The sequence below is a fragment of the Heterodontus francisci genome, chromosome 1 (assembly GCF_036365525.1).
Source record: "Heterodontus francisci isolate sHetFra1 chromosome 1, sHetFra1.hap1, whole genome shotgun sequence".
NCBI classification, from domain to species: domain Eukaryota; kingdom Metazoa; phylum Chordata; class Chondrichthyes; order Heterodontiformes; family Heterodontidae; genus Heterodontus; species Heterodontus francisci.
In genome coordinates, this window is record NC_090371.1 from 131,810,464 (window position 1) to 132,072,326 (window position 261,863).

Sequence of the window (261,863 nt, forward strand, 5' to 3'; positions counted from 1 at the left end):
GGCACTCGTCTGTCATTGCTGACTGTGACAAGGTCCTTCGAGAGTAGCTGCATACAGGAGGCATTTGTGTGTCCCCATCATGGACTGCTGGGCTGCTACCAGCATAGACATTGTGCTTGTCTCCATGGGGAGACTAACAGTGTTCATCTTTGTGTTTGCAGGAGAAGACATCCCATAATTTAAAGGAACGGGCAGGGCTGTTGGAAGCATACCATATGTCCAATCTGACCTCTATGGAGGATGAGGCCTTAGAGCTGACAGAGCAGTAGATAGCCAAGCAGGAGCTTCAGCCCGAGAGTGAGTGGCCAAGTGCAGGGGCTCAAGGGTGCATCTGGCACACACAAGGTATAGTGTTCATATGTCCGCCAGTGGACACATGGAGTTCCACAGTAGGGATAGTTGGAATGCTGCGATGGGAAGCCCATAACTCTTCAATCTATCTGCTCTGTCATGCAGGTCAGGTTGAAGAGTACAGAGCTGGAGTGACTGGAGGACAGCCGACCACCTCTGAGGAGGAGGAGGAGGGGGCTTCAGAGTTTGCACCATCACATCATTCCCCACACTCTCTACCAGCACAGTTACTCTGGCAATTAGATACAGCTACGCAACCTGGTGAGCACAGCATTGAAGCACCTGAGCAACTGATGGAGGCTGGGACAACCGAGGTCACTGACAGTCGTAGGACCATGGGTGGCCAGGGAGATGCTGAGGCCCAGGCTGATGACGAGCCTCTGAAGTTGCCGGCAACACAGCAAATGCTGTAGCTGCAACATGAGGTAAGGGAATATCAGGCATATCTTCCAGTGGCTATGCACACCCAAGAGTGGACAATGGAGGAGTCCATCTAGGTCTTGAGTGCTGCCATGTGTCTGCTGTGTGCAGGATTGACTTCCACCATCGAGAGATTGGTGAACTTCATGGAAAGCCAGCTCCAGCAGACCAATTAGTGGATGCCGGAGATGCACACAGACCTGCGTGCCATTGCCATGAGCTCCATACAGCAGTGGCAAGACAAGAGCGGGAACAAGGCACATAGAATCTCCACCAGGGTCTCGTCCTTCTCAAATCAGCAGTGTGCCTTGCAAAGGAAGAGGAGTGGCTGCCTTCTGGATCCGGAGACACCTCTAAGGGCGCTGTTGATGTCGACAATGGTTCCTCAGCCCCTTGGCCGATGGCAGTAGCCGCGATGACTGAGAAGGGTGCTGCAGGAAAGCTTCAGCATATCGGGGCCCTCCAGGCCTCAGGTAGCCAGAGGACGACTGCCAGAGGGAAAGCCACAGGGCAGCAAGGTCAGCAGCCTGCATCCATCTCAGCTGATAGTGCAGGGGAGTACCACATAGGAGCATGCATAAAAAAATTAAGAAGAGCATCTAGTTGCACTTGGGATTCGCAAGTGAAGAAATTACCAAAATGCTAAGTGTCGCGTGTCTTGTGCCTCTTAATAAAGAATGAATGATTTTCTCACTACATCTCTTTCCAATTCATGCTGCCCTTTGGGACTTCAGTTATACCCTGGCTCCCTCAAGGGGCTGATCATGAGGGTCCATGCCATATGTGGTCAATGCTTCACCCTTGTGCCACTGTACAATGTAGATACGAACCTATGTACATACGAGCATGGAGTAGGCTATTCAGCCCCTCGAGCCTGTTCCACCATTCTATAAGATCATGGCCGATCTGTTTGTGGACTCAACTCCACTTTTCTGCCTACCTCCCAGTACTCTTTGATTCCCTTGTTTGTTAAGAATCGGCCTACCTTTGCCTTAAAAACATTCAATGACCCTGCCTCCACCGTTCTCTGGGGAAGAGAGTTCCACAGACTCATGACCTTCTGAGAGAAAATGTTTCTCCTCATCTCTGTCTTCAATGGGAGATCCCTTATTTTTAAACTGTGCCCCCCAATTCTAGTCTCTCCCACAATGGGAAACATCCTTTCAGCATCCACCCTGTCAAGTCTCCTCAGGATCTTATATGTTTCAATAAAATCACCTCTCATCCTTCTAAACTCCAATGAATACAGACCCAGCCTGTCCAACCTTTCCTCATAAGATAACCATCGCATCCCATGAATCAGTCGAATGAACCTTTTCTGAACTGCTTCCAATGCAATGATATCCTTTCTTAAGTAAGGAGACCAAAACTGTACACAATACTCTAGACGTGGTCTCACCAATGCCCTGTACAACTGTAGCAAAACATCTCTATTCCATTCCCTTTGCAATAAACAACAACATTGCATTTGCCTTCTTAATCACTTGCTGTACCTACATACTAACTTTTTGTGTTTCGTGTACTAGGACACCCAGATCCCTCTGTGCACCTGGGTAAATGAAGAAAGTGGCAGCAGGGCTGCAGAAAGGTGATGCATTATTGGTATAGATCCAAGAGGTCGTAACAGTCACATAAAATGTCTGTGTATTAGCACCTCTCGAGCCTCCCTTGCTCCACCCTACCTGGCACGCCACGCTGGCTCTCTTGATGGCGGCCGGAGAGAGCCACACTGAGATCCCACTTGCTCGCCACTTCCTTTTACTGGGTGGTGCTTTGAAGCCTTGTGTTTCCCATGTGCCATTTGCAAAATTCAAAAACCCATGTAAAATTCCTTTCAACTGGCCAATTAATTGTCTTAATTACCTTCCCATTGCTATCATGCACGATGTACTCCCGCAATGTCAGCCGCCGTCGGGAAAGTGTGGAAATGGCGCGAAGACAAGTCCGGCATCTTCCGTCCTGATTTTACACACCCTCCCCCTCCACCCGCCTCCAAGACAGTCCTCAAAAACCTTGGAAAATTCCAGCCAATGTTTCCAGATTTCAATCAAATCTGCACTTTTCTTGATGAATTTCCAGCAGTGTTGAGGTTCTTCAACATCATGCAGACTGATGTCTCTCCAGCCACATCCCCTCTCCCTCCCAATCCTATTCATTCTGTGTCTATCCCAGAAGAAACATTCTCCCAGTTCACTTACAACTACACTTTCAAAATCTCAATTGTCTAGCCTTTGGCTTCCATTCACCATGACATTTCTGTAGCTACTAATTTGCTCAACCACATCCTCACCTCCATCTTTGATGCCCTAGTTCCCATTAAAACAATTACTCTCTCTCACCCCTGACTGTTTCACTGGTATGGCTCTCATCTCCATTCCCTTAAGTCCTAAGGACACAGACTTGAAAGGATATGGTGGACAACTGGTCTAGTCATTCATTGCCAGATCTGGAATGAGAACAGAAAGTGCCAGAAATACTCAGCAGGTCTGGCAGCATCAGCGTAAAGAGAAACAGAGTTAATGTTTCAGGTCTGTGACCCTTCACCAGAACTGGCAAAAGTTAGAAATGTAACAGTCTTTGAGTAAGTGAAAGGGGGGAGGGGGGGGAAGAAGAACAAGAAGGAAGGACTGTGTTAGGACGGAAGGGGGGAGATTAAATGACAGATGTCATGGAACAGAATGCAAATGGAGTTCTAAATAGTTGTAGCAAAAGACAAAGCCAGATCTGGCTTGGCCACCCAATGCATGATTGGGACCTGTTCTTATCTGGATCATCCTGGAATGCAAAGATAACTCCTTTTCTCTACTGCAAACTGTCTTCTTAAACCCCTCTCTGCTGCTTCCTCCACTCTCACCTCCAAGAACAAGTAAAAGGAACTCATGGACTTCTTTGTCACCAAAGTTGAGACCATCCAATCAGCTGCCTGTGTCACTTCCCTGCCTTCCACTAGCCCACCTGACCAAACTTCCTCTAAGGATCCCCCTGCCCTAACCATGAACTTACATCTTTCTTAAGTCTCTCTCCTATCTCCCCTCATGCCTTGTCCAAGCTCATCCTGTCCATGAGACCACCCCCTCACCCCATCTTCTGCTCCCTCAATCATATCCCCACTAAATTGCTCATCACCCAACTTCCCTTCCTGGTTCCCATGTTAGCTGGTATTGCTAATGGTTCTCTCTCTTCAGGTCCTTCCCTGTCTCCTTCAAATCTGCCATCATCTCTCCTCAAAAACAAACCCTTGAACTCAACTTCCTTGCAAACTACCGTCCCATCTCTAATCTCCCTTCCCTCTACAAAATTCTTGTACATGTTGCTGCCTCCCACATACGTGTCCATCTTTTCTAGAACTCTGGGTTTGAATCCCTCCAATCAGGTGCCTGCCCCTGCCACAGTTCTGAAACAGGTCTTGGTTGGTATCCTTCCATCTATGAAAGATGATGGCCATGCAGCAGACAATCCATTTAAGTGGAGTGTTTTCTCTTGGTGCACCTTTGCTGATGGCTGTGAAGGCCAATCATTGAGGGTCAGGTTCTGCCACACGTGAAGCTGCCAAGTGATGCTGTTAGTTGTTGTTTTGGACATTGGTGCCTGTTGCCAAGCTGCTGTAGCAGCTGGTCATTGTTGTAGTGCATACCAGTCCACAGGATGTGTCGCCATTTCCCACTTTTGCCAGCTAATGACTCCCAAGTGCGATAGTCAACATTTAGGGCCTTCATGTCATGCTTGCAAGCATCCTTGAAGCGGAGCTTTGGGTGTAACACTGGTCATCTGGCCCCGGCTCCCTCACCATATAGAAGGTCTTTGAGTATGTGGCCGTCTTCCATCCTGCAGACGTGTCCAATCCACTGAAGCTTTCTCTGTTTGATTAGTGTCATCACACTTGGAAGCTCTGTCTTTGAGAGGACTGCCACATTTGCGATTTTGTCCTGCCAGGATATACCCATAATGCACTGCAGACAGCGAAGATGGAAATTATTGAGCTTCTTTTTCTGGTAGCCTTAAGTTGTCCATCTTTCACAACCGTACAGTAAGGTGCTAAGAACACAGGCCTTATAAACTATCAGCTTGGTTCTAAAGGTGTTATCCCATGTGCGTTTCGCAAGCTGGCCAAAGGTGGTAGCTGCTTTCTCTATGCATGTATTGAGCTCTGCATCAAGGGACAGATTGTCTGACACCGTGGACCCAGGGTAACAGAATTTGCAAACTATTTCCAGTGGGGTGTTATTTAGTGTGATCAGGGGCAGAGATGATACATCTTGCTCCATGACCACGATTTTCTTGACACTTATAGTCAAGGAGAACAAGTTATAGGCATGGGAGAGACAGTCTTATTAAAGTCACAAATGGCATCCTATGTTACTGTGACAAAGTTAAACTATGCCTCCTCATCCTTCTCGACCTGTCTGCAACCTTGGACAGGGTTGACAACACCATCCTCCTCCAATGCCTCTCCACTGTCATCCAACTAGGTGGGACTACTCTCACCTGGTTCCATTCTTATCTGTCTAGCCACAGCCAGCGAATCACATGCAGTGGCTTCTCTGTCCAGTCCCGCATTGGTACCTCTGTTGTCCCACGAGGATCTATCCTTGACCTTCTCCTGTTTCTAACCTATATGCTACTCCTCAACGACATCATCCAAAAATACACCATTAATTTCCATATGTATGCTGACAACATTCAGCTTTACCTCACCACTGCCTCTCTTGACCCCTCCACTGGCTCTAAATTGTCAGACAGCTTGTCGAATATCCAGTCCTGAATGAGCAGAAATTTCCTCCAACTAAGTATTGGAAAGATCAAAGCAATTGTTTTTGTTTCCCCCCACCCTCGCCTGACAACCCCACATAACTCTGTTCCCTAGCCATCAATTCCACCCCCTCCCTGGCTCCTGTCTATGGCTGAACCAGACTATTCGCAACCTTGGTGTCATATTTGATCCTGAGATGAGTTTCGAACCATATATTAACATCATCGCTAAGTCCACCTATTTCCACCTCTGAAACATCACCTGCCTCAGATTATTTGCTGCTGAAAATATCATCCTTGATTTTGTTACCTCTATACTTGATTATTCCAAAACAATACTGATTCTACTACCTGTAAACTTGAATTCATCCAAAACTCTGCTGCCCATGTCCTAACTCATGCCAAGTCCTGTTTACACATCACCCCTGTGCTCGCTGACACACATTGGCTCCCAGTTAAGTAACATCTCAATTTTAAAATTCTCATTCTTGCTTTCAAATCCATCCACGCCTTCTCTCTCCCCATCTGTGCAATCTCCTCCAGCCCTACAAACCTCTGAGATGTCTGCATTCCTCCAATTCTGGCCTCTTGAGCATCCCCAATTTTAATCATCCCATCATATTGGCGGCTGCACCTTCAGCTGCCAAGGCTCTAAGTTCTGGACTTCTCTCCCTAAACCTCTCCTCCTCTTTTCCTCTATTTGCTCCTTTAAGATTCTTAAAACCTACCTCCTTGACCAAACTTTTTGTCATCTGCCCTAATATCTCCTTATGTAGCTTCATGTCAAATTTTGTTTTATAATTGCTCCTGTGAAGTGCTTTTGGACCTTTCACTATGTTAAAGGTGTTATATAATACAATTTGTTGTTGTTGTTGAGTGTCCATGTCCTTTAAAGTTTTCTTTTACGTTTCAAAAAGCCTCCTGGAGCAGATGTTCAATGTAGAGCTTGGGCCTATCCCATCAAGGGTTAAGAAGAATTTCACTAATGTTCCGACTTACTGTTTTTACGATTTTGTAATTGTCTTTGCTTGTGGAAACTGCAGCGATATATTTTTTTGCAAAAGAACATGAAGAGCAATCTGTACAAAGATAGAAAAGGAAATCCAAAAGAACTTATACAAGTGGAAGGAATTATAAACCGGATCAATTCTCCCAATATAGCTCAAGAGCAATCTGTGATGAGGTTCCAAATTAGCCGGATATCATCAGGGAGATAAGTGAATTGATTGCTCCATAATTGAACACTGTTTTGTGGATCGCACAACTCAACCTGTGGTGAAGGAAATTATAGCTCCTAGCAAGAAAAACTACAATTATTTACAGCAAAATGTCCAATTGTGTACAAGGTATAATTGAAGAGGCACAGTTCAGTAACATTGAAAGCCTGATGGGAAATCTAGTACAGGTAACTTTATTGTTTGACTGAATGGAATATAGGTTACTGTCATTTGTTTCTGCAGTGCTGGATCATGTCTGAAATATCCTTCAAATGGAATTGCCTAATGAATTTCAAAATTCTTAAGAGCATATAAATATGAACAATGTGTGACTGTACTGTGTAATATGATACATTCTGAATGTAAATTTTTAAGATTTAAAAAGAAGTCTGGATTGGTTGGAGATTGTAAATGTTAATATTAACTGCAACCATGATTGTTCTTAAACTAAATCAAACAAATCTCTTATTTTGTTTCTTTATAGGAAAACTGAGATTCTAGAAAAAGAAAAGAGAAAAAGGTGGAACCATTTTGACCATAATCAAGAGAAGAATGAACCCATTGTTATGACCAAGATGGGAGGAGTACACTGTCTTTTCTAGTCCCACTTCTCCGCAGGTCACAACATATATTTTTAAAATGTTTACCCAGTTACCGATTCTGTCAATCATATACACTACTCTTTATCCCAAAATAAAATATACCAACCACGTTTCTTTAATAAACAACAAAATTATCAGTTTGTTATTAAACAAGACGTATCTAGGAATGAAGCAAAGCATTAACACACAGATTGAAATATGAAAGTTCCCTTTTTTAAATTCCCCACACACGCACACACAGACTGACAAAATACAGAAATTCTCTCTGTAGAGGTCTGTTACAAAAAAGACAAAAGAAGAATAATTTGGCCAAAGACTTGCTAATTCTTTAAGAAAAAAGAGAAGATAAGAAGATATGGAAGGACGTCAGTTGTCCCTTTTGGTTTGGCATTCGGGAGTTTTTTTATTCGCTTGGGGATATGGGCATCGCTTTTATTGCCCATCCCTAATTGCCCTTGAGAAAGTGATGGTAAGCTGCCTTCTTGAACTGCTGCAGTCCTTGGGGTGTAGGTACACCCATAGTGCTATTAGGAAGAGAGTTCCAGAATTTTGACCCAGCGACAGTGAAGGAACGGCAAAATAGTTCCTAGTCAGGATGGTGTGTGGCTTGGTGGGGAACTTGCAGGTTGTTAGCGGGAATGAATCTAGAAGAATCACTCGACACTCAGGTCTGCTCCAATGTCAAACAGTTTATTGAGTTACGCCAGCGGGGAGCAGGTCACTGGTCTGTCCAGATGCCTCTCCACTGAACAAAGGAAAATCATCCATACTTATACATTTTCAAACAGTTACTCAGCCCATCCCGGCCAGACATGGTCCAATCACAACGATTATAGATTATATACATTGATTATTAGAGCCAATAGAAGTGGTTACTAGGCATAGAGGGGCTGCATGACCAGCCCAAGATGTTTTCCATTCCCCCTTAGCTATCATCCTTGGTTCTCATGAATGCATCCCACCTTATCTTAACCTCGTTACAGGCTGGTACCTTTGTCAGCATTCCACAAGGACGTCTGCTTTTCATTTAATTAGCTTTTGTTTGAGATTGGATTATTCAGCTCCTGTGGAATGTGGTCAAGTTAACTGAGCCCCATGGTGCTTTGCAACCTTCTCACTGTTCACTAAGATTATATGTTACTGGTTACTCAAATAATATTTAAACGTTATGATATTTATGGCAGGTGCCTCTGCACTTGGGAATACCTTACAACACAGGTGTTGGTGTTCCCATGCATCTGCTGCCTTGTCCTTCTAGGTTTGGAAAGTGCTGTCGAAGGAGCCTTTGTGAGTAGCTGTCATGCATCTTGTAGATGGTATACAATGCTGCCACTGTGCGTCACTGCTAGAGGGAGTGAATGTTGAAGGTGGTGGATGGGGTGCCAATCAAGCAGGCTGCTTTGTCCTGGATAGTGTTGAGCTTCTTGAGTGTTGTTGGAGCTGCATCCATCCAGGCAAGTGGAGAGTATTCCATCACTCTCCTGACTTGTGCCTTGTAGATGGTGGACAGGATTTGGGGAGTCAGGAGGTGAGTTACTTGCCGCAGAATTCCCAGCCTCTGACCTGCTCTTGTAACCACAGCATTTAAGTGGGAGGTCCAGTTCAGTTTCTGGTCAATGGTGACCCCAGGATGTCAATGAAGGGGGATTCAGCAATGGTAATGCCATTGAACATTTAGAGGAGATGGTTAGATTCTGTCTTGTTTGAGATAGTTATTGTTTGGCACTTGTGTGACGCAAATGTTACTTGCCACTTATCATCCCAAGCCTGGATGTTGTCCAGGTCTTGCTGCATATAGACACAGGCTGTTTCAGTATCTGAGGAGTCGTAAATGGTGCTGAACATTGTGCAATCATCAGCAAACATCCCCACTTCTGACCTTATGGTGGAGGGAAGATCAAGGGTGAAGCAGCTGAAAATGGTTTGGCCTGGGACACTACCTTGAGGAACTCCTGCAGTAATGTCCTAGGACTGAGATGATTGACCAACAGCAACCACAACTATCTTCCTTTGTGCTAGGTATGACTCCAACCAGCGGAGAGTTTTCCCCCTGATTCCCATTGAATCCAGTTTTGCTAGGCTCCTTGATGCCATACTCAGTCAAATGTTGCCTTGATGTCAAGGGCAGTCACTCTTACCTCACTGATATATGGAGACAGGTTACTGAGATCTTTTCTAAAACAGTTGGCATTGAGCATTAATCTGGCAGGTTTTTCCAGCTTCTCAGGAGAGATGCAGCACCAGGGATTTTAGCTCCACCACACTGGATCATTGCAGGGTTTTTTCAAAGAAGCGGAGAAAGAGGTGAGCTGGGTGATGTTTCCTTGGCAAGTTGATCTCCAACTGTCTTAAAAACTGTTCACACCCTAACTGAACTGAAAACAATATCCAAACCCCAAACAGAAAGTCAACCTCCTGACCTCCATAAATCTTGACATGTGACTTCTCTGTAAACATCTTCCCCAGGTCACCAAGGTTTCTGTTGTGTATTAAGCTTAAAGCACATGATTTTCAGCACAGGTTGTTTTCAAACAACATCGCAAGTGTCCTTTCAGTGAACTTGGTAAAAAAAAATACATCCATGGAATCTTTTCAGTATTAACACAAGTCCTCAAAAATATTTTAAAATGGAAGCACTTTTGTAACATCATTAAAGTATTTTCATATTTTGCTGCATGTCAAAGATATAGTTAATTGTACTGCTCAAGAACATGCCTACGTACTGCTTCAGACGATTTGAAAATTTTAGGATGCTTTTCATTGAAATGCAAATCTTCTCATGTATTTATAAAATCTGCACAGTCAGGTTCCCAGACTTATGAACCCATAACCCATCTTTTAAATTTATGCGCATTGCCCAACTAGGCCATCTTCCCAAAACCTGCGTGTCATTTTCACTCCAATATAAATTGGGTGGCAGTGTGCCTACCCAGTGACATCAGTGGGTGACCCGATTGAATTCCCTGTTTGAACCTAATTCGCATTCAGTTACCAAGCTTTCAGCATGAATTGCGCTGCTTATAAGCAGTTCACCATTTGGGAGGGCAGGAAATCTGACAGAATAGAAACTGATCATGGGCCTGCAGCAGTACCATAAAGAGGACATCTGGAAAGATTGGTTTCGGGATGGGGATTGATGGAGCATCAGAGAAAATTAAAGAACACACCCAGCAGCAAGGAATTGGAGGATGAGGAAGGTTTGAGGCTCAAAACAACCAAAAGAGTTAAGAAAAATTGAGTGCTACCAACTTTCCCTTCCAAAACAAAATGCTTATCCTTTTATCTTTCACATGTGTACTATTTTTCAAATCTCCTCCTGAAATAGAGAAAGCAATATACAATATACTCTACTTTAAAGGTATTTGCCATTAAGTTACCCCTTCAAGGATTAGCAAGGAAAGGATAGAAATGAGCTTGTTATGTTTATTTTGTAGATGTCATCAACAATACAGATTAGAATTAGAACATTACAGCACATTACAGGCCCTTCGGCCCTCGATGTTGCGCCAACCTGTGAAACCATCTGACCTACACTATTCCATTTTCATCCATATGTCTATCCAAGGTCCCCCAAGGTCTCTCTGCTCAACAACACTACCCAGGGCCCTGCCATTCACTGTATATGTCCTGCCCTGGTTTAACTTCCCAAAATGCATCACTTCACACTTGTCTGTGTTAAATTCCATTTGCCAAACCCTTGCCCACTTTCCCAATTGATCTATATCCTGTTGTAACCTTAGACAATCTTCTTCACTGTCCACTATACCACCAATTTTGGTGTCATCTGCAAACTTACTAATCATGCCCCCTACATTCACATCCAAGGCATTACTATATATGACAAACAACAGAGGGCCCAACACCGATCCCTGTGGCAAACCACTGGTCACCGGCCTCCAATCTGAAAAACAACCCTCCACTACCACCCTCTGCCTCCTATCACCAAGCCAATTTTGTATCCAATTGGCTAGCTCACCCTGGATCTCATATGTTCGAACCTTCTGGACCAGCCTACTATGCTGGACCTTGTCAAAGGCCTTGCTAAAGTCCATGCAGACAATGTCCATCACCCTGCCCTCGTCAATCCTCTTGGTCACCTCCTCAAAAAAACTCAATCAAATTCGAGAGACATGATTTCCCACGCACAAAGCCATGCTGACTATTCCTAATCAGACCTTGCCTATCCAAATGCATATAAATCCTGTCTCTCAGAATCCCTTCCAATAACTTTCCCACCATTGATGTAAGGCTCACCGGCCTGTAGTTCCCTGGCTTATCCCTACTGCCCTTCTTAAATAAAGGCACAACATTAGTTATCCTCCAGTCTTCCAGTACTTCACCCGTGGCTAACGATGATACAAAAATCTCTGCCAGGGCCCCAGCAATCTCCTCCCTTGCATCCCATAGCATCCTAGGATACACCTGGTCAGGCCCTGGGGATTTATCCACCTTAATGTGCCTCAAAACCTCCAACACCTCCTCCTTTGTAATGTTGATATGCTCCAGGATATCGCTATTCCCTCCCTTGAACTCACTAGCTTCCATGACCTTCTCCACTGTAAATACGGACGAGAAGTATTCATTTAAGACCTTGCCCATTTCCCATGGCTCCACACATAGATTACCACACTGATCCTTAAGGGGACCTACTCTCTCCCTAGCTACCCTTTTACTCTTAATATACTTATAGAATCTTTTAGGATTCTCCTTTGTCTTATCTGCCAGGGAAATCTCATGGTCCACTTTCACCCTCCTAATTTCTTTCTTAAGTGTACTCCTACATCCCCTATACTCCTCAATGGACTCCCTTGATCCCAGCTGCCTATACCTGACATATGCCTCCTTCTTTGTCCTGACCAGACCCTCAATATCCCTCATCAACCAAGGTTCCCTAAACTTGCCAACCTTGCCCTTCCATCTAACAGGAACATGCCGGCCCTGAACTCTTCCTATCTCACTTTTAAAAGCCTCCCACTTGCCAGAGGTCCCTTTACCTATAAACGACCTCTCCCATTCAACTTTTGAGAGTTCCTGTCTGATGCAATTCTAACAGGACTTGATAGGGTAGATGCAGGAAGGATGTTTCCGATGATGGGGAAGTACAGAACCAGGGGTCATAGTCCAAGGTTACGGGGTAAACCTTTCAGGACTGAGATGAGGAGAAATGTCTTCACCCAGAGACTGGTGAGCCTGTGGAATTTGCTACCACAGAAAGCAGTTGAGGCCAAAACTGTGTACGTTTTCAAGAAGGAGTTAGATATAGCTCTTGGGTCTATAGGGATCAAAGGGTATGGAGCGAAAGCAGGAACAGGTTACTGAGTTGGATGATCAGCCATGATCATAATGGCAGAGCAAGCTCGAAGGGCCGAATGGCCTACTCCTGCTCCTATTTTCTATGTTTCTATGAGCGTCACTCAGGTTAGTCCTCCCTCTCTACCATTTTCTCTATCTTTTCTGTAGATCTTATAACCTGGTACATTTAGTTCTCAGTCCTGACTGTCTTGCAGCCATGTCTCAGTAATGGCTCCCATGTCACACACTTCATCGTGACTAACGGCACAGGGAGGTGGCCATTCAGCCCATTGAGTCCATGCCAGCTCTCCACAGAGCTATGCTGTCAGTCATACTCCCTGACTCAATTCCTGCAGCCCTGGAAGTCTATTTTTCTGAGGTGGCCATCCAACTTGCTCTTGAAGTCACTGATTGTCTCCACTTCCACCACCCTTGTGGGCAGCAAGTTCCAAGTCATCACCACCCGCTGCGTGAAATAAGTGCTTCCCATATTCCCCCTACATCATTTGCCCAAAACTTTCAAACTACCCCCTAAGTTGATTTGCGGCTGTAATTCATTCAATTTGTTCCTTATACACTATGTGTTTGTATAAATAATCTTAGCTGGGCCACACACTCTAACCTGTTCTTCTGTTGAAATGTTTCACTCACATGTTTCCTATTTCTCTCTCCTAGTTTAATTACATCTTTAAGTTTTCCCTTTACCTGCAGTGCCTGAAGCACAATTTCCAACTGCCACTCTACTCTCTTCTCTTGAATTTGTTTTTGAGCTATTATCTATACTTCCTTTTCCACCTGAGCACTCCTCATCTCCCACATACTAGTTCAAAGTCCTTGTGACCACCCTATTTATCTTTTCCACTGGGACCCTGGTCCCAGCCTTGTCGAGGTGGAGCCCATTCCAATGATGCAGTTCGTTCCAGTCCCAGTACTGGTGCCCCATTAAATGGAACACCTATTTCCCACACCACTCCTTCAGCCACCTTATCGTTATGCCAATGTGCATGTACACCATTCCCTTGTCTGTACCTTGTCCACAGTATATTGCCAGGCACCATGGCATGTAACATCTCAATGAGCTAAAGAGGTTTACCCTTTTGCTCTCTCCCATACAGCATCTCAGAACCGCTGTAACCGAGACCCTGGTGTTCCTATCATGGAGACAGAGACCTCTCATTGTCCCACAGTCACACCTCACACTGACTGAGTGCTTTTTGTCCCTTTGTACCTTCAAAGTCCTTCCTCCTCCCCATCGAGGGCCCTCCCCCAACCCCTCAGGGCCTCACCCCCAAGCACCACCCCCCCCCCCACAAGCCCCCATCCCAGGGGGCAGCCCCATCAGGGCCCCTCCCCCCACCCTCCTTCCACCTCGGGGCCCCTCTGCCCACCATCGGCCCCTCCCCCTCACAGCCCCTCCACCCTCTCTCTCTCCTCAGCCACACCCCCCGGGCCCCCCCCCCTCACCTCCTTGGAGTCTCCCCTCCTCCCCCCAAACCTCCTCGGTGTCTCCCCACCCCCAAACCTCCTCGGTGTCTCCCCACCACCCCCCCCCACACCTCCTCAGTGTCTCCCCACCCCAACCACCACACCTCCTCGGTGTCTCCCCACCACCCCCCCCCACACCTCCTCAGTGTCTCCCCACCCCAACCACCACACCTCCTCGGTGTCTCCCCACCCCCCCCCCTCCCCTCCAAACCCTCCTCGGTGTCTCCCCACCCCCTCCAAACCCTCCTCGGTGTCTCCCCACCCACCCCCCTCCTCCAAACCCTCCTTGGTGTCTCCCCACCCCCTCCAAACCCTCCTCGGTGTCTCCCCACCCACCCCTCTCCTCCAAACCCTCCTCGGTGTCTCCCCACCCCCCAAACCCTCCTCGGTGTCTCCCCCCCCCCCCCCCCCCACCCTCCCGCCAAACCTTCCTCGGTGTCTCCCCACTCCCCTCCCTCCAAACCCTCCTCGGTGTCTCCCCACCACCGCCCCCCCCCCTCCTCCAAACCCTCCTCGGTGTCTCCCCACCCCCCCCCCCTCCTCCAAACCCTCCTCGGTGTCTCCCCACCCCCCCCCCCCTCCAAACCCTCCTCGGTGTCTCCCCACCCCCCCCCCTCCTCCAAACCCTCCTCGGTGTCTCCCCAACCCCCCCCCCCCCACCTCCTCCAAACCCTCCTCGGTGTCTCCCCACACCTCCTCGGTGTCTCCCCACACCCCCTCACCTCCTCAGGGTCACCCCCCTCACCCCTCACCTCCTCGGGGTCACCCCCCTCACCTCACCTCCTCGGGGTCACCCCCCTCACCTCATCTCACCACCCACCCCCACACCTCCTCGGTGTCTCCCCACCCCCTCCAAACCCTCCTCGGTGTCTCCCCACCCGCCCCCCCTCCTCCAAACCCTCCTCGGTGTCTCTCCAAACCCTCCTCGGTGTCTCCCCACCTCCCCTCCAAACCCTCCTTGGTGTCTCCCCACCTCCCCCCACTCCCGCCAAACCCTCCTCGGTGTCTCCCCACCCCCCCCCCCCTCCAAACCCTCCTCAGTGTCTCCCCACCCCCCCCTCCTCCAAACCCTCCTCAGTCCCCACCCCCCCCTCCTCCCCTCCAAACCCTCCTCGGTGTCTCCCCACCCACCCCCCCTCCCACCAAACCCTCCTCGGTGTCTCCCCACCCCCCCCTCCCTCCAAACCCTCCTCGGTGTCTCCCCACCCCCCCCCTCCCTCCTCAGTGTCTCCCCACCACCCCCCCCCCTCCAAACCCTCCTCGGTGTCTCCCCACCCCCCCCCCCCTCCTCCAAACCCTCCTCGGTGTCTCCCCACACCTCCTCGGTGTCGCCCCACACCCCCTCGGTGTCTCCCCACACCCCCTCACCTCCTCAGGGTCACCCCCCTCACCCCTCACCTCCTCGGGGTCACCCCCCTCACCTCACCTCCTCGGTGTCTCCCCACACCCCCTCGGTGTCTCCCCACCCCCCCCCCTCCCGCCAAACCCTCCTCGGTGTCTCCCCACCCCCCCCCTCCCCTCCCTCCAAACCCTCCTCGGTGTCTCCCCTCCCCCCCTCCTCCAAACCCTCCTCGGTGTCTCCCCACCCCCCCCCTCCTCCCCTCCAAACCCTCCTCGGTGTCTCCCCACCCACCCCCCCTCCCGCCAAACCCTCCTCGGTGTCTCCCCATCCCCCCCCCTCCCTCCAAACCCTCCTCGGTGTCTCCCCACCCCCCCCCTCCCTCCTCAGTGTCTCCCCACCCCCCCCCCCCTCCTCCAAACCCTCCTCGGTGTCTCCCCACCCCCCCCCTCGTCCAAACCCTCCTCGGTGTCGCCCCACACCCCCTCGGTGTCTCCCCACACCCCCTCACCTCCTCAGGGTCACCCCCCTCACCCCTCACCTCCTCGGGGTCACCCCCCTCACCTCACCTCCTCGGTGTCTCCCCACCCCCCCCCCCTCCAAACCCTCCTCGGTGTCTCCCCACACCTCCTCGGTGTCTCCCCACACCCCCTCGGTGTCTCCCCACCCCCCTCACCTCCTCAGGGTCACCCCCCTCACCTCACCTCCTCCCTCCTCGGTGTCCCCCCGCGCTCGCTCCCAGCTGCATTTCAAAGTCTGCATACTTAATCCAAAGTATATAAGGTAACTACATAAACCTCCTGCTTTCCATCACCATGTGAATATATATAACTATTCAATTTAACAATATCAACATCTGCATTACATATACACCTGACATCAGCATGCAGCACTGATCAAAAATATGACTCACAGTACTAAAAATATTTTTAAGCTAACCACTGAGATTCAAATTGAAAGACTTGATGTCAAGAGAATCCATGCAAGAAGCTCTAGGGCAAATATTCATAACATAAATTCAGTCTCTGCCACAACAAGAAACACAAGAAAGATCACAAACTTCATTGTCGTCAAATGTTCTAGAACCAGCACTAAGTTCATAAATCACAAAACCACGCGAGGGATCATTTTGACTGAGTCATACCATAAAGTGAGTGATTTTCGTTACCAAAGTGAGGATGCCAAATGAAAAGCATTTTAAAAGGCAAAGGCTAGAAATCTGAAACAAATACAGAAGTCTGGATTTCCTCACAAGCAATTTTTTTTGACAGGATACGCACCCAGTAGTCAGAATCCAGTTGGGCGAGGAACACTCCAGGGCAGGCCACAACCAGAGGTAAGCAGCTTGCTGCTAGTGGGAGCATGGGTGGAATCCGATCCCTGACCCAGGGCTGAGCGGGGACTGAACCTGGGAGAGGGGCAGTGGGGGTCAACCTCCAATTGCGATAGGTGGGGTCTTCAGATGCAGGGATTCTGATAGGGTTGGAGGGGGGAGGGGGTTTGATCCTAGGGATATAGATAAGCTTGGAGGGTTGGTGGGGGAAATCATTCCTGTTTTTCCTCCCCACAAGCAGTGCTATAAGGGCACTTACCTTTTCCCCAAAGCATTCGTCGCCTCTCCTGATCTGCTGGGTTTTCCAAAGCCTGGGAAACTCATCCAGCATGGGTTAAACCAGTAAGGGAAGTTTAATGCAAAGCACCCACCCACATTATAATATTTAAATGCTCAACTCACTGTATAGGAGCAGGTTGGTTGCCCACCCCCTGACCCACCTCTGTTAAATCAGGAAATAGGCACATTGGAGATGGTTTGGGGGCTGGATTGAGATTTTAAAACATTTTTACATCTCTTTTGGGGGTTAAAATTCACCCCAGAATGTCAGTCAATGGGGCACTTTTATGCTATCCCATGCGGCGTGTTTGGAGGCAGGGAGAACATGTAATCAGGTGGGATGGTGGTTGGGAGAGGGACCCCACCTCCTACCCTCCTCCGCCGAAATTAAGTCCAGGGTGGGAAGGCCTGTGAACAGCCTTCCTGCTCCTTCGCCAACTGAGGACCTTAAGTGGGCAATTAATTCCCAATTGAGGGCCTCATCCCACCACTGCTGCAATTAGCCCAGCGGCAGGCGGGCCTGTTGCCGCATGGGGAGCACATGGCTCCGGGTGGGCGGGGGCTTCATTAAAAGGCATTTAATGTCTGAATGAGGGACTCGGCATCGCTGAGAGCCACCCCCCCCCCCCACCATTGCTGCCGACCGCCCATAACCCCCTGCGACCCTTACCCCTCTAGACCCCTCCTGCTCTGACCTACCTGTGGCCTGTGTCCAGTGCCGCTCCTGGGTCTTGGGAGGGTGCTCCACCGGTAACAACCACCACTTCTGTGGTGGCGCTACTCAGTTAAAGAGCTGCTGGCCTGTGATTGGCCGGCAACTCCCAGAGGGCGGGTCTTTCATCGTGAAGTCTTTGATCCTGTGGAAGGCCCACCACTGTCCAGCTAAGTACCTAATTGGCACTTGATTCAGCAGGCCTCCCACAGAAGGGGAAACACAGGGTTCTCAGCGATGCTTTTGTTGAAGGTCAAGACCCCTGTCGCCCAAATAGCATCCTGGCCAATTTCTCCAGACAGGAACTATCTTGAAGCGTGCATTGCTTTTTTTAAAAAAATGTGTTCAATATCCTAAAGTTGTATGATACGTATATAAACAAACTTCTTTGCTGCATTGTAGGCTAGAATTGAAATTCTATTGTCAACACCACTTAGAAACAGTGGCTGTTTCAGTGCTTCACTCAAGTCTGCAGTAATATACTGTTATGGTCGACCTGGTCATAGTTGCAGAATGAGAGTTATTCTTCATGATTTACATAAATCACGTTGACTTTATAAATTTTGTTGACATGAACTGTTTTCAGTTATTTCAATTTTTAAAGTAATTGTCTCTGGACCATCAGTGAGGTGGCAAAAGGCATTTTGTTGGTCATTCACTGGTGACAGCTGTTTCTTTCAATTCTACAGAATCCAGGCTGAGCAAGCATGCCATGTGCAGTTCCTTCATAATTTTTTTAAATTACTATGGCTTTGCTGAGGAGGATACATTGCTATACAAGTCCAGCTTTGTTCCTGCAACACCAAAAGATCACAAGATAAACACAGATGAGGAAAGCATTTTGGTTGACCTTACCTCATCCATCCAGGAGGATCCTTCAGTCATCCCTCCATCCCTCAATCACAGCATCCAACTGTCTTTGCTTCCCCTGTCCCAACTGGAGGTTCATTCCATATGCTGATCACTTTGTGGGAAGAACTTCCAAATATCAGTACTAAATTTGCCATTTGAACTTATGTTCCCTTGTCCTACTGTTATGCTTTTATTTGAAGCCATGTTCTGGATTTACTTTGCATACTGCTCTGTTTTATTTACCTGCATAAAGTCACAACTCAGTTGCCTCTTTTCACAATTGAAAGTCCAATTTTCTCAATTGTTTCTTATAACTGAGTCATCTTACCTTAAGAAGCCCCCTGGCTCTTTTCTGAACTACTTCCGGGACATGAATGTGTCCCTTGTGTCTTGGTCACCAGAGCACTATAAAATTTGAATTTGACTTCCTTAGATTTTCTCCTGATTGCTGCTCAGCAATGATTGGATATGATGTTCAGCAAATCTACTGAAGTCCCCAGATCTTTCAATTTTATGATTAGCTATTTCAACACCATTCATGGTGTATTTATGTCATCTAATTTTCTTCTTCCACGTCCAGGATTTTACCCTTGCCTATATTAAATTCTAACAGACACTGCTGCACCTCATTGACACATTTTATCTGATTCATTTCGTACTCCCTGTGCTGTTCTTCAGATTCAAAAATCTAATCAAACCCTTTTTGCCATTATTGATTTCCTTGGTCCTATTTATTCAGAGTAACACTGTTGAAAATCTAGGCTGCATAATTCATTTTAAGATCACGGGTGCCATTTTGGTACACCGCACTGCGCACGCACACTTCCATTTGGGTGAGGGCATTAGCATTACGGGCGTGCGCTAGAAGTATGTAGAGTATGCAGTTCGTAACACCAGTCAATATTTAATGCTGATTTAATGTCAGTGCTGCAATTTTTGACTTCACCGCTTCTGCTAACATCCTCTCTTAACTACGGACAGTTGAACATGCTTTCAGCAGCAGGAAGGACCCCTGCCAGCACTATTTAAAGGGATTATGAAGCACTCTCAGGTTAGTCGCTGATTGATTTTCACTGGCTCTGTCTGAGTTTGTAGAAGTGCTGTGAGTTTTTTAGTGCTGTTTAAAGTTGGTGAAGTCAACAAGGAGTGATGCTGCATGTAGTGAAGGCCTTGCTTCTGATCAGAACACTTGCATGAAGACTTGGGTTCTGTTGTGACCATTCCTGTTGGCCTACAGCATGAAAAAGGAGTTTGAGCAGAGGCAGCACAGAAGATGACAACATGCTCACAGAGGGAGGAGGAAGATCCAGGGTCTTGAGGGAGCATTTCTCTTACATTGACCTAAATCAGGAACAGTCTGTGCATTGTCTCTGTTTTACGAAGGAGGTGCTCACTGAAATCTGCCTTTCAGACAGGCCTGTGGCCTCAGAGCAGGGGAAGGACTGTGCTGTCAGTGTCTGTGAAGATGACTGTGGCCATGAATTTTCTTTGCATCAGCCTCCTTTCAGGCTGGAGCAGGTGACATCTCTAACATCTCTTAGTTTGCCATCCACTGTTGCAGAAGGGAGGTGGCTGACATTCTCCAGGAGAGGGGAATACATTGTGTTCTTTCTGACCAGAGAGAAGCAGGCAGAGCATGCACATGGTTTTGCCAGGATAACAGGCTTCCCCATGGCGCAGGCTACGATCGTTGTAGACATGTAGCTTTGTGAACAACGCATCTAAATGCTGACATGTATCGAAACCACAAAGCATCACTCCCTGAATTTGCAGTCAGTTTGCGACCATGCTCAGCACATCATGCTGGTGAATGCCTGCTATCTGGGCCGCTGTCATGAATGTTTCTATTTGGCGCCACTCCCTATGGCTAAGGATTCCAGTGCGCAACCCAACCACCTGTGGCCAGCATGTGTAGACTGAGAGCCATCCCGCCACAGAAAATATCATTGGGCAGCCCACTGGGACACTGAAGCAATGGTTCTGCTGCCTGGGCCACCCTGCAGGAGTCCTGCAGTATTGACCAGAGCATGTGTCATTGATGCATGGTGGTCTGCTGTGTTCTCCACACGCTGGCCATCATGAGGGCACAGCCCTTGCCATCAGAGATACAGCAAGCAGCGGAGGAGGAGGAAGGAAGGAGGTAAACTACACATCCCCTTTCCGGGCGAACCGTCCATGATCAACTCAACTGATGGTTCCACTGAACACTACCTGAAGTTTCCATTGTGTAACAGTTAAACACTTTACCATCCCTCTGTCACTGACCAGTACAGCGTGCTCTTGGCAATAATGCGAAAATAAATGTTACCACAAAGCAACCATTGCAACCAACTTTATCCAGAAAACAATCCAATATTCCATACAAAAGTCAACTAATCACCCTTGTGCGTTCTATTCGTGCCTGTCTTGCTCTGCCTTTCCCGGTGCTCCGATGTAGTGCTACCCCATTGGCTGGTGGAAGGCTGCTGATTTTCATTGGAGGAGACTGCAGATGGCCTTTTGGGCTGCTCTCAAGCAGCTCTGGACTTTCAGGGCCCAATTTTGAGCTGCAGCCCCTCGGCATGTGTGGCAGCAGTCTGGGCTGACTGGCTGAGAAGCAACAGCAAGGACACTGGCAGAGTGGCAGGGATGGGAGCATGAATGCTGTCATCCTGAGAGAGGACAGCAGGTTCGTGCTCCACAGAGCCACTGCCATTCCCCAAAGGTGACACTTCAGCAAACTTAGTAATCTGTGACACCCTGCAAACCCCTATGAGCACTGGTATCTGCAGCCATAATAGCAGGAGATTGAAGCTGCATGGCAGCAAGCTGGGCTCGTATTAGAACAAGAATAGATTTCATGACCGCAGTCTGAGCTTCCACTGCAGCATTGAGATGTTGGGTGGCTTGTGTTTGTGTTACAATGGAAGCTGAGACATTGTCTATCAGATGCTGCATCATGGTTGGGTCCATAAGTGTTCTCACAGAGTTGGTCACCACTTCCACACTGGTAAAAATGGGTTCCTAGTCCTGTGCAAAGTTTTGTGCCACGTAAATACTCCTTGACAGTGCCAGCAGGCTTTCTGCCAATGCACCAAGCATTTTGTTGTGAACTTCCTATACTCCACCCCTTTGAGACCATCTGAGTCCTTTGCAGCAGAACTTGTGTGCGACCTCGCCCTCTGGAACGCTGGCACCTGCAGGATGCTTTCCTCTTGCCCTGGCTGCAGGCTACTCATGTCCGTTAACTCACCACATGCAGATCCTGCCTCTATGCTACCCTCTAAATTTCACACAGTACCAGTATCTGAGCTGGTGTCTGCGGGTGTGAGTTTGAGTGTTGGTGTTTCTTCATCATCAGTCTCCTGCTCCTCTTAGACTTCAGGCTCCCACAACAGTTGCTGACCAGGTGGCAGCTCTTCGGTATCTGAAAGGAGAAAAGCACAAGGGTAGGGTTGGGGTGAGGGAAGGGGTGGTGTATGCTTATAGCAAGCCTGTATATCAGAAGAGATTATGCGATGCAGGAGAAGTGGGATGTGAGAAGCAGTGTTATGATCTTTTAATTCATGGTTTGTATTAATATTTTAGAGTTCACTTTTAGTTTTGGGGTATTAAATGTGTAGCTGTAATAATTTCAGAAGGTTGCAGACCACCCAAGATTTAAAGTTCCGAAATCTCTCCATGATTGCTTACAGAGACAGAGTTAGAAAGGAGAGAGCCATAAAACAACTGGTGGACTTGTTTAGTTGGCCGTTAGAAGAAGAATATCTAGAAGAGATTGTTCTGCCATTGTTAGAAATATCAATTATTCATGTGGGTATCAGGAATCAAAGGGATATTTTGTGAGTTGGAGGTAATTAACTTAAATTGCTATCTGGGACATTCCATATGTACTGTATTGCTATGGAGATAGATGATGCAGGGGGTGCCTGTTGCTCTGTTAGTGTTTTGATCTGTGTGCTTGCTGACAGAAAAGCAGTAGACTTTTGGAAAGCTGCTGTATTCAGACAGGCAGTTGGTCGCACAGGAAGCAGTTGGCTTTGGGAGCAGCTGGGCTCAGGAGAAAAAAGGCCATCAGGAACCAGGGCTGTTGCTTTTTTGAGTAAGGTCCGTGCTCAAGCTGGGAAGTCCAGATTTGGGAGGTGTTGGAAGAGAACTGGAGGATTTGCCTCGCCGAAGCAATAGGGAGAATCCCCAGGAAACTCATACCTCGGAGGATAGTTGAGAAATTAAGGAAAAGTGAAGTAAATTCTGAAGAGCTGTGGCCCACTTTAGATTGGTCCCAGGAAAAGTGAACAAAACCGCCAAGATCCTGTAATGTATAGGGGAACACTTGGGGTGTAAATAACAGTCAAACAGGAGTGTTTTGTTGAGATTTACAGTTTAAAGAATATGGACTGGATTTTATAGGGGCCTTGACACTGGCAGGGCCCATCCCGATCTTGCCGGTGGTGGCAAGGCCTTGTGGCGCCACTCCCCAAACCCCCCCCCCCCCCGCCCCCGCTGCTTGGCAACAGGACCAAAATTAAAATATGTAAATAAATTATTTTACCTGCATTAATGAAGTTCCTGTCACCTCCTGAAGTGCCACCATGATCTTTATCCTGGCGGTCGGCACTGACGCGCCTTGGGATCCCCGTCTGGGAAAACGAGGCGCGAAACCTGTGGGGAGGGGGGAGGAGGTAAGTTTCTCAGTGTGGGAGGGGAAACGGGGTCAAACTTACTTGATTTGTTTAGGGAATGATGGGAAGGGGTAAAGTTAAATGTTTCTGACCTTTGGTGAGGGGAAAGGTCAGGTACAGAAGGTGAGTATTTGGGGGGGGCGGTGGAGGGAAGAGGGGCTGGGAACATTTATTTCATTATTTGTGATAACTTTTAAAGTAATGTCTCTTTAAAAATTTAAAGTAAATGTAAGGGCTGGAAGCCCTTTAAAAATGGTGCTGGCACCTGCTTAGTGGTGCTGGAAGCCTTTGCCGAGGATGGCTCGCCTGCACCTCCATTTCATCGGGGGGGGGGGGAGTGGTGGGGCAGTTCGCCCTGGCCGTGTTAATGAGCTGCCGTGTATAAGATCGCGGCTCTCCACGGAATGAAACCCGCCTGTGCAGGCCGCCATCTTTTAAGGCCGCCGCCGTGTTCGGCGGTGGCAACATAGCATCCAGCCCTATGTCTTCATGTTCCATTAAGATTTTAAGTCGAAAGTATAAGTGTTTCCAAATTGTAGTAAGTTAGTAGTGTTTTGCAATGTTTAATACTTGTGCAGTAAAGTTTTTGTTTAAAACATGAAATCTTGTTGCGTAATGCTTTTAATAATAACTGGGAATTCAACTTTCACTTTTTAAAAGTTAGCAGTCCTCTTACAGGATTGTAACAGAAGGAAAATACTGTCATCTTTAATGGTTTCAGTCCTGCTGCTGGTACAGCCTCAGTTGTCACTCCAATGATGGTAAGCACTCACTGCTCCATTGGGGTGAGGATATGCAGTCGAGCCTGTCCCCCAGTGGTTAGGTGTTGTGTCTGTGGTTCTGCACCAACTTGTCCTGCAAGAAAGAGGGAATTGTGTCAGTGAATGCGGTGCTATGTGTTTGGGTGATGTATCTGCCATAGTTGATTAGCTAGCAATGTGTACAAGGTGTGAGATGTGGTTTTAAGGCTTGCAGCTGTGCTAAATGTGTGAGGGTGAAGTGAGGCTATGAATGTGAGATAAGAGTCATGCCTGATAATGTTGGTAGGTAAATGAATGGGGGTGGTGAATTTTTTTATTTGTTTCATGGGATGTGGGCATTGCTGGCGTGGCCAGCATTTGTTGTCTATCCCTAATTGCCCTTGACAGGGACAGGACGTCAGAAATGCTCCATCCGTCAATATCGGCGACCACACTCTGGAAGTCGTTCAAGAGCTCACCTACCTAGGCTAAACTATCACCAGTAACCTGTCTCTCGATGCAGAAATCAACAAGCGCATGGGAAAGGCGTCCACTGCTATGTCCAGACTGGCCAAGAGGGTGTGGGAAAATGGCGCACTGACACGGAACACAAAAGTCCGAGTGTATCAAGACTGTGTCCTCAGTACCTTGCTTTACGGCAGCGAGGCCTGGACAACATATGTCAGCCAAGAGCGACGTCTCAATTCATTCCATCTTCGCTGCCTCCGGTGAATCCTTGGCCTCAGGTGGCAGGACCATATCTCCAGTACAGAAGTCCTCGAGGCGGCCAACAACCCCAGCATATATTCCCTATTGAGCCAGCAGCGCTTGAGATGGCTTGGCCATGTGATCCGCATGGAAGATGGCAGGATCCCCAAGGACACATTGTACAGCGAGCTCATCACTGGTATCAGACCCACCGGCCGTCAATGTCTCTGCTTTAAAGACATCTGCAAACGTGACATGAAGTCCTGTGACATTGATCACAAGTCGTGGGAGTCAGTTGACTGTGAGCATCAGAGCTGGCGGACAGCCAAAAAGGCGGGGCTAAAGTGTGGCGAGTCGAAGAGACTTAGCAGTTGGCAGGAAAAAAGACAGAGGCGCAAGGGGAGAGCCAACTATGTAACAGCCCCAACAACCAATTTTATCTGCAGCACCTGTGGAAGAGTCTGTCACTCTAGAATTGACCTTTATAGCCACTCCAGGTGCTGCTTCACAAACCACTGACCACCTCCAGGTGCTTACCCATTGTCTCTCGAGACAAGGAGGCCAAAGAAGAATTGCCCTTGAGAAGATGGTGGTAGATGGTTTTTGAACCGCTGCAGTCTATCTGGTGTGGGTACACCCACAGTGCTGGTAAGGAAGGAGTTCCAGGATTTTAGTCCGGCGACAGTGAAGGAACAGCGATATATTTTCAAGTCAGGGGGATGGTGTGTTACTTGAATGGGAACTTATAGCTGGTGGTGTTCCCACGCGTCTGCTGCCCTTGTCCTTCTAGGTGGAAGAGGTTGCAGGTTTGGAAGGTGCTGTAGAAAGAGGCTTGATGAGTTGCTGCAATGCATCTTGCATATGGTGCAAGCTTCTGCCGCTGTGCGTCGGTGGTGAAGGGAGTGAATATTTAGGGTGGTAGATCGGGTGCCGATCAAGTGGGCTGCTTTGTCCTGAATGGTGTTGAGTTTCCTGAGTTTTGTTGGGGCTGCACTCATCCAGGCAAGTGGATAGTATTGCATCACACCCCTGACTTGTGTCTTGGAGGTGCTGGACAGGCTTTGGGGAGTCAAGAGGTGGGTTACTTGCTGCAGAATTCCCAGCCTCTGACCTGCTCTTGTAGCCACAGTATTTATGTGACTGCTCCATTTCAATTGAGCAGTGTTTGAGGCTAGTGATTCATTTCTAAGAATATGGTATTTGAAGGTACATTCACTGACCTTGACCACTCATGTGAGGTAATTTACTTCTTCCTGCACTGAATACAGGTCCTCAGATCTAGACTCCTTGCATTGACAGTGATGACTATCTGCTCCAACTGCTTTCTCAGGTCGGAATTTTACACAACCCCGACGAGCGGGATGGTGGCGGCGGGTGGTGGTGGTGGCATTAAATGGAGCTGAAGGCACCGGAAGACCTTCTTGACCCACTCCCCCACCGCCGCCCCTTGACACAGGGCGTACCTTCAGATCACTTACCTTCCAGGAGCGGAGTGGACATGTGGGGAGAACGCCAAAAGCGGAGCCGATAAATTGAGCCCGGGGATCACGGCCCAGTCATTTACCCTCGACATATAATATATAAAAGGGGCCTGGGGTATAAAGGCCACCTTGTAAAAAAAAACAAAAAAAACGGGTGAGATACAGACGAAAGCTCCGTCTACACTAAAAAAAAGAAAGAAAAAAAAAACAGGAGTGGAGTGGAGAGGAGTGGACCTGTGGCGCGAATGCCGAGAGCGGAGCCGATAAATTGAGCCAGAGGGGCGAGGCCCAGTCACTTACCTTCCGGAGAGGTGTCCATGCGCGCCGAAGTTTGAAAACAAAGTGAGCAATGATGTCACAGGAAAGCTGCAAGGTGATTGGTTGGTGAGTAATTGCTGTAAGAGAATACTCCAAATAGCTTGGTAAGTAACTAAAAGTAAAGGGAAAGGTCTACAGTTTTTTTTTAAAATAGTAGATAGTGTTTTTTCTTAGGGAATCAAGGTACCCAGTGTAAATAATCTAATTTTTGGGTAATTTAAGGGGATAATTTCAGGGTCAGTCATAGCAGGAAGCTGGGCAGCGTGGAGTGCTCCCCTGTGCAACGTGGGAAGTCAGGGACACTTCCAGTGTCCAGGGAGAACACATGTGCAGGAGGTATCCACAGCTGCAGCTACTCGAAATCTGCGTTTCGGATTTGGAGCAGTGGCTGGAGACACTGTGGAGTATCAGCGAGGCTGAGATGATCATTTTTTTTTATTCATTCATGGGATGTGGGCGTCACTGGCTAGGCCAGCATTTATTGCCCATCCCTAATTGCCCATGAGAAGGTGGTGGTGAGCTGCCTTCTTGAACCGCTGCAGTCCATGTGAGGTAGGTACACCCACAGTGCTGTTAGGAAGGGAGTTCCAGGATTTTGACCCAGCGACAGTGAAGGAACAGTGATATAGTTCCAAGTCAGGATGGTGTGTGACTTGGAGGAGAACTTGCAGGTGGTGGTGTTCCCAGGCATCTGCTGCTCTTGTCCTTCGAGGTGGTAGAGGTCGCGGGTTTGGAAGGTGCTGTCTAAGGAGCCTTGGTGCATTGCTGCAGTGCATCTTGTAGATGGTACACACTGCTGCCACTGTGCGTCAGTGGTGGAGGGAGTGAATGTTTGTCGATGGGGTGCCAATCAAGAGGGCTGCTTTGTCCTGGATGGTGTTGAGCTTCTTGAGTGTTGTTGGAGCTGCACCCATCCAGGCAAGTGGAGAGTATTCCATCAGACTCCTGACTTGTGCCTTGTAGATCATGGACAGGCTTTGGGGAGTCAGGAGGTGAGTTACTCACCGCAGGATTCCTAGCCTCAGACCTGCTCTTGTAGCCACGGTATTTATATGGCTACTCCAGTTCAGTTTCTGGTCAATGGTAGTTGATTGTCGAGGATTCAGCGATTGTAATGCCATTGAATGTCAAGGAGAGATGGTTAGATTCTCTCTTATTGGAGATGGTCATTGCCTGGCACTTGTGTGGCGCGAATGTTACTTGCCACTTATCAGCCAAAGCCTGGATATTGTCCAGGTCTTGTTGCATTTCTACACGGACTGCTTCAGTATTTGAGGAGTCGCGAATGGTGCTGAACATTGTGCAATCATCAGCGAACATCCCCACTTCTGACCTTATGATAGAAGGAAGGTCACTGATGAAGCAGCTGAAGATGGTTGAGCCTAAGACACTACCCTGAGGTACTCCTGCAGTGATGTCCTGGAGCTCAGATGATTGACCTCCAACAACCACAACCATCTTCCTTTGCGCGAGGTATAACTCCAAGCAGCAAAGAGTTTTCCCCTTGATTCCCATTGACTCCAGTTTTGCTAGGGCTCCTTGATGCCATACTCGGTCAAAGTCTGCCTTGATGTCAAGGGCAGTCACTCTCACCTCACCTCTTGAGTTGAGCTCTTTTGTCCATGTTTGAACCAAGGCTGTAATGAGGTCAGGAGCTGAGTGGCCCTGGTGGAACCCAAACTGAGCATCACTGAGCAGGTTATTGCTAAGCAAGTGCTGCTTGATGACACTGTTGATGACACCTTCCATCACCTTACTGATGATTGAGAGTAGACTGATGGGGCGGTAATTGGCCGGGTTGGACTTGTCCTGCTTTTTGTGTACAGGACATACTCGGGCAATTTTCCACATTGCCAGGTAGATGCCAGTGTTGTAGCTATACTGGAACAGCTTGGCTAGGGGCGCGGCAGGTTCTGGAGCACAGGCCTTCAGTACTATTGCCGGAATATTGTCAGGATCCATAACCTTTGCAGTATCCAGTGCCTTCAGTCGTTTCTTGATATCACACGGTGTGAATCGAATTGGCTGAAGTCTGGCATCTGTAATGATGGGGACTTCAGGAGAAGGCCGAGCCGGATCATCAACTCGGCACTTCTGGCTGAAGATTGTTGCAAATGCTTCAGCCTTATCTTTCTCACTGATGTGCTGGGCTCCCCCATCATTGAGGATAGGGATATTTGTGGAGCCACCTCCTCCAGTTAGTTGTTTAATTGTCCACCACCATTCACGACTGGATGTGGCAGGACTGCAGAGTTTAGATCTGATCCGTTGGTTATGGGATCGCTTAGCTCTGTCTATTGCATGCTGCTTTTGCAGTTTGGCATGCACGTAGTCCTGGGTTGTAGCTTCACCAGGTTGACACCTCATTTTGAGGTATGCCTGGTGCTGCTCCTGGCCTGCGTTCCTGCACTCTTCATTGAACCAGGGTTGGTCTCCTGGCTTGATGGTAATGGTAGAGTGGGGGATATTCCGGGCCATGAGATTACAGATTGTGGTTGAGTACAATTCTGCTGCTGCTGATTGCTCACAGTGCCTCATGGATGCCCAGTTTTGCATTGTTAGATCTGTTCGAAATCTATCCCATTTAGCACGGTGATAGTGCCACACAACACGATGGACGGTATCCTCAATGTGAAGGTGGGACTTCGTCTCCACAAGTACTGTGCGGTGGTCACTCTTACCAATACAGTCATGACAGAAGCATCTGCAGCAGGCAGATTGGTGAGGACCAGGTCAAGTATGTTTTTCCCTCGTGTTGGTTCCCCCACCACCTGCCGCAGACCCAGTCTAGCAGCTATGTCCATTAGTACTCGGCCAGCTCAGTCAGTAGTGGTGCTACCGAGCCACTCTTGGTGATGAACATTGAAGTCCCCCACCCAGAGTACATTTTGTGCCCTTGCAACCCTTAGTGCTTCCTCCAAGTGGTGTTCAACATGGAGGAGTACTGACTCATCAGCTGAGGGAGGGCGGTAGGTGGTAATCAGTAGGGGATTACCTTGCCCATGTTTAACCTGATGCCATGAGACTTCATGGGGTCTGGAGTCGATGTTGAGGACTCCCAGGGCAACTCCCTCCCTACTGTAGACCACTGTCCCGCCACCTCTGCTGGGTCTGTCCTGCCGGTGTGACAAACATATCCAGGGATAGTGATTTCAGTGTCTGGAACATTGTCGTAAAGGTATGATTCCATGAGTATGACTATGTCAGGCTGTTACTTGACTCTCCCAACTTTGGCACAAGCCCCCAGATGTTAGTAAGGAGGACTTTGCAGGGTCGACAGGGCTGGGTTTGCCCTTGGCGTTTCTGCTGCCGAGGTCGATGCCGGGTGGTCCGTCTGGTTTCATTCCTTTTTATAGACTTTGTAGCGGTTAGGTACAACTGAGTGGCTTGCTAGGCCATTTCAGAGGGCATGTAAGAGTTAACCACATTGCTGTGGGTCTGGATTCACATGTCGGCCAGACCAGGTAAGGACAGCAGATTTCCTTCCCTAAAGGACATTAGTGAACCAGATGCGTTTTTACAACAATCGATAATGGTTTCATGGCCATCATTAGACTCGTTTTTAATTCCAGATTTTTATTAATTAAATTCAAATTCCACCTTCTGCTATGGTGGGATCTGAACCCATGTCTCCAGATCAATACCCTGGGTCTCTGATTTACTAGTCCAATGATATTACCACTACGCCACCGCCTCCCGCACGTTCAGGGAGCTGGTCACATCGCAGGTAAAGACTGCTCAGGCAGGAAGGGAATGGGTGACCGCCAGGCAGAGTCGAAGAACTAGGCAGGTAGTGCAGGAGTCCCCTGGGTCCATCTCCCTATCTAATAGATTTTCCACTTTGGATACTGTTGGGGGAGATAGCTTCTCAGGGGAATACAGCAAGAGCCAAGTCAGTGGCACCACGGGTAGCTCAGCTGCACAGGAGGGGAGAAAAAGGAGTGGAAGAGCTATAGTGATAGGAGTTTCTATTATAACGGGTGCAGATAGGCATTTCTGTGGCTGCAAATGTGACTCCAGGATGGTATGTTGCCTCCCTGGTGCTAGGGTCCAGGATGTTATGGAGCAGCTGCAGGACATTCTGAAGGGGGAGGGTGAAGCAGTACCTCAAAGGTTGTAATCTCTGGATCACTCCGGGTGCCACGTGCTAGTGAGTATAGGAATCGGATCATAAAGCAGATGAATGCGTGGCTGAGGAGATGGTGCAGGAGGGAGGGCTTTAGTTTCCTGGATCACAGGGTCTGTTTCTGGCAAAGGTGGGACCTGTACAAGTTGAACGGGTTGCACCTGAACAGGAAGGGGACCAACATCCTTGCTGGGAGGTTTGCTAGTGCTGTTGCAGCGGGGTGGTTTAAACTAATTTGGCAGGGGAGTGGGATACAGAATGGAGGTACAGTAGGGGGGTGATGCAAAGTCAAATATAGAAGAGAAACTGAATCAGTCTGGAAGACAGGGCCAATATAGACCTGTTAAGGCACAAGTGAAAAATGCAAGGCTGGATTGCATCTATTTTCATGCAAGGAGTCTTACTAGTAAGGCAGATGAATTGAGGGCATTGATTAGCACGTGGCATTATTATATTATTGCTGTCACAGAGACATGGTTGAGACAGGGGCAGGACTGGCAGCTCAATATTCTAGAGTATAGAATCTTCAGGCGTGACAGGGGAGGGTGTAAAAGAGGAGGTGGTATTGCACTGTTGATCAAGGAGTCAATTACTACAGTAAGGAGAGATAATATCTTAGAAGGTTCCTCAAATGAGGCCATATGGGCTGAACTTAAAAACAAAAAGGGGGCAATCACTTTGCTGGGAGAGTACGACAGGCCTCCAAACAGTCAGGGAGAGATAGAGGAGCAGATATGTAGGCAAATCTCAGAGAGACTAAAGTGGCAATCTATGTGTGGAGCCAGAGGACATAGGTGAGGATTTAATTGATTACTTTTCATCTGTGTTCACTATGGAGAAGGACGATGTGGGTGTAAAGATCAGGGAGGGGTATTGTGATATACTTGAACATATTAGCGTTGAAAGTGAGGACGTATTAGCTGTTTTAGCAGACTTAAAAGTGGATAAATCCCCAAGCCCAGATGAGATGTATCCCAGGCTGTCATGTGAGGGAAGGGAGGAGATTGCAGGGGCTCTGACACAAATTTTCAAATCCTCTCTGGCCACAGGAGAGGTACCAGAGGATTGGAGGACAGCGAATGTGATACCATTATTCAAGAAGGGTAGCAGGGATAAACCAGGTAATTACAGGCCAGTGAGTCTAACATCAGTGGTCGGGAAACTATTGGAAGAAATTCTGAGGATAAGGCTAATCTTCATTTGGAGAGGCAGGGGTTAATCAGGGATAATCAGCATGGCTTTCTCAGGGGGAGATCGTGACTAACTAACTTGATTGAATTTTTCGAGGCGGTGACTAGATGTGTAGAGTAGGGTAAAGCAGTTGATGTAGTCTACATGGACTTCAGTAAGGCTTTTGATAAGGTCCCGCATGGGAGATTGGTGAAGAATTTAAGAGCCCGTGGGATACAGGGCAATTTGGCAAATTGGATTCAAAATTGGCTTAGTGGCAGGAGGCAGAGGATGATGGCCGAGGGTTGTTTTTGCGAGTGGAAGCCTGTGACCTGTGGTGTACCACAGGGATCGGTGCTGGGACCCTTGCTGTTTGTAGTGTACATTAATGATTTAGATGTGAATATAGGAGGTATGATCAGAAAGTTCGCAGATGACATGACATGGTGGTGTCGTAAATAGTGAGGAGGAAAGCCTTCGATTACAGGATGATATAGATGGGCTGGTAAGATGTGCGGAGCAGTGACAAATGGAATTTAATCCTGAGAAGTGTGAGGTGATGCATTTTGGGAGGACTAACAAGGCAAGGGAATATACAATGGATGGTAGGAGCCTAGGAAGTACAGAGGTCAGAAGGGCCATGGTAAACTTGTCCATAGATCACTGAAGGCAGCAACACAGAAAGACAAGGTGGTTCGGAAGGCATATGGGATACTTGCCTTTATTAGCCGAGGCATAGAATATAAGAGCAAGGAGGTTATGATGGAGCTGTATAAAATGCTAGTTAGGCCACAGCTGGAGTACTGTGTACAGTTCTGGGCACCACACCATCGGAAGGATGTGATTGTACTGGAGAGGGTGCAGAGGAGATTCACCAGGATGTTGCCTGGGCTGGAGCATTTCAGCTATGAAGAGAGACTGAAAAGGCTAGGGTTGTTTTCCTTAGAGTAGAGAAGGCTGCTGGGAAACGTGATTGAGGTATACAAAATTATTGGGGCATTGATAGGTTAGATAGGAAGAAACTTTTTCCCTTAGCGGAGGGGTCAATAACCAGGGGGCATAGATTTAAGGTAAGGGGCAGAAGGTTTAGAGGGGATTTGAGGGAAAAAAAATTTCACTCAAAGGGTGGTTGGAATCTGGAAGGCACTGCCTGAAGAGGTGGTAGAGGCAGGAACCCTCACAACATTTAAGAAGTATTTAGATGAGCACTTGAAACGCCATAGCATACAAGGCTACGGGCCAAGTGCTGGAAAATGGGATTAGAATAGTTAGTTGCTTGATGGCCGGCACTGACACGATGGGCCGAAGGGCCTGTTTCTGTGCTGTATAACTCTGTGACTCTATGATCTCTCTTCTCTTGTCCACCTCCTGCACCACAGCCTCCAGTGCTGTCAGAGAACCTTAGAGATAAAAACAGGAAATGCTGGAAATACTCAGCAGCATGAGTTCTTTTGAAGGGTCACTGACCTGAAATGTTAACTTTGCTTCTTTCTCCATGGATGCTGCCAGACCTGCTGAGTATTTCCAGCACTTCTTGTTTGTGTTTCAGATTTCCAGCATCTGCAGTATTTTACTTTTATATTAAAGAACCTTACAGCGCACGCTCTCTGCTCTGTTGCACCATTTTTACTTTTCTACCTACTCAGAATGTCTTCCCCAATCACTTCCAGCACCTCCCCTTTAAGAAATGCAGGTTGTTTAAGTAGTACAGGCTAGCTTTAAGTAGTGCTAGCTTTGGACAAACTTGGGCCCCTGCGGAGGCATGCAGCCACTCAGCAGCTCATTTAGGGCTGGGCTGTATGCTACGATCATTCAAATTAATAGGCAGCATAAAATTTGCATGCTGCCTGCATCACAATGAACAGGCACATAAGAACATAAGAGATAGGAGCAGGAGCAGACCACATGGACTCTTGAGCCCACTCTGCCATTCAATAAGATCATGGCAGATCTTCTGTCTCAACTCCACTTTACCGCCCGCTGCCCATTGCCCATGATTCCCCATAATGTGGGGAAGTGTGAGGTTATTCTCTTTGGTACTAAGATTAGAAAAGCTGATTTTTTTTTAAATGTGTGAAACTTTTAAACTTTGATATTTAGAGAGACTTGGGTGTATAAGTACAAGGAACACAGAAAGTTTGCATGCCGGTACAACAAGCAATTAGGAAGACAAATGGCATGTTGGTCTTTATTGGAAGTAGACTAGAGTCCACAATAAGGAAGTCTTGGTACAATTGAACAGGGCTTTGGTGAGACCACGCCTGGAGTACTGTGTGCAGTTTTGGTGACCATATTTAAGGAAGGATATACTTGCCTTTTAGGTGGTACAGCGAAAATGTGTCTACCCCAGCATTCAAAATACTCAATGATGCAGCATCCACAACCTCTTGGGTCGAGAATTCCAAAGATTCACAACCCTCTGAGTGAAGAAATTTCTCCTCATCTCAGTCCTAAATAATTGACCTCTTATCCTGAGGCTGTGCCCCTGTGTTTTAGATTCCCCAACCAGAGAAAACAATCTCTCAGTGTCTACTATGTTAAGCCCCTTCAGAACCTTGTATGTTTAAATGAGATCACCTCTCACTCTTCTAAACTCAGAGAATATAAGCCCAATTTACTCAGTTGTGTTGTTATATTACCCCCAACTCCATGAGCTCTGATCTTGTGTATTAACCTTTTGTGTAGCACCCTTAACGAATGCCTTTCAGAAATCCAAGTATACTACATCTACGATAAGAGCAAAATACTGTGGATGTTGGAACTCTGAAATGAGAAAACAAAGTGCTAGCAATACTCAACAGTTCTGATGAAGGGTCACAAATCTGAAACGTTAACTCTGTTTCTCTCTCCACAGATGCTGCCAGACCTGCTGAGTATTTCCGGCACTTTCTGTTCTCATATACTACATCTACTGCCTCCCTTTTATCTATCCTACTAGTTACATCCTCAAAAAACTCCAATAAATTTGTCAAACAAGATTCCCCTTTTGTAAAACCATGTTGACTTTGTCTGATCAGGCAAGAATTTTTGAAGTGAATTGTTAAGAATTCTGGCCTGTAGGTCACTGTTTTCTCTATTCCACTTTTCTTGAATAGTGGTGTTACATTTGCCAACTTCCAATCCACTGGGACCATTCTAGAATCTAGAATGGCAATCACATTTTCGGGCCTTAGCTAATTTTATACCGACATGTCTACTAAAAAGAGTCACATTCCATCAAACCATAGGAGACATGTTAGACCAGGAGCATAATCACAAATGTCTGAAACGAATTTTTCTGGCAGCATCACATCCTCTAATTCCAAAATAGCCAGGAGGTTTTCAGGAGAATAACTAATTTTGAATACTAAATATGGAATTACCCAGTGGATTTTATTCCGAGTGTTTGTGATTTATCTTCTTTATGCCACTCTATCTCATAAATAATGTTTTATAATTTTGAAATATGACTCAGTACCTTGCTGCCAAATCCTCAAATCCAGACACTGAAAAGGTATCATAATAAGTATATTCATAAGGATAGTCATATGATCCATGATAAAAATACAAATTAGATAGTACGGATCACAGGGCAGCTTAAGAAGGTCTGTAAATAGCATGCTGTCTGCTACGACCTGCACAGTGCAGTAACACTACAAGTCATTGTTACTCTAATAGGTCAAAAGAGTATCTTTGAATATGATAAGGTTGACAATGCAACAGAAGGAGGCTTCATAAATATCCACATCCTCAGTGATGGGGGAGCCCAGCACATCAGTGCAAAAGAAAAGGCTGAAGCATTTGCATCCATCTTCAGCCAGAAGTGCTGAGTGGATGATCCATCTTGGCCTCCTCCTGAGGTCCCCAGCATCACAGATGCCAGTCTTCAGCCATCCGATTCACTCCATGTGATATCAAGAAACAGCTGAAGGCACTGGATATTGCAAAATCTATGGGCCCTGACAACATCCCAGCTGTAGTACTGAAAACTTGTTCTGCAGAATTAGTAGCACCCCTAGCCAAGCTATTCCAGTATAGCTACAACACTGGCATCTACCCGACAATGTAGAAAATTGCCCAGGTATGTCCTTTCCCCAAAAAGCAGGCAAAATCCAATCTGGCCAATAACCACCCCATCAGTCTACTCTCGATCATCAGTAAAGTGATGGAAGGTGTCATCAACAGTGCTATTAAGGGCCACTTAAACAGCAATAACCAGTTCACAGATGCTTAGTTTGGTTCTGCCAGGGTCACTCGGCTCCTGACCTCTTACAGCCTTAGTCCAAGCATGGATAAAAGAACTGAACTCAAGAGGTGAGGTGAGAGTGATTGCCCTGGATATCAAGGCAGCATTTGACCGAGAGTGGCATTAAGGGGCCCTCGCCAAACTGAAGTCAGTGGGAATCAAGGGGAAAACTCTCCCCTGGTTGGAGTCATACCTAAGAAAAAGGACAATCATGTCAACACCAGGACATTGCTGCAGGAGTTCCTCAGGATAGTGTCCTAGGCCAAACCATCTTCAGCTGCTTCATCAATGGCCTTCCCTCCATCATAATGTCAGAGGTGGGGATGTCCACCGATGATTGCACAATGTTTAGCACCATTTGCAACTCCTCAGATACTGAAGCAGTCTGTGTCCATATGCAGCAATACCTGGACAACATTCAGGCTTGAACTGATCGGTGGCAAGTACCATGCGTGTCACAAGTGCCAGCCAATGGCAAGCTCCAATGAGAGAGAGAATCTAACCATCTCCCCTTGACATTCAATGGCATTACCATTGCTGAATCCCCCACCATCAACATCCTGGGAGTCACCATTGACCGGAAACTTAACAGAACCAGTCACATAAATAATGTGGCTACAAGAACAGGTCAGAGACTGGGAATTCTGCGGCAAGTAACCCACCTCCTGACTCGCCAAAGCCTGTCCACCATCTACAAGGCACAAGTCAGGAGTGTGATGGAATACTCTCTATTTGCCTGGATGAGTGCAGCTCCAACAACACTCAGGAAGCTCGACACCATCCAGGACAAAGTAGCCCACTTGATTGGCACCCTATCCACCATCTTAAACATTCACTCCCTCCACCACCGTGCACAGTGGCAGCAGTGTGTACTATATACAAGATGCACTGCTGCAACTCACCATGCCTCCTTTGATAGCACCTTCCAAACCTGTGACCTCTTTCACCAAGAACAGCATGGGAACACCACCACCGCAAGTTCCCCTTCAAGACACACACCATCCTGACTTGGAACTATATCGCCGTTCCTTCACTGTCACTGGATCAAAATCCTGGAAATATCTTCCTAACAGCACTGTGGGTGTACCCACACCAGATGGACTGCAGCAGTTCAAGAAGGCAGCTCAGCACCACCTTCAGAAGGGCAATTATGGATGGGCAATAAATGTTGGCCTTGCCAGTGATGCTCACATCCCATAAAAGAATGAAAAAAAGGAAACAAAGGTCTTCACCATCTATACAGTAACCTGATTGATCAGATTATCTGCCTATTCAGGAACCCTCAATTTTTATTTTAGTGAAATCAAATGTGTTTTATAACATGCTGGAAAATAATGTTGAGGAAGAGACAGACAAATCCCCAACATATTCAGTAAAGACAATCACAAAGCAAAACAATACCATCGACAAAATCAATGGCTACACAATTCGGCTCCCGCTGGGTTCAGGACTACAGGAGCCGGCTGATGAAAGAAATGTGGGGAAAATACTGCGACGATTTCAGGTGCAGCCCGCACCGATTGCCATGTTTGGAAGGATAATAGTGCCAACAGGGTGCAGAGTAGCTGGGTTGTGACGTCAGTGTTATTTAAAGGTATTACCATTCAACCTTTTGCTGAGGTGTTTTTGATTTATTTTCTGCCTCTGCACAGCTAGTGGAAATAGAGTGTTGTTGGAGGAATTGACAGAAGTTCTTTCAGTCAAAAGGGAGTTGTGCTGGACATTTGGAAGGAGTGGTATGCTTTTGAAATGTCTCTCAGTGCAGCACTTGCACCCAATCACTGGGACTATAGTTGCAATTCCTCTTGGGTCTGAACATGACAGTGAACTGAAGCAGAGGCAGCAGAGGAGAGAAGTTGTTTGCAGAGGAAGGAGTCGGAGAACAATAAGCCTAGGGTTTTCAGAGAGCACTTCTCCCACCTCCATCTCAACCAGGAGCAGTGTCCATGGCATCTGCACTTCACCAAGGAGTTGGTCACAGAACTGTGCCACTTCTTGCAACTGAACCTGCAGCCACAGAGCAGGGTGAGAATGACGCTGCCAGTGACCGTTAAAGTCACTGTGGCCATCAATTTCTATGCCAGCCGGTTCTTCCAAGCTGGAGCCAGCAACTTAGCAACATATCACAGTTTGCTGTGCATCACTAAATCCAGGAGGTTATCGAACCCCTAGCTCCAGGAGAAGGAACTTCATTGTCTTCTCTCCATGGAGAGAGAAGCAGGAGGAACAGGCAGGTTTCTTTGCCAGGATAGTGGGCTTCCCCATGGTGCAGGGAGCCATCAGCTGCATGAAGTTGGCTCTGAGATGCCACATTTCAATGGGGAGATGTACCGGAACCACAATGGATTCCCCTCCCTGAATGTGTAGTTGGTGTGTGACCAAACCCAAGCCATCATGTTGTTGAATTCCTGCTATACTGGCAGCAGTCAGAATGCTTTCATCCTCCACCAGCCAGCTGTTCTAGCCATGGTCAAGCCACCACATGAGGGTGGCTGTGCAATGGCAAGGACTACACATGTGCTCTACACATGGCTGATGTCTCCCCTCCTCCATTCGACAACACATAGTCAGCATTCCTACACTGACAACCATGCTTCAACTCGGAACGTCATGGAGTAGACCATTGACATCCTGAGGCAATGGTGCAATGGTCCCCCTGCCTGGATCATTCAGGGGAGCCCTCCAGTACTTGCCAGAGTGCATCTCCTGATTCATGATAGTGCAATTTGTCCTTCACGTACTGGCCATCTTAAGGGTGCAGCCCTTGTCACCAGGACTCTGGCGACTACCTCAGGAGGAGGAAGAGGAGGAGGAGAAGGAGGAGGAAAGGAAAAGGCAACATTGCTCCACATAGTCTGGGCTGGAATTTGTAATGACGGCCGTCCCGCGCAGGAGCCGTGCTGCTGCGCCACAGCAGTTATGCGTTGGGCGGCCATTTCACATATTGACGGTGGCCGCCTGCACCCACCCACCCCCCCCCCCCCAAACTCATGGCAGGGGCGGCATTGGTGATGTCGTTTACAGTGTCACCTGATGCTGGAGCAGGTGCTGGTGCCATTTTTAAAAGGCTGCTGGCCCTGCAAACAAATCAAAATCTTACAGAGTTGACCCCCCCCACCCCCCCATCTATACACACAATGTAGAGTTGATCCCTTCACCCTGCACCCCCCACCCCCCCCATCTATACTCAGAATGCAGAGATCCCCTCCATCGACACTCAGAATGCAGCAGAGACCCCTTCCCCTTCTCGGTGGCACCAGCTTCTCCTGGACGAGAAAGCAAAGGCGTGTGAGTGCCGCACGTCGTTCTGAAGATTGGGAACCAATGGGAAGATCATGGCAGATGACAAGGTAATGTATGCAGAGAGGTATTTTAAATATACTAACTCGGGTCCCATCGCAGAGCGGCAGAGGGGACACCATGGAGCTTCCCCGCTGACAGGATGATCGGGCCCAACAATCCTGGGGTCGGGTTCCATGTCGGCCGCTGCTGCTCCGATTCTGTGAACCCACCCACCCCCCCCCTCCCCTCCCCACTGGCATGAAACCCAACGTCGGGCTGAGAACAAAATCCAAATTCCATCCCTCTGTCTCTGAACATCTCCGCAGACTCTGGTTGCCTTGAAAAATCCCCAGATAATTGTTGCTCCACTCTCTCTTCCTTTTTATATACCTGTAGAAGCTCTCTTACGGTCTGTTTTTATATTTCTTGCCAGTTTACTCTTATATTTTAATTTCTCCCTGTTTTTTTTTTGCTCATTCTTTGCTGGTTTCTAAAATTTTCCCCTTTAAGAGGTTCAGCTTGCCTTTAAAAAGCAACAGGGAAGCCTGACATTGTCATGTGCCCCCATTATGTGACATGCCAATCTTCTTTGGCCTCCTTGTCTCGAGAGACAATGGGTAAGCACCTGGAGGTGGTCAGTGGTTTGTGGAGCAGCGCCTGGCGTGGCTATAAAGGCCAATTCTAGAGTGACAGACTCTTCCACAGGTGCTGCAGAAAAATTTGTTTGTCGGGGCTGTTACACAGTTGGCTCTCCCCTTTCGCTTCTGTCTTTTTTCCTGCCAACTGCTAAGTCTCTTCGACTCGCCACACTTTATGGCTGCCCGCCAGCTCTGGCGATCATTGGCAACTGACTCCCACGACTTGTGATCAATGTCACAGGACTTCATGTCGCGTTTGCAGACGTCTTTAAAGCGGAGACATGGACGGCCGGTGGGTCTGATACCAGTGGCGAGCTCGCTGCACAATGTGTCCTTGGGGATCCTGCCATCTTCCATGCGGCTCACATGGCCAAGCCATCTCAAGCACCCCTGACTGAGTAGAGTGTACAAGCTGGGTATGTTGGCCGCCTCGAGGACTTCTGTATTGGAGATACAGTCCTGCCATCTGATGCCAAGTATTCTTCGGAGGCAGCGAAGATGGAATGAATTGAGACGTCGCTCTTGGCTGACATACGTTGTCCAGGCCTCGCTGCCATACAGCAAGGTACTGAGGACACAGGCTTGATACACTCGGACTTCTGTGTTCCGTGTCAGTGCGCCATTTTCCCACACTCTCTTAGCCAGTCTGGACATAGCAGTGGAAGCCATTCCCATGCGCTTGTTGATTTCTGCATCTAGAGGCAGGTTACTGGTGATAGTTGAGCCTAGGTAGGTGAACTCTTGAACCACTTCCAGACCATGGTCGCTGATATTGATGGATGGAGCATTTCTGATGTCCTGTCCCATGGTGTTCGTTTTCTTGAGGCTGATGGTGAGGCCAAATTCGTTGCAGGCAGCCGCAAACCTGTCGATGAGACTCTGCAGACACTTTTCATTGTGAGATGTTAAAGCAGCATCGTCAGCAAAGAGGAGTTCCCTGATGAGGACATTCCGTACTTTGGACTTCGCTCTTAGACGGGCAAGGTTGAACAACCTGCCCCCTGATCTTGTGTGGAGGAAAATTCCTTCTTCTGAAGACTTGAACGCATGTGAGAGCAGCAGGGAGAAGAAGAAAATCCCAAACAGTGTGGGTGCGAGAACACAGCCCTGTTTCACGCCACTCAGGATAGGAAAGAGGTCTGATGAGGTGCCGGTATGCTATATTGTGCCTTTCATATTGTCATGGAATGAGGTGATGATACTTAGTAGCTTTGGTGGACATCCAATCTTTTCTAGTAGTCTGAAGAGACCACGTCTGCTGACGAGGTCAAAGGCTTTGGTGAGATGAAAGCAATGTAAAGGGGCATCTGTTGTTCGCTGCATTGCTCCTGTATCTGACGAAGGGAGAACAGCATGTCAACGGTCGATCTCTCTGCACGGAAGCCACACTGTGCCTCAGGGTAGACGCGCTCGGCCAGCTTCTGGAGCCTGTTTAAAGCGACTCGAGCAAAGACTTTCCCCACAATGCTGAGCAGGGAGATTCCACGGTAGTTGTTGCAGTCACTGCGGTCACCTTTGTTTTTATAGAGGGTGATGATATTGGCATCGCGCATGTCCTGAGGTACTGCTCCCTCGTCCCAGCACAGGCAAAGCAGTTCATGTAGTGCTGAGAGTATAGCAGGCTTGGCACTCTTGATTATTTCAGGGGTAATGCTGTTTTTCCCATGGGCTTTTCCGCTGGCTAGAGAATCAATGGCATCACTGAGTTCCGATTTTGTTGGCTGTACGTCCGCCTCATCCATGACTGGTAAAGGCTGGGCTCCATTGAGGGCAGTCTCAGTGACAACATTCTCCCTGGAGTACAGTTCTAGGTAGTGCTCAACCCAGCGGTCCATTTGCTTGCGGTGGTCAGTGATTGTGTCCCCTGATTTAGATTTGAGGGGGACGATCTTCTTGATGGTTGGCCCAAAAGCTCTCTTAATGCCATCATACATTCCTCTGATGTTTCCGGTGTCTGAGGCCAGCTGAATATGACTGCATAGGTGTTGCCAGTAGTCATTTGCGCAGCACCTGGCTGTTCTTTGTGCAGTGCTTCTGGCTGCTTTAAGTGCTATGGATGTTAACTCGCTGGGTGCTTTCTTGTCGTTCAACAGTGCAATGACTTAGCGGCTATGACAGGTTCCAGCTCTTCAAAATGAGATTGAAACCAGTCTGCATTCCTCTTCGCACGTTTGCCATAGGTGGTCAAAGCTGACTCATAGATGGCGTCTCTGATGTGGGCCCACTTGGTCTCTGCATCCCCTGTGGGAGCGTTTTGAAGGGCTTTTACAAGTGAATTTAGAAATTTTTGTAACAGCTGTGGATGAGAAATTCTGCTCGTGTTGATGCTCGGGTGGCCCTTCTGCTTGGAGTGATGCAGCTTCTTTGGTCTGAGTCTAACCTTGCTGCACACCAAGGAGTGGTCGGTGTCGCAGTCCGCACTGTGGAAGCTGCGTGTGATTTGAACAGTTTAAGGAGGCTCGCCTTGTGACGATGAGGTCCTGCTGGTGCCAACGACGCGATCTTGGGTGCCTCCAAGAAACCTGGTGACAGGGTTTAGTGTGAAAGAACGAGTTGGTGATGCAGAGGTTTTGATAGATACACAACACAAGCAGTCTCTGTCCATTCTCATTCATCCTTCCAATGCCATAGCGCCCAAGGCAGGAGGGCCATGAGTCATGGTCGGCCCCAACCCTGGCATTAAAGTCCCCCAGCAGATACAGGTGTTCGGTGTTGGGGATGCTACTATTGATATTATGGAGTTCCTCGTAGAACTTGTCTTTAGCTTCAGGTGGGGAGCAGAGTGTTGGAGCATAGATGCTGAGTAGGTGTACTGGAACAGAGGCGGTGAGCAGTCGGATGGACAGTATGCGTTCCGAGCCATTTGAGGGAGGCTCTATCATGCTGAGCAAGGAGTTTCTGATGGCGAAGCCCACTCCATGCTGTCTTGGTTCTTCAGGATCCCTACCCTGCCAGAAGAAGGTGTAGTCTTGCTCTGTTAGAGATCCACTCGCAGGGAGGCATGTCTCCTGAAGTACTGCAATGTCTACATTGAGTCTACTGAGCTCATTGTTAATGATGGCGGTCTTCTGAGAATCGTTGATTTGTGTAATGTCTTCCGACAGGCCAGGACACATAGGTCTGACGTTCCAGCTTGCAAAGCGAAGGGCTGGTACCTTCTTTCCTTTTTTTCGTGCTGTTTGGTGCGGTGTTGCAGTCTACTTTTCGGGCAATGTCCCTGAGCTCCAAGCACCCATTGAAGCAGGTGGACTGTGGCGGGACAGAACCTTATTGACCAGGGGCTGCCCGGTTTGAGGCAGGCAGTAGCTGTCCAGTGAGGTGCGATGACCTCACCCACCAACAAAGGCAACCCGTGGCGCCCAATGTCTACGCCAATTGAGCTGGACTTATAACCCGTAACTGCTGCCTTCCGTGTTGTTTCGCCGCTGTGAGGCGACTATGGAGTGACCTCTCCATGGCGCATGCCTGGGCGAATGTATGGAGGTTGAGAGTTGCCCAAGCATCAAAACCCCCCTCTCGGCCTTTCTGGTGGGGTCCAAAGGAGTGCAGAGCACGACGTTTGGCACTGATATGGCTGCAGGAACTGCCGGAAACATGCCAAAGGTGACACATGACCGCCTACGGGGTTCCGCTCCTGATTTTCAGTTAGGGTTTACTCCCTTAGCCTTGGTCTCTCCCAAGACGCCCACAAGGCAGTGTGGTTCAGTGACATGCCAATAAGCAGTGAAAATGATCCCCCTTATATCCCCTATTTTCCTTTTGATTTTTTCAGGGAGCAGAAGGAAAAGAGAAACAAGAGTTTCCAAAGGAAAACACTCTATTTATTACCTGTACAGTTTTTTTTTCAGTTTAGACGTCTTAAGATTTTTTCTTCAAAGATGAATGCCACCTTGCCACAGATGAATTATTTGTTTCAATCACAGTATACAATGTGGATCAGCATTTCCACCAATGTAAAGTTATTCTAAGTATAATTTTAAATTAATTGTTCTTTGAGTTATCTTTCTAAGATAGGTAAACTGACAGAGACAGAGAGAGAGCAGAGACCCAAACAGACAGAAACAAATGGATTTAGAGTCGATAGAAAGACAAGGAGTGGAAGGAGACACAGACAGAGAGGATTTTTTTTCTCTTTGGGATGGTGTAGGAGTGGGGCAGGACTTCCATATTCCTGCTCCTCTGACCCTGACCTATTTGAATGGATAGGAGGTCTCTTTTAGGTCATCTCCTTCCACTGACAAGAATTTGGGGGCCTAGGCTTAAATCCTACCACCGCCTATCACCAACTGGTTCTGGGGAGAAGCAGTAAGAGGGGCAAATGCGGGGGAAGTAGACTGGGAAGTCAGTGCATTCCAATACATAGAAACATTTCTCCTCATCTCACCTTTGGTTCTTTTGCCAATCACCTTAAATCTGTGTCCTCTGGTTACTGACCCTTCTGCCACTGGAAGCAGTTTCTCCTTATTTACTCTCTCAAAACTATTCATTGCTTCTATTAATTCTCCTCTGAACCTTCTCTGCACTAAGCAGGACAATTCCAGTTGATGTAGTCTCTCCACATAACTGTGTCCCACATCCTGGTACCAGATATTTCAGGTTGTGCACCATGGTTATGACACGAAGTTGGTATATTGCAGGATGAGAGGGAATGAATGGAGAAATGAACTAAATAGCCTTTAGTTAGGTTCCATTAAGTGCCACATATTATTTAGAGGGTGGTCGGAGATATAGCCACAGGTGATGGAGGCTACCTATAGCACTGAGTTAAGTATCTGTCAGACAGCAACACCAAGTGAAGAGTTCCTTCATTATATATTTTAAAAGCTCTTTTAATAAGGCCATACATGGGATTGTGGGTGTGGAATTAAAAGTTATGTAATATAATTCTGCTTTTTGATGCATTTTCTTAAGTTTCTTCTTTTTCATGCGGTTGCTCAGCATCAATGCCCAAAGGAAAGGTCGCAATTAAAGGAGTTTAAGCTAGATAATGTAATCTCTTTTTAAAGTCATAGAGCCATAGAGTCGTACAGCATAGAAACAGGCCCTTCGGCCCACCGCATCCATGCCGACCATAATGCCTTTCTATACTAATCCCACTTGTCTGAATTAATTCCATATCCCTCTATGCCTTTCTCATTCAAGTACCTGTCCAGATGCCTCTTAAATGTTGCTACTGTTCCTGCCTCCACCACCTCCTCTGGCAGCTCATTCCAGATACCCACTATTTTTTGTGTGAAAAATTTACCCCTTTGATCCCCTTTAAACCTCCTCCCTCTCACCTTAAATCTATGCTCTCTAGTTTTAGTCACCCCTACCATGGGAAACAGACTCTGGCTATCTACCCTGTCTATGCCTCTCATAATTTTATATACCTCTATCATGTCCCCTCTCAGCCTCCTTCGCTCCAGGGAAAACAGACCCATCCGATCCAATATATATAACTCAATATAACTTTATAACTCAAGCCCTCCAAACCAGGCAACATTCTTGTGATGTTGATAGATCAATGTGATAGTTCTCAGTTAGAAGCAACTGTAATGAGGCGAACTGTATCACAAAATTAACCCTGGTGACATCCTGAGAGCAAACATCTTAAACAACTTTTACTAGGCATGCCAAAAGGAACATTCGGAGCCCTCCCACAACACAGTGTAGGCTCCAAAAACCCTTGTTCAGCAGGAGATGAATAACTCTACATTTAAACTTCTTTGTTCAAGGACAGCTTTCCAGGTGAGAACTTTTTCAGAAAGCTAGGAAGAAGCAACATGTAAAGTTTTATCACTTTTTCCTTGCAGGCTTTCTGGATTAATAAAAATCTCCCTTGACTTTACATAATTTCTCCAACAAGTTCAAATCTCAACTGCAGTGAGAAAAATGAGTTTAAATTCACTTGATCTCATACTTGAGAGTTAAATACTTAGCAAATTAAGCTTACTGGGGGGTAACCTTGACTTTGTGCAATAGGAACCTGTTTTACAGTGAGTGAAAAGGTATGGTATGGGAGTGAAATGGTATGGTGGTACAGGTAAGGGACAGTATAGTCAGGGGATAGATATTGTTCTCTGCAGCCACGACCAGGAGCTCCAAATGTTGTGTTGCTTGCCCAGTGCCTGAGTTCATCTCCATGTAGCTGGAAAAGAACTTGGAGTGGGAGAGGGAGGATCCAGTCGTAGTCCATGTAGGAACCAACGACATAGATAGAATGAGCAATGAGATTCTGCTGTGAGGGAGTTTGAGGAGCTCGGGTCCAAATTAAATAGCAGAACCTCAAAGATAATAATCTCTTGATTACCATCTGAGACATGTACAAATTGGCATAGGATCAGAAAGATCAGAGAGTTGAATGTGTGGCTCAAAGAGTGGTGTGGGTGACAGGGGTTTCAATTCATGGGGCACTAAAACCAGTACTGGGAAAAGAGGGAGCTGTTCCTTTGGGATAGGCTCCACTTAAACTGTATTGGGACCAGTGTCCCAGCAAAATAATTAGAGCTGTAGGTAGGGCTCTAAACTAAATAGTGGGGGGTGGGGAGGGGGGGGTGCGGGGGTGGTGGTTCAAGTGAGGGGAAATTTATAAATCTAAAGAGAAAAGTCAAGGCCACAAAGCAATATAATGTTTTGGGTAAAGAGAAGCAGGGTGTGACAGAAAGGGACAAAAAGTTTAAGGATAATAGTGCATCAGTGAATAAGGTTCGATCAGGGAAAGATGGTAAAAACTTGAAATTAAATGCATTTTATGTGAATGCTCAAACATTCACAACAAGATGGCACAAAATGAGCTAAGTGAATTTGATCTAACAGCCATTACAGAACTGTGATTAAATATTCCAGAGTAATTGATGTTTCAAAATGACAGACAAAATGGAAAAGGAAGGGGTGTTAGCCCTGATAATAAGGGATGGCATAAGGGCAGTTGTGAGGAAGGAAATTGGCTTGGAAGATTAGGAAATAGCAACAGCAACAGGGTGGAGATAAGAAATAACAAGGGTCAAAAAACATTGGTGGGGTAGTTTATAGGCCCCCTGACAATAGCTATCCTATTGGACAGAGTATTGACCAAGAAATAAGAGAAGCAAGTAACAAAGGGAATGTAATGATCTTGGGGGACTGGAGTAATCAAATTGGCAATAGCACGTTAGAGGATGAGTTCATTTGATACAGTTTCCTGAAACAATACATTATGGAACCAATCAGGGAACAGGATATTGTAGCTCTTGATTTGTGCAATGAGACAGGGTTAATTAGTAATCTCATAGTAGGGATCCTATGCAAAAAAGTAATCATACCAGGCCATCATCTTCCTTGGCCTCCTCCTTCGAGGAATGCAATCACTCCCCAACTTCCTCTATCGCAGTTTCACTCCTCTTTGAAATGCCAGGTTGTGCAGGGTGCAGCACAGCATACTATGCGTGAAACCCTTGCCAGCCCATATTGAAGAGCGCCCCCCCCCCCAGAGAGATCAAGACACCTGAACCACATTTTGAGAAAGCCAATGGCTTGCTCTATTGTGACCCTGGTAGTTAGAATGCATCTCTCGTGTGTCAGCAGCCAGGTCTTTAGTGTGTACCACTCGTCACCAAGGAGCCATCCATTGAGGCTGTGTGGAAGCGTGAAGAACTGAGGCACCTGAGACTGCCAGAGGCTAAAGGCACCATGGCAGCTCCCTGAAAACTTGACGCACACTTGCAGGATCCTCTTACAGTGGTCGCATACCAGCTGCACATTGAATGAGTGGAAGCCCTTACGATCAACAAATACACTTGACCGGTCTACTGGAGCCTTGATCGCCACAAAGGCGCAGTCAGTAGTGCCCTGGACCTAAGGAAATCCTGCCATCACAGCGAAGCCTACAGCCCTCTGGACTTTGACTGGCCGCATCCATGTCAAAATTTATGTAATGTGAGGCCCTTTGATACAAGGCATCAATGACCTGGGTAATTATCGATTAGGCACGCTACAGCCTGCCGGACTGAACATCAAGTTCAATAATTTCAGAACATGACGGGCCCCCCTTTTAATTTTTAGTTATTTTTTCTTATTTTAAAATTTCATTTTAGTTTGTTTCTACTATGCCTACCCACTGTTGTTTTTTTTTGTGCTTGGAGCCTGGGCTGTTCATTTTACAGTCAATTGACACCTTCTCTGTACGAATGCTTTGTCTTTCAGCACACCATTAACATACCATTTGCCTTTGTTCCATGACCTTCTGGTCAGTTATTCTCTGTGACCTTGACCTATCAACACCTCTTTTGTTATCTTTTGCCCCACCCCCGCTTTACTTGCTTAAAACCTTTTACATTTCTAATATTTGTCAGTTCTGAAGAAGGGTCACTGATCTGAAACGTTGACTTTGCTTCTCTCTCCACAGATGCTGCCAAGCCTGCTGAGTATTTCCAGCATTTCTTGTTTTTATTTCAGATTTCCAGTATCTGCAGTATTTTGCTTTTATACCTGGGTAATACAGTTGTGGGCTGTGGATTGTGAAATCCTACAGATGTCTGTGGCTGAGCCCTGGAATAAGCCAGACTCATAAAAGTTCAAAGCTATGGTAACCTCCACCGCCATGGACAATTGCTGGCCTCCTGCTCCTAATGGCCTTGGGTCTTCCTCCATCAGTGCATAAAGGTCAGCAACACCTGACACGACAGCCTCAGCCTTCAGAGGCACTGTTGCTCTGACAGGTCAAAGAAGTTGACCCTTGGTCTGTAGATCCTGTACACATGGTACACCTTCTTGTCTGTGCAGACATTTGGCCATCTCCTCTGCTGTGTCCAGATTCTGTTCCCTGTGCTGCATGCTACAGCTGCTGGTCCTGTGGTGCTTGCTGCCCTTGCTGCAGTGGAAGCTGAGTTGAAGAGTGCTGCAGCTCCTCCTCAGTGGGCCACCCTACTTCAGAGTTCGTGGAACCCATGTCCCCATGTAAGGTCCCAAGCGCAAAGATCAAAACAACTGTCTTCAATGGAATTACACCAAGTTTTTCTTGCTGCAATCATCTGCTATGTCCATCAGCACTGGTCCAATGATTGCTGATTTCCCCCTTTATACTGATGCTATGACGTCAGGTTAAGCCCTCAATGCCTTCCCACTGTGTACTTGCCTTCTTTAACTTGCCAGGTTGCCAACACAGTGTGCAATCTGTCTGTCATTGGTAAAGAACCATTGCATGTGCAAAAAAGCTCTTTATTGGCTTTTAAATTGCCATAAGTGTTTACTTGTTTCACCCACAGGGGATCCTGATCTAAACTGGAAACATGTTCCTGGGTGAGTAGGAAAGACGTTGAGTTACTAGCCTCAAGGCACTATTCGCAAATTTCCTGGCCCACCCACCTCCAATCCTGTCTCCAACTGACTGGTAAAATTTCACCCAAAGAGTCGACAAAAGAAATAGAAAAACTTAAATAGTGAGGAGCTATTACATTTTGGCATTCAGAGTGATTTTGGGCTCTTTCACAAGAAACACAGAATGTTAACATGTAGGTACAGCAAGTGATTAGGAAGGCAGATGGTACGTTGGCCTTTATTTCAAGGGGGTTGGAGCACATGAATAAGGAAGTCTTGCTGCAATTGTATAGTCCTTTGGTGAGACAGTATCTGGAGTACTGCATACAATTTTGGTTTCTGTGCCTAAGGAAGAATGTACTTGCCTTACAGCGAGTGCAATGAAGATTCACAAGAATGATTCCTGGAATGAGAAGCCTGTCCTGTGAGGAGAGATTGAGTATAATGGGCCAATACTCTCTGGAGTTTAATTAGAAGAATGCACGGTGATCTCATTGAAACATATAAGATTCAAAGAACAAAGAACAGTACAGCACAGGAACAGGCCATTCGGCCCTACAAGCCTGCGCTGAACTTGATGCCTGCCGAAACTAAAACCTTCTGCACTTCCGGGGACCGTATCCCTCTATTCCCATCCTATTCATGTATTTGTCAAGATGCCTCTTAAACGTCGCTAACGTACCTGCTTCCACCACCTCCCCGGCAGCAAGTTCCAAGCACTCACCACCTTCTGTGTAAAGAACCTGCCTCGCGCATCCCCTCTAAACTTTTCCCCTCGCACCTTAAACCTATGTCCCCTAGTAACTGACTCTTCCACTCTGGGAAAAAGCTTCTGACTATCCACTCTGTCCATGCCGCTCATAACTTTGTAAACCTCTATCATGTCACCCCTCCACCTCTGTCGTTCCAGTGAAAACAATCCGAGTTTATCCAACCTCTCCTCATAGCTAATGCCCTCCAGACCAGGCAACATCCTGGTAAACCTCTTCTGTACCCTCTCCAAAGCCTCCACGTCCTTCTGGTAGTGTGGCAACCAGAATTGCACATAATATTCTAAGTGTGGCCTAACTAAAGTTCTGTACAGCTGCAGCATGACTTGCCAATTTTTATACTCTATGCCCCGACCAATGAAGGCAAGCATGCCGTATGCCTTCTTGACTACCTTAACCACCTGCATTGCCACTTTCAGTGACCTGTGGACCTGTACGCCCAGATCTCTCTGCCCGTCAATACTCCTAAGGGTTCTGCCATTTACTGTATACTTCCCACCTGTAATAGATCTTCCAAAATGCATTACCTCACATTTGTCCGGATTAAACTCCATCGGCCATTTCTCCGCCCAAGTCTCCAACCGATCTATATCCTGCTGTATCCTCTGACAATCCTCATCACTATCCGCAACTCCACCAACCTTTGTGTCGTCCGCAAACTTACTAATCAGACCAGCTACATTTTCCTCCAAATCATTTATATATGCTACAAACAGCAAAGGTCCCAGCACTGATCTCTGCGGAACACCACTAGTCGCATCCCTCCATTCAGAAAAGCACCCTTCCACTGCTACCCTCTGTCTTCTATGACCGAGCCAGTTCTGTATCCATTTTGCCAGCTCACCTCTGATCCCATGTAACTTCACCTTTTGTACCAGTCCCATGAGGGACCTTGTCAAAGGCTTTACTGAAGTCCATATAGACAACATCCACTGCCTTTCCTTCATCAATCATTTTCATCACTTCCTCAAAAAACTCAATCAAGTTAGTGAGACACGACCTCCCCTTCACAAAACCATGCTTCCTCTTGCTAATAAGTTCATTTGTTTCCAAATGGGAGTAAATCCTGTCCCGAATAATCCTCTCTAATAATTTCCCTATCACTGAGGTAAGGCTCACCGGTCTATAATTTCCTGGATTATCCGTGCTACCCTTCTTAAACAAAGGAGCAGCATTGGCTATTCTCCAGTCCTCTGGGACCTCACCTGTAGCCAATGAGGATACAAAGATTTCTGTCAAGGCCCCAGCAATTTCTTCCCTTACCTCCCTCAGTATTCTGGGGGAGATCCCATCAGGCCCTGGGGACTTATCTACCTTAATGCTTTGCAAGACGCCCAACACCGCCTCCTTTTCAATAATGCGATGACTGAGACTATCTACATTTCCTTCCCTAGGATCATCATCCACCAAGTCCTTCTCTTTGGTGAATACTGATGCAAAGTACTCATTTAGCACGTCGCACATTTCCTCTGGCTCCATACATAGATTCCCTCCTCTGTCCTTGAGTGGGCCAACCCTTTCCCTGGTTACTCTCTTGCTCTTTACATACGTATAAAAAGCCTTGGGATTCTCCTTAATACTGTTTGCCAATGACTTTTCATGACCCCTTTTAGCCCTTCTGACTCCTTGCTTAAGGTCTTGACAGGGTAGATGCCAAGAAGTTGTTTCTCCTGTCCGAAGAGACTAGAACCAGGGGTCACTATCGCAGGATAATGGAATAGCCATTTTGGACCGAGATGAGGAGAAATTTCTTCACTCTTGATTCTTTGGATGTAATCTTTGGAATTCTCTACCCAGAGTGTTGTGGATGCTTAGTTGTTGAATATATTCAAGGCTAAGATAGACAGATTTTTGAACTCTAAGGAAATCAAGGTAAATCAAGAAAGTAGAGTTATGATCAAGGTTAAGCTCTGATCGTATTAAACATTGGAGCAAGCCTGAGGTGCTTTATGGCCAACTCCAACTCCTATTTATAATAAAAACAAGAAATGCTGGAAATACTCAGCAGGTCTGGCAGCATCTGTGGGGAGAGAAGCAGAATTAATGTTTCAAGTCAGTGACCTTTCATCAGAACTGGCAAAGGTTAGAAATGCAATAGGTTTTAAGCAAATAAAGTGGGGGTGGGGCAAGAGATAACAAAAGGGAAGGTGTTGATAGGACAAGGTCACAGAGAATAACTGACAAGAAGCTCATGGAGCAAAGGCAAATGGTACGTTAATGGTGTGGTGAAAGACAAAACATTAGCGCAGAGAGGGTGTTAATGGACAGAAAAATGAACAGCCCTGACCCAGAGCACCAACATGATAAAAAAAAACAGTGGGCAGGCACATGGTAAAAAAAATGAATGATGAAACAAACCAAAATAAAATAAAAAGAGAAAAGACAAAATAACTACAAATAAAAATGAAAAATAAAATAAAATGAGCCCCTATTTCTTAGGTTCTTATGGCCCTGTCTCTGATTATTTTTATATATTTTTTTTATTTTACAATATTAAAATTACCCTCAACTGTGTTTATTCCCAGAGATTTACAATGTTTTATGTGACATATTGAAAAATGTTCACAAACAAGGAAAAACATGAACAAATTGAAACGCATTTAATTAAAAATTGTCTCGCCCCCAATTGACAAAATGTGGTACACCAATGCGGGGATGTGAATATTGGTGAAGTTGCATTCTTGCAGTATCGATCTCAGCCCTGCTTGATTTGGCTGAGCTACTTCTCAAGTTGTCGCAGGCGTGAAGTCATTGAGGTTGTCTTCGTCACTTTCATCTGGAATTATTTTAACATTGACATTTTTGAAGAAGGTTACATTTCTCTTCACAATGTAGTTTCCTCTTTGCTATGATCATGTTACCTTTTCTCTGAACTACCGTAAGCACTCTTGGGTCAAATGGTGAGCTAATTTTCAATGTTTTCTCTTGCTGAACCAGGACTTTGTCTCCTTATTTTATCTCACTATCTTTTGTGTGCATCCATCAGTCTGCATGTGCCTTTATCCTCTGTTTTTGACTCTTGTCCTATCTCTCAAAATTTCCGTTGAGTGTGTGTAGGCGTGAATTGTAGCAGTTTCGACACTTAGCAGATTTCCCTTGCTTGAGTCTGCAACATGGAACTCAGTTTGACATGTGGACCCATGGGAGAATTTGAGGGTAACTTGGATGAACCCTAGGACCAGTAGAGGGGTATCTGATCTGTAGGAGAAGATTTTAGACATCAGCTTGTTCGATTGCAGTTTCTGTTTTCTCTGTAACTTGTGGAATGTCAGGGCATCCATTATATTGACTATTGCTCCCGAGACAATTACTGCAGAGATTGTTGAATTGCTTCTGAACACATCAGACAAGGGCAAGCATCTGTACTTGTGGTTGCGAGCAACAAAAATCTTCTCTTATGCTGCAAAGATATGATTTTCCTTCTGGCATTCAACTCTATTAATACGAACATTTGAACTCGGAACAGAAGTAGGCTATTCGACCTCTTGAGCCTGCTCCGCCATTCGATAAGATCATGGCTGATCTGTCTGTGACTCAACTTCAGTTTCCTGCCTACCCCCTGATACCCTCTGACTGCCTTGTTTGTCAAGAATCTGTCTACCTCTGCCTTATTTTTAAACAGTGCCCCCCCAGTTTTAGTCTTTCCCACAAGGGGAAACATCCTTTCAACATCCACCCTGTCAAGTCCCCTCAGGATTTTATATGTTTCAATAAGATCACCTCTCATCCTTCTAAACGCCAGTGAATACAAACCCAACCTGTCCAACCTTTCCTCATAAGCTAACCCTCTCATCCCAGGAATCAGTCAAGTGAACTTTCTCCAAACTGCTTCCAATGCAATGATATCCTTTCTTAAATAAGGAGACCAAAACTGTATACAATACTCTAGATGTGGTCTCACCAATGCCCTGTACAACTGTAGCAATACATCTCTACTTTTATATTGCATTCCTCTTGGAATAAACAACAAATACAGCATTTGCCTTCTTAATCACTTGCTGTACCTAATTAATTACCCCTATTAATGCCTTGTGCAGGCTTCAATTGGCATACTTTTGTGAAATGCCCCATTTTTCTGCAGGCTTTACACTGCTTTCCTCCTGCAGGAGAAGTTTTGTAGTGAGGATATGCACCACCGCAATGATTCCATGTTTGAATGTGAGGTGATTTATAACCTCTGTCTGGTTCTTCCTTGATGTGCCTCGAACCTTTCTCTGGGTTTCCTCTGTGACCTTGTGTTTGGTGTATTTCTCAGGTGAAACTTTCCTCTTGTGGCATTCACGGATTCTGTTGCCAAGCCTGACCTCGCCTCAGGGGTTTCTCGTCTTATGTTATTTGCCTCTTTCCCGTCTAAGACTTCGGCTTGTCCTTTGCTGGATTCCAGTGTTCTGCCAATAGCAATTAGCCTTTTCTAGTTTAACGATTCACCCTCTCTAAGAGTTTTTTTATTCTTTCATGGGATGTGGGTAACGCTGGCAAGCCCAGCATTTGTTGCCCATCCCTAATTGCCCTTGACAACTGAGTAGCTTGCTAGGCCATTTCAGAGGGCAGTTAAGTGTCAACCAAATTGCTGTGGGTCTGGAGTCTAAACCACACAAGGACATCAGATTTCTTCCCCTAAAGAACATTAGCTTGCCTGCTTAGTCTTGGTGATTGGCAGATCATATTGATCCGGGAGACGATTTTTTTTGTCCACGCCTGTGAAGTTGCAATTATGTCTTAGACTTCTGAGTTTCATCACGTAGAGGTCAAGGGTCTCGAACTTGTCTTGTTTTGCTTGCCTGAAGACATAAATTTCATAGTGAGGATTTGCCCTCAGTTGAAAATATTGTTCAAGCATTTTTCACTGTGTCGCGATCATCGTCATTTCTGGTGTCTGTGAGTGTATTGAAGATATCACCGACCTTTGATCCAGCATAGTGTAGGAGCAACGCTGTCTTTCTTTGGGTGTATTGATATCGAGTGCCACCATTAGACGTTCAAATCTAGCTGGCTATTTGCTCTAGTGTGACTCTGGGTTGCTGTCCATCTCTGTAAAGGCTGGAAAGACTGGCAGTTGTGGCGCGCACATGTTTTTTTTAAAAATCTGGTATCCTCAATGCAAGTCTTCTGTATGTTCTTGGGTTGTCTGTGTGGGTCGCCTTCTCATAAACCCTTTTTTTCTTAAAATAGCTAGTGTTTTCAGGTTTTCACCCATTTTAATAATTAATTTATGGCTGCAGCAGGTTTATTTCCCTTATTTCTGTGTATCTGCAAAGCGTTTTTTGCTGCTCCAGCCCAGGTTTTCTGCCTACTCCAGTCTGTTCCCTCTCAACTTTTTTAATGTCTGAGTTTGTTTTCTGTCCTTGGAACCATCCTCGCTTTGTCTTTTTTTTTTCCTTTCCTTTTTGTTCTCCTCATCACCAGAAGTTGTAATGTTGTGCTGTGTTCTTAAGTCTTCTTTAAATGACACCCACAGTCTTTATATTTCAATTCAACACCAACACCATTTATAGTCTTACTTATTTACACTGCAAGATTTCAGGTACAGGTCCACTCCTTGCTGGTGTGAGTCTGTTCCCTGTAAAGCCACGTACTGAGTGAATGTCTCAAAAAGGGTGTCTCCTCCTTATATATGCCTGATAATGTCATCAGTTACATCAGTGGCCGGATCTCTTAAAGGTACAGTTTCTTAAAGGTACAGTTTCTTAAAGGTGAATTCATCACTGCACTACATTACACATGGGAGACTTGGAATTAAGTGGACGACGGGCAGCCCTCACGTGCCTTCAGTTCCCCAGCCATTGAAAGCTGGTGAGATTGAGGTGAGGCCTCAGTGCCACGCCTGGAAGGTAGCCATGAACAGTCCTAGACAGGGGAAGAGTGGGGAGCAGCATGCCCTGTGCTGCCGACACCAGATGCTTGTCATCAGCCTGGGGCTCAACATGGGCCTGGTCACCTACCATCCTCTGACTGTCAGTGGCCTTGGCTGTCTCAGCCTCAACTAACTGCATGAGCGTGTGTGCGGTGCTCTCACCAGCTTGTGGACCTGATTATAAAGCTGAGCGGAAACCCACCGAGGTGAAAGTACCTGTACTAGTGGAAGGTGCAGGAGAGTCATGGGACCATGCATCCTCTGACTGCTCCTCTTCAGAGGTTGACTGCTGCTTCCCTTCTGCTGGAGTCTCCTAAGGACGCCAAACTACATGAGAGAACACAAACATGTGCAGATCTTGTCATGATATCCATGCGTGATGTGGGTCTCCAGACATATGCTGGATATCGATGGAAGCCAATCCTCACTCTCTTGCATGGCGTCTCCAGCCTCACCATCCACTACTGAACAGCCGCCCTAAGTCCCTGCCAATTCCAGTGCTTCACACAGCTGCTGAGAGAGATTATATGTCAGCAATACTTCCACCAGTACGCAAGGTCTCCCTGTTATTATTGGCCAACTTGTCTTGCAAGCGGAAAGAGGGAGATAGTCATACTTCACAGGAAGACCTACAGGACATGTGTGCTAGTGGCAGCCCCTCATCCCCTGCTTAGATTTCCTACATGGCTTCTCCCCACATCTGCTCTCAGGAAACATCATGGGGGTGAGCTGTGAAAGAAGGTGGCCTGTCATCAAGATGCAGCCATGCCACTGGCAGGATGCGGTGATGCCTTACCCCCTTTGCCACTGCCTTTGTGGTAACTCCCTCCCCATGTCGCAATGTCTTCCACATAGCCACATGCAAGGCCCAAAGAGGAGACAGGTGTGGAGGACTCACCTTGGCAGAACGAAGGAGGTCATTGACTCTCTTCCTGCACTTGACCCACGTTCAGGGGGTGACCCCACAACTGCTGACCTCCTCTACGATCTCCATCCAGGCTTGCTTGGTCAGGCTGGAGGACCTCCCACCTTTCCCTTGCAGCTTGGAGGAGAATCTTCAGGGAGGCATCGCTAAATCGTGGGGCCACCCGGTGTCTTGCCTGAGCCACACTGCGGTTTCCTTGTCAGGGGGGAGGAAGGTCCAGGAGTCACTGCAATATCAGTCTCAGCAGCAAACAACAAATGGCTCAAAGGCAGCAATGCCAGCAGTGCTGGCAGGGCTTTAAATATGGTGCTAGCACCTGTTCTGGAATCATCTGACATGGCATTCGGTGCCTCAAATCCCGCTCCCATCACCTATTTGGCCAGGCCCCGTGCCTGCATTTTTATAATTGGACACCCACCACATGATTGTGATGGGCCGGCCACACACTTGACAAGCTCTGATGACACCCGCTTCTGTGTACACTGCCAAAGCTGAGACACAAACACTAAATCCAGTCCACTGTTTGCTATGTCGATACACCCTCATCATTCTGTGATGACCAGGTTTGATGCGACTCAATTTGCCAGCCCATTGGTGGGTGAGGTATATGTAAATTTCCAGCAACTAAGGAACACACTGTTGTGCTATGTTGCCTGCAATTTTCACTCTTCAAGTGCATGACACCTGAGCCACTTGTTTGGCTCCATTACCCAACATTCAAAAATCAGTAGAAGGTGCCTCAAGGCAAAAAGAGAAGAGGGGTCTGTGCAAGCACGCTGAAAAGAAAAGGATTTCATCATCAAAAAGGACAGTATAACTTATAAGTGCGGTGTGAATTTTCAAGTATTTTTAACAAGTAAAGAGAATACCTTTTTTTGTGATTTGGGGTATTAACTACTTACAAAGTACTATTCAGTTAATGGGGATTTCTTTTAGCTTAGTTTACTGTGAAAAATCCCAAACTCCTCCCAGTTGCAATGGATTGGATCTTCCAGACTAGTTCAAAAATCATTCTCGTCTTCGCTTACTTCTCCGAGCACTACTGACCTGGACTTCCATGAATAAGGCGTTTCCTGGTGATTCTGCTGGCCTTCTATTCCTCCGCAAGCTTTGACCATCAAAAAGGGTTGACGTCTTCGCAACCTATTACTGTAACAGGTTTCCAAGAGCAGGTTTCTCCTTTTTCTCTCTCTCATGAGCTGCCACTGCTGGTTCCTTCTCTGTGGGACTGCAACTGCTGTTTTCCATTCTTTCAGTTTGCCTTGAGCCCACAACTGTTGATTTCATCTCTTCCAGCCTGCTACCTTCAGAAAGTCTGATAAATCTATCTGGACTCAGAAGTCAATAGGTTATTGCTCTGCTCCAAAGAGCAGAGTCCAAAGTCTAGTTTCAGAAAGTCCTTTGGGCCCGTCCATTGTTCCCAGGTGCTAACAGCTGCTTGGTATATTTATATTTTACGAATTACTGACTCCTTTTTTAATGACCTGAAAGTCTGGGAAGACAAAACCCATTGTTCTTCAGGTGTTAGTGGCTGTAGTCTGTTTTTCAGAAACAGTTATTGATCTGTGTTCTTTGTTGTCCTGGTAACCAATCGCAAAGTGGAGGTGAGGTCACCTGACCTTACGGACTCCCTCTTGAACTTTTAAAAATCACACTTTTAAGGACATAATCATGTTACCGGTTCAACGTTCATAACACTAGGACCAGAAATGCAGTCAGAGTCAGGGGGCAGCATGGGTAAGACATGATCCTAACCTGCTTGAGGGGAAGGTGTTGGAAAATAGAGACTATAAGTAAAATTTTAATTTTGTTAAAACACGAGATACCCCAGAGTTGTACTTATTGTTGATCCTACTGTATGTGACAATGGAACCACTGCAAATGACCTCCATTGTGATGTGCTCATAATATATTATCCTATATCAACACGCTCCATGGGGGTAATTTTAGTGCAACTCACTTGGTGGAAACTAGGCAAGCGGGAAGTTAAAATCACCCAGGTCACCTATCTGGTGAAGTCGTCGGAATTTGGCCTGCCACTATTGTAATCTGCTGTGCTAAATGGACAATAAGGGAACCCACCCAAAGGTTTTAACCTATGCACATCAAGTCCCGATGTTGTCATTGGGACCGACTACAATTTTTACTAGGAGGTTGGAGCAAGAAATTGAAGTAATTCCCATCAGACTAACCCAGTGTGGAAGTGGATTGGGGCCAAAGGAGGCCTGAACAGATTAGTTTTAAATTTAAAAAAATATTTTTAGGTCTAAAACTGTTTCCAGTAACTGAACAGTTGATAGCCAGAGGGCACAGTTTAAGTTGATTGCCAAAAGCGACATGAGGAAAACGTTTTTAACACAATAAATGATTAGGATTTGGAATGCACTGCCTGATAGGGTGATGGAGGCAGATTCAATGGTAACCTTCAAATGAGAATTGGATAAGTATTTGAAGGGGAAAACTTTGCAGATATACAGGGCAAAAGCAGTAGAGTGGAGCTTGCTGAATTGCTCTCCAAAATAGCTGGCACATATTCAATGGGCCGAATGGCTTCCATCTATGCAGTTCTCTATGATTCTATAATTTAGGAAAACTTAAGTCTCCCCTACTACGATCTCAGCTTTCTCTCATGATCATGGGGTCCTGACTAGGTTGCTCCATGTCTCTAAGCAGAACAATCGACTTGTCTGCCTCACCAGATGGTTATGGGGACACCTTACCCTTGAACCCAAAACTTCTATAACCTTCAGGAATCTGATTAAATTTATTCGCACATGGGGAAAACACCTTTGCTCCTTACTTAAAATTGCCAAACCCATTGGCTTGTCAGCAGTGCCTTCTATGTGGGTATTCTTTTCAGGACAGGCTTTCAGTAAGCCTACCAGTTTGCCTTTAAACTCCCAGCATTCTTATTTTATAGGCCCTCTTTTATTACAAAAATAACACGTTCGTCCTTTTGACTCAACCCTAGTCTCTTAATTATATTTCTTATTACTCTGCAGATTGCCTGTATCCTCTCCTTTACCCTTTCTCTCACGAAAACCAAACCTTTTCATTATCAACCCTCCTATCTCTCCAACTTCTCTAAAAGTTTTCAAACTGGTGCCTGTAACTATTGCTTTTGTGGGTCAATTTGTAATCAGCTGCCATTATTGCAGAAACCCTTATTTTACCAACTTTATGTACTTCCAAGTGGGACCTTATTCCTGAAGGGACACTATTTTAAAATTCCTCCATTAAGAAGAACAATGAACAAAGGAAATTACAGCACAGGAACAGGCCCTTCGGCCCTCCAAGCCTACGCCGATCCAAATCCTCTATCGAAACCTGTCGCCTATTTTCTAAGGGTCTGTATCTCTTTACTTCCTGCCCATTCGTGTATCTGTCTAGATACATCTTAAAAGACGCTATCGTGCCCGCGTCTACCACCTCCGCTGGCAATGCGTTCCAAGCACCCACCACCCTCTGCGTAAAGAACTTTCCACGCATATCCCCCCTAAACTTTTCCCCTCTCACTTTGAACTCGTGTCCCCTTGTAATTGAATCCCCCACTCTGGGAAAAAGCTTCTTGCTATCCACTCTGTCTATACCTCTCATGATTTTGTACACCTCAATCAGGTCCCCCCTCAACCTCTGTCTTTCTAATGAAAATAATCCTAATCTACTCAACCTCTCTTCATAGCTAGCGCCCTCCATACCAGGCAACATCCTGGTGAACCTCCTCTGCACCCTCTCCAAAGCATCCACATCCTTTTGGTAATGTGGCGACCAGAACTGCACGCAGTATTCCAAATGTGGCCGAACCAAAGTCTTATACAACTGTAACATGACCTGCCAACTCTTGTACTCAATACCCCGTCCGATGAAGGAAAGCATGCCGTATGCCTTCTTGACCACTCTATTGACCTGCGTTGCCACCTTCAGGGAACAATGGACCTGAACACCCATATCTCACTGTACATCAATTTTCCCCAGGACTTTTCCATTTACTGTATAGTTCACTCTTGAATTGGATCTTCCAAAATGCATCACCTCGCATTTGCCCTGATTGAACTCCATCTGCCATTTCTCTGCCCAACTCTCCAGTCTATCTATACTCTGCTGTATTCTCTGACAGTCCCCTTCACTATCTGCTACTCCACCAATCTTAGTGTCGTCTGCAAACTTGCTAATCAGACCACCTATACTTTCCTCCAAATCATTTATGTATATCACAAACAACAGTGGTCCCAGCACGGATCCCTGTGGAACACCACTGGTCACACATCTCCATTTTGAGAAACTCCCTTCCACTGCTGCTCTCTGTCTCCTGTTGCCCAGCCAGTTCTTTATCCATCTAGCTAGTACACCCTGGACCCCATGCGCCTTCACTTTCTCCATCAGCCTACCATGAGGAACCTTATCAAACGCCTTACTGAAGTCCATGTATACAACATCTACAGCCCTTCCCTCATCAATCAACTTTGTCACTTCCTCAAAGAATTCTATTAAGTTGGTAAGACATGACCTTCCCTGCACAAAACCATGTTGCCTATCACTGATAAGCCCATTTTCTTCCAGATGGGAATAGATCCTATCCCTCAGTATCTTCTCCAGCAGCTTCCCTACCACTGACATCAGGCTCACCGGTCTATAATTACCTGGATTATCCCTGCTACCCTTCTTAAACAAGGGGACAACATTAGCAATTCTCCAGTCCTCCGGGACCTCACCCGTGTTTAAGGATGTTGCAAAGATATCTGTTAAGGCCCCAACTATTTCCTCATTCACTTCCCACAGAAACCTGGGATAGATCCCATCCGGACCTGGGGACTTATCCACCTTAATGCCTTTTAGAATACCCAACACTTCCTCCCTCCTTATGCCGACTTGACCTAGAGTAATCAAACATCTGTCCCTAACCTCAACATCCGTCATGTCCCTCTCCTCGGTGAATACCGATGCAAAGTACTCGTTTAGAATCTCACCCATTTTCTCTGACTCCACGCATAACTTTCCTCCTTTGTCCTTGAGTGGGCCAATCCTTTTTCTAGTTACCCTCTTGCTCCTTATATATGAATAAAAGGCTTTGGGATTTTCCTTAACCCTGTTTGCTAAAGATATTTCATGACCCCTTTTAGCCCTCTTAATTCCTCGTTTCAGATTGCGCCTACAATCCCGATATTCTTTCAAAGCTTCGTCTTTCTTCAGCCGCCTAGACCTTATGTATGCTTCCTTTTTCCTCTTAGTTAGTCTCACAATTTCACCTGTCATCCATGGTTCCCTAATCTTGCCATTTCTATCCCTCATTTTCACAGGAACATGTCTCTCCTGCACGCTAATCAACCTCTCTTTAAAAGACTCCCACATATCAAATGTGGATTTACCTTCAAACAGCTGCTCCCAATCTACATTCCCCAGCTCCTGCCGAATTTTGGTATAGTTGGCCTTCCCCCAATTTAGCACTCTTCCTTTAGGACCACTCTCGTCTTTGTCCATGAGTATTCTAAAACTTACGGAATTGTGATCACTATTCCCAAAATAGTCCCCTACTGAAACGTCAACCACCTGGCCAGGCTCATTCCCCAACACCAGGTCCAGTATGGCCCCTTCCCGAGTTGGACTATTTACATACTGCTCTAGAAAACCCTCCTGGATGCTCCTTACAAATTCTGCTCCATCTAGACCTCTAACACTAAGTGAATCCCAGTCAATGTTGGGAAAATTAAAATCTCCTATCACCACCACCCTGTTGCTCCTACATCTTTCCATAATCTGTTTACATATTTGTACCTCTATCTCACGCTCGCTGTTGGGAGGCCTGTAGTACAGCCCCAACATTGTTACCACACCCTTCCTATTTCTGAGTTCTGCCCATATTGCCTCACAGCTCGTGTCCTCCATAGTGCCTTCCTTCAGCACAGCTATGATATCCTCTTTGACCAGTAATGCAACTCCTCCACCCCTTTTACCTCCCTCTCTATCCCGCCTGAAGCATCGGTATCCTGCGATATTTAGTTGCCAATCATGCCCTTCCCTTAACCAAGTCTCAGTAATAGCAATAACATCATACTCCCAGGTACTAATCCAAGCCCTAAGTTCTTCTGCCTTACCTACTACACTTCTTGCATTAAAACAAATACACCTCAGACCACCAGTCCCTTTATATTCATCATCTGCTCCCTGCCTACTCTTTCCCTTAGTCACGCTGACTTCATTATCTAGTCCCTTACAGGCTTTAGTTACTACCTCCTTACTCTCCACTGACCTCATTTGGTTCCCATCCCCTTGCCACATTAGTTTAAACCCTCCCCAACAGCGTTAGCAAAAGCACCCCCAAGGACATTGGTTCCACTCCGGCCCAGGTGTAGACCGTCCAATTTGTAATCGTCCCACCTCCCCCAGAACCGGTCCCAATGTCCCGAAAATCTGAACCCCTCCCTCCTGCACCATCTCTCAAGGCACGCATTCATCCTGACTATTCTTTCATTTCTACTCTGACTATCACGTGGCACTGGTAGCAATCCTGAGATTACTACCTCTGAGGTCCTACTTTTTAACTTGGCTCCTAACTCCCTAAATTCTGCTTGTAGGACCTCATCCCATTTTTTACCTATATCATTGGTGCCTATGTGCACAACGACAACTGGCTGTTCACCCTCCCCTTTCAGAATGTTCTGCAGCCGATCTGAGACATCCCTGACCCGTGCACCTGGGAGGCAACATACCATTCGGGAGTCTCGTTTTCGACCACAGAACCGCCTATCTACTCCCCTTACAATCGAATCCCCTATGACGATAGCCCTTCCACTCTTTTTCCCGCCCTTCTGAACAGCAGAGCCAGCCACGGCGCCATGAACCTGGCTACTGCTGCCTTCCCCTGGTGAGCCATCTCCCTCAACAGTATCCAAAACGGTATACCTGTTGTGGAGGGAGATGTCCGCAGGGGACACCTGCGCTGCCTTCCTACTCTTTCTCTGCCTTTTGGTCACCCATTCCCTTTCTCCCTCAGCAATCCTAATCTGCAGTGTGACCAATTCGCTAAAGGTGCTATCCACTACCTCCTCAGCATCGCGGATGCTCCAAAGTGAGTCCATCCGCAGCTCCAGAGCTGTCATGCGGTCTAACAAGAGCTGCAGCTTGACACACTTCATGCACGTGAAGGAGTCAGGGACATCAGCCATGTCCCTGAGCTCCCACATTGAGCAAGAGGAGCATGTCACGGGTCTGAGATCTCCTGCCATTTTTAATCTTAAGCTTAAACCTAGTTAAATGAAAAAGGAACAAAAAGTTTTTAACCAATCACACGATAAAAAAAAGAGAAAAAGAAAAAGGCTTACCTTATATACACACCACCGAGTCCTTTTTTTTTGGTTAGAGGAGGAGGGCGGGTGGGAGACACTACAGGTGTAGTGTCTCAGGTTCAGAAACGGCCCAAATATATAGGGTTTTACTTACCCAGCAGCCCCCTGGTCTCCGCCGAAAACAAAAAGAAATTAAGTTTACTTTAAACTGACCTTCCCAGCTGCTCACTCGCTCGCACTCTCTGCTCCCGAAAAAGCTGCTGCAATGAAAGGCAAGTTATTTTAAACGGCCCAAATATATAGGGTATTACTTACCCAGCAGCCCCCTGGTCTCCGCCAAAAACAAAAAGAAATTAAGTTTACTTTAAACTGGCCTTCCCAGCTGCTCACTCGCTCGCACTCTCTGCTCCCGAAAAAGCTGCTGCTTTTAGGGACTGCTTCCCTAAGACTCTCAAAGACTTGTTCAATCTTCATTGACCTATCCCACCTATCAAAAAGCATTTTCATCTCTCTGGAAAATTCCATAGATGTCTGGCCCTGTTTCTTTTATAAAATCCTGAATTTTTGTCTGTAAGCCTCTGGTACCAATTCATAAGCATTGAGAACAGCAGTCTGTATTCTGTCATAATTCCTTTGGTGTTCATCTGAAAGAGATGAATACAGTTCCAAAGCTTTCCCTACTAAAACACTCTGTAGGAGCATTGGCCAAGATGATTTAGAACACTCCAGACTCATGGAAATTTCCTCAGATGATATAAAGTATAAACGTAGGTACCAAATATTTATTATTTGCCAAATCAAAACTAAAAGGACTTTCATCTGGGTCATGCTCAATTTTCACCCCAAATGCAGGCCCACCGACTTTGAGCTTTTCCATTCTCACTTCATAGTCTAATGCAATTTTTGCATTTCTTGTTGTCTTTCTTTTTCTTTTTCTCGCCTTTCTCTTTCAAATTCAAGTTTTCTCATGTCAAATTGTGATCGTCTGTCTGTTTCTCTTTCCCTTTCTTGGCTCTCTTTCTTTTCCCTGCCTTTCTTTATCCTTTTTCTCTCTTTCTCTTTCTCTTTCCAATCTCAGTTCTCTAATTTAATTTTGGCTAGTTCCAATTGAACATTAGTCGAAACATCTTTTTCTTCCTGAAGCTTCAAGTGAGAAACCAACTCTTGGACTATCTCTGCTTTCTTAGCCCCTGAGCTCACACTAACCCCTATGTGTGCTGATATAGCAACCAAATCAACCTTTTTCAATTGCTGCAATAAACTGAGAGTCAAATCTTTTCTCTGAACAAATTTTTGTACATTGATATTGATTTCCGACTGAGCACAGCCAGAGTAAATGTGAACTCTTGTTCATTTAAATTCTAGTAGATTCTAGTGCACCCATTTTACAGCCTCTGAATTCGTATCCCGAACCCAAGCCCCTAATTTGTTACAACCTAATTTGAGGCCATTAACTTTAAAATAACAGATATGAACTCCAGACCAATATAAAGAATTACACACGATTTCACATTTTAAGACTTTTACTATAACAACTAAACTAAAAAAAAATCAACATTAACTAAACAGCACTTAGTAGGTAGCTAATAAACTAAATTACAGTGGAAGGTAATTCCCATTAAATTATAAACACACTCAAAAACCCCACACAACATTAATATGTTACAGTGTTCTCAGTGAATTGGTACCTTTGCAGTTAAAACCTCCTCCCAGTTGCAATGGGTTGGATCTCATAGTCCTGAACAAAAAAAAAGTCTCCTTCACTCACTTCCTCCAAGCCCATTCAACTGGTCTTCCGTTAATAAGGCAATCTCTGGTGACTATGTTGGTCTTTTCTCCTTTGCAGACCTCGAGCCTTTGAACCGGGTTCAAGTCTTAGCAGTCTTTCGCTCTATCAGTGTTCTGAGAGCAGTTGTTTTCTCTCTCTCACTTCTGAGGCTGTTCAGCTCCTGCTGGTTTCTTTGTGTCTTCCTTTCTTCCTGACAGCCTGTCAGACTTAAGAAAGCCTGTTGAATTTGTCCAGAATCATAGGTCAATAGTCATTTACTTTTTTCAGAGTCCATAAGTCTGGCCATCTCAAAATCACCTAGGCCTTCCTTTGTTTCCATGTGTTAGTAATTGCAACTCAAATTTGCATTTCGAGCCCCCGACTCACTTTTATGATCTGAGAGTCTGGGAGAGTGAAACACATTGTCCATCAGGTGTTCCAGCTTTGTACTCTGCTTTCAAAGGGTCTTTGATCTGGGTCCCTGTTGTCATGGTAACAAAGGCCCCAGCTTATTTCTGGGCAGACTTGGTGTGAGATCACTGCATTAAAGATCACAGGTTTTTTTAAAAACATAATCATATATAAAGTTCAGCGTTCATAACAGTTTGCCAACAAGCCAAACAATTCACCAGCAATTTTTTTTCAATCCTCTTTGTAGCTGGTCAGGAACCTCAATTTAGACCCCAGTAAAGAAAATAAACTTGGAATCATGGAGGTTGCTGGGGCTATATTACTTCACTTGTAAGACATAACCTCCTACCTCTTGACAGCTTACTCCACTGTTCGAATACAAGAATTACGAGGAATAATGAGACAACACTCAAAGCATAATTAAACACTAATATCTTTTCCATGTTTGCTGGGAATACCAGTTAACAATACAATACACCCATTAACAATACACCTGTTAACAATATACCCACTCGTCACAAATAAGTTACAAGGAGTTATACAGACAACACCCAGTGAGCGGTCACCTCCCATTGATTGTACTCCTCATCTTTCCAGGGTGGGCAGGGTGTTCTGTTGACAAGATCGTAGTGTCCTATCAAAATCCACCTTAAACTACAATTGTCCAATGAGGTATCAAATTCTTTGTTCAAACTATGACATCAGAAACTGTCTTGACGATGAACATATGTTTATATTTCCTTCAGTAATTCCATTACTTCTTATGGATGTTGCAGATGCTTTCAAAATCTTTATCAGTAAACACAATAACAGCTTCCTTTCCTGGTCATACACACATTTTAAAACGAGAGGACAATTAAACAATCAGAGTCCTTTAAATTACTGATGTCTTACAAACATTTGCTTGGTAAATTAAAGACAGAGTTTATCTAATAAAGCATATAAAAAACTATAGCTTCTTGTGGAGTTAGTTTCTACGCATTTCAGAAGAAGGCAAACTCTGACATCCTCAATCAGTGTCAATTTGTCACTTTCTCACAGCTTTCCAAACACCCTATGCACCACTTAAGCATTTTTAAAACATGATCAGGCTCTTATCTTCATGCTTCCAGACACTATGGCTGGAATTTCACGCTGGGCGGACGGGAGCCAGACTCCAACGTAAATGTCGGTGCCGAACCCACTTCCGCCCAGCCTGGGGATCCGTCCCGTATTTTACGGATCCCCAGGCTTTAATTGGCCCAAGGCGGGACTTCCACCCGCTTGAGGGAGAAGGTCCCGCCTCAGTGAGCTGCCGGCCAATCAGCGGGCCTGCAGCTCTTAGTCTCATCAGCGCCACTGGGTGCAGTGGCCACTGCTGGGACTGCAGCCCAGCCGACCGAGGAGGATACCAAGCAGCCGGGACTGAAGGTAAGTTTGGGTTGTCTCACCAGGGGAATCGGTCGTGTCCTGGTGAGGCTAGGGTGGTCGTTTGGAGGGAGGGGGCATCTTGGTTTGGGTTGGGAGGCAGTGGCGGCCCTCAATCGGGCGCCCTGTGCCCGATTGCCAGGCACCCCCCCACCCTGGGGTGCGGAAAGGCCGGCAGCTATAGCTGGGCGGCCTTTCATGTCCCCAGCACACCCACTTGCCATGGGTAAAATACCTGTGGAGGCGGGCGAGGGCCCTTAAGTGGCCGTTAAGTGGCCACCTAAGGGTCTTGATTGGCTTTGGGCGGGCAAGCCGCTTCTCACTCCCCCGCCCCCAGCGGACCACCGTAAACTTGGTCGGAGGCGGAATCGGGGTGGTTAGGCCTCCCGGAGCCTGCCGCTCAATTTTACGCTGCCCCCATGCCACCATCCGACCCACTGGGGTGGCGTAAAATTCCGGCCTATGGATCCATGTTTTTGCATACGCGAATTTCTCCAAAGTTCCAACTCAGCATCAAAGCGAATGACAGATTTGAAGAACGTCTGCTTATTGGTGTCGATTTGATTTTTATGACGTCATAACATTCCACAGCCCTAGTGTTTTGTCACGAGTGGCTCTGTTTATCTTTAATGAAAACTGCTTGCAGCTGTTAACAGATTTCTTTAGCTCAAAGAGCCCTTTAGGCCTTCACAATGCATGCTGGTCAGGTTCAGTTAGTTTTCTGTACACCTGGCTCCAGCATAGTTTCCTGTATTTCATTTAACCTATCAATGCTCCTGGGTTGAATAGCCTCGTCAGTCTCAACCACAAATTTCAATTAAAGATAATATTACCCTCCCTTACACACTCAATGAACAGCTAGCTGAGTATCCATATGCATATGCATACAGTATCTATAGTCCTCTCAACAGTTTTTATTCCTTGAATAGAATAAATAGTTCCATCATAATCAAATGTGATAGGACAGTGACCAAATAAGGCAGAGAACCTAACCTATATCTGAAAACTATGCCAATTTTTTCTGCCATTGTAAGTGTATGTTCTAATTCAATTAAATTAAAAATGTATTGTTTTTCTAGAAAGACGGGGTTTTTAATCAGAACAAGTAATAGCTATTTCAAAACTAGCTGTTAGAATTGCACACTCATAAGCTTATATCAACACAGCACAGTGAGTCTTCTGTAGAATTTACTGCTGTCTTAGAGTATTAGTCTTCTTTGGGCCTCCTTATCTCGAGAGACAATGGATATGCGCCTGGAGGTGGTCAGTGGTTTGTGAAGCAGCGCCTGGAGTGGCTATAAAGGCCAATTCTGGAGTGACAGGCTGTAACTGCTGCCTTCCGTGTTGTTTTAGTCGCTGTGAGGCAACTATGGAGTGACCTCTCCATGGCGCATGCCTGGGCAAATTTATGGAGGTTGAGAGTTGCCCAGTCGTCAAAACCCCCCTCTCGGCCTTTCTGGTGGGGTCCAAAGGAGTGCAGGACACGACGTTTGGCACCAGTATGGCTGCAGGAACTGCCGGAAACATGCCAAAGGTGACACATGACCGCCTACGGGGTTCCGCTCCGGATTTTCTGTTAGGGTTTACTCCCTTAGCCTTGGTCTCTCCCGAGACGCCCACAAGGCAGTGGGGTTGTTGGGGCCCCTACACAGGTATAGGATGGTTCCGGTAGGAGGAGGGGATGCAAGGGGGAGGGGTAGAAGGAGGGGGAGGGGGGGGCTGCAGGGGAAGGGGGTGCGGGGTGAAGATGGTGCGAGGGGGGGGCGGGCTGGGACGGGGTTGTGAGGGGGTGAGCTGAGAGGGTGGAGCAGGGAAGGGGACGGGGGTGGGGGGGGTGGAAGGGGGGTAAAGGGGGGGGAGGGTGGGGGGAAGCTGGTGCAGGTAATAAGCCATTTCCTCAGTGCCCACCATCGACGTCCGGAAAGCTCATCCACGTCCTTCGGGAGGTGAAGAATCATTTGGCAGACTTAGAGGTGATTACATTTGCTAAGGGTTTTTTTTTGCAGTGGTTTAAATAAAGGCATGCAGCATTGCCGACAGTGCGCTGCAGATGCTCTCCGAGCCATCTCCCGCGGGCGCTTTGAAGTATTAGTACTTACCTGTTATTTTACTGTTGTAACATAATCATTATTTTTGTTGTTATAAAAGATCTGTCTTCTACTAAGTGCCTTTAACAGTATCTCAGAGAAGAAGTTCAGAGAGGCAATGTCATCTTGTGGCAGGCAAATACAGGTTTCACTAATCACTCAAGTATGCTCTTAGTCCATCAGTGTCTGTAGTAAACAGCAGACAGCAGCCATTCCCAAACACTTCCAGTATGATTGCTTCAAGAAGGGGAGTCAAGAGTTAAGTGTATTTTGACAGGTTAGTCAGATCTCTATCATAGCCATAAAGTCAACAGCACAAATGTTGTAAATGTTGTGGGTTGTGTTTCTTTTGTCATACACTGACATTTAAAAAGAATTGTTATAATTTTGAGGTCATAAAAGGAATACCTGAATTAAAGGGTTTAGACAAAAATCAGAAGCTTATAAATGCAAAGCCTGGGGAATTTAGAACTGTTATGTGAACCCATGATTAGAAAACAGAATTTCATACAATCCCTGATATCTAAATGGGTTAAAAGATTGTGGTGGGGGGGACGAGATCTTGGGGGCAGAGCAGTCACAAGGGAGAGATCGTTGGGGGAGAGATCATGGGAGTAATATTCACTGGGGTGGGGATTGTGGGGTCTTCACTCAATTTCACACTTACCAGCAGGGGTCATTGAATGGCAAAAATGGTAACCCTAATTATTCCATGCACTCCAGCCAGAGAAACTGAGCCTAACTACAGTGTTTACACTGTTGCCCTAACTGAAATTAACTAACTCAGCATAGAACCTAAATCTGACAGTGTATTTTGTCATTGAGTCATCTGACATGCCACAGATATTAAACAGATTTTACTTATGCTGCATTATAACATAGGGGGGAGGTTTATGCTCTCTCCCGTGTCTGGATTGGAGATGGGGAGAGCCTATAATTGGGTGAGATGGTGGCGGGGTCCCCCCTGCCACCTTCTCGCCCCTGCCTAAATTAAGGCTGGGGCGGGAAGGTCTGTGAATGAACTTCCAGCCCGCAGCCTATTGAGGCCATTAAGTGGACAATTAATGTCCAATTAAGGGCCTCAACCCTCTGCCGCCAGTATTAGCCCAGTGATGGGCAGGCCTGTCGCCACATGGGGAGCACACCAAGCAAACCCGTGCAGGTTGCTTGCTGGCTCCAGAGGGGGTTCTTTCATTAAAAGGCACTTAGTGTCTGAACAAGGGATCCGGCATCAGGAAGGGAGTGGGCCACTAAGCTACCCCACCCCCCCACTTGCTGCCAATCCCCCGCACCACTCTCCCATGACTCCCCACCCCAAGAAACCCCTCCTGCCCAGACCAACTTACGGCCTGGTTCTAGCGCCTCTAGTCATTGCTGCATTGGCAACAGCCTCCACCTCCGTGGTGGCACTGCTCAGTTAAAAGCTCTCAGCAGGCGGGACTTCTGTCGCCAGGGTCCTTGGTCCTGGGGAAGGCCCGCTGCTGTCCACTTAAGTGCCTAATTGGCACTTGATCTGGCCGGCCTTCCCAGAGGAGGCAACGCAGGCTCTCGCTGTCACTTTTGCCGGTGGTCGAAACCCCTGTCACCAGGACAAAATCCCGGCCGCTGTATTCATTATGGTTAACATGCACCTTAGCTAAGGTTACTGGACCTTAACAGAAAAAAAACTTTTTTTAGTACCACTTCAAGGAAAACCAAACGTTAAGAGGTCTAAATTGGGCTTTGTAGCACCCATTCTTTTAGGTGCTATTTGGACACAAGGATTGAAAATTGGCTCTGTGATGCTCACACACATTTACAATGGGAACTGCGCAGGCCATCATCTTAGTAAAATATAAACAAGAGATGTCTGAAGTAGGTATCAATTCATTTGCAAATGCAAATAATGGCTTAACACCTGCTTCTGGTCCCTGCTGCAACTTTAGTTTGCCCTGAAGTAACTAGTGCCAGTGCTGATTGCTTCTGGGTAAACCAAGTCTAAACACCACGTAAATAAAAAAAGGGAAATACTTACTATAATCACCCCGCTCCTGGTCCTGAGATCTCTGACCTAATTCTGGACCCTCACCTTCAGGCCCACACCTCCCCACAAACCCAGCCTTCTTGAGGGCATTTTAACAGGACATTTGTAAAATCACAATATGGTCACGCGGAGTCAACATGGTTTTGTGAAAGTGAAATCATGTTTGACAAATCCATTAGTACAGGGTAGATAAGGGAGAACCAGTGAATGTAATGTATTTGGACTTTTAGAAGGCATTTGATAAGGTGCCACACAAGAGGTCATGGGATTGGGCATAATATATCAACATGAATTGAAGATTCGGGATGGCAGAGTGTAACTAGTGGAGTGCTACAAGGATCAGTGCTTGGGCATCAGCTATTTACGATCATAAGATGAGTGTAATGTATCCAAGTTTACTGATGATACAAAGTTAGTTGGGAAAGTATGCTGTGAAGAGGATACAAAGAGGCTGCAAAGGGACATAGACTAAATAATTGAGCAAGAAGATAGCGATTGGAGTATAATGTGGGTAAGTGTGGAATAAACCACGTTGACAGGAACAGCAGAATAGTTTTTCAAACATGAGACACTGGTAAATATGGGTATGAGGAGGTGATAGGGGTCTGTGTAGACGAATCACAGAAAGTTAACATGCATGTCCAGCAAGCAATTAGGAAGGTAAATGGTATGTTAGCCTTTTTTGTAAGGAAGTTGGAATATGAGAATAAGGAAGTCTTGCTGCAATTATAAAGGGCTCTGGTGAGATCACACCTGGAGTACTGTGTACAGTATTGGTCTTATTACCTAAGGAAGGATATATTTGCCTTGGAAGAGCTGCAACAAAGATTTACTAAAATGATTCCTGGGCGTTGGATTCCTGAGAGTGTTGTCCTATGGGCAGAGATTGAGTCGAATGGGCCTATATTCTCCAGAGTTTAGAAACACAAAGTGATTATTGACAATGCAGCTGGCAGCTGGCATCATCAGACTGTGCCAATCTGTGCACATGCGCAGATTGGCTCCTACTCTCTGTGCATGTGCTGCGTTCCGCATTGCCAGGACTGGTTGGTGCATGCGCAGTAGATGTCATCGTCTAACGCGGGCAGAGACCGGGGGCGGGGGAAGCGGGGGGAATGCGGCCGAAGACCTTGGTGGTGGCGAGTGCGCTTTCCTCCTCCCCCCGGCCCGCTCGCTCACTCCCTCCAGCCATTGTGTGCTGCCATGTGTTTAGGTTGCCTTTGTGTGATTATTTGAGCAGCGCCATCTTTAGTCCTGGCAGCTGCCTGACATCGCAGACTGTGTCGTTTCAGTGGCACAGGCTGCATTTGCGCATGTGCCGCTGCAGCGCCACCTAGTGGTAGCGTTGTCAGCAAACACAGCCTTAGAAAAATGACTGGTGATCTCATTGAAACGTATAAAAGTCTTAGAAGGCTTCACAAGGTAAATGCTAAGAGGCTTTTTATCCTGGCTGCAAGGCTAGCACTAGGGGTGGTAGTCTCAGGTTAAGGACTGGCCATTTAGGTGTTACAGCCACATGGTGAGGGGTGTGGGTGATTCCCACTGTTCAACTCCCACCTGACAGCAGCAAGTGTTTTTTGTTATTAGGGTTTAACCCCTTTGTGTTTTATTTGTCAAATAAATAGCGACAGGTTTTCTTTTATATTAGTGATCTCCCTACCAATCCCCAACAGTGCTCCTGAGGTCTCTGATCTTTCTACCCAATCCCCCACTGATCCCAGATCCCAGATTCTGAGGCCCACCCAATCCTCCTCTAGACCCTGCGATCCAAACCAATCACCTATGAAGGACACCACCCCCCCCCCCGCCACCCTCCACCCACCTCACCACCACCACCACCCACCAGTACCTTTTGAAAGAATCATCAACTACTTACAGGTTAGTTCCTGGTGTATTTCTGTTGTTACAATTCTGCATGTTTTTGGTATTTTCCAAAGTTGTTTCAATTTTCAAAAGTCTGCAGGGAGTGATACGACAGGTGCTGAAGTCCTTTTGGCTAACTTCAAGGCTGCTGCACAAACCAGTTGCTCCTAGATATGGGTGCATGTAGGCTGTCCTCTTAGAATCAAACGTGATTGGGAGAATGAGCAGAGGTCACACAGAACAGAACAAGCTACTAGAAGAGGAAGGAGGAGGAAAGAGAGAAGGGCTTTCAGCAAGAGGCCAAATCTGCCTAGGGTATTCAGGGAGCAATTCTCCTACCTGAACCTCAGCGATGACCAATGTTTGAGATTTATTAAGGAGGTCTTCATTGAAAGTTGCCACCTGCTACAGCCACAACTGCAGCCTCAGAACAAGCCAATGACCTCATTGCCAGCAGATGTAACCATGGTTATGAATTTTTATGCATCTGGCTCCTTCCAGGATGGTGCTAAGTGGCATCTCACAGTTTGCAGTGCACTGTTGCATAAGAGACATCACTGAGGCTCTGTATCCAAAGAGAAACTTCATTTCATTCCCTCTTCCCAGAGAGAAGCAGGGGGAGCAAGCATGAGGGATTATAAGAATTTCAGTCTTCCACATGGTGCAGGATGCTATTGACTGCACAAACATCGCTTTGCAGGCATTTCATGCTAATTTTGCCACATACCTGAACTGAAAGGAATTCCACTCCCTCAACATGCAGCTGATGTGTGACCATAGGCAGCGCATCCTGCAGGTATCCTGGCAGCAGTCATGTGAGGGGCCTGGATAGAGTGGAGGTGAAGGGCCTAATTACCTTAACAGAGAGGTCAGTGACTAGGGGTCATAGATTTAAAGTGATTGGTAGAAAGATTAGAGGGGAGATGAGGACTCATTTTTTCACCTAGACGGTGGTGGGGGTCTGGAACTCACTGCATTAAAGGATAGTAGAGGCAGAAACCCTCAACTCATTAAAAAGGTTTCTGGATATGCACCTCAAGTGCCGTAACCTGCAGGGCTACGGACCAAATGCTGGAAGGTGGGATTAGACTTGGTGGCTCGTTTATCGGCTGGTACAGACACGATGGGCCAAGTAGCCTCTTTCTGTGCCGTAAACTCTCTATGATTCTATGATGCCTTCTTTCTGCAACAGTCTGCTGTACCAGCTGCATTTAAAGGACCATAGCAAACCAGAGGGTGACTACTGGATTACAAGGGCTCTCTGCTGATGACATGGCTCATGAATCCGGTTCCCAACCCATGCACACATGCACAGCATGCGGACAATGAGAGCCATGCTGCCACAGGAAATGTGATGGAGCTGACCACTGGTGCGCTGAAACAACAATTCCACTGCCTGGACTGCTCTTCAGGAGCCCTAAAACACTCAGCTGACCAGGTTTCAAGATTTGTAGTTGTACGCTGCATACTGCACAACCTCACCTTCTTGAGGGAACAGCCCTTGCCACCATGCCATCACCCATCAGGTGAGAAGTTGAGAAGCAGAATGAGGAGAAGGAGGAGGAGAAACAGGAGGATAAGGAAGAGGAGGCAGTAGAGGAGGAAGCGGATGGGAGGCTGCAGCCTAGACAACTTGTTCCTCCCCAGGCTGTCAGTGAAGAACTAATTCAAGTGCAATACGAATAACTTCAACTGCAATTCCCCATTCATCAACAGTTCCAAACTCCATAACTTCCTGATGTCACTGACCCTCACAGCATCCTCTTGGCCACAATGAATAAACAAAAGCCAACATAACATGTTCCAAACCAAATTTATATTTCTAAATCATGTCACAGTGCATACAAAATGAAGCGAATTACCCCTGTGCATCTCCTTAGTGCCTGTCTTCCTGTGTTTTTGTCTGATCTAGTACTCCAATGTAGTGCGACCCCAGTGGCTGCAGCATGGCTGGTAGAAGGCTGCTAACTTTCAGTGGAGGAGACTCCGAATGACCTTGGAAGATGACCTTCAGCAGCTCTGGCCCCAGAAGGCACGGCTTCAGAATGCACCATCTTTGCATGGCTGGCAGCAGTCTGGGGTGGCTGGCTGGTAGGTACCCTCATTACAGAAAGGATGTAATTGCACTAGAGAGGGTACAGAGGGGATTTACGAGGATGTTGCCGGGACTGGAAAAATGCAGCTATGAGAAAAGATTGGATAGGCTTGGGGTTGTTCTCCTTGGAACAGAGAAGGCTGAGGGGAGATCTGATTGAAATGTACAAAATTTTGAGGGGCCTGGATAGAGTGGAGGTGAAGGGCCTATATACCTTAGCAGAGAGGTCAGTGACTAGGGAGCATAGATTTAAAGTGTTTGGTAGAAAGATTAGAGGGGAGATGATGAATAATTTTTTCACCCAGAGGGTGATGGGGGTCTGGAACTCAATGCCTGAAAGGGTAGTAGAGGCAGAAACCCTTACCTCATTCAAAAGGAGTCAGGATATGCACCTCAAGTGCCATAATCTGCAGGGCCACAGACCAAATGCTGGAAGGTGGAACATTTTTTGGTTGGCACAGACACGATGGGCCAAGTGGTCTCTTTCTATAAACTTTTATAAACTTTCTATAATTCTATGATTCTATGTAACAGCAAGGGAACTGGCTGAGTGGCAGTGATGGGAGCATGAATGCTGTCATCCTGAGAGAGGACAGCAGGTTTGTGCTCCCTGGAGCCACTGCCATTCCCATCGGGTGGCGCCTCAGTAATTCTAGTAATCTGTTGGAGAAGAGATTGCTGAACTGTAGTATCACACTGCAAACGCCTTTGAATACAGGTATCCAGAGCCATGAAGACAGCAGTCTGAGCTTCCACTGGCATTCAGACATTGGATGGCTACTGCTTGTGCTGCAATGGAAACGGAACTATCAGTCATCAGATGCTGCATCATGGTTGGTTCCACAAGGTGTTTGTGGTGTTGGCCACCAGTTCCATGCTGGAAAAGATGGGTTCCAAGGTACTTTAAAGCCTTCTGGACTCAATATTGAGTTCAACAATTTCAGACCATGACTCAATGTCAGGCAAGCTCCCACCTGCCAAGAATGAGGAAAATTAATTTCGCCACATGAACATTGATTTTATACTGCTGATGGTGAAGAAAGAACTTACTTTAAAAAACAATTGGAGACTTTGGCTGAAGAGAGACATTAGCACACCAACAGACAAGTACGTCAAAGGACAAAGGAGCTGTTCCCTGCTCCAATTTAATCCACAATGGACTTTTGATTACCAGACGTTTAAGCATTCCAAGTTAACTACTAAGATGACTGAATACACAAACAGATGTAGTCGGGCCAGTTTGGTCACATGAACGACTGACTATTGGAGTTTTTGAATTCGAGCTTCCAACAGAATTTTGAACTCAGAGGCTGTCAGCTCCTGGACTGAGAACACCTCTCTCCTGTCTGCTCTCATCTCACTCTCACCAGCTTCGGAAACCATTGAAGACATATGAATCCCAAGAGAGAAAGGTCTCCTACAGTGAACAAGATTTAAAAAGAATATTGGGCCCCAACGAAAAGCAAGACTACCTACAATCAAGAACCCTACAGGGAGCTCGAAGCACAGTAAGAAAACCTCTTCAGATACTGCCTCAAACCTTTCCATTTTATTTTTCTTCTCTTTTCTGTCTCTATTTGCATTTGCGTATCGCGTGTGCATGCTAGTGTGGGTGCGGCGTGTATCCATAGGCATTAACCGAATTAGAGTTTAAGTTTAAGGTTTAATAAATTTCACTTTTCTTCTTTCAACCTAAAGAAAAACCTGGTGTGCTCATTTCTTTTCCTTATAATCGGAAAGCTGTGAACAAGGATTCACAAAGGGGGAGCTCAACACAGTTTGTTTAAAATTAAACTCTGTTACAATAAGACCAGGTGAAGACAGTAAAAAACCCCTAGACACCTTTCTCACCTGGTTGTAACAGAAATTTGGATGCTAGCATCCAGAATTTTACCCACTGACAAACGAGAGAAATTGGAAGTAGGAAGCCAAATTGTTCCCAATCAAAAAGAGCAAATTTCAAACAGGTTTTTTTTTTTGGTTGTGTATGATTGAATACTAACATGTCTGCATCTGAAGCGAGTAGCTCCCCAAGCCAGGGTGAAGTAACTTGGGATAAGTTAAGAGCACTGTCTATGGAGGAGTTGGAGAAAATGCCTGAGCAGTGTGGGAGCACTGTACATGGCAAGGCTGGGAAGTCTGAACTCCTAAGGCTAGTGGCCCATCGTTTTTCCCTTGAATCTAAAGAAGTAGAAACTGGCTTAGAAGCAGAATCTGACAAGATATTGCTACCAAAGATACAATTGGAACAGAGGAAACTTGAATTGGAAGAAAGAGAAAAAGAGAGAGAGAGAGGAAAAAGAGAGAGAGAGGCAGGAGAGGGAGAAAGAGAGCCTTTCAGAAGGAACGTGAAGAGAATGAAAGGCAGGACAGAGAGAGAAAGAATACTTCAGAAAGAATGCGAAGAAAGAGAGTTGAAGCGGCTTGAGTTAACTAGGGGGCAACAGAGTAACCCCAGTGAAAGCCTGGCCAATATGGAGGAGCAGAATTCAGGGCTGAGTACAAGATTGCTAAAACTCGCTCAATTAATTCCAAAATTTAATGAGGAAGATGTGGAAGAATTTTTGTGTCTTTTGAGAAACTGGCACGGCAGCTAAAATGGCCAGCTGAGACCTGGCCTTTCTTATTGCAAAGCAAACTAACCAGAAAAGCCCATGAGGTTTATTCCTTGTTGCCAGATCATCAAATTTTGATGCTATCCTCGGGGCTTTCTCATCTGGTCATAACACTCAGTCTTAAACCTGTTTTTCATGTTTTTGCTTTTGGACAGACCTGTTCGTTATTCTGCCATTAATACTCTCTCTGGACAAATGCTTTGTCTTTTACTACAACTATTGCCAATCCCTTTGCCTTTTATCCCATGACATCTTTGTCATCTAATCTCTCCTGCCTTCTGCCCTATCACGCATCTTCTGTTGTGTTTTTCTTCCCCCCCCCCACCACCACCACCCACCCACCCACCCTTTCATTTGCTCGAAACCTATCACCAATTCTGATGAAAGGTCATTGACCTGAAATATTAACTCTGTTTCTCTCTCCACAGATGCAGCCAGACCTGCTGAGTATTTCCAGCACTTTCTGTTTTTATTGCACTATTCCCAATGATCTCAGCACCTGCAGCAGTGACATTGCACCTTTCCTTTAAGAGGTGCAGGCTAGCATTAAGCAGTGCAGACTAACCTAAAGTAATGCTGGAAAATAACAATATTGGGCCCCCTGCTGGTGTATGCAGCCAATGAACTGTGCAGTTAGTGTTGGCTGCACACAGAAGACAATACAATGAACGGACAGCACAATGTTGGCTTGCTGCCTGCATTACAGTGAATGGACTTGGGTTAATTGAGCGTCTCAATCTCCACACTGATTTTCGGAGGCCATCCAATTCAGCCCCAAGGGTGTTGGAATAATTAAAGGCAACATGACAAGTTTTTAGCTGTGATTTCTCAGAACTTCTCACCTTTCCTTTAGCTAGAGTATAATGACTGAACTTAACAAGAGCAGTGCTAACATGTAAGCTTTCCACAGCCTGTCATTCCATCTGTTCTTCCACTTAAAATTCAGAGTGAAAAACTGGCTTATCTGAGCAACTGGATTTTCACTGCCGCCCCCTTTATAGTTTAGCTCGATGGAGATAAAATTCAGTTTCGGTCCAGATGGCCAGACTGTGCAAAATCCTCTTGGATTTATTGGTGTGATCTCCCCTGAATCAGTTCATGCAGCAGGAAGTATTAACTTACCTTCTTCAAACATGCACTGACTTTTGATTAGAAACTTAAGTCTGCAGGAGATTTGCATCAGGGGTCTCTACTTGGCTGATGCCAATCTCTTGTAATATGCTAGCCTGATGCTAATTCTTTGGTTTACAATCTCAGATAAAACCAACCAACAGAGAGTGTTTTTGCTACTCATCAGAAACAAGTTTTTACATTATGTTACGTTAGCTCTGTTTCTCTCTCCACGGATGCTGCCAGACCTGCTGAGTATTTTCTTTTGTTTTTATTTCAAGTTTTTACATTAGTGCTTAGAACATGTAATTCTCACCCAGAATAGTGTCAATAGGGTATTTCACAGCAGGGAATCCCATGATGAAGTTGTTGCTGACCTACAACTGGAACTATCTACACTGCCACATTTGTGTCTTTGTAGGAGGGTATAACTATTCAATACAATGGGTAATTTAATCTAACACATCCAGCAGGAACAGATCAAGTTCAAGTCGAACATTCATTTTATCCCCTGTCTGATATTACAATCCAATGGAGCTTATGATTGGGTGGGGTGTAAAACAGGGCATGCTACCCAAACTCTCTTGGCAGATTAGATTAAAATTATCCCCAAATAAAATCAAACACATCCACAAAGATTGGAATAAAGGCAAATGTTTAAGCCTAAAATGTTTAATTAATACCCAAAGAACTTAAGGTATTCCTAATGCTTCCCAAGTTGAGATCAGCTAACCGATCACAGAACAGTGTTCAAACTGAGACTTTCTTCTCTCCTCTCTAATTTGTTTGGTTTCATTCCACACTGGTTCTAAAATATCTGTGAGCCACAGTTAGGATATTTTCAGCAATTTAATATATGTTTATAACAAATTATATTTTCCCAAAATGTCTATCCAGAGATGTTCTTCACTCATTCCTTCCAGTTAATTTGTAACTGCAGGCAAGTTATTTTTATTTAAGGTAAAATGTTATGTCACCTTTAAGAAGACAATGGTGTACTTAAAATCAAAGCAGATTGCTGCAGGATAAATAAACCACTGAAGAGAAAATGAACCAAAGCCAGATTGTTCTCTTCAATCAAAGAATTCATCAACCTCGGTGGCATTTGAGTGTTGTGGACTAACAAACAGTGGGCTAGAAGCAGCTGGGAGTAATTACTAGTATATTCCATTTGTTCGGCTGATGTGAATCATCGACTATAGATTTTGCTTCAGGTGTATTAGACTTCTTCAAGCTAAAGATCTTCAGAAAAAGCTTTTAAAAGAACTCATCATTTCAATTCAAAAAGTCCAAAAAAAAGTTCAATTTTCCCCTTGGAGCGAGAGAAGAAAATGACTTTTCAGGAATTTGACTTATATTTGCTTTCAATGTTTGGCATCATACTTGCGTCAAAACCCTAAGGCCTACAGCGATATTTTTCCTTTCCACATGACAAGAAGAATAGTGCTGTGCAGTGCGTCCATAAGTTGCTGGCTAAAATCTGTAGTGTTATTTCTGTGCATTGTCAATAAAAATAAGAAGCTAAACATTCACCTTCTGAATATTATTTGAATTCAACTCTTCAAATCCATATTCTCTGAGGATTTTTAAATGCAATCATTAGCATACATATTTTTGATTAAAATAGAAACTAATTGTGTCAAAATATGAAGGCAAAAAAAAATCAAGCAATAAATGAAGCGGAGAGAAGGCACAATCAATAGTCCTTAATTTTGTTATCCTTAGGCAGTAACTGCCCAGGACCCTGTGAGATCATAATGATTTTCATAGCACCAGCAGTTTGATTTGTTGGTATACTTCCTTACTACAATATTTTGCTAGACGTCTGCCATCATGCCAATTTATTTTGGCAAATGTCAGTGAAGCCTTGTTAGAGGTAATCCAATAATGTTGGGAGACTATTTTTCTCCAGAATATTGTATGCCCCAAGACTTAATCACGCTCTTATATTTTGCCAAGTATTCCAGCGGAATAGAAATCAACCATTCTGTGTTTATTTTCTGACTATTCTTGTCAGGCCAGCTGCTCTTCCAATCCACACTTAGTTCCTATCCCCAGTCTTTCTGGTATAGCCCTCATCACTCAACACTATCTGCAACTTGTTGTCATCTGAATGCATAATTCATTGTCCTGTCAGTCCATGACCCATCCACTTGTACCAGTCCTCAAGTCCTTTCAATACTTTTTGAAATGACCTAATTTTTCAAGCTCCCTACTAGCACAGCTTAAGCCAAAGGAACATGGTCAGACTGTTGGCCATTTTACTGCCCAATTATCTTCAACATAAAATTGTATTTAGGCCCATAAGATACTTTTTGTATTATGATTATGGGGGAAATGAAGGAGCGTGTGGGCTTGGATACATGTGGGGATTAAATCCAACAAAAATGCAATGACATCGTGAAGTCAGCACCAACTCACCTATTTCCACCTCTAACTTGGGTGCACCAGGGTGGTTCCACACAACCTCCTCAAGAGAAATGGGTTGCCTATTAACATATGCTAATACCCTATTGGAGCAATATTGCATCACATTTTCTCAATTTAACATTGCATCCACAGGTTTCCTAGAACCTGCCATTCAAAATAAAGCAAGAACACATGGCAATTGAGGGAGCTGGTTAAAACTCACAGAAATACAGCCAATGCTTGCTTTAATTTCTTTTGTAGTGTGTGGGCAGCTTGTTTAAGTGTGAAGGCACTGTAATTTTTTTGCATGTCCACGTGCATGCGGTGACTTAAAGGGTTTGACTTGTGCACAGCCTGCATGGGTAGTTTTGGGTTGCTCCACAGCCATGCGACTTAGAAGGAACATTGCTCACAACTGCTTTCTTAACTGCTTGGCAGAATGGGTTTGTTCCTAGTACTTTCACTGAGAGTTTACTTTCTACTCTTTGGGGGCTATCCAAATTACAGCAAGATGGGGAGCACGTTGGCGACTTTAGATTGGACCTCAGGTGAGAAGCAATGTTGCCACCAGCAGCAGCAGCCAGCTGTTGAGAGACCCGCAGCTTTTTAAAAAATTAATTCATGGGATGTGGGCATCGCTGGCCAGGCCAGCAATTATTGTCCATCTCTAATTGCCCTTTAGAAGGTGGTGGTGAGCTGACTTCTTGAACCGCTGCAGTCCATGTGGGGTAGGTACACCCACAGTGCTGTCAGGAAGGGAGTTCCAGGATTTTGACCCAGCGACAGTGAAGGAACGGCGATATTGTTCCAGATGGTGTGTGACTTGGAGGGGAACCTGCAGGTGGTCGTGTTCCCATGCATTTGCTGCCCTTGTTCCTCGAGTTCGTAGAGGTCGTGGGTTTGGAAGGTGCTGTCTAAGGAGCCTTGGTGCATTGCTGCAGTGCATCTTGTCGATGGTACACACTGCGTCAGTGGTGGAGGGAGTGAATGTTTGTAGATGGGGTGCCAATCAAGCGGGCTGCTTTGTCCTGGATGGTGTCGAGCTTCTAGAGTGCTGTTGGAGCTGCACCCATCCAGGCAAGTGGAGAGTATTCCATCACACTCCTGACTAGTACCTTGTAGATGGTGGACAAGCTTTGGGGAGTCAGGAGGTGAGTTACTCGCCTCAGGATTCCTAGCCTCTGACCTTCTCTTGTAGCCACGGTATTTATAACGCTACTCCAGTTCAGTTTCTGATCAATGGTAGCCCATAGGATGTTGATAGTGGGGGAATTCAGCGATGGTAATGCCATTGAATGTCAAGGGGAGATGGTTAGATTCTCTCTTGCTGGAGATGGTCATTGCCTGGCACTTGTGTGGCGCGAATGTTACTTGCCACTTATCAGCCCAAGCCAGGATATTGTCCAGGTCTTGCTGCATTTCGACACGGACTGCTTCAGTATCTGAGGAGTCACGAATGGTGCTGAACATTGTGCAATCATCAGCAAACATCCCCACTTCTGACCTTATGATTGAAGGAAGGTCATTGATGAAGCAGCTGAAGATGATTAGACCTAGGAACTCCTGCAGTGATGTCCTGGAGCTCAGATGATTGACCTCCAACAACCACAACCATCTTCCTTTGTGCTAGGTATGACTCCAGCCAGCGGAGGGTTTTCCACCTGATTCCCATTGACCTCAGTTTTGTTTGGGCTCCTTGATGCCATAATCAGTCAAATGCTGCCTTGATGTCAAGGGCAGTCTCTCTCACCTCACCTCTTGAGTTCAGCTCCTTTATCCATGTTTGAACCAAGGCTGTAAAGAGGTCAGGAGCTGAGTGGCCCTGGCGGAAGCCAAACTGAGCATCACTGAGCAGGTTATTGCTAAGCAAGTGCCGTTCGATGGCACTGTTGATGACACCTTCCATCACTTCACTGATGATTGAGAGTAGACTGATTCAGCGGTAATTGGCCGGGTTGGACTTGTCCTGCTTTTTGTGTACAGGACATACCTGGGCAATTTTCCACATTGCAGGGTAGATGCCAGTGTTGTAGCTGTACTGGAACAGCTTGGCTAGGGGCGCGACAAGTTCTGGAGCACAGGTCTTCAGTACTATTGCCGGAATATTGTCAGGGCCCATAGCTTTTGCAGTATCCAGTGCCTTCAGTCGTTTCTTGATATCACGTGGAGTGAATCGAATTGGCTGAAGTTTGGCATCTGTGATGCTGGGGACTTCAGGAGGAGGCCGAGATGGATCATCAACTCGGCACTTCTAGCTGAACATTGTTGCAAATGCTTCAGCCTTATCTTTCGCACTGATGTGCTGGGCTCCCCCATCATTGAGGATGGGGATATTTTTAGAGCCACCTCCTCCAGTTAGTTGTTTAGTTGTCCACCACCATTCACGGCTGGATGTGGCAGGACTACAGAGCTTAGATCTGATCTGTTGGTTATGGGATTGCTTAGCTCTGTCTATTGCATGCTGCTTACGCAGTTTGGCACGCAGATAGTCCTATGTTGTAGCTTCACCAGGTTGACACATAATTTTGAGGTATGCCTGGTGCTGCTCCTGGCATGCCCTCCTGCACTCTTCATTGAAACAGGGTTGGTCTCCTGGCTTGATGGTAATGGTAGATTGGGGGATATGCCGGGCCATGAGGTTACAGATTGTGGTTGAGTACAATTCTGCTGCTGCTGATGGCCCACAGCACCTCATGGATGCCCAGTTTTGCATTGATAGATCTGTTCGAAATCTATCCTATTTAGCACGGTGATAGTGCCACACAACACGATGGAGGGTATCCTCAATATGAAGGCGGGACTTTGTCGCCACAAGGACTGTGCGGTGGTCACTTCTGCCAATACTATCATGGACAGATACATCAGCCGCAGGCAGATTGGTGAGGACAAGGTCATGTATGGTTTTCCCTCACCACCTGCCGCATACCCAGTCTAGCAGCTATGTCCTTTAGGACTCGGTCAGCTTGGTCAGTAGTGGTGCTACCAAGCCAGTCTTGGTGATGGACATTGAAGTCCCCCACTCAGAGTACATTCTGTGTCCTTGCCACCCACAGTGCTTCCTCCAAGTGGTGTTCAACATGGAGGAGTACTGACTCATCAGCTGAGGGAGGGCGGTAGGTGGTAATCAGAAGTTTCTTTGATCATGTTTGACCTGATGCCATGAGATTTCATGGGGTCCAGAGTCGATGTTGAGGACTCCCGGGGCAACTCCCTCCCGACTGTATATCACTGTGCCGCCATCTCTGCTGAGTCTGTCCTGCCGGTGGGACAGGACATACCCAGGAATGGTGATGGCAGTGTCTGGGACATTGTCAGGTATGATTCCTTGAGTATCACTATGCCAGGCTATTGCTTGACTCGTCTGTAGGACAGCACTCCCAACTTTGGCACAAGCCCCCAGATGTTAGTCAGGAGGACTTTGCAGGATCGACAGGGCTGGATTTGCTGTTGTTGTTTCCGTTGCCTAGGTCGATGCCAGGTGGTCCGTTCGGTTTCATTCTGTACATCAGAGAGGGGAGTAGCAGAGACGGGAGTAACAGAAGGGTGTAGCATGCAGGAAGAACTAACTGCGACAAAGGGTGTACAGGCAGAGGCTGAATTTTCTTAATATTTTGGAAAAGTTGTGCTTCAGTAGACTCAAGTTGTTGCACCAGGTAGTGGTGGACAGCAGCAGTCACTTCGAACAAGATCTGTTCCCTGCTGGACCAGATGTCCATGTGTTACCTAATGTCAAAGTGAGCATTTCTCTCAAGTTTTTTGCCTCTGGATTCTTCCAGGTCTCCACCGGAGACATATCCAGAATCTCGCATTTGGCAGCCCAAAAATTCATTGGACTGGTGACTGATGACTTGCTTGCCAGGGCGGACAATTATGTGAACTTCTCCCAGTCTACCTCAAATTACCTGGAAGAGTAATGTATCCTAAAAATTTGAGCAACAGGTAAAGCTAGCTGTTTCACACTGCTACTCTGCAGTAAGAACACGTGTAGTGTTTGCCACTAACAGGATGCTGCCATCAAGCCAAAAAGACGTCCTGCCTATCACACAAATGAGTAATGTGCTTTATGAATTTTATTGCCAGTGTGATGCTAGGTATGTAGGTTATACATCCCAAAGACTGGCAGATCGTATCAAACAACATATCCTTTCTGCTGTTCATACCGGGCAAGGTATGGGCTGTACGCAACCAGCCCGTGCTTGCAAAATTCAAAACACAGCGTCCAACATTACACGTGATTCCGCGATTGGACACAATTTGCTAAATAATCATTACACTGACAACCAATTTAAGTTTGTCAGTTGGGCTTGCAGTGTGGCGCATTTGTGCGTACTGGAAGCTACATATATTAATACACAGGGCCCTGTTCTTTGCAGACAGGAAGAATTTGTACAAACATTGCGCCTGTTTCAGCTGAACAAAATAAGTGATAGGCATTTGCTGGTTTGTTCCTCAGGGCAATGCCTTGACCAATCAGAATCAAGCTGCCTGGTTTAAATTTCAAACAAAGCTTGGCAGTTAATTGTCAGTCACCCTAAACTGGTGCATTCTCCATGGCAATACCTCTACCAATCAGAGTTCGCTTGCCAACCAATCTACTCTCATGCAGTATAAGTTGTTGTTTTCCCTTACATGGTTATTCTTGTGGATTGTCCTGATGAGTGCAAGACGAAAAGCTTTGACATGTCTCTATTTTCAGCAGTATTCTTTTTTTGTTTTTTTTGTACTAGAGCTCAAAAGAATAAATCTCTATCTGTTTTGATTAACCGGTGTATGTGTGTGTGTGTGCGAGGGGCTAAGGTAAAAAGGGAACTTTTATATTTCAATCCATCCATCAATATTGGCGACCACGCTCTGGAAGTGGTTCAAGAGTTCACCTACCTAGGCTCAACTATCACCAGTAACCTGTCTCTAGATGCAGAAATCAACAAGCGCATGCGAAAGGCTTCCACTGCTATGTCCAGACTGGCCAAGAGAGTGTGGGAAAATGGCGCACTGACACGGAACACAAAAGTCCGAGTGTATCAGGCCTGTGTCCTCAGTACCTTGCTCTATGGCAGCGAGGCCTGGACAACGTATCTCAGCCAAGAGTGACGTCTCAATTCATTCCATCTTCGCTGCCTCCGGAGAATACTTGGCATCAGCTGGCAGGACCGTATCTCCAACACAGAAGTCCTCGAGGCGGCCAACATCCCCAGCTTATACACACTACTGAGTCAGCGGCGCTTGAGATGGCTTGGCCATGTGAGCCGCATGGAAGATGGCAGGATCCCCAAAGACACATTATACAGCGAGCTCGCCACTGGTATCAGACCCACCGGCCGTCCATGGCTCCGCTTTAAAGACATCTGCAAATGCGACATGAAATCCTGTGACATTGATCACAAGTCGTGGGAGTCAGTTGCCAGCGTTCGCCAGAGCTGGCGGGCAGCCATAAAGACGGGGCTAAAATGTGGCGAGTCGAAGAGACTTAGTAGTTGGCAGGAAAAAAGACAGAGGCACAAGGGGAGAGCCAACTGTGTAACAGCCCCGACAAACAAATTTCTCTGCAGCACCTGTGGAAGAGTCTGTCACTCTAGAATTGGCTTTTATAGCCACTCCAGGCGCTGCTTCACAAACCACTGGCCACCTCCAGGCGCTTATCCATTGTCTCGCGAGATAAGGAGGCCAAAGAAGATGTTATTGGTTAAGACTTGGTTTATAATGAACTTATAATTTTGTTGTTTATTAAAGAAACCTGGTTGGTGTGTTTTATTCTGGGATAAAAAGAGTCTATGATCGACCGTATTGATAAGTGTGAAAATAAATTTAAATATATGTTGTGACCTGTGGAGAAGTGGAACTAAAATAAACAGTGCACTCCTCCCGCCTCAGTCGTAACAACACCAATACACATCTCACTCTGCGGGGCTACACCCACAACTCCCAGATCATGTGAGATATGACATCACTTTCTCTGTGACTTACAGTTCCTTAAGGTGGTGCCTTAAGGTTGTCCCACAACATCCCCCTTTGTTCCAAAGATAAAAACATACGTACAATATACAATGATGTTGCAGTTTGGACTAAATATACATAATTAAAACAAACGTTATTTACAGGCAAGCAAGCTTAAGACTTTTGAAAATGTAGAGGAGGTTTGCTTATTCGTCCCGCTCTTGTCATCATAAACCTCTTCCCAGAGCTGAGCTCGTCTTGACGACTCCTCTGAGACTGTGGTGACTCAGAACCCTGGTTAGCATGTTCTTCCTCTGTGCTCGTAGCCTCTGTACGTTTATCTTTAGACTTTGTCTTTGAACGTGTCCGCAAGGCCACAGGGTTGTCGCATATAGTGTTGTCGTACAGTTCTCTGAGTTGACTTCAGTTCCATCTGAGAATCGCACCATTGGGTGTCAGAACCTCCTACAATCTGGGCTGGTCACATATCCTTGCAGCCTCTGCAGGATACCAAGTTTCTGACGCACGACTGAGGACTCTAACCTCACAATCAAGCTACTTCTGGTCCTGCTTGCCTGTCATACGATGCCTTCACCGTCCCTTGTTTAGAAAGCTTAGAAAAATGATGACTGGCAGCTTTACCAATCACTGGCAATCCCTCTGGCCTCTGGGTACTTGCTGCAATGAACTGGAGCCCTAAGCGAGACTCCTGGTCGTATCACCTCTTCGTGTCAAGACTCCCAGCCTTTGCGTCGCCCTTTACATGGACCTACCCAATGCGCTTGACTTGGTATTTCATACCATCTTCGGTGCGTTACTGAATTCATATATTGTGATAATTTGTAAATCTCAGCATACGTCCTGCGACAGGTGGCCCAGTCGTGTCTACAATATAAAACATTTATGATAGCTATTCCAACCTCCCATAGCTGCATTGTATGGCTATCATTCCAATGCACTTGATCAGAGAACCATTGTAGGCAGTCAGCCTAGCTGTGGTGGGTTGCACCATAGATTCCCATTTCTTTAGGTGCAGGTCCTTCAGTATACGGTTGGATAGAATATTTACACTTGTTCCGGTGTCAATTTTTACTCTGAGCTTATACTTGCACCCTTTTGCGGGCATACCATTCCAATCATGGTGAATATCTCAAATTGCATTGTCATGTTGATGCAAATTGACTATGTGAAATGCTTGCTCACTGTTCGTATGTGTGCATTCTTCATCTTTGTCCTCCTGGAAATCTGTCTCTCTGCTGACCTGATGTACCTGCTCGGGTTTTTGTTGTATGGTGGCATATCTTTAGTTGCATTTGCCATCCTGTCTTGCAGATGTTCTCTCTGCATGTGATCTGCCACCATTCCTGTGTGCAGTACCTGAGCTTGGCCTTCTGCACTGCCTTGCCCAATCTCTTCGCATGCCACAAGTGTTGCACTGGTCCTGGTACAGCGAACAACTGCAAATTGGGTGGGTCAGGCTACTTTTGCCACAAGGCTTAGCAGATTTCTGAGCCTTGGTTACCATACCAATTGTTATAGTCACCCCCACCCCCCCAATGCTAGTAACTGTTGGCACCCAGCCATGATGACTTCATATCTCCTTCCATCATTGAGTAGTGCATCTATAGTTTTCCCTTTTTTCCTTTTCAAGCTGCTCTTTTTGAATGGCCTCTAGTGGGATAGACACGATTACTAGCTCTATAACACATTCTGACAGTTCAATATCTGCAAAGTCACATTCTTTGGCATTGTCTCAGCACCATGCAACAAACTAATCAATGGACTCATCTTGCCTTTGCTGGTAGATCATAAGCTCAAGCCTATGTACTTGGAAATTGACCTTTAACTTCAATTGCTGTTATAGGAATGTCCATAGCCTGCTCGGGTCCTTCTGATCCTTAGCTGACAAACCTGCTGTATTGATCCATTGCAGGACCTTGTTGCCCAGTGCGATCTTAATTTTGATAGCTTGTTTCTCTGGTTTGCTCACTTCTTGATTTAGGAAACACAATTCCATTCACTGTCAAAACAGTTTAAATTCAGATGCTAAGTCCAACTCTTCCAATCTATAACTGGATATCTAAAAGCCATTGTCTTAATGATCCTGATTTTTTAAATAAATTTAGGACTTTTACAGGTTTGTTTTTTCACAGGCACACTTCATTTTCCCTTGTTTAGTCAGATTCATTTTCTGCAGGCCTGCCCCTTTAAGAGTGAGACTACTTTTTTTGTAAACATATAGAACAGTTCTTAATTTGCACAGCTTTTTTTTAAAAAAACCAAGCGAGCAGTTCTTTGTTTACACAGGCTGGTTTGTTTTTTTTTTAACTGTGAGCATTTTTTTTTAAATTAAGAGTCTTTTTTCTCTTTGCAGCCAACTGCACCTTGGAGTACCAGCAGCTGCCACAACCAGCATTTTTTCACTGTGCTGTGGACCTCCGGTAGTGCTGTTGAGCTCTTCCCTCTCTTTTCGGCTTAGGCCCCACCCACAAAGCAAAAAAGGAAAACCCAAATGGTAATGGCTTCAGCTACTGCTTTACAAATTTTTTGACCCACTGCCTACTGTACTCAGAGTTTCAACACGTCCCAGGGTCCTGTCTGTGGTCCTAGCTCACTGTAATATTGTGGGGTCTTCTGCAGCTGCTCTCCAGGATCTTCAGCCACTCCAGGTAGGCAGTTAGCTGTCCCGTGCTCTTTCGTAATGTGTCCTTCAGAAAAAAAAATTCAAACGTTTCCACAATGTAATATTTGGTCGTCTTCAGAAAAAAATATATCTCGAATGTTGCCACCACATAACATTAATTTTTCTTTTGATATGTGAACTATTGTAAGACTCGCAGGACTACAAGTAATATCTAAGAAAATGTGTGTTTATTTATTATAACTTAACTGGGACATATATGGACAAACAGTTACCGCATGAGCCATGCTGAACATATCTTACTCTATCAGGCTACATCCACAACTCCCTGGTCATGTGTGATGCAACATCACTTCCTCTGGTGATCTTTACTTACAGCTTCTTAAGGTGGTTTTCTTTTAACATCGTCCCACAACAGTGATGAGGTTAGCATACATGTGAAAACTAATGCCATGCTTCGAGATAATGTCGCCGACGGGCAGTATGTAGATTAGAATTAGGAGGAGGGCAATGGAAGATCCTTGGGGGCACCAGAGATAGTGATGTGGGAGCAGGAAGAAAAGGCATTGCAAGTAATCCTCTGGCTATGATTAAAAAGATAAGACCAGTCCCGCCCAGCTGGACGAAAGTGGAGAGATGTTGGAGGAGGCTGGTGTGGTCAACTGAAACTAAACAAAGAAACATGGAAAATAGGAGCAGGAGCAGGCCATTCAAAAAAGATCATGGCTGATCATCTAATTCAGTACCCTGTTTCGCTTTCTCCCCATATCCCTTGATCCCTTTGGCATTAAGAAATATATCTATCTCCTTGAATATATTTAATGACTTGGCCTCCACTGCCTTCTGCAGTAGAGAATTCCATAGGTTCACCTCCCTCCGAGTAAAGAAATTTCTCCTCATTTCGGTTCTAAATGGCATACCCCGTATCCTGAGACTGTGACTCCTGGTTCTGAACTCCCCAGCCATCGGCAACGTCCTCCCTGCATCTAGCCTATCTAGTCCTGTTAGAATTTTATAGGTTTCTACAAGATCTCCTCTCATTCTTCTAAACTCTAGTGAATGTAGGCCTAGTCGTCCCAATCTCTCCTCATATGTCAATCCTGCCATCCCAGGAATCAGCCTAGTAAACCTTCTCTGCAGTCCCTCCAAGGCAAGAACATCCTTCCTCAGATAAGGACACCAAAACTGCACGCAATACTCCAGATGTGGTCTTACCAAGGCCCTGTATAACTGCAGTAAGACATCTTTGCACCTGTACTCAAATCCTCTTGCAATGAAGGCCAACATACCATTCACCTCCTAATTGCTTGCTGCACCTGAATGCTTGCTTTCAGCGACTGTTGTACAAGGACACCCAGGTCTCATTGCACCTCCCCCTTTCCCAATCTATCACCATTCAGATAATAATCTGCCTTTCTGTTTTTACAACCAAAGTGGATATCCTCACATTTATCCATGTTATATTGCATCTGCCATGCATTTGCCCACTCACCCAACTCGTCCAAATCACATTGGAGCCTCATTGCATCCTCCTCACAGCTCAAATTCCCCTGCAGCTTTATGTCATCTGCAAACTTGGATATGTTACATTTAGTTCCCTCACCCAAGTCATTAATATATATTGTGAATAGCTGGGGCCCAAGCACTGATCCCTGTGGTACCCCACTAGTCACTGCCTGCCACCTGGAAAAAGACCTGTATATTCCTACTCTCTGTTTCCTGTCTGTCAGCCAATTCTCAATCCATGCCAGTATATTACCCCCCAATCCCATGTACTTTAATTTTGCACACTAGACTCTTATGTGGGACCTTCTGAAAAGCCTTCTGAAAATCCAAATACACCACATCCACTGGTTCTCCCTTATCTATTCTACTAGTTACACCCTCAAAAAACTCCAGTAGATTAGTTAAGCATGATTTCCCTTTCGTAAACCCATGCTGACTTTGCCCAATCCCATTTATGCTTTCCAGGTGTTCTGCTACCACATTCTTTATAATAGACTCTAGCATTTTCCCCACTACTGATGTAAGGCTAACTGGTCTGTAATTCCCTGTGTTTTCTCTCCCTCCTTTTTTTAAATAGCAGGGTTACATTTGCCACCCTCCAATCTGTAGGAACTGCTCCAGAATCCATAGAATTTTGGAAGATGACCACCAATGCATCCACTATTTCCAGGGCCACTTTCTTTAGTACTCTGGGATGTAGATTATCAGGCCCTGAGGATTTGTCAGCCTTTAATTTCCCGAGCACTTTTTTTTTACTAATACTGATTTCTTCAGTTCCTCCCTCTCATTAGACCGTTCATTCTCTAACATTTCTGGGAGGTTATTTGTGTCTTCCTTTGTGAAGATAGAACCAAAGTATGTGCTTAATTGTTCTGCCATTTCTTTCTATATTTTCAATAAAGATACAGCACTGAAACAGGCCCTTCGGCCCACCGAGTCTGTGCTGACCAACAACCACCCATTTATACGAATCCTACATTAATCCCATATTCCCTACCACATCCCCACAATTCTCCTACCACCTACCTACACGAGGGGAAATTTACAATGGCCAATTTACCGATCAACCTGCAAGTCTTTGGCTGTGGGAGGAAACCGGAGCACCCAGCGGAAACCCACACGGTCACAGAGAGAACTTGCAAACTCCGCACAGGCAGTACCCAGAACCAAACCCCGGTCGCTGGAGCTGTGAGGCTGCGGTGCTAACCACTGCGCCACTGTGCCGCTCCACCGCACCACTGTGCCGCCGTTTTGTTCCCCATTATAATTTCCCCCGTTTCTGACTGTAAGGGACCTACATTTGTCTTCACTAATCTTTTTCTCTTCACGTATTTATAGAAGATTTTACAGTCAGTTTTTATGTTCCCCGCAAGTTTACTCTCATACTACATTTCCCCCCACTTAATCAACCTCTTTGTCCTCCTTTGCTGAATTCTAAACTGCTCCCAATCCTCAGACTTGCTGCTTTCTCTGGCAATTTTATATGCCTCCTCTTTGGATCTAATACTATCCCTAATTTCTTTTGTAAGTCACGGTTGAGCCACCTTTCCAGTTCTATTTTTGCACCAGACAGGAATGAATAATTGTTGTAATTCATGCACACGTTCTTTAAATATTATCCATTGCCTAGCCTCCATCAACCCTTTTAGTAAAGTTCCCCAATCTACCATAGCCAACTCGTGCCTCATACTTTCGTAGTTTCTTTTATTTACATTCAGGACCCTAGTTTCGAATTCAACTACTTCACTCCCTATCCTAATGAAGAATTCTATCATATTATGGTTGTGCCTTAACGCGTGGAGCATTCGCATTAAAGTGGATGAATTAATTGCACAAATGGATGTAAACAGATATGATATAGTCGGGATTACGGAGGCATGGCTGCAGGGTGACCAGGGATGGGAAATGTACATCCAGGGGTATTCAGTATTTAGGAAGGACAGACAAAAAGTAAAAGGCAGTGGAGTTGCTTGCTGGTTAAAGAGGAAATTAACGCAATAATGAGGAAGGATATTAGCTCTGACGATGTGGAATCTGCATGGGTAGAGCTGAGAAACACGAAGGGACAAAAAACGTTAGTGGGGATTGTGTATAGACCCTCGAACTATAGTGGTGATGTTGGGAATGGCATTAAACAGGAAATTAGAGACGCATGCGATAAAAGAAGATCTGTAATTATGGGTGAGTTTAATCAGCATATAGATTGGGCAAATCAAATTAGACACAATACCATAGAAGAGGAATTCATGGAGTGTATATGGGATAGTTTTCTGGACTATTGCGTTGAGGGACCAACTAGAGAACAGGCCATCCTAGACTGGGTATTGTGTAATGAGAGAGGAATAATTGACAATCTAGTTGTGCGAGACCCCTTGGGGATGAGCGACCATGATATGATAGAATTCTTCATCAAGATGGAGAGTGACGTAGTTGATTCTGAGACTAGGGTTGTGAATCTTAATAAAGGAAACTACGAAGGTATGAGGTGCGAGTTGGCTATGATAGATTGGGAAACGTTACTTAAAGGGATGATGGTGGATAGGCAATGGCAAACATTCAAAGAGCGCATGGATGAACTGTAACAATTGTTTATTCCTGTCTGGCACAAAAGTATAACGGGAAAGGTAGCCAAACCATGGCTTACAAGGGAAATTAGAGATAGCATTAGATCCAAGGAAGAGGCATACAAATTCGCCAGTAAAAACAACAGACGTGAGGATTGGGAGCAGTTTAGAATTCAGCAAAGGAGGACCAAGGGATTGATTAAGAAGGGGAAAATAGAGTACGAAGTAAGCTTGCGGGGATCATAAAAACTTATTGTAAAAGTTTCTATAGGTATGTGAAGAGAAAAAGATTGGTGAAGACAAATGTAGGTCCCTTACAGTCAGAAACAGGGGAATTTATTATGAGGAACAAAGAAATAGCTGACCAACTAAATACATACTTTGATTAGGTCTTAACAAAGGAGGACACAAATAACATACCAGAAATGTTGGGGAACACAGGGTTTAGTGAGAGAGAGGATGATCAGCCATGATCATTATGAATGGCGGAGCAGGCTTGAAGGGTTGAATGGCCTACTCCTGCTCCTATTTTCGATGTTTCTATGGTCGCTTGTCCCCAAGGGACCCCATATAACAAGATTGTTAATTAATCCTTTCTCATTGCACAATACCCAGTCTAGGATAGCCTGTTCTCTAATTGTTTCCTCACCGTATTGGTCTAAAAAACCATCATGTACTCACTCCAGGAAATCCTCCTCCACAGTATTATTGCTAATTTGGTTTGACCAATCTGTATGTAGATTAAATTCACTTATGATTACAGTTGTACCCTTATTGCATGCGTCTCTAATTTACTGTTTAATGCCATCTGTTACATCTCCACTACTATTTGTGGGCCTATAGACAACCCCCACCAACTTTTTTCTGCCCCTTGGTGTTTCTTAGCTCCACCCATACAAATTCCACATCATGATTTTCTGTGCCAATGTCCTTCCTCACTATTGCATTAATTTCCTCCTTTACGAACAACACTACCCCTCCTCCTTTCCCTTTTTGCCTGTCCTTCCTAAATACTGAATACCCCTGAATGTTCAGTTACCACCCTTGCTCACCTTGCAGCCATGTCTCCGGAATCGCAACTATATCATAACCGTTTACAACTATTTGCGCTGTTAATTCATCTACTTTTCTGATTTCCCCCATAGCGCAGGAGGAGCATATCACGGATGTGAGCTCTCCTGCCATGACTTACCTTTAGATTACTTAGTTACTCCCTTTAATTAAAAAAATACTAATTACGCTAGGGGCCTTGTTCTACTCTAAACACTACCCACTACAATCGAAAGTCCTTACCTTTACTTTTGAAGCTACTGATAAATCCTACTAAAAATCAATACAGCTCACTAGTTAAAATAAACCTTACTCAAAAAAAAAGCTATTCACTTGTTCCTTATTATTAAGCTGTTTACACAAGCACCCTAACATTGCTGTACCACTTCAGCTATTTAGAGTTATTCCCTAACGGCAGTTATTCACCAACCAATCACCTTGCAGCTTTCCTGTGATGTCACTGCTCACTTTGTTTTCGAACTCTGGCGCACCTGGACTCCTCTGCTGCTCTCCCGGAAGGTAAGTCACTATGTCAAAGGCTGCAGATAAATCAGGAAGGAAGAGGAAGGATAGCTTACCTTTGTCACAGTCATATACGATGTAATTTGTGACTTTGAGAAGAGCCATATCAGTACTGTGGCAGGGACAGTAACGTGATTGGAGAGATTCAAACATGGAGTGTCAGGAAAGATAGGCATGAATTTGGGAGGCGACAACATGTTCAAAGACTTTGGAGAGGAAAGGGAGGTTGAAAATGGGGTGGTAGTTTGCAAGGATGGTGGGGTCAAGGGTTGGTTTTTTGAGGAGAGACATGATGATGGCAGATTTAAATGAAAGAGGGACAAGACCTGAAGAGAGAGAACTGTTAACAATATCAGCTAACATGGGGACCAGGCAGAAAGTTGGGTGGTCAGCAGTTTAGTTGGGAATAGGATTGAGAGAGCAGGAGATGGGTCTCATGGACAAGATGAATTCAGTGAAGGCATGAAGAGAGACAGGAGAGAAATTAGAGAAAGATGCAAGATCAGGGCTAGAGCAGGGGAGCTTAAGTGGATGTTTGGCCCAGTGGGTTGGTCAAAGAACAAAGAACAAAGGACAAAGAACAGTACAGCACAGGAACAGGCCATTCGGCCCTCCAAGCCTGCGCCAATCTTGATGCCTGCCTAAACTAACACCTACTGCACTTCCGGGGCCCATATCCCTCTATTCCCTTCCTATTCATGTATTTGTCAAGATGTCTCTTGAACATCGCTATCGTATCTGCTTCCACCACCTCCCCTGGCAGCAAGTTCCAGGCACTCACCACGGTCTGTGTAAAAGACTTGCCTTGCACATCCCCTCTAAACTTTGCCCCTCGCACCTTAAGCCTATGTCCCCTAGTAACTGACTCTTCCACCGTGGGAAAAAGCTTCTGACTATCCACTCTGTCCATGCCGCTCGTAACTTTGTAAACCTCTGTCATGTCGCCCTTCCACCTCCGTCGTTCCAATGAAAACAATCTGAGTTTTTCCAACCTCTCCTCATAGCTAATGCCCTCCAGACCAGGCAACATCCTGGTAAAACTCCTCTGTACCCTCTCCAAAGCCTCCACGTCCTTCTGGTAGTGTGGCGACCAGAATTGCACGCAATATTCTAAGTGCGGCATAACTAAGGTTCTGTACAGCTGCAACATGACTTGCCAATTTTTATACTCTATGCCCCGACCGATGAAGGCAAGCATGCCGTATGCCTTCTTGACTACCTTATCCACCTGCGTTGCCACTTTCAGTGACCTGTGGACCTGTACACCCAGATCTCTCTGCCTGTCAATACTCCGAAGGGTTCTGCCATTTACTGTATACTTCCCACCTGCATTAGACCTTCCAAAATGCATTACCTCACATTTGTCCGGATTAAACTCCATCTGCCATTTCTCCGCCCAAGCCTCCAACCGATCTATATCCTGCTGTATCCTCTGACAATCCTCATCATTATCCGCAACTCCACCAACCTTTGTGTCGTCCGCAAACTTACTAATCAGACCAGCTACATTTTCCTCCAAATCATTTATATATACTACAAACAGCAAAGGTCTCAGCACTGATCCCTGCAGAACACCACTAGTCACATCCCTCCATTCAGAACAACACCCATCCACTGATACCGTCTGTCTTCTGTGACTGAGCCAGTTCTGTATCCATCTTGCCAGCTCACCTCTGATCCCGTGTGACTTCACCTTTTGTACCAGTCTGCCATGCGGGACTTTGTCAAAGGCTTTACTAAAGTCCATATATATTTCTGTCATGGCCCCAGCAATTTCCTCCCTTGTCTCCCTCAGTATTCTAGGATAGATCCCCTCAGGTCCTGGGGACCTATCTACCTTAATGCTTTGCAAGACACCCAACACCTCCTCCTTTTTGATAATGAGATGACTGAGACTATCTGCACACCCTTCCCTAGGCTCATCATCCACCAAGTCCTTCTTTTTGGTAAATACTGATGCAAAGTACTCATTTAGCACCTCGCCCATTTCCTCTGGCTCCACACATAGATTCCCATCTCTGTCCTTGAGTGGGCCAACCCTTTCCCTGGTTACCCTCTTGCTCTTTATATACGTATAAAAAGCCTTGGGATTTTCCTTAATCCTGTTTGCCAATGACTTTTCATGACCCCTTTTAGCCCTCCTAACTCCTTGCTTAAGTTCCTTCCTACTGTCTTTATATTCCTCAAGTGCTTCGTCTGTTCCTAGCCTTCCAGCCCTTACAAATGCTTCCTTTTTCTTTTTGACTAGGCTCACAATATCTCACATTATCTAAGCTTCCCGAAACTTGCCAAACTTGTCTTTCTTCCTCACAGGAACATGCTGGTCCTGGATTCTAATCAAGTGACGTTTGAAAGACTCCCACATGTCAGATGTTGATTTACCCTCAAACAGCCGCCCCCAATCTAAATTCTTCAGTTCCTGCCTAATATTGTTATAATTAGCCTTCCCCCAATTTAGCACCTTCACCCGAGGACTACTCTTATCCTTATCCACGAGTACCTTAAAATTATGGAATTATGGTCACTGCTCCCGAAATGCTCCCCCACTGAAACCTCGACCACCTGGCCGGGCTCATTCCCCAATACCAGGTCCAGAATGGCCCCATCCCTCGTTGGACTATCTACATACTGTTTCAAGAAGCCCTCCTGGATGCTCCTCACAAATTCTGCCCCATCCAAGCCCCTAGCACTAAGTGAGTCCCAGTCAATATTGGGGAAGTTAAAATCACACACCACCACAACCCTGTTACCTTTACATCTTTCCAAAATCTGTCTACATATCTGCTCCTCTCCCTCCCGCTGGCTGTTGGGAGGCCTGTAGTAAACCCCCAACATCGTGACTGCACCCTTCCTATTCCTGAGCTCCACCCATATTGCCTCGCTGCATGACCCCTCCGAGGTGTCCTCCCGCAGTACAGCTGTGATATTCTCCTTAACCAGTTATGCAACTCCCCCACCCCTTTTACATCCCCCTCTATCCCGCCTGAAGCTTCTAAAGCCTGGAACGTTTAGCTGCCAATCCTGCACTTCCCGCAACCAAGTCTCTGTAATAGCAACAACATCATATTTCCAAGTACTAATCCAAGCTCTAAGTTCATCTGCCTTACCTGTTATACTTCTCGCATTGGAACAAATGCACTTCAGACCACCAGTCCCGCTGTTCTCAGCAACATCTCCCTGCCTGCTCTTCCTCTTAGTCCTACTGGCCTTATTTACTATGTCCTCCTCATTTATTTCACTAGCTGTCCTACTGCTCTGGTTCCCAACCCCCTGCCACACTAGTTTAAACCATCCTAAGTGACGCTAGCAAACGTTGCAGCCAGGATACTAGTGCCCCTCCAGTTTAGATGCAACCTGTCCTTCTTGTACAGGTCCCATCTGTCCGTGAAGAGATCCCAATGGTCCAGAATATCTGAAACCCTCCCTTCTACACCAGCTGCTCAGCCACTTGTTTAGCTGCACTATCTTCCTATTTCTAGCCTCACTGGCACGTGGCACAGGGAGTAATCCAGAGATTACAACCCCAGAGGTCCTGTCTTTTAACTTTCTACCTAACTCCCTAAACTCCCCCTGCAGGACCTCCTCACTCTTCCTGCCTATGTCATTGGTACCGATGTGTACCACAACCTCTGGCTGTTCACCCTCCCCCTTCAGAATGCCCCCTGTCCATTCAGAGACATCCTTGACCCTGGCACCAGGGAGGCAACATACCATCCTAGAGTCTCGTTCACGTCCACAGAAGCGCCTGTCTGTGCCCCTGACTATCGAGTCCCCTATAACTATTGCTCTTCTGCGCTTTGTCCCTCCCTGCTGAACAACAGTGCCAGCCGTGGTGCCACTGCTCTGGCTGCTGCTGTTTTCCCCTGATAGGCCATCCCCCCCAACAGTATCCAAAACGGTATACTTGTTAGAGAGGAGGATAGCCACAGGGGATTCCTGCACTGACTGCCTGCCCCTTCTAGCGGTCACTCATCTATCTGCCTGCACTTTGGGTGTAACCACTTCTCTAAAACTCCTGTCTATGACGCTTTCTGCCACCTGCTTGCTCCTAAGTGCATCCAGTTGCCGCTCCAACTGATCCATGCGCTCTCTGAGGAGCTGCAACTGGGTACACTTCCTGCAGATGTAGTTGCCCGGAACGTTGGAAGCGTCACGGACCTCCCACATCTCACAGGTGAAGCACTTCACCTCTCTAACTGTCATTTCTAGCACTAATAAATAAATTAATTTATAATAAATAAATGCTTATTACATCCTTCCTAAATTATGTTACAATTAACTATGTGGTCCCTAGTGCTAAATTTCCACAATAAATACTAAATGCTATCTAAATACAGTAATCTCCTCCCTCTGGTTTAGTTACTCTACTTATTAATTAATTAGTGTTTTAATCAATTTTTGTCAGTTTTATTTTCAAATTCGGTACAGATCCCTACCAGCCAATCAGGTCACAGCTTTCCTGTGATTTCACTTTTTCAGTTTTTTTTCCCCACCCAAGGTAACTTACCGGTCTGGAACTCCGCCCTCCGAGTCTTCTCTGTGAATGTAGGCCGCGAATCCCCGAGGTAAGTTTTTTATACTTACCGGTCTGGAACTCCACCCTCCGAGTCTTCTCCGTGAATGTAGGCCGCGAATCCCCGAGGTAAGTTTTTTATACTTACCGGTCTGGAACTCCGCCCTCCGAGTCTTCTCCGAGAATGTAAGGGAGGGTCACGGCGGAGGCAATTGATCAGATGGTCTCGATCTCCACGATAAAGAAGTCCATGAGCTCCTCGCACTTATTATTGTAGGTGAGTGTTAATGAGACAGGAGAGAGGAGTTTAAGAAGATGGTTTGCAGTAGGGAAAAGAAGCTGGGGGTTATTTTTGCATTCCAATAGGATCCTGCAATAGTGAGTAGTTTTAGCAGATGAGAACAGAATCTCATAGTTCTTTATATGGTCCAGACAGATCAGGAAGTGAATGGCTAAGCGAGTTCTCCTTCACATCCTTTCCAGTCTATGTCCTTTGGACTTAAGGAAGCAGAGATGAGGGCGATACCGGGTGAGAGTAACGGTTTTATTGTGGAATAGGGCATCAAAGGTGGAGGTGAGGATGTGGTTGAGCAAATCAGTAGCTGGAGAAATGTTGTGGCGAACATAGGGCCAAAGGCTAGGCACTTGGGAGTTTACAAGTGCAATTGTAATTGCATTGCAGCAATCTCAAGGTTATTACCTGTGCCACATGGTAATTGGTGTGGGAATGCAAGTTCACATTACCCATTTACCTTGTTGTTTGTGGTATCAGCACACAATAAGTTAAAACAGCTGTCAGTTCTGCTGAACAGGAATGCTTTATGAAACAGGCTTAGTTGAAGGAAGGTCATTCATCCAGGTTTGATTACTTTCTATAGTTAAAAAAAGATAATTGAAGAGCTTAAGTGGACCATATAACCATAGTAACAGAATGATTCAGAAAGGTTGAGATGAGCTAAGTGTATATTGTTGTCTTCATGTTGTTACTTCGATGTCTGCATTGTGTGTCTTTTGATGTATGTGATTTAGTGTTAGTATGCATAGAATGCAAAGATCAAAGGTAGAATTGGTATGAGGGTTTTGAGTAAACCACTGTAATCTGTAGTCATACCGGTTTGTGGATTGTGATGTACCTGAGTTCTTAATAATGAACTCAATGCCCCCCTCACCTCTGGGTAAATATTAAGTGCATTGTTTCACTAAAACAAACAGTTCAGCCTCACTGAAATGCATCTCTACTGGACCCTTGAAACAACTCTGCTGTCTTAACACATCCAACCTCATTGCTTGCACCCTTCGTCTGACAAGACTACATGGTGAAAACTGCTCTTAAAAATTAAATTATGCTCCATTCCATTGAAAAGATTTTTTCAGGTCACCAGCTTATTTTTCAATCCATATCTCTCAGCAGCTCTAAAACCATGTTCTGGTTTCTCCTGTATTCTGCAAGTTTATTTTTTTAAAGAAAGCAAATGCAGTATTTTAGCACTCTGGATAAAGTACTACTTCCAAATACAACATCTTCTTCATGTTCCCACATGAGCATGGAAAGAATTGAGGAGAAAAACAATTCCTGTTGACATCTACAGACCAAGACTTAATCACCTGTCTTTCTCTGAAAAGCAATGTTTGAACTTTTAAGTCAAGTAGTATCTTGAATTATTCCAATTAGCTGCTACAGCCCTTAGTATCAGTGAAGGTGTAGATTAAGATCAACTTCTATGCTTATCGATCTTCGTGCAACCATAAGAGCATTTCTGTGTCACTATGCAGTTATCAATCTCCAATGCAAATCTGATGAGATGTTAAACATAATCTTACCAAGAAGCATGAGATACATGCACTGATCAAAATCACCAGAGATGTTGCTGGATATCTGGCAAATTTTCTATACTTTTGTTAAATATCTGTGTGGTCAGATTAATAGATTGTATGCATGTTAAAAACTGTGCCCTAGGGCACACATACATCACATGGGATATTTCTGTGTAAGTACCTACATTGGCTGCAATATAAAAACAAAACAAAAATTTCAGACCCTGGTGATCACAGGTAGTTTTTAACCCTCACCTTTAGGGAAACCATTCTCTGCTATCATGTTATACTCCAAAAAGCCAGGTGGTGAAGGATAAAACTTATGAGAGCCATTCATTACATACTTTTATATGCATTAATTTACAGAGATAAACAGGCACCTCTTAACCCAACCACCACAGTTTCAGTCTGTTCCTATTTATAGGAACTGAATCCCCAGTTAATGGCCACCACCTGAAGACAACTAATATAATCAATATACAATTGACATGTGGAACAGCTCTCCCAGTTTTGGCATAAGTTCCCAGATACAAGTGAGGATGACTTTGCAAGTTCGACTGGGCTGGGTGTACCTTTGTTGTGTCCCAATCCGGTGTCTAGGTCGATGCTAGATAGTCTGACCAGTTTTCTTTTTACTATACTTTGTTATAACAGTTTGGTACAACTGTGTAGCTTGCTAGGCCATTTCAGAGTGCAGTTAAGAGTCAACTACTGTAGGTCTGGAGACACATATAGGTCAGACTGGGTAAGTGTGACAGGTTTGCTCCTAACGGACATTAGTAAACTAGATGGGTTTTTAAGGCAATCTGGTAGTTACATGGTCACAATTACGGATACTAGCTTTTTATTCCAGATTTTTTAAAACCTAATTAACAGAAGTTAAATTCCTCAGCTACCATGGCGAGATTTTAGCTCATGTCTCTGGATCGTTAATCCTGGCCTCTTGATTACTAGCCCAGTAACATACCCACATGCAACAGGAACCCCATTCCATTATATACTATATAATTTATACATGTACAAAGGACTATAGCAATACAGAAAACATCTTTTTCAGGCTTGCTGAAAGAAACAAAACGAGAATAAATTAACAGAAACTACCCTAAAACGAAAACTCTGAGTTATTAATGGAAAAAAAACAAATGGCATCCTTTGACAAATTACAGGTCTTTAAATATCTCCAAAATCAAGAATGAAACATAAGCAAGATGAATTTTGAAAAAAAATGAGTTAAAATAGTCACACCACAAGTTCATTGTTTTTTTTTAAACAGTCTTGATCTCATATGTACAACGTAATGAAAATCACACAATAATATTGAGGGGAAATGTGTTTATTTTGAAAGAGTGTCTGTGTGTGCTGAAATATCTTTGTTGTATTTACACTTTCTCAATGTGTGTTCCATTAGTTCTGTTTGTGACCTTAATGTGTCACAGTTGCTGCGTTGCTAGAGAAAGGAACAGACACATCTGAATTTAAAGGTTGTGACTAGAACTTGCCGATGTGATGTGAAAATGCCACTGACCCATGCTTGGTTCAGGTTCAGAAATTTTTCATCATTTCACTGGAGGGCAGAATGACATTTGCAATTACTGTAACTTACATACACTTGCTACCTGGATCTGATCTATCTCACCAGCATGACACTAACTAAAGAACTCTTATTCTACCTGTGAGTGGCAAAATCAAACAATTTAAGATTTTGTAGACATAATCGGTAGTCATCCAGCTGGATTAAACAACTTTGGATGGCTTCCTGAATGTCTGTAAACCCCTCGTGGTGAAGACTAGAAGCCACCCCTCACTGGAGCCTACCAAGTAGCCAGAGTTGAATGCATTCCAGCTCTCATGATAGCAAGACCAAGAATCACTATAAATTGTATTTCGTCACTGAGATCACTAAAACCAACAATGAAAGCAGATTGTAAATCAACACTATGTCAATGAATAACTGGCTGCATTGCTGCACCAGAATTGTGATGAAAAGCTGCACAACACACTTTACAAAGCCTCGTTCCAATCATCAAGTTTAATGATAAATAATAAAAGGTCTTGCGTGCCTGTCTGCACCGCATGTGACCACATCAGTGCGCAATGTATTCTCTCATGTTGTGCTGCATTACCAGACAGGAAACTAAACTCAAATGTCAAAACTTACATTTGTGGAAGTTATATACTGTGGATTTAACCACCTGCAAAGGGACATAAATATCATATAATGCAGCATGGTTGTTACAGCTGATCATTTTCTATGATCCATTTTAAAGGACCTGAACGTGGTGTCTTTTAGAGTGGGAGGCCTGTGGCACAGCAGGCCTCCCATTGTCTTGGTAGCTAACATTGGCTGGTTTTAATGGTCAGGCAAGTCTGTGTAATTGGGGACAAGGCCTCAATCTAGATTGTGAATCCAAGTCAGCAAATGGGGCTTTACCCATGAGCTATTGTCTCAGAGTTGGTACTGCTCCCACTGAGTGGCACTAACAGGCATCTAGGTCTCTATTATGATTCAGTTTGAACTTTGAAGCAACTAGACTAGTTTCAAAAAAAAATCAGAAGGTTTGTACCTGTTTTGAAAAATCCCATCAATGATTAATTATGGGAACTGCTGATAGGAAAATGGGAAGAAAGAGAATTACATAGCTACACAATGCTTGATGACACCAAGAAATGGACAGATTTAAAGTCAATCAGATTATTAGCTAGCATAACTTCATGGTTCAGAGACACCACATGAATAGATTCATGACTGGATTTTCCTCGGTTAGAATGTCTCATTTTTCATACTGACTTTGATTTTTCTTGCCACACCACCACCTCCATCCCCAACCCCAGTTGCAAAGCACATCAAATGTACCCATCAGCAGGGAGGTGGAGAGGCAGGACCCAACATTTCCTGCTATTCAGCAGGAGGAAATCGGCAGTAGATCCCAGGGCAATGCTATTGAGCAGACTAGGAGAGGTCCCAACAGTGAGTTTCACTCCCCGTCTTAAAGTCACTTACCTCTCGGATAAGGCCTCATGGCTCATGGAGAGCTTTTCCAGAATTTTGTTCAAAATATTTTCTCTGAGAAACAGAACTCTTCTGTTCTTATTAAGTGCTCCTCCTCTGTTGCTGCAGTGGATGTCCAGCTGTCCCACTACCAAATGTTGAAACTCTAGAGTGGTAGGCCCAGTCCAGATGCTTGTGATCCCACTAGGAGCCCACTCTTTATAAATAGTAGTCGACTTGGAAAATGGGTCAAGGTCACCACTGGATTGATGTAATGAGCAGAAGTGAGGCTCAGGCACTCCTCCAGAGCATAAAGGGAAATTTAGGGCTTAACTGATTCACATTGGTGAGACTATGGCTGGATTTTGCAGCAAGCAGTGAATGAATGGCGCCAGCCCTTCATTACACTTACACTTGCCCACAGTCTTTCCGTGGAGCTTTGCACTGGAGTTTGTGGTGATTAGAAAACTATTTCTGTGCAGTGCCTTCTAAAGGAGATCTGGGACCTGTGTGAACAGGGAAGGAATTGGGTGTCTCATTAATCAATCCGATTGAGAATCATTAATGAGCAGCACAGGCTGGAATTCTACACCCCCTGTTTTTCAAGCAGTGTCTCTTGCATCTCGGAGAATTTGGATAGATGATGACTTGGCATGAAGATGGTGCATGACCGACATGACTGACATGCAGGGGCGGAACTACCTCAACTACACGTAGGACAAAAGGTCAGGGTCATACACCCCACTATGAGGTACGTTCCTTGAAGATCTCTAGACAGTTTATTAACAGCTAAACTAATATATACATTACAGAGCAAACTATATACAGAACCTTTGTCCAGAGTGTTACAGTTCAGAGTGACTATGGCTTCTAGTCACATGAATATATCCTGGTACTTAGCTCATTAGCATACTGGTTCTTAAAGGGACATCACTCTTAAAGTGATCATACAACATCTTCCTTCTCGATCTGTCCGCATCTTTTGACGTGGTTGACCACACCATCCTCCTCCAACGCCTCTCCACTTTTGTCCAGTTGGGTGGGACTGCTCTTACCTGGTTCCAATCTAATCATAGCCAGATAATCACTTGCAATGGTTTCGCTTCCTGCTCCCGCACCGTTGCTTCTGGTGTACACCAAGGATCTATCCTTGGCCCCCTTCTATTTCTCATTTGCTTGCTGCCCCTCAGCAACATCATCGGAAAACACAGCGTTAGGTGTCATAGGTAGCTGATGACACCCACCTCTCTCGACTTCTCTGCTGTTGTTAAATTAGTGGACAGCTTATCCGAGATCCAGTACTGGATGAGCAGAAATTTTCTCCAGTTAAATATTGGGAAAACTGAAGCCATTGTTTTCAGTCCCTGCTCCAAACTCTGTTCTCTGGCTACTGACTTCATCCCTCTCTCTAACAACAATCTGAGACTAAACCAGTTTGTTTGCAAACTTGGTATCATATTTGACCCCAAGATGAGCTTCCAACCATATATTCGCATCATCACTAAGACCACCTTTTTCCACTTCCGTAACATTCTCGACTTCGCTCATCTCATCTGCTGCTAAAACCCTCATTTGTGTCTTTGTTACCTCTGGACTTGACTATTACAATGCACGCCTGGCTGTTCTCCCAATTATACCCTCCGTAAACCTGAGGTTATCCAAAGCTCTGCTGCCCATGTCTTAACTCGCACCAAGTCCTGCTCACCTATCACCTCTATGCTTGCTGACCTACATTAGTGCCTGGTCAAGCAACATCTTGATTTTAAAATTCTCATCCTTGTTTTCAAATCCCTCCATGGCCTTGCCCCTCCCTGTTTCTGTAATCTCCTCCAACTCCACCATTCTCTGAGATAGCTGCACTCAATTAACGCTGGTCTCTTGAGCATCCATGATTTTAATTGCTCTGCCATTAATGGCCATGCCTTCAGCTGCCTGAGCCCTAAGCTCTGGAATTCCCTCCCTAGACCTCTCTGCCTCTCTACCTCACTTTCCTCCTTTAAGACGCTCCTTAAAACCTACCTTTATGGCTAAGCGTTGGGTCGTCCAACGTAATATCTCCTTTTGTGGCTCGATGTCATACTTTGTTTTATAATGCTCCTTTGAAGCGTCTTTAGACGTTTTATTACATTTAAGGTAATGTATAAATATAAGTTGTTGCTGTTGTCTCAAGAAAGAAAACCCGAAACTGGGGTTCATTTCTCGAGGGGTAGAATTGAAAATTTCTAGAGGTGTAGAATTGAAAAACAGGGAAGTCATGCCAAAATTATATAGAACCTTGATTAGACCACACTGTGCATAGTTCTCGGGTGGAATCTTACCACCTTAATTAGAGCCGCAACGGTGGGACCACTTTCATGTTTAGAACCCGACTCTATGCATAGCGTGCCCGGCAGTTGTCCTTACCAGAGCAAAGCAATTGACATTCCACTTCCGGGCTCCCCAACCAAATAAGGAGGGTGGGCGGGATGATGCGTCCATTCTGTCAAAGGAAGGATTTCTAATTAAAGGGACCATGGGATGGGTAAGAAAAGCTCACCGGCACGTGGATTTTTGAGGCTGCAGCAACCACTGGAATGAAGAGGAGAAGTGGGAAGGCTGCCCTCCCCCCATCTCCAGTCTCTCACTCTTACGTGGAGGTCCGGCTGAGGTATCTGAGGGGTCCAGTGTGATGAGATCTCCCAAGGATGGGAAGAAGAGGCCAATCTCTCAAACCAAGCAGGTGTGAATGGAAGTGGCTAAGGAAGTCAGCAGCTGGAGTGTGGTCCCTACAACCTGGAGAAAGTGCACCAAGAGGGTCAGGAGGTTGGGAAAGGTGAGTGGCATAAAATGTTCAGGTGTCAAACCACAGACTCTTGGCAGGATTTTCCCTGCGGGCTTCTGAAACCCGCCATCAGGCTGAAATGTGGATCAGAAGCCTGCACTGTGTGGGAAACGGTCACTCGTTCTGACTTTCTCTGGGGTGGCCAACTAATGGCCAGAGGGCAGGCTCGCCATCCAGTTAAGGACAGTGTGTGGTGTCTCAAAGCTGATGGGTCAATCAGAGGCCTTCCAGCTTGAAAGCAGCACCGGGATGCAGTGGAAGGTAAGTGAGGGAGAGAGCGCTTCAAAATGGAGGCACCCTCTCTCCAACATTTTAAAATTTAAAATAAAAAATGGCTTTTGCAGCCACCACTGTGGAAGAGTGAAGGGGTGGGAACCCCTTTACAGGGCAGCCTGTGGCATCTGCAGCACACAGGTAGGCAGGGAGAGCCTCCAGGCCTTCCTGGAGGGCTATTCCCTTCCTGGTCTGCTGCGGTGAGACCGCCTCCAGGCATTTAAACTGGCCCCTCCCAACAGCAGGAACCTGGAGGCTCATAGGAAAATCCATGTGGGTCTCCGTTAACAGGCCTTCGTAGATCATTAATTGCTTTAATCGGCTACCCACCACATGCAGGCAGATAGCCCTGCTGCATTTCCCATCCCGCCTCTGGCGCAGGGTCAGGATGGAGCTGGGGAACCAGCATGCAGGCCGGTGATCGTTTTTTTAGCATCCGCTCACCTCCATTCCCAGCCCCACTGGGGCCTAAAACTCAGGCGCACTGACTTATCCATCATTCTCCTGCACAGCACTCCTCAGATCTACACACCTTCTTGCAGCTCCACTCTTTCCTCGCCTTGCAGGCACCTCACATCCCCATCTGAATAGCCAACATTCACACTCACCCTCTTGCGCCTATGCCGCACAGTCACCTGCCTTCCCTTCTCTCCACAGAAGCCATTCTGAGTGCTTACACCTCCTCCTTTCTCTCCTTGCCAGAGAAGAGAACACACAGCTTGGCAAGAGGCAGAGACCCAGGGTGGATGGTGACCCTACAGTGACAGGCAATGCGTACCCACCTGGTCGATTCAGTTCTTGATTCAGGACGCTGCAGATGTCAGTAGTGAAGTGCCGTGACAGTCTGAGCCTCCTGAGGCACTGGTGTCCAGACATGTTGAGAGTTGATCCTCTGCCTATAGACCCTGTGTTGGGGGTCTTGCTTCCTTCCAGCTGGATCTCAGTGCCCATCCCATCTGCCCTATGGAGGGGTAGGTGGCCAAGGAGAAGGCAGCTGGAGCAGTTGGCCATTGTGTGACCTCTGCTCTTAACCCTCAGCAGAGGGGGAAGGTAGAGCTGCATACATTGCTTCCATGCCCTAGGGAAGGCTGGCAGCAGGGAAGTGACTGAAGGTGACTGAAGTGCTATACGGGTGAAGTGCTTTTCAACAAGTTGGCAATCTCCTGTCAAACAGTGAAAGCACTCTCTGATTTAAGAAGTGCTTTGAACAAGACTTTCAATGGCCATTGCTGGAACTCTTCAGTTTCACTGAGCAAAGCCTTCCCAGCCTGTCAGTTTTACTGAAGAAGCTCATTCCACTGTACACTTGTCTCACTGACCCTGACGAGTTGCTGACAGGTTGGGAAACAGGTTCAGTGGCTGGGAAATCCAGGATTCAGGGCTAAAGCAGCTCATAATTGGCTTCTTAATAACCTCAACAACTGCGTAATTACTTACCCTACAGATCCAAGTGGGTTCCACATTCGCCTTCAAAGTCACCCCGGGGAAAGCCGGAAGAGAGCGGGATAATATCGGGATCCTGACCCAATGTCAATTTCTGGGGCTTTTCCACCCCAATCTCCCCTGAACTCACCTCCAATGGGCTGGAAAATTTCTGCTCCCAGTCTCCATATTATAAAAAGAATAGAAAGGCTTTGGAGAAGATGCAAAAAAGATTCACAAAGATGATACCACAAGGGCGTCACAGTGGCGCAGTGGTTAGCACCGCAGCCTCACAGCTCCAGCAACCCGGGTTCAATTCCGGGTACTGCCTGTGTGGAGTTTGCAAGTTCTCCCTGTGTCTGCGTGAGTTTCCTCCGGGTGCTCCAGTTTCCTCCCACATGCCAAAGACTTGCAGGTTGATAGGTAAATTGGCCATTATAAATTGTGCCTAGTATAGGTAGGTGGTAGGGAAATATAGGGACAGGTGGGGATGTGGTAGGAACATGGAATTAGTGTAGGATTAGTATAAATGGGTGGTTGATGGTCGGCACAGACTCGGTGGGCCGAAGGGCCTGTTTCAGTGCTGTATCTCTAAACTGAGAGCTTATAACTATCAAGGAAGATTGAATAGGCTGGAGCTCTTTCTTCCAGAAGAGAAGGCTGAGAGGTCTTTAAGATTTTTGAGGTTTTGATCGGGTAGATGTGGAAAATATACTTCCACTTATGGGACAGACCAAAACTAGAGGCCATAAATATAAGATAATCACTAACCAATCCAATAGGGAATTCAGGAGAAACTTCTTTACCCAAAGAGTGGTAAGAATATGGAACACAATACCACAAGGAGTAGGTGAGGCAAATAACATAGATGCATTGAAAAGTAAGTCAGATAAGATAGAAAGGTATGTTGATAGGCATAGATGGAGAGGTTGGAGCAGGTACATGTAAGGCATAAACACTGCCTTTGACCTGTTGGGGCCAAATAGCCTGTTTCTGTGTTACCTCAATGTAGTCTAGAAAGCTCAATGCTGACAATCCAGTACACTACTCATACATGCTAACCATCAGCCTTTCGTGCTGACAGTCGGCGTTTGTTATCCACGACGCACGCATCAATATTTCCTGACAAAAATGAGCTCAGCATTTGAACTTCCCACACAGCTCCAAGGTTGCCCCAGAGTGCTGCTGAGCAAAGCTTTTCCATTCAGTTGATGTAGTAATCTTCTAAATTATACATTTGCTTGTTTCCTCCTGTGATTTTAAACAAATATGAAGCACCTGGCATCTGAATGGAGAGGTTGTTTCCCCTCAAACCTCAGCTCAACTTCAAACCAATTTCTTCTTTTGTTCTTCCTGATTAGTTTCAGTGAAGCTGCAAACTCCTCAAACTCACTCATAGAATTATGGAAAATTTACGACACAGGAGGCCGTTTGACCCATAGGGCTGGAATTTACACTGCCCCAGCGGGTCGGATGGTGGCGTGATGGCAGCGTAAATTTGATCGGGAGGCCTACCCGCCCCGCTCCCGCCTCCGGTCAACTTTACGGCAGTTGGGCGGGGGGTTGGGCCGTTCCCCCCCCCCCTCGCCCGACTGCCAATCAAGGCTCTTAAGTGGTCACTTAATGACCACTTAAGCACCCGTGCCCACCTCCACGGATATTTTACCCGTGGCAAGCAGGCGTGCTGGGGACGTGAAAGACTACCCAGTGATAGCTGCCGGCCATTCTGCGCCCGGGGGGTGGGGGGGCCATGGCAGTCGGGCACCTTGTGCCCGATTGAGGGACGTCCCCGCCTCCCAACCCACCCCCGTGACCCAAGACGCCCCCTCCCCCCCAAACGACCACTCCAACCTCACTAGGGAAGGACCAATCTGCCTGGTGAGGCATGCCCAACTTACCTTCGCTCCTGGATCCATCTGGTCGGCTGGTCTGCAGTCCCAGCAGTGGCCACCACTCCCTGTGACACTGCTGGGACTAAGAGCTGCTGGCCCACTGATTGGCTGGCAGTTCAATGAGGCAGGACTTCCTCCCTCAAGCAGGTGAATTGTCCCGCCTTGGGACAATTAAAGCCCGGGAACCCATAAAATGCGGGACAGATCCCCGGGCTAGGCGGAAGCGAGTTCGCCACCGACTTTTACATCGGTGGCGAATTCCCGTCCCACTAATGTAAAATCCAGCCCATTGCGTCTGTGCTGGTCGTCAAAGAACTACCCAGCCTAATCCTACTTTCTCACACTAGGTCCATGGTCCTGCAGGTCACAGTTCTTCAAGTAAACATCCAAGTACTTTTTAAATGTGATGAGAGTTTCTGCTTCTACCACCCTTTCAGGCAGTGAGTTCCAGATCCCCACCACCTACTGGGTGAAAAAATCTTTCCTCACCTCCCCTCAAATCCTTCTGCCAACTACTCTAAATCTATGCCCCCTGGTTTTTGACCTCACTGCTAAGGTAAGTAGGTTGTCCCTATTTACTCTATGTAGGCCCCTCATAATTTTAAACACCTTAATTAAAACATCCTTCAGCCTCATCTGTTCCAAGGAAAACAACCCCAGCCTATCCAATCTTTCCTCATAGCTAAAATTTTTGAGTCCTGGCAACATCCTTTTACATCATCTCTGCACCCTTTCCAGTGCAATTACATCTATCCTTTAACATCGTGACCAGAACTGTATGCAGTACTCAAGCTGTGGTCTAACTAGTATTCTATACAGTTCTAGCATAACCTCCCTGCTCTTATATTCTATGCCTCAGCTAGTAAAGGCCCTATGCCTTCTTAACCACCTTATCGACCTGTCCTGCTACCTTCAAGGATCTGTGGACATGCACTCAAAGGTCCCTCTGCTCTCCACACAACTCAGCCTCCACTCATTTATTGTGTATTTCCTTGCCTTGTTTCATCCCCAGAAATGCATTCCCCCTCACTTCTCCTGATTGAATTCTGTTTCCCACTTTTCTGCCCTACTGACCGGACCATCTGTATGTTCCTGTAGTCTAAAGCTTTCCTCCTCACTCTTAACCACGCAGCCAATTTTCGTATCATCTGCAAACTTCTTTAATATGCCCCCGACATTTGAGTCTAAATAATTAATTTAAACTGCAAAAAGCAAGAGACTGAGTACTTAGCCCTGTGGAACCCCACTGGTAACAGCCTTGCAGTCACAAAAAGACCCGTTAACAATTACCCTTTGCTTCTTGCCAATTTTGGATTCAATTTGCCACTCTCCTTTGGATTCTAAGGGCTTTTACTTTTTTGACAAGCCTTGCCATGTGGGACCTTGTCAAAAGCCTTGCTAAAATCCATGTAGACCACATCCACTGCACTGCTCTCAGCAACCTTACTTGTTACCTCCTCGAAAAAATTCAATCAAGTTAGTCAGACATGACCTTCCCTTAGCAAATTCATGCTGACTTGCCTTGATTAATCTATGCCTTTATAAACGAAGGTTTATACTGTTCCTCAGAATTGATTCCAATAATTTGTCCACAACTGAAGTTAAGCTAACTGGCCTATAATTACTTGCATTGTTGCATTGTCCCTTCCTCCCTTTTTAAATAATGGTACAACGTTGGCAGTTGTCACGAAAATGTGCAATGTTGAATGATTTTTTTTTTAATCCACTGGCTGGAAACCTGGATATTAAACTGGTGGAGACGAGCCAGCCAAACCTTGCAAGCTTCGAACTCCTGAACTGTGACCACCGAAGCATATCCCCTACTGCAAACTATACTGTTCAGTGGTTTAATTGATCTGTGTTTAATTGTGTTAGCCTGCTCACTGATCCATGTTCACTGTGCTTAATTACTTAAGTCTGAGGGGTGGAGCTAGAGAGTTTTGAGAAAATTACTGAAAGAATAGACAGAGACACCCTTGAAGGAAATCAGCCGCATTATTGCCTCCTGGAGAACCACTGAATTAGCCATCCACATCTTCAAACCAGAAGCCGAAGGATCACTGAATCAGCTGTCCACATCAGGACCATGAAAGGAAAGTTGCATGATCACCGAATTCAGCCTGAAGCCAGCTAAGTCACCAACCTCCACAGACTGTATACCCTTTTTATTTCACTGGACTCTAATTCGACCAATCTATCCTTCCCCACTCTGTAACCTGCGTGTGTGTGTGTGTGTGTGTGTGTGTGTGTGAGAAAGTTGGGGCATATTTTATTATTTTACTTAGATCGGTTTAACTGCAATAAAGTTAACCTCTTTGTTAAACTTGAGAAAACCTGTCCAATTAGCAGTTTTTATGATCACGGTGCATAAACAGTTAAACATTCACTGAATTGGAAAGTATATCCACTTCAAAAAGAAATAAAGCTGTTGTGCGTAAACAAGAGGAGGGAAAAGAGGGGCCCCCTTTGACCCCCTCCTCACTTGACAGTAACAGAAATTTGGGGGCTCTACATCTGAGATCAAACCCAAAGACAATTGAGAAATTGAACTTGGGAAACCAAATTGATCCCTAACAATAATTTTAAAAACTTCAATACCAGTTTTCTTGTGGTTCAGTGCGAGAGTTATAAAATGTCCACATGCAAGGCCAGTATCTTCCTTGAACAGAGTATAGTAACTTGAGACAGTTTAAAAGCCCTATCTGTGAACAGTTAAGGAGTATAACTAGGCATTTAGAGATAAATATCTGTCCAAAAGTGAGGAAACCTGAAATCCTAAAACTTGTGGTCAAACATTTTGAAATTGAAACTGAAGAACTGGGGAAAGGCATAGAATCTGAATCAGACAGAATAGCATGAGCCTAGATACAGCAGGAATAGTTGGGACTAGAGCTAGAATTTCAAGGATGAGAAAAGGAAAGGGAGAGAGAATTCTAGGAAAGGGAGAGACAGGATTGGAAGGAGGAAAGAGAGAAAGAATTCCAGGAAAGGGAGAAAGAAAGAACTTTTCAGAAGGAGAGGTAGGAAAGAGAGTTAAGGCAGCTCGAAGTGAATAGAGGAAGAGCCAATGTACCCAGTGAAGGCACCGCTAGTGAGAGAACTACCCCAGCTCAGAACTGAGCGCTAAAGCTATTCCGATTGCAACCAAAGTTCGATGAGGGAGATGTGGCAGCATTTTTATCTCCTTTGAAAAGCTTGCAAAACAGTTGAAGTTACCAACAGAAGGCTGAACCCTGCTACTGCAAAGCAAATTAACAGGAGGTTTATTCACTATCGTCCGACAAGAATTCATCAAACTATGAGATGACCAAAAATGCTATCCTGACACATATGAGCTGGTACCAGAGGCGTACTGCCAAAAATTATGAACTCTCTGAAAATGATCTGAACAAACTTCCATCGAGTTCGAAAGGGTTAAGCGACTCACTTTTCACCAATGGATATTCACACTTAAGATAGAGTTCACCTATGAAAATTTCAGAGAGGTGATCCTCCTCGAGGAGTTCAAAAACTCACTTCCCCTTTCTATAAAAACCCATGTGGAAGAACAAAAGGTTCCAAAAGCCAGGCAGACAGCAACCCTGGCTGATCATTACAAACCCTTGCCCCAAGGGAAACCCTTCGGTAGTCATGTCCATAAACCTGAAAAGGATACGTGGGAGGGTGACAGGAGGATGAACAGCCATGGGCGAGAAGGGAAAACTGGAAACACAGGGGGCTCTCCTCAGGCCAAAAAGGAAGATGCTGAGAACAGGAGTGATGCCCAAAAGCCTGCATGTGTCCATTGTAAAAATGCAGGTCACCCTCGAGCTGATTGCTGGAAGTTATGGGGGAAAAGGAGTGATGCCCAAAAGCCTGCATGTGTCCATTGTAACAATGCAAGTCAACTTCGAGCTGATTGCTGGAAGTTATGGAGAAAACCCATAGGATTAGTCAAGCTCCACCAGACCAGTGCTGGAAAACGGGCCCTGATGGATAGCACAGCAGACCAAGCTGTGGCTCTAACTGCGGCAGTAAGTCCCTGTAAATGTAATGCTGTGTGTGCGGGAGAACTTAACAAAATCACTGAGAGTTACCAGGATTTTGTGTCCAAAGGAAAAGTGACCCCATACCCCTCGAGTGAGGCAAGTAAGCCCATAGTCATACTTAGAGATATAGGGGCCACCCAATCCCTTCTGCTGGGAAAAAGCGTGACCTTTCCCCCAGAGAGTGCATTGAATGCCAGAGTATTAGTAAACCAGTTCCGATGAAGGCTCACTGACCCAAAACGTTAACTCTGCTTCTCTTTCCACAGATGCTGCCAGACCTGCTGAGTGGTTCCAGCATTTCTTGTTTTTATTTCAGATTTCCAGCATCCGCAGTATTTTGCTTTTATATTAGTAAACGGTATTGGGGGAAAGTAAATGTCCATACCTCTATATGGGGTGCACCTGGAGTGCAACCTTATTTCAGGACTGGTAACTGTGGGGATTGTCCCTAGTTTACCTGTGGACTAGATCGACCTGCTCCTAGGTAATGACCTGGCAGGGGCAGGGGCGAAGGTGGTAGCTACCCCAGTGGTTTTAGAGAGACTGAACAATGTCAGAGAGTTACAAGAAAAGGTCCCTGGAATTTCCCCTGACTATGTGGTGACCCGATCCATGGCCAAACAAGCTCCATCAGAAGAGGCTGAACTGACACTACAGACGGATGACCCTGCTGTCTGGTTATCCAAAACCTGCTTCGGAGTTTAGATGAGCCAAAGGAAGTGTTCAGCAGGTCTCCCTTGGTCGAGGCTCAGCAAGCCGACCCAGGGTTAAAAACGTTAGCATGGACTGCCCAAACTGAAGCTGAAGCAGAGGGAGTTCTAGAACGCTACTATTTAAAGAACGAGGTGCTGATGAGGAAGTGGAGCCCTCGTCACAGACCTGCAGACGAAGAGTGGACAGTGGTTCACCAGGTAGTGGTGCCGCCGAGGTACTGTAGGGAAATATTGAGAATAGCCCACAAAATTCCAATGGCTAGACATGTCGGTATCTGAAAAACCCAAGCCCGCATAAGACAGCACTTTTACTGCCCATAACTCCACAATGATGTGGTGGAGTTCTGTAAAATTTATCACGCATGCCAGGTTGTAGGGAAACCCCAACTTGCAATAAAACCTGCACCCCTAATTCCCATACCGGCTTTTGGGGAACCATTCAGCAGAGTACTGGTAGATTGTGTGGGGTCCCTGCCAAAAACAAAAGGGGGCTACCAGTACCTTCTCACCATTATGGATGTGGCTACCCGATTGCCAGAGGCCATCCCATATCTCTGCCAAGGTAGTGGTGGAGGGGCTAACCCAGTTCTATACCTGATATGGGCTGCCTGCCGAGGTCCAATCTGGTCAGGGCATGAATTTTATGTCCAGTATGTTTCAGAAGGTCATGGGTAATTTGAGCATAACCCAGCTAAAGTCCTCAGCCTACCACCCATAGTCACAAGGGGCTTCGGAATGGTACCACCAGACTCTAAAGACAATGATCAGGACATACTGCTATGAGTACCCCCATGACTGGAACAAAGGGCTGACAGATATGAAAAGGCAGGCAGATAAACATGCCGAGGCCAGAAGATTTCAGCCCAGAGACCATGTGTTAGTGTTATTACCAATACAGGGTGAATCACTGAAAGCCCAGTTCAGTGGCCCATATAGAGTAGTAAAGAGGATAAATGAGGTGAATTATTTAATTGACACTCCAGACCATAGAAAAAGCAAAGGCTGTGCCACATCAATATGTTAAAGCAGTATCACAGCCGGGAAGGGGACAAACAAGCACAGGTCTGTCAGGCAGTCAGGAAAGAGGAGGGTGAAAGGGAGAGTGAGGTCGAGTTAGAGGGAGGCCTGGAGGATTCCCGAGTCAAATCCTGTACCATCTAGTTAGCTAACACCGACATGTTACAGAGATTAGACACCGTACTCTCCTATTTAAATGCAGAACAGAAAGGAGAGCTATCACAGCTGCTCACAGTGTTTAAAGAGATCAGCGGGGCCAAACCAGAGTGCACCACCCTAGCCTTACATGATGCGGATGTAGGGAAGACCCCTCCCATAAAGCGAAACCCCTATCGCTTAGGTCCCAGGGAACTGACCCAGGTTATAGAAAAGAGTGAAGGTAGTGTGGTCAGGGAGGTACCAAACAGTTTTTGAGAGGCTGAAATCCATCTTAACCAATGAGCCGGTGTTAGCAGCTCCAAACTTTAACAAGCCATTTAAAGTGGTAGTTGATGCTAGTGAACTCGGGGTGCCGTCCTGCTCCAAGATGATGAGTCAGACATTGAGACCAGTTGGGTATTTCTCCAAGAAGTTAAACAGACATCAAAACAGACTCGACTGTGGCGAAGGAAACTCCAGGACTGTTACTGGCTCTCAAGCACTTTGAAATATATGCCCAAAATGGATATAGAGAGACCGTAGCTTAAACTGATCAAGATCCTTTGACATTTGTGCTGGAATTCAAAACTCAGAATGCAAGGCTATTTCGATGGAGCCTGCCTTTGCAACCTTATCACCTAAAGATTACCCAAATTGCAGGGAAAAACAATGTGATAGCTGATTCCAAGATGAAAGCACAATGTTCTAACTCATTGTGCCATCCTGACACTTGGCATTGCTGCTTTTGTCTCCATCTCTCATTTTGCAAACTTTTCCAAAACATTAAAGGCAATGAAAATGAAGAATCCTTCATTAGCCCAATGCCCTAACTATGACCCACTGACTGGTTAAAGTTTTGATCAGCCTGGGCTGTCAAGGTCATCTCAAATAATTAATTTGTAAATTCATGAATTATTAACTTGATTGTAATCTGATGTCAGATCTAATAATTTCAACCCATGTCTTTAAAGCAAAAAATTATCATCTCAAATTGTACATTGCCATTTAGAGATGAATTATTACTGTGCTAATATTTAAAAAGTGCCAATTATTATAGAAATCTCAAATGTTAAATATTACACCTAAATTCCAAAATGATTTTTGCTGTGGCATATTTGAAGGGACAATGCAGCTAATTCTCCATAATTATAGGCAGCTACCAACTGGTCATTTTTTCTCCCCTTACCAGTGATAAAAGGATTAAATTATGTGTACAGGTTGTATAAACCAGACTTGTCGTTCCTTGAATTTGGAAGGCAAGGGATGATCTAATTGAGGTGTTTAAGATGATTAAAGAAGTTAATAGGGTAGAAAAAAAGGAACTATTTCTTCTGGTGTGAGAGTGCAGAACAAGTGGGCATTGCCTTAAATTTAGAGCTAGGCCATTCAGGGATGATGCCAGAAAGCACAGGGGAGTAGAATCTTGAATTTTCTCCACCAAAAAGCTACTGAGCCTCGGCCAACTGAACATTTCAAAGCTAATTTGATAGATCTTTGGTAGGCAAGGGTATTAATGATTGCAGAACGAAGGCAGAGAAATGAAGTTAAGATACAGATCAGCCATGATCTAACTGAATGGGGTAACAGGCTCGAAGGGTTGATTAGCTCCTGCTCTTATGTTCCTATGTAATGTTCCAGGGGTTTCAGGAACACTTTGAGACGTTGGCAAATGGTTATCTAGAGTTTGGATAAATCTGGTGGAAATCTAGTGGACTATTCTATCATATAGCCATGGCTCAGTGGTAGCACTCGCATCGCTGAGTCAGAAGATTTTGGGCATCAGATCTACTCCACGGGTTTGTTCAGGAAATCTAGGCTGGCACTCTAATGAGGTACTGTGGGAGGGCTGCACTGTTGGAGGTGCTGTTTATTGGAAGAGACATTAAACTGAGGTCTCGTCTGCCCTCTCGGTGGATGTAAAAGACCTCATGGCACTTTTCGAAGAAGAGCAGGGAGCTCTCTCCGCCCCGGTGTTCTGGTGAACATTTATGCCGCAACTAACATCACTATAACACTGTTTGTGGAAGGCTGCTGTGCATATATTGGCTTCCATGTTTCCAACATTATAACAGTGACTACACTTCAAAGGTACTTCATTGGCTGTAAAGTGCTTTGGGATATGCTGAGGTCATGAAAGGTGCTATATAAATGCATGTCATTTTTTTCTATCATGGAAGCATCAGAGCTGACCCTGATCCTATTTTCATCTGATGTCCTAGCATGTGCATTTTTCAGTACGAGGTGCTGGAAATACTGATCAGGAACAGGAACCTTCACTGGTTTGTCACCTTCCTAATCCATTGGCACAGAGCCAGTTTTCGCGACCCTCCTGCCATTCTGGATGAGCATCAAATCTATTGCATTGTAAAACCTTAAAAGGATCTTGTAATTTGCTAAATTGAATCACTATTTTAAGATTAATGCATTTACCATAGAAACAGGTCAAAGGCAGAAAAGTGTGATAATTTACCAAACTGAGACAGTGAAATTGGAATAGAAAATCAAAATGAGTACTTTGATAGCAAGCAATGAATAGAAGGTGATGCTGATTGTCTTTGGTGTTGTAACTCCTTTGCTAATGGTGCCACCTGGTGGTGCTGCAGAAAATACTATATTTATTTATGATTTCGAGAAAGGTCCATTCATTTTAGTATTGTTGGTTCAACACACCTTCCATTTAGCTTTTGCAGTATGTTCAATGTAAAGACAATTAAGCAAAATCTCCTAATATTCATGCTGAGTGCTGAAATTTTGCGAGGTATGCAACCAAACTATTATTGAAGTATACCAGTACAAAACGATAGTGCAGTGGTATATTCTGAGTGCCAAGATGTTGGCCTTAATATGAAATTTCACTTTTCAATAATATTGTGCTAAATAGTCCTAGAAGAAGCAGAGGCCTACAAATTCATTTCAGTTCATCTTCAAGTGCCAAGTATGGGCAAAGATCGATAGCCGCACCAGAGGATGGAGGCTTGGTGCTCATCTGAAATTTGTCCTCAGGCCCCATCTATATATTGACAGCAAGCTGCTTGCACTTGCCATCTATATAATAACATTAAGCTGCTGGCGCTTGTCATCAATATAACATAAAGCCACTTGTGCTTGCCATCTATACAATAACATAAAGCTGCTGGCATTTGCCATCTGTATAAAAACATTAAGTTGCGGGCACTTGTCATCTTTATACAATAACATAAAGCAGCTGGCGCTTGTCATCAATATAATAACATTAAGCTGCTGGCACTTGCCATCGATCAATAACATTAAGCTGCTGGCACTTGCCATTTATACAATAACATTAAGCTGCTGGCGCTTACCATCCATATAGCAAAGCTGCGTGCACTTGCCAACTAGATAATAACATAAAGCTGCTGGCGCTTACCATCTATATAATGGCAGCAAGCTGCTGGCCTTGCCATCTATATAATGGCAGCAAGCTGCTGGCCTTACCATCTATATAATGGCAGCAAGCTGCTGGCCTTGCCATCTATATAATGGCAGCAAGCTGCTGGCGCTTGCCATCTATATAATGGCAGCAAGCTGCTGGTGCTTGCCATGTCTACACAGGTAGTTCGATCAACTGAATTAGTAAATTTCAGGCCACCTGCCTTGTCGGCAGTGGCCCTTAAGTGAGTCCTGGTGAGTGTGGGGCTGTTGCGAGCAGGAGTGCTGTAGAGCCGGGAGGAGTACTAGTGCTGATCGCAGCTCCACATGAATTTAAAAAAAATTGTGGCAGCTGTGTGTTTGACAGCATCCATTTCTTGCAAAATCTGAGTGGAGAATGCTTGAACACCTGCTCTGCTCAGGGCAGCCCAATTTCCCTGAGGAGTCCTAAAACAGACCCCTTGTTAGCATATGCAAGGGGCCTAACAGCCGTTTTAAGTGGCTGTTCCAGAGGACTGAAAAACTACCTGATCCAATTTGTGGTCAGACATTTATCAGGCGTCCTTGGGGCTTAGGTTTTTGGGCCCATTTCTACCTCCATCTTACTTCCCAGAGACATTGCACCAATTGTTATTGACCAGAGGGCAATAAAAATAAACAGGATTTATTCTTCACAAATCTCCCCAAAATTGTACTAAAATAATGAAAGCATAATAGCACAACATCAGTGCATCATGTAGTGAATATGTAGTGAAACTCCATTTTCAAAGTGAGCTAAACCTATCTGGTGATACAACAACATGTACTTACATAGTATACTTAGCATAGAAGAATTTCCCAAAGCAATTCACAGAAGCATAATCAAAGAAACCAAAGGAGTTATTTAGGAGGGTAACTAAACATTAGGCCAAAGAGGTATGTTATAATGAGGATCTTAAAGGAGAAAAGTTGCAGAGGCAGAGAGGTTCAGGGAGGGCATTCCAGAGCTTCAGACACAGTTAACTCCAGTGGTGGGGTGAAGAGATCTCGGGATGAAGCAGAGATCAGAGTTGGAACATAAGAACATAAGAAACAGGAGCAGGAGTAGGCCACTCAGCCCCTCAAGCCTGCCCCGCCATTCAGTAAGATCATAGCTGATCTGTCCCAGGCCTCAACTCCTCTTTCAGGCCTGCTCCGCATAACCTACAGCTCCGAGATTTCAAAAATCTATCTACCTACTCCTTAAATACATTTAGTGACCCAGCCTCCACAACTCTCTGATGTAGAGAATTCCAGAGGTTCACCACCCTCTGAGAGAAGAAATTCCTTCACATCTGTTTTAAATGTGAGACCCCTTATTCTGTAACTATGTCCCCTAGTTCGAGATTCCCCCACCAGTGGAAACATATTATCAACATCTACCCTGTCAAGCCCCCTTAGAATCTTATATGTTTCAATAAGATCACCTCTCATTCTTCTAAACTCCAGTGAGTAACCTGTTTAGACATTCTTGATAAGATCACCCCTTCATCCCAGGAATCAGCCTAATGAACCTTTTCTGAACTACCTCCAATGCTAGTATATCCTTCCTGAAATATGGGGACCAAAACTGTATGCAGTTCTCCAGGTGTGGCCTCACCAACACCCTGTACAGTTGTAACAAGACTTCCCTATTTTTAAACTCTAACCGCCTAGCAATAAAGGCCAAAATTACATTTGCCTTCCTAAGCACCTCCATGCTAACTTTTTGTGTTTCATGTACAAGAACACTCAAATCCTTCTGTACTGCAGTATTTTGTAGTCTTTCCCCATCTAAATAATAATCTGCCTTTTTATTCTTCCTACCAAAGTGATGACCTCACACTTACTCACATTGAACTCCATCTGCCAAGTTTTTGCCCAGTCACTTAACCTATCTATATCCCTTTGCAGATTCTTTATGTCCTCATCACAACATGTCTTCCCACCTATTTTTGTATCATCCACAAATTTGGATACACTACACTCTGTCCCTTCCTCAAGTCATTAATATAGATAGTAAATAGTTGAGGCCCGAGGACCGATCCTTGTGGCACCCCACTAGTAATGGCTTTCCAACCTGAAAAGACCCATTAATCCCGACTCTCTGCCTTCTGTGTGTTAGCCAATCCTCAATCCATGCCAACATAGCACCCCCAATACCCTGAGCTCTTATTTTGTGCAATAATCTTTGATGTGACACCTTATCGAAAGTCATCTGAAAATTAAACCAATTTAAAATTGTCAGTTGGGCTCATAGTGTGGCGCATTTGCACGTACTGGGAGTTACATATGTTAATATACAGGGCTCTGTTCTTTGCAGAGAGAATATGTATACACACTGCACCTGTTTCAGCTTGACAAAATAAGTGACAGCCATTCGCTGGTTTATTCCTCAGGGCAATGCCTTGACCAATCAGAGTCAAGCTGCCTGGTTTAAATTTCAAACAAACTGTCAGTTAACTGTCAGTCACCATAAACTGGTGCATTCTCCATGGAAACACTTCTACCAATCAGAATCCACTTGCCAACCAATCAGCACTCTCTTCTCATACCATATAAATATGTTGCTTCCCTTAAATGGGTATTCTTGCGAATGTCCTGATGAGTGCAAGATGAAAAGTATCGACAAAATGTCTCTGTTTTCAGCAATACTCAAACGACTAATTATATATTTGTGCAATCTCAAATTGGTCCACAATTTTTAAAACTTTCTCATTTTTAAAAACATTAAAAAATCTTTCTTTAAAAGTCTGTTTACCGATACTTTATCTTTTATCTTAATGCATCATGCATTTATCTTACTAGCTGAAAATTTAAATTAAAAGTGAAGAATTTTAAGTGCTTTTAACTTCCTGCTTTGCTGTTCATGTATGCATCAATTTGATTGGTTGCCTACCACATCACTTCTACTGAATGCCAAAACATCTCCTTGATTTGATGCTAGATTTAAACTGCTCTCAGGAAAGGGGAGATTCCTGTCAGAGATCGCTAGGTCTTTGTTGGGAGCTTTCTTTGAGGTCAGCGGCTTTGCTGCTTACTGTAAAATCTAGGCCATTGAATCCCTTTATCATTTTAATCACCCTAATGAAATCACCTCTCAACTTTCGAAACTCAAAGGAATACATACCAATTTCATTCCACATTTCCTCATTATTTAAGTCTGGGTCAAAATCCTGGAACTCACATGGCGTAGTGGTATTATCACTGGACTAGTAACCCAGAGACCCAGGGTATTTCCCTGGGGACATGGGTTCGAATCCCACCACAGCAGAAGGTGGAATTTGAATTTAATTAATAAATATGGAATTAAAAGCTAGTCTAATGATGGCCATGAAACCATTGTCGATTGTTGTAAAAACCCATCTGGTTCACTAATGTCCTTGCGGGAAGGAAATCTGCTGTCCTTACCTGGTCTGGCCTACATGTGACTCCAGACCCAAAGCAATGTGGTTAACTCTTACATGCCCTCTGAAATGGCCTAGCAAGCCACTCAGTTGTACCTAACCACTACAAAGTCAATAAAAAGGAATGAAACCGGACGGACCACCCGGCATCGACCGAGGCATCGGAAACGACAACGGCAAACCCAGCTCTTCGACCCTGCAAAGTCCTTCTTACTAACATCTGGGGGCTTGTGACAAAGTTGGGAGAGCTGTCCCAAAGACTAGTCAAGCAACAGCCTGACAGAGTCATACTCACGGAATCATACCTTACAGAAAATGTCCCAGACACTGCCATCACCATCCCCAGGTATGTCCTGTCCCACCGGCAGGACAGACCCACCAGAGGTGGTGGTACAGCGGTATACAGTAGGGAGGGAGTTGCCCTGGGAGTCCTCAACATCGGCTCCGGACCCCATGAAGTCTCATGGCATCAGGTCAAACATGGGCAAGGTAACCTCCTACTAATTACCACCTACCGCCCTCCCTCAGCTGATGACTCAGTACTCCTCCATGTTGAACACCACTTGGAGGAAGCACTGAAGGTGGCAAGGGCACAAAATGTACTCTGGGTGGGGGACTTCAATGTCCATCACCAAGAGTGGCTCGGTAGCACCACTACTGACCGAGCTGGCCGACTCCGAAAGGACATATCTGCTAGACTGGGTCTGCAGCAGGTGGTGGGGGAACCAACACGAGGGAAAAATATACTTGACCTCGTCCTCACCAATCTGCCTGCCGCAGATGCTTCTGTCCATGATAGTATTGGTAGGAGTGACCACCACACAGTGCTTGTGGAGACCAAGTCCCGCCTTCACATTGAGGATACCGTCCATCGTGTTGTGTGGCACTATCACCGTGCTAAATGGGATAGATTTCGAACAGATCTGGCAATGCAAAACTGGGCATCCATGAGGTGCTGTGGGCCATCAGCAGCAGCAGAATTGTACTCAACCACAATCTGTAACCTCATGGCCCGGCATATTCCCCACTCTACCATTACCATCAAGCAAGGAGACCAACCCTGGTTTAATGAAGAGTGCAGGAGGGCATGCCAGGAGCAGCACCAGGCATACCTCAAAATGAAGGGTCAACCTCGTGAAGCTACAACCCAGGACTACTTGCATGCCAAACTGCGTAATCAGCATGTGATAGACAGAGCTAAGCATTCCCATAACCAATGGATCAGATCTAATCTCTGCAGTTATGCCACATCCAGCCGTGAATGGTGGTGGACAATTAAACAACTAACTGGAGGAGGTGGCTCCACAAATATCCCCATCCTCAATGATGGGGGAGCCCAGCACATCAGTGCGAAAGATAAGGCTGAAGCATTTGCAACAATGTTCAGCCAGAAGTGCTGAGTTGATGATCCATCTCGGCCTCCTCCTGAAGTCCCTAGCATCACAGATGCCAGACTTCAGCTAATTCAATTCACTCCGTGTGATATCAAGAAACGACTGAAGGCACTGGATACTGCAAAAGCTATGGGCCCTGACAATATTCTGGCAATAGTACTGAAGACCTGTGCTCCAGAACTTGTCGCGCCCCTAGCCAAGCTGTTCCAGTACAGCTACAACACTGGCATCTACCCTGCAATGTGGAAAATTGCCCAGGTATGTCCTGTACACAAAAAGCAGGACAAGTCCAACCCGGCCAATTACCGCCCAATCAGTCTACTCTCAATCATCAGTGAAGTGATGGAAGGTGTCATCAACAGTGCCATCGAACGGCACTTGCTTAGCAATAACCTACTCAGTGATGCTCAGTTTGGCTTCCGCCAGGGCCACTCAGCTCCTGACCTCTTTACAGCCTTGGTTCAAACATGGATAAAAGAGCTGAACTCAAGAGGTGAGGTGAGAGTGACTGCCCTTGACATCAAGGCAGCATTTGACTGATTATGGCATCAAGGAGCCCAAACAAAACTGAGGTCAATGGGAATCAGGTGGAAAACCCTCCGCTGGCTGGAGTCATACCTAGCACAAAGGAAGATGGTTGTGGTTGTTGGAGGTCAATCATCTGAGCTCCAGGACATCACTGCAGGAGTTCCCCAGTATAGTGTCCTCGGCCCAATCATCTTTAGCTGCTTCATCAATGATCTTCCTTCAATCATAAAGTCAGAAGTGGGGATGTTCGCTGATGATTGCACAATGTTCAGCACCATTCGTGACTCCTCAGATACTGAAGCAGTCTGTGTAGAAATGCAGCAAGACCTGGACAATATCCAGGCTTGGGCTGATAAGTGGCAAGTAACATTCGCGCCACACAAGTGCCAGGCAATGACCATCTCCAACAAAAGAGAATCTAATCATCTCCCCTTGACATTCAACGGCATTACCATCACTGAATCCCCCACTATCAACATCCTAGGGGCTATCATTGACAAGAAACTGAACTGGAGTAGCCAAATAAATACCGTGGCTACAAGAGCAGGTCAAAGGCTAGGAATCCTGAGGTGAGTAACTCACCTCCTGACTCTCCAAAGCCTGTCCACCATCTACAAGGCACAAGTCAGGAGTGTGATGGAATACTCTCCACTTGCCTGGATGGGTGCAGCTCCAACAACACTCAAGAAGCTCGACACCATCCAGGACATCTACAAACATTCACTTCCTCCACCACCGACGCACAGTGGCAGCAGTGTGTACCATCTCCAAGATGCACTGCAGCAATGCACCAAGACTCCTTAGACAGCACGTTCCAAACCCACGACCTCTACCAACTAGAAGGACAAGGGCAGCAAATACATGGGAACACCACCACCTGCAAGTTCCCCTCCAAGTCACACACCATCCTGACTTGCAACTATATCGCCGTTCCTTCACTGTTGCTGGGTCAAAATCCTGGAACTCCCTTCCTAACAGCACTGTGGGTGTACCTACCTCACATGGACTGCAGCGGTTCAAGAAGGCAGCTCACCACCACCTTCTCAAAGACAATTCGGGATGGGCAATAAATTCTGGCCTGGCCAGCGACGCCCACATCCCATGAATGAATTTTTAAAAAGCACTGTGGGTATACCTACACAAGGACTCCAGCAGTTCCAAAAGGTGGCTCACCTCCTTCTCAAGGTAATTAGTCTTGTGCAATAAATGCTGGTCTGCCAGCGATACTCGCATTCGGTGAAAAAATGTAAAAAAAGCCCCAGAATCATTTTGATGAATCTGTGCTGTACCACCTGCAAGGCCAAAATGAATTCCTGAGGTGCTGTACTCCAGATGGAATCTGACCAAGGCACCATACAACTGAAACATCACTTGAGCATTGCAATTTCCTTAAGATAAAGACGAACATTCTGTTATCCATTTTGCTAAAGGCTTTCGAAAGGAAAGGGAGGTTGGAGATGGGGATGTACCTTGCAAAGACAGAGGGTTTGAGAGTGAGTCTTTTCAGGAGTGTTTAATGACAACAATTTTGAAAGGAAGGGGGACAGTACCTGAGGGGCGATAACTATTTTCTATGAAAAGCAAATTGCTGCAGATGCTGGAAATCTGAGATAAAAACAGAAAATGCTGGAAGCACTCAGCAGGTCAGATAGCATCCTTGGAGACAGAAACAACGACAACATTTCAGGTCAATGACCTTTCATCAGAGCTCTTTACATTGGTTAACATGGGCGTCAGGAAGGTAAGTTAGATGGTCATCAGTTTGTTGGGAATGGGGTTAAGGAACCAGGAGGTGAATTCATGGATGAGTAAAGCTTGGAAAACACATGAGGTGAAATAGGAAACTAGAGAAAGACATGGGTTCAAGGTTGGGAGGCTTGGCTTGGGGGTAAGGAGATGGGAAGGAAGCAGCAGAGGCAGATAAATAGTTTGAATCCGAAGACTAAGAAGTACAAGAGCTCCCTTGTTGCTGGAGGGAAGGTGGAGGGTGTAAGGATACTGTTGGTGGGTAAAGAAAATGGGTGTCATTTTCACTCTCCAGGAGGATCCTGGAGAATTGGATTGACTCAGTAGAGGACAGCAATTGAGTCCTGATAGCATTTCATATGGTCCAGCCAAATGGATGGCTAAACCAGTTGTCCACTAGATATGTTCAAGCCTGACCCCCTTGGACTTTTAGGAGTGAAGGCTGGGGCTATATGAAGAACAAGATTACAGATTTTGCTAGTGATAATGGCATCAAAGATGGAGTTCAGAGAGTGACTGCACAAATTGATGCTACAGAAGTATTATGGTGAATGGAGGGCCACAGACTAGGTACTTAAGAATATGAATATGCAAGTGCAGTTCCATCGGCCTCCCCTTCCACTATCTTAGGCTAAGCCTGACTATTTGCACCTTCAGAATATTATATGACCCTGAGCATCCAGCTCCATATCCTCTTCATCACAAAGACCATCTACTTTCACCTTTAACATTGTCTGCTTTCACCTCTGGTCATCTGCAGCTGAAACCTTCATCCATTTGTCATCACAAGACTCAAAATTCTATTCCTGGCTGCCCTCCTACTTTCCAGCAGCAGTAAATTTCAGCTCATTCAAAACTCTGCTGCTGGAAACCTATGCTGCAGTAAGTCCCACTCATCCATCACCCCTGAGCTCACTAACAAAAATTCCCCCAACGCCTTCGCTTTACAATTCTCATCCTCATATTTAAATACATTCATAACCTCACCCATTCCTATCTTTGTAACATCCTCCAGCCCTACATCCTCCTAGTCTGTACTCTTTGTTCCACTGACTCTGGTCTCTTCTGTTTCCCAAAACTCCATGGCCCCACCATTGGCAGCTGTGCTTTCAGTCGCTTATGCTCCATTCTCTGGAATTTACTTCCCAAGCCATTACTTGATTATGACTCTGTGAGCCATTTTAAGATGATTTTCTACAGTAAAAGCTTTGCATAAATGTAAGTTGTTGTAGATACGTCATTATATCACTAGAAAGTAATTTATTACGCAGATGAAAGACATCTCTTCTGCCTCAAAAAAGGTAGTGGAGAGGTAGAGATGGATTTTATCAACAAAGTGATTATCGACAATGCAGCTGTCAGCTGATGTCATCAGAGTGCACCAACCTGTGCACATGCGCAGATTGGCTGCTACTCTCTGCGCATGCGCTGCGTTCTGCATTGCCCGGACTGGTTGGCGCATGCGCAGATTACGTCATCGAGTAACGCGTACAGAGAGCAGGGGTGGGGAAGCGGGGAGAGAGCGGGGGTGGGGAAGCGGGGAGAGCGCAGCCGATAACCTTGGCGGTGGCTGCGGGTGCGCACTCCTCCCCACCCTCCCAGCCCGCCCGCTCGCTCTCTTCCCCCTCCACCCCCCCCCCACCAGCCCGCCCACTCGCTCTCTTCTCCACCCCAACACACCCGCTCGCTCTCTCCCCCCAAACCCACCCACCCCCAGCCTGCTCGCTCGCTCCCCCCCGGCCTGCTCGCTCGCTCCCCCCCGGCCTGCTCGCTCACACCCCCACCCCTCCACCTGCCCGCCCGCCCGCCCGCTCGCCCGCTCCCCCAGCTTGCCCGCTCGCTACCCTCCCCCCCACCCCCCCACCACCCCGGCCTGCCTGCTCGTTCCCCCCCCCCCCACCCCGGCCCGCCCGCTACCCCCCACTCCCCGCCCGCTCACTCGCTCTCTCCCTCCTGCCACTGTGTGCTGCCATGTGTTTAGGCTGCCTTGGTGTGATTATTTGAGCAGCTCCATCTTTAGTCCTGGCAGCTGCTGACATCGCAGACTCTGACGTTTTAGTGGCACAGGCTGCATTTGTGCATGTGTCAATGCAGCGCCACCTAATGGTAGCATTGTCAGCAAATGCAACCTTTTCTCAATGTACATGTGGAAGCAGACAAAATGTCTTCACATGATGTCACCAAGGATCAGCATGTAGATGAAGAAGATAATTTTCAGGGACCTGGATGCATTGGTGCAAGAAGTTCTATGACTTTACATGAGTGGTTAAAGCCTGTAAGTGCATCTTCAAATGCCATATCCCACCACTGCTCAATGCACCACATCCCCATCACTCACCTGTCATCAATTTCTGTCAATTACAACTCATACCTAACATTCATTGCTTCACCTCATCCTCACACCCTTGGCAATGCTGCAAGCCTCTCAGCTAAATCTCATAGCTTGCAATCACTGCAAGCTTTTCAACCATGACAACCCATTATCAAAAATATTGCACTACGCTCACGGACAGATTTTTCTATCTCTTGCAGGAGAAGGTGGCACATAACCAGAGGGGGACAGGCATGACTGGATGTCCTTACCCCCCGATGGAAGAGAAAATGCTCTCCATCAAGGGAGAGGCCATGACTACCGCCATGGCCAGCAATGGGACTGAAACCATTGATGATGACAGTATCCTGCATCTCACATCCCACTTTCCCCTAATCCCACAATCTCTTCTGATTTACAAGCTGCAGATCATGTAAGCATGCACCTCTTACTTCCCCACACCACCACCAACACCCTCTCCCCAACCCTCATAGCAACCCTAACTGATGTCTTTCTCTTTTCAGGTATCTAAGACCAGCTACCATACAAGGCAGTGATGAAAAAGAAAGAAGTGGAAGAGCAGAAAGACAGTAATGAAGAACCAACACTGTCACTCATCCTCACACTCGCAATAACCAGCTCAGGTGGTGGCACTGGACATCATTTAGAGGACAGCTCAGAGGTGGGAACTGCACATGTTGAGACACTGGGCATGAGTGGCCTGCAGCCAAGACAGGGGACAAAGGTAGTGCAGGTGCCAGCTCACCAGAGGGCGAGGTCGTAGACAAGTTCTACTGCAGAGGACTCAGATGAACACTTTGATTGGGCAGCATAGGAAGAAGGCTAATGGGTATGCACAACCAAATGCTTGATGCATTGGCATGTTTGCCAAAAAGCCATGCAAGCTCAGCTTGCTGCCTCACAGCCTCAGACTGCTGCCATCGTAGCTGTGGATAGGAGGTTGCAGAATGTCACAGCAGTTCAGCAATCTGTCCTCGAACACATTGCTAGGATTGTTGAGGTGCAGCCCCAGGGTAGTGGTAGTGACACCATGGAGCACAAACCTACTGTCTTCTTTCAGGATGGCAGCATTTGTCCTCCCACCCCTGCCACTTCACCAGTGGTCTTGCCTGTCAGCTAGCCAGCCTAGACTGCTGCCATCCATATTGATATGGTGCAGTCTGAAGTCGGGCCTTCTGGGGCCAGAACTGCTTGAGGTCATCATGCAACGCCATCTGCAATCTCCCCCACTGGAAGTCAGCAGGCTTCCACCAGCCCTGCTGCAGCCATTGAGGCAGCACTGCATAGGAGCATTAGGACAAAGAAAGGCACCCAGAAGCCAGGCACTAAGGGAAATATAAGGTTGATTGGTTGACATTTGTACAAAATATGGCATGGTTTGATTTATAAATTATGTTTGGAATGTTTATTTTGTAGGGTGGCTTTTATTTTTGCATTGTGGCCAATTGAATGCTGTGATGATCAGTAATGGAGTGAAGGTAAGGTGTTGGAGTGTTGGTGAATGGAAAGTTGCAGTTGTGTTTACCAGAATCATAGCTGGATTAGTTGATCACGGGCAGAAAGGGGCTGCTTTGGTTACCTCTTTCCTTCCTCCTCCTCCTTTTTAGCTGGTTGCCATATAGTTGGTGGCAGGTGGTGTGCCCTCATGATGGTGAGGTGGTGCAGCATGCAGCAGATAACCGTGAATCTGCCGAGTACTGCAGGCTCCTCCAGGGCGGTTGAAGTGTTGTTTAAGTATACCAATGATCTGCTCGATCACATTTTGTGTGGCTTTCATTATATGCATGCTGCCCGCGTGTGCATGAATTGCACACTGGAGCCATGTGCCATATGGTCTGTGGATAGCCCTTGTTGCTAAGTAGCCACCCTTGGATTGTTGTGGTGGCTCAGATACAGATGGCGTCATGACTGCTGCCAGGATAGCAGGTACTGACCTGCATGATATGCTGCATATGGTCGCATACTGCCTGAACGTTGAGGGAGTGGAATCCCTTGCAATTGTGGTACATCTCAGCATTGACGTATGGTGCCTGCAAAGTGGTGTGCTTTCCATCAATAGTAATCTGCACCACAAGAAGCCTGCAGTCCTCGCGAAGCCACATGTTCACTCCATCTTACTTCTCTATGACAAGACCAAATGAAATGCATTCAGCTCTTTTGGAATAGAGCCTAGTGACCTTCCTTATGTAACTGTGGACAGCAAACTGGGAGATGTTGCAAATATTTCCTGCTCCAACAACTAATCTGAAAGTAGTTGATGATCCCTTTAAATAGCACTGTTGGAGGGGTCCTTCCTGCTTCTGAACATGTGTTCAGCGGTGCATGTTTAAGAGACAGCATTATCTAGCACTTTAGACTCTAAATTGGCAGCAATGGCATCAATAACAGGCCAGTCAGCCTATTCTTGGCAGTGGGAAAATTATTGGAAAAATTTCTGAGAGTGTAAATTGTCATTTAGAGAGGCACAGATTAATCAAGGACTGTCAACATGGAATTGTTAAGGGAAGGTCATGTCTGACTAACTTGATTGAATTTTTTTGAGAAGGTAGCAAGGAGAGTCAATGAGGATATTGCGTTTGGCATAGTCTACATGCATTTTCATAAGGTTTTTGTCAAGGTCCCACATTGCAGACTGATCAGTAAATTAATAGCTCATAGGATCCAAGGGAAAGTGGCAAGTTGAATCCAAAATTGGCTTAGTGGCAGGAAGCAAAGGGTAATGTTCAATGGGTGTTTTTGTGACTGGAAGGCTGCTTCCAGTGGGGTTCCGGAGGACTCAGTGCCGCGACCCTTGCTGCTCATGGTACATATCAATAACTTAGACTGAAATGTAGGGGGCATGATTAAGACGTTTGCAGATGATACGAAAATTGGTCGTGTGGCTGATAGTGAGGAAGAAAGCTGTAGACTGCAGGAATATATCAATGGACTGGTCATGTTGACAGAAAAGAGGCAAATGGAACTCAATCCAGAGAAGTGTGAGGTAATGCACATGTGGAGAACAAACAGGGCAAGGGAATACACAATAAATGGTAAGTGTCAAGGAACAGAGGAATCTTGGAGTGTCCTAGCTAGATGTCTACAGATCCCTGAAGGTAGCAGGACAGGTGGTCAAGAAACCAGGATATTTTGCTTTATTGGCCAAGGCATTCAGTATAAGAGCAGAAATGTTACGCTAGAACTATATACAACACTAGTTCGACTACAGTTAGAGTACTGTATATAGTTTTGGTCACGCATTACAGGAAGGATGTGATCACACTAGAGAGGGCATATAGAAGAGATTTACAAGGATGTCGCCATGAATGGACAATTTTAGCTATCAGGAAAGATTTGGATAGGTTGCTGTTGTTTTCTTTTGAACAGAGGAGGCTAAGGGGAGATTTAATTGAGTTGTACAAAAATTGAGGGGCCTAGAGAGAGTGGATAGAAAAGACCTATTTCAGTTAGCAGAGAGAATAAAAACCAGGGAGCCTAAATTTAAAGTAATTGGTGGAAGGATTAGAGGGGAGTTGTGGAAAACAAATTTTCACCGAGAGTGTGGCGGGTGTCTGAAAATCACTGACTGAAAGGTTGGTAGAGGCAAAAATGCTCATCACATTTAAAAATACCTGGATATGCACTTGAGGCGCCAGAACCTACAGGGCTACAGACCAAGAGCTGGAAGATGGGATTTGACTGGGTAGTTCTTTTTCAATCAGTATTGACCCCAATGGGCCAAATCCTTCTGTGTCCTAGATATTTGGAAAGAGCTGCTTTTAGCACTATTGCTCATTCGTAGATAAAGCCAAAATACGAACACCAAGATTTGTTGTTATTAGCAGCTTGACATATATGGAATGAGATTGTGGTTTTAAACTTTATATTTAGCTCCTGCAGCTTTACGATACATATTATTTGGCCCATTAAGGGAAAAAGATTTTAGGTATTTGTGTGTACAATGAATACTCAAACAATTTGAAAAAAGTTAAAAGGCACTAACAATATCTATAACGAAATATCAAAAGATGCAAATATAAACCTTAGACCCAGTTTTGTTCGAAAGGCAGATCAGGTGTAAGAAAACTGCATAAATCAATTAGATTGATATAAAAATCCCACATGAAAGTTGATAATTGACCATGCCTCACCATAAGAACCCAGCAACTACAGGCCAGGCAGTTTAACTTCGGTGGGAAAGCTTTTAGAAACGATAATCTGGAAGAACATTAATAGTCACTTGGACAAATGCAGAATAATTAAGGGAAGCCAGCACAAATTTGTTAAATTGTGTTTAACTAACTTAATTGAGATTTTTGAGGAGGTAACAAACATAGAAACATAGAAAATTGAAGCAGGAGTAGGCGATTCGGCTCTTCGAGCCTGCTCCGCCATTCATTATGATCATGGCTGATCATCAAACTCAATAGCCTGTTCCCACTTTCGCCCCATACCCTTTGATCCCTATAGCTCAAGAGCTATATCTAACTCCTTCTTGAAAACATACAATGTTTTGGCCTCAACTGCTTTCTATGGTAGCGAATTCCACAGGCTCACCACTCTCTGGGTGAAGAAATTTCTCCTCATCTCTGTCCTGAAAGGTTTACCCCGTATCCTTAGACTATGACCCCTGGTTCTGGACTCCCTCACCATCGGAAACATCCTTCCTGCATCTACCCTGTCAAGTCCTGTTAGAATTTTATAGGTTTCTATGAGATCCCCCCCTCACTCCTCTGAACTCCTAAATCCTAAACGACTCAATCTCTCCTCGTACGTCAGTCCCGCCATCCCAGGAATCAGTCTGGTAAACCTTTGCTGCACTCCCTCTATAGCAAGAACATCCTTCCTCAGATAAGGAGACCAAAACTGCACACATTTGTGGCCTCACCAAGGCCATGTATAATTGCAGCAAGATGTCCCTGCTCCTGTACTCGAATCCTCTCACTATGAAGGCCAACATACCATTTGCTTTTTTTTAACGCCTGTTGGACCTGCATGCTTACCTTCAGCGACTGGTGTACGAGAACACCCAGTTCTCGCTGCATATTCCCCTCTCTCAGTTTATAGCCATTCAGATAATAATCTGCCTTCCTGTTTTTACTACCAAAGTGGATAACCTCACATGTATCCACATTATACTGCATCTGCCATGCATTTGCCCACTCACTCAACTTGTCCAAATCACCCTGAAGCCTCTCTGCATCCTCCTCACAACTCACCCTCCCACCCAGTTTTGTGTCATCTGCAAATTTGGAGATATTACATTTAGTTCCCTCATCTAAATCATTAATATATACTGTGAAAAGCTGGGGTCCTAGCACCGATCCCTGCAATACCCCACTAATCACTGCCTGCCATTTGGAAAAAGACTCGTTTATTCCTACTCTTTGTTTCCTGTCTGCCAACCAATTTTCTACCCATCGCAATACACTACCCCCAACACCATGCGCTTTAATTTTACACGCTAATCTTTTATGTGGGACTTTGTCCGAAAGTCTTCTGAAAGTCCAAATAAACCACATCCACTGGCTCCCCCTCATCAACTCTACTAGTTACATCCTCGAAGAATTCTAGTATATTTGTCAAGCATGATTTCCCTTTCATAAATCCATGCTGACTCTGCCCGATTTTACTACTGTTCTCTGAGATGGTTGATGTGATGTAACGAGAACAGAAAGTCCCAGAAATACTCAGCAGGTCTGGCAGCATTTGTGTAGAGAGGAACAGAGTTAATGGCCGGAATTTTACCCCCTCCCCCCAAAGAGCGGGATTGTGGCATGGGGGGGGGGGGGCATAAAATGGAGTGGGAAGCTCGGGGGCCCTTCCCAACCCGCTTCTGTCTCTGCTGCCATTTTACGCGGGGCAGCGGTGGTGAAAAACGGCCTGCCCACCCCAGGCCAATCAAGACCCTTAAATTGACAGTTATCAGCCACTTAAGGGCCTCCACCGGTCGCCACGGGAATTTTACCATTGGCAAACAGATGGCACAAGCCCGGGTAAAACCACCTGTTAAAAGTAGGTGGCTTTCTGACGGCCTGGGGAGCTCTCCTAATCAGACACCTTGTGCCCGACGGAGGGCTGCCCCTGATGCCCCAACCACCTCCAATGCCCAACATGCCTACTCGTCCCACCAATCGGCCACCCTTGCCTTGCTGGGGCCTGACTGATCACTCCTGATGAGTCCCCAAAAATTTAGCTTTTTCTGGGGCTGTCCTTCTTCTTTTTCTTGAAGCTGGGTTGCAGTAAGTGTAAGGCAGTGGCGTAGTGTAATTGTCACTGGACTAGTAACCCAGAGACCCAGGGTATTTCTCTGGGGATATGGGTTCAAATCCCACCATAGCAGAAGGTAGAATTTGAATTCAATTAATAAATTTGGAATTCAAAAAAACTTATCTAATGATAGCCAAGAAACCATTGTCGATTGTTGTAAAAACCCATCTTGTTCAGTAATGTTCTTTAGGGAAGTAAATCTGCTGTCCTTACCTGGTCTGGCCTACATGTGACTCCAGACCCACTCTCAGATGCCCTCTGAAATGGCCTAGCAAGCCACTCAATTGTATCTAACAGCTACAAAGTCAATAAAAAGAATGAAACCAGACGGAGACCCGGCATCGAACTAGGCACCGGAAATGACAACGGCAAACTCAACCCTGTCGATCCTGCAAAGCCCTCCTTACTAACAACTGGGGGATTGTGACAAAGTTGGGAGAGCTGTCCCACAGACTAGTCAAGCAACAGCCCAACATAGTCATATTCACTGAATCATACCTTACAGACAATGTCCCAGACACTACCATCACCATTCCCGGGTATGTCCTGTCCCACTGGACCCACCAGAGGTGGCGACACAGTGGTATACAGTTGGCAGGGAGTTGCCCTGGGAGTCCTCAACATTATCTCCGGACCCCATGAAGTCTCATGGCATCAGGTCAAACATAGGCAAGGAAACCTCCTGCTGATTACCACCTACTGCCCTCCCTCAGCTGATGAATCAGTACTCCTCCATGTTGAACACCACTTGGAGGAAGCACTGAGGGTGTCAAGGGCGCAGAATGTACTCTGGGTGGGGGACTTCAATGTCCATCACCAAGAGTGGCTCGGTAGCGCCACTACTGACCGAGCTGGCCGAGTCCTAAAGGACATAGCTGCTAGACTGGGTTTGCGGCAGGTGGTGAGGAAACCGAAAAGAGGGAAAAACATACTTGACCTTGTCCTCACCAATCTGCCTGCCATCGATGCATCTGTCCATGACAGTATTGGTAGGATTGATCACCGTACAGTCCTTGTGGAGACAAAGACCCGTCTTCACATTGAGGATACTCTCCACTGTGTAATGTGGCACTACCACCATGCTAAATAGGATAGATTTCGAACAGACCTAGCACTGCAAAACTGGGCATCCATGAGGCGCTGTGGACCATCAGCAGCAGCAGAATTGTACTCAACCACAATCGGTGACCTCATGGCCTGACACATTCCCATTAAGCCAGGAGACCAACCCTGGTTCAATGAAGAGTGCAGGAAGGCATGCCAGGGGCAGCACCAGGCATACCTCAAAAAGAGGTGTGAACCTGGTGAAGCTACAACACAAGACTACTTGCATGCCAACCTGCATAAGCAGCATGCAATAGACAGATCTAAGCAATCCCATAATCAACGGATCAGACCTAAGTTCTGCAGTCCTGCCATATCCAGCCATGAATGGTGGTGGACAATTAAACAACTGACTGGAAGGGGTGGCTCCACAAATATCTCCATCCTCAATGATGGGGGACCCCAGCACATCAGTACGAAAGATAAGGCTGAAACATTTGAAACAATCTTCAGCCAGAAGTGCCGAGTTGATGATCCATCTCGGCCTCCTCTTGAAGTCCCCCAACATCACAGATACCAGACGTCAGCCAATTCGATTCACTCTGCGTGGTATCAAAAAATGACTGAAGGCACCGGATACTGCAAAAGCTATGGGCCCTGACAATATTCCGGCAATAGTACTGAAGACCTGTGCTCCAGAACTTGCCGCACCCCTAGCCAAGCTGTTCCAGTACAGCTACAACACTGGCATTTACCAGAAATGTGAAAAATTGCCCAGGTATGTCCTGTACACAAAAAGCAGGACAAGCCTAACTGCCCTACTCTCAATCATTAGTAAAGTGATGTAAGGTGTAATCGACAGTGCTATCAAGCGGCACTTGCTTGGCAATAATCTGCTCAGTTTGGGTTCCGCCAGGGTCACTCAGCTCCTGACCTCATTACAGCCTGATTCAAACATGGACAAAAGAGCTGAACTCAAGAGGTGAGGTGAGAGCGATTGCCTTTGACAACAAGGCAGCATTTGACTGAGTATGGCATCAAGGAGCCCTAGCAAATCTGAAGTCAATGGGAATCAGGGGGAAAACTCGCCACTGTTTGGAGCCATACCCAACGCAAAGGAAGATGATTGTGGTTGTTGGAGGTCAATCATCTCAGCTCCAGGACATCACTGCAGGAGTTCCTCAGGGCAGTGTCCGAGGCTCAGCCATCTTTAGCTGCTTCATCAATAACCTTCCTTCAATCATAAGGTCAGAAGTGGGGATGTTCGCTGATGATTGCACAACGTTCAGCACCATTCCTGACTCCTCAGATATTGAAGCAGTCCATGTAGAAATGCAGCAAGGCCTGGACAATATCCAGGCTTGGGCTGATAGGTGGCAAGTAACATTCACACCACACAAGTGCCAGGCAATGACCATCTCCAACAAAAGAGAATCTCACCATCTCCCCTTGACATTCAATGGCATTACGATCGCTGAATCCCCCACTATCAACATCCTAGGGGTTACCATTGGCCAAAAACTGAACTGGAGTAGCCATATAAATACCGTGGCTACAAGAGCAGGTCAGAGGCTAGGAATCCTGTGGTGAGTAACTCACCTCCTGACTCCCCAAAGCCTGTCCACCATCTACAAGACACAAGTCAGGAGTGTGATGGAATACTCTCCACTTGCCTGGATGGGTGCAGCTCCAACAACACTCAAGAAGCTCGACACCATCCAGGACAAAACAGCCCACTTGATTGGCACCCCATCTACAAACAATTCACTCCCTGTACCACCGACGCACAGTGGTAGCAGTGTGCACCATCTTCAAGACGCACTGCAGCAAGGCACCAAGGCTCCTTCGACAGCACCTTCCAAACCCACGACCTCTACCAACTAGAAAAAAAAGCACAGCAAATGCATGGGAACATCACCACTTGCAAGTTCCCCTCCATCGCTGTTCCTTCACTGTTGCTGGGTCAAAATCCTGGAACTTCCTTCCTAACAGAACTGTGGGTGCACCTACCTCACATGGACTGCAGCGGTTCAAGACGGCAGCTCACCACCACCTTCTCAGGGGCAATTTGGGATGAGTAATAAATGTTTGCCTCGCCAGCGACACCCACATTCCATGAATGAATTTTTTAAAATCCCAGCAGTGGCCACCGCTCCCGGTGACACTGCTGGGACTAAGGGCTGCTGGCCCGCTAATTGCCGGCAGCTCCATTAGGCGGGACTTCCTGCCTCATTGAGGTTGAAGTCCCGCCTCACACCAATTAAGGGCCTGGGGACCATAAAATGCGGTCTGGATCACCAGGCCAGGCGGAGACGGGATTGCCACCGACTTTTTGGTCCGTGGATGGTTCCTGTCCGAGGAGGGTAAAATTCCGGCCAATGTTTCAGTTCTGTGATTTTTCATCAGAACTGAAATATTAACTCTGTTTCTCTCTGCACAGATGTTTCCAGACCTGCTGAGTATTCCCAGCACTTACTGTTCTCATTTCAGAATTCCAGCATCCGCAGTATTTTGCTCTTATGTTGATGTGATGTGTTGACTTCCAAAAAGCATTTGATAAAGTGCCATGTAACAGGCTTGTCATCAAAGTTGAAGCCCATGGAATAAGAAGGAAAGTGGTATCAGGGATATAAAATTGGCTGAGTGACAAGAAACAGAGCGCAGTGGTGAACAGATGTTCCTCAGACTGGAGGAAAGTATATAGTGGGGTGTCAGTACCATTGCTGTTAATATATATTATATATATATATTAATTATATATAATTATATATATTATATATATTAATGAACTAGGCTTGGGGGTAGAGGGCACAATTTCAAAATTTGCGGATGACACGAAACTTGAAAGTATTGTGAACTGTGAGCAGAATAGTGATAGCCGTCAAGAGGATATAGACAGGTTGGATGAATGGGCGGACAGGTGGCTGATGAAATTTAACACAGAGAAATATGTAGTGATTAATTTTGATAGGAAGAATGCGGAGAGGCAATATAAAGGGTACAATTCTGAAGGGCATGCAGGAAAAGTGCGACCTGGAATTATGCTTGCACAAATCATTGAAGGTGGCAGGACAGGTTGAGAAAGCGTCTAATAAAGTAGACGGGATCTTGGACTTTATAAGTAGAGGCATAGAGTACAAAATCCAGGAAGTTATGATAAACTGCATAAAACAGTGGTTCAGCCTGAAGTGGAATATTGTCCAGTTCTGGGCACCACACTTTAGGAACGGTGTGAAGGCTTTCGAGAGCGTACAGAAAAGATTTTTGAGAATGGTTCTGGGGTTGAGGGAGTTCAGTTGCATGGACAGACTGGAGAAGCTGGAGTGGTTTTCCTTAGAGGAGTTTGAGAGATTTGATAGAGCTGTTCAAAATTATGAGTGGTGTGGACAGAGTAGAGAGAAACTGTTTCCATTGGCAGAAGGATCAAGAACCAAAGCACACACATTTAAAGCGTTTGGCAAAATGAGGAAAAACTTTTTTTATGCAGCAAGTGGTTACAATCTGGAATGCACTGCCTGAAAGGGTGGTAGAGGCAAATTCAATCATCGCTTTCAAAAGGGAACTGATTGAGCACCTGTCAGAAAACATTTACAGGAATATGAGGAGAGGGCCGTGAAGTGGAACTAGTCAAATTGCTCTTGCAGAGTGACAGGGACATAACGGGTAGAATAGCCTCCTTCTGTTCTGTAAACGTTCTATGATTCTCCAAACAAAATCAGAGTTTTTCAAAGTAGACGATGTGGATGCATTCCGTTTCTTGTTCCTTTTTAAACTAGAATATACCTACATAGATTTTTTTTGTTAGATTTTGTAATCTAGCTCACTCTTTGAGCAGGATCTTAATCCCAACATTTTCCCTCTATTCAGAGCTTCAGCCTCAAGTCGCGTTGGGTCAAGACAGCAAAATTCCAAAGGCTGCGTTTGCTGACAACACAACCACTAGGTGTGCAGTACTCGCACATGCACAAATGCAGCCTCAAGCACTGAAACGTCACTGTATGTGATGTTTTTGGCAGTCACCAATAGTAAAGATGGCGCTGCTCAATTTATCACAAAAATGAACCCAAATGGTTGTCTCCATCCCAGCCCCAACAGTACTCCGCTCCCTCCTACCATCACTCTTCTCTTAGCTGCTGCCTCCCATGCCCGGCTGCTCGCTGCCTCGCCATTTCTGCCCCCTCAGCCACTCGCTCCCCGTTTCACCACCCGCCCACCCCTCCAGTGGGCCCTTGCTGCCGGCCTCGCTGCTTCCTCGCCTCTGCTCCCCACTGCCTCCCGCTCGCAGTCTCCCTCCCCTTCCCTCCCCTGCCTATCGTGTCACTCTTTCCCCCACTTCTGTTGTACAGGGTAGAAAAGTGGCAATCATGGGAGGGAGTGGGGAGCAGTGGCAGAGCAGAGGGGAGGAAGCGGCGAAGCCACTAGCGAGTGGTCCAAAGGTAGCTGGGGGGGGGGGGGGGGTGAAGCAGAGAGTGAGCAGCCGAGGGCGGAGAAGTGGCGAGGCCAGGAGCGAGCAGCAAGCAGACGTTGCAGTATGCCATGACGTTTTCACAAATTAATCCTGGCAAGTCTGGTGCTGACATTGGCTGCGCATTCACAGTGCCATACTGATAGCAAGAGTCCATTCCTCGCATGCGCAAATCAGGGAGTTCTCTGATGACGTTAGCGCTGGCATGCGTTGTCAGAAGTCACTTTGATTTGCAAATAAAGGTGCGCTCACGTGCAAATTGTGGTCGCATCTTAATTGCGCCCCCGCGGGGGCGGGTACGACCGCGCATGTTCAGTAGTGCCTCCAGAAGCGACCTCAGTCACGTGCGCCACGGTCGCCGGGAAGTGCGCAGTCGCGGCTCCGCCCCCTCTGCGGCTGCAATGTTGATGTCCTTCGGCCGGCTGCCGGTGCCGTTAGCTGTCCGCTGTGTGTTCAATATCAGTTTAAAGAGGCGGCGGCAGCAGCAGCAGCAGCAGCAGCAGCAGCAGGGCGGGTCGAGAGCGGCCTCACTGGGCAGCGGAACAGGAGGGCCGCCCGGGAAAAGAGACTGTCCACAGCAGGAAAAGGTGATGGGGCTGGGCACCGGAGGCCTGTAAAATAGGCTGACCCGAAGACGAAGTGAAGTCCGGTGCGGAACAGACTGGAGTCAGCGCCCTGGCCGGTAGAGTGGGCCGCAGCGAGCCGGCGGCGCCATGTCCTCCGACCACTCTTCCAAATGTGCAGCTGCTAACTCAGAAGCTGCCTTTATTCAAATAAACCTCACTGTTAAGCGAACTATCAAATCATCCCTTCCCCTTCGAAATTCCAGGGATACAGAGTAAAGCTCCATCTAAACTCTACCATCAAATGTCCCCCCCTTGTTTAAACATGGTATTTGTGGCCTCTTGACCACATTGACAGCTTTACTAGAGTGAGACAGATAACGATGTATGCACACATGAACTGGAACATCACTGCAACTATAGGAACATTTCACAGGATGAGCAAACCTCAGCCTGATTCCCTTTCGAAGGCAGCCTGCGTGTTGTGTATTTATTTTCCTGAAGCATGCATTTTATGTAAAAATGAGTTCCTAACCACTGCTGTTCTGCAGGTTTAAGATTTGGTATTCTATGTTGTGATTAAATGATCTTCCATATCTGATAATCTAAGTGATAAAAGATGGAAAAGTAGTTTCCTTTTTATATATACATTACACTTCATTCTATACGTGCTCCTAATTGGTCCTTTTCTGGGTCAGCTGATGCAATGGATTTTGACTGAAGTGTGTTTATCCTCCTGACTAGCAAAATGATAGCATTGCAGCAAATAAACTTGCGGGACTAACGGGATAGACTGGGGGAATGGGACTGACTGGATTGCTCTAGGGAGAGCCAGTATAGAATCAGCGGGCCTCCTACGCCATAAATGACTAGTTAAAATTAAATAACGAGACAAATTGTATATGTATGTATAGCATATTAATTTCATCAGTGATCAGGTCAAAATATTGTAATTTTAACAGCAGCACTGAATAAATCAATTTGCCTATAAATAGAAAGTGTTGGAAATATATGCAACAGATCCATCAGCATTAGGATAGAAAAAAAGGCAAGTTAATGTTTTTGGTAAAGTTTGTCAGAACAAGTAGTTCTTCATTAACTAGTTCCTCTGAATGGTCTCTGCCAACTGTTAACCTGTCTTTTCCCTTTTCAGATGCTGATAAACCTTTATATATTCAGCATTTTCAAATTTTCAATGTTTTTTTATCAGCTTAAAATACTTTCTTGCAAAATTTGAAAAGATACATCAAGGTAATATGCAATGTCTGGTAACAGAATCATCATTAAATATAGTATTTTCCTTTTTATGTCTAAAACCAGGAGCCAGCTAGTTTGTAGGAGAGATTAGTTCTGTCCTTTAAGATAAATATTTTTCCTATCCTTTTCATACTCCTAATCATAGTTACCCTGATCTTTTGCAGGAAAACTATGACCTTTCTAAATTTCCAGTTGAAAATATTAGGAATTTCAGCATCATAGCACATGTAGACCATGGGAAAAGTACGCTAGCGGATAGACTCCTGGAAATAACTGGTAAGTTGTTTGTTACACAATAAGGACTGCTTGTTTGCTGTTTAATTTTGAAATCTGTTTTATAACCTTTCTAAAAAGAATTCTGCCTTGCAGTTTTGATATGAATTAGGCACTTGGCAGTATGTAGCATTTCATTGTTGCTGGTTCTCTTTTTATTTTAAATGATTTGCTTTACTGTATTGCAACAGGTTACAATTATCACTCGTACTTGAAGAAAAGTAATACTTAGTTGTCTGACTGATCTCTGATGATTTCACTGTCAAGGTAGATTCTGTACAGGGAGTAGCACAGGGCCGAGGATATATAAAGGACACAAACACCTTTAGAGATCAGATTGACAGAAATGACCCTCACAAAGAGGGCTGTTACTTTGTTTATATGGGTTTTTTATTGTTTAGTACTACATTACATGAGTATAGTATTTTAAGCACACCTGATTGAAAGAAAATGCATGTTAAACATTTTAAGTAATACATTTTCAGGGGCAATTGTCAAAACTGAACGCAACAAGCAAGTACTAGATAAACTGCAAGTGGAGCGAGAACGAGGTATCACTGTGAAAGCACAGACAGCAACTCTCTTTTACAGTCATGCAGGAAGGACCTATCTCCTAAACCTCATTGACACACCAGTAAGTTCAGACCTGTTTTCTTCAATGTTATCAATTTTTTTGAGGGCAGCAGGCTCACTAACTTTTTGTTCTTTCATGGGATGGGCTTCACTTGAACAGGGCTGGGACTAATATCCTGACCAGTCGCATAACTAGGGCTGTAGACAGAGCTTTAAAAAAGAGGTGGGGAGGTTTTGGGTAAAGGGAAATTTAGAAATCCAAAGAGAGAGGTCAGGGCATCGGAGCAGGATAGCGATGTGGGTAAATGCCAACAGAATGGGACGGAGTTTTAACAAAAATTGTACATTGACAAATAGGATCACTGCAGGAAATAGAGGTAAAAAATGAAATTGATGTTCCTTTATCTGAATGCATGAAGCATCTGTAATAAGATAGATGAACTTGTGACACAAATAGAGGTAAATTATCTGGATTTAATTGCCATTACTGAGACATAGTTACAAGGAGATCAAGGTTGGGAAATGAATATTCCATGGTACGAAGACAGAATGGCAAAGGAGGAGGGGTAGGGACGCAGGAGCAGGCCATTCAGCCCATCGAGCCTGCCCCATCATTCAGTATGATCATGGCTGATTCTACTTCAATGCCTTTTTCCCACACTATCCTCATATACTCTTATGTCATTTGTATTTAGAAATCTGTCAATCTCTGCTTTTAAATACATTCAATGACTGAGTTTCCACAACCCTCTGGGGTAAAGAATTCTAAAGATTCACAACCCTCTGAATAAAGAAATTTCTCCTTATCTCTGTCCTAAGTGGCTTCCCCCTTATTTTGAAATTGTGTCCCCTGGTTCTAGACTCCCCAGCCAGGGGAAACATCTTAGCTGCATCTACCTTGTCTATCACTTTTAAGTATTTTGTAGGTTTCAATGAGATCACCTCTCATTCTTTGAAACTCCAGAGAATACAGGCCCAGTTTCCCCAAACACTCTTCATAGGACAATCCCGTCATCCTGGGAACAATTCTGGTGAACCTTCGTTGCACTCCCTGTATGGCAGTAATATCCTTTCTAAGGTAAGGGGACTAAGCACACAGTGCTGTTCAAATAAGTTTCTATACATTTGAAGCAAGACTTCATAACTCCTGTATTCAAATCCTCTTGCGATAAAGGCTAACATACCATTAGCCTGCCTCAGGGCGGCGCAGCGGTTAGCACCGCAGCCTCACAGCTCCAGGGACCCGGGTTCAATTCTGGGTACTGCCTGTGTGGAGTTTGCAAGTTCTCCCTGTGACCGCGTGGGTTTTCGCCGGGTGCTACGGTTTCCTCCCACCGCCAAAGACTTGCAGATGATAGGTAAATTGGCCATTGTAAAATTACCCCTAGTGTAGGTATGTGGTAGGGGAATTGAGGGGATTACTGTAGGGTTAGTATAAATGGGTGGTTCTTGGTCGGCACAGACTCGGTGGGCCAAAGGGCCTGTTTCAGTGCTGTATCTCTAAATAAATAAAAAATAAATAATTGCTTGTTGTACCTGCATGTTAGTTTTCAGTGACTTCTTTTGGGCCTCCTTATCTCGAGAGACAATGGATACGCGCCTGGAGGTGGTCAGTGGTTTGTGAAGCAGCGCCTGGAGTGGCTATAAAGGCCAATTCTGGAGTGACAGGCTCTTCCACAGGTGCTGCAGAGAAATTTGTTTGTTGGGGCTGTTGCACAGTTGGCTCTCCCCTTGCGCCTCTGTCTTTTTTCCTGCCAACTACTAAGTCTCTTCGACTCGCCACAATTTAGCCCTGTCTTTATGGCTGCCCGCCAGCTCTGGCGAATGCTGGCAACTGACTCCCACGACTTGTGATCAATGTCACACGATTTCATGTCGCGTTTGCAGACGTCTTTATAACGGAGACATGGACGGCCGGTGGGTCTGATACCAGTGGCGAGCTCGCTGTACAATGTGTCTTTGGGGATCCTGCCATCTTCCATGCGGCTCACATGGCCAAGCCATCTCAAGCGCCGCTGACTCAGTAGTGTGTATAAGCTGGGGATGTTGGCCGCTTCAAGGACTTCTGTGTTGGAGATATAGTCCTGCCACCTGATGCCAAGTATTCTCCGAAGGCAGCGAAGATGGAATGAATTGAGACGTCGCTCTTGGCTGGCATACGTTGTCCAGGCCTCGCTGCCGTAGAGCAAGGTACTGAGGACACAGGCCTGATACACTCGGACGTTTGTGTTCCGTGTCAGTGCGCCATTTTCCCACACTCTCTTGGCCAGTCTGAACATAGCAGTGCAAGCCTTACCCATGCGCTTGTTGATTTCTGCATCTAGAGACAGGTTACTGGTGATAGTTGAGCCTAGGTAGGTGAACTCTTGAACCACTTCCAGAGCGTGGTCGCCAATATTGATGGATGGAGCATTTCTGACATCCTGCCCCATGATGTTCGTTTTCTTGAGGCTGATGGTTAGGCCAAATACATTGCAGGCAGACGCAAACCTGTCGATGAGACCTGCATGTTAGTTTTCAGTGACTTATTGACAAGGATACCCAGGTCCCTTTGTATATCTACACTTTCTAATCTTTTACCATTTAAGAAATACTCTGCACACCTGTTCCTCCTACCAAAGTGGATAACCTCACATTTTTCCACATTATATGCCATTTGCCGCGTTCTTGCCCACTCACGAAGTCTGTCCAAATTCCTTTGAAGCTGCTTTGCATTTTCCTCACCACACACATTCCCACCTAGTTTTCTGTCATCGTGAACTTGGAAATGCTACATTTGGTCTCCACATCTAAATCATTCACATATTGTGAAGAGCTGGGGCCCAAGCACTGATCCCTGAGGTACCCCACTAGTCACAGCCTGCCAATGCGAGAATGACCCGTTTATTCCTACTCTGCTTTCTGCCTGTTAACCAATCCTTAATCCATGTCAGTATATTGCCTCGTTTCCCATGTGCTTTGATTTTGCTAACCAACCTCCTGTGGGGACTTTATCAAAGACCTTCTGAAAATCCAGGTATACCATGACCACTGACTCTCCTTTATCAATGCTGTTCGTAACATGCTCAAAAAAACTCTAACAGGTTCGTCAAACACGATTTCCCATTCATGAATCCATGTTGACTATGCCCAATCAGATCATTATTATCCAAGTGTCCAGTTATCACCTTTAGAATAGATTCTAGCATTTTCCCAACGACAGATGTAAGGCTAATAGGTCTGTAACTCCCTGTTTTCTCTCTCCCTCCCTTCTTAAATAGTGGGGTGGCATTTGTGACCTTCCAATCTGCAGGAACTAATTCCAGAATCTACAGAGTTTTGGAAGATGATCACCAGTGCATCCACTATCTCCATAGCTACCTCTTTCAACATTCTGAGCTGTAGAATATCAGGTCCTGGGGACTTCTTAACTTTCAGCCCCATTAATTTCTCCAATACAACCTTCTTACTAATACTAATTTCCTTCAATTCCTCATTCCCCCTAATCCCTTGATCCCTAATTCTGGGATATTTCTTCTATTTTCCTCAGTGAAGACAGACAACAGGCGGTGCAGTGGTTAGCACCGCAGCCTCACAGCTCCAGGGACCCGGGTTCAATTCTGGGTACTGCCTGTGCGGAGTTTGCAAGTTCTCCCTGTGACCGCGTGGGTTTTCGCCGGGTGCTCCGGTTTCCTCCCACTGCCAAAGACTTGCAGGTGATAGGTAAATTGGCCATTGTAAATTGCCCCTAGTGTAAAGAATATGGGATTACTGTAGGGTTAGTATAAATGGGTGGTTCTTGGTCGGCACAGACTTGGTGGACCGAAGGGCCTGTTTCAGTGCTGTATCTCTAAATAAATTAAATAAATAAACAACGTAATCATTTAAATTCTCTGCCATTTCTCTATTCCCATTATAAATTCTCCTGAGTCTGCCTGTAATGGACCCACATTTGTCTTGGCCAAACGTTTTCTTTTTACGTACCTGTAGAAGCTTTCGCAGTCCGTTTTTATATTTTTTGTGAGCTTACATTCATATCCTATTCTCCCTTTCTCAGTTTCTTCATCCTCCTTTGCTCCATTCTAAAATCCTCCAAACCCTCAGGTTTACTACTATTTCTGGCAACTTGATAGGCCTTTTCTTTAAATCTTATACAATCCTTAACTTAGCGTCATAGAGTTATGCAGCACAGAAACTGGCCCATCGTGCCTGTGCCAGCCAACAAGCACCTAACTATTCTAATCCCGTTTTCCAGCACTTGGCCCGTAGCCAAGTGTTGTGAGGGTTCCAGTCTCTACCACCTCTTCAGGCAGTGTGTTCCAGATTCCAACCACCCTCTGGGTGAAAAAAAGTTTCCTCAAATCCCCTCTAAACCTCATGCCCCTTACCTTAAATCTGTGCCCCCTGGTTATTGACACCTCCGCTAAGGGAAAAAGTCTCTTCCTATCCAACCTATCAATGCCCCTCATAATTTTGTATACCTCAATCATATCTCCCCTCAGCCTTCTCTGCTCTAAGGAAAACAACACTAGCATTTTCAGTCTCTCTTCATAGCTGAAATGCTCCAGGCCAGGCAACATCCTGGTGAATCTCCTCTGCATCCTCTCCAGTGTAAGCACATCCTATAGTGTGGTGCCCAGAACTGTACACAGTACACCAGCTGTGGCCTAACTAGCGTTTTATACAGCTCCATCGTAACCTCCCTGTTCTTACATTCTGTGCCTCGGCTGATAACGGCAAGTATCCCATATGTCTTCCTAACCATCTTATCTACCTGTGCTGCTGCCTTCAGTGATCTATGGACAAGTACACCAAGGTCCCTCTGTACTTCCAAGGGTCCTACCATCCATTGTATATTCCCTTGCCTTGTTAGTCCTCCCAAAATGCATCACCTCACACTTCTCAGGATTAAATTCCATTTGCCACTGCTCCACCCATCTTACCAGCCCATCTATATCATCCTGTAATCTAAGGCTTTCCTCCTCACTGTTTACAACACCACCAATTTGTGTGTCTTCTGCGAACTTACTGATCATACCTCCTGTATTCACGTCTAAATCATTAATGTACACTACACACAGCAAGGGACCCAGCACTGATCCCTGTGGTACACCACAGGTCACAGGCTTCCACTCACAAAAACAACACTCGATCATTACCCTCTGCTTCCTGCCACTAAGCCAATTTTGGATCCAATTTGCTTTGTTATCCACAGTTGATTGCCTTTACTTTTGGGGTTTTTGTGCCTTGAAGGAATGTATAGTTGCTGTAAACTATGTAGTATTTCTTTTAAGACTATCCACACCTTTTAATGTATTTTCCCAATCCACCTCAGCCAATTTGCTCCTCATACCTTCATAATTTCCTTTGTTCAAATTTAACAGCCTGGCTTCAAATTGAACTACCTTACTTTCAAACATAATTTAAAATTTTATCATATTATGGTCACTCATCCCTAAAGGTTCTTTTACAACAAGATTATTAATTAGCTCTTTCTCATTGCATAAAACTAGATCTAAAATAGCCTGTTCTCTAGTCGGTTCCTCAACATACTGCCCTACGTTCCTCAACATACTGCCCTAGAAAACCATTCCTAACCCACTCCAGAAACTCGCCCTCCACAGCATTAGTGCTCATTAGGTTTACCCAGTCTATATGCAGATTTAAGTCACCCATGATTACTGTATTACTCATGTCACATGCTTCTCTAATATCCTAATTATACCATGCCCAACACTGCCACTACTGTTTGGTGACCTATAAACAACTCCTACCAATGTTTGCTGTTCCTTCGCTCCACCCAAACAGATTCCACATTTTGTTTTTCCGATCTGAGATCCTCCCTTACTAATGACCTGATCATACGCACAGTGGCGCAGTGGTTAGCACCGCAGCCTCACAGCTCCAGCGACCCAGGTTCAATTCTGGGTGCTGCCTGTGTGGAGTTTGCAAGTTCTCCCTGTGTCTGCGTGGGTTTCCTCTGGGTGCTCTGGTTTCCTCCCACATGCCAAAGACTTGCAGGTTGATAGGTTAATTGGCCATTATAAATTGCCCCTAGTATAGGTAGGTGGTAGGGAAATATAGGAACAGGTGGGGATGTGGTAGGAATATGGAATTAGTGTAGGATTAGTATAAATGGGTGGTTGATGGTTGGCACAGACTCGGTGGGCCGAAGGGCCTGTTTCAGTGCTGTATCTCTAAACTAAAACTAATATACCCTTTATTATCAGCGCAACACCACCTCCTTTTCCTTTTTGCCTATCCTTCCTAAATGTTGAATATCCTTGAATATTCAGTTCCCAGTCTTGGTCACCCTGTAGCCACATTTCAGTTACGGCAATTAGATCATACCCATTTACTTCCATTTTGGCCTTTAAATCATCTACCTTGTTGCGAATGCTGCGTGCATTCAGTTCGAGTGCCCTTAACCTTGTCGTCTTGACATTCTGCATTCTAAGCCTAGTTGATATTTGCCTTTGTTTCGCCTGCCTTCTAATGTCACTTGCTACTTTTCTACTTCCTGTTACCAGCTTTACTTTCTTCCAATTTGAGCTACCCCTCAGGTTCCCATCCCCCTGACAAGCTAGTTTAAACCCTCCCCAACAGCGCGAGCAAATCTCCCTGCGAGCATATTCGTTCCGGTCCTGTTGAGGTGTAGCCCGTCCAACTTGTACAGGTCCCACCTGCCCAGAACCAGTTCCAATGCCTCAGAAATCTGAGGCCCTCCGTAACATCTTTGACTCTGGCACCATCCTGGAGTCACGTTTACTGCCGCAGACACGCCTGTCTAATCCCCTATCATTATTGCTCTTCCACTCTTCTTCCTCCCTTTCCATGCAGCTGAGCCACGTGTGGTGCCACAGACTTTGCTCTGACTGCACTCCCGCAAGGAGCTATTTCTCTCACCAGTATCCAAAATGGAAAACCAATTAGAAAGCAAGATAGACTCGGGACTCCTGCACTGCCTGCCTGCTTTTCTTAGACTGCCTGGTGGTCACCCATTCCCTCTCTGCCTCCATGCGCCTAACGTAGCCCTGATAGTAAAGGATGACATAAGGACATTAATAAGAAGGGATCTGGCCACAGAAAATCATGAAGTAGAATCAGTTTGGGTGGAAATTCGGAATAGCAGGAGTCAGAAAACACTGGTGGGAGTAGTTTAAGGTTGCCTAACAGTTAGATTATTGGACAGTACAATAAACGGGAAATTATTGGAGCATGTAAAAAAGGTAATGTATTAATTGTGGAGCACTTTACTCTGTATATAGACTGGGACAATCAAGTTGGCAGCAGTGTTTTGGAAGATGAGTTTGTAAAGTGCTTTCGTAACAGTTTCTTGGAGCAATACGTTGTAGAATCGATTGGGGATAAAGCTATCTTAGATCTCGTGTTGTGTAATGAAGCAGGATTAATAAGCAATGTCTTAATAAAGTTCCACTGGGAAATAGTGATCATAATACCATTAAATTTCATGTTAAATTTTAAAGTGACACATTTCAATCACAAACAAGAATCTTAAACTTAAACGAAGCCAATTATAAAGGTATGAGGGGAGAACTGGCTAAGGTTAATTGGGTAAATAGACTGGAAGGTATGGCAGTAAATGAACAATGGGAAACATTTAAAGAAATAAATAAAAGGGTTCAACAAAAGTACATTCTGTTCAAAAACAAAAACTCATCAAGAAAGACCCATCCATAGCTCACTCAGGAATTTAAGGAGAGTATTCGACTAAAAGAGGCTTACAATGTTGCAAAAAAATAGTAGCAAGTTTGAGGATTAGGAGTGCTTTAGAAACCACCAAAGGGCCACCAAAAAGTTGATAAGGGAAAAAATAGAACGAGAGTAAACTAGCCAGCAATATAAAAACAGATTCTAAGAGCTTTTATAAGTACATAAAAAGGAAGAGAGCAACTAAAGTAGATGTTGGTCCCTTAGAGGCAGAGGCAGGAGAAATCATCATGGGGAATGAGGAAATGGCAGAGGCATTGAACAAATATTTTGTGTTTGTCTTCACAGTAGCAGACACAAATTGTATACCAGAAATAGTAACTAAAAAGAGTGAGGAAATTACAGAAATTGATATCAGCCGAACGGTAGTATTGGAGAAACTTGAGCGATTAAAATCTGACAGGTCCCCGGGACTAGATGGCCTACACCCTAGGGTTCTAAAAGAGATAGCTACAGAGATAGTGGATGCGTTGACTATGATTTTCCAGAATTCCTTAGATTCAAAAATGGTCCCGTCAGATTGGAAATTGGCACATGTAACACCGCTTTTCTAGAAAGCAGGTAGAGAGAAAATGGAACGACAGGCCAGTTAGCCTAAAATCAGTCGTTGGGAGGGTGCTGGAAACTATTATTAAAGAAGTCTTAACATTGCACTTGGAAAAGCATAGTATGATTAGAACAAGTCAGCATGGTTTTACTAAGAGATCCTGTTTGACAAATTTGTTCGAGTTTTTTAAGGATGTAACTAGTAGGGTAGATAAATGGGAACCAGTAGATGTTGTATACCTGGATTTCCAAAAGGCATTTGATAAGGTGCCACATAAAAGATGAATAGGCAAGATAAGGGGGTAATATATTAGCGTGGAAAGAGGATTGGTTAACAGGAAGCAGAGAGTGGGCATAAATGGGGCATTTTCAAGTTGGCAGGCAGTGAATAGTGGGGTGCCCCAAGGATCAGTGCTGGGGCCTCAGCTATTTACACTATTAATGACTTGGATGAAGAGACAGAGAGTAATGTATCTAAGTTTGCTGATGAGACAAAGCTTGGTGGAAAGGTAAGCTACAGGGAGGACATAGAGAGGCTGCAAGGAGATATGGACAGGTTAAATGAGTGGGTAACAAGATGGCAAATGGAGTACAATGTAAGGAAATGTGAAGTTGTTCACTTTGGTCATAAAAATAGAAAAGCAGAATATTTTTTAAAAGATGTGAAACTGATAAGTGTCAATGTTCAGAGAGACTTGGGGGTACTCGTACAAGGAACGCACAAAGTTAACATGCAGGTGCAGCACGCTGTTAGGCAGGCAAATAGCATGTTGGCCTTTATTGCAAGGGGATTGGAGTACAGGAATAAAGAAGTCTTACTAAAATTGTACAAGGCTTTGGTGAGACCGCAACTGGAATACTGTGCGCAGTTTTGGTCTCCACATTTAATAAAAGATATTCTTGCAGTGGTGGTGCAGTGAAGATTTACTAAATTGGTCCCTGAGATGAATGGGTTGTCCTATGATCGGCTGAGTAAATTGGGTCTATATTCTCTGGAGTTTCAAAGAATGAGTGGCGATCTAATTGAGACATACGAGAATCTGATGGGGCTTGATAGGGTAGAAGCTGAGAGAATAAAAGCATAATACTGCAGATGCCGGCAATCTGAAATAAAAACAAGAAATGCTGGAAATACTCAGCAGGTCTGGCAGCATCTGTGGAGTGAGAAGCAGAGTTAACGTTTCAGGTCAGTGATCCTTCATCAGAACTGGCAAAGGTTAGAAATGTAATAGGTTTTCAAACCGTTTCCGTTGGTTGGGGTATCTAGAACGCAGGGGCACAGTCTCAGGATAAGGGGGACTGAAATTCAGGACTGAGATGAGGAGAAATTACCACACTGAAAGAGTTGTTAATCTTTGGCATTCTCTACCCTAGGGGCTTGTGGATGCTCCATCGTTGAATACATTTAAGGCTGGGATAGATAGATTTTTGGTCTCGCAGAGAATCTAGGCATATGGGGAGCAGGCAGGAAAGTGGAATTGTAACCCAAGATCAGCCATGATCATATTGAAGGCCATATCGTGGACTTCGGTTATTTCTTGTGTTCTCATTGCCCTTGAGAAGGTTGTGGTGAGCCGCCACCTTGAACTGCTGTGGTCCATCTGGTGCGAGTATTCCCACAGTGCTGTTCGGAAGGGAGTTCCAGGATTTTGATCCAGCGACAGTGAAGGAAGGAGGCTATAGTTCCAAGTCAGGATGGTGTGTGACTTGGAGGGGAACTTGCAGGTGGTGGTGTACCCATGCGTCACCTGTCCTTGACCTTCTAAGTGCAAGAGGTCACAGGTTTGGAAGGTGCTGTCAAAGGAACCTTGGCAAGTTGGTGCAGTGCATCTTGTATATGGTACACACTGCAGTCACTGCGCATTGGTGGTGGAAGGAGTGAATGTTTGAAGTTGGTGGACGGAGTGCCGATCAAGCGATCTGCTTTGTCCTGGATGGTGTTGAGCTTCTTGAGTGTTGTTGGAGCTGCACTCATCCAGGCAAGTGGAGAGTATTCCATCACGCTCCTGACTTGTGCCTTGTATATAGTAGACAGACTTTGGGCAGTCAGGAGGTGAGTTCCTCACCTCAGAATTCCCAATCTCTGACCTGCTCTGACCTAGCCACTGTATTTACATGATTGGTCCACTTCAGTTTCTGGTCAGTGGTAAACCCCAGGATGATGATGGTGGGGGATTGAGTGATAGATGAACATCATGGGGAAATGATTAGATTTGTTCTTGTTGGAGATGGTCATAGCCTGGCACTTGTATGGCACGAATGTTACTTGCCACTTATCATCCCAAGCCTGAATGTTGTCCAGTTGTCGCTGCGTATGAACACAGACTGCTGCAGTATCTGAGGAGTTGCCAATGGAACTGAACATTGTGCAATCATCAGTGAATATCCTCACTTCCAACCTAATGATGGAGGGAAGGTCATTGATGAAGCAGCTGAAGATGGTTGGACCTAGGACTTTACCCTGAGGAACTCCTGCAGTGGTGTCCTGGGGCTGAGATGATTCACCTCCAACAACCACAACCATCTTCTTTGAGCTCAAGCAGGTCTGTTTCGAGACACTTCTGCAGCTATGATTGTCCTCGGTACTGAGTGATCGAACCATGGCCAATGAGAAGTTAAAGATTGTATTAGATCAACGGAAGAAGCTTATAAAGTTGACAACAAAAGTAGTAAGCATGAGCATTGGGAGCATTTTAGAATTCAGCAAAGGAGGACCAAGAAACTGATAAAGAGAAAATAGAATAGGAATGTAAAGTAGAAAGAAACAAAAACAGACTCGAAAAGCTTCAATAGGTATCTAAAATGAAAAAGGTTAGGAAAGACATGTAGGCCTATTACAGAGACGGGAATTTATAATGGGGAATAAGGAAATGGCAGAGAAATTAAACAAATACTTTGTGTCTGTCTTCAAGGAGGAAGATACAAAAAACCTCCCAGAAATACTGAAGAAGCAAGGGACGAGCTAGAATGAGGAACTGAAAGAACTTAGTATTAGTAAAAAAGGTAGTACTGAAGAAATTAATGGGACTGAAAGTTGATAAATCCCCTAGACCTGGTGATCTACATCCTGGAGTGTTGAAAGAGGTGGCTGTAGAGATAGTGGATGCGTTGGTGGTTATCTTTCAAAATTCTCTAGATTCTGGAAAAGTTCTTGCAGACTGGAAAGTAGCGAATTGTAACCCCACTATTTAAGAAGGGAGGGAGAGGGGGAATGGAGAACTACAGACCTGTTAGTTTGCCACCAGTAGTAGGGAAAATGTTAGAATCTATTATAAACGATGTGATAACTGGACACTTAGAAAATAATGGTAAAATTGGGCAGAGTCGACATGAATTTATGAAAGGGAAATCATGTTTGAGAAACCTTTTGGAGTTTTTTGAGAATGTTACTTGTATCATAGATAAAGGAAAAGCAGTGGATGTGGTGTATTTGGATTTTCAGAAGGCTTTTGATAAGGTCCCACACAGGAGGTTAGTAAACAAAATTAGAGCACATGGGATTGGGGGTAATATACTAGTATGGATTGAGAATTGGTTAACAGACAAAAGCAGCGAGTTGGAATAAACGGGTCATTCTCAGGATGGCAGGCTGTGACTAGTGGGGTACCACAAGGATTGGTGCTAGGGCCACAGCTGTTCACAATCTATGTCAAAAATTTGGATGTGGGGACCAATGGTAATATTTCCAAATTTGCTGCTGATGCAAAATTGGGTGCGAATGTAAGTTGTGAGGAAGATGCAAGGAGGCGTCAAGCAGATTTGGACAGGCTAAGTGAATAAGCAAGTACATGGCAGATGGAATATAATGTGAATAAGTGTGAAGTGATCCACTTCGGTAGAAAAAACAAAAAGAAATATTTCTAAAATGGTGAGAGGTTAGGAAGTGTTGATGTCAAAAGAGACCTGGGTGTCCTTGATCATGAGTCACTAAAAGCTAGCTTGCAGGTGTAGCAAGCAATTAGGAAGGCAAATGGTCTGTTGGCCTTCATCACAAGGGGATTTAAGTACAGAAGTAAAGATGTCTTGCTGCAATTGTAGAGAGCCTTTGTGTGACCGCACCTGGAGTATTGTGTACAGTTTTGGTCTCCTTACCCAAGAAAGGATATACTTTTTTTTTTAATTCATTCACGGGATGTGGGCGTTGCTGGCCAGGCCAGCATTTATTGCCCATCCCTAATTGCCCTTGAGAAGGTGGTGGTGAGCTGCCTTCTTGAACCGCTGCAGTCCATGTGGGGTAGGTACACCCACAGTGCTGTTAGGAAGGGAGTTCCAGGATTTTGACCCAGCGACAGTGAAGGAACGCCGATATGGTTCCAAGTCAGGATGGTGTGTGACTTGGAGGGGAACTTGCAGGTGGTGGTGTTCCCATGTATTTTCTGCTCTTGTCCTTCTAGTTGGTAGAGGTCGTGGGTTTGGAATCTGCTGTCGAAAGAGCCTTGGTGCATTGCTGCAGTGCATTTTGTAGATGGTACACACTGCTGCTGCTGTGCGTCGGTGGTGGAGGGAGTGAATGTTTGTAGATGGGGTGCCAATCAAGCGGGCTGCTTTGTCCTGGATGGTGTTGAGCTTCTTGAGTGTTGTTGGAGCTGCACCCATCCAGGCAAGTGGAGAGTATTCCATCACACTCCTGACTTGTGCCTTGTAGATTGTGGACAGGCTTTTGGGGAGTCAGGAGGTGCGTTACTTGCCTCATGATTCCTAGCCTCTGACCTGCTCTTGTAGCCACGATATTTATATGGCTACTCCAGTTCTGTTTTCGGTCAATGGTAGCCCCTAGGATTTTGATAGTGTGGGATTCAGCGATGGTAATGCCGTTGAATGTCAAGAGGAGATGGTTAGATTCTCTTTTGTTGGAGATGGTCATTGCCTGGCACTTGTGTGGCGCGAATGTTACTTGCCACTTATCAGCCCAAGCCTGGATATTGTCCAGGTCTTGCTGCATTTCTACACGGACTGCTTCAGTATCTGTGGAGTTGAGAATGGTGCTGAACATTGTGCAATCATCAGCGAACATCCCCACTTCTGACCTTATGATTGAAGGAAGGTCATTGATGAAGCAGTTGAAGATGGTTGGGCCCAGGACACTACCCTGAGGTACTCCTGCAGTGATGGCCTGGAGCTCAGATGATTGACCTCCAACAACCACAACCATCTTCCTTTGCGCTAGGTATGACTCCAGCCAGCGGAGGGTTTTCCCCCTGATTCCCATTGACCTCAGTTTTGCTAGGGCTCCTTGATGCCATACTCGGTCAAATGCTGCCTTGATGTCAAGGGCAGTCACTCTCACCTCACCTCTTGAGTTCAGCTCTTTTGTCCATGTACGATCCACGGCTGTAATGAGGTCAGGAGCTGAGTGGCCCTGGCGGAACCCAAACTGAGCATCACTGAGCAGGTTGTTGCTAAGCAAGTGCCGCTTGATGGCACTGTTGATGACACATTCCATCATTTTACTGGTGATTGAGAGTAGACTAATGGGGCGGTAGTTGGCCGGGTTGGATTTGTCCTGCTTTTTGTGTACAGGACATACCTGGGCAATTTTCCACATTGCAGGATAGATGCCAGTGTTGTAGCTGTACTGGAACAGCTTAGCTAGGGGCGCGGCAAGTTCTGGAGCACAGGTCTTCAGTACTATTGCCGGAATATTGTCAGGGCCCATAGCTTTTGCAGTATCCAGTGCCTTCAGTCATTTCTTGATATCACGTGGAGTGAATCGAATTGGCTGAAGTTTGGCATCTGTGATGCTGGGGACTTCAGGAGGAGGCCGAGATGGATCATCAACTCGGCACTTCTAGCTGAACATTGTTGCAAATGCTTCAGCCTTATCTTTCGCACTGATGTGCTGGGCTCCCCCATCATTGAGGATGGGGATATTTGTGGAGCCACCTCCTCCAGTTAGTTGTTTAATTGTCCACCACCATTCACGGCTGGATGTGGCAGGACTGCAGAGCTTAGATCTGATCTGTTGGTTATGGGATCGCTTAGCTCTGTCTATCGCATGCTGCTTACGCAGTTTGGCATGCAGGTAGTCCTGGGTTGTAGCTTCACCAGGTTGACGCCTCATTTTGAGGTATGCCTGGTGCTGCTCCTGGCATGCCCTCCTGCACTCTTCATTAAACCAGTGTTGGTCTCCTTGCTTGATGGTAATGGTAGAGTGGGGGATATGCCGGGCCATGAGGTTACAGATTGTGGTTGAGTACAATTCTGCTGCTGCTGGTGGCCCACAGCGCCTCATGGATGCCCAGTTTTGCATTGCTAGATTCGTTCGAAATCTACCCCATTCAGCACAGTGATAGTGCCACACAACACGATGGACGGTATCCTCAATGTGAAGGTGGGACTTCGTCTCCACAAGGACTGTGCGGTGGTCACTCCTACCAATACAGTCATGGGCAGATGCATACGCGGCAGGCAGATTGGTGAGGACGAGGTCGAGTATGTTCTTCCCTCGTGTTGGTTCCCCCACCACCAGCCGCAGACCCAGTCTAGCAGGCATGACCTTTAGGACTCGGCCAGCTGAGTCAGTAGTGGTGCTACCGAGCCACTCATGGTGATGGACATTGAAGTCCCCCACCCAGAGTACATTTTGTGCCCTTGCCACCCTCAGTGCTTCCTCCAAGTGCTGTACAACATGGAGGAGCACTGAGTCATCAGCTGAGGGAGGGCGGTAGGTGGTAATCAGTAGGAGGTTACCTTGCCCATATTTGACCTGATGCCATGAGACTTCATGGGGTCCGGAGTCGATGTTGAGGACTCCCAGGGAAACTCCCTCCCTACTGTATACCACTGTGCCACCACCTCTGCTGGGTCTGTCCTGCCGGTGGGACAGGACGTACCCGGGGATGGTGATGGCAGTGTTTGGGACATTGTCTGTTAGGTATGATTCCGTGAGTATGACTATGTCAGGCTGTTGCTTGACTAGTCTGTGGGACAGCTCTCCCAACTTTGGCACAAGCCCCCAGATGTTAGTAAGGAGGACTTTGCCGGGTCGACAGGGCTGGGTTTGCCGTTGTCGTTTCCGGTGCCTAGGTCAATGCCGGGTGGTCCATCCGGTTTCATTCCTTTTTCATTCCTTTTTATAGACTTTGTAGCAATTAGGTACAACTGAGTGGCTTGCTAGGCCATTTCAGAGGGCATGTAAGAGTTAACCACATTGCTGTGGGTCTGGAGTCACATGTAGGCCAGACCAGGTAAGGACAGCAGATTTCCTTCCCCAAAGGACATTAGTGAACGAGATGGGTTTTGACAACAATCGACAATGGTTTCATGGCCATCATTAGACTAGTTTTTAATTCCAGATTTTATTAAGTTCAAATTCCACCTTCTGCTGTGGTGGGATTCGAACCCATGTACCCAGAGGAATACCCTGGGTCTCTGAGTTATTAGTCCAGTGATAATACCACTACGCCACCGCCTACCCTACCCCATAGAGGGAGTGCAATGAAGGTTCACCAGACTGATTACTGGGATGGTGGGGTTGTCCTATGAAGAGAGATTGAGGAGATTGGGCCTGATTCCCTAGAGATTCAAAGAATGAGAGGTGATCTCATTGAAGCATACAAAATTCTTTCAGGGCTCAACAGGGTTGATGCAGGAAGGATGTTTCCCCTGACTGGGGGTCTCGAACCAGGAGGCACGGTCTCAATAAGAGGTAGGTAATTTAGGACTGAGATGAGGAGGAATTTCTTCACTCAGAGGGTGGTGAATCTTTGCAGTTCTCTACCTAAGAGGGCTGTGGAGGCTCAGTCATTGAGTATGTTCAAGACCGAAATCAATAGATTTCTAGATATTAAAGATATCAAGCGATATAGATGATCTGGTTGAATGGTGGAGCAGGCTTGATGGGCCAGATGGCCTACTCCTGCTCTTGCTCCTATTTCCTATGTTCCACTGCAGGTTTCCAGAAATTCCCACTTAACTGTCCTATCAGAATAAATGGAGCTGTAAGTTCACAGTGGAAAGTAGCTTCAAGCCAGCTGTCCTCCACTGCCAAACTCCAATTCAAGGCAATGTATTTACAGAGTTGCCTTTGCATCGGTGGCTCATGGTATTTTGACTCTTATGTGGCGTATCTTCTCCTTATAAATATACATGTACGCTTACATATTGGGTTGAGCTTACTATATTTAGAAAGATACTTAATATTGCCGGTTGTTCATAAATGATTAAATTTCTTCTTTTAAAATATATCTTTACACATATTGAAGATTTTCAACTCTGCCTTTCCTTATAGGGTCATGTGGATTTCAGCTATGAAGTTTCTCGATCATTGTCTGCTTGTCAGGGTGTACTGTTGATAGTGGATGCCAATGAGGTAAATTGATCAAGTTGAGCTTCAGTACTTTGTCTGGTTTTGGTCAGCACTATTGCACTCTCATTAGTACAGTACAAACAAAAGAAATCTGTTATACCTGCATTTTAGACTGAAATGTGACTTTTAGTTTAATATTCTCTGCTGTGGGTATTGATTGACAAGCATTACAGTAAATGAGTTTGCAGCATCTTTGACTTGGATCAGACATGCTATTCTGAAATACTAGTTCGGTTCATATTTTGTCTGTCAGTACTTCTGTCAAGTTTGTAGAGTGCATTGTTCACTAAATTTTATGTTTTACTTATTTTTTTCTCTCAGGGTATTCAAGCACAGACTGTGGCAAACTTCTTTCTTGCCTTTGAATCCCAGCTAACGATAATTCCAGTGATAAACAAGGTAAGTAAACACTCTGGTTTGTGTATTTCTGGTTGTGTTTGTAGGTATTTTCTTCAAAGTTGCAATGTTGAATGTTTTTTTGATTTTTTTATTGAAGAGACACTGGAAGGATGCAAGCACTAGTTCTCAGTTCAGAAAGCTGAATGCAGCGGCAACAACAACATTTATATAGCACCTTTAACATAATAAATGTCACAGGAACATTATAAAGCAAAATATGACACCAAGGAGTTATTAGGTCAGCTGACCAAAAACTTGTTCAAAGAGGTGGATTTGAAGGAGTGTCTGAAAGGCAGAAAGCAAGGTGGAGAGGTGTAGGGAGAGAAATCAAGAGCTTAGGTCCTAGGCAACTGAAGGCGCCACCTCCAATGATGGCGCAATTAAAATTAGGGATGCTGAAGAGGTCAGAATTAGATGAACACATATCTCGGAGGGTTGTGGGGCTGGAGAAGATTACAAGATAGGGTGGGGCAAGTTCATGGATGGATTTGAAAACCAGTTTGAGAATTTTAAAATCCAGACTAAAATCTAGAATACATTAATTTATGTACAAGTTGTTCAATTTAATAAAAATATTTGTGAATCTATCTCTATAGATTGATCTCAAGCATGCTGAACCTGACAGAGTTGCAAAACAGATTGAAAAGGTCTTTGATATTCCTGAAGAGGAATGCATTCGGGTATGAAACTTTTCCTTCTGTCCAGTTGGCCTGTGCCTTCACTCAATGAGTCACCGCAGATACTATCCACAATAAGCTGAGGAGACAATAGGGGAGATAGTGGCAGAGTTGTAATGTCACGAGACTAGTAATCCAGAGGCCTGGGCTAATGCCCTGGGGACACGGGTTCAAATCCCACCATGGCAGCTGGTGGAATTTAAATTCAATTAATTAAAATCTGGAATTAAAAGCTAGTCAGTATCAGTAATATTGCTGTGAAACTATCAACTAATATCCTTTAGGGAAGGAAGTCTGCTGTCCTTACCTGGCCTGGCCTACTTGTAACTCCAGACCCGCAGCAATGTGGTTGACTCTTAACTTCCCTCTGAAATGGCCTAGAAAGTCTCTCAGTTCAATGGCAGTTAGGGATGGGCAGCAAATGCCTGGCCTGCCAACGACGCCCATATCCCATGAAAGAATAAAAAAGTATGTTTAAACTTTAGTACTACATTCGTTTGTTAAATTATTTCTGAAGTTGCAAAAGTATAAAACTAATTTACAGTGGTTAATGTCAGTAGTAATGGCTACTGTAAATTAGGCATTTGCACTACTAATACAGTATTTTCTTAGTGTCCCCAAATAGACTTCATTTTGTTCTAATAACCTTGCAATTTAATACAGCTATTGGCAGCACCACTGCCCATTTTGTAGAGTGTTATGATCCTATAGTTTTCTTTTTCGGGAAATATGTGGCGTGTCTTTAAGACAGCAAAGGATCAGTACTGTTTTAAGAACAAGCAGGCCTCAGGAGTTACCGAGAAGGTGCATTCTCTTTGTCTTGGATACAGCCATTCGGAGACTGCGATTCAAAGGGTGCATTCTCGTTGCCATGGATACAGCCATTGGGACTGAGCATCGAGAGATACATTTGTTACAATTCAATTTTGAACTGGCTTGTAGTGCAAACAGCCTATTCTGACAGAGGAGTCACAGCCAGACAGCTGGTTTTAGCACCTGAAAGAAGAGCTCTCAGCCATTTAAACTGAAGGATGAGAATTTAGTCTGTTTATTTATTATCTCTCAAAATTCTGAAAAAGTCAAGCCAAAATAGAGATCTCTGATAATTTAAAACTGAAGGAAGGGAAGTTAGACTGTGACAATCTTTTATCCCACAAAAACTCTAAAGTCAGATTGATTCTATTGAAAGTGTTTGCAAATTGTTAATTGTTGAAATTCATCGCTGGATAAGGAAAGTTTCACTTACTGCTGGAATTAGACTACGGACTGTTCTACTGTTGAAGAACCTTTTTTCCCATCAGACGGCTGTGAGGACTTCAAGCAATGTTGGACTGTAAAACCACAATCAGAATCGTATATTTTGATTGGAGCGGTCGGTCGTACAAGAGTTTAACCCAAAATGCTAAGAGGTCAGGATTTGTTCGCTTAGATGACTTTGCCTTGATTCAGTTAGTAGGAAACCTATTGTAAAATAACTAGTTTTGTTTATCTCGATACAGTTAACTGCATTTAAAACAACGGTGGTATTTCTAGTGATAGTATGTCGCTAGGAATTTACACTGAATCCTTTCTCCTACGTTCACTGAAGTATTGTCATTGCTACAGATTTCAGCCAAATTAGGAACAAACGTAGATCAAGTCTTGGAAACAGTTGTTGAAAAAATTCCTCCGTAAGTATCTTTTACTTAAATCATTATGCTTCTGAGGATAATAGATTACTTCTCTTATACTTGTTTAAACTGAAAATGAGAATCTATTATAAGCAGCAGGTTTGTTTCGAAAATGGCTGCTTCCAAGTATTGTCACTGAAGTCCGAATCTATTCTGACCATTGGCATGAGTTGATTTTAATTACATAATTGTTGCCAAAACATGCAACCCAGAAGCTTTGGTCATTAAACAACATTTCAGATTAATCAAATGATGGTCTAACCCCCTCCCCTGACATTCCGTAGCATTGCCATTGTCAATACCCCACCATCAATATCCTGGGGGTGTCCATTGACAAGAAACCTAACTGGATCAGCACACAAACACTGACTACAAAAGCAGGTTAGAGGCTGGATATTGTGGAGCAAGTGACTCCTCAAAGCCCTTCTACCATCTACAAGACACAAGTCAGGGGTGTAATGAAATATTGTCCACATGCCTGGAAGAGTGCAGCTCCAACAACATGCAAGAAGCTCAATACTGTGCAGGACACAGCAGTTGGTTTGATTGGCACCCAATCCTCCACATCAACAACTTGTATTATATAGTGCCTTTAATAAAAAGCCCCAAGGTGCTTCACAGAGGCAGTAAAAAAGCTAAATATGTCACCGAGCCACATGAGATATTAGGGCAGATGTCCAAAAGCTTGATCAAAGGTTTTAAAGAATATTTTAAAGGAGGAATGCCACGTAGAGAGGCGGAGAGGTTTAGGGAGGGAATACCAGAGCTTAGGGCATGGGCAGCTGAAGGTACAGCACCAGTGTTGGAGTGATTAAAATCAGGGATGCTCAAGAGGCTAGTATTAGAGCAGTGCCACTATCACGGAGAGTTGTAGGGCTGGAGGAGATGGGGAGAGACCAGGCCATGGAGTGATTTGAAAACAAGGATGAGAATTTTAAAACAGAAGCATTGCTTAATTGGGAGCCAGTGTAGGTTAGCGAGCACAGTGGTGATGGATGAACGAGATTTGGTGAGAGTTAGGACTTGGGCAGCAGAGTTTTGGATGACCTCAAGTTTACCGAGAGTAGAATGTGGGAGACCAACCAGGAGTCCGTTGGAATAGTCATGTCTAGAGGTAACAAAGGCATAAATGAGGGTTTCAGCAGCAGATCAGCTGAGGCAGGCTATGTTACAGAGGTGGTAAAAGGCGTTCTTAGTGACAATGGGGGGGTGTGGTCGGAAGGTCATCTCAGAATCAAATATGACATCAAGGTTGCAAACCATATGGTTCAGCCTCAGACAGCTGCTAGGGAGAGGGATGGGGTCAGTGACGAGGGAGCAGTGTGTGTGGCAGGGATCGAAAAAGGTGGCCTTTAGCCTTTCCAACATTGGAGGAATTTTCTGCTCATCTGGTACTGGATGTCGGACAAGCAATCTGACAATTTAGAGACAACGGAGGGGTTAAGACAATTGATGGTATGATAAAGCCGGGTGCCATCAACATACATGTGGAAACTGACGTCATATTGTCGGATGATGCCTTTGAGAGGTAGGAGGGGGTCAAGAATAGATCCTTGGGGGACGGTGACTATGCGGGAATGGGAAGAGAAGCCATTGATCCACCTTAAACATTCACTTCCTCCTCCCCCAGTGTCCCATGGCTGCAGCAGCTCGCCAAGGTGTCTTCAAAAGCACCTCCCAAATACGCAACCTCTATCTCCTAGAAGGACAAGGGCAGCAGATGCATGGGAAAAGCACCATCTCCCAAGTCACACACCATCCTGACTTGGAAATATATCACAGTTCCTTCATCTGAGTGAAAATCTCAGAACTCACTACCAATAGCACTGTGGGAGTACCTTCACCACATGGCTGCAGCAGTTTAATAAATTGGTTCACCACTACCTTTTCAAGGGAAGTTAGGGATGGGCATTAAATACTGGCTTTGCCAGCAACTCGCACATCCCACAAAATTTGATAAAATGACCTGACAGGCACAGTGTGATAGAACATTGTCCTCCTACCTCTGGGTCCAGGCTTTAGCCAGACTGATTTGGTAGAAGTCATTTTGCTGATTGTAAAGGCACACTATTAAATTATATGATAACCAATAAAAACACATCTTGATCTTAAATATTCAGCTCATAATTGAAAAAATATATACCTCAATGGCGGCGTCCAGGGCGGTGGACGCGTAAGGCTGGGAGAGGAATTCACCGCAGAGAGAGGGTGAATGGCTGGCAATCCGGGAAAGGAATGCTGATGAAGACCCTGCCAGTGGTTGCCAAACTTGGCCAACAGGACAGGAAGGCCACATGGCTGTGTTCGGGGAGCCCGTCCACGGCAGCGATCAGGAGGAAGAGCGGCCACATGCTCCCAGCAGCGGCTCCCGCTCACCCGGCGACTCCGTGCTGTTTCCACACAGACTTTCCCAACAACTTGGGCTTGGCTCCCGGATCCCGATCCCAGTAGCAGTACATCATTGTAAAAGGGACAATGGTGGGAGCTGATGAAATGTTTTATTAACTGCACCCCCTTGCCCCCCCCCCCCCACCCCACTGCCGCTCCCAGCTCATCCCCCTCGCACCCCCTTCCCCCAACCCCCCTCGCACCCACTTCCCAGCTCCCCCCTCGCACCATCTTTCCCTGCACCCTTCTCCCCTTCCCAGCTCCCCCTCGCACCCCCTTCCCTCCACCCCTTCCCTCCACCCCTTCCCACCGCACCCTTCCTCCTCGCACCCCCTCCCCCCCGCACCCACTTCTCCCCACCTCCTCCCACCGGTATCCACCTATCCCTGTGTAGGGGCCCTAACAACCCCACTGCCTTGTGGGTGTCTCGGGAGTGACCAAGGCTAAGGGAGTAAACCCTAACAGAAAATCAGGAGCGGAACCCCGAAGGCGGCCATGTGTCATCTTTGGCATGTTTCCGGCCGTTCCTGCAGCCATACCGGTGCCAAACATCGTGCTCTGCACTCCTTTGGACCCCACCAGGAAGGCTGAAAGGGGGGTTTTGATGCTTGGGCAACTCACAACCTCCATACATTCGCCCAGGCATGCGTCATGGAGAGGTCACTCTATAGTCGCCTCACAGCGACCAAATCAACACGGAAGGCAGCAGTTACAGGTTATACGTCCAGCTCAATTGGCGTAGAGATTGGACGCCACGGGTTGCCTTTGTTGTTGGGAGAGGTCATCGCATCTCACTGGACAGCTACCGTCCGCCTCAAATTGGGCAGCCCCCGGTCAGTAAGGTTCTGTCACGCCACAGTCCACCTGCTTCAATGGGTGCTTGGAGCTCAGGGTCATTGCCCAACAAGTGGACTGTAACACCGCACCAAACAAGGAAAGAAGGTACCAGCCCTTCGTTTTGCAAGCTGGAACGTCAGAACTGTGTGTCCTGGCCTGTCAGAAGACCTTACACAGATCAACGATTCTCGGAAGACCGCCATCATTAACAACGAGCTCAGTAGACTCAATGTGGACATTGCAGCACTTCAGGAGACATGCCTCCCTGCGAGCGCATCTCTAAGAGAGCAAGATTACACCTTCTTCTGGCAGGGTAGAGATCCTGAAGAACCAAGACAGCATGGAGTGGGCTTCGCCATCAGAAACTCTTTGCTCAGCATGATAGAGCCACCCTCAAATGGCTCGGAACGCATACTGTCCATCCGAGTGTTCACAGCCTCTGGTCTAGTGCACCTACTCAGCATCTATGCTCCAACACTCTGCTCCCCACCTGAAGCTAAAGACCAGTTCTATGAGGAACTCCATAATATCATTAGTAGCATCCCCAACACCGAACACCTGTTCCTGCTGGGGGACTTTAATGCCAGGGTTGGGGCGGACCATGACTCATGGCCCTCCTGCCTTGGGTGCTACGGCATTGGAAGGATGAATGAGAATGGACAGAGACTGCTTGAGTTGTGTACCTATCATAACCTCTGCATCACCAACTCGTTCTTTCACACTAAACCCTGTCACCAGGTTTCTTGGAGGCACCCAAGATCACGTCGTTGGCACCAGCTGGACCTCATCGTCACAAGGCGAGCCTCTTTAAACAGCGTTCAAATCACACGCAGCTTCCACAATGCGGACTGCGACACCGACCACTCTCTGGTGTGCAGCAAGGTTAGACTCAAACCAAAGAAGCTGCATCACTCCAAGCAGAAGGGCCGCCCGCACAGCAACACGAGCAGAATTTCTCATCCACAGCTGTTAAGTAAGTTTCTAAATTCACTTGAAAAAGCCCTTCAAAACACTCCCACAGGGGATGCAGAGACCAAGTGGGCCCACATCAGAGACGCCATCTATGAGTCAGCAATGACCACCTATGGCAAACGTGTGAAGCGGAATGCAGACTGGTTTCAATCTCACATTGAAGAGCTGGAACCTGTCATAGCCGCTAAGCGCATTGCACTGCTGGACTACAAGAAAGCCCCCAGTGAGTTAACATCCGTAGCACTTAAGGCAGCCAGAAGCGCTGCACAAAGAACAGCCAGGCGCTGCGCAAATGACTACTGGCAACACCTATGCAGTCATATTCAGCTGTCCTCTGACACCAGAAATATCAGAGGAATGTATGATGGCATTAAGAGAGCTTTTGGGCCAACCATCAAGAAGATCGCCCCCCTCAAATCTAAATCAGGGGACACAATCACTGACCAATGCAAGCAAATGGACCGCTGGGTGGAACACTACCTAGAACTGTACTCCAGGGAAAATGTTGTCACTGAAACCGCCCTCAATGCAGCCCAGTCTCTGCCAGTCATGGATGAGCAGGATGTACAGCCAACAAAATCGTAACTCAGTGATGCCATTGATTCTCTAGCCAGCGGAAATGCCCCTGGGAAGGATGGCATTACCCCTGAAATAATCAAGAGTGCCAAGCTTGCTATATTTTCAGCACTGTACAAACTGCTTTGCCTGTGCTGGGACGTGGGAGCAGTACCACAGGACATGCGCGATGCCAATATCATCACCCTCTATAAGAACAAGGGTGACCGCGGTGACTGCAACAACTACTGTGGAATCTCCCTGCTCAGCATAATGGGGAAAGTCTTTGCTCGAGTCGCTTTAAACAGGCTCCAGAAGCTGGCTGAGCGTGTCTACCCTGAGGCACAGTGTAGTTTTTGAGCGGAGCGATCCACCATTGACATGCTGTTCTCCCTTCGCCAGCTACAGGAGAAATGCCGTGAACAACAGATGCCCCTCTACGTTGCTTTCATTGATCCCACCAAAACCTTTGACCTCGTCAGCATGCGTGGTCTCTTCAGACTACTAGAAAAGATCGGATGTCCACCAAAGCTACTAAGTATCATCGCTTCATTCCATGATAATATGAAAGGCACAATTCAGCATAGCGGCGCCTCATCAGACCCCTTTCCTATCCTGAGTGGCGTGAAACGGCTGTGTTCTCGCACCTACGCTATTTGGGATCTTCTCCCTGCTGCTCTCACATGCGTTCAAGTCTTCAGAAGAAGGAATTTTCCTCCACACAAGATCAGGTGGCAGGTTGTTCAGCCTTGCCCGTCTAAGAGCGAAGACCAAAGTACGGAATGTCCTCATCAGGAACTCCTCTTTGCTGACGATGCTGCATTAACATCTCACACTGAAGAGTGTCTGCAGAGACTCATCGACAGTTTTGCGGCTGACTGCAACGAATTTGGCCTAACCATCAGCCTGAAGAAAACGAACATCATGGGACAGGACGTCAGAAATGCTCCATCCATCAATATCGGTGACAACTCTCTGGAAGTGGTACAAGAGTTCACCTACCTAGGCTCAACTATCACGAGTAACCTGTCTCTCGATGCAGAATTCAACAAGCGCATGGGAAAGGCTTCCTCTGCTATGTCCAGACTGGCCAAGAGAGTGTGGGAAAATGGCGCACTGACACAGAACACAAAAGTCCAAGTGTATCAAGCCTGTGTCCTCAGTACCTTGCTCTAGGCAGCGAGGCCTGGACAATGTATGTCAGCCAAGAGCGACGTCTCAATTCATTCCATCTTCACTGCCTCCGGAGAATCCTTGGCATCAGGTGGCAGGACCGTATCTCCAACACACAAGTCCTCGAGGCGGCCAACATCCTCAGCATATACACCCTACTAAGCCAACGGCACCTGAGATGGCTTGGCCATGTGAGCCGCATGGAAGATGGCAGGATCCCCAAGGACACATTGTACAGCGAGCTCGTCACTGGTATCAGACCCACCGGCAGTCCATGTCTCCGCTTTAAAGACGTCTGCAAACACGACATGAAGTCCTGTGACATTGATCACAAGTCGTGGGAGTCAGTTGCCAGCGATCGCTAGAGCTGGCGGGCAACCATAAAGGCGGGGCTAAAGTGTGGCGAGTCGTAGAGGCTTCGCTGTTGGCAGGAAAAAAGACAGAAGCGCAAGGAGAGAGCCAACTGTGTAACAGCCCCGACAACCAATTTTATCTGCAGCACCTGTGGAAGAGTCTGTCACTCTAGAATTGGCCTTTATAGCCACTCCAGGCGCTGCTTCGCAAACCACTGACCACCTCCAGGCGCTTACCCATTGTCTCTCGAGACAAGGAGGCCAATGAATTGAAAAAAGTCCAGTATAGCTTTTGATTGGCACTGCCACCTTAGCATCGATAATACATTGTCATACTGACTATTCCCTAAAATGTTAGTCTTTTCTTTCTTTTTTCGAAATATAAAACTGAGGCATTTGTTTGTAGCTTCATGAATTTAAGGTGATAGCCAAGTAGGTTTCTGTAAGGCTATAACTATACTGTGCTACTATTGACCTTCAAAATCTAACCACTCCTATACCTGTCTATTATGACTTTCGTATGTAGTATCTACAGGGTGCACAGTAGCAACTCGCTAAGTTTACTTCAACAGCAGCAGATTTTTTTATATTTAGAATTCTGTTTGTATTCTTCAAATTGGAAATAAAATTCCCTTTTCCTGATTAACACCTCCCCCCACTGCCTCTGGTAATTTCTGCCATCAAGAAGAATAGGTATGGGTATAACATCACCTCCAATTTCTGCTTTGCCAAGCACTATCCTGATTTGGATACATGACCATTATCAGAGGGTAAATGTCCTGCAATTCTCTACCTGATAGCCTAACACCATTGTGTAGTACTGCTCTGGTTCAAGAAGGCAGGCCACCACCTTCTCATGGCTGCTAGAGATGGACAATAATTACAGCCTCATAACTAAAGAACAGCATTTTTAAAAAATTGCTTACACAGAGATCCACATCTAGCCACTAGCCCTTGAATGTTTTTGAGAGCGAATTTGTCCATGTTCTTAAAATATAAAGGAAGCTCTTCTTCTTGACACTACTGAACCTTGACCAGATACTACACTGAAGTCATATGCCATTATATATCAAGCTTATGTAGTGTGAGGTGGTCCACTCCAAGGGAGCCTGGCATTGCGATGTTCCAGGGCTGATTGGGATCTGAGTGTGCAAGTTATGCTATCAGTTTTGTGTCTCTGCAAAGTAAAGCACTACTTTTTAATGATGAAGTGCTGGTATAACCAAACCCTCAAAGAATAGGAGAATCCTATCTGTCATTTGAAAAGGCGCAAGCAAATTTTCTGGTCTTGTAACATTAATAATTGGCTCCTAATTTCAGGCTTCTAAGTTTTAGAAATATTAGATATGTTTCTAAATCATTATTTCAATTTTATTTTGATTGCAAAATTTCTGATTTTAGCAACTGCATTAATTAGCTGAATGAAATAATTAAAATGTGTTTTTATTTTAGGCCACGTGCAAACCTTTTGGATCCACTGAGAGCTTTGGTATTCGACTCCACCTATGACCACTACAGAGGAGTCATAGCCAGCATTGCACTTTTTGATGGATGTGTGCAAAAGGGGGACAAAATAATGTCATCATACACGAAAAAGGTGTATGAAGTTAATGAAGTCGGGATCCTGAGGCCTGATCAGTATCCAGTAGAAAAACTGTAAGGAGTCACTGCTCTGTGTCACTGTCATGTTCGCAAATATTAGAGCAGTAATGGGCTGCATAGATGCTGCCCAGCAGACTGAAAATTCAGTTCATAAGGACAACCCAGTAATTCAGGTGACGGACTCAACTTCCTCACAAGTGAAACAAATTTTGTATTTCACAGTTTCCCATCGCATAACCTGTTGAGATGTAAAAGATATCCCAATTCTAGATGGTAATTTACCCACTCCTTAGTGGGTCTTTTTTCCCCCTCTTTTACAAGTGTCATTTGAAAATTGCCTTTGTGGAATTTGAGTTAAATTTATTACACTACTTCGGTACAGAATAGAACTTGTCATTATAAAAATTAGGTTAATGCATGCTGCTTGTACTTCAATTCCGTACAGCAGTGAAACCTTTTTTTTAAAAGAAGTGCATTGGTGTCACTTAGAGTCAAGTTGCAGAGCTGAAGTTTGATCATATTTCTGTGAATTACAGTTTGTTTAAGTTGGCATGGCTTTATGATTTTAATCATTCACCTCAACTGAGCAGATTCTCAAACTATTGATGTGAATTTCTAATGTAACCCATGTTAGCAACTATAGAATTCGTCCCAGTTGTTGGATCCTCTTCTGCATGTAGGTTTTAGGTAAGTTAAAACTAAGCTTGCCATGAGTGACAAGTCTTGGCTATAAATAGATTATCTACTATCGTGACTGAATCACTTGACAATGCTAAGTTCTTAGACTCCATGTTTTATAAAATAATTGCAAAATGAACTCTCACTATTGTATATTTCTTTAATTTTTCCTACCTTCAAAAACAAGAATGGTTATAGTGACTTCTAAACTACATTTTTATTAGATACGTAAGTTAGGGTTTAGTTGGAGTGCAATTACACATTGCATTGTACCAGTATAATTTGTTGGGAAAATGATACAAATCTGTTGGTGCAATAGTATCAGTTAAGTTTTAGTTTATGTACTTGGAATGAAGACGCTGCTTCATGCTAATTGTACATTTTAACTATAATATTTTATTGTATTGTGTAGGCGTGCTGGACAAGTGGGCTATCTGATAGCTGGAATGAAGGAGGTGAAGGAGGCGCAGATTGGAGACACCTTTCATTTACAGAAACAACCCGTGGAGGCACTAGCAGGGTTCAAACCTGCTAAACCAATGGTCTTTGCAGGTAAGATAACTGCCTTAGCTCCATCATGGCTACCAATATATAAAAAGGACCAACTGGAAGAAACTGTCTTCCACAGTAATGTTTCTCATTAGGATTTGAAGTTTTTGCAGCTGTTTAGAGTGGTTTTTTTTTTAAAGTAAAATATGCTGATTAATCTTTTCAAACTTTATCACAAAGATCCAGTATTACCTTTTGAGTTAAGGGGTTATTATTCTGTTATCTTTGTTAAATATATTTCGTCAAGAATTCTACATTGCTGTCAGGCCAGATATACTGTGCATACACTTTGTTGGTGGGAGGATGAGGCGTCTGTTCCAGGGCCTCAAAGTACATTTTACAGCACTGGTATCTTTCAAAGAAATAGTGTTTCCAATTGAGTAACATTTATTACAAAAAAACCTGAGCATCTACCTCACTGTGAGTTGTATTTTCTATAAATTATCTCAAGCCATTTGGGTGCAGTGTTTAGTACTGTGTTCTCACCATATAGTGGTTTGATTTCTAAGGAATGTACCCTATTGACCAATCTGAGTATACCAACTTGAGAAAAGCTGTGGAGAAGCTAACCCTGAATGACTCCAGTGTGACAGTTCACCAGGACAGTAGCCCAGCCCTGGGAGCTGGTTGGAGGTGAGCAGCAAGATTATTCATTATAATAACTGCTGGCATTCATCGTTTTTGACGTAATGTCTTTCTCCTCTTAGTTTTATCCTTTCTCATCAAAGGCGCAAACATTTTTCTCATCTGCAGCATTTAATTGGGCAGCAATGTATTTTAAGAAATGAATAATTATTTTTGAAGCATATTAAAACTGAACAATGTTTTTGCACTCTTGGCCAATAATTTTTTTAAGAATAGTTTTTTTTTACCCCTTCAATCTCTTGCTGATTGGAAGGCCATTTTATATCTTCTGATTCTGGGACAGCATGTGTTCCAGCAAACATCATCCACTGTATCAAAAAAGACCTTGTTTGGGTTATTAACTTTTGGAAAACTTTCCAAAAGCTTTATATACAGATAGATAAACCAGCGATAGAATTAGAGGAGTGCAGATCTCTGAAAGTTGTAGACTGGAGAAGATTACAGGGATAGGGAGGAACCAGGCCACAGAGTAATTTGAAAACAAGGATGATAATTTTAAAATTGAGGCCTTGCTTAACTGTGAGCCAATGTTGGTCAGCAAGCACAGGAGTGATGGGTGAACACGACTTGGTGCAAGTCAGGAAGCAGGTAGCAGAGATTTGGCTGACCTCAGATTTATGGAGGATAGAGCATGGGAAGCCAGCCAGGAGCAATTTGAAATAGTCAAGTCTATAAGTAACAAAGGCATAGATGAGGGTTTCAGCAGTAGACGAGTTGAGTTAGGGATGGAGCTAGGGTTGTTATGGAGAAGGAAATAGGCGTTTTTTGTGATGGCACAGAAGATGGTCGGAAGATCATCTTTGGGTCAGGTTTGTCGCTGAGGTGGCTAGCAGTCTGGTTGAACCTCAGGCAGCTGCCAGGGAGAGGGATTGAGTTGGTGGCTAGAGCTTGTGGACAGGTCCAAGAGTAATGGTTTTGGTCCTCCCAATTTAGTTGGGTGTACTGGATGTTGGACAAGAATTCTGACAATTTATAGAGACAGTGGAGCAGTTGAGAGAAGCAGTGGTGAGATCGAGCTAGATGTCGTCCGTGTATACGTGGAAACTGGTGCTGTGTTTTCGGATGATGTCACTGAGGGGCACCCTGTAGATGAGAAATAGAAGGGGGCCAAGAATAAATCCTTGGGGTACATCAGAGGTGCTGGTGCAGCAGGGGAAGGAGAAGCCATTAGAGGTGATTCTCTGGCTTCAACTGGATAGATGAGTATGGAACCAGACAAGTTGCAGCCCCATCAAGATGGATGATGGTGGAGAGGCATTGGTGGAGGATGGTGTGGTCAACTGTATCAAAGGCTGCAGGTAGGTCGAGAAAGACGAGGAGGAACAGTTTACCTTTGTCACAGTCACATAAGGTTTTTTTTTGTGACTTTGGGAACTGTTTTGGTATTTTAAGCAGTGGCGAAAATGTGATTGCAGAGATTCAAACATTGAGTTCTGGGAAAGATGAGCACAGATTTGTGAGGCAACAATGTATTCAAGGAGTTAGGAGAGAAAAGGGAGGTTGTTGATGGGATAGTAACTTGAAAGAAGTGGGTTTCAAGGTTAGTTTTTCCAAGGAGAGGAGTGATAACGGCAGATATGCTGGAGAGAGGGATAGCACCTGAGGAGAGAGAATTGTTAACAATAGCAGCTAACATTAGAGCCAGGAAGAGAAGTTGGGCAGTCAGCAGTTCAGTAGGAATAGGTTAGATGTTGGAAAGTATTTTTTGCAAAGAAATCATTGGCCACTGAAAAACATTGCAGGCACGTGCATTGAAAACAAATTTGTTCTTAAGTATTCAAAAGGGAGCTGGATGAGTACCTGAAAATGACAAACATACTTACATATAGAAGGTACAAAAACAATATACTGTGGATGCTGGAAATCTGAAACAAGAACTGAAAATACTGGAAATACTCAGTAAGTCAGGCAGAATACGTGGAGAGAAAAGATGACCTTTCATCAGAAGGAAGTTTGCTTATTGAGAGTTGTGTCACTTAGTCACCATGGTCTTCTGGAACTTGTTTGGTAGCTTTTGCAGTTTGGAGAAGATCTTCTTGGAGTTGTTTGCTAAGTTAGCCTATGTTGTTTTTGTCTCCCAGGAAATTGTGTGGTTGCATTGGGTAGAGTCGTGAGACTTAGGATTAATGATGTGCAGAAGTTACACCATTCAATGGATTGGATTGTCGGGATGGACTATCATGCATTCATATATATATATATTACAGTGTTAACTGTTATGTGTCAATTTGAGTCTGTTTTTGTGAGAAAGACAAATAACTAAAATGCCAGAAGAAATGGACATCACTTAGAAAATGCATTGAGCTAAGTTCTGATGAAATAGTGAGAAATGCTACAAAGGAGAAATGAGATGCAAGAAGACAGTCTACTAACCTTCATTCTACCTTGCTTAATTTGAATGATCTCATGCTTCAAATTGAAATTGTGTTTATAAAATGTCACACATTAAATATTATTGAAAAATTCATTGGTCACTTCAAATTGAAATTCTCATTCCAAATGGGTCCTGACTGATGAAGTGTGATGCTTAATTCAAATTCTGTGATCAATATTGGGTGCCTTGGGGTGGCAGCTATCCCACATATCATGTAGTTCATTATTCATTGGAGATGGAGGAAATTTGAGAGGTTTCTGGAGATTTTTTTAAACAGTTTATGTCTCCATATTATAAAAAGAATTTAGAGGTATTGGAAAAGATGCAAAAAGATTTGCAAGGATGATCGGAACTGAGAGGATTATACTTACCTGGAAAGGCTGAACAAGCTAGGGCTGTTTTCTGTTATATAATGTTCTGATAAAGTACCTTGGGATGTTTTATTATGTTAAAGGTGCTATATAAATATAAGTTATTGTTGAAAAGAGAAGGCTGAGGGGGTCCCTTTCAGGCTGAGACAGGAGAATTTATAATGGGAAATAGAGAAATGGCAGAGAAGGTAAATAATTACTGTGTGTCTGTATTCACGGAGGAAGAAACAAGAAGTCTCCCTGAAATAATTGAGATCCAAGGATCTAGTGAGAATGAGGAACTGAAAGAAATTAGGATTAGTAAAAAAGTAGTAGGAGAGAAATTAATGGGACTGAAAGTTGGCAAACCCCCAGGACCTGGTGATCTTCACCCTAGAGTGTTGGAAAAATGGCTGCAGAGATAGTGGATGCATTGGTGATCATCTTTCAAAATTCCATATATTCTGCAATGGTGCCTGCAGATTGGAAGATTGCAAATGTAACCCCACTGATTAATAAAGGAGGGAGAGAGAAAACGGGGAACTATAGATCTGTTAGCCTAACGTCGGTAGTAGGAAAAATACTAGATTCTATTATAAAAGGATGTGATTACTGGACACTTGGAAAATAATGGTAAAATTGTGCAGAGTCAACATGGATTTATGAAGGAGAAATAATATTTGACAAACTTGTTAGAGTTTTTTGAGGATGTTACGAGCAGAGTGGATAAGAGGGAACTAGTGGATGTGGTGTATTTGGACTTTGAGAAGGCTTTTGATAAAGTCCCACAGGAGGTTAGTAAGCAAAATTAAAGCGCATGGGATTGGGGTATGTACTAGCATGGACTGAGGATTGGGTAACAGGCAGAAAACAGAGTTTAGGAACAAATGGGTCATTTTCAGGTTGGCCGGCAGTGACCAGTGGTGTACCGCAAGGATCAGTGCTTCGCCCCATTCACAATCTCTCAATGATTTGGATGTGGGACCAATTGTAATATTTCCAAGTTTGCAAATGACACAAAACTCGGTGGGACTGAGTTGTGAGGAGGATGCAAAGAGGCTTCAAGAGGTTTTGAACAGGCTGAGTGAGTGGGCAAGAACTTGGCAGATGGAATATAATGTGGTTGTGTGAGCTTATCCACTTTGGTAGGAGGAACAGGGATGCAGAGTGTTTCTTAAATGGTGAGAGATTGAAAAGGGTTGATGTCCAAAGACACTGAGGTGTCCTTGTTCATAAGTCACTGAAAGCTAGCATGCAGATGCAGCAAGCAATTAGGAGGCAAATGGTATGTTAGGAACATAGGAACAGGAGTAGGCCATTCAGCCCGTCGAGCCTGCTCCGCCATTCAATACAATCAGAGCTGATCATCCACTTCAATGCCTTTTTCCCACACTATCCCAATATCCTTTTATGTCATTGGTATTTAGAATCTGTCGATCTCTGTTTTAAACATACTCAATGACTGAGCTGCCACAGCCCTCTGGGGCAGAGAATTCCAAAGATTCACAACCCTCTGAATGAAGAAATTTCTCCTCATCTTGGTCCTAAGTGGCTTCCCACTTGTTTTGAAATTGTGTCACCTGGTTCTGGACTCCCCAGTCAGGGGAGACATCTTATCTACATCTATCCTGTCTGCCCCTTTAAGTATTTTGTAGGTTTCAATTAAAACACCTCTCATTCTTTGAAACTCTAGAGAATACAGGCCCAGTTTCCCCAATCTCTCTTTGTAGGACAGTCCCGCCATCCCGGGAACAAGTCTGATGAACCTTCGTTGTACTCCGTCAATGACAATAATATTCTTCTTGAGGTAAGGGGACAAAAACTGCACACTACTCCAGGTGCGGTCTAACCAAAGTTCTATACAATTGAAGTAAGATTTCACTACTCCTGTACTCATATCCTCTTGCGATAAAGGCAAACATACCACTAGCCTTCCTAATTGCCTGCTGCACCTGCATGTTAGCTTTCAGTGACGTATCGACAAGGACACCCAGGTCCCTTTGTACATCTACACTTTCTAATCTCTTACCATTTAAGAAATACTCTGCACATCTATTCCTCCTACCAAAGTGGATAACCTCACATTTTTCCACATTATATTCCATCTGCCATGTTCTTGCCCACTCACAAAGTCTGTCCAAATCCCCTTGAAGCTGCTTTGCATCTTCCTCACAACACACATTCCCACCTAGTTTTGTGTCATCTGTGAATTTGGAAATATTACATTTGGTCCCCACATCTAAATCATTGATATATATTGTGATCAGCTAGTTGCAATGAGTCCAATAGGAAATGCAGGAGAAATTATTTTACCTAAAGAATTGTTAGAATGTGGAACTCGCTACCATTGGGAGTAGTTGTAGGCAGATAGCTTAGATACATTTAAGGGAAACTAGATAAACAAGCGCATGAGGAGAAAAGGAATAGAAAGGTATGCTGATGGTCAATGTTGAGTCAACCCACATGATCCATTCATCATGGAAAAACTGATAGCAGAATCATTGCCAACTGCTTTCAGAACTATAAATTTACCCCACAGTAGGAAGCAGCAATACTCAGCACAGTTGAAGATCTGACCTCGGCACTGGCAAAAGGCTCTGAAACAGTGAACTCCTTGAGCATGAGTGCTGTGCTGTGATTGCCAGCAGACACATTGTTGGTGTTATTATGGAAGTCTTGGGATTAAGAAATTGTTGCTGTGTTGGAGGATGTTGCTGCTCATGAGTATAAGCGAAGAAGCCCAAGCAAGCGAGGAAGCAGCTCCCACCATGGCATCCAATTATGTGATTGCTGAAGACATGGTTGACAACTAAGCCAGATATTCGACTGAAATGTTTCTGTGCATTAAACAGAAGTGACAGTTTTGTGGAAGAATGTGTTACTGATGGGAAGCAAGTCACAGTCATTGAATATTTTGGAAATAACTGAATTTTATGTTCCACAGCTTGTACAGTCCTTCAGCTTCAGTTGTGTGCGTTTTAACAATTGTCTTGGATGTTTTATGGCATTTTTGGTGTTCTGTAGTGGAGGGCGGGGGTGGGGAGTTCAATGGAGATAAAAAGTGGGAGAGATGTAAAAGTGGCTGCTGTATCAATATCACCCATATTGTACTATCACACAAAGTCAAAATAACCCCTCTTGAGTGCTAGATTCAAGTTAGCAGCACAGTATCAGGCCATTTGGCCTGACTGGTTTAGGCTAACCTTTATGTTTAACACGAGCTTCCTCCTACCCCTCTTCTAAACCAATCAGCATACTCTTCTATTTCTTTCTCACCCATGTGCTAGCTTCCCCTTAAATCCAACTATGATATTTGCCTCAACTGCTACTTGTGGTAATGAATTGCATTCTCGCCACTCTTGGTTAACAAAGTTTTCCCTGAAGCTCCTATTAGATTTATTAGTGACTATCTTATACTAATGGTGTTATGATCCCCGTGGAGACCACCAACAAATGAAAAGAATCAAAGCTGCCAATTGACCCCGATTTAGGAAACCAAATGGACAAGATTTCACTTTTATAAATTTTACTTTAACACTCAAAACAAAACCAACATAAATTAAACATGAAGCAACAGACACATCGCGGTCAATATATATTACAAATTACATCTTAACTATCAGATACAACAGAGATGGGTTTCACTGGGTAGTCCATCCAGCATATATAGCAACAATTACAGTCACACAGTTCTTTTCAACTCTGAAGTTCCTCAGGTAGATTTTCACCTCCTTCAAGAATTTTGTCATTGTTGTTTTCTGACAGCAGTTCTCTCTCAATCCAAACTCCATGGGTATGGTCTTTACATGGCGCACTTCTCCAGAATCTCCTCAGCACTGCTCACGACAATCTTGATAACGTGGATTTACCAGTCTTCCCTTCACTGACAACACTGTATGGTTGGGTCTGATTAGTCAACTACTTTAAGTATCAGAAACACCTGGATTCAGTTTTCACTTTCTTCTGCTTGCTGGCGCTCACACCTGCCTGATCTGTTTCATCTGCCTGATCTGGAGAGGACTCTGTCTCCTTTTATCTGGGTCTAACCAGTGTCCGTTTCCCTGGAAACCTGAAGTTGTTTTTCCAGTAAAATAAAAACAAAATACTGCGGATGCTGGAAATCTGAAATTAAAACAAGAAATGCTGGGACCATTCAGCAGGTCTGGCAGCATCTGTGGAAAGAGAAGCAGAGTTAACGTTTCGGGTCAGTGACCCTTCATCGGACCCTTCATGAGTTCCGATGAAGGGTCACTGACCCGAAATGTTAACTCTGCTTCTCTTTCCACAGATGCTGCCAGACCTGCTGAGTGGTTCCAGCATTTCTTCTTGTTTTTCCAGCTTCTGTTTCGGTTTTGGTTTCTGTTTCAGTTCTTGTTCCTATTTCAAATCTAGTTTCCTTCTCAGTTAGTGGTTAAAAAAACAAGCTTTGCAACCATCGATTCCATCACAGTGGCCCCTAGTTTTGCACTCCTCCACAAGTGGCAACATTTTCTGCATGTCTACCCTATTGAACCCTTTGGCTATCTTAAAAAACCTCAACAGATCACCCCTCAGCATTCTTTGTTCTAGAGAAAAGATCCCCACCCTTTACTGTCTTTGCTGATAGTTATAACCTCACAGTTTTGATCAGGGACTGTTCTACTGGTCCAACTGGTTTTTCAGCTTCACCTACAATTGGTTCCTAGGCCAAAGTATGTTTCTTCACCGCTTCTGGATCTAATGGTGACCTGCAACTTTACTGTCATTTTTCTACTCTGCAACCAACTGTGTGGCTGTTAACACCAAATCAAACCTTGGTCCGTACCCGTACTCCTCTGGCAGCATCTCCTCCTTTGCACATCTTGCCTTGTTCCACCCCTTTCGCATTTCATCTAAAATCTTTGTCCTGTACTGCCTGCTCAAGTACCATGTCAGTTTTCTGACCAAGGTATCTTCACTGCTTTCTCCCCTCAGCCTCTGCACCGAGTGACATCGCATTCTCTATGATTTCAACCTTTATCTCTACTCAACATACTGTCTCTCCTCTGAGTTCACAGCCCTTCTATCCTCCCTCCATATAAACTGCCCAACCCATATTCATGGCCATCTTCTTGACCTTGTCATCTCACCTGGCCTCACTACTCCTATTGTGTCGATCACAGATAATGCCATCTCTAATCACTTCCTTGTATCAGTCTCCACCCATTCCTCCTCCCAACTCTGCTTCCTTCTGTGTCTGCCCCTGGAAAAATCTCTCCCAATTCACTTACGATTGCATATCCAAAATCCCAACTGTCTAGACTTCAGAGCTCCATTCACCACAACATTTCTGTAGCTGCCGATCTGTTCAACCACACCTTCAGCTCTTAGTCCACATTAAAACCATTACTCTCGCTGAATCTGGTTGTTCCGGCTGTTATGGCCCTCATCTTTTCTCCCTGAATTCCAAGTGATGCAGACTTGAACATATGTGGCAGGTAACTAGTTTAGCCATTCACCGTCACATCTGGCTGGATTACATAAAGCATTATTGGGATCCACTCTCGTTTGCCAAAACTGCTCCCTATTCCAGAATCATTCAGAGATAACCTCTGACTTTTTCTGTACTGCAAACTGTCTTTTTAAGCCCTTCTCCCCTGTCTCCTCCACCCTCACCACCAAGTGCAAGGTACTCATGGACTTCTTTGTCACTAATTTCAAGACGTCCTGATCAGCTGCCTCTATGCTTTCCTCTCTTCCCCTAACCCACCGGGCCAAAATTCCTCTAAGGTTACCCCCTGCCCCTAGCCCTGAACTTGCATCTTGCTCTAGTTTCTTTCCTATCTCCCCTCATGCCCTCTCCAAGCTCATCTTGTCCATGAGACCCACCTCCTGCTTTCTCTATCCTTCTCCTACAGAACTGCTGACTACTCAAGTTCCCTCCATGTTAGCTGATATTTTGAGTTCTGTCTCGTCAGGTATTGTCCGCCTCTTCAAATCTGCACTCATCACCCCTCTCTTCAATAAACCAGCCCGTGACCACTCCGTCTTTACAAACTACCATCCCGCCTTCAAACTCCCTTTTCTCTCAAATCCTTGAACGTATTGCCTCCCAAAGCCATCCCAGTCTTTTCCAGAACTCCATGCTTCTATCCTTCCAATCAGGTTTCTGCCCCTGCCATAGTACCCAAACACCTCTGATCAAAGTCACTATAACATTCTATGTGACTGTGACCGTGGTAAACTATCCCTCCTCATTCTTCTCGATCTTTGACATGGTTGACCACATCATCCTCCTCCAAAGCCACTGTCGTCCAGCTGGATGGGACTGCACTCACCTGGTTCCATTTTTATCTGTCTAATTATAGCTCAGAGTCACCTGCAATGGCTTCTCGTCCCACTCCTGTACCATTATTCTTTTGTCACCCAAGGATCAATCCTTGATCCCTTCTTAATTCTCAGCTGCCTGCTGCCCCTCAAAGAGGTCATCCAAAAACACAGTATGCTGTCGATGCCCAATTCTAATTCACCGCCTCTCTCGACCCCTCCACTGTCTCTAAATTGTCTAACACCTTGTCCGGCTTGCAGTACTGGATGAACAAAAGTTTCCTCCATATAATTATTGGGAAGGTCAGAGCATTTCCAGCACAGAGACAATGGGCCTTCTGTGCCATTAATGTTCTATGTTGCATTGTCCCAAATTTTGCAGTCAGTGGCAAAGAAACAGCACTTGCCACTGACCTCAAAGAAAGCTGCCCATAAAGATCTAGTTATCTGCGTGGCTTTCACCTTTCGGGAAAAAAGAACCCAACCGAAGCACAGCGGACCCGAACCCGCCCCAACTCGACCCGACCCAGACCTGATCATCCCTTTACTTACCTTCCTGACACTGAACCTGCAAGAAGCCGCAGCGCATGCGCGATGACATTATAGTGACGTCACTCGCTCACTGCGCAGACTCAGTTTCGTCTCGGATTCCCAGCTAAGTGTGTGGTGAAAGCAGATTCAATCGTAGCTTTCAAAAAGATATTGGATAATTATCTGAAGAGCAAATATTTGTAGCACTAAGTTGCTGTTGCAGAGGGCTGGCACGGACTAGACAGGCCGAATGGCCACCTTCTGTGCTGTAACCATTCTATGATTCTATAAAACTCTCTCCGCCTTGCTAGCTCTCTTTCCTCCGTTAAGATGCTCCTTAAAACCTACCTTATTGACCAAGCTTTTGGTCATCTGCTTTAATATCTCCTTATGTGGTTTGGTGTCAAACGTTGTTTGCTAATGATGCTGTGAAATGTCTTGGGACGATTTACTACACTAAGTGTGCTGTATACTTCTAAGTAGTTGTTGCTTATCATCCTTCTGAATATTTTTGCATCTTTACCAATGACTCTGTATCTTTTTCATAATATGAAGACCAGAACTGCACAGTGCTCCCCAGTATGGTCTAATTAAGGTTCTATACAAGTTTAAAATGGCTTCCCTACTTTTTAATTCTGTCCCTGCAGAAATTAACTCTGGTGCTTGGTTTACTTTTTTAAAAAAAAAGGACTTGCAATTAGACAGCAACTTTCATGACCTCAAGATGTCCCAAAGCACTTTACAACCGATGAAATACATTGGAAATGTAGTCACTATTATAACGTAGGAAACGGGATGGCCAATTTTCACACAGCAAGCTCTCAACAGACCAGATAATTTAAAAGCAAAATACTGCGGATGCTGGAAATCTGGAATAAAAACAAGAAATGCTGGAACCACTCAGCAGGTCTGGCAGCATCTGTGGAAAGAGAAGCAGAGTTAACGTTTCGGGTCAGTGACCCTTCATCGAAAGGTCACTGACCCGAAACGTTAACTCTGCTTCTCTTTCCACAGATGCTGCCAGACCTGCTGAGTGGTTCCAGCATTTCTTGTTTTTAGACCAGATAATTTGTTTCTGTGATGTTTATTTATAAATATTGGTCAGGACACTGGGATAACTCACCTGCTTTTCTTCAAAAAAGTGGCATAGGATCTTTTACGTCCACCTGAGAAGGCAGTTGGGTCCTCAGTTTAATGTCTCATCTGAAAGACTGCACCTCGGACTTTGCAGCAATCCCTCAGTACTGCACTGGAGTTTCAGCCTTAAGTTTTGTGCTGAAGTCCTGGAATAGAACTTGAACCCACAACCTTGTGACTCAGAGGCAAGAGTACTACCAACTGAGTTATGGCTGACACTACATGGCCTTATTAACCTGCGTTGCTACTTTTAGTGATGTCTGTATCTGTACCCTAAGGTCCCTTTGTTCCTCTACCCCATTTAGACTCCTCTTATCCAAGCATGGATATGATCGCTTTATTCTTCCTACCAAATGCAACACCAGACACTTATGTAATTCATTTGCTAATGCAACAAATTTGGCCTAACCATCAGCCTCAAGAAAATGAACATCATGGGACAGGACGTGCTCTGGAAGTGGTTCAAGAGTTCACCTACCTAGGCTCCACTATCACCAGTAACCTGTCGCTCAATGCAGAAATCAACAAGCACATGGAAAGGCGTCCACTGCTATGTCCAGACTGGCCAAGAGAGTGTGGGAAAATGGCGCACTGACACGGAACACAAAAGTCCGAGTGTTTCAAGCCTGTGTCCTCAGTACCTTGCTGTACGGCAGCGAGGCCTGGACAACGTATGTCAGCCAAGAGCAACGTCTCAACTCATTCCATCTTCGCTGCCTCCGGAGAATCCTTGGCATCAGGTGGCAAGATCGTATCTCCAACGCAGAAGTCCTTGAGGCAGACAACATCCCCAGCATATACACCCTACTGAGCCAGCGGCGCTTGAGATGGCTTGGCCATGTGAGCCGCATGGAAGATGGCAGGATCCCCAAGGACGCATTGTACAGCGAGCTCGTCACTGGTATCAGGCCCACCGGCCGTCCATGCCTCCGCTTTAAAGACATTTGCAAAAGCAACATGAAGTCCTGTGACATTGACCACAAGTCATAGGAGTCAGTTCCCAGTGATCGCCAGAGCTGGCGGACAGCCATAAAGGCGAGGCTAAAGAATGGCGAGTTGAAGAGACTTAGCAATTGGCAGGAAAAAAGACAAGTGCAAGGAGAGATACAACTGTGTAACAGCCCCGACAACTGATTTTATCTGCAGCGCCTGTAGAAGAGTCTGTCACTCTAGAATTGGCCTTTATAACCACTCCAGACGCTGCTCCACAAACCACTGACCACCTCTAGGCGCTTACCCATTGTCTCTCGAGGCAAGGAGGCCAAAGAAGAAGGAAGAAACACATTCTTCAGATTTTTATCTATATGCATAAACATTGGAGTAATGCTTTGAGCAACAAATAGTTTTCTTTAATAGAAAAACTGCAAATTCTGGAAAGCATTTTTAGCATATTCTGTTTTTATTTCAGATTTCTAGCATCTATAGTATTTTGCTTTCGTATAAAATATTTGTTTTCCTTGTTTTTTGACTATTTTTCTATTCTTAGTCACTTATCGCAACATAAAACTGCTGTTGCTGTAATAGAACTTTTTGTGGCACATATGAGTGCAGTAGATATGAAATTGGATGTACACTGAATTAACAAATAGGAAATATAGCTCTCAATTTTTTGCCTTTTCGGGAGAGAATACCACAAAGAATTATGAGTAAAACACTTAAACTCATACATAGAATCCTGCCATTTCAATGTTCTATGTAGCTATAAATTCACACTGAGAAGGAAAGTACATGGATTCATAATTATGTTTCCTGTACATAATTATCTCCACTTCAAAAAAACTTAATGCATTCTGTAAAAATGTTTTCATCTGACTTCAAATGGTCTTACAAGCACTGTGATGTAGCATAAGATAAAATCAATTTTACAGCACTCGAAGATAAGCTGATTTTTCTTATTGCCAGGTTGGGTTTTCTAGGACTTCTGCATATGGAGGTATTCAATCAACGATTGGAACAAGAGTATAATGCATCAGTCATTCTTACTGCCCCGACTGTTCCATATAAGGCAGTTCTGTCATCCAGCAAATTAATCAAGGTGGGGTACTTTTTAATTAGTTTTCACACTAAATACGTTGAAGTCTGATTTCATTGAACAGCTTTCTAGGGCTCGGTTACTTTTCTCAATATGCTTTTAAAAAGTTGAAACCAATCTGTACAATATACTTATTTTGATTGTTTCAGGAATACAGAGAAGAAGAAATTATGATTTTAAATCCATGCCATTTTCCTGATAGATTACAAGTTAAAAAGTATTTGGAACCAGTAGTCATTGGCACTATCCTCACTCCTGATGATTACATTGGAAAAATAATATCTCTGTGTCAGGTACATTTAACCCATGAAAAAAGCAATTGTCAATTGTTTACACTTTTACCTAATCGTATATTGTAAACATATCTTGTTCTGTTTACACTTTTATTCAATCATATATTGTCATAAGTATATAAGAAACACATTTTTCAGAACTAGTTTCAGTTTATTGTGTGTCACTGTAATAGATCTTCAAAAATTCTGGCTTGAACAGAAAAGTTGCGACAAGAAATTTATCTACATAAAATTTAAAAAAATGTTCGACCATTGCTGAGGCCCTGCTCTCTGATCTAGTTGTTCTGTGGCAAACTGACGATCATCAATGTGGTCAGTCGCTACTAATGGGACAGATGTTAGACTGTCATCAGCTCTGAGAACAGCAACATTCTCAACCAGTTCTGGTCTCTGGTCACATTCCTGGTCAACCTTCCTGCTTTCTTGCCACCATACCAGACGTGACTCCCTCTTAGACAAGCCTACAGCTTCCCTGTGTACCTCTCTTGGCATCCTCCAAAGAACTCATCAAGGCACTCAGCGCTGACTCACTACGAGCATTGACCCCAATTGGCCCGTCCTACTCTCAGCCCGAACTTTTCGGCCAGTGCGATCGCTGGGGGCTAATCTTGCCAATCTCCTTCCCATCCAACTCGCGCCCCTGTGGACTCGGACAGCAAATCAACTATCACTGATCCTCTCCACATCTCCTTCCAAAATATCAGCTCACTGTGAACAAGGCCTTTGCCATCCATGAACTTATTGGGGATTATAGCATCAACATCATGGTCTTGACGGAAATATGGTTAAGGAGTGATGACTCCCCAAAATGAAGCTTCGTTGCCTGGCTATATCTTCCACCACAATGTCCTGCCAAGACCTTTGCAGTGGTGGTGTGATTGGTATAACCAAATCACACCTTGGCCTGACCTCCTACTCCTATAGCACTTTCTCCTCCTTTGAGCATTTTGCCTTGTTACACCACACGGACCTCCCATTTAAAATCCTCGTTCTCCACCACCCACCCAAGTGCGATAAAATATTTCTTACTGAGATATCTTCACTGCTTTCCTCCCTCAGCTTCTGCACTTCTGATCCTCAGGGATTTCAACCTCCATCTCAATTCATCATGCTTTCACTCCTCTGACTCTGAGTTCACTACCTTCTATACTCGCTTAATCTCTCCTTCCACATACTTTCCCAACCTATATTCATGGTCACCCCCCCCCCCCCCCCCCCCACCGACCTTGCCATCTCACATGGCCTTGCTACTCCCATCATATCAATCACAGATAAGGCCACCACTGATCACTTCCTTGTATCAATCTCCACCAACATCTCCTTCCACGAACCAACACAACCTACTTCTGTGTCTGTGTCTGTCTCTGGAAAAACCTATCCGCCAATTCACTTACAACTGCACTTTCAAAATCCCAACTGTCTAGACTTTAGCTCTCTGTTCACCATGACATTTCTGCACCTACTGATTTGCTAAACCATATTCTTAATTCCCCCTTTGAAGCCCAAATCTGCAATAAAATCATTGTGCGCTCTCACACTGGCCATTCTCCCAGTATAGCCATCATCTCTGCTCCCTTACGTCCAAGGGACGCAGACTTGAATGGATATGGCGGATAACTGGTTTAGATCTGGCTAGACCACATAATGCACTATCAGATCCTGCTGTCTTTTGCTAAAACTGCTCACTTTTCCAGGATCATCCGAGAATGCAAAGATAGCGCCTGGCTTCATTTCTTTACTGCAAACTGTTATCTTAATCCCCTCACCCTCACCTCCATCAGTAAGTTCAAGGAGCTTTGTCACTAAGATTGAGGCCATCTAATCTCTGCTGCTTATCTCCTTTCTACTAGCCCACCTGTCCAAACTTCCTCTTAAATTCCCCCTTGTCCTATTCCTGAACTCGCATTATTTTCTAGTTTCTCTTCTATCTCCTCTCATGCCCTCCATGAGAACCACCTTCTGCTTTTTTGACTCTATCCCATTAAATTGATGACCATCCAACTTCCCCTCCTGGTCCTTAGGTTAGTCAGTATTGTTAATAGTTCTTTTTCTTCAGATACTGCCCCATGTTCTTTTGAATCGGCTGTCGTCACCCCCTCCTCAAAAAAACAAACCTTGATCACACTGTTCTTGCAAGCTACCACCCATCTCTAACCTCCCTTTCTTCTCAAGTCCTTCAACGTGTTGTCGATTTGCAAATCTATGCCTATCTTTCCCAGGATTTCATGTTTGAATTCCTCCAATTAGGTTTTCGTCCCTGCCACAATACTGAAACGGCTCTTATCAAAGTCACAAATATGACTGCAACAAAGGTAAACTATCCCTCCTCATCCTTCTTGGCCTGTCTGTCTCCTTTGTCATGGTTGACTACACCATCCTCCTCCAGTGCTGCTCCACTGTCATCCATCTGGGTGGGACTGCACTTGCCGGGTTCCATTTTTATCTATCTAATTGTAACCAGAGTATCACTTGCAAAGGCTTCTTTTCCTGCTCCCGCAACATTACCTCTGGTGTTCCCAAAGGATCTATCCTTGTTTCCCTCCGACTTCTTATCTACAGACTGCCCCTTGGTGACATCATCCTTAAATAAAGCTTTAGTTTTCACATATATGCTGACGACACCCAGCTCTACCTCACCACACCTCTCTTGACCTCTACACTGCTGCTAAATTGTCCAACTGCTTGTCCGACTTCTAGTACTGGATGAGCAGAAATTTCCTTCAATTAAATTTGGGAAGACTGAAGCCATTTTTTTCCTTGGTCCCTGATACAAACTCTGTTCCCTAGCTGTTGATTCCCTTCCTCTCTGGCAACTGTTTGAGGCTGAATCAGGCTTTTCGCAACCTTTGTGTCATGTTTGACTCTGACATGAGCTTCGAACAACATATCAACAACATCACCAAGGCCACCTATTTCCACCTCCATACCATCGCCCAACTGCTGAAACCCTTATCCATACCTTGATTACCTCTAGACTTGACTATTCCAACACACTCCTGGCTGGCCTCCCACATTCTACCCTCCATTGCAACACTGACTACACTTCAAAAAGAAGTATTTTGTTGGCTGTAAAGCGCTTTGAGACGTCCGGTGGTTGTGCAAGGTGGTATATGGTCTTTTTTTTCCCCTTTCTTTTCTCTCTAAAGTTGAGGTCCTCCAAAATCTGCCCATGTCCATACTCGCAACAAGCCCAGTTCACCCATTACCCCTGTACTCGCTGATCTACATTGGCTCCCAGTTAAGCAACACATCAGTTTTAAGATTTCCATCCTTGTTTTCAAATTGCCTCCATGGCCTCACCTTGTCAGTATCTGCACTTATCTAATTCTGGCCCCTTGAGCATCCCCTATTTTAATTACTCAACCGTTGGTGCCTAGATCCTAATATCTGGAGTTCCCTCCCTAAACCTTTCACCTCTCTACCTCGCTTTCTTCCTTAAGAAGCTCCTTAAAACCTACCTCTTTGAACAATCTTTTGGCCATCTGCCCTATTACCACCTTATGCAGCTCGGTGACAAATCTGTCTTCATACATGCTGTATAAATACAAGTTGTTGTCTCTCTCCCCTCTGCAGCCTTTCTTTGTTTCTCCCACAAAATTCCCTGAGCTCCACTTTTTCAGGCCCTCCTTTGGACTTGTGCCTTGAGTCCTACACAAAGTCTTTTTGTTTAAATGAAGCCTGAAAAAGTCTGAAGAGTTGACAGTATGTCCATGTGAGTAGAGGTTGGGGAAACTGAAATCAGTGGCTAAATAGCAGACAATTATTAACACAATTGTTAGGAAGGTTGTAAAAAAGCATAAGAGGAAGAAAATGAACTTGGAGAGAAGGTAAATAAAGGGAGGGAATGGGAGAAGGAAGAATTTTAAGAATAGAGAAAAAGGTAATTTTAGTAAAAACTTGTGAGAAAACTTGTGATGCATGCTGGCTAGCATGTGAGTGAGTCCAGGAAGCGAGTACATAACCACAATTTGCTACAATGGGCCTGGGGAAGTGGGAGCACCATCATGCTCAATCTCTAAAGCAGCCAAGCATTGTTCCCTCTGAGCTGCAAGGGAATGCAACATACAGCAATCGGGTAATAAGCAAGCCATGCACAAATGTTGTTCCCTGCAGCCACGCAGCAATCTGAAAGGGACTGCGCAGTACAACAAACATTGCGGGCACATCAAAAAAAAAATTAGAGGCAACATTTGTATGGCAGAAGTTGTTTTATAAGGCATCAAGTACAAACTAAGTCAGATCATCTAACAATTGATGACTCAGCATTCCACTATTTATAGGGTCACATGGAGCATTAACACCAACATGGACTGGTTGAGCCGGATGGCTTGTTTTGTACTGTATATTCTAAGTAATTATCCTGTATGATATTGCTGCTCACAGGAAATGTTTCCCTGGAATTCATTAAAAAGAAATCGACTGTGCTGTTAAATCTAAATTCAGTTGTCGCTTTGACATGCATTGCAATGTTGCATGTAGTAAGAATAAACCTTTGCTTTATTTTTATCCCCATTGTCCACATTAACTTTTCTTTATCCTTTCCTCCTGACTTTTTACCTTGATGTTACGTGATTTAAAATCTGCTCAGTAGTTTTAATTAGTGAGCAAAACTAAGCTACCACTATTTTTAAAATAAACATTGAAGGTGTTTCTAGTTCATGTCTATTTTATAAGTATCAAAATTTAAGAATTCCTCACTGAGTACTGATTTGTCTTAAGAGTCGGAGAGGAGTTCAGAAGAATGTGGTTTACATCGATGATCATAGAGTTATGATGCAATACCTTTTTCCACTAAATGAAATTGTGGTGGACTTCTATGACAGTCTAAAATCGCTTTCTTCAGGATATGCCAGGTAGGATCACCTAGATCTAGCTTCTCCATAACAAAATAGAATTTACAAAAAAATTCTGTCCTTCAGTTAATAAACAAGTAAATTCAGAGAATTTACTCTGAGAATCAGAGAATGACATGCCTCAAAGCAGATAGGTAGTGTTAAAAAATAAGTAGAGTGGAGGGTGTGTGCATCAGCATCCTTCCACTTACATGATATAATGGACATGCAGCAAATCCATTGGCAGGTTGTGAGTGGGAAACAAATATGATTAGAACAGGTCAACATGGTTTTGTTAAAGGGAAATCCTGTTTGACAAATTTATTAGTTTTTTGAGGATGTAACTAGTAGGGTAGATAAAGGGGAACCAGTAGATGTAGTATACCTGGATTGGCAGGTAGTGAATAGTAGAGTGCCAAAAGGATCAGCGCTGAGGCCTCAGCTATTTACAATCTATATCAATGACTTAGATGAAGAGATAGAGAGTACTGTATCTTAAGTTTGCTGATGATGCAAAACCAGGTGGAAAGTTAAGCTGTGGGGAGGACACAGAGAGGCTGCAAAGAGATATGGACAAGTGAGTGGACACAAGATGGCAGGTGGAGTATAATGTAAGGAAGTGTGAAGTTAGTCACTTTGGTTGTAAGAATAGAAAAGCAGAATATTTTTTAAAAGGTGTGAAACTTGTAAGTGTTACTGTTCAAAGAGACTTGAGTGTGCTTGTACAAGGAATGCAAAAAGTTAGGTACAGCAAGCAATCAGAAAGCTAACTGGCAGGTTGGTCTTTTTGCAGGGGGATTGGAATACAGGAATAAAGAAGTTTTTATACAATTGTACAGGGTTTTGGTGAGACCACATCTGGTCTCTATTGCTGTGGCCTTTGACTCTTCCAATCGGTGGTTGTCATGTGTCTACAGTGATCATAGTCTCTACGTGTGGGACACAAAAGACATTAAGAAATTTGGGAAAGTTTGGGAAACTGTGTGCAGTTTTAGTCTCCACATTTAAGAAAGGACTTACTTGCATTAGAGGTGGTACAGTGAATATTCACTAGATTGGTCCCTGGGATGAGGGTGTTGTCTTATGCAAGGTTGAGTAAATTGGGACTATATTCTCTGGAATTTAGAAGAATGAGAGGCAATCTCATTGAAACATACAAGATTCTGAAGGGGCTTGATAGGGTAGTCACTCAGAGATTGTTTCTGCTGATCAGGGAATATAAAACACAGGGGCACAGTCTCAGGATAAGGGATCGATCATTTAGGACTGAGATGAGGACAAATTTCTTCACTCAGAGGGTTTTGAATCTTTGGAATTCTCTACCCCGGAGGGTTGTGGATGCTCCATCATTGAATACATTTAAGGCAGGGATAGACAGATCTTTGGTCTCTCGGAATCAAGGGATATGGCGAGCGGGTGGGAAAGTGGAGTTGAGGCAGGTCAGCCATGGTCCTTTTGAATGGCGGAGCAGGCTTGATGGGCCATATGGTCTACTCCTGCTCCTATTTCTTGTGTTCTGATGTAGCACACACCAACCCACAAGTAATAAAAGCAAAATACTACAGATGCGGGAAATCCTTAATAAAAACAAGAAATGCTGGAAATACTCAGCAGGTCTGGCAGCATCTGTGGAGAGAGAAGCAGAGTTAACGTTTCAGGTCACTGACCCTTTATCAGAATGGTTCTTCTGTGGAGGCTGCCCAACTTGAGACGGGCAGTGACTGACCACTAGGACACGATGATCCATCCCACTGTCACAGGGCAGCCTGTGGTATCCTTGCTCTATGCCAGTCAACACATAGTCTTCTATCTCCTATATTTGTTGCCCCACTAGTGAGATTAAGGATGAAGTGACCTCTCCAGTTTGCTGTATAGCCTGGGCATGGTTTTAGGAGTTGCAGACTTGCCTAGCATTTGAACCGCCCACACAAACTTGTAGGCTTATATCCAGAGGAAAGGTGATGTCTGGGGCCTGATTGGTTGCAGGGAGTTGCCAGAAGGTGCTTTCTTGAAGGGATCACCAATTGCCTAATGGAACTGCACTCCAGATTTATTGTCAGGTTAACTCCCTTAGTCTTTAACACATTTGATGTTGTTGTTAAAGACAGTGTCCAGGTCACCATCTCTTTACTCTGCAGGTTCAGCCGTCTCTTGAGGCGATTCTAGTGGTGAATCTTGTCACCCTGGTGGGTCAGGCTGTGGCTGTCTCCCCCTCTTCCCATGCCAAGTGGCAGAACTGGAACACTTCACTAAATCCCCTCAATAAACCCCCCAACTCAGCACTAAACTGCCACCTCAGCTCTGCAACTCCCTCAATAAAACCCCCACCTTAGTACTAGCCCTGTCAATAACTAATCCCCTGAATAAAGCCCCGCCCCAACAATAGATCCCCATAAATAAAACCCTCCCCACAATAACTAACACACTGTAGAAAACCCCACCTCAGCAACAAAGCCCCCACTATTTACAGCTCTGACATACTCCTGCATTACCTCGCTGAATCCCCTTGAGCACAGCGACATCTCCAGGATCTCCACGCCCTTGTCAACAGATTGAAGGAAGGATTAAAAATTATCTGGAGCTAGAAACCCCAAGCTTGCTGGCTAAATTTGCTGTTGATAAGAAGTTGATGAAGCTCGTAGACTCCAGTGCTGAACTGGATGAGCAAGCAGGAAGATCTGATTTTACTTGGGAATTGAGCAGACGAAAGTCAATGGCAATTGGCAGATGAAAGTCAATGTAGAGCAATGCAAAGTGTTTCACATGGAAACAAAAAATCCAGGAAGAATTTATTAGTTAAATGGAAAGAAAATAATGTGCATGGAAAATTTAAGATCTGGGGTCATGATTGACAAATTGAACCTATTAAAATAATGCCTGGTGGCAGTGAGTAAAGCCAATCAGGTGTTGGGATGTATTAAGCAGTAAGTTTTCAGCAGAAATCGTGAGGTAATCCTGACACTTTACAAATCATTGGGGTGACTGCAGTTGGAATACCATATACAGTTCTGGTCATCACAGTGCAAAAAGGATATTACAGCTAGGATATAGAAGAAAACAACCAGAATGATTGAGGGAACGGAGGGATTAGGAACATAGGAACAGGAGTAGGCTATTCAGACCCTCAAGCATGTTACACCGTTTAGGTAGATCAGAGCTGATCTGTATTTTAACTCTATCTACCTACCTTGGTTCTGTAATCCTTAATACCCCTGCCTAATAAAATCTATCATCAGTTTTGCAATTTCAAATGGCTCAGCCGCAACAGCTTTTTGGGGGGAGAGCATCCCAGATTTCTACTACCCTTTGTGTAAAGAAGTGCTTCCTGATATCACCCCTGAATGGCCTAACTCTAATGTTAAAGTTATGACAATTGTTTTGGACTCTCCCACAGCAGAGGAGTTTCTCTCTAACTACCTATCAACTCCTTTGATCACCTTAAAAAACTCAATTAGATCACCAGTTAATCTCCTATATTCAAGGAAATACAATCCTAGTCTATGCAACCTGTCCTCACAATTTCACCCTTTTAATCCCAGTATAATTCTGCTGTATCTGTGCTGCACCCACTCCAAAGCCATCATATCATTCATTTCATATATAAATATCATCCATTTATTTCCTGTGCTCTGGTGCTCAGAAGTGAATGCAGTAGTCCAGATGGGATCTAACCAGAGCTCTGTACAGCTTTAACATAGAAACATAGAAAATTGGAGCAGGAGTAGGCCCTTCAAGCCTGCTCCGCCATTCATTATAATCATGGCTGATCAACCAACTCAGTAACCTATTCCCACTTTCGCCCCATACCCTTTTATCCCTTTAGACCCAAGAGCTATATCTAACTCCTTCTTGAAAATGTACAATGCTTTGGCCTCAACTGCTTTCTGTGGTAGCGAATTCCACAGACTCACCACTCTCGGTGAAGAAATTTCTCCTCATCTCAGTCCTGAAAGGTTTACCCCATATCCTTAGACTATGACCCCTGGTTCTGGACTCCCCCACCATAGAGAACATCCTTCCTGCCTTGACATCTACCCTGTCAAGTCCTGTTAGAATTTTATAGGTTTCTGTGAAAACTCCAGTGAATATAATCCTAACCGACTCAATCTCTCCTCATAGGTCAGTCCCGCCATCCCAGGAATCAGTCTAGTAAACCTTCGCTGCACTCCCTCTATAGCCAGAACATCCTTCCTCAGATAAGGAGACCAAAACTGCCCACAGTATTTCAGGTGTGGCCTAACCAAGGCCCTGTATAATTGCAGCAAGACATCCCTGCTCCTGTACTCGAATCCTCTCTCTATAAAGGCCAACGTACCATTTGCCTTTTTTACCCCCTATTGGACCCGCATGCTTACCTTCAGTGACTGGTGTACGAGAACACCCAGGTCTCGCTGCATATCCCTTTCTCTCAGTTTATAGCTGTTCAGATAATCTGCCTTCCTGTTTTTGCTACCAAAGTGGATAACCTCACATTTATCCACATTATACTGCATCCACCATGCATTTGCCCACTCACTCAACTTGTCCAGATCACCCTGAAGCCTCTCTACATCCTCCTCACAACTCACCCTCCCACCCAGTTTTGTGTCATCTGCAAATTTAGAGATATTACATTTAGCTCCCTCATGTAAATCATTAATATATATTGTGAATAACTGGGGTCCTAGCACCGACCCCTGCGGTATCCCACTGGTCACTGCCTGCCATTTGGAAAAAGACCCATTTATCCCTACTCTTTGTTTTCTGTCTGCTAACCAATTTTCTGTCCATCACAATACACTACCTCCAATCCCATGAGGTTTAATTTTACACGCTAATCTCTTATGTGGGACTTTGTCGAAAGCCTTCTGAAAGTCCAAATAAACCACATCCACTGGCTCCCCCTCATCAACTCTACTAGTTGTATCTTCGAAGAATTCTAGTAGATTTGTCAAGCATGATTTCCCTTTCATAAATCCATGCTGAATCTGTCCGATTCTACCACTGTTCTCTAAGTGCTCTGCTATAAAATTTTTGGTAATGGACTCTAGAATTTTCCCCACTACCGACGTCAAGCTGACTGGTTTATAATTCCCTGCTTTCTCTCTACCTCCCTTTTTAAATAGTGGAGTTACATTAACTATCCTCCAATCTGTAGGAACTGTTCCAGAGTCTATAGAAACTTGGAAGATGACCACCAATGCATCCACTATTTCTAGGGCCACTTCCTTAAGTTCTTTGGGATGTAGATTATCAGGCCCTGGGGATTTACCGGCCTTCAATCCCATCAATTTCCCCAACACCATTTCTCTACTAATACTGATTTCCTCCAGTTCTTCTCTCTCTCGCTAAGCCCTGTGTTCCCCAACATTTCTGGTATAATATTTGTGTCCTCTTATGTGAAGACAGAACCAAAGTATGCATTTGGTTGGTCAGCCATTTCTTTGTTCCCCATAATAAATTCCCCTGTTTCTGACTGTAAGGGACCTACATTTGTCTTCACCAATCTTTTCTCTTCACATACCTTCCACTCCTTTGTATTCCTCCTGAGATAAAGGCCAACATTCCGTTAGCCTTTTAAATTATTTTTTGTAAATGTCCACCAGCTTTTAGTGATTTCTGTAGTTGGATTCAAAATCTCTCTCATCTATAGTTCCTAGCTTCTTGCTATTTAGCAATTACTTTGATCCATTTTTCTTGGGTCCACAACTCCTCGCACTTTTCTACATTAAATACCATTTGCCACAATTTTGCCCACTCAATTAATCTATCAATGTCCCTTTGCAACTTTCTGCTCCCACTTTTTTTTTACCTAATTTAATGTTGTTCACAAATAACTGTCTCTTATGTGGAACCTTCAAAAATGCCTTCTAGAAATCCATATAGATAACATCTAAAGACACTGCCTTATTTACTACATTTCAATAAATTTAACTAGGCTTGTTAGACATGACTTAACCGTTTCAGATCCATGGTGACTGTCTGTTCAGCTTATATATGTCCAAAATGTATCAGATTAAAAGGAACAGTTGTGTAAATTGGGCATGTTCTCATTGGAAAGGAGAAGTTAAGAGGTGATCCGATCAGTTTTAGGATTTTAAAGGGTGTATAGAGAAATGTAGACTATGACAAGCTGTTTGACCTTGTTCAGAATAGTAGAAGCACAGGATGCAGAATTAACTTCTGAACTAATCTACAGTGAACGAGTGGTCAATTTACAGAACAAACTCGCTAGGAAGAAAGTGGAAGCAGTCAGGATTGGTTAATTCAAATGCAAATTAGATTTCTTTCAGAAAATAGAATCTTGGGATACAATATGAATAATTTGAGACATGATGCAGTAAGTGTAGCATGTTTGGGAGGAAAAAGGTGACTTTGGACCGAAAGCTTTTCCCTAAGTTCTTCAGCACTGCATGTTATGTCTATGTCTGTCGTAGAATAATTGATAGAGATTGATAGCTGTGAGGAGTCAACAACTTCATTTCATTGCATCCTACCACTACCAAGCTGGTGGAAGGCAAACAAATATATAGTAACTTTTATAGTAAATTTGACCTTTTAACTTAAGCAAAATACGGTGAATGCTAGAAATACGAAAGAAAACTGAATGGAACTGAACCGACAACTTTTAGCTAGGTTCACTAAAATGTGTCTACACCCCACGTATGCTTTGTATAAAAATAATGTATGCTTCTTATTTGTTTTCAAGCTGTGGCTATTAATATGATCAGAGTTTGAATTGATCGTATGGTTTATTTAAATAATTTTCTTAAATTTTGTTTATTCTTCATAGTTTTGACTATGAAGATGCAGGATACCAGGTGGCTGACCTGATTAAAATGGATATTTACCTAAATGGAAAGTGTGTGGAAGAACTCACAACAATTGTGCACAGGTTTGTCACTGATATTGTTACAGCACAGTTACTCTTCGTGTTTTTCTGTAAAACATGCTATTTGCTTTTTTTTCTACTGTTCCTGATCTGAATGGTTTACTGATTCAGATAACAATGAAATAGACCAACCAAGTACCTTTCAAAAAAACTTAAAATAAAGATCACTTTCAAAATCACAGCTGCCCCTTAGTTAAACTAATAAATGGTATTGAGTAAGGTAGGCATACAACTTGAGTGGTAATTTACTGAGCATTTTGTGGACCTCCTTTATCAGCTGAAGTATCTTAAATGGATTAAGACGTCTTAAACGTAAACCCTGATTTTGCGATAATTGCAGAAGTGCGATTGAGCTGGCCAATGACACAGCATCATTTGCATTGGCAGCTCAGAGGGCAGACTGCTCCAAATTTTCTGATAGGTGTCTCTCCCCAGCTAATTTTAATAAACTAATGGCACATGAAAAGCTGTAGCATAAATGTAAAATCGATGATGCAGCAGCTCTTTCAGGCTGAAGCTCACCATTATTGCATAAGTTGGGGCTAATAGAAGAATGGACCAAATCATGGAGTCATAGAGTTATACAGCACAGAATCAGGCCCTTTGGCCCATCGTGTCTGTGCCGGCCATCAAGCACCTATCTATCCTAATCCCATTTTCCAGCACTTGGCCCACAACATTGTATGCTACGCCGTTTCAAGTGCTCATCTAAATACTTCTAAAATGTTGTGAGGGTTCCCGCCTCTACCACCCCTTCAGGCAGTGTGTTCCAGATTCCAACCACCCTCTGGGTGAAAAAATTATTCCTCAAATCCCTTCTAAACCTCCTGCCCCTTGCCTTAAATCTATGCCCCCGGTTATTGACCCCTCCGCTAAGGGAAAAAGTTTCTTCCTTTCTATCCAGTCAATGCCCCTCATAATTTTGCATACCTCAATCAGGTCCCCCCTCAGCCTTCCCTTCTCTAAGGAAAACAACTGTAACCTATCCAGTCTCTCTTCATAGCTGAAATGCTCCAGCCCAGGCAACATCCTGGTGAATCTCCTCTGCACCCTCTCCAGTGCAATCATACCCTTCCTGTAGTGTGGTCCCCAGAACTGTACACTGTACCCCAGCTGTGGCCTAACTAGAGTTTTATACAGCTCCATCATAACCTCCCTGCTCTTATATTCTATGCCTCAGCTAATAAAGGCAAGTATCCCATACGTCTTCCAACCACCTTATCTACCTGTGCTGCTGCCTTCAGTGATCGATGGACAAGTATACCAAGGTCTCTCTGTACTTCCTTTGGTCCTACCATCCATTGTATATTCCCTTGCCTTGTTAGTCCTCCCAAAATGCATTGAATCACACACTTCTCAGGATTAAATTCCATTTGCCACTGCTCCGCCCATCTTACCAGCCCATCTGTATCATCCTGTAATCTAAGGCTTTCCTCCTCACTATTTACGACACGACCAGTTTTCGTGTCATCTGCGAATGTACTGATCATACCTCCTATATTCATGTCTAAATCATTAATGTACATTACAAACAGCAAGGGTCCCTGCACCGATCCCTGCAGTACACCACTGGTCACAGGCTTCCACTCGCAAAAACAACCCTCGACCATCACCCTCTGCCTCCTGCCACTAAGCCAATTTTGGATCCATTTTGCCAAATTGCCCTGGATCCCATGGGCTCTTACCTTCTTAACCAATCTCCCATGCGGGACCTTTTCAAAAGCCTTACTGAAGTCCATGTGGACTACACATCAGATACCTGTCAGTAGCACTGTCCTCTTTAATACAGAAGAGTTTGAGGTGGTGCTGCAGAAAGTGCATCATAAAAGATAAACCAATTAGGGGTTTAAGCCCAATTTCCAGTAAATGCACAGGTACAAGAATTGGCTATACTGAAGGGTGGCCTTCAGTCTAAAATAGGGAGGGAGGTTGTCAAGTCCATGCAGTTGCCCAGGATGTGTCATACTTTGCTGCAAATAAGGGAGAAGTCTGCTGATATTAGGAGGAAAGTGAAAATATGGTTGGTACTTACTTTTGCACACACTCTTATGGGGTGTATCAAGAATGGGACAGACCTGAGTTGTGAACCTGCACAGTCTGCGGAAGTTACCATTTCAAGTATTGTACGCAACTACTGCCGATTTGTGCTCACTTTTCCATTGTGTAATGTTGGACAGCACACCTTGCAGATGGAGGTGGTGGCCCTAGAACAGCATCTCGAGGATAAGGCTTCCATGCTGAGGGATCCCCCTGTTGTTATGGGGTCAACATCCCTGGATGCAGGGGTTTTCCTTAATCTCCAAAGAGGTATCTCAAATGTTTGTCATCCTCCAAACATGTAGGCACTGTGGACCTCCACCTAATGAAGACATCTATGGCTGCTTCTTGGAAAAGGCCATTGAAGTGCATAAGGATGCTTCTATGGTCAGATGTCTCCTGAACATAATTCAGTGCAAGCTATTTGTTATGTAAGCCATGGGGTTGTTGCAGGTGCCATCTTTGATGCCTGGTGCCTCAGGAATCTAGTCACCCAGACGAGGTTCTGTGCACTGTTCAACAAGTCCCTCTATTCATTCAGTGATCACCTTTGTTTATACAGGAAGAGCTGCCATATCTTGTCTGAAAATTATTGTGAAACAATTGGTACAGCTCTGTGATGGCCTGTTTTGTAAAGTGGAGACAGTGAAGACAGGTCACCTTTGATATGTCCTGGTTTGTGTGAAGGGGTCTGTAAATGGAGGCCCAAGGTAGTGAATAGTACGGATCAGACTTTTCGGATATTGTTACACCTATATTTGCTTGTCCCTCATGAGCTCCCCTTTGCCATCTAAATGTTTTATACTAAAGGTGAGAAAATGCCATCAAGCCTTTAAATGTTTACCGCATTTGTTACTGGACTTATCCTTGCATTCCTGCTCTTTCCTCTCCTTCCCCTCCCCCCCCACCCCCGTCTGTGCACTTCTTGTGAGAGGCAAAAAAAAAAATAACCATACCCATTTCTGGGAACCCTGTTAAAACATCCTTACCAACCCTCTCAGCGGTGATCAGTCAAGCTGCAGGAGATTCAATACTGTTAATTTTTAATTTTTTTTTTACATTTTTTCTTTTTCTGTTCTCTCTCAATCCCATCTCTCTTTCTTTCTGTACCTGATTTGCCATTGAACCATCCACTCTAATTTACCCTCCTTCTTAGTTGTTCTTCTGTTTATTTCTCAATCCTTAAATCTCATTGATTGAGGAGATACATTGCTTGTCCCTCCATTCACCAAAGTCCCATATGCTCTGTTTGCCTCGCTGAGCCATTATCAGCTTGCGCTTCCAACAATTTGGTGGGAAAAAATTTTAAAACCTAAATATGCACGATCAAGCCTAACTAATGGGCCATGTCGTGAGATGCTCCACTCCAGCAAGATCTGGCTCAATGTTCTCATTCTGCCTCCAATTGTGCACTGCTAAATGTGGCACTCTATGAATTGGGTCCATGAGGTGTATGCCTGATTTTATAACCCATGCACAAGACTCTGCTGGTGGTGAAGCATGCTGCAAAATTAGCCCTTCACACTAGATCAATTAGACATGTGAAGATTGCAATGGATCTAGAGTTGATTTATACTTGCCAGTAATTTGTTGAATAAAATCTTTTGAAGAATTCATTGATTGCTTCTTGCAGGGAGAAGGCTTATTCTGCTGGTAAAGCAATAGCAGAACGTTTAAAAGACACAATACCTCAGCAACTTTTTGAAATCGCCATCCAGGCAGCAATAGGCAATAAGATCATAGCAAGAGAAACGTGAGTATCAATTTCATTTACTGCAGTTTAGCTTTGTATGTCCTTATTGTCTAATCATGACTCTGGAAACAGTGATACTAGAATTTTATATTTTTAAGTCTTGGGGCACTAAGTGAAAGGGTACGATAGTTTGTAACTGGACTAGTAATCCACAGGGTTGGACTAATGAAACGGAGGCAAAAGTTCAAATTCCTCCACGGCAGCTGGAGAATTTCAATTATTTAAATAAAATCTGGAATAATCGTAGTAGCAATGTTGGCTGTGAATCTACCGGATCCTTGTAAAAATCCAACTGGTTCACCAGTGTTCTTTAAGAAAGGAAGTCTGTTGTCTTTACCCAGTCTGGTCTATGTATGACTCCAGACCCACAGCAATGTGACTGACTCTTAACTGCCCTCTGAAAAGGCCTAAAAGGCACTCAGCTGTATTCAAGAAGGCTAGTTGCTACTGTCGTCTCGAGGGCAATTAGGATGGGTAATAAATACGTCCACATCCTGTGAATCAATTTTTTAAAAAAAGCCGTGATTTATCCAGAATGAGTTTTTTCCACCCAAGGAATGGAGAATGAGAACTTACACTTAATAATGCAACTTTCACCCCTCAGAATATCTCAAAAGTGCTTTACAGCCAGTGTATTACTTCTGATTACTTCTGAAGTGCATTTACTGTTTTACCTACATAACAACAATATAATTCACTGCAGTGATACGCCAAAAGCAGTATTGGAAACTGATGATTAAGCAATGCAAATCAGTAATTGATTTTCCAATAATGGATACAAAAGTTGAAATATTCCACATATCTGGTGACGGGTCTCTACGTCCAGAAAAGGCGACGCCTCTTTTCCGGAAGACCTGCCAAATCAAGTGCCAATCAGGATCAAGGACCACGTTTCCAGAGGTCCCACCCTTGGAGAGCTGCCGGCCTCTGAGTGGCTGGCAGCTGTTCCACTGAGCAGTGCCACCGCGGAGGCGGGACTACTGCCGGCGGAGTACCTACCCGAGGCCCAAGAGCTGTGCTGAACCCTGGCTATAGGTAGGTCAGGGCAAGAGGGGTCTCATGGGGTGGGGGCACAGGGGAGGGGTTGTGGGGGTGGGGGGTGGTGACTGTTAGCAGGTCATCCCATTCCCAATGCCAGGTCCGTCGTTCAGGCACTACGTGCCTTTTAACTAGGAATCCTCCCCCAACCCCATTAGAGCCAGGAAGCAGCCTGCATGGTTTTTCGTGCTGTGCTTCCCAGGCTGTGACAGCCGCCTGCCGCACAGCTAATTGCAGTGGTGGCTGGATGAGGCCCTTAATTGGGGATTAATTTCCCGCCCTCAAACCCGCCACAGGAGAGAGCATAAAGTTCCTCCCGATGTGCCCTGGATGACTGTAAACTGCTTAACTACTATGAGTGAAAGAACTTTAATGCTGAATTGTTCATGTGGCTTGGAGGGCCGAATGGCCTGTTCCTGTGCTGTACTGTTCTTTGTTCACAATCAGCCTCAATATTAGCTGACCCACGGATACCTTTGCAGAAAAGTTGTTAATTGAATGCATAACTACCAGGAATGATCTGCAACCTTTAACTCAATTTCATAGGAATAGAGGAGCACGAGTAGGCCATTCAGCACATCAAGCCTGCCCTGCCATTCAACATGATCATGGCTGATTAGATTAGAGATACAGCACTGAAACAGGCCCTTCGGCCCACCGAGTCTGTGCCGAACATCAACCACCCATTTATACTAATCCTACACTAATCCCATATTCCTACCAAACATCCCCACCTATCCCTATATTTCCCTATCACCTACCTATACTAGTGACAATTTATAATGGCCAATTTACCTATCAACCTGCAAGTCTTTTGACTTGTGGGAGGAAACCGGAGCACCCGGAGAAAACCTACGCAGACACAGGGAGAACTTGCAAACTCCACACAGGCAGTACCTGGAATCGAACCCAGGTCCCTGGAGCTGTGAGGCTGCAGTGCTAACCACTGCGCCACTGTGCCGCCCTACAGTGATCTTCCACTTCAATGCCTATTTCCCACACTATCCTCATATCCCCTTATGTCATTTGTATTTAGAAATCTGTCAATCTCTGCTTTAAACATACTTAATAACTGAGCTTCCACAGCCCTCTGGGGCAGAGAATTCCAAAGATTTGCAACCCTCTGAGTAAAGAAATTTCTCCTCATCTTAGTCCTAAGTGGCTTCCCCCTTCTCTTGAAATTGTGTCCCCTAGTTCTCAACTCCCAATCAGGGGAGACATCTTGTCTACATCTACCCTATCTACCCCTTTAAATATTTTGTAGGTTTCAATTAGATCACCTCTCATGCTTTGAAACTCTAGAGAATACAGGCCCAGTTTCCCCAATCTTTCTTCGTAGGTAGTCCCTCCATCCCGGGAACAAGTCTGGTGAACCTTCGTTGTACTCCATCATTGGCAATAATATCCTTCTTAAAGTAAGCGGACAAAAATTGCACACACAGTACTCCAGGTGCGGTCTAACCAAGCTTCTATACAATTGAAGCAGGACTTCACTACTCCTGTGCTCATATCCTCTTGCGATAAAGGCTAACATACCATTAGCCTTCTTAATTGCTCACTGCACCTACATATTAGTTTTCAGTGACTTATTGACAGCGATACCCAGCTCCCTTTGAACATCTACACTTTCTAATCTCTGACCATTTACTAAATACTCTGCACATCTATTCCTCCTACCAAAATGGATAACCTCACATTTTTCCACATTATATTCCATCTTGTCACGTTCTTGCCCCACTCACTAGGTCTGTCCAAATCCCCTTGAAGCTGCTTTACATCTTTCTGACAACGCACATTCCCAGTTTTGTGTCATCCGTGAACTTGGAAATACTGCATTTGGTCCCCACATCCAAATCATTGATATATATTGTAAACAGCTGGGTTCTGCAGCACCTGCGGAAGAGTCTGTCACTCTAGAATTGGCCTTTATAGCCACTCCAGGCGCTGCTCCACAAACCACTGACCACCTCCAGGCGCTTACCCATTGTCTCCCGAGACAAGGAGGCCAAAGAAGAAGAGAAGACATTCATATTTTATTCTCACTTTATCAGTTTCTTTGTCCTCCTTTGCTGCATTCTAAAATCCCCCCAATCCTCGGGTTTACTACTATTTTTGGAAATTGTATTCGCCTAGATATTTTATATTTCAGGATTCTATCAACATTCACATACAGCATGAAATTTTCTCTCTCAGTTGGATATAAAAATGTTGTTGTTTGAATTATTTTATGATCGGCTTCCAAGTCTTTCTTCCAGATTTTGCAGTCAGCGGTGAAGTGATAGCCCTCATCACTGACATCAAAAAATGTTGCTCACCAAAATCTAGCGATCTCTGTGGCATGGATTTCACTTTTTCCAAAATTAATTGCATTCTGGCACCAGCTATAGGGGATCTCTGACATCCAGCAACAATAATTTTCTCAAGCAGGCTAAGCAGCCTGAAGAATTCTCACAAACAGCAAACTCGGAAGTAACAAGCAAGAGGTTGTTCAGCAATAATTGTAAGCTTAATGCACCATGAAAAACTTCATTCAACAAGGCATAACTTTTGCAAGGATCTTTAACAGGGAGAAGAATAGTGTAAAAAGTTTATGTCAAAACAGTGATTTCTAATTGATTTCCAGTTTTGAAGACTTTAAAGGCACACCCTGTGGAGAATCACTGACAGAAATTTCTGAATTTCCACATTAAACTGCATGTCCAGAGGCCAGTAGTTGCTGTCAGTTTCACAGAATAAAGATGGTGAACACTGACAGTTTCACTGTCATTAGGACCACAAAATCCACACCAACCTGTTTCTATGCATAGAATATTTGTACTAAATGATGTTTTTTCTTTTCAGTATTAAAGCAGTGCGGAAAAATGTACTGGCAAAATGTGTAAGTACAATTTTTTTTTCCAAATACTACATTTTCTCCAGAGCAAGAACATTAGCCTTTTTATGATTATCTGGCACAAATACAAAGTACCAACACAAAGCTCACTTAGATTCAAAATTCCAGAGTCTACTTAAACTAAGTTTGAAATCATTTAATGTTGACTTATGGGAATTCGAAGAAGACATTTATGGAATGATTCCATTGAGTGCATCTGAAAATGCTTCACATCCAGTAAAGTGGAGTTCCTGCTTTACATAGGCGAATGCAAAAGTGAAAGACCAATTCTATGATGATGACCTACAAGGATGCACCAAAGTATTCCATGAACATATCTTGCTGAATGAGACAAATAAATCCTTGTGCCCAAATCATAAGGCACAAATTCAGTCAACTGAGTTTTGTTTGGTTACTTGGGCTGTAAGGGCTTGTATGAGCTTCATTAGACTTCTTAGTTGCTGGTACTATCAGATAAGTTGATTCAACGATGAATTCTGCTGTTTTATACACCTATTTGCTCTTTTAGCACTGCTCCTCATCAGTTTTAAAGAGGCACTACTTGGATTTCCTTCTGTCTTCTTCGAAGTTTAATTCCTAAAGATGAGACTTTATTTTATCATAATTTATTACAAATTTTTATAAACTTTTCCTTACACCATTGTCATTGGATCATTACTTTCTGCTGCACGATCATCGAATGTTGTAAAAACCCATCTGGTTCACTAATATCCTTTAGGCAAGGAAATGTGCCGTCCTTAGCTGGTCTGGTCTACTTGTGATCCCAGACCCACAGCAATGTGGTTGACTCTTAACTGCCCTCTGAAATGGCCTAGCAAGCCAATCTGTTGTTAAGGCAGACAAGGGCAATTAGCGATGGGCAACCAATGCTGGTCTTGCCAGCAACGCCCACATCCCATGGAAGGAAAAAAAAGCTGCTCATTACAACTTTTGCAGATACCTTTTCTGACATTGTTGCTGATAGCAGCTGCTTGATTAGCAGTAACCCATGATGTTTACTATAGGAATTCTAATCATCATTCTAAACTTAGATGAGTTCAGGCAGAGAGAACGAAGGCTTGTGTTTACACCTCAAGTACCTGCTTGGAGGAAGATGACAATATGGGTGAGTATGACATGTAGCCAGGGAGACTGGTGTTCAGTCATTGACTGACAGTTCTAAATGTATTTGTGCATGAACTGCTGCATATTCTTCAAAACAATACTGACTTCATGACATGCACTGCCTAATCACCACTGCCTCTACCGCTGTACTCACCTATAAGCCATTACCTATGTTAATATGTCCTTTCTGGAAACCAATCTCCTTACTGCATTCCAAATGAGGTGCTACAAATGTATTTCTCTACTGCTGTTAGTATGGTGCAAGCTTGAAATGGTTCTAGATTGACTGCTATGTTATTGCTGGGTAAATGTGCTTGTGTGTTACTGAATTAATTTAATGGGGAGTTAGGAAGATGTTATGAAAGAACACTTGCCTTGTTGGGTTGTCTCCAAGTGCTGTCTGCCATGATGGACCAAAATTCAAAGGTTGGCAAAACCATCGCCAGTCTGTTTTTTCACTCTTTGATTGTGGGCAATCTTCTCCCTTGACAAGGGATAAAATATATACTTTAGAAATAAGTATCCATTTTGTATGAATGGAGGGCCACACAACGTGCAGATAGTTTCAGGTGGTAGTTTAACTTGTCACATCAAAGGGGGCAGCTCTTCCTTGGTGACCTTACATTAATGCTTGCTCAGACACAAGTGACCCTTTCATTCATAGCATTCACTGCACTGATGAGAAACGGGTAGAACGCACTTACTTATTTAAATGAGCTGAGTTCAATGGATCCAGCTCACCGTGCTCAAGATCTCATGCAGCAAATCTAGTTTTATTCACCAGGAATGAGGAATTGGCTCTATTATGTCATAGTGAGCAAACTTTTTTTGGGAGATTCCTGGTTTGTTAGCTTCCTAAGATTAATTGGAGCTTCTGAGAAAGGCCCAGGTATTTCCATTGAATGAAATAGTGTAACTTGTGCCCCTTAATCATTCCTATCCTCCTGCTGTAGCGAGCATAAATCTGTGAGTTTGCAATGTCAGAATACATTAAATGGAGAGGGAAAAGGTATATGCAGTAAAAATGTGAAATAACCTTACATTCAAAAAGTTTGTACTATACAATGGGCTGATTTTTTGGGCCCCACCGAAGTCGTGAACAGAGCATGAAAATGTCGGCCGGCGTCCAGGTGCCAGCCATTTTTGCTGAGGTGGGTTCAGGACCAGCAGGGCTACCTGTCCCACAAGGCATATAGCTAATTAGGTGAGTTTCCAGTCGCCCTCCAGTTTCCCAACCTGATGGGGGTTATTTTAACTGTTGTACATCCCCGACTCCTGTTTCTCCAACCCTCTGCCAAAAGTGAAAATTCGGCCATTAAATAGATTCTGCTTAATAATATAGAACTGAAATCTTTGCATTTTTATCCAAGTGTTGTGGAATACATTAAATTAAGCTTAAAATAGAATTTCACTGACTTATTTTTGTGAAGGGAAGAAAATATTAGTGAATATGCCTTTATTTTTATGTAACAAGGTTGGTATTCTAGGATCAATCACTCAATTTTTTTAGTTTAACTAAAGGATTGTGTATTACTGTTTTTTTTGGTGTGTATCCATAAAATGTTTGGAAAATGGAGAAAATGCACTTGTCATGTGTTATGGTGAGTTGTGCTGCTCCTGCTGAGGTCCTGGTACTTGCTATCCATGTGGCCAAGGTCTCAAACTCAAGCATGATAGTTGATTAACAGCCAACCAATCACTATCCTTTTGTCGAGAGGGGAAGATCAAGAAAATTAAACAGAATCTGTTTAAGGTTGCGGTTGCTTCAAGCTGACATGCAGGTGATGGATGTGTAGAATAAACTGGTCCTTGTGGTAGTGCCTACCTGCAGTACTCCAAGTGCACTGTTGACTAACCACCAGCCTGGCTCATTAATGGAACCTCAGAGTGTAGACCTGACACAAGAGCTTGGATTCTTCAGATAATCCTTTGGGCCAATACATAAGGGGCAAGATGGGTTCCACTGGAAAAGCCACAGGAAGCTTTTCAGTGTTCCGTGTTGGTAAGTTTTGTGAATTTAGTTGGATAAAGATCAGCTATACCCCTAAACGCATTTGGTCCCTAAGGCTTGGCGTTTGCCACTATGTGCCTTAACTCTGTGAACTTAGATATTGCAGTGCAAAAGACAATACCAGATATGGTAGATCTATAATTTATCTGTTTTTAGAATTTGATAACATCTGTTAATGTTTAGCTGAAAGGTTAAAAGAAAATGCCATGTTAAGAAGGAATGACTTAACAGTAAGAGTGTAAAATTATGCTGTATTCATGTTTATTTTAAATTATAAAGTGGCTAGGCTACTGGAATTTTTTAATGACTGGAGTTCAGAGGGAGATGGTGACGTAGTGTAAATGTCACTGATCTAGTAATCCAGAAGCCCAGGCTTCCTGTCCCTGAGGACATGGATTCAAATCCCACCGTGGCAGCTTGGTGGAAATTAAATTCAATTAATTAATAAAAATCCAGAAATGAAAGCTAGTCTCAGTAATGGTGCCTTGAAACCATCATCGATTGTCGCAAAAGCCATCTGTTAAGCAAGGATCTCTGCCTTCCTTACCCAGTCTGGCCTACATGTGACTCCAGACCCACAGCTATGTGGTTGACTCTTAACTGCCCTCTGAAATGGCCTAGCAAGCCACTCAGTTATCAAGGACAATTAGGGATGAGCAACAAATGCAGGTCTTGCCAGCGACGCCCACATCCCAAGAAAGAATATTTTGAAAAATCCACAAGGTGACACTGGTGCTGTTTTAATAATTTCTAGACAGCCTATTTGATTTCAGTTGCAGGACTAATAAATTGGGCATAAGCACTTACTACTATATTATTATTTGGGGATGTGGGAAATGCTAACATTACTTTATGTGTTGGTGATTAACTTCAAATTATAGTTTCCCGTGAATACATCATTGACTTGTATTTCATACGTATTTGAATTACAGGTGATTAATTGGAGGGATATTTTTCCATTGAATATATATTTGAGTCTTAATATATGAACAACATTTCTGTTCAAGTACATTTCAAACTACTCATGCCTTTGTATGTTTTTCTATGTTGAAGGTGCATTAGAAATACTGTTATGAACAGTAGACTTTGTAACATGGTTATATTTCAAAACATTCTGGTTTTTAAGATGGAGTCCGAGAAGTCAGGCGACCTTACATCCACTCGGCTTAAGAACTAGACAGAAATCTTGGTTGCCAGGCCAACAGAGAACACAGATCAAAGACTTTTTTTGAAAAACAGAGACTGCCAGGGTAACACCTGAAGAACAATGGGTTTCACCCTCCCAGTCTTTTGGATCATAAACAAGGAGGCCATGATTCTGAGGATCCAAAAGTATCAGGCAGTTGTTAACACCTGGAAACGATGGAAGGCCCAGGTGGCTCTGTGAAACCAGACTTCTGGACTTTGCATATTGGAAAAGCACTATTGACTTTTCTTTCCAGATAAATATAACAGATTTTTCTGAAGGCAGACAGGCTATGCAGAAGACCAGCAGTAACAGCAAAAGAAAGGAAGACAACCAGTGATGGCAGCCTCAAGAGAGAGGGAACACCTGCTCTCTCAGAAGCCTGATAGTGCGAAAGGCTGTGAAGACTGAACATGTTTTGAAAGTTGAAGTTAGCGGAGAAGTGAAAAACAGGATCACCGGACATCACCTTATTCAGGGATGTCCAGGTCAGACGTGCTTGGAGAAGTGAGCGAAGAGAACATTGATTTTTGAAAGGTCTAGGAGATCCAACTAGGAGTTTGGAACTTTTAACTGCAGATTTTGCCATCAAAGAAGACTGTGTGATGTATATGTGTGGTGTCAGGTTTTTAAGAATTTTAATAAGTAAAGAAAATAACTTTCTTTATAATTTGGGGATCAGCTACTTAAAAATTACTATTTAGTTAATGGGGATAATTTCAGTTTAGTTATAATAGTCTTAAAACATTAATCTTGTGTAATTCTTTAAATTGGTCTTGGGGTTCTCTTATTTTAACATTCACGGTCTCTGAGGTCGTAACAATACACGTGTTGAAGTGTACCCTATATTGGTAACTTATTTTTTCAAAAGGTACTTGCGTAATATTTATGAAGGTAAACTAGCAGAATGGGCAGACAGGTGGCAGATGAAATTTAATACTGACGAGTGTGAGGTGATACATTTTGGCAGAAGGAATAGGGAGAGGCAATATATACTTAATGGCACAGTTCTAAATTGTGTGAAGGAACAGAGGGATCTGGGGTGCATGTGCATCAATCTTTGAAGATGGCAGGACATATTGACGTTAGTAAAGCATATGGGTACTTGGACTTCATAAATAGAAGCATTGAGTATAAAAGCAGGGAAATTATGCTGAACCTTTATAAAGCTCTGGTTAGGCCCCAACTGGAGTATTGCATTCAGTTCTGGTCACCACACTTTAGGAAGTATGTGAGCGTCCTTGAGAGAGTGCAGAGGAGATGTACCAGAATGGTTCCAGGGATGGGAGATTTTAGTTAGAAGGTTAGGTTGGAAAAGCCAGGGTTGTTCTTAGAACAAAGGAGGTGGAAGGGAGATTTAATAGAGGTGTACAAGATTATGACAGGCTTACATAAATTAGACAAGGAAAAACTGTTCCATTAACTAATGGCACAAGGACTAGGGGATGCAGATTGAAGGTTTTGGGCAAAAGATGAAGGGGGAATATGAGGAAGAACCTTTCTACACAGTTGGTGGTAATGACCTGAAATTCGATGTCCACTCGAAGGAAATAAGCTTGCAGGGCTACAGAGATCGAGTACATGAGTGGAACTGACTGGATAGTTCCATGGAGAGCCAGCATTGACTCATGGGCCGAATGCCGCCCTCCTGTGCTGTAAACGACTCTATGAACTATAGCTGGAGATACTTTGATATCTTTGTTTCCAGCTTTTCTCATTGTAGTCGTAAGTACTGAATAGGCGAGTGCTCAGTCTGCCCCAAGTGTTGACCATAAATGTGTTAAAATGCTTTTTAGGTTTCTTGCAAATTGTAAAAGAACAACAAGATGCGTTCCATATTTTAAAGGTTAAGGTGAAAGGAGGAGCATTGTGCTGAATCGGTGTATAATCCTAAATATCATAGATGCTTGTACATTTGTTGATATTTTTCCATCCTCTCTTGCTTTGTTTTAATCATTTCAAGCAGCTGGTCTGAAAACAGACACAGTGGCGAATGATTTCCTTGATTGATCATTTGTAATGAAATCACAAATATGAGTATAAAGAACACCATCAATTTTGTTACATACAGGAATGGATATGTTTTCCCCACCATTGTTGCAGGTTTGCTCAAAAGTTCTTTCTATTATTTTCAGTATGGTGGGGACATAACTCGTAAAATGAAGCTTCTGAAAAGGCAAGCTGAAGGAAAGAGAAGAATGAGGAAGATCGGCAATGTGGAAATACCAAAGGATGCCTTCATAAATGTACTAAAGAGACAAAAGGACAAATAGTGTAAAATGTAAATGGAGAATCCATTCCTTTCTGCTTAACCTGGTTATTTATCTCATTGCTCTATGTAAGATGTCATTGGTGAAGAAAGCTAATATCATCAGACCCTTCGCTTCCAAAGGAATACAATTTTGATACATTTTGACATGGTAAAGTATAGAAATTTTATCAGTGTTGCATTTGTAGAAAAATGCATTGTCAGTCTCCATATTCACTTACAATGGACAGTGTAACTGGAAGTGATGTACTTCTAGATTATGCATTTAGTTACTTGCGGTATGAGCTCTTGATTTGACTCATTACTGGAAGCTGCTAATGTTAATGGTTCTTGGGGCTCAGTGAAGTATTTCAAATCATTGTCCACAATCAAGACCAATACAGTAAAATTATTACATTGTATGACACAATGTAAATTACCTGATGACTTTTTCAAAAATACTTATTTTGTTGTAATATATTGTCAAATCGAAATAAATTCAAATTGAGATGTACAATTTCAATAAACAATTGTTAACTGTACTGCAGTGCTATTGATTGTGATATCTAGTCTGTGTATCTAAATGGTGAACTATTTTAAATGATGACTAGCTAACCAAAATAAACTGGACACAGTATTTCTATTGGTAAGCAGGAGAGGTGCTAACACCTGGTAACCTATCTTATTTCTCCCCTCTTTAATGTATCAGCAGCAAGATCCACTTGTGCCAGATGTTGAATTTGTCCATCACAGGAAGAATTGTAAGGGGCTTAAGGAAGTAGACGTACCATCTTACATTCTCTGTTTTAGATCGTGGGTGGTTGATGGTCGGCACAGACTCGGTGGGCCAAAGGGCCTGTTTCAAAGCTGTATCTCTATGTATCTCTCAATCGTTGGGAAAGCAGAAGTGAGAACCATTTCCACAATGATTGTTGAGTTCAATATCCTAGATGCAGGAAACCTTAAGATATTTTTTTACTGTGTGCAACTGAAATAAATGCAAGTCTTTCTTTTTCTATACCACTTTTCACAACCACAAGACATTTCAGCACTTTACAGCCAACGAAGTACTTTTTGAAGTGTAGTCACTGTTGTAATGTAGGAAATGTGACAGCCAGTTTGTGCACAGCAAACCTCCACAAACTGTTGATTGAGGGATAAATATTGGCCAGGACACTGGGAATAACTCCCCTGCTCTTCTTTCAAATAGTGCCATTGGGTCTTTTTACATCCATTAAAGAGGGCAGAGGAGGCCTTGCTTTACCATCTCATCCGAAAGACAGCACCTCTAACAATACAGCACTCCCTCAATCCTGCACTGGAGTGTCAGCCTTGATTTTTATGCTCAAGTCCTGGAGTGGAACTTAACCTGGAATCCTGCTGTTTGGGGACAGGGCAGGCCTTCTTGTTCTCAGCATGAACAGCTGTTGGATTTCTGCTTCTGCTTGTATCCAAATTGGATAAGGGGTGGGGGAAGAACATGGCACCAGAAAGCTGGTAGAACACTGCTCTCAGAAACCAACAACCCTAAATGCACCTTTATCTTCACTTTACAGTGGAATTCAGACCCCAGCAGTAAGGATGTCAGGTCTTCCATTATAATTCCTGATAGCTATTTTGCTTTTTCTGCTTAGATAAAATATGCTACTTATCACATACAGTCTTCACACTATTTGTAGTTTAGGAATGGAAGTTATTAGTGATGCCATAAAAATAAATGATTAAAAATTATATTTCAGATGTGCTATATAGATATGGCAAGTGACATTGTGAACATTTATGCTCATTTGGTTGGTCAGAGTTCAGCCCCACTTAGAAATGATTAACATGTAATTCCTGCCTTTAATATATATATTTTTCAGATTTATTCTCAACAACTTTGGCAAGTTTTCTTCGTTGATGGAAACAGATTTAAACTGCTGTATTGCACTTTTGCTGTAGTTAGTTATGCGGAAATAACAGGGACATTATAGTTGACTTTAATTGTCCAATATCACTTCGGTTTATATGATGTGCAAGCACAGAACTAGGAAGTACTTTTTGTGTAGGGTCACTGAAATAAATTGTCAGCATGTTCACAATGCATTTCCACTGTGCTTATTTAGATGAGAACCTGAGAATTACAAACATATTTAATATAGAAGGTAGTGTCACTTCGTCATCGTGGTTTTATGGAACTCATTTGATAACGTTTGGAGATTGGAGAGAAATTTCTTGGTGTTTTTTTTTCATAAATTTCCTAAGTTGTTTCTTAGCAATGTGGTAGTGATAGGAGACAGTATAGTCGGGGGATAGATTGTTCTCTACAGCTGTGACCGGGCGCTCCGACGGCTGTGTTGCCTGCCCAGTGCCAGGGTTAAGGACATCTCCTTGTGGCTGGAGGGGAACCAGGAGTGGAATGGGGAAGATCCAGTTGTCGTGGTCCATGTGGGAACCAATGACATAGAACCAAAAATGATCTGCTTAGAGAATTTGAGACATTAGGGTCCAAACTAAAGCGCAAAACATCAAATGTAATCATTTCCGGATTGTTACCCATGCTACGTGCAAATTGGCACAGGGTCGAGCAGATTCGAGAAAGATGTGCGGCTCAAAGAGTGGTGTGGAAAGAAGGGGTTTCGATTCTTGGGGCACTGGCATCAGTACTCAGGGAAGTGGGAGCTATTCCGTTGGGATAGGCTTCAATTGAACCAGGCTGGGGCCAGTGTCCTGGCTAATCGCATAACTAGGGCTGTGGACAGTGTTTTAAACTAACAAAGGGGAGGGTTTGGGTAAAGGGAACTTTAGAAATCCAGAGAAGAGTCAGGGCATCGGAGAAGGATAGTGCTGTGGGTAACTCCCAACAGGAAAGGACAGAGAATTTAACAAAAATTGTAGGTCAGCAAATAAGGTCATTACAGGATACAGAGGTTAAAAAAAAATGACAATGTTCCTTTATCTGAATGCATGAAGCATCTGTAATAAGATAGATAAACTAGTGGCACAAATAGAGGTAGATCTAGATCTAATTGCCATTACCGGCATATAGCTACAAGGAGAAATGAATATTCCAGGGTACACAATATTTCAGAGAGACAGATAGAATGGCAAAGGAGAGGTAGCCCTGATAGTAAAGGATGATGTAAAGACATTAAGAAGAAGGGATCTGGCCTCAGACGATCATGAAGTAGAATCAGTTTGGGTGGAAATTATGAATAGCAGGAGACAGAAAGCACTGGTGGGAGTAGTTTACAGGCCCCCTAACAGTAGTTATATATTGGACAGAACATTAAATGGGAAATTACTGGAGTGTGTTAAAAACAAAATGTATTAATTGTGGGGGACTTTAATCTGCATATACACCGGGACAATCAAATTGGCAACAGTGGTCTGGAAGATGAGTTTGTAGAATGTTTTCGTGACAGTTTCTTGAAACAATACATTGCAGAACCGACTAGGGATTAAGCTATCTTCGATCTCGTATTGTGTAATGAAGCAGGATTAATAAGCAATGTCATAGTGAAAGATCCACTGGGAAATAGTGATCATTACACCATTGAATGTCATTATGTTTGAAAGTGACACATTTCAATATCAAGCAAGAATCTTAAACTTAAACAAAACCAATTACAAAGGTAAGAGGAGAGAACTGACCAAGATTAATTGGGTAAATAGACTGGATGGTATGGCAGTAAATGAACAGTGGGAAACATTTAAAGAAACAATTCAAAAGGTTCAACAAAAGTACATGCCCTTCAAAAACAAAAACCTGTCAAGAAAGACCCATCCGTGGCTCACTCAAGAAGTTAAAGAGAGTATGAGACTAAAAGAGGCTTACAATGTTGCAAAAAATAGTAGCAAGTCTGAGAATTGGGAGTGTTTTAGAAACCAGTAAAGGGCCACCAGAAAGTTGACAAGGGAAAAAATAGAACATGAGAATAAACTAGCCAGCAATATAAAAACATTGTAAGAGCTTTTATGGCGGCACAGTGGTTAGCAACGCAGCCTCACAGCTCCAGGGACCCGGGTTTGATTCTGGGTACTGCCTGTGCGGAGTTTGCAAGTTCTCCCTGTATCTGCGTGGGTTTTCGCCGGGTGCTCCGGTTTCCTCCCACATCCAAAGACTTGCAGGTGATGGGTAAATTGGCTGTTGTAAATTGCCCCTAGTGTAGGGAGGTGATAGGGAATATGAGATTACTGTAGGGTTAATATAAATGGGTGGTTGTTGGTCGACAGACTCGGTGGGCCGAAGGGCCTGTTTCAGTGCTGTATCTCTAAATAAATAAATAAAAATAAAATAAGTAGGTAAAATGGACGAGTAGCTAAAGTGGACTTGTGTAGTAAAAGTAAAATCGGGAGTGGGGCTCGAGTCTCTCACTCACCTGGAAGAGCCAAGCAGCAGGCAGCAGACCTAGGAGAAACTGGGACCGGAGTGGGAGAAAAAATTGAGAGCAGAGCTCAAGGCCCTCACTTACCAGGAAGAGCAGAGTGGCAGTCAGTGGCTCTGGCTGTGTGGGTGCGGGCTGGGTTGAAAAGTGGGGGGAAAAGAATCTGACAGTGACGTCACGGAAAATCCTTAAGCTGATTGGTTGGTAAGTAACAACTGTTATTGCCTGTAAATAGCTTAAAAAATCAGAGAAATAAGTTAATTTTAAACACTCAAATAGCTACCTTGTAGTACTACTAAGGTTTTTAGTTAGTGTAATTTGTTCATAATTACTAATTAAAAAGAGCTGTTTGAATCCACTCATAGTGTAAGGCTATGAGTTGGTGTGTGAGGGACTTCACTGACTAGGGGAAGGAGGTGCTCTTTGGTTTCTTCCTTTACTGCCTTTTCAGCCTCCACGGTACAGGGGAAGAAGCTGATTGGCGAGTAACTGGAAGGTTATTCTACTTATTACATTAGCAATAATTAGCTTTTAAAGCTTAGTAATGGCAGGGTAGCTCGGCCAAGTAGGATGTGCCTCCTGTGGTATGTGTCCTTGACAAACACATCTGCAGGATGTGTCACTGGTTGCAGAAGCTTGAGCTCCAGGTTTCAGAACTTGAGCGATGGCTGGAGTCACTGCGGCGTATCCACGAGGCAAAGAACTACGTGGATAGCGCATTTCAGGAGGTAGTCACCCCGTTACATAAGCGATCACAGGCAGAGAGGGACTGGGTGGCTGCCAGACAGACAAGAAGGTCAAGGCAGGTAGTGCAGGAGTCCCCAAAGGGCATCCAACTTTCTAACCAGTATTAAGTTCTGAGTACCGATGGCAGAGAGGGTTCCTCTGGAGAGTGCAGCGAGAGTCATGGGCAGAGCACCATGGGTGGCTCAGCTGTGCAGCGAGGGAGGAGAAAAGACAAGGGAGCAATTGTAGGAGGGGATTCTATAGTTAGGGGAACAGATAGGCGTTTTTGTGGTCGCAGACGTGATTCCAGGATGGCACGTTGCCTCCCTGGATTTCACGAGTGGCTACAGAGCATTCTGGAGGGCGAGGGTGCACAGCTAGAGGTCGTGGTCCATGTTGGTACCAACGATATAGGAAGAAAGAGTGATGAGATCCTCAGGCTGAGTTTGGGGAGTTAGGAAAGCAATTAGCAAGCAGGACCTCAAAGGTAGTAATCTCCAGATTACTCCCAAGGCCACGTTAGTGAGTATAGAAATAGGAAAATACACCAGATAAATGTGTGGCTAGAGAGATGGTGCAGGAGGGAGAGCTTCAAATTTCTGGGGCATTGGGACTGGTACTGGGGAAGGAAAAACCTGTACAAGCCGGACGGTCTATAACTGAACAGGACTGGGATGAGTATCCTTGCAGGAGGGTTTGCTAGTGCTGTTGGGAATGGTTTAAACTAGATTGGCAGGGGGATGGGAACCTGAGGGCAGTTTCAAATGGGACACTTTCAGGACAAGGAACAGAGGCAGAAAATTAGCGAGTGATTCTGAAAGACAGAAGAAGCAAAGTGTGCAGCGCAGAAGGTTGGCAGTATTAGAAGGTATTTATATAAATGCAAGGTATATAGCAAATAAAGCCGATGAGCTGAGGGCACAGATAAGACACATGGCAACACGATTTCATTGCTATAATAGAAACTTGGCTTAAAAAGGGGCAAGAATGGCAGCTCAACATCCCCAGATATAGAGTTTTCAGACAGGCTTGAGAGGGGGATAAAAAAAGGAGGGGGTGTATCATTATTGGTCATAGAATCAGTAACAGCTTTGAGGAGCGATGATATGCTACATGAATCATCAAAAAAGGCCATATGGGTGGAGCTCAGAAATAAAAAAGGAGCAGCGACACTACTAGGAGTGTAATATAGACCCCCGTTATGATCAAGTGAGAAGGGGTCTCGGGGTTCCCTCTCAGACTTTGCCTGGTTTAACCGTAACAGGGTTTAATTTTAAAACACTTTTTAGCTCCCCGTCAGTGAATCCTTGTTCATTGCCTTCCAATTGTAAGGCAGAGAAATCAGACAGGTTTTCTTAGATTTACGTAAGAAAAGTGGAAGTTTATTAAACTCTAATTCGGTTAACAATTACGAAACACACACGCAGACAGAGACAGAAAAATAGAAGGAATAAAAGGGAAAAGTTTGAGGCAATATCTGGTAGTTATAGTCCTTTGAGTTTGATGTTGAGTCTTTGGTTGCCGGAAAGTCTTGCTGTTCGTCGGGGCCCAGTGCACACTTTAACTTGTTTCAATGTAGGAATCTTTTCTCTCTTGAGGTTTACGTGTCTTCAGTGGGTCCGGAGGCTTGTGAGAAAGCAAGAGAGAGCCAGCCAGGAGAGAGGCTGTCTTGTTTCAGGTTCAGTTGCAAACTCTGCAGTCTGTGGAGACGTGTGACCAGTGGTGTTCCACAGGGATCTGTGCTGGGACCACTGTTGTTTGTGATATACATAAATGATTTGGAGGAAAGTATAGGTGGTCTGATTAGCAAGTTTGCAGACGACACTAAGATTGGTGGAGTAGCAGATAGTGAAGGGGACTGTCAGAGAATACAGCAGAATATAGATAGATTGGAGAGTTGGGCAGAGAAATGGCAGATGGAGTTCAATCAGGGCAAATGCGAGGTGATGCATTTTGGAAGATCCAATTCAAGAATGAACTATACAGTAAATGGAAAAGTCCTGGGGAAAATTGATGTCCAGAGAGATTTGGGTGTTCAGGTCCATTGTTCCCTGAAGGTGACAACGCAGGTCAATAGAGTGGTCAAGAAGGCATACGGCATGCTTTCCTTCATCGGACGGGGCGTTGAGTACAAGAGTTAGCAGGTCATGTTACAGTTGTATAGGACTTTGGTTTGGCCACATTTGGAACACTGCGTGCAGTTCTGGTCGCCACATTACCAAAAGGATGTGGATGCTTTGGAGAGGGTGCAGAGGAGGTTCACCAGGATGTTGCCTGGTATGGAGGGCGCTAGCTATGAAGGGAGGTTGAGTAGATTAGGATTATTTTCATTAGAAAGACAGAGGTTGAGGGGGGACCTGATTGAGGTGTACAAAATTATGAGAGGTATAGACAGGGTGGATAGCAAGAAGCTTTTTCCCAGAGTGGGGGATTCACTTACTAGGGGACACAAGTTCAAAGTGAAAGGGGAAAAGTTTAGGGGGGATATGCGTGGAAAGTTCTTTACGCAGAGGGTTGTGGGTGCCTGGAACGCTTTGCCAGCGGAGGTGGTAGATGCGGGCACGATAGCGTCTTTTAAGATGTATCTAGACAGATACATGAATGGGCAGGAAGTAAAGAGACACAGACCCTTAGAAAATAGGCGACATGTTTAGATAGAGGATCTGGATCGACGCAGGCTTGGAGGGCCGAAGGGCCTGTTCCTGTGCTGTAATTTTCTTTGTTCTTTGTTCTGTGTCTTAAAATTGTCCTGTGTCTTATTCAAAAAGCTTGGACTAGCCAGTTAGTCATGTGACTAGCTGGTTTAACCACTTCTACTTTGTGGATTCTATCATCTCAGCAGACCCTGGAATGCAAGCTTCCTTACACCTTCAAAGTCTGGTAATCAAAATCCATTTGGGTTAATTGAACCAGGGAGTAGGTCTTTGTCTCTCCAAGCATTGTTTCTTTAGTATGCAAATGTCCTTCCAGCCAAGTGTCTGGTACTCTCTTGTAAAACAAGTCATTTCTTCACTCCAGCAGCAGTTTAAAAACTAATGTTCATATGATGAAATTAATATGCCTCATTCTTGGTAGGTGAGGGTCTTCATGACACTCCCAACTAGTGAGAGGGAGATAGAAGAACAAATATGTAGGCACATTTCTGAGTGTAAAAACTATAGGACAATAATAGTTGGGAATTTCAACTACCCTAATATCAATTGTGGTTAAAAACACTGAAGGATACAGAGGGCACAAAATTCTTGAACTGCTTTCAAGAAAACTATTTTAGCCAGCACATAACAAGCCCAATCAGAGGGGGCGCAATTCTAGATTTAATCATCGGTAATGAAGCTGGGCAAGTGGATGAAGTAGCAGTGGGTGACCATTTTGGAGATAGTGACCATAATACACTTAGTTTTAAGATAATCATGGAAAAGGACAAAGATAAAAACAGGAGTAAAAGTTCTAAATTGGGGGAAGGCAAATTTTACAAATCTGAGAGGTAATCTAGCGAAAGTGGACTGGATACAGCTACTTGAAGAAAAATCAGTGGCAAATCAGTGGGAGGCATTCAAAATCGAGATTCTACAGGCACAGTGTAGGCATGCCCCCATAAAGATAAAAGGTGGTACTGCCAAATCTAGAGTCCCCTGGTTATCGAGAAGCATACAGGGTAAGTGAAAGCAGAAAAAGAAAGCTTATGACGATCACAAAAAACTTAATACTTCAGAAAGCCTAGAGGAGTATAGAAAGTGCAGGGGTGAAGTAAAAAGGGAAATAAGAAAAGCACCGCAGCCTCACAGCTCCAGGGACCCGGGTTCGATTCTGGGTACTGCCTGTGCGGAGTTTGCAAGTTCTCCCTGTGTCTGCGTGGGTTTTCGCCGGGTGCTCCGGTTTCCTCCCACATCCAAAGACTTGCAGGTGATAGGTAAATTGGCCGTTGTAAATTGCCCCTAGTGTAGGGAGGTTATAGGGAATATGGGATTACTGTAGGGTTAGTATAAATGGGTGGTTGTTGGTCGGCACAGACTCGGTGGGCCGAAGGGCCTGTTTCAGTGCTGTATCTCTAAATAAATAAAAAAATAAAAAGAAAGGACATGAAAAACTATTGGCAGGTAAAATCAAGGAAAACCCAAAGATGTTTTATCTACATTAAAAGCAAGAGGATAACCAAGGAAAGGGTAGGGCCTATCAGAAATGTACAAACGAACTTATGCGTGGATGCAGAAGATGTGGGCAGGGTTCTTAACGAGTATTTTTTGTCTGTCTTCACAAAGGAGAGGGATGATGCAGACATTGTAGTAAAAGAGGAGGAGTATGAAATATTAGATGTGATAAGCATAATGAGCGAGGAAGTACTCGAGGGTCTGACATCCTTGAAAGTGGATAAATCACCAGGGCTGGATGGATTGGAAGCCAGGGAGGAAATAGTAGATGTGCTGAGGATCATCTTCAAATTCTCATTGGTTACAGGCGAGGTGCCAGACGATCGTCAGCATGGATTTGTTAAAGGAAGGTCGTGTCTTACTAAATTGATTACATTTTTTGAGGAAGTAACAAGGAGGACTGATGAGGGTAGTGCAGTGGATGTGGTCTAAATGGATTTTAGTAAGGCATTTGACAAGATCCCGCATGTCAGATTGGTCAGAAAAATGAAAACCCATGGGATACAGGGGAATGTGGCAGGTTGGATCCAGAATTGGCTCAGTGACAGGAAACAAAGGGTAGTAGTCGATGGATGTTTTTTTGCGAATGGAAAGCGGTTTCCAATGATGTTCCACAAGGCTCAGTGTTGGGTCCCTTGCTGTTTATAGTATATATTAATGATTTGGACTTAAATGTGGGAGGCATGATTGGGAAATTTGCAGATGACACAAAAATTAGTCGTGTAGTTGATAGTGAAGAGGATAGCTTCCAAAATGATATCAATGGTTTGGCTGAGTGGGCGGAAAAGTGGCAAATTAAATTCAATCCAGAGAAATGTGAGGTAACGCATTTGGGGAGAGCAAACTAAGCAAGGGAATGCACAATAAACGGGAGAACATTAAGAGGGGTAGAAGAAGTGAGAGACCTTGGAGTGCATGTCCACAGGTCCCTGAAGGTGGCAGGACAGGTAGATAGAGTGGTGAAGAAGGCATATGGAATGCTTTCCTTTATTGGTTGAAGTATAGAATACAAAAGCAGAGATGGAATACTGGAACTGTATAAAATGCTGGCTAGGCCACAGCTGGAGTATAGCGTACAGTTCTGGCCACCATATTACAGGAAGGACATAATTGCTCTGGAGAGAATACAGAAGAGATTTTCAAGAATGTTGCTAGGGCCTGAAAGTTGCAGCTATGCGGAAATATTGGATAGGCTCGGGTTGATTTCTTTAGAACAGAGGAGGCTGAAGGGTGACTTAATTGAGGTGTACAAGTTTATGAGGGGCCTAGATAGAATAGACAGGAAGTACCTGTTTCCCCTAGTAGAGAGGTCAATTAACGGGGGCACAGATTTAAGGTGATTGGTACAGAATTAGAGGGGACATGAGGAAAAACATTTTCACCCAGAGGGTGGTGGGTGTCTGGAATTCACTGCCAGAAACAGTGGTGGAGGCAGATAAATCCTCAACTCATTTAAAAGGTACTTTGGCATTCACGTCAGATGCTGTAACCTGCAAGGCTAAGGACCAGGTGCTGAAAGGTGGGATTAGATTGGACGGCTAGATTTTTCAGCTGGCGCAGACACAATGGGCTGAATGGCCTCCCTCAGTGCCGGAATTTTTCTATGGTTCTAGATGTTGGTCTCTTAGAGGCAGAGACAGGAGAAATCATCATGAGGAATGAGGAAATGGCAGAGGCATTGAACAAATATTTTGTGTCTGTCTTCACAGCAGAAGACACAGGTTACACACCAGAAATAGGCAGTAATCTAGGTGGCTAAAAAGTGAGGAAATTAAGGAAATTGATATCAGCCGAGAAAAAGTATTGGAGAAACTTGAGGGACTAAAACCTGACATGTCCCCAGCGCCAGATGGCCTACATCCTAGGGTTCTAAAAGAGATAGCTGCAGAGATAGTGGATGCGCTGGCTATGACTTTCCAGAATTCCTTAGATTCAAAAATGGTCCCGTCAGATTGGAAGTTGGCAAATGTGACACACATTTCAAGAAAGGAAGTCGAGAGAAAATACGGAAACACAGGCCAGTTAGTCTAAGATCAGTCATTGGGAAGATGCTGGAAACTATTATTAAAGAAGTCTTAACATTACACTTGGAAAAGCATAATATGATTAGAACAAATCAGCATGGTTTTACTAAAGGAGATCCTGTTTGACAAATTTATTAGAGTTTTTTGAGGATGTAACTAGTAGGGTAGATAATGGGTAACCAGTAAATGTAGTATACCTGGATTTCCAAAAGGCATTCAATAAGGCGCCACATAAAAGATTAATAGGTAAGATAAGGGTTTATGGTGTTGGGGGTAATATATTAGCATGGTTAGAGAATAGGTTAATGGGCAGGAAGCAGAGAGTGGGCATAAATGGACATTTTCAAGTTGGTAGGCAGTGAATAGTGGGGTGCCGCAAGGATCAGTGCTGGGGCCTCAGCTATTTACAATCTATATTAATGACTTGGGTGAAGAGACAGAGAGTAATGTATCTAAGTTTGCTGATGATACAAAGCTCGGTGGAAAGGTAAAATGCCGGCACGACATAGAGAGGCTGCAAAGAAATATAGACAGGCTAAGTGAGTGGGCAATAAGCTGGCAAATGGAGTATAATGTAGGGAAGTATGAAATTGTTCACTTTGTTCGTAAAAATAGAAAAGCAGAATATTTTTTAAAAGGTGTGAAACTGGTAAGTGTTGAGGTGCAGAGAGATTTGGGTATACTCGCACAAGGAATGCACAAAGTTAACATGCAGGTGCAGCAGGCTATTAGGAAAGCAAATGGCATGTTGGCCTTTATTGCAAGGGGATTGGAGTGCAGGATTAAAGAAGTCTTACTAAAATTGTACAGGGCTTTGGTGAGACCTCATCTGGAATACCGTGTGCATTTTTGGTTTCCATATTTAAGGAAGGATATACTTGCACTGGAGACGGTGCAGCAAAGATTTATTAAATTGATCCCCGGAATGAGGAGGTAGTCCTCTGATAAGTAGCTGAGTAAATTGGGCCTACATTCTCTGGAGTTTAGAAGAATGAGAGGCGATCTAATTGAGACATACAAGATTCTGAAAGGGCTTGATAGGGTAGAAGCTGAGTGTTTGTTTCAACTAGTGGGGAATCTAGAACACAGGAGCACAGTCTCAGGATAAGGGGACAATCATTCAGGACTGAGATAAGGAGAAATTACTACACTCAAAGGGTTGTGAATCTTTGGAATTCTCTACCCCAGAAGGTTGTGGATGCTCCATCACTGAATATATTTAAGGCTGGGATAGATAGATTATTGGTCTTGCAGGGAATCAAGGGATATGGGGAGCAGGAAGAAAGTGGAATTGAATCCCAAGATCAGCCATGATCGTATTGAATGGTGGAGCAGGCTTGATGGGCCATATGGCCTACTTCTACTCCTATTTCTTGTGTTCTTGTGTGTTTTTTTGTCTCTTCAAAGAGATTGGGGGTGGCATTTGAGGTGGGCAGGAACCATAGTGTTGAGTTAGAATCTTAGAATGATTACAGCACAGAAGGAGGCTTTTCTGCCCATCATTTCCATGCAGGCTCTCTACAAGAATAATTCAGCTAGTCCCACTCCCTGTTCTTTCCCTGTAGCCCTGCAATTTTTTTCTCTTCAGGTGCTTATCCAAATTCCCTTTTAAAAGCCATGATTGAATCTGCCTCCACCATAATCTGAGGCAGTGCATTACAGATCCTAACCACTTGTTGCATAAAGACGTTTTTCCTCTATCACCTTTGGTTCTTTTGCCAATCACCTTACATCAGTGTCCTCTGCTTCTTGACTCTTCTGCCAATGGAACAGTTTCTCCATCTACTCTTTCTCGACCCCTCATGATTTTGAACATCTCTATCAAATCTCCTCTCAACCTTCTCCTCTAAGGAGAACAGCCCCAGATTCTACAATCTGTCCATGGAATTGAAGTTCCTCATTCCTGGAACCATTCTCATAATTTTTTTCTGTATGCTCTATAAAGCATTCACATCCTTCCTGAAGTGTGGTGCCCAGAATTGGACACAATACTCCAGTTGAGTCCAAATCAGTGTTTTATGAAAGTTCATCATAACTTCCTTGCTTTTGTACTCGACACCTCTGTTTATAAAGGCCTTTTTAACCACGTTCTCAACCTGCCTTGCCATCTTCAACAAGCTGTGCACATCTGTTCCTGCACTCCCTTTAGAATTGTACCCTTTATTTTATATTGCCGCTCCTTGTTACGCTTATCAAAATGTTTCACTTCACACTTCTCTGCATTAAATTTCATCTGCCACATGTCTGCCCATTCCACCAGATTGTCTGTCCTCTTGAAGTCTATTTCTATCTTCCTCACAGTTCATAATGCTTCCAAGTTTTGTGTTAACTGCAAGTTTTGAACTTGTACACCTAAGTCTAGGTCATTAATAAATATCAAGAGAAGCAGTGGTCCGAGTACTGACTACTAGAGAACCTTCCTCCAGCCTGACAAAACTGCTCTCTTTCCTGTCACTCAGCTAGCTTTGTATCCATGCTACCACTGCCCTTTTTATTCCATGGGCTTCAACTTTGCTGGCAAGACTATTCTATGGCACTTTATCAAATGACTTTTGGAAGTCTATATACACCACATCAACTGTATTATCGTCATCAACACACTGTTACCTCATCAAAAAAACACCATCAAGTGAGGTAAACATGATCTGTCTTTAACAAATTCATGCTGGCTTTCCTTAATTAATCCACACTTGTCCAAGAGACTGTTAATTTTTTGCCAGATTGTGGTTTCTGAAAGCTTTCCCACCACTGAGGATAAACTGACTAGCCTGGAGTTGCTGGGTTTATCCTTGAACCCATTTTTTGAACAAGGGTATAACATTTGCAATTCTCCAGTCCTCTAGCACCACTCCTGTATCTAAGGAGGATTGGAAGATTATTGCCAGTGCCTGCACAATTTCCAGTCTTACTACCCTCAGTATCCTTGGATGCATCCCATTCGGTCCTGGGGACTTGTCAACTTTAAGTACAGCCAGCCTTTCTAATACCTCTATCAATTTTTAGCCCATCCAATGTTTCAACTACCTCCTCTTGCACTTTGAATTTGGCAGCATCTTCTTCCTTGGTAAAGACAGATGCAAAGTACTCATTTAACACCTCAGCCATGCCCTCTGCTTCCATGTGTACATCCCTTCTTTGGTCCCTAATCAGTGTACAGGTTTGGTCTCCTTATTTAAGGAGGGATATACTTGCATTGGAGGCAGTTCAGAAAAAAAATCACCCGGTTGATTCCTGGAATGTAGGAGTTACCTTATGAGGAAAGGTTGAGCAGGTTGGGCCTACACTCATTGATGTTTAGAAGAATGAGAGGTGATCTTATTGAAACACACAGATTCTGAGGGGACTTGACAGGGTAGATGTTGAGAGGATGTTTCTCCTCATGGATAAATCTAGAACTAAGGGAAATAGTTTCAGAAAAAGTGGTCTCCCATTTAAGATGGAGATCAGGAAGAATTTCTTCTCTCAGAGGGTTGTTAGTCTTTAGAAATCTCTACCTCAGAGAGCAGGGAAGGCTGGGTCATTGAATATATTCGAGGCTGAGCTAGACATATTTTTGAAATACAGGGAATAAAGGGTTCAGAACATAGGAGCAGGTGTAGGCCATTCAGCCCATTCAGCCTGCTCTGCCATTCAATTAGATCATCTTTAATCATCCCTACCTCAATGCCACTTTCCCACACTATCCCCATATCCATTGATGTCATTAGAATTCAGATATCTATCAATTTGTCTTGAACATGTTCAATAATTGGGCTTCCACAGCCCTCTGGGGTAGAGAATTCCAAAGATTTGCCACGATCTGAATGAAGAAATTTCTCCTCATCCCAGTCTTAAATGGCCTATCCCTTCTTCTGAGACTATGTCCCCTCGTTCTAGACTCAGCAACCGGGGAAACATCCTATCTACATCCACCCTGTCATGCCCTGTAAGAATTTTGTAACTTTCAATGAGATCATCTCTCATTCTTTGAAACTCTAGAGAATACAGTTCCAGTTTCCTCAATCTCTCCTCATTAGACAATCCCGCCATCCCAGGGATTAGTCTGGTGAGCCTCCTTTGTACTCCCTCTATGGCAAGTTTATCCTTCCTTGGATAAGGAGACCGAAAATGTACACAATACTCCAGATGTGGTCTCACCAAGGATCACTACAATTGCAGCAAGACTTCCTTATTCCTGTACTCAAAACCCCTTGCAATGAAGGCCAACATACCATTTGCCTTCCTAATTGCTTGCTGCACCTGCATATTAGCTTTTAGCGACTCATGAACAAGGACACCCAGGTCCTTTGGACATCAACACTTCCCAACATCTCACCATTTAAGAAATACTCTATCTTTCTAAAGTGGATAACTTCACAGTTATTCACATTATATTCCATCTGCCATGTACTTGCCCATTTACTTAGCCTGTCCAAATCCACTTGAAGTCTCCTTGCACCCTCCTCACAACCTGCAATCCCACCCTGTTTTTTTGTCATCAGCAAATTTGGAAATATTATATTTGGTCCCCACATCCAAATCATTTATATAGATTGTAAACAGCTGTGACCCCGGCACTGATGCTTGTGGTACCCCACGAGTAACAGCCTGCCATCCTGAGAATGGCCCATTTATTCCTACTTTCTCTTTTCTGCCTGTTAACCAATTCTCAATCCATACCAATGTATTACCCCCAATCCCATGTGCTCTAATTTTGTTTACTAACCTGTGTGGGACCTTATCAAAAGCCTTCTGAAAATCCAAATACACCACATCCACTGGTTCTCCTTATTTTATGCTACAAGTAACATCAAAAAACTCCAACAAGTTTGTCAAACATGATTACCCTTTTATAAATCCGTATTGACTCTGCCCAATCATATCATTATGTTCTAAGTGTCTAGTTATCACATCCCTTATAATATATTTTAACATTTTCCCTACTACTGATGTCAAACTAATGGGTCTGTAGTTCCCTGTTTTCTTTCTCACTCCTTTCTTAAATAGTTGGGTTACATTTGCTACTTTTCAGTCTGCAGGAACATTTATAGAATTTTGAAAGATAACCACCAATGCATCCATTATCTCTATAGCCACCTCCTTCAACACTCTGGTAGGTAGCTCATCTGGTCCAGGGGATTTATCAATATTCAATCCAGTTAATTTTTCAAGTACTACCTCTTTATTAACACTAATGTCTTTCAGTTCCTCATTTTCGCTAGTTCCTTGATTCCTAGTATGTCTGGGAGAATTTCTGTATCTTGTTCCATGAAGACCGACACAAAGTAATTATTTAGTTCCTTCGCCATTTCCCTATTCTCCATTAAAAATTCTCCTGTCTCCGCTGGCTTATCTTTCCTTTTCATGTCCCTAAAGAAGCTTTTACGGGCCGCCTTTATATTTCTTGCTAGCTTGCATTCCTATTCTCTTTTCCCTTTCTTTATCCGTTTTTTGGTCATCCTCTGCTGGATTCTAAATTGCTCCCAATCCTTGGGCTTACTAGTTGTTCTGGCAACCTTATAAGCCACTTTCTTTGATCTAATGCAATCTTTAACTTCTTTCATTAGCCATGGTTGATTCATCTTTCCTGTTGGGTTTTTGTGTCTTAGAGGAATGTATATTTGTTGAAGACTATGTAATACTCATTTAAATACCAGCCATTGCTTATCTCCCATCAAACCTTTTAGTGTATTTTCCCAATCCACCATAGCCAACTTGTCCCTCATACCTTCATAGTTTCCTTTGTTCAGATTTAAGGCCCTAGTTTCAGAATGAACTAGATCACTTTCAAACTTAATGTAAAATTCTATCATATTATGGTCACTATTTCCCAAAGTCTCCTTTAGACCAAGGTTACTATTTGGCCCTTTCTCATTACATAATACTAAATCTAAAATAGTCCGATCCCTATTTGGTTCTTCAACATACTACTCCAGAAGCCCATCTTGCACACACTCCAGGAATTCATCCTCTACACCTTTTGTTCTAATTAAGTTTACCCGGTCTATATGTAAATTGAATTCACCCATTTTTACTGTATTACCAATGTAACATGCACCTCTAATTTCCTGATTTATACCGTGTCCAACATTACCACTACTGTTTGGTGACCTATAAAACAACTTCCACCAATGTTTGTGGAGAGAGAAGCAGAGTTAACTTTTCAGGTCTGTGACCTTTCATCAGAAGTTCCGATGAACGGTCACAGACCTGAAACCAGACCTGGAATGTTAACTCTGCTTCTCTCTCCACAAATACTGCCTGACCTGCTGAGTATTTGCAGCACTTTCTGGTTTTATTTCAGATTTCCAGCATCTGTAGTATTTTGCTTTTATTTATCCCATCAATGTTTGCTGCCCCTTGCTATTTCTTAGCTCCACCCAAATTGATTCTACATCTTGATCCTTTGATCTAAAATCCTCTCTCACTAATGAATTGATCTTGTCCCTTCTTAAGAGTGCTACCCCACCTCCTTTCCCTTTTTTGCCTATCCTTCCTAAATGATGAATATCCTTGAATATTAAGTTCCCAGTCTTGGTCACCCAGTAAGCACATCTTTGTAATGGCAATTAAATCATACCCTTTTATCTCTATTTGTGCCTTCAAATCATCTACCTTGTTGCGAATGCTGTGTGCATTCAGATAGAGTGCCCTTAACTTTGTCTTTTTATTATTATTCTGCATTTTGATCCTATTTGATGCTCGCCTTCGCTTTGTCTGTCTTCTAATTTTTCTTACTACTTTTCTACTTCCTGTAACCAGTTTTGCTTCCCTCCAATCTTCCCTTCCTGCAACACTCAGATTATCAATTCCATTATTGCTATCTTGCTTTCTTGCCTTCTTCCCTCTCTTTAAATTATCACATCTTTGCTCATTTGATTCATCGCCCCCAATATTTAGTTTAAAGCCCTCTCTACCACCCTAGTTATACAACTCACCAGAACACTGGTCCCAGTACGGTTCAGGTGAAGACTGTCCCAATGGTACAGCTCCCACTTTCCCCAGTACTGGTGCCAGTGCCACATGAATCAAAACCCATTTCTCCACTCTAATCTTTGAGCCACGCATTTAATTCTCTAATCTTATTTACCCTACACCAATTTGCTCGTGGCTCAGGTAATAGAGTGTGCAAGATGGGTTTCTGGAGCAGTACGTTGAAGAACCAACTAAGGATCGGGCTATTTTAGACCTTGACAATTGGACCCTCCTCCTCCCACTGCAAGTTCCTCTCCAGCCATGAGCAGATGTCCTGAACCCTGGCACCAGGCAGGCAACACAACCTTCTGGGCTCACTCTTGGCTGCAGCATACTGTATCTATAACCCTGACAATACTATATCCTATTACCACTACATTCCTATTTACTCCCCCCACTTGAATAGCTTCCAGGTGAGTTATGGGGGCAGGAAAGAAAATGGAGTTAAGGTCACAAGTGGATCATGGTCAGTTTGCTCATCCACCCTGCTGCCCTCGCTCTCATCCACACAAGTTGAAAGAACCTCAAACCAGTTGGACAATTGCAATGGCTAAGGCTCCTCCATTTCTGCCTTCTCGATCACCTTACCTGCCTAACTTGCAGTCACACACCCCCTGACCACTGACCAAATCAGAGGACCCTATCTTTAGGGGTGTGACTGCCTTCTGGAAGAAAGTATCCAGGTAGCTTTCCCGCTCCCTGATGTACCTCAATGTCTGTAGCTCAGCCTCATGCTCATCAACTCTGAGCCGAAGCTAATTGAGCCGTAGACACTTACTGCAGTCATGGTTGCCATGGATCACATTGATGTCCACGAGCTCCCACATACTGCAGCAACAACAAATCACCTGCCCTCCCTCCTTATTGCATTTTAATTAACTGATTAATTACTTCCTTAATTAATATTTTTTAATGAATGCCTCTCCTCACCACCACTTACTGTACTAATTTAAACCTGTGTAATCCAATAAACCTTACCACCTGACCACTTAAAAAAAAGTAGACACACCAGCTTATTCCACTCTTCTACTTGCATCTCTTAATTAAGAAGGTAGCTACTTAAGGGTTATTTTATAATTTTTTTATGCTTTTCTAATTTCCAGCTCTTTACACATACAGCCCAATAGCAGTGTACTAACTTAGCTATTTACAGACTCTCCCTAATAGCAATTACTCACCCACCAAACTTACAGCTTTCCTGTGATCTCACATTTCTTTTCCAAGCTCAGTCAGCGAGTGCCGACTCCTGAGAGGAAGTGAAGCGCTCCTCCGCCGCCTGTCCCGACTGTCTCCAGGTAAGTGAAGGCCCTGAGCCGGGGCCTCACTTTATCTTCTCCTCAGTAGTTTCCCCACAGGTCCACTGCTCTGCCACTGCCTTTCCCGACTGTCTCCAGGTGAGTTATGGGGGCAGGAAAGAAAATGGAGTTAAGGTCACAAGTGGATCAGCTATGATCTAATTGAATGGAGGAGCAGGATCACAGGATCACAGAATAATACAGTGCAGAAGAGGCCCTTCGGCCCATTGAGTCTGCACCGATGCATTAAAACACCTGACCTCTCTACCTAATCCCATTTGCCAGCACTTGGCCCATAGCCTTGAATGTTATGACGTGCCAAATGTTCATCCAGGTACTTTTTAAAGGATGTGAGGCAACCGGCCTCTACCACCCTCCCAGGCAGGGCATTCCAGACCGTCACCACCCTCTGGGTAAAAAAGTTCTTCCTCAAATCCCCCTTAAATCTCCCGCCCCTCACCTTAAACTCGTGTCCCCTAGTAACTGACCCTTCAACTAAGGGGAACAGCTGCTCCTTATCCACCCTGTCCATGCCCTCACAATCTTGTACACCTCGATCAGGTCACCCCTCAGTCTTCTCTGCTCCAGTGAAAACAACCCAAGCCTATCCAACCTCTCTTCATAGATTAAATGTTCCATCCCAGGCAACATCCTGGTGAATCACCTCTGCACCCCTCCAATGTAATCACATCCTACCAGAATTGCACACAGTACTCCAGCTGTGACCTTACCAAAGTTCTGTACAACTCCAACATGACCTCCCTGCTTTTGTAATCTATGCCTCGATTGATAAAGGCAAGTGTCCCATATGCCTTTATCACCACCCTATTAACCTGCCCTTCTGCCTTCAGAGATCTATGGACAAACACGTCAAGGTCCCTTTGTTCCTCGGAACTTCCCAGTGTCAGGCCATTCATTGAATACTTCCGTGTCACATTACTCCTTCCAAAGTGTATCACCTCACACTTTTCAGGGTTAAATTCCATCTGCAACTTTTCTGCCCATTTGACCATCCCGTCTATATCTTCCTGTAACCTAAGACACTCCACCTCACTGTTAACCACTCGGCCAATCTTTGTGTCATCTGCGACTCGGCCAATCTTTGTGTCATCCGCGATCTTTGTGTCATCAAGGGGCCAAATGGCCTATTCCTGCTCCTATTTCTTATGTTCGTATTTTCACCCCTCCCCTTGCTATCCTTTTACGATTTATATGCCTGTAAAAGACTTTTGGATTCCCTTTTATGTTAGCTGCCAGTCTCTTCTCATACTCATCTTTGCCTCTCTTATTTCCTTTGTCACTTCATCTTTGAACCTTCTATATTCAGCCTGGCTCTCACTTGTATTATCAACATGACATCAGTCATATACACCCTTTATCTGCTTCATCTTACTCTCTATCTCTTGTGTCATCCAAGGAGTTTTAGCTTTGGTAGCCCTATTTTTCCCCTCATGAAAATATACTTCAACTCAGCCCGAACCATCTCCTTTTTAAAGGCAGTCCATTGTTCCTTTACAGTTTTGCCTGCCAATCTTTGATTCCAATTTACCTGTGACAGATCCGTTCTCACCCCACTGAAATTGGCCCTCCTCCAATTCAGTACTTTTATTCTAGATTGCTCCTTATCCTTTCCCATTGCTACCCTAAACTGTATGATACTGTGATCACTTTTCCCTAAATGTTCCCCTACTGACACTTGACCCACTTCATTCCCCAAAACCAGATCCAGCAATGCCTCCCTCTCTGCCCTTTACACTACTACAATTCCAGTCTACATTAGGTTAATTGAAGACCCCATTATCACTAATCTATAGTTTTTGCACCTCTCTGTAATTTCCCTGCAAATTTGCTCCACTATATCCGCTAGTTGATGGTCTGTAGATTACAGCCAGTAGTGCTATGGCACCTCTATTGTTTCTTAACTCTAACCAAATAGATTATGTCTTTGACCCCTCTAGGACATCCTCTCTCTCCAGCACTGTAATATCCTCCTTAATCAATACTGCTACTCCTCCTCCTTTCCCTATCTTTCCTGAACACCTTGTAGCCAGGAATATTTAGTAACCAGTCCTGCACTTTTTTGAGTTGGGTCTTTGTTATTGGCACAACATCATATTCCCACTTGGCTATTTGTGCCTACAGCTCACCAACCTTATTAACCACACTTTGTCCATTTACATGCATGCACTGTAAACCTAATTTAGATCTTATTGCATTTCTTCTTACTTTGACCTCACCTAATACCTTACTATTTCTTACTCTTTCTTACTCTAGTACTATCTGCCTCTCTCAACTCTTTGTGCACCTTATTTATCTTTTCTAATGCTACATCCTGGTTCCCATCCCACCGCTAAATTAGCTTAAACCCTCCCAAATGAACTAGCAATCGCCCCGCAAAGACATTAGTACCAGCTCTGTTGAGGTGCAACCCATCTGGCCTGTACATGTCCCATCTCCCCCAGAACTGATCCCAATGTCCCAGGAATCTAAAGCCCTCTCTGCTGCACCATTGCTCCAGCTGCACATTCATCTGCTCTATCCTTCTATTTCCATACTCACTGGAGCGTGGCACCGGGAATAATCTGGAGATTACTACCTTTGAGGTCATGCTTGCTAGACTCCTTCCTAGCTCCCTAAAATCTGCTTTCAGAACCTCATCCTTCTTTCCACCTCTGTCGTTGGTACCGATACGGACCATGACCTCTGGCTGTACACCCTCCACCTCAGATTTGTCTGCAGCCTGAATACTGTTTGGAGAGTGCGATGCACTCTGGGGACTCTTGCACTACCTGCCTGGTCCTCCTTAACTGCCTGGCGGTCACCCATTCCCTGTCTGCCTGCAAAACCTTAAGCTGTGGGGTGACTACCTCCAAAAACATGCTATCCAAGTAGCTTTCAGCCTCAAAGATGCAGTGCAGTAACTCCAGCTGCTGCTCAAGCTCCAAAACCCGGAGCTCGCATTCTTCCAGCTAGCGATAGTCCCTGCACATGTGATTGTTTAGGACACGAAAAGTGTCCTGGAGTTCCCACATGGAACAGGATGCGCATTCCATGGGACTGAGGTACCCTGCCATACCTCTACCTATTAGAAAGACTTAAGACTTAAAAATTCACCAGCTACTCACCAATCAGCTCCTTCCCTTGTGCTGATGTCACTTTATTTTATAAGGCGGTTAACTTAAAAGTTTTTACTTAACTCTTATTATCAGTATACCTCAGATTTTAAGTTAATGAATAATTGAGAATCCTGAAATGTTACCATTCTGCTTTAGTTAATTTTAATTTTGTCCCCCTAGATCTGATTAATTTAATTAAACACAGATCATCATTCTGATAAATTATCCAATGTACAATGTATAAATAGAAGTTAAAGTTAATGCATTTTATCAAATTGGTTTACTTTTAGCTTTCATACAAATTAATTGATCTAGTTTATGCTATAGGTTGATTAAGTTAAATTAAATGAAAAGTTCACCTGAAGACTTAGCCCAGTGCACCTCCTTGTGCAGTGACGCCACTGTGCGATTTTCTTTTCTCCCGCTTGGTTCACTGACTCAGAGACTGGAATTTTACTTTCGTCGGACGGGAGCCATCCACTCACTGAGAAGTCGGTGGTGATCCAGCCTCCGCCTGGCCAGGGAATCCAGATCACATTTTACGGTCCCTAGGCCCCATAATTGGTCTGAGGTGGGACTGCCACCTCATTGAGGCCAGAAGAGAAATTGTAAAGGATTTTATTAAGATGTAAAAATTCTAAATAAAGAAAGGGTAGAGACACCTAGAGCTGAAAAAGGAGGTCTTAATGCATCAGGAAATGGTGGAGATACTAAATGAGTACTTTGCCTTGGTTTTCACCAGTGTGGCAGTGGGAAAGAAAGATTGCTCAAGGAATAGGTGAAAAAATTGTATAACATAAATACAGGTAAGAAAATGGTACTGAAAAAAAAATCAGTGGAATTAAAGTAGAAGAAGATGCTGATGGTTCATCTTAGCAGACTGATGGGAGTTGGGAAAATAGCCGAGACCTGACCACAACTTTCAAACATCTTTGAATGTTGAAGTTGTGCCAGAGGACTGGAAGGTTGCCAGATAAAACTCCATATGAAAAGGGATAAACCAGATAACTATGAACGAGTTGGCCTGAAATATGTATTGGTTAAGTTTCTGGAGGCCATAATATGGGATAAAAATAATTACTTGGAGAGTCAGCACAGATTTGAAGGAGGTTGCAGTGTCTGACCAAGTAATAAGAGTTCTTTAACAGTGTATTTATAAAGAAAATGAAGTGAATGTTGTGTACATGGAATTTCATAAGGTTGGATTCTTGCTGATAAAATTAAGGCACACAATATTAAAAGCAATGTGATCACATGGATAAGAAGTTGGTTAAAGGGCAGAAAACAGTGGTGATTAATGAATGTTGCCAGTGTTGGGAGCATTGTTCTTCATGTGACGGCACAGTGGCACAGTGGTTAGCACCGCAGCCTCACAGCTCCAGCGACCCAGGTTCAATTCTGGGTACTGCCTGTGTGGAGTTTGCAAGTTCTCCCTGTGATCGTGTGGGTTTTCGTCGGGTGCTCCGGTTTCCTCCCACAGCCAAAGACTTGCAGGTGATAGGTAAATTGGCTGTTGTAAATTGCCCCTAGTGTAGGTAGTTGGTAGGGAATATGGGATTACTATAGGGTTAGTACAAAATGGGTGGTTGTTGGTCGGCACAGACTCGATGGGCTGAAAGGGCCTGTTTCAGTGCTGTATCTCTAAATAAAAAAAAATAAAAACTTCCCCAAAAAAGAACCACATGTTCATTGGGATGCGATTTTCATAAGTTTTAGGATTTGTGAATGAATGTGAGAAATGCATGTTTTTTTTTCCATATCTTACATTTTTCTCTCGACCCTTGTAATGAAATGTGCTAATCCCAAATCACATTTCATTCCCCTAGGTGTGATGTTAGGTCCCCACCTGTCAAGAATAAGCACATTAATTTTGTCATGAACATTGATTTTAAACTGTTACTGGAGTGAAAAAATGACTTGTTAGACAGATCAGCTGTGGCTGGAAAAGACATTTGCATATTAACAGACGGTGCTTGGAAGGACAAAGGACCATTCCCTGACACATTCAACCCACAATAGACCTTGATCACGAGGTATTGTGTGTAAGAGCAGCATTCCAGAGACTGCTAAGGTGATACAACCTAAGATGGTTAGACCAGCTTGTCACATGACTAACCTGTTTGGTAACCTGGGTTTTACTGAATTGTACAAACAGTTTGAACAGGGAGTGTCTGTTTGCGCCTGGACTGAGAAGATTGCTCCTGTCTGCTCCCATCTCTTTCTCACAAGCCTCTGAATCCACTGAAGACACATGAACCCCAAGAGAGAAAAGTCTACTACAGCGAACAAGGTTTAAGAAGAATACTGGGCCCCAACAAAAAGCAAGAACTACAATCAAGAACTCTACAGTGAGCTCAAAGAACCGTAACAAAAACTTTTCAGATATTGCCTCAAATTTTTCCACTTTGTTTTTCTTCTGCTCTTTTCTATCTCCATTTGCACATGTGTATCACGTATGCATGCTCGCGTGGGTACATCGTGTATCGATAGGCGTCAACCGAATTAGAGTTTAAGTTTAATAAATTTCAATCTTTCTTCTTTAAACCTAAGAAAACCTGTTTGTGTTGGTTTCTTTACCTTATAATTGAAAAGCAGTGAACAAGGATTCACCAAGGGGGAGCTAAAAACATGGGTTGTTTAAAATTAAACCCTGTTACGGTAAGACAAGGTGAAGGCTGAGAGGAACCCCAAGATACCTTTCTCACCTGGTTGTATCACTGGTCTGGGCTACATATGACTCTAGACCAACAGCAATGTGGTTGACTCTTAAAATGCCCTCTGAAATGGCCTAGCAAGCTACTCAGTTCAAGGGCAATTAGGGATGGGCAATAAATGCTGGCCTAGCCAGAGACATCCACATCCCACAAACTAATTTAAAAAAATTTACCTTCAATTTCATGAGCTTTCTGTAACCTATTAATACCTATCTGATACATTTAGCATGTAATGATGTTGAGATGATTCAATATACAATCGCATCAGCTGCAATATTGTCTTGCTTCTTTTTATACAAAGACTTTTGATGCAAAAAAACACTTTTTGTTTGGTTAAAACCAACTGCTCCTCATGTCAAGAACGGTCGATGCCACAAAGACGAGTGCATAAAATTATAAAAAAACATTGATAAAGTGTGTAGGTAAAACTGTGGCAGATCAATTTCAATGCAGGTAAGTGTGAGGTTGTCCATTTTAGACCAAAAAAGGATAGATCTAAGTATTTAAATGGTGAAAAGCTCGGAATAGTGGAGGTCCAAGAAAATTTAGGGGTCAATGTATACAGATCACTAAAAAGTCGTCAGGTACAAAAAATAATCTAAAAGGCTAATGGAATGTTAACCTTTATAACTAGAGGGCTAGAATGTAAAAGGCAATAAGTTTTGTTACAGCTACACAAAGTCATAATTAGACGACATCTGGAGTATTGTGTACAGTCTGGGTACCACACCATAGCAATATATTGGCCTTGGAAGGAGTGCAGCACAGCTTCGCCAGAATGTTACCAGGGTTCCAATGGTTAAATTGTGAGGAAAAATTGCATTATTTGGGTTATATTCACTGGAATGATTGAAGATTATGGGGTGACTTGAGTGACGTTTTTAGGATTTTGAATGGAATTGATAGTGGAGACAGTGAGAAACTTTTTCCACTGGTGGTGTAGTCTAAGACAAAGGGGCATAAACTTAAAATCAGAATCAAGCCAATCAGGGCAGAGATTAGGAAACACGTCTTCATACAATCGGTGATATAAAGCAGTAGATGCTAGCTCCAATTAATTATTTTCAGTCTGAGGTCAATAGATTTTTTCTAGCCAAGGGAATTAAGGCATATAGAGCCAAAGCAATTGGATGGAGTTAGGAGACAGATGAGCCATGATCTCACTGAAGGGCAGAACAGGCTTGACAGGCTGAATGGCCTACTTCTGTTCCAATGTTCATAACAAGGTCAGTTAATTAAAAATCTCAAAAACGTCCTGGCAGGTTGGGAGGGAGTGAATATAAGTTATAAGGTTTTAGAAAGGTTACTTTTTTTTAGATCCAGATGTGTGTTCCAATATAATCCTACATTGTAGCTTTCTAAATGATAAAGTAGAATAATAGCTAACAGAGAAGTTACACACCAGGTGGGGAAGAAAGAATATTCATCACAGACAGATCCAGGAGATGAAACCTGATTTTGATAGACAAGGTTGACAGGAAAGTGGAGTTGCAACCACAACCAGATAAGCCATGATCTTATCAAATGGCAGAACAGGCTCGAAGGGCCAAATGACCTACTGCTGCTCCTAAGTCCTATGTTTCTATGAGAGTAGTTACCTGACACGAAAGAGGCACTGACGTTACCACTGCACACACAGCCTTAACACTGGAAATTCACCAGCAATGTTTTGAATATAAATTATGAGTTTATTCTTGCTAAACCCATTTTTAATCTCAGACATTGAATGTAATACTGTTACTCGATGCAATCCAATTAACATTAAAATATTTATTAAAGTTAATTTATTGTAGTACTTCTAATTATCTAGATGAAGGTAGCACAGAGTAAGCCAACAACAGATTGCTACGAGGGCAGAGTGCAGGTGGGAATTCAGTGCAGAGAGGGAAAGAGGTGCTGCTTTTCATACCTTTTTGTTGAACTTCCAGTGGCTGGTGAGTGTTCTTTTGTCTGCAGTCTGGAGACTCTAACTTGCTATTACTTTAGCTGAGTAAATTCATACCTAATTGACTAAATAATTAAAATTAAATAATTAAGGTTAGACACATGGCAGGGATGGTGATGTGCCATGACTGCAACATGTGGGAATCTGTGGAATGCATTACAGACCCAGACAACCATACCTACGGTAAGTGTCTGCAGCTGGAGCAATTTTTGCTCAAATTTGCTGAGCTGGAGTCTGAATTACAGACATTGCAGAGTATCAAGGAGGGGAAGAGTTACCTGGACACTTTATTCCAGTAGGCAGACACACCCCTTAGGTTAAGTAGGACTTTAGAGTTGGTCAATGGTTAAGGGCAGGAGGATATCACGGCGAGTCAGGCAGGTATGAGAATCCAGCATGTAGTGATGGAGGAGCCTCAGCCCTTGCCTTTGCCCAACAGATATGAAGTACTTGCTACCTGCGTGGATGAGAACAAAGATTGTAGGATGGATGGGCAAACTGACCATTGCACCATGGTGCAGGATACCATTCAAGTTGGAGGAGAAAAAATGAATGTGGAAATGATAGGGGACAGTATATTTGGGGGATACTGTTCTCTGCAGCCATGACCAGGAGCTCTAAAGGTTGTGTTGCCTGCCTGGTGCCAGGGTTAAGGACATCTCCTTGAGGCTGGAGGCAAACTTGGAGTGGGAGGGGGAGGATCCAGTTATCCAGTTGTCGTGGTCTACGTAGGAACCAACAACATAGGTAGGACTGGGAATGATGGTCTGCTGAGAGAGTTTGAGAAGTTAATCCAAATTAAAATGCAGAACATCAAGGATAATCATTTTTGGATTGTGACTGAGCCACGTGCCAATTGGCACAGGGTCAAACAGATTAGAGAATTAAACATGTGGCTCAAAGAGTGGTGTGGGAAGAAGGGGTTTTGATTAATGGTGCACTGGCACCAATATCTGGAAAAAAGAGATCTGTTCCGTTGGGACGGGCTCCTGTTAAACCAGGCTGGAAGCAGTGTTCTGGCGAATCATATAAGTAGGGCTGTGGATAGGGCTTTAAACTAACAGAGGGTGGGAGGGTTTGGGTGAAAGGAGATTTAGAAATCCAAAGAAACAAATTGATGCAATAGAACAGTTTAACAATGTGGGTAAAGACAAGCAGAGTGAGAGAGGAAGGGACAGAGTGTTTAACAATAATTGTGCATCAGCAAGTAAGGTCCATGCAGAGAATAGCAGTAAAAATGAAAGTAAAGGTTCTTCATCTGAATCCATGAAACATCTGCAATAAGGTAGATGAACTAGTGACACTAAAAGAAATAAATCGTTTTGATCTAATCATCATTACAGAGACATGGTTACAAGGTGACCAAGGTTGGGAAATAAATATTCCAGGGTACACAATTTTTCAAAAATATGGGCAGAATGGCAAAGGAGGAGGGTAAGGATGTCATAAGGGCATTAATGAGAAAGGACCTTGGCTCAGAAGATCATGAAGTAGAATCAGTACAGCTGGAGATTAGGAATAGCAAAAGTCAGAAAACATTGGTGGGAATAGTTTACAGACCCCCTAACAGTATTTATACCATTGGACAGAGCATTGAGCAAGAAATTATTGGAGCTTGTACAAAGGTAATGTAATAATTGTGAGGGACTTTAAACTTCATATAAACTGGTCAAATTGGCAAGGGTGGTCTGGAAGATGAGTTTCTGGAATGTTTTCTTGACAGTTTGCTGGAGCAATATAATGTGGAACCAACTGGAGATAAAGGTATTTTAGCTTTAGTATTGTGTAAGGAGACAGGGGGGTTAATTAATAATCTCATAGTAAAAGATTTGCTGGAAAATAGTGATCATAATACAGGTGAATTTCATGTTAAGTTTGAAAGCGACATTTTTCAATCACAAACAATCTTAAACTTTAACAAAGCCAATTACATAAGTATGAGGAGAGAGCTGGCTAATGTTGATTGGGTAAATAGACTAAAAGGTATGGCATAAAACCACTGGGATACATTTAAAGAAACAATTCAAAATATTCAACAAAGATATATTCCATTGAAAAATAAAAACTCGCAAGAAAGATCCATCTTTGGCTTACTCAGGAAGTTAAGGATTGTATTAGATTAAAAGAAGAGGCTATAATATTGCAAAGAATAGTAGCGAGTCTGAGGATTGGGAGAGTTGTAGAAACCAGCAAAGGGTCGCTCAAAAGTTGATAAAGAGAGAAAAAATAAAATGAGAGTAAACTAGCTAGGAATATTAAAGCAGATTTTAAGAGCTTTTACAGGTATATAAAAATGAGTTGAGCAGCTGAACTAAATGTTGGTCCCTTAGTAGCAGAGACAGGAGAAATTGAGAAATTATCATGGGTAATGAGGAAATGGTGGAGACATTGAACAAATATTTTGTGTCTGTCTTCACAATAGACGACACAAGTGGCATACCAGAAATAGAGGGTAGCCTAGGGGCTACAAAGAGTGAGGAAATTAAGGTAATTAATATCGTAGAGAAAATGTATTGGAGAGTAAAATCTGACAAATTCCCAGGACCTGATGACCTACATCCTTGGGTTCTAAAAGGGATAGCTGTAGAGATAATGGATGTGCGGGCTATGATTTTCCAAAATTCCCTGGATTCTGGAACGGCAGAATAAAAGTTAGCAAATGTAACACCACTATTTAAGAAAGGGGAGATAGAGAAAACAAAGAAGTGCAGGCCATTTAGCCTGACATCAGTCATCGGGAAAGTGCTGGAATCTTTTATTATGGAATTCTTAACAATGCACTTAGAAATCATAGTATGATCAGACAAAGTCAATGTGGTTTTATGAAAGGGAAATCCTGTTTGACAAATTTATTGGATTTTTTGAAGATGTAACTAGTAGAGTTGAGCCTTGGTTCAAACATGGACAAAAGAGCTGAACTCAAGAGGTGAGATGAGAGTGACTGCCCTTGACATCAAGGCAGCATTTGACTGAGTATGGCATCAAGGAGCCCTAGCAAAACTGAGGTCAGTGGGAATCAGGGGGAAAACCCTTCGCTGGTTGCAGTCATACCTAGCTCAAAGGAAGATGGTTGTGGTTGTTGGAGGTCAATCATGTGAGCTCCAGGACATCACTACAGGAGTTCCTCAGGGTAGTGTCCTAGGCCCAACCATCTTCAGCTGCTTCATCAATGACCTTCCTTCAAGCATAAGGTCAGAAGTGGGCATGTTCGCTGATGATTGCACAATGTTCAGCACCATTCGTGACTCCTCAGATACTGAAGCAGTCCGTGTAGAAATGAAGCAAGACCTGGACAATATCCAGGCTTGGGCTGATAAGTGGCAAGTAACAGTCACGCCACACAAGTGCCAGGCAATGACCATCTCCAACAAGAGAGAATCTAACCATCTCCCCTTGACATTCAATGGCATTACCATCGGTAAATCCCCCACTATCAACATCCTAGGGGCCACCATTGACCAGAAACTGAACTGGAGTAGCCATATAAATACCGTGGCTACAAGAGCAGGTCAGAGGCTAGGAATCCTGAGGCGAGTAACTCACCTCCTGACTCCCCAAAGCCTGTCTACCATCTACAAGGCACAAGTCAGGAGTGTGATGGAATACTCTCCACTTGCCTGGATGGGTGCAGCTCCAACAACACTCAAGAAGCTCGACACCATCCAGGACAAAGCAGCCCGCTTGATTGGCACCCCATCTACAAACATTCACTCCCTCCACCATCGACGCACAGTGGTAGCAGTCTGTACCATCTACAAGATGCACTGCAGCAACGCACCAAGGCTCCTTAGACAGCACTTTCCAAACCTGCGAGCTCTACCAACTAGAAGGACAAGGGCAGCAAAGGGAACACCGCCACCTGCAAGTTCCCCTCCAAGTCACACACCATCCTGACTTGGAAATATATCGCCATTCCTTCACTGTCACTGGGTCAAAATCCTGGAACTCCCTTCCTAACAGCACTGTGAGTATACCTACCCCAAATGGACTGCAGCGGTTCAAGAAGGCAGCTCACTACCACCTTCTCAAGGGCAATTAGGGATGGGCAATAAATGCTGGCCTGGCCAGTGACACCCACATCCCATGAATGAATAAAAAAAAAGATAAAGGGGATCCAGTAGATGTAATAACCTGGATTTCCAAAAGGCATTCAATAATTGTTTATCAAGTAAAAACAAATGATTAATAGGCAAGAAAAGGGCTCATGGTGTTGGGGGTGATACATTAGCATGGATAGAGGATGGTTAATGGACAGGAAGAAAAGAGTGGGCATAAATGGGTCATTTTCAAGTTGGCAGGCTGTGACTAGTGGAGTGTCAAAAGGATCAGTGCTGGGGCCTCAGCTATTCACAATTAAAGGCCTGCTACCCGACCCGAACCCGACGGGACCCGACGACATGTATCGGGTTCGGGTTGGGTTGGGTTGCACTTCCGGGTCCGACATTTGGGCTTGTCTCGGGTCGGGTCGGACATGCTCTATCACAGGTAAGTGGCTCCACTGTTAATGTAATTTTTTGACTAGAAAGGTGTTTTTTTTAACAGTTATTTTAAGCTTGTGCAGATCAGCAACAAAGTGAAAAATGGAAGGTAAGTTAACTGATGGTCGGGTCGGGTCGGGCGCCGGAATAAATGGAAGGACTCGGGCTGGGATGGGCTCGGGTCAGATGTGGTTCTGTTGGGCTCGGGTCGGGTTTTTTTTTGCAGATTCGAGCAGGCCTTTATTTACAATCTATATTGATGACTTAGATGAAGAGGCAGAGAGTAATGTACCTTAGTTTGCTAATGATACAAAGGTAGGTGGAAATGTAAGCTGTGGGGAGGACACAGTGAGGCTGCTGAGAGATATGGACAGGTTAAGTGAGTGGGCAATAAGGTGGCAGATGGAGTGTAATGTGGGGAAATGTGAGGTTTTCACTTTGATTGTAAGAATGGAAGAGCAGAATTTTTTTAAAAGGCATGAAACTAGTAAATTTTGATGTTAAGGGAGACTTAGGTGTTTTCGTACAAGGAATACAGAAGGTTAGCATGCAGGTACAGCAAGCAATTAGGAAGGCAAATGGCATATTGGCCTTTATTGCAAGGGGTTTGGAGTACAATAAAAAAAAAATGTCCTGCTACATTTTACAGGGCTTTAGTGAGACCACGCCTGGAATACTGTGTGTAGCTTGGGTCTCCATATTTAAGGAAGGATATACTTGCATTGGAAGCAGTACAGCGAAGGTTCACTAGATTGGTTCCTGGGATTAGAGGGTTATCATATAATGAGAGGCTGAGTAAATTGGGCCTATATTTTCTGGAGTTTAGAAGAATGAGAGGTGATCTCATTGAAACTTACAAGATTCTGAAGGAACTTGACAGGGTAGACACTGAGAGGTTGTTTCCACTGGCTGGCGAATCTAAAACACAGGGGCAACATCACAGGATAAGGGGCCAGTCATTTAGAACTGAGGTGGGTAGAAATTTCTTCACTCAAAGGGTTGTGAATCTTTGGAATTTTCTTCCCCAGAGGGTAATGGATCATTGAATATATCTTAGGCTGGGATAAACAGATTTTTGGTGTCTCAGGGAATTGAGAGATATGGGGAGTGGACGGGAAAGTGGAATTGAAGTCCAAGATCAGCCATGATCATATTGAAAGGCAGGGCAGGCTCGACAGGAATGTGGTCTACTCCTGCTCCTATTTCTTTTGTTCTTATTTGGGTGACCGATAGGTATTGATCAGAGTAAAAATAAATTATTTTAATTTTTTCATTCAGTGTAGTTCAATCAACTAGTGTTAGTTACATAGAATTAAATAGACATTATAACATGGAGAGGACATGTGTGGTTTTTATTGTCCACATGAGTAGTAGTCCTAAGCCCATTTTTAGTGCTGTAACTCTGTATCCAACTCAGTCTTTGATACCCCTGGGCCTTAACACTCATAACGTTCCACTATCACAGGTTACATATTGAGAGTTTTCTACTGTTTACCTTTCAAATTCCTACAAAGGAAACTACCCAAATTTATCTCACTACCTTACATAAAAAAGCAGAAACTCATGCCATCAATCTGTGTTGCATTCAAACTTAACGGAAAATCTAAAATTGAATGTTGTGACGGCAAGATAATATTAACAAAACTATTTCAAGTAAAAACTTGATGTGTTAATGTAACATCAAATGAAAAAATACCACTACTTCAGCAATAATGGTAGGACAGTGACCTTGTTCATTATTTAGGTAGATGGTAAATGGAAATGTCATTTGTCTGCTCAAATGCTAATGGACTGTGAATTCATAGATCGCTAATAGTAATAAAAAATTAAACACTAAATCTAATCTTAAGGTTTTGTCTTTTGATTGATCAATTTATTTTATAGTAGGTGAACCATTAGGAATCTATGTTTGGTACACTATTTTGTGTTTGAAATATATCTTAAAAGCCCTGTATCGAATTTTATGGAAAAACTTGGAACTGTGCCAAACCTATCATCGTTGTTAATATTTTATATGAAATTGTGACCAATTATTTTCTAACCTGAGCTTGTCAATGTTTTAGATCACAAACTATTAAAGGTTTTTATATATTACTAGTGGAGAAAAAGACAGGAAAAGTAGAAGGGGAGAGGAAGAGAGAAATGGATTTGTGAGCAGGACAAAATAGCTATGAGACAAGGCAAGAGAAAAGAGTTTCAGAGGTAGTACAGGAAGATGAAGCAGGAGTACTGATGATGGCAAGACATGTGTCATAGAAGAATAGATAGAAATACTGAACAAATGCAGCAGGTAACGTGGCAAAGAGAGAATCACAGAATTGTTACAGTGCAGAAGGAGGCCATTCGGCCCATCATGTCCACACTGGCTCTCCAAGAGAGCAATAAACTCAGTTCCATTCCCCTGCCTTCTCCCCATAATCCTGCACATTCTTCCTTTTCATATATCAGTCTAATTACCTTTTGAATGCTTCAGTTGAACCTGCCTCCACCACATGCTCAGGCAGTGCATTCCAGACCTTAACCACTTGCTGCGTAAAAAAGATTTTCCCTCATGTCACTTTTGCTTCTCTTACCAAATACTTTAAATCTGTGTCCTCTCATTTTTGATCGTTTTCACAAGTGGGAACAGTTTCTCTCTATCTACTCTGTCCAGATCCCTCATGATTTTGAATACTTTTATCAAATCACCTCTCAGCCTTCTCTTTTCCAAGGAAAACTGCCCTAACTTCTCCAATCTATCTTCATGACTGAAGTTTCTCATCCCTGGAACCATTCTCATGAATCTTTTCTGTACTTCCGCCAAAGCCCTCACGTCTTTCCTAAAGTGCACTCCCAGAACTGGAGCAACACTCCAGCTGAGGCCGAACTAGTGTCTTATACAAGTTCAACATAACTTCCTTGCTCTTGTACTCTATGCCCCCAATAATATCTCTGAACCTGTCCTGCCACCTTCAATGACCTATGCACAGCTAGGTCCCTCTGCTCCTGCACCCCCTTTAGAATTGTACCCTTTATTTTATATTGTTTCTCCATGTTCTTCCTACCAAAATGAATCACTTCACATTTCTCTGCATTGAACTTCATCTGCCACTTGTCTGACCATTCGGCCAACTTGTCTATGTCCTTTTGAAGTTCTACACTATCCTCCTCACAGTTCACGATGCTTCCAAGTTTTGTATCATCTGCAAACTTTGAAATTGCGCCCTGTACACCAAGGTCTAGGTCATTAATTTATATCAGGAAAAGCAAGGCTCCCAACACTGACCCCTGTGGAATTCCACTGCAGGAAACCTTCCTCCAGCCTGAAAAAATCCATTAACCAAAACAATAAAACAGATAGCGTGCTAATTTAACCCTGGTATTCTGAAGATGTCAAATCACTAAAGAAAAGCTAAAACAGTTTGCAAGCATGCACAGGACTCCAGATGGAATCTGAGTCTTACCTCTCCTGGTAACTCTATTATATGTAATTGCCTGGAATTTCCATAAGGAGTTTTTGGTAGGAGAACGGCAGTACTTTGAGATGCCTTGAGAACAATATAAAGTGCTATGAGTATTGCTGAAAATAGAGACATGTTGTCGAAGCTTTTTGTCTTGCACTCATCAGGACAATCCACAAGAATAACCAATGTAAGGGAAAACAACAACTTATACAGTATGAGAAGAGAGGTAAATTGGCCATTGTAAATTGCCCCTAGTGTAGGTAGGTGGTAGGGAATATGGGATTACTGTAGGGTTAGTATAAATGGGTGGGTTCTTGGTCGGCACAGACTCGGTGGGCCGAAGGGCCTGTTTCAGTGCTGTATCTCTAAATAAAAATAAAAATAAATAGAGTGGCAATTGGTTGGCAAGTGGGGTCTGATTGGTAAAGGCGTTGCCATGGAGAATGCACCCGTTTATGGTGACTGACAAGTAACTGACAAGCTTTGTTTGAAATTCAAATCAGGCAGCTTGACTCTGATTGATCAAGGCATTGCCCTGAGAAATGAACCAGTGAATGGCTGTCACTTATTTTGCTTTGCTGAAATAGGTGCAATTTTTGTTCATATTCTTTCTGTCTGCAAAGAACAGGCCCTGTCTATTAATATATGTAGCTTCCAGTATGTGCAAATGGCTGGTTGGATACGATCTGTACCTTGCCCGTTGTGAACAGCAGAAGGGACATGCTGTTTGATACGATCCGCCAGTCTTTGGGACGTATGACCTATATACCTAGCATCACACTGGCATTGAAATTCATATATCACATTACTCATTTGTGTATTCCTAAGTAGATGGTGGTGTCATGGGATCCCCTCCAACTCAGCTCTTGCAAACGTCATTGTTGGGTTCCATGAGCAATGTGTCTTTGAGAGAATGATGCCTAACCTCATAGCTCTTGCATATTTCCGATATGCAGATGATACATTTGTGAGATTTGAAGCTGCATGCAATAATTTCCTTACACATCTTAATGAACTCCATCCTGCGCTCAAATTCGCCTGTGAAATGAAGCAGTAAAGTGAGCTCCCTTTCCTTGATATACTAGTTAAGAAATCTGCTAAGTGGTTCTCTACCACAGTCTACCGCAAACCTATCTTCGCTGGTTAATACACGCATTGGAATTCTTACAGTTCAATGCGCGATAAGATTGGCCGTATTGGCAACTTCGTAAATAGGGCCCGAGCCATTTGCTCACCATGCAAGCTTGATGCTGAAATAGGGTGAATCAAAAACATTCTGCATGACAATGGCTACCCTGATCAGATAATTTCTCGCTGTATATCGTGCAAACTTATGAATGGGCCTAAGGCTGTCATTTCTGGCCCTGAAAAGTGCCCAGTCTACCTCAAATTACCCTGGAAGGGTATTGCATCTCAAAACTTTGAGCAACCGGTAAAGCTAGCTGTTTCACGCTGCTACTATGCAGTAGCAACACATGTGGTGTTCGCCATTAATAGGATGCTGCCATCCAGCTAAAAAGACGTCCTGCCTATCACACAAATGAGTAATGTGATATATGAATTTCAATATCAATGTGATGCTAGGTATTTAGGCCGTACATCCCAAAGACTGGCGGATCGTATCAAATAACATGTCCCTTCTGCTGTTCGCAACGGTCAAGATACAGGCCGGTCCTAACCAGCCCGTGCTTGCAAAACTCAAAACAGTGTCCAACATTAGATGTGATTCCGCGATTGGACAACATTTGCTAAATAATCCGCAGTGTGCTAAGAATTACGCTGACAACCAATTTAAGATTGCCTGTTGAGTGCAAGATGAAAAGCTTGGACAACATGTCTTTATTTTCAGCAATACTCAAGTTCTGTCCTACCTAACAACTATAAAGTGCCATATAAATGCAAGTTCTTCTGAGTTTTGTTTGTGTTTTGGATTAGACTAACAGTAGTGAACCTTTTAGGTATATGATTTTAATGTTACTGATATTTATAACAGTTCCATTATCCAATATATTCTGTTTTACACATCCAAATAAAAAAAATGAATATTTAGTGAGAGGGACAGACTATTTTAAACATATGTAGCCTTCTGTCAATTAATTTTAGCTCCACTCCACATTAAAGTTGTTATAAACTCTAATTTACAACCAGCACATCTCTTCACTCTGTGCTCGAGCTGCAAATAAACTAAAATAGAAAAAGGAGACTAATAAAAATTGAAGAAGGGTAAATGGTAGGAGAAAAGAACCCATGGAAAATTACAGGAAAAGGAACCAGCAATATTAAAGTCAGACTTCTATAGTTATTTATGGTAGCAATTATGTTGTCATGAAGTGCATTAAATTGTCATTATAAAATAGTGTTTGGGAGCAATCCAAAACCACTCATAACAAAAGAAAGGCTCATTGTGATCAAGCATCCATTGACTTTTATCAAGCAGGTGCTCTCAGCAATTTTAGATCGGATTTTTTCTGGTAATTAATTTTAGCATAGTGCAATGAATAATCTCCTCTGAATACAAGGAATACATGTCAAATGTGTGCATTAATAAACAGTATCACCTGATTTTTGGATTATGGGAAAAATCAAACCATTAATCATGAAAAACTTATCTGGTTAATTGAGTTTGTGGAAAAAGTTATTAGCAGGAAATACCAGGCTGTCATTAGTCTATGGAAATCATCATTCAGTTCAGTCTCTTACATGAGATCAGAAGCAATTTATAGCACTGCACCCAGACACATTTACTTGGATCTTTAAAATGTAAACAACAGCATTTACTAATGGACCTACCTATTTTGATTCCTAATGGTGCTCACATATCACTGCTGTTCTGAAGTGGTGAAACAGCCATTAAAATACATTGAATACATTATAGCTTTGAAACTACTTAGTGTAGCCTGATTGCAATTCACACATTTCAAAAGTGTCCACACTTAATGATTAGTAGTAATGTTGACATTGTAAATTGAGTGCTGTACACTATTTGAAGCTAACTTTAACATTTATTAAGATGGTTTCCACGGATTGTTTGTGAAATAATTATTTAATAGCTCACAAGTAACTTTTCTCATTAGCTTTGAATTATTCAGAATCCTACTCACGTGTGTAAACAATCTTATTTTCCTGCAAGATTCATGCTGTCTTATCTGGAAAAACACTTTTTCTTGAGGATGGGCAAGAGTTAAAATATCTGTGCACCATTTTTGCTAAAAAGGCATCATGCACACTTAACACCATGATGCATTTCACACAGGGGAGGCAGTGGCATAGTGGTATTATCACTTGACTAGTAATCCAGAGCCCAGGCAAATGCTCTGGGGACATGGTGAAATTTGAATTCAGTTAATAAAAATGGAATTAAAAACTAGTCCAGTTAATGAAACTATTGTAAATCACTGTAAAAACCCATCTGGTTCATTAATGTCCTTTAGGGACATTAATCAAAGGGCATTCAGTGATGGGCAATAAATGCTGGCCTTGCCAGCAATGCCCACTTCACACAAATGAAAAAAAAAAATTACATCATGGCATGGGGAGGATAGTTCACCTTTCAGGATGCAAATGTTCTAACCTTCCCTGCGAAAGAGAAACATTTGCATTTATATCGCAGCTTTCACAACATTAGGATGTTCCAAAGTGCTTTACAGCCACTTAAGTACTTTAAAAGTGTAGTCACTGTTGTAATGTCGGGAAATGCAGCAGCCAATTTGCACACAGCATGCTCCCACAAACAGCAATAAGATAATGGTTGAGGGATAAATATCAGCCAGTTCACCTGGAATTTTTTTAAAAATTCGTTTGTGGGATGTGGGTGTCGCTAGCTAGGCCAGCATTTATTGCCCATCCCTAATTGCCCTTGAGCTGAGTGGCTTGCTAGGGCATTTCAAATGACATTTTAAGAGTCAGCCGCATTGCTGTGGGTCTGGAGTCACATGTAGGCCAGACCAGGTAAGGACAGCAGATTTCCTTCCCGAAAGGATATTATTGAACCAGATGAGTCTTTACAACAATCGACAATGATTTCATGGTCACCGTTATATTCGCCTTTTAATTCCCAGCTTACTTGAATTCAAATTTCACCATCTGCCATGGTGGAATTCGATTCCATGCCCCCAGAGCAGTAGCCTGGGTCTCTGGGTTACTAGTCCAGTGACATTACCACTACACCACCGCCTCCCCAAATTCCTCTGCTCTTCATTATGCATTCTTTTTCACCCACCTGAGAAGTCAGATGGGGCCTCAAATTAACATCTAAAAGATGGCACCTCCGAGAGTCCAGTATTCCCTCAATACTGCATCACACCAGTTTTCTTTGCATTGTTGACATGGCAGTGAGACTACACATGAGTATCACACTCCTCTCAAGATCAATGGCTATGCTATCATCATCTAATTTAAAACAGCACTCCATCAGTCATTGAATCATCATGAATTTGTGGAAACCTGAGCTCAAGTGATATGATTTTCATGAGACCTCCATCTGCTGATCTGATCTGAGGTTTGTGTGTAATTTTTTAGGGACTAGAAGTATGTTTACAGAAAAAAAATAGTAATTTTGTAGCTTTAAGAAAAAAGTCAAATACAGCACAGATTAGTGGCATTTTATATTCACAGTGAATGTACAGTATCAAAATGTCACAAATCTGATACTGCATTTGAAATTTCATGCAGAACATTACAATGAAGATCTCACACTAGAATAGTAACAAATATGTCTACCTACGTATGAAGGCTGCATTAAGAACTTTCACAAACCACCTAGCTCTACTGTCCTGCCCTCTTCCCAAACAATTTAATAGTAATCTTTTTCATGCAACAACTTCCATTTTGAAATAGTTTATAGACTGTACTTCATAAAATCACAGAATCTTACAGCCCAGAAGGAGGCCATTCAGACCATCAAACCTGTGCCGGCTCTTTGAAAGAGTCCTTAGTCCCACATCCCTGCTTTTTGTCCATAACACTTAAGTTGCTCATCCTACAGTATCTGTCCAACTCCCTTTTAAAATTATTTATGGAATCAGCTTTTACCATTTCTGGTAGAATATTCCAGATTCTGAGAACTCTATAAGGGAAAAAACATTTTCCTCATCTCTTCTCGAAATCTTTTGCCAATGATTTTAAACCTATGATCTCTAGTTATTGACACTTTTCTCTCCCTGCTCAATCCAAACCTCTCATCATCTTGAAAACCTCCATTAGGTCACCTCTTAACCTTTTCTTTTCCCAGAACAGTCCTAACCTTTTTTCAATCTCTCCTTATAACTGAAGTCCCTCATTGCTGGTAAAACTCCTCTGTACCGTTTCATCTCTCCTGAAGTATTGTCCAGAATTATCCACAATATGCCAGCTGACACCCAAACAGTAATTTAAAAAGTTCTAGCATTATCTCTGCTTTTATATTCTATTCCTGTACTTATAAACCCAAGTAACCCATATGCTTTTAAATCACCTTGTCAACTTGACCTTTAAGGATTTCTGTACATGGATGCCAAGGTCTCTCTGCTAGTCTACACTTTTCAAAATCAGGTCATTTCATATTAGTCCTCCCAAAGTGCATCACTTCACACGTCTCCATATTGAACTCCATCTGCCATATTTTTGCTCATCATCCTGAAGTCTATAATTCTCCTCATTTCTATCTACTACTTTGCCAAGTTTCATTTCATATCTGCAAATTTCATAATGCTGCTCCCTACACCCAGATCTAGATAGGCGAATAACTCACCTCCTGACTCCCCAAAGCCTGACCACCATCTACAAGGCACAAGTCAGGAGTCTGATGGAATACTCTCCACTTGCCTGGATGGGTGCAGCTCCAACAACACTCAAGAAGCTCGACACTATCCAGAACAGCCCGCTTGATTAGCGCCCCATCTACAAACATTCACTCCCTCCACCACCGATGCACAGTGGCAGCAGAGTGCACCATCTACCAGATGCACTGCAGCAACGCACCAAGGCTCCTTAGACAACAACTTCCAAACCCATGACCTCTAACAACTAGAAGGACAAGGGCAGCAAATACATGGGAACACCATTACCTGCAAGTTCCCCTCCAAGCCACACACCATCCAGGCTTGGAACTATATCGCCATTCCTTCACTGTCGCTGGGTCAAAATCCTGGAACTCCCTTCCTAACAGCACTGTGGGCGTACCAAGCCCACATGGACTGCAGCAGTTCAAGGCAGCAGCTCACCACCACCTTCTCAAGGGCAATTCAGGATGGGCAATAAATGCTAGTCCAGCCTGCCATGCCCACATCCCCATAAATAAAATTTTAAAAAAAAGATAAAAATTGAAAGTAATGGACCCAAAACTGACCATTAGGAACACCACTCTCAATCTCCTCCCAGTCTGAAAAACATTCATTCTCCACCACCCTTTGCCTCTGTCACCAAGCCAATTTTGTATCCATACCACTTTCCCATTAATTCCATGGGTTTCCATCTTAAGCCTCCTGTGTGGCACTTTTTAAAAATTCATTCATGGGATGTGGGCGTCACTGGCTATGATTGACCTCTAACAACCACAGCCATCTTCCTTTCCGCTAGGTATGACTCCAATCAGCATAGAGTTTTGCCCCTGATTCCCATTGACTCCAGTTTTGCTAGGGCTTCTTGATGCCAGACTCGGTCAAATGCTGCCTTGATGTCAAGGGCAGTTTCTCTCACCTCACCTCGAGTTCAGCTCTTTTGTCCATGTTTGAAGAGCATCACTGAGCAGGTTATTGCTAAGCAAGTGCTGCTTGATGGCACAGTTGATGACACCTTCCATCACTTTACTGATGATTGAGAGTAGACTGATGGGGCGGTAATTGGCCGGGTTGGACTTGTCCTGTCTTTTGTGTACAGGACAATTGCTGGGCAATTTTCCACATTGATGAGTAGATGCCAGTGTTGTAGCTATACTGGAACAGATTGGCTAGGGGTGCGGCATGTTCTGGAGCACAGGTCTTCAGTACTATTGCCGGAATACTGTCAGGACCCAAAGCCTTTGCAGTATCCAGTGTCTTCAGTCGTTTCTTGATATCATGCAGTGTGAATCGAATTGGCTGAAGTCTGGCATCTGTAATGCTGGGGACTTCAGGAGGGGGCCGAGATGGATCATCAACTCGGCACTTCTGGCTGAAGATTGTTGCAAATGCTTCTGCCTTACCTTTCGCACTGATGTACTGGGCTCCCCCATCATTGAGGATGGGGATATTTGGGGAGCCACCTCCTCCAGTTAGTTGTTTAATTGTCCACCACCATTCATGACTGGATGTGGCAGGACTGCAGAGCTTAGATCTGATCCGTTGGGTAAGGGATCACATTGGTCTGTCTATTGCATGCTGTTTATTTTGAGGTATGCCTGGTGCTGCTCCTGGCATGCCCTCCTGCACTCTTCATTGAACCAGGGTTGGGCTACTGGCTTGATGGTAATGGTAGAGTGGGGGATATGCCAGGCCATGAGGTGAGAGATTGTGGTTGAGGACAATCTATGCCAGCATAGATTTGTTAAAGGCAGATAATGTCTGACTAACTGAATTCTTTGAGGTATCAGAGAAGGTTGATCAAAATAATGTGGCAGATGTTGCAGAAATGGACTTTCAGAAGGGAGGATAAAGGGGGGGGGGGGGGGGGGAGTGGGGGGAGAGAAGCGGTGGCGTAGTGGTATTATCACTGGACTAGTAATCCAGAGACCCAGGGTATTGAGCTGGAGACATGGATTTGAATTCCACCACAGCAGAAGGTGGAATTTGAATTTAACTAATAAAAATCTGGAATTAAAAGCTAGTCTAATGATGTAAAAACCCATCTGGTTCACTAATGTCCTTTAGGGAAGGAAATCTGCTGTCCTTACCTGGTCTGGCCTACATGTGACTCCAGGTCCACAGCAATGTGGTTAACTCTTAAATGCCCTCTGAAATGGCCAAGCAAGCCACTCAATTGGACCTAACAGCTACGACGTCAATAAAAAGGAATGAAACCGGACGGACCACCCGCCATCGACCGAGGCACCAGAAACGACAACGGCAAACCCAGCCCTGTCGACCCTGCAAAGTCCTCCTTACTAACATCTGGGGGCTTGTGCCAAAGTTGGAAGAGCTGTCCCACAGACCAGTCAAGCAACAGCCTGACATAGTCATACTCATGCAATCATACCTGACAGACAATGTCCCAGACACTGCCATCACCATCCCCGGGTACGTCCTGTCCCACCGGCAGGACAGACCCACCAGAGGTGGTGGCACAGTGGTATACAGTAGGGAGGGAGTTGCCCTGGGAGTCCTCAACATCGATTCCGGACCTCATGAAGTCTCATGGCATCAGGTAAAACATGGGCAAGGTAACCTCCTACTGATTACCACCTACCGCCCTCCCTCAGCTGATGACTCAGTGCTCCTCCATGTTGAACACCACTTGGAGGAAGCACTGAGGGTGGCAAAGGCACAAAATGTACTCTGGGTGGGGGACTTCAATGTCCATCACCATGAGTGACTCGGTAGCACTACTACTGACCGAGCTGGCCGAGTCCTAAAGGACATGGCTGCTAGACTGGGTCTGCGGCAGGTGGTGGGGGAACCAACACGAGGGAAGAACATACTCGACCTCGTCCTCACCAATCTGCCTGCCGCGTATGCATCTGTCCATGACAGTATTGGTAGGAGTGACCACCGCACAGTCCTTGTGGAGACGAAGTCCCGCCTTCACATTTAGGATACCGTCCATCGTGTTGTGTGGCACTATCACCGTGCTGAATGGGATAGATTTCGAACGGATCTAGCAATGCAAAACTGGGCATCCATGAGGCGCTGTGGGCCATCAGCAGCAGCAGAATTGTACTCAACCACAATCGTACTCAACCACAATCTGTAACCTCATGGCCCGGCATATCCTCCACTCTACCATTACCATCAAGCCAGGAGGCCAACCCTGGTTCAATGAAGAGTGCAGGAGGGCATGCCAGGAACAGCACCAGGCATACCTCAAAATGAGGTATCAAATTGGTGAAGCTACAACCCAGGACTACTTGCATGCCAAACTGCGTAAGCAGCATGCGATAGACAGAGCTAAGCGATCCCATAACCAACGGATCAGATCTAAGCTCTGCAGTCCTGCCTCATCCAGCCGTGAATGGTGGTGGACAATTAAACAACTAACTGGAGGAGGTGGCTCCACAAATATCCCCATTCTCAATGATGGGGGAGCCCAGCACATCAGTGAGAAAGATAAGGCTGAAGCATTTGCAACAATCTTCAGCCAGAAGTGCCGAGTTGATGATCCATCTCGGTCTCCTCCTGAAGTCCCCAGCATCACAGATGCCAAACTTCAGCCAATTCGATTCACTCCACGTGATATCAAGAAACGATTGAAGGCACTGGATACTGCAAAAGCTATGGGCCCTGCCAATATTCCGGCAATAGTACTGAAGACCTGTGCTCCAGAATTGCCGCGCCCCTAGCCAAGCTGGTCCAGCACAGCTACAACACTGGCATCTACCCTGCAATGTGGAAAATTGCCCAGGTATGTCCTGTACACAAAAAGCAGGACAAATCCAACCCGGCCAACTACCGCCCCATTCGCCTACTCTCAATCATCAGTAAAGTGATGGAAGGTGTCATCAACAGTGCCATCAAGCAGCACTTGCTTAGCAACAACCTGCTCAGTGATGCTCAGTTTGGGTTCCCCCAGGGCCACTCAGCTCCTGACCTCATTATAGCCTTGGTTCAAACATGGACAAAAGAGCTGAACTCAAGAGGTGAGGTGAGAGTGACTGCCCTTGACATCAAGGCAGCATTTGACTGAGTATAGCATCAAGGAGCCCGAGCAAAACTGAGGTCAATGGGAATCAGGGGGAAAACCCTCCACTGGTTGGAGTCATACCTAGCGCAAAGGAAGATGGTTGTGGTTGTTGGAGGTCAATCATCCGAGCTCCAGGACATCACTGCAGGAGTGCCTCAGGGTAGTGTCCTAGGCCCAACCATCTTCAGCTGCTTCATCAATGACCTTCCTTCAATCATAAGGTCAGAAGTGGGGATGTTCGCTGATGATTGCACAATGTTCAGCACCATTCGCAACTCCTCAGTTACTGAACAGTCCGTGTAGAAATGCAGCAAGACCTGGACAATATCCAGGCTTGGGCTGATAAGTGGCAAGTAACATTCGCGCCACACAAGTGCCAGGCCATGACCATCTCCAACAAAAGAGAATCTAACCATCTCCCCTTGACATTCAACGGCATTATCATCGCTGAATCCCCCACTATCAGCATCCTAGGGGGCTACCATTGACCAAAAACTGAACTGGAGTAGCCATATAAATACCGTGGCTATAAGAGCAGGTCAGAGGCTAGGAATCCTGAGGCAAGTAACTCACCTCCTGACTCCCCAAAGCCTGTCCACCATCTACAAGGCACAAGTCAGGAGTGTGATGAAATACCCTCCACTTGCCTGGATGGGTGCAGCTCCAACAACACTCAAGAAGCTCGACACCATCCAGGACAAAACAGCCCGCTTGATTGGCACCCCATCTACAAACATTCACTCCCTCCACCATCGACACACAGTGATAGCAGTGTGTACCATCTACAAGATGCACTGCAGCAATGCACCAAGGCTCCTTAGACAGCACCTTCGAAACCCGCGACCTCTTCCAACTAGAAGGACAAGGGTAGCAAATACATGGGAACACCACCAGCTGCAAGTTCCCCTCCAAGTCACACACCATCCTGACTTGGAACTATATCGCCGTTCCTTCACTGTCACTGGGTCAAAATCCTGGAACTCCCTTCCTAACAGCATTGTGGGTGTACCTCCCCCAAATGGACTGCAGCGGTTCAAGAAGGCAGCTCACCACCACCTTCTCAAGGGCAATTAGGGTAGGGCAATAAATGCTGGCTTGGCCAGTGACACCCACATCCCACGAATGAATGAAAACAAAAAAAAATTTAAAGTTTTAGCCATATCCTATAGGCTGAATTTTACACCGCCCTAGCAGGTCAGTTGGTGGCGTGGGGTGGGGGGGTATAAAATTGAGCGGGAGGTTCCAGCAGGCCTACCCGCCCTGCTCCCGGGGGGGGGTGGGGTAGAAACGGCCCCCCCACCCGCGGCCAATCAGGGCCTTTAAGTGGCCACTTAACAGCAGCTTACTGAAGCGGGACCTCCTCCCTCGTGGGTGGAAGTCCCACCTCGGGATCATTAAAGCCCGGGGACCCGTAAAATGCAGGACAGATCTTTTATGTCGGTGGCAAATTCCCATCCGCCTAAGGTAACATCCAGCCTTGTGTCTCTGTGTGAAGATTTCCTTTCGGATCCTTCGTAGCCCAACTTTTTCCCTAGCTAATGGCTTATACTACATTTAAATTGAACCCCAAAGCATTTTAATAATGTTGCCAGCTAATCTTTATTCATAACTCTCTTTGCCCTGTTAACTTTTTGAATTCTCTCATATAGTTTCCATACTAATTCTAGTTATTAGCTAAATCTTGCTCCTGACATTTATCGTAAGCACTGTTCCCTCTAAGCTGTACGGCAACCCAAAAGATCTCACGCAGGCTACGTATAAGTCAGCCCATTTAACTTACTGTGCAAAAGAATTTAAAGGGCTATGCACTTAAACAAATCTACTGTGGACTACAGAAATAATTAGAGGGTGCATTGATCACAAGCCTCCTTTCTCTGATTTATCTTTTATTTCCTTTGTCAGCCAGGGTGCATTCGCTTTGGATGCTTTACATTTTCCCTTTAAAGGAATATGCCTAGCTTGTATGTGAGTGCTCTCTTCCCTGAATGCCTTCCATTGCTCCATCTCAGCTTTACCCTGCAAATTATCCTGGGCTAGGTCCCTTCTTAAATCACTGAATTTCTTTCTTCTCTATTGAGTATTTTTTATCTTTGATGTTTTCTGGTCTCTTTCCATAACTAAATTATGTAGTTACTATAAGCTAGATGGATCTAGTGTAACATACTCCACTTGCCCTACTTCAGTTTCCAGAATCAGATCCAACACGGCTTCCTTCCTTGTGGACTAGACATTAATCAAAAATCTTCTCTGTACACTTCAAAAATTTCTTGGCACTATTTTTTTCCAGTCTACATTAAGGTAAAGTCTAATTATCACTACTCTTTTTGTTACAGGTATTTAAAATTTTTACAACAAATTTGCTCATCTATCTCCTTCTCAAGGTTTGGATTTGGATAACAGACTCCAAGTAATACAACAATTTCCCCTCTGTTCCTCAACCCAACTGAATACAAATAGACTCAGTCCTTGAACCATCTAGTATCTCCCATTTAGGACTATCATTCTTAAATCAATTCCCCTCTTTTACCTTCTACCATTCCTGAACAGTTGGTAATTAGGAATACTAGAATTCCATTCCTACCCTTGTTTGAGCCATGCTTCCGTTAATGCAAACTCATGTAGCAATTTGTGCCTGAAAATCAACTTTTAGTTACTTAATAGAAATTGATGTACATACAATTTAACACCTCCTTCATCACTTTTGCTATTTTTCCTCAATCTGGTCCCACAATTTTGGGATATTTCTAATTTTACTGCTATTTAGTCCTCTCATATTTTTGCTATTTCCTGGTTCCCCTCCCCCTGCAATGGGTTTGTGGTAGAGCTCTACATTGCGACCACCTGCCCAAATAATTTTTTTCTTGCCTTTTTTATGTGTGATTCTCTTAAACTTATGATGTTCAATTATCAGCTCACCAATCACTGGAAACAGATCACTATTTACTTTGTCATAGCTGTTCACAATCTTATAAGAGTTGTGTTTTGGTTATCCCAACTCAAATTCCTATTGGTCATAAGCTGACAGCATAGAATTTCCCACATCTAGCAAACGGAGACCAACACAGAAGCTGAAAAAATACACCAAAAAAGTTAAAGCACCATTGTTGGGGCAGGGCAGAGGAAGTTTACATTGCATAGCATATGCATGCTTTATCTAGTCTTAAACTGCTCAAGACTGAGGTGGGGGATTATGAATACTTTATTTCCCAATGTCAGTTTGATCAGAAGACATCAGCAGTTCAAGGAGGCAATCCATCACCACCTTTTCAGAACAACTAGGAACAGACAATAAGTGTGATCTTCCTAACAGCACCCACATCCCATGAACAAATACATTAAAAATCAAATCCCACTTAGTCAGATCAGTGAATACATGATTAACATTTATACACTACAGTAATAGTAATAAAAATAGAGTGTTGGAAATACACAGCAGGTCTGGCAGCAACTGTTTCTCTCTCCACATAACATTTCAGGCCTGTGACCGGAGAGTTCTGATGAAAGGTCACAGACCTGAAATGCTGTTTCTCTCTCCACAGATGCTGCCAGACCTGCTGTGTATTCCTAGCACTTGGTTTTAATTTCAGATTTTCAGCATCTGCAGTATTTTGGTTTAGTACCATTAATAATACTGTTCGATACAAGTAATATCACCACTAGCAACTGAGGGCAGGCAGGCAACTCATGCCCAGCCCTCCAGCCTTTAGGATGAGATATTAAATCAAGGCCCTGCTTGCACATTCAGGTGGACGCAAGACAACCCATGGCACTATTCGGAGAACAGGGGAGTTCTCTCCAATGTCCTATCATTTATGCTTTAACCAATATCACTGAAACAGATTATATGCTAAGGCTTTCTATTGGACCTATCTGCGCACAAATTGGCTGCCACATTTCC

General features: G+C 44.4%; 1 protein-coding gene across 4 annotated transcripts; it reads left to right on the forward strand.

Annotated features, from left to right (window-relative positions):
• Positions 1-19,495: 19,495 nt before the first annotated feature.
• guf1 (GTP binding elongation factor GUF1) lies at positions 19,496-213,508 on the forward strand. Of its 4 annotated transcripts, none has more exons than XM_068036092.1 (17): positions 19,496-19,682; positions 144,248-144,359; positions 144,842-144,990; positions 161,416-161,496; positions 161,815-161,892; positions 162,489-162,572; positions 164,175-164,239; positions 171,970-172,173; positions 173,210-173,349; positions 173,856-173,979; positions 186,571-186,703; positions 186,850-186,993; positions 191,713-191,846; positions 198,598-198,699; positions 202,367-202,486; positions 206,366-206,402; positions 212,854-213,508. In XM_068036092.1, exons 1-17 carry the CDS (start codon positions 19,668-19,670, stop codon positions 212,989-212,991), a joined length of 1,860 nt encoding a protein of 619 aa, XP_067892193.1. In that variant the 5' UTR covers positions 19,496-19,667; the 3' UTR covers positions 212,992-213,508. The 4 variants fall into 4 exon arrangements, with proteins under 4 accessions (XP_067892193.1, XP_067892174.1, XP_067892183.1 ...); XM_068036073.1 differs by lacking the exon at positions 19,496-19,682 and adding an exon at positions 142,635-142,850; XM_068036082.1 differs by lacking the exons at positions 19,496-19,682; positions 212,854-213,508 and adding exons at positions 142,635-142,850; positions 207,449-207,529.
• Positions 213,509-261,863: the final 48,355 nt, after the last annotated feature.

Coding starts and splice junctions, on each gene's coding strand:
- guf1 (XM_068036073.1), top strand. CDS start 142,665: ATGTTGATGTCCTTCGGCCGGCTGCCGGTGCCGTTAGCTGTCCGCTGT. Junction 172,174..173,209: donor CAGTATCCAGTAGAAAAACT/GTAAGGAGTCAC, acceptor TGTATTGTGTAG/GCGTGCTGGACAAGTGGGCT. Junction 198,700..202,366: donor CTCACAACAATTGTGCACAG/GTTTGTCACTGA, acceptor TGCTTCTTGCAG/GGAGAAGGCTTATTCTGCTG.